Source organism: Lissotriton vulgaris, chromosome 7 (genome assembly GCF_964263255.1).
Source record: "Lissotriton vulgaris chromosome 7, aLisVul1.2, whole genome shotgun sequence".
NCBI lineage: Eukaryota > Metazoa > Chordata > Amphibia > Caudata > Salamandridae > Lissotriton > Lissotriton vulgaris.
This window is the reverse complement of record NC_141695.1, coordinates 1,335,125,364-1,335,413,721: the sequence shown is the minus strand read 5'-3', so window position 1 is coordinate 1,335,413,721 and position 288,358 is coordinate 1,335,125,364. Positions and strand designations below refer to the sequence as shown.

The following is a 288,358-nucleotide window of genomic DNA, read 5'->3' as shown; positions in this document are numbered from 1 at the left end:
AATAAATATTAAAGAAATCTTATACTAACTCACAGTTTTTTCAGTTTTTATATCTTTGTACAAAAGGGAACCAATGTATAATAATTATCAATTTCTATAATAATATTTTGGATAGTTCCAAATACAAGGTAGTTTTGTCCTTAGAGGAGGAATTAGACAAATTTGTAAAAGGCATTAGGGGGGGATTACCTGCTAACTTTTTGCGGGTGATTTTAACAGCGAGAAATATAAAATTTTAAATGGTGAACACTGTGGTCATGGGGATGAATATGGCGACCCCTGCTCCCACTTCTCCCATAACGCATATGAAGACACTATTAATAGTTCAATGTATGAATACAATTTAGAACTTTTGGAGATACCCAGAAAAAAGGGTGAAATTATTGTCCAAATTATGAAGGAGCACGTTCCTCATCAAACATAGATCACGTCATAATTTCAGGGAACTGTAAGGGTATAGTAGAAAATTTGAAGTACAAATAAACTCGTTTAGCAACCATCACCCACCATCGTTGGTATTTAAGCTTACCTAATATTAAAAGCCAGGGAGAAAACGGCACGTCCATAAAATTGTCAGGTGTTAATTCCCTCATTTTTATGGATAATTTCGCACAAAAAGCCAAGAAGACAATTCTATCTGCCTGAGAAGATCTTCTGCGGATTTACGTGTCATAACGGCTTTCTGTAATACAGCGGGCACTATCTCTGGAGATCTAAAATCAAAGAACAAGAGATATGTCTCCTCCCACCCACGATGGTTGACCAAAAGTGTAGTAGAATAAATCAGGAATTTAAAGAAGAGCTGAAATCTACACTTAGGGACAGGGAAAGGGTGAACACTCTACGTGAAACACAGAAGCTAATCCTAAACACAAGGAAAGTAGAAATTAAAGAAATAGCTTAGGATAAATTGATCCGGGCGGCAAAGACACAAGATTCTGTACTAGTCTGGAAAACGTTAGATCATCCCTTTTTTAAAGATGAGTCAGCCACTAAGATTGAGACCATAGTATTACCAGAAGAATGGGTATTACGTTTTCAATCCATATTTAACCTAAATAAAGAGGTCCCCTTAATTCCCAATAACAGTTATACCACACCTGTTGCTCCCTCTAACCAGTCCCCTATTACGTTAAAAGAAATTGAAGCTGCCCTAGAAAAAAATTGCAAATGGTAAGGCACCTGGCCCGGACGGGGTTCCAATTGACATTGTTAAACCTTTGAATCCCCTATATTATTAACGGTTTGTAACGCCACAGCTGGCGGGGTACTGCCCCCTAGTTGGGAGGAAAGTACCATAATCCCTATCTTTAAGAAGGGAGATAGAGGGGACACAAAATGCTATCACCCTATATTCCTACTCGACTCAACATCTAAGTTGATGGGAAGAATCCTTTTGGAAAGATTAGAATCCTGGGTAAGAGAGAACAACACTCTTACCTAGAACCGATATGGCTTCATAAGGGGTATAGGTATGGTTGGGCAAAGTGTCAACCTCAAACTGTTGATCGGAAGTTATGATATGGCTAAGGGGGGCAAACTACATCTTTGCTTCATAGACCTGACAAGTGCATTCGATCTAGTAAACTATGCTACACTATGGCCGACCTTATCAGGGATGGGTGCCTCTAAAGACATTATAATTTATCTGTCACAAATGTATGCTATATTATCCTCTAGAGTCCGATATGGCCTTAATGGCGATTGTACCTCCAGTTTTAGAGTCACTCGAGGTATTCGCCAAGGGTGCGTTCTTGCACCCCTCTTATTTTCCCTTTACATCAATAACATTGATATATCCCTGCAAAATTTTCATGCTGACGCCCAAAGAATTAGTAATCATATAACCCCAGTCCTCTTGTACGCGGACAACGCAGTCCTGCTATCAAGGACAGCCAACGGACTACAATGATTGAAATGAAAACTTTGCACAAATCATAAACGGAAAAGATCTAATCCTTAATCTTAACAAAACTTTCGTTATGACTTGTGGAAGAGGGAAAAGTAAACATACAAGCCACTATGTAGAAGGCGTTTTTATAGAAAGAACATTTTCCTTTTTGCAGTTAGGCCTCCTTTTTACAAGCCAGGGAAGCTGGGGTGCTCATTTGAACATTTTTAAATTGAAGTTCACGTGCCTAGTTAAAGCTATTTTTAGATTTTCCCCCCAAAATTGGGAACAAACCAATAAGGAAAATCTTGACACTATATAGGAGTAAATGCCTCACATGAACTTGCTATGGTGCGGCATTATGGGGGTTGGCTAATAACACTCCTTTGCAATCTCAGGAAAACAAATTCCTAAAGATACTTCTTGCAGTTCTTGAATCCACCTCTTCATATATAGCCCATAAGGAACTGTCCGTCTCCAACATTAGTGAATACATTAGTATAGCAGCTCTCATGCTCTGGCATGGAATCTGTACTAAATAGGAAACCAAATTCACAAAGGAGATTATAATGGATTGTTTAGCCCCAGATCACTATAAAGAAATCCCCTGCTACAGCATATTCAAAAGCTTTAAATTGAGGGTAAGGTGGATGTCGACCTTAAAGATCCCATGTCGATCCATAAATATAGCAAAATGGATTTAAAACTGAGGCTCACAGAACCAAGAGATGCATTAAGACGTGCAGTAGTTTGCCTTAAACCATGGGTACTCACAAACTTTCTCTCGGGCCAAATTTAAAGTGTAGTTTGTGGCCGAGGGCCGCACTGGTGGGGGCGGGGTCTTTGGGGGGCGGGGTCTTTGGGGGTGGGGTCATTGAGGGCAGGGCTATAGGGGGGGAAAATCTCTGCCGTTTCGAAACATTACTTGACAATGCTGTATTTCCAAAGCAGATGTAACTACATGCAGCACATGTTTATAATATTTTTTTATTAGCAGACAATAGCAATCTTAAGGGGGATTGCACGGCAATTTGCAGCAACCAGATATTCAACACATGCCCAGTGCAGCACAGGCTTAAGAGTCCCAAAAATAGGTATGTTAGCAAACACTACGAACTTATTTTACTTTTCATGTCCCCAATTAGTTTTCTGTAATCTGGTACCAAGTTGGGAACTGCAAGCCTTAAGAGCTGCTCCAGATGTATGTCTGTGAGCTTATTTCTGAGTTTGCTCTTCAACAGTCCCTTTGTGGAAAATGAACATTCGCCACCATATGTTGACCCAAACATACATGGTACCTTCTGGGCACTGAAAAAAAAAAGGAGCAAACTTGTTAGGGGGCACAATTTTCTAGAATTATTCTGGTGCTTGCCCTCAAAAAAAAGCTTCAAGGGCTGAATTGTGCTGCATGCCAATGAGCTCTAGTTCTGCTTGAGCCCTTTCCATGCCAATAAGGGCAACAACATCAAGATTTCGTGCACTCACCATGCAGGGGTTTTCAACCAGCCTGAACAGAGGGGTGAGGGCTCTGAATTGTGAAAATCGTTGTTTGATCTCCCCGGAAATTTCCTCAAGACATGCACCAAGGTCGAGGTTTGCAAGAATTTCTTGTGCATCTGGAAACCTCTGCATCACAGCCAACAGTTTTGGAAAGTGGGTGAAGTCACTATCATCCAGTTGTGCTTTGAAAAGCACAAGCTTACTTTGAAAAGCATAAATACCATTCATGAGGGAGCACACAAGCTGTTGTTTACCTTGCAAGGTCGAATTGAGAGCATTAAAATGTGTGAAAATATCTGAAAGAAAATGGAGCATAACAAGCCATTTCACATCCGTTAGTTCTGGGAACGATTGGCCTCTACTGTTCACAAAGAGTTCAATTTCAGGAAGCAATGCGATGAACCGCTCCAGAACCTTCCCTTTGCTTACCCAACGAACGTCAGTGTGCATCAAGACGTTGGTATATTCCGCTTCAGATTCCTGCAGCATTGCTTTGAAAAGTCTATGGTTCAGAGCTTTGGCACAGATAAAATTAACAATTTTCACAGCACCTTTTAGGACATTATTCAGTTCTCCATGCTTTAATTTTGCACACAACACTTCCTGGTGAATAATGCAGTGGTAGTCTATCACAGTCTGTCCTATGAGCTTCTTTTTAAGCATAGATACGAAGCCACTGTCATGGCCTACCATGGCAGGAGCCCCATCCGTTGTTATGCTGACAAGAGTGTTCAGTGTTGTCATATGTTTTAAAGTAGTTGCACATGCTGCCCAGTACATCTTCTATTCTTGTGTGCCCTAGCAGTGGTTGAAGGCACAGGAGATCTTCTTTGGGATGAAGCGATTGGTCCAGATACCTCACCCAAACTAATACCTGGGCCACATTGCCTATGTCTGTGGACTCATCCATGGCAATGCTGAAGAACAGTGACTCTCTCACTGTTTTGATCACCTGCTCCTGGGCGTTTTGTCCCATTGCCTCTATTCTGCGTGCACATGTGGAATCCAATAGCTGCAATGCACTGATATCCTTTAAAATGCTGGCTTTATTACTGTAGTTGTCAAATAACATTTTGGCTGCTGAAAGGAAACGTTGTTTCACCAGCTCAGCATCTGAGAATTTTTTTTATGTTTGGCAAGCAAGTAGCATATTTTGAAAAACGCTTCTGTTAAAGCCTCAGATTCCTTCATCTGGCAAAGGAAGATCTTCTGCTGGGAAAGAAGAGCTTGCTTCAACGATGCCACTTTTGCAGAATGCAGGTTTGAGTTCAGTGGGAAGTTTGCAGTGTATCCAGAGTGCCGCGTTTTGTAGTGCCGTTCCAGGTTATACCTCTTAAGAGCATTTACTTTCTCTTTGCAAAACAAACAGGTGGCTTTTTCTTTTGGACATTCTACAAACAAGGACTCTTCTTCCCATGCTTCCTGGAAGGTCCTGCGTTCGCTCTGTATCGATCTGGGTTGTTTGCAAGGCTTGGAAACGGGACTGTAGGCCATTGCGGAGTTCTCCAGCTACTTTGTTACTATGCAACGAGTAACAAGGACCAGGAATCTGTTTTTCCACCGGATGACCAATGGATCGACACCTCCCCATGACCGATGGACCGACACGCCCCACGACCGATGGACCGACCCTGCGTCACGACCCCTGGACAGACACCACGTCACGACCGATGGACCAACACCACTTCTCGCAATAGATCTGTGAGCAACAGCAAAGTAATGTTTTGTTTAAACATACAAAGTAATGGGTAAACCTGTACATGGAAAACAGGTGGCTTTCCTAAAGCCAGTGGTTTATGCATGAAATGTGTCACTCAATAGGGATTTAAAATAAATGGCATGCACACACACGTATATACAAGCACAGGTTCGCCCATAGGTATCTTGGCGCTGAATAACAGATTTTTATTGCTACCCAACTCATTTTATCAACCTCAGATAGATGAAAGGCACTACCCGCCAGGACCCACAGTACAAGGATACAGAGTCGAAACACATTTGGTAGGAGCTAATCTGGACAGCGCTAATTGGTGTGGAGCAGCTGACAAACTAAAGCAATCTGAAAGGCTCAGATACAATGATCAGGCCTGTAGAGAGGGGATGGGTGAGGGGAGGGGCCAGGTTTCGTGTGGGGGTTAGTAGAGCGGGCAGAGAATCAGAGGGCGGGAATAACCAGAAGATTGGGCCAGTGGGTAAAGTCAGGTGTGGCCAGAAAGAGCAAAACATCCTAAATTTTAGTATTTGTTTGGCATTTCATTCCCCAGTTACCGCTTATTACCAGCTGAACTGAAAAATGTTTCCCAAATCCGTTACTACAGAACTACATGGTTCCAGTTCCATATATGAGTGTATCGATACACAGGCAAGCCCCAGTTGTTCCAACTGGTGCACCCCTTCAACAGTTACATTTTTTAACAAGCACTGTCAAAGTCAAAAGTTCTTGCCTATGGGACCTATTGGCTTTGCCAATTGCTTTTCGCAGTGCTGTACAGCATTGGGATATTGTGCAGCATCGTCAAAAACAACCCTAAAAAGAAAAAAACAAAAAACAATCACCGTAATTCCACTGATATTCACATGCATCAGAATGCATGTGTGCGCCTGCAGAGTGACATTCTAAGCACAATTTACAGTTTTTTTTCTTAACTTATCCAATATAGTGGGATGCAGCTTCCGGCGGTAAATAAAACAATGAATTTTTTTTATGAAACAATAAAGAACCAAAGATGTCAGGTTGTGGGTAATAGAGAAGGTGCAGGAGGGGCATCACAAGTGTGGTGGTGGTGGGAGAAGCACAAGAGGGAGAGAATTTCACAGAAACACAAACAGCGGGACACATACAAATAGTGAAGATTCTGCATGTGAAGTACAGTTCTCAAGTATCCATGAGGTCTTCCATCTTGAAAAGCATAGGCAAGAATTGCACCCCCAATGCGTACTTTACTGACTAACCGAGGATAATGCGGCCAGCCTGAAACAGGTGGGCTGGACAATAGCGATTCAAACCTTCCTCCATAATAATGCAAAGCTAAGATGCCAAAACAAAAGTGTCTCTTGTGTGGCTCACTCTTCTGATGGAACTGGACTGCACCATACAACAGTATTTCCCAAGTTCTTTAAAAATCTTGCATACTTTCCTGTCAAATGGCTTTCTGCATTTGCCAAACGGGCAAAAATACAATATAAACCTCATATACAATCTGTAACTCTCCAAGGTTTTTTTAGTCTTTCATACTCCTCTCTGTAACCATTACGTGAAGTTCAAGGTTCTGGTACCCATGGATGTTCATGATGTAGTAATTCTACCAAATGTCCTAAAAGTCTGCCACCTGGGTCGCAGGGGTGCGATTTCATGGGACTCTTGCAGTCAAAATGAAATCATGAAAATGAGATTGAAGATTAGGGGCCAGATGTAGGTAGGCGTTTACCGGGTGGTAACGGCCGAATTCGGCCGTTACCGACCGGTTAGAGCAATTTGACATGTAGGTCCCTGTATTTTACAGACTCAGTAAATTTACCGATAGGTAAATTTACCGAGTATGTAAAATACCGAGTCGGTATCATTACGGATTCCGGTAAATTGGTATGTAGGTGGGACTCTTCTGAGTCCCACAAGCAGTACAAAATCGGTATTTTACCATCAAATACTACTTGATGGTAAAATACTGTTTCTGGTGTGCATGCACATGTGTGCATGCACACCTATGCCATATGACAGGCAGACCTGCCCTTAGGGCAGGTATGCCTGCCACATGGCACCCGAGCCTCTTTTGGGGGTGCCAGAGGGTGTCAAAGTGACACCCCCTGCACCCTTGTGACAGTCGGTATTTTCCGATGTGGTAAATACCGACCGGTAAATGCCCAATCAATCCTATGGGCTTCAAAGCCCATAGGAATGAATGGGCATTAACTGGTCGGTATTTCCCGCATCGGAAAATACCGACTGTTTCCGATTCGGTAATTGCACATCTGCATTTACCTACATCTCGGTACTTTTATTTTCCGACCTCTGAAATACCGAGTCGGTATGACTCGGTATTTAAGAGGTCGGAAAATAAAATTTACCTACATCTGGCCCTTAGAGTTGTACATTACCTGGTCAAGCCTAAGACGTTTGGCACCTATACTAATACAAAAAAATGTTTAATAGAGAGTAACAATCTCTGCAAAAAATGTTACTCATGCATACACTTCATGTCCAGTAGGCTGCGATAAAGGATTAAACAAGTTCTTTACTCTTTTTCTAACTAGTATAATAAATCATGACACCATACAATAAGATTGTTTTAAAATAAGAATTTAACGAATAAAATGCCAAAGATAACAGTCTAATTATTGACTGCTACAGAAAACTGAATTTGAAAGTAAAAACACCACAAAGGCTTACAAATGTCAGCTATTGCTATTCCCACAAACGCGTTGCTTGTGAAAAGATAAAAGGCGTAGCTGCAAATGATCTAAGATCCGAAAGTAAGCAAAGGGGGAACCATTATTAACATGCAGGGTTCCGATTTGTACGATTATTAAAAGGGCTGTAAAAAACAATTTAATAGGAAAGCAGACTCTCTTCTGAAGAAATGCAGTGGCCAGCCCAGCACATCTCTTAACTACAGCAGACAGAAATCATGCCTGCGTACAAACCAATCTGAAAAGTATGTAAAACTAAATTCCGGGACGCCTTGAGAGTTTCAGAGCAAACTAGATAACTGTTGAGGACAAACCAACCAGCATGAGGGAATCTACCATGGTCTCAGCAACTGGAGGCAACGGTTCCTTAAATGCATGCAAACAGCATTCCCAGTGACAACGCTTTGTATCTTGGCTAGTCATGAATTCCAAAGATCACACAGAGGGGAGAGGGAAGCGGGGCGGGTGCAGTTTCAGAGGAGGACAGCGCACAATAGGAACAGCATTGTTACAGCAGGAGAAAATTACTAATGGGAATGTTACAAAAGCAAACATTACATGAGGCAACAGTGACAATTGTGCATTCATCAAAAGCAAACAAAATACAAACGACAATAGTTACACAAGGAAAGGTGACATGACCCATAGTACTGCCCGCGGTTACACTTACTAGACGCTGAAGGTTTTGCCGCTGCAGTGAAGATTCTCCGGGGATGCGGGCTGCGAGGACGTCGACATCGTCACAACGGACACAGGAAGCTCCTTAAAAGGTCCTTTAAAAGTCAGCTGTACAAGCGCTAGTTACAGCTGACTTTTAAAGGGCCTGTGCTTCGCGCTGGGTGCGACGTCACGGAGGCTCAGGCCAATCAAAGGCAGGCATAAGCAGAGAAGATGGTCGCAGGAGCAAACGTTGTGAATACGTTTTGAATACGTATTCTCTAGGTATGCTCCTGCGGCCATCTTCTCTGTTTAAACTTAATGGGAAGGACTCGTATTGTAACAAGGTCCGCGGGCCGCAATGAAGGCCGGGCGGGCTGCCAGTGTCCCGCGGGCCGTACTATGAGTACCCGGGCCTTAAACAGACAGTTAAATCATACTGTGAAGCGCCATCATTCTTGACTATTCAACCATACTTATTGTTTACAAGATACTTACAACACAGGTTCCTCTTAACTAGATTACGATTGGGCACTCTCCATCACTTGATTGCATTCTCCAAGATAGTCAAGTGGAACCGTACTCTTCCAAACTGCCCTTGCGATGGAAAATCATCACAAACGACATCGCACTTTATACTTTTTTGTTATTTTGTATGGAGAGATCAGGAAGTATGTTTAACTTTAGTGAATGCCTTCCCGTCAAAATCCAGCAAGGCAATCAGTCTATAGTTCTCTGGTTCTGATGCATTACCCTTTTTTTATGGATGGGGTGCAGAATAGAGCCTTTCCAGGATTCCAGCACTGTCGAAGTAAGGAAGCATTGGTAGAACAGACTGCATATGGGGGGGGGGGCAGAATTCTCGATCTTCATTGAAGATACTAACCAGTAAGCCATTAGGTCTGAAGATTTAAGGTGTTTTCTATGCCATACTGCAGCCCAAACATTTAAAACTGTTTTGTTTTTATGATGTACTTAGTAGATATTGAGGGATTTATTGTTATTATCTTTTATAGAAATAGACACATATAAAGTCAATTAACTAATATCAAATACAAAACTGCCAAATCTTTCAGAGAAATGAATACATGTAGAGCCAATTAACTTATACCATATACTGCAAAGCTATTCTACTCTGTTTTAAGCTTGGGAATTTTTCATATCTTTGGCAGATGATGAATTTTTCAATTTATCTTAAAATCGTATTAAAATGAAAATGTATGTTATATATGTATTGTTTTATATTTTATATTATACTTTATCTTACATGTTTTTATTGCCTTTACTCACTGAAATCAAACAAATACAAATAAATACTTTTGAAAAAATGTCTGAACTATGACAGCAATTGATGCATGACCCAGAAAATGCACATCAAAAATACAGATGAGTTACATAAGATGCAGATATTCTAACTTATAAGGATTTCAAGCAGAAGTAGATAACACTTTCCAGAAAATGATAAATAGTAGAATATATATTTGTTGCCGGAATTCTGCACATACACAGAACTATGTGCAGGATAAAAAGACCTCAGTGTATAGAGGTGTATCAACCTACTACATTAGTACCCAAAATCCCAAAACCGACTAGCTATAGTGTCTCATTCGCTCTCCTCCAAATATCACAAAGTTACAAATGAGTAGACAACCCAGAACACAATATTCCCGATTCTCTCAGGAATCGCGGGAGCAAGACATACTCCTTCACTCACTCCCTCGTACTTGTCCACAATAAGAATTGGCAGAGTCCCTAAAATAGTTCAACATTTTTATTTTCAGTATACAAGTCACTACCAGCAGCAAAATGCATAAACTCAACACAGTTAGCATTGTTACAATTCCATAGAGTACAAAGGGGGAGTCATATAAAGACAGTGGAATACGGCCTAACCACCCTCCCCTTGACTGGAAGAAGTTTATTTATATAAAGGAAGATCCCTGATCTTTGACAACAGACCCCATACCTTAAAGTCTGGGTGTAAGGTTTACATCATAGGAACAGCGGAGCTCTTCTCCATGGAAATGCTTTCTCTAAGTGTGTTAAAACACATGCAAAACCGTAATATCAAAGCACGAGTCTCCAGTTTTGCAGCTGTGTTTAGCATGTTATGTCTAGGTGCTAGAGACTGACCAGAACAGAATAACATGTGAGTTGTGTCTGGCGAGGCAGAAGGTGCCCTGTACTTATGACGCATTTAAAACAAGTTTGCCCTGGCAATAACAAATTTCAGAAAAGAACACTGTACCAATGCGGCTACACTGGAACTTCATCTTGTCTAGCCGCTTCGTTGTTTGGGGCATTTTTCCACCTTGCAGACTACGAGTTCCAGGGGGCCTGCAACTCTGACCACACCTGAGCCTGCTTGACGGCTGCTGGGACTGGTGCATACAAAGCGCCTCGCCGCTCCCGCTGTCGCGCAAGCCTCTTCGTTGTTTGGGGCATGTTTCCACCTTGAAGACAACGAGTCCCAGGGGGCCTGCAACTCTGACCACACCTGAGCCTGCTTGACGGCTGCTGGGACCGGCGCATACAAAGCGCCTCCTCGCTCCCGCTGCTGGGACCGGCGCATACAAAGCGCCTCGTCGCTCCCGCTGCGCAGAACATGCGCAGACGTGCGCCAGTCGAAGCCCGGGCCAAGGACGGGCTCGTTTAAGCCCATTGTAGCTCAGAGGAGACCGGACCGGGCAACCCCTCTAACATCGTTAATTCGGCCCCTTGAAGGCCATCTCTCCATCCTCTGAGTACCAGTAGTCATCTTAAGCATTGTGGGCAAGAAGGGCAGAGTAAGAAATCGACAACAGGGGGCTATGTGGCTGGGACTCTAGATGAATTCATCACAAGGGCCACAAATGTCTTAAAACATGAAATTATCCTCACGGAGCGCCGGCTCTCCCAGGATTTAGCTTTTGCTAAAAGATCTTCTCTGGGGGAATTGGCGAGCGCCCGTACACCAGAGCACACACTACCCATACCGCAAATCATTGTTCCTGAGGGGAGTGTGAATGAGAACCGTACGCAAATAGTCCAGGGAGCAGGAAAACTCCCTCCATTTGGTGAGCTCCCGCTGCAGGATGACATGAGTGATGATTCGGTGTTATTACCTGAAACTAACATAGCGGTGTCTGGTGTGGAAGGGTTGAACTCTAGACAGTTACGTGGGCGTCTGGAAGTCGCTGTCCCTAAAAGGAAGTGAGGTGGTGGAGCCTCGCGCGAGAGGAAGAACAAGCTCCCGAAGCTTAACAATACCACTGAATCTGCCGCCCTGGTCCCCAGCGCCCTAGTAAGCAGACAGTCCAGACAACCAATAGTAACTGCCCCTATTGATTCAACCAATTGTCCTGATTCATCCCCAAATGAGGACGCACTTTATACGAAACTGGGTGCTCTCTTGCAGCTGTTACTACAGCCCCTTGAGGGGAGACTATCACAAATCGAGTTGAGGCTGACTAAAATTGAAGGGAGCATTGACACTCTAAAGGGCAATAAGGACCAAACAGCCCAACCAAGAGCAACAAACTCAGGAGAAGGGCCTCTGTTAAGATCTAATATGATGCCGACTACTAGCCATTCTGCCCCTGAGAAAAGGCCAACTTCCACATCTTGTACTAATCCTATGAAGGCTACCCCAACGGCAGCTAGCAACATAAACTCGAAAGTCCCAAAACAGATGGGAGCAGAAGTGCAGAGAGATTTCAGGGGTCTGTCAAACAGGAAGACGGCAACCGATGGTACACATTGTACTTTACCATGCATTGAACTTCCTCTGGAAAGCGCACCACATGTGGTTGTTTTGACTGGGGTCCCTAAACTGACTGCTAATAGGACAGAATCATACCCTGAGTTAAAAAACAAATGCATCCACTGGTTGAATGCTTATAGTCCTCTCCCTAGGAATGTGCATTGCCAAATATTATTTGCCAGGAGAGTGGGATGGATAGGAAGCAGAGTTAAAAATGTGGAGGGGGACTGTATTGTTATCAACTTTAAAGATAGAAGGTTGGTTGAACACATATGTATGGGCTCTGTAATATCGGGCCACTCGAAAATCCATCCTATGATTTTAAGCTTTTTTTATCCCCCTCCTACCAACAGCCCAAACCACCCTCATTGTGGTTCTAATTGGGGATGGGATGACCAATATGACCCCCAGAACTATGGTGAAGATATGGGTGGGAATCAGTTCTTGTGGGGTTTCCCAGTAAGTAACAGGTTTAATTCACTTGATCAGGCTGATTGACTGCCACCGACTCGTTAATCTCCGAGTTCATTACAAGCTGGCCAGAGTATCCAAACCAGCATTGTCGACCTGGGCTTGTTGAACACAGATCCACTGGAGGGTCCGGACACTATTGTTGAAATTAGGAGGGGGATGGATGGCTGTAGTGGTGGTCTTAGTATATTGTTGTGGAATATTGCAGGCTTAATGGCCAAAATGGATTTGCAAGATTGGGGAGCTCTTAAAGACTCCTATGGGATCTGCCTCCTCCAAGAGACATGGGCACTTAGTTCTATCCATCGGGTGGGCTTTTTGACTTATTCAGAACCTGCCGTCAAGGGCTCCAGAGGCAGGCCTTCAGGGGGCATGTGCACATGGGTGGGAATCCACCTTGAATGTGAGGTAAAAAGAGTTAACACCCATTCACCAGACATAATTTGTATCCTTTTGGCCTTTAAAAGTCGACAAAAATTGGCTCTCATTAATATTTACTCTCGACCTGTCCAGTTTAGTGGCATCTCTCCGACTCTGGCCCAATTAGATACTCTCTTGAAATCCCTACCTGGAGATGTGGCCTATGCCATTGCTGGGGACTTCATTTGCCACTACCAACCTTTCAAGGGAGTTATGAAACCCATCACTGCAGAAGAAGATGCAATCTGGTCAATTCCACCCCCAAACACCTATGAGGTAAAGAGATGTACCCCACTAGTGCTCCAAATGATTTCCCTTACACTATCCTCCTCTATAAGGGCGTGTAATGGGCGTTTCCAGAATGACAACCCAGGGATCCCAACTTTCAAAAGACTAGACCAAGCAACATTGATTGATTATTTTTTAATGTGCTTTTATGGCTATATCTAGTCGCAATAAAGTTTCAATTGAATAACAAGGGGCATTGTTTATCAACCCTGCACATCGTGTTCAGACTTAACTCTGGGAAAAGCAGAGAACGCAAAAAGCAGCCCATTCTCTTGTGAACGGCACAAACAGAGGCTTGCAAAAATAAAGTCATGTAGTAACGTGCGCAAAAGCAGCATTATGGCAGCAAAGCTTCTGCTAACTTAGCAATGTCGACAATGTCCACAAGGGCCATAAAACACCCTCCTCTTGGTAAGGTCATAGGACATAGACAAGGGACCAAATCAGAATACAAAAGTCAATCAGAGTCCAAAAGGGTTTGAAAAAAACAAAATTGGAAAAAATCCAAATTTTGAAAAAAAATGTCTTCAATATTGTCATTCGGGCCTATTGAAAGAGTGCTATCTCCAGGATATAACAACGTTATTATGAAGGAGGTGGTGAATCCATCAAGGTGTGTGAACAGAGGAATGCAATTCCCTCCAAAAGATCATCCATATCGTTGGTAGAAAAAAGTGATGCCATCCAATTTAGTAAGTTGAAGGAACAAATGTGCTCCTTGTAATCAGATGTCTCCAAAAGCATAACTGGGCAACTTGCGTGTTATTAGATGAAACTCCGATGCTGGACGTTCTGCGCAGCCACGCAGATATCCCATTCAGCCAATACTCCATACTGACGCATGCAACATGCAACATATTGCCATCCCCAGAACAAGCCTGGTCATGAGTCTGTAAGAGACCCATCAATTGGTTAAATTCCGGGACTGGAGAGGCATATTTCCATTGCCCAATAGAAGGGGCTTCGCCCAAAGTAAAACACTGGTTGCACGAAAGTAAAGTAGGCAAAGCGAAACGTTAATCCATAACTCACGCCAAGCGTTGCTAATAGCAAGCATCCAAAAACCTGTTGAATTCGAACACGGTACAGCTGCAATTGTCTGGTCTGTGCATTTCCACAAGATGAGCAGCAAATGTGCAGCTGGAACAGAAGAAACAAGATTCCACCACCTAATGCCAATACCGAGGGGAACCCTCTGAAGACGCTGGAAAAAATAGAATGAATAAAAGACGGTATTAATCAAAATATCGTCTGAAAAGAAGTCACAAGGCCAGATCCCACATGTTTAAAAAAATGTGCAAGGCTTTACTGTCAGACGCATCAAATATTTGATGTATAAGCTCCCCAAAGTAAAGTGAGAGGTTAGTGTTCAGAAGGGACTGTATCTCTCTAGAAGTCCTAGCCACCTGTAACTCAAAGGTCTCTCGGGCCAAAGGGAGAGCCACTTCTTGTTGGAATAACAGCGCTTTGAGTCTGCTCAACTTGTTGAAATCTTTATTCAAAGTCGGAATGGAAGGCCAAATGGAACAATCTAGGCTCCCATGCAGGGGTGGAAAAAGCACATTGCTACAACAAGTTACGAGATAAGAAACCGTTACTAAATACGGGATTCCTCCCCGTGAACCACAGCAGTCTTGGTTGTTCATGACAGCAGCAGGGGGGGGACTACTAACCCCAGGGATCACAGCGGCAACTACGCCGCACGCCCAGCAAGCCATCGCGCCAGGAGGGACTTACAAAGCACCCGGGAGTCCCGCAGCGTGGGAGCCTGTTTGTTACAGCACCATGGGGCACTCCTAAGCCTAGAGACCACCGCGGCAGCTACACAGCACACCCAGCAAGCCATTGTGCAAGGAGACGCTTAAAAAGCACCTGGGAGCCTGTTCGTTACAGCAGCAGGGGGGACTACTAACCCCAAGGACCACCACGGCAGCTACGCCGCACGTCCAGCAAGCCATCGCGCCAAGAGGTGCTTAACCACTTGGACGCTAAGGGTGCTCAGCACATATAATGAGATTTCCATTGAAATGAATGGGCAGTGCATGACGAGTTACCCTTGTCATTAGCATTGAAGAGGTTAAAAAGCACCCGGGAGTCCTGTTGCACGGGCTGTTCGTGACAGCAGCAGAGGGGACTACTAACCCCAGGGACCACCGCGGCAGCTACGCCACATGCCCAGCAAGCCATTGCGCCAGGAGGGGCTTAAAAAGCACCCGGGTGTTCCGTGCCCGAGGAAAGCCCGGGCCTAGGGCGGGCCCTTCTACGCCCGTCAAAGCTCAGAAGAGGCTGGGCCGGGCCTACTCTCTTGGTCCCCAACGAGTGACAGTGGGAAAAGGAACATTGCCTCTAATAATTAATCTAATTATTTTATTTACCAGGTACTGTTTTGTTTTTGTGTTTATATTCTGGCTTGCATTATTGCTTAAGGATTGGCTGGGACATTCTTTGCAGGCCCTTTTTATCTACTAATTCGATCCGCTCTTTGATATGGGTAAGGGCAAGGCTGTGGACGGGGCCCCAAGGGCTCTGAAGGGAAAAAAGCACCTACCAGAATGGTAAATGACGACGTTCTCACCCTAACTGACTCACTTCTGACTAAATGTACTGACATTATTTCTAAACCCGTGCTACCCAACTCAAATTCAACGGCTCATTCTAGTTCCCCGCCCAAGCGAATCCATAAAATAGTGGAAAAGCCACTTCTGAAACTTCATTTGCCATCACCAGAGGGGGATGATGGGATGACAACTTAAGCCAATTGTGCTAGTTCACCTACAACTAATGAGTCTCTAATGGTAGAATGTTGCAACAGGTATTCTGTACTCGCCAACACTGAGCCTGAACAAGAGAACTGCGCTACGTTAGGGAGTGACTGTATTGACACTGAGGCCTTGACCATGCTGCGGAGTATGTTGGAAATCATTAAAGAGTTAAAACAGCAAGTTAAAATCCTCCTTGATGTTGTTAGAAACAGTGCTGGGGTTATAGCAATAATCATATGTGCCATGGTAGGGGAGGGGGGTTTGTGTGAAAATTGCCAAGATTAATTCTCTTTCTGACTATGACTTTCTTCCTGTCCCCCTTTTGATACAGGTGTCCAGACCTACCCTGTCCACCTATTAGATTATACAGTAGGGAAAAGGTTGTTGAACGAATGCCTTCAGGTAATTTGTATGGAGAGAGACCCCCAGGGAGCATGGGATTGCTAGGAAGGAGCAGTGGAGGGGGGACAGTGGTTCCGTGTATCCCCCTGGGCTATTCATTGACCCGAACCAATAGGGGGATGAAGAGGGGAGACGAAAGGGCAGTTGTTTATTTAACCCATTTTCCAAAGCTGCCCGTCGGGTCAAGGGAAAACAAAGAGTCCCTGTTAAACAAAGCTACCTATTGGTTTTGTGAAACCAGACATTGTTATTCAATAATTAGGAGCGATATTGTTAATGTGGAAAGGTTCACAACTTTAGAAGGAACACAAGATCTAATCCTGGGCTCATTTGTGAGCCAAGACAGTAAGAGGGACTTTTGGCGGTCGAAGCTCGCACAATTTCAAATACACATACTGTTGTTCAGCTTAAATTTTACACTCATATTTATTTTCTGAGACCCCTGTGTGCACAGACAGCTAGGGGAACATGTAGAGGGACGGGAGCAGACAGTAGAAATTGTCAGTGACTGGAGCACAGGACCCCTTGCACTGAGGATGTATGCAGAAGAATGGGGGTTGAGAATTCACTGTCACTTCCCGTACAAGAAGGGGATCCCCCCATGAACAGGGAGACTGTGTTTGGGAAGCCTAGCATCTGCCTATATAGGCAAGAATGGTCAACAAGTTAGAAACTGAAAATATGTCAAATGGCAGTAACTCAAAAGCTACCCTTATTCCATATGAGGCAGAACTAGTTCTAGAGCCCGTGGTGATGATAGCCTCATGGAATATAGCAGGATTGGCTAAACGTTTGTCTGATGCTCAATGGGGATAATTTATAGACATCTAAGACATATGCCTTTTCCAAGAGACTTGGTGTCTTGTACCATTTTATAGAAATGGGTATACATCCTTTTGTGTAGACGCGATTAAGAGCCCAAAGGCAAGACCCTCAGGAGTATTGGGTATTTGGTTTAAGACTTTGCTGCGATATACTATTAGCACTTTGCCTTGAAGCTCAAAGGATATTCTCGCCCTTAGACTTTTATTTCCCTCTGCTTTGTCTATAAAATTATTAAATGTTTACAATAGGGCAGAGGGTAAAAAAAAAAAAACTTCTATCTATCTATCTAACTATCTACCAACTTGAGCAACAGCACTTGACCCCGAGGACAAGAGACTCAATACTGGTGGCGGGAGATCTTAATACAACTTTTGAGCCAATAGCGGCTGCCCCCAACGATTTAACCACTAACTTGGATAACCAATGGGGTATACCCCACTTAGATTTGCCCAAAGTAGGAGGGACACCTAAAGCAGGACAGCTTCTGGCACTTACCCTTGAGTATGATCCTAGAGCCACTAATGGCAGGTGCACCTCAGACCGCCAGGGCAAAGCTACTTTCAATAGACCGTGTTATTGTAGTAGAATAGACTAATTTCTAGCACAAGTCAAGTTATGGCCTGCCGTCATGGACATGGAGGTGATGAACCGCTTAGAAAGTGATCACAACGTTCTCAGTTTTTCACTAAGTATCAAGAAAACACCACACCTTGGGAACAGGGGCTATAGTGATATTGGTGAGCTTCAGAATACTAATAGCTTGACAACTATTAAATGAGATTGGGTAGTTAAAAATATTGCGGCTTTAACCATTATTAAGGGAATTGTTAATGCCGAATTTGACCAGTTGTCCACACCCGCTACCAAAATGAGAAATTCATTTTTTTATATTCACATGAGAAGCTAGGGGGAGACAATAAGAGATGTCCTAGGTAAACAAAGATACAAGAAGAACTCCTGCCCCAAATCTGAGTCCTGGTATAACAATGCCTGTAGAGCGGCTAAAGGTGAGCTTATGGATGCTATTAAATCTAAATCACAGGTCCAGATTATGTAATCTAGGGCATGCCACAGGGCGGTAATCAACAACGCTAAAAGGGAGTGAGAAGAATCAATATGTTCAGATCTGCAGGATGCCTTAGTAAATAGGGATACTAGGGACTTTTGGAAAAGCGTAATGATCATGTTCAGGGGTAAGAAACCTGTACTCGACTTTTGTATCAAAGCAGAGAAATAGGTTGCACACTTTAGCCACCTTTACACAGACAACCTTAGGTTGCTTAGCAATGAGATACCGTAGATGTGAGTGGGGCACAATTTGAGCCAAATGATTTTCAATTTTCCCTCAGTGAAACAGAAGTAGCAATTAGCTCCTGTGTTTCTGTTCGTGCCCCTGGACCCGATAGGATACCTAATGACCTATACAAAGAAGATCTTAAAACATGGGGACCATACATCAACTTACTCTCGAATAGTATCCTTTCAGGTATGGAAATACCCCACTCGTGGAAGTTGGCATACATAGTGATTATTTTTAGTAATGGGGACGTGCCCTTCTGGTGAACTATACACCCATCAACCTTATTGACTCACTAAAAAAATACAAAACCAATTTGTAAAAAGGTCCTTGCCCACCTTCAAGAGTGGATTAGAGAGGGGAACATTATTTTAGAGTGGCAGGCTGGTTTTAGGAAACAAGTAATCTAGACCAAATTTTCCACTTTATGTGTATTTTCTGCAAGGGCAAATTATATGTTGCCTTTGTGGATTTACGTGCCGCTTATGATATGGTACCAAGAGCAAAATTGTGGGTAGTCCTAGAAAATATGGGAGTGCCAGCCCCTCTTCTTAATATTCTAATAAGACTTCATGCAAATACTCGGGCACAAGTGAGTTGGGGTGAAAATGGGGCCCTAACAGAAGCGATCCACATTGATAGAGGAGTTAGGCAGGGGTGTGTATTATCACCCACCCTGTTTACCATGTTCATCAACAATGTCATTCGTTTTTTTTAAGCAGGGATGGGTGTGATGCTCTGAAAATAGGAGTTCAATGGGCCCCTGCTCTCCTATTTGCGGGTGATACTCTGCTCATATCTAAGACACCGTAAGGGTTCCAGCAGCTGCTAGACGAATTTCAGGAATTTTGTTTGAGATGGGGGCTGGAGCTAAATAGTTCCAGAACTAAATGCATGCTTTTTCAAAGATGAAATGTAAGAAACACCTGCATGTGGGCGGTGAATCACTAGAATTAGTGACAGAGGTTTATTATCTGGGTATTAAACTCACCCAGGATATGAGTTGGGTCCCACAATTGGACAAAGCACAGTTAATCTTGACTAATCAAATAGCAAGCATTTTCAAAAATCATAGGAAAACTATATCTAGAAAGCTGGCTCCAGCATTAGAAATCTACAACACTAAAGCCCTAGGTGCGACCTTATATGGCGCAGAGCTCTGGGGCTGTTCTAACTGTAGTAATCTCCTAGTCACTGAACATATTTTTTTTAGATCACTAGTGAATCTGCCGGTGTCTACTCTGTTGATTCCCCTCTATTTAGATCTTGGCCAGACGAGGATTTCACAAAACATTGTACTGTGGATACTCATGTTTTGGCACTGGTTATGGACCACTACATGGACCACTACAGCACTGGCCTCCTATAGGGTGGGTCTACGTAAGCTATTGATAGCATCTTGTGTGGACAAGATTCCCAGGATGTTCACAGTCAAGAATTTGTGAGTTAAGTTTGGACTGGTTGCCTATTGGAGAGATACGGACACCCTTAGCCAGATTAATACATTTACCCCCAGATTCATCAAGAACACATTTTGCGATTCCCTAATAGCGAAAAAAAAACAAGTTACTTACCTGTAACTTTGGTTCCCCAGTATTGGTAACTTTCATAGATTAAGTCAATTAATCAAAAAGAGACTAGCTAAGGATGGGGTTGGTATGATGCTTATATTATAAGGATCACGGTGACTCAGTTTAGTTTTGTCAATTAGTGGTGGCACCTGTTGGGTGTCTTTAGAAAGCCCTCACCCACCAACCTAGTTGGTGGCATGCTTCATCATCGGGCCCACCCAGTGACACCTAGCGTGCCCCGGGTGTGCTACGACGCCTGATTACAGCGGAGCAGGTATGTCACTGTGTGTGCGGTGAAGGGTGAATGAAGTTGTGAATTAAAACGGCTTGGCGGGGGTCCCAGTACCTCGAGGGTAAAGAAGCTTTATTAACTGGGCCTCCGTCAGCGGTTAAAAATAAGGCTGTCGAACGTAAGAGGCGGGTTACGACCTCTCACGTCCTTTAGAGTGTCAACATGTTTCAGCCAGTGCCTTATTAATATGCTGGCTTTCTTCAGGACTGATAAAAGGGTGTGTGCCTCCTTCGACGAACCGGTTCGTCGAAGGAGGCACAACAGGTCCAAAGCCGGCGCTGACCAGAAATCCTGGTCAACCCATTGCCACTTCAATAACCTTGAAGAGAAAACAACATAAAACTAGCGTGATCTTGAGAAGGGAATCCCCCCCCTCTCACAGTTAGATACACTTTAGGGCGTGTAGACACATAGCCTGCACTACATACCCACTAGTTTTAAGTACACACACCCTTTTATCAGTCCTGAAGAAAGCCAGCATATTAATAAGGCACTGGCTGAAACATGTTGACACTCTAAAGGACGTGAGAGGTCGTAGCCCGCCTCTTACGTCCGACAGCCTTATTTTTAACCGCTGACGGAGGCCCAGTTAATAAAGCTTCTTTACCCTCGAGGTACAGGGACCCCCGCCAAGCCGTTTTAATTCACAACTTCATTCACCCTTCACCGCACACACAGTGACATACCTGCTCCGCTGTAATCAGGCGTCGTAGCACACCCGGGGCACGCTAGGTGTCACTGGGTGGGCCCGATGATGAAGCATGCCACCAACTAGGTTGGTGGGTGAGGCTTTCTAAAGACACCCAACAGGTGCCACCACTAATTGACAAAACTAAACTGAGTCACTGTGATCCTTATAATATAAGCATCATACCAACCCCATCCTTAGCTAGTCTCTTTTTGATTAATTGACATATAAACCGGGGATCTGGACTAGCTATCTGGTCCTCTCTCTCCCTCTTGATTAACGCAACTTTCATAGATTCCCATGCTTTGCATCATTCCCCGTTGTTGGAATGGGAGCCTCGGAAGTATCACAACCATAGAAACAAAAGAGAAAAAATAGGCCTAGGCCTCATCTCCTTTTGTATCCTATCACCCTCTTTATGCAAAAGAGACCAAACTTTTGTCAGGACCAATCAGAGCAGCCTCACCCCCTAGAACCTTCCTGAGAGAGCTCAGAGCCTCAGATTTTCGTAGGCGTTGTGCAAACCGCCACTATCTCTGTCAAAAAAACTGAGCTTTCCCAGGGGAGGAGGGGAGGCGCATGGGAATCTATGAAAGTTACCAATACTGGGGAACCAAAGTTACAGGTAAGTAACTTGTTTTCTTGCCCCAGTATTGGAACTTTCATAGATTCCCATGCTTTGTATCAGAGTAGCTAGCAGTAATAACCAAGACACATTTTGTAGAAACATGGCATCACATAACCATAAAGCATATAAACTTATAGCATAGCAAAAAAGAAACAAAATGTGCTCACCAGGATAGAGGATTGTAGGGAAAGCTCACCTCTCATTGGAAAAGATTCCGCAGAACTGCTTGACCAACAGCCGCGTCGTCTCGTCCTGCAGACTCCAAGCAGTAGTGCTTCGTGAAGGTATGTGTACTGCTCCACGTTGGTGCCCTGCATATGTCCCTAATGGCGATGCCAGAGAAAAGAGCCACCGACGACGCCAAAGACCTTGTGGACTGTGCACTGACTTTTCTGTCCAAAGGCTTGCCCGCCTCTTGATGGCAGAATTGAATCGCACTGGAGATCCAGCGGGAAATGCCACTCTTTGCCAAAGGAAACCCCCTCCGTGGTGCGCTGTAGGACACAAACAATTGGGATGATTTCCGAAAGGGTCGTGTGCGCTCTAAGTAGAATTTTAAGCATCTTTGAACGTCCAAAGATTGTAATGTGCGTTCCGCAGGAGTTTAAGGGCGCGGAAAGAAAGAGTTTAAAATCAAAGGTTCATTCAAGTGGAACTCAGGCGGCACCTTTGGAATAAATTTCGGATTGGTGCGAAGGATAAGCACATCTTTTTTGAATTGCAGGAATGGATGCACTCACTCTTCTCGCTGATGTTGGAGCTAAGAGGAGGGCAAGTTTCCAAGACAGTAATTTCAAGTCTGCCTTGTGCACCGGCTCAAACGGAGCTTTCATGAGTTGAGCCAGGACAAGACTGAGTTGCCAAACTGGTGGAGGAGGGCGAACTGGAGGATACATTCGAAACAAGCCTTTTAAGAATTGTTTAATAATCCTAGAGGACCATAAGGAAGACCCTGAAGAACTGCGCCTAAACCTCGATATGGCTGCAAGATGTACCTTAACAGATAAATGCGCCAACCCAGACTTTGCCAATGATAGTATATATAGCAAAAGCTGATGAGGCAGAGATTTGTAAGGATGGAGATCTTGTCTCTGACACCACAGGCAGAACCTCTTCCATTTAGCCTTGTAAGTCTCATTAGTGCTCGGTGCTCGAGATTGGGACAAAACGTCTCTACATTCCTGGGAGAGATTTAGATGACGGAACTCTCTGTGTTCAGGAGCCACGCTGTCAAGTGCAGTGATTTCAAGTCCGGATGGTAAACTTGTCCTTGATTCCTCGACAATAGGGAAGGAATTGGTCGGAAGTGAATCGGATGAGCTTGGGAGAGTAGAAGGAGTTCTGTGTACCAAAATTGCCGGGGCCAAGCTGGTGCAATGAGAATCATCTTGCATGGTTCCGCTTTCATTTTCCTGAGTATTCGAGGAATGAGGGGAATTGGCTGAAAAGCGTAAAAGAATGCGCTGTACCAGGCCATCGAAAAGGCGTTCCCCAGAGATCCCTGATGGTGAACTTTGCCTGCGTAAAACCGGCATTTTGCGTTCCCTGGAGAGGCAAAAAGGTCGATGGTTGGTGTCCCCCAGACTAAAAACACACTCTCCAGAATGGACTTATTCAACTCCCATTCGTGATTCACCTCTGTCTGGCGACTTAGGGCATCCGCCTTGACATTGAGAGAGCCTGCCAGATATTCGGCTCTCAAGCTGATGTTGTGTAGAATCGCGTAATCCCAGATCCTCTGAGCTTCTTTGGACAGAGTTTGCGATCTCATTCCTCCTTGCTTGTTGACGTAGTGCATGGCCGTCGTATTGTCCATCTGGACCAGCACTGTATGATTTCGGACCCTGGGAAGGGAAGCCTGCAAAGCCAAACGAATGGGCGCTAGCTCCAAAAACTTGATATGGCACTGACGCTGTTCTGGACTCCAGTGCCCGCTGACTTGAAGCTCTCGGAGCACCGCTCCCCAGCCTTCCAAAGAGGCATCCGTTGTCATGATCAGAGGGGATGGTGAAACTCTGAACGTCAGACCTTGTGTGATATTGTCCTGCACTAGCCACCATTCGCATGCCTTTCTCATTTTTGTTGTCACCAACACCTTGTCGTTGAATGATCCCTCTGCTTGGCACCATTGTTTGTCTAGCTCCTCCTGCAGAGGACGCATTCGCAGCCTGCAATGAGGTATTAATGGTATGCAGGATGACATCGACCTGAGCAGGGACTTGTATTGTCTGACTGAAAGGCATTTCTTGTGTAACAGTTGGCGAGCCGATATGATCAACTTCTGTTGACGTTCTTCTGAAGGACGAGCTGTGCATTGCGTCGTGTCTAAAATGGTCTCAAGGAACCTTGTGGATCTGGAGGGCTGTAGAACTGACTTGTGTTTGTTCAATTGAAGGCCCAGGTGACTGAACAACTGAATGCAAACCGAAACAGCTTGAGAGGTATCCTTGAAAGATGGAGCCTTGATGAGCCAGTCGTCCAAATAAGGGAAAACCTCCAGGGATTGTTTTCGTAGAAAAGCTGCTACTGGTGCCAACACTTTGGTGAATACTCGAGGTGCAGTCCGAAGCCAAACGGAAGCACCTTGAATTGGAAATGGCTCTTTCCCACTGTGAATCGCAGATATTGTCTGTGAGCTTGGTGTATTGGAATGTGGAAATAGGCATCTTCTAAATCCAGAGACGCCATATAGTCGCCTGGGTTCAAAAGAGGAAGAATTTCTTGGAGAGTGACCATCCTGAAAGAGAGTTTGATGAGATAAGTGTTGAGCTCTCGTAGGTCTATAATGGGGCGCCAAGTCTCTGCCGTTTTCCGAACCAGGAAGAACCTTATTATTATTATTTTGGGAATTTGTAGAGCGCGACTGATACCTTGCAGGCTTCCTGGCGCTAGAACCTGGAATAAAAATCTTTGCCCCTCTGAGAGAGAGGTACCGGTTCTATTGCCCCTTTGAGGAACAATTGGTGGGCTTTGAGGTGGAGCAGTCCCAGATGTTTCGTGCGGGTGGCGCCCAGAGCTCTCGTTGGAGGAAGGTCTTGGAACTCCAACGTATGGCCACTCTGAACAATATTCAGGACCCACTGGTCCGATGTTATACACTTCCAGCTGGTCATGCAAAATGATATCCTGCCCCCCACTGATGTGACTGGGAGGGGAGGAACAGTAGGTAGAGCCAGGAGGCCGCTATTGTCTCTTGGTGTTGTCGCGTCCCTGACGGTTCTGACGTCCTCGCGGAGGTTGGCGAGAGTAAGACGCCAATTGTCCCTACCGTTGATTTGAATACTGAGTCTTATAAGATTGCGAAGACTGAGAGGAATATCTCTGTTGGGTGTTGCCTCTGTATGAAGAGAAACCTCTGCCACGAGCGCCTTTAAATGGGACCTTACAGTAGTTGAGTGATCCCAAAGACTTCGCCTTGTCCGTATCCTTTATTATATTCTGCAGGGCATCGTCAACATGCTTACCAAAGAGCATCTCTCCATCAAATGGGAGGTCCAGGATCTTATTTTGGACCTCCTGACGAAACCAGGTGGCTCTCAACCAACCTTAGCGATGAAGCACAGCTGACCCTGCCAATGCTCGAAAAGCTGTGGACGCTATGTCCATAGCACAGTCGATAACTTCAGAGGATGATTTTTCTCCCTCCATCAGAACGCTCTTTGTCTCTTCCCTCACGGAGTCTGGCAGTTGTTCCACGAATGGCTCCAAGTCACACCACATCTGGCGATCGTATCTGCCTAGAATGGCGAGAGCATTTGCTGCTCAAACCAGTAAGCTGGTCATGGAAGAAAACCTCTTCCCCACGTTATCCAGGCGCCTACCATCCTTGTCCGGAGGCGTAGTCAAAGGTGTTGATGGGTTCTTAGACTTGCTTTGAGCAGCCTGTGATATCACCAAATCAGGCTTTGGCTGCCCAAGAAGACAAGCTGGACTGCCATCTGGGGCCTGGGGAGAACCGGAATCACAGTGGCTGGATTTTGCCTTATCTTCATACCTTCCTCCCACACATGCTCAATAATAGGAATGGATTTGATCGATCTTCTGTACTGATCCTTAAAGTCATACAGGAAACATTCAGACTCTTCCTTCGAAATTGGCAGTCCAAACCTCTTTGCAGCACTCTCCATGAGGTTATGGAACCCCCCTATATCAACCGGAGGGGAAATAGAAGTATCCCGACCAGTGGCGTCTGGATCTTGCAACCCACTGTCTGCTTGATCCAAGTCTGGGTCCTGTAATGGATCAGTCAAGGGATCCACCTGTACATCATCATCCGAAGAGGTATCCTGCTGAATAGGAGTGGAGGGTCCAGGATCCGGTGTCCGAGAAAGGACCCTAGGAATGACCGTTGGTGGTGTGAGACACCACTTGTGACGGAGGAAGTTCGACCACTCGCTGCGCTTGCGGCAACGCCTGAGGTGGAGGTTGCGTAGACTGCATTGACTGTTCCGAAGGAAACCTGTTCCTATAGTCCTGCAGCATCAACTGCAGGTCAGAAATTAAAGAGGCGGGCATGGCCACCATGTCCTGCCCTAAACCAGGTGGACGTAGTCCTTGTGGAACATATTGATGCACCCGTTGGTCACATTGCTCATAGTATTCCTCCATGTCAGTCTCCTGCAGTTTTACATTTAAATCTGAGGGACTGTAGGCATCCCCAAAATGGCCTTCATTTTCCTCATCCGCCTCCGAATCCTCATCTAGAATCATTGATGGTAGTTCTGTCGAAACTCGTCGAGGAGACGTCATCTCAGGTGTAATTTTCATTCGTGCAGAGGAAAAGGCAGTTTTTTACCCGTCGAAGGCTTCGTCGACGGAGCCGTCGTCGACGGTGCGGAGGTCATCGACGGTAGTGTCGACGGAATCGTCGATGGCACAGAAGACTTCGTCGACGGAGTCTTGGTCGTCGTCGACGGGATGATCCTCGATGGTCTCGTAGACAAACTCGTCGTCATCACCATCACTGTCGTCGTCGAAGTTGTTTTCATCGTCGACAATGCCGTCGACAGCTGTTTTCCAGAGACCACCATCGTCGACGTTGAAGAAGTTATCATGGACGAACCAGGAACCTTGAAAGACGACGAAGTCGTCAACGCTGAACCCGCTACCGACGACCAGCCCGTCGACGGAGCCAAGGAAGCAGCGGGAATTTTGCCAGAAGTGATCGTCGTTAACGTACCTGATGTTTTTGCCGTCGACGGACGCTGTTTTTTCTCAGGCACGGTCCCTGGAGTGCCTGTAGAGTGTTTCCTTTTTGGACGGAGGAGAAGTAATAGAAACCTCCTTTTTGTCCTTAGAGGCTATAACTAATCCAGCAGCCTGTCCCTGCCTCTCCTTTTCACTTCCGTGAGGAGATTGAAGGGGACTAGCCCTCTCAGACCTGTCAGAGATCTTATGAGGGGCCTTAGAAGGGGGCTCAGCTGAAGAAGAACCAGGAGGAGACCTACCCCTCTTCTTGGATCTGTGAGAGGAAGCCAGAGATGTCGAATCCTCTTCATCCGATGAGAGAACCTCCTTCCGAGTCTTCATTTTTTGAAGCCAGGTCAAAAGCCGTCCCTCTCTGTCACGAAGTGTCTTAGTAGAGAAGGTTCTACAAATGTTGCAGTCTGTGGCTTTGTGGTCAGGGTATAAGCAATAGATACAGCTTTCATGCTTATCCTCCACAAAAAGACGCTTTTTCCCACAAGACGCACATGACCTGAATAAGGCCTTCTTCTCCTTGTCAGACATGTCCAGATTGAAGTAGAAAACTTGAAGAAATAAAAAGTTAGAATGAGAAAAACTGAGCAGAGCTCAGTGGAGACTCCCTAGCACAACGTGCGGTAGAAAAATCTGAGCTCTCTCAGGAAGGTTCTAGGGGGTGAGGCTGCTCTGATTGGTCCTGACAAAAGTTTGGTCTCTTTTGCACAAAGAGGTTGATAGGATACAAAAGGAGATGAGGCCTAGGCCTATTTTTTCTCTTTTGTTTCTATGGTTGTGATACTACCGAGGCTCCCATTCCGACGACGGGGAATGATACAAAGCATGGGAATCTATGAAAGTTTCAATACTGGGGCAAATACCGATTCGCTATTAAGGAATAGCAAAATGCTATTCATCAAGAAATCACTTAAAAAAATAGCGATTTCTAATAATTCCTTAATTGCGACTCGCAAATTGCGAGTCGCAATTAAGGAATATCTCCCCATTCATTCCTATGGGCCTAGAGGCCCATAGGAATGAATAGGAAGACCATTTCAATTTGCTAATCGCAATTAGCGATTCGTAAATTGAGATTGCGATATCAAGAGTGCAGGGGTGTCCAAAGGACACCCTGTTGCACCCCTGAAATTGATGTGTGCACATATGTTGCGCACACACATGCCCTTAGGGCATGTGTGTTCGCAACATGAAACTTTGAAAAATGCACTTCAGTGCATTTTTCAAAGTTTTTGCTATTTACCACGTCGTTAGACTTCGCAGTAAATGGCGGCCCCAGATTGAGAATTCGCAATTTTAAAATGGTTCATGAATTGCATGTAAGGAATCTCAAATTGAGATTCCTTAAATGCAATTAATCGCAATTTAGCGATTTCTAGAATTGCGATTTTTGCATTTGGGATGATGAATCCCAAATGCAAAAATGGCGCTCGCAAAGGGCCAGATTCTCAGAATCTGGCCCTTTGCGAGCCGATTTTAATTTGATGAATCTGGCTGTAAGCCTTAAAGCTGTAAATATTGGGGGTTTAGCAAAACCAACCTGATAATGAATTCCAAGGGATCACTTTCAATTTATTTTATGAACTTTAAGCAAACTCTGCTATTTGAGCCTACTTTGGATGAAAATAAACCCTTGCTAGGAAGGAAACTATACCTAAAGTTTAGGTATGGCTGCCTACCTCTGAATTACTTCAAAAGAAACTGGTGTAAACAAGAGAGAGTGCTGAAGAGTATTGCCCCTGTTGCCAAGGGATTCCTGAGTCACCTGTACATGTTTTCATTTTTGGTCCCTTGTACTCCCGATCCCGAATTAAATGGATTGCCCCGCCTTTGGAGAAATCTGGGAGTAAGGAGATACAAGGAGGCATACTGAATATTGAAGACAAATACAACGCGTCTTAGAAACGGGGATCTCTAGTTGGCAGCGGCTGGGTCCGAGGTTCAAATAGGGATCCTTCTTCCTAAGTCAGAGTAAGGGGGCTACACCGTTTGATAACCCCTGCTCAACCCTGTGGTAATGTAGCACGGGCAGACAGGCCAATCTCAGATGCAGTGTGTGACGCATTTATGACCATTCACAATAACGCAGTGAGGACACTACAAAGGGACACCACACACGTAGCTATAGAAAAATAGGTATCTTTATATAGGCTTAACATAAGGCTCAAAAGCAATCAAGAAACTACGATGCACATAATTCCAGATTCACTTCAAAAGCAATAGAGGAATCAAAAAGCGCATGGAATGAACTTAGTTCAAGGCCGGGGTCCAAGCGACCCGGTGATGCACAGTGTACCTGAGATTTAAAGGAGCACGGCATGCAGCCTCACAAGGAAGCCGCAGTGATGACAGGCGGACTCGCAACGGCCACAGCTCCCAGCTGTAGCAGTCCGCGGCGTGCACTCCCGATAATCCTGGGACTGGACTCAAAAGTGGGCACCCAGCATCACACGCAGGTGATAACAAGATCCTCGAAGTGGTGACTAGTGAGGGCACTCAGTGGCACAGCTCCTCAGCTGCAGTGGGCCACAATAGTAATTGCGATGATTCTTGTAGGACGGAAAATGCTAGCACTCAGCGGCACAGCTCCTCAGCTCCAGCGGCCCGCAATTGCGATCATTCTCGTTATACGGCCAATGCGGGCTCTCAGCGGCAACAGCTCCTCAGCTGCGGCGGCCCACAATAGCAATCACGATGAATTTGATAACACAGGCAAATGCGGGCTCTCAGCGGCACCAGCTCCTCAGCTGCGGTGGCCCACAATAGCGATAACGATGACTTTGGTAACACATGGCAAATGCGGGCTCTCAGCTGCAACAGCTTCTCAGCTGCGGCAGCCCACAATAGCAATAACGATTGTTTTCAGCCTGTGTTCCCCGCAGTAGAACCAGAGGCTCTGGAATTCTCAACAGAGGCTTCACCTGCGAGTAGAATCCCCCTCAAATAGGAATCTGGATGGCTGATAGGTGAAGTCTAATATCCCTGAGACTTCCGCAGGAGGCAAGCTCAAATCAGGCTCTTGGGTAGTTGCTTCAGCAAGAAGGATGAAGGTTTCAGGGTTCTTTCCCTCTAGTTACACGGACAGAGGTTCGTCTTGACATCCAGAAGTAACACACCGTGCAGGGGTTTCAGCACAGATCTTTACACCCAAAAAGTATTTGTTCTCCGAAAAGTCACAAATCACTGAACCCAGCCAGAACCAGTTTGGTGTTGTCCTGGAGCACTTTATTTACGATGCTGCATCCCGCCTTACAGGGAGAGGGGGTCACATTTCAGTCGCACAGTGGGAGGTGGAGCCGTCATTCACCTTCACAGGCACAGCCCTGCTCAGAAGACCCAGTCCACGGACGTCAAAGCATATCACTGACTCAAAAGGACAGTCAATCTGTACTATTACCTATTCCTCTCCTCTACAATTTATGAGGGGACAATGCACTGTATTCTGCCCAAATTAACATAAAAAAGCCTATCCTCATTGACAGAAACACAGAACAACAAGTACTATGACCATTCTAGGTCAATGTCAAAGGTCCACAACACCAGAGTTCTACTTAGAAAAAATGTGTGAGAAACAAATGACACCTCACGGAAACACCACCAACGGGGTAACTGGTATGTAATTTCCAGACAAGCCCCTGTCGAAATATTTTGTAATTTTCTACCATATGCCAATGGAGATGGATGGCTTTTTTTTGCATTAATTAAAAAATGTGACAAAAACAGTTGACAGAATTGAAAATAATTCTAAAAAATTATGCTCACTCATTTGAAGAAGCTTTTTCAATTTTTTTTTTTTTAAAAGTGAAGAGCAGAAGAGTTTTACTATTTTTCAAAAATGCATTTTTAAATGAATCAACATTTAGAAAAAATGTTGGGAAAAAAATAGGATAGTTTTTCCTACTTTATTGAAAAAAATAAAATCCTTGGAATATTTGGATTTTTGAATTGATTTGCAACTAAGGGTTTTTTAAAAAGTTGCATAATGGAGTGAAAAAAAAATTAAGAAAATTAAAGGTAAGGAGACCCGACTATTTTTTTGGATAATTTGGATTTTTAAAAAATATATTAGCCAATTAAATTTAGAGAAGATGTAAATTTGGAGCAAAGCAGGAAAGTAATGTGAAGGAGAAATTTAAAAAGATAGAATGTTAGCTAGATTTTCCAGGTAATCTAGAGCCACACACAACGTAAACTGTTGTAATAGTGCCAATAGTCTCCCCGACATTTCTTTTGTTTTTTGAGTAATTCGTGAGTTTAGACTACCTGTTAGAGTTTGAGAAATTCTCATTTCCTGAAAACTTTGCTCCTTCTTCAAAGTTTCCAAAAAAGAGTAGAAATTAGGGTGGGGTTTTCCAATTACATGGTTGAAGGAGTTATGCCATCCCTCAATGGCATTATTTCTTTTAGCCTCTCCCTGTAAGCAACTCGAATAACATGGAAATGTGGCTTCCTCCTGCGACCCGATCTGCTTAGGTGTCCAATCCATGTGTCTTCCATATAATTTAGAATGTGTGCCAATTTTTCCTCATTTGCAATATAATAATCTGATTCTGTAATGGCAGTGTAGTACTCGTCTACACTTTCGGGAGGGACAAAACAAAGAGCAGTTAATTTTTTTAATTCAACTTGAAGTTTGCTGTCTGACGAGTATTCTGTAACTAGGGGTGTTTTTTGTAACTTACGCCAGAATGCCTGGGAAAAATGGAAAAACACCCCTGAATTTGGGTATCCGTGTACGTTTTGGTGATCACATTGATCATGCTCAATTCAAAATCCATAATTATTTTCCTAGGGCTTTGGTTGGTTTTTGATTTATTAACAGACAAAAATTCTGTGTATGTTGCAGAAGTCTTATCAGGCAGCAAACTATATACTAGGGGGATTACACTATTGTTAATTTTAGCATGTATAGTATAAATTTGGGTGAATGGAAAGGGGCGACCATTCGGTCCCCCCGAACGTATGGCGGAGTACCACGATCCCCCCGGGAAGCCATCTTGGGCGGGAGGCGAGTCTCGGCTGGTATGCCCGAAGCGGCGTAGCCGGGGCGCGCTTTTTCCCGCCCTGGAGTGGGCTGGCCTAGACACTGACGCGGCCGGCCACGCCCTTTGAGGCAGGCAGGGGCGGGTTGACGCCCGCCCTGGCAGACGGATAAAAGGAGCAACAAGCCAAGAAAGCATCCTCTTGTTCCTGTGCTCTGAAGCTGCACCTCCTCGCTACACGTGAGCTCGAGACGGAACGAAGAGCCAATTTTGAGCGTGGTAATCTTTCTTTTTTGTCTTACAGATACTCTGTCTAAGAATGCCTAAGAAAGTCGGAAAGCGAGTTACTACCGACCAGATGCTCCGTATGCTCATGAAAGAGGTAACCGATCTAAAGAAGCAGATGGCGGCTAGAGACGGGGAAGGGGGACCGAAATGACCTTTGGCAGGAGCCGCTCCAGGAGGGAAGGGCAAGAGGCCCAGACGGGGGGCAGCTGGGGGAGACATCCCGGTTCCCGATACCCCACTCGAAGGGCCAACTCCGGTGCCGACAGAGGGGAATCCGATTCCCGTGGTGGTCACCCCCGTGTCCGGGGAGGATATGCCGCCCGAGTTGGCAGCACAATTGGCAGCGTGGTTGGGGAAAAATGGCGAGGGCGCCACGGCTGACGACGCACGGGTGTTGATGAAGCAACTGCGTGAAAATAGGGAGGTGGCGAAGGCACCATCGCCAGTTATCACGCCGTCTCCGGCGGGTGAAAAATCGACAGGAGCAGGTCCAGCGGCAGACGCAGCTTCCAGTTCAGGTAAGCGGCCATTGCCGATTGCGAGGGATGAGTCTGCACCCTCAAGAAGGGAAAAGTTGGGTCAGCATGTCCCTCTGGCTATTAAGGAAAAGATGTGGGCTGATGAGTATGTAAACATTTTCTCGTTGCTTACAGATCATTATGAGATGGAGCATGTTAAGAGCCAAAAGGAGCTCATGCATCCGAGTGTGTGGCGCGCAAAGATGGCCGCCTTTAAGGTTGACGAAAACATTGGCACTTGGGGCAGGGCATGGGGAATTTTTACCTCCATCATGGGTGAACGTAGGCCCGAGTTGCTGTCCGAATTGCCTATTTACCAGTCACGGATCATGGAATATTCTGTATCATATGGGGGCAATCAGTGGTTCTGTTACGATAATATTTTTAGAAAAGCGAAAGAGCACGACAAGAACTTGACTTGGGACTGTTACGATTCTGTTTCGTGGTCGAAAATGGAGGGTACTGGTATGTTGAAGTTACCATTGGTAGGGAGTAGCGGGGGTGAGTCCTCACGCCAATATGTTGGGACACCCTTTCGATCAGGTACAGGTAACGACCACCACTCGAGGCCGAACGGCAACACAGGTAAAAAGGGGATTTGTTGGAACTTTAACAGGGGTAAATGTACGAGGCCCCAGGGGTCGTGCAAATTTAGACACGAATGTGGAGGGTGTGGGCAGTCATCCCATCCTGAGTCCATGTGCAGAGCCAAAACGGGTGATAACGGTGGTAGAGGAGGCACCAAACAGGTCTGAAAGAAATTGTACATTAATATGAAACTGTTATTTTAATGTTTTAATTTTGTTTCATATTTTAATAAATACGGCCGGGAGGGTCACTCCCTCCCGTCTTCCAAAAGTTCAGAACCGTTTCCGGTTTCCCATTCTTGGGGATTGTGTTGAGAGGGGGTGGCGGGTATCTCAGCCATATGGATGGGGCGTGCTTTTAAATGTCCCATCCATCATCCAAATTTCACTACTTTCAAGTTTTAAAAGGTTGCGGAGTGTACTAAAAATTAATATACGTTTTTGAGGGTTTTCATTATCATGCAGAAGGAAAGGTTCATCAGCAAAAGAAATAGTTAGTTTGTGAGGTATAACTATGTCAGAAAAGGTATGAGGTGTATTAGTTTGTGTATTACTTGCCTGCTTTTGACGTTGAATAATTCTTCACAAATTATGGATGGTAGGCATATTACTAGCTACATGAGTAGGGACATGCTGAGAAACCTCTCTTAAAATGGATCCTGTAGAATCATTGGAGGTGCTTGCAATTACTTTCATTTCGTTCACTGTTTCTCTAACATCAACCTCCATTGCAGAGGCAGAGTGGTTATGGTCAGTTGTTCTTACAATAATATCATCAACCGTAACGGCTCTGCCCCTGCAACGGGTTGAAAAGTATTGCACGCACCTCCAATGATTCCTTGGAAAACGTATCCTTTCCTTACAATTAATGTAACCTGCATGATTCAGTAGTCGGTTTCCTTTTCTGGACTTAATATATTTCGCAGTAGGATGAGTAGACATTTTCTGCAAAGAAATAAATTAGGTAATTTAGTTACTTATTATGTTTTTTTTAATTTATTTAAAAATAAGAAACAGTTTCTCTACTACAGCACTTTTCTGGAGTTAGAATAGTAAGTAATACCCCTACACTATCCAGCACTTTCCCTACTGCAGCACTTTACTGGAGTTAGAATAGTAAGTAATACTCCTACACTATCCAGCACCTTCCCTACTGCAGCACTTTCCTGGAGTTAGAATAGTAATTGATTCCCCTACACTATCCAGCACTTTCCCTATTGAAGCACTTTCCTGGAGTTAGAATAGTAAGTAATACTCCTACACTATCTAGCACTTTCCCTACTGCAGCACTTACCTGGAGTTAGAATAGTAAGTAATACCCCTACACTATCCAGCACTTTCCCTACTGCAGCACTTACCTGGAGTTAGAATAGTAAGTAATACCCCTACACTATCCAGCACTTTCCCTACTGCAGCACTTTCCTGGAGTTAGAATAGTAATTGATTCCCCTACACTATCCAGCACTTTCCCTAATGAAGCACTTTCCTGGAGTTAGAATAGTAATTGATACCCCTACACTATCCAGCACTTTCCCTACTGCAGCACTTACCTGGAGTTAGAATAGTAAGTAATACCCCTACACTATCCAGCACTTTCCCTACTGCAGAACTTTACTGGAGTTAGAATAGTAAGTAATACCCCTACACTATCCAGCACTAAAATGTGTTTCACGTGTAATGGCATTTATTTACCTTAAAGATTGCTGCTTGTATTTGTGGACTACTTTTGATAGCTTGTTTTTCTGTTTGATGGTTTCTTTTGATGTTGAATGTAGTTTTGATGAAAGATTGATTTGAGTTTCTAAAAAAAGGGAAAAATAAATGTTAATGATTCTTATGTTTTTCGTTCTTTGTTACTACATTTTTTAGTGAAATTTTTCATTGAAAATATATTTATCATTGTTCTTACAGCTTTACTTTATTTGAGTGTGAAAAGAGAAGTGACACTTTTACATTATTCAGCACTTTCTCTACTGTAGCACTTACCTTGAGTAAGCATACTCATTGATACCCCTACACTATCCAGCACTTTCCCTAATGCAGCGCTTTCCTGGAGTAAGAATACTCATTGATACCCTTACACTATCCAGCATTTTTTCTACAGCAGCAATTTCCTGGAGTTAGAATAGTAATTGATACCCCTACACTATCCCGCACTTTCTCTATTGCAGCACTTTCCTGGAGTTAGAATAGTAAGTAATACCCCTACACTATCCAGCACTTTCCCTACTGCAGCACTTTCCTGGAGTTAAAATAGTAAGTAATACCCCTACACTATCCAGCACTTTCTCTATTACAGCACTTTCCTGGAGTTAGAATAGTAAATAATACCCCTACACCATCCAGCACTTTCCCTACTGCAGCACTTTTCTGGAGTTAGAATAGTAAGTAATACCCCTACACTATCCAGCACTTTCCCTACTGCAGCACTTTCCTGGAGTTAGAATAGTAATTGATTCCCCTACACTATCCAGCACTTTCCCTAATGAAGCACTTTCCTGGAGTTAGAATAATAATTGATACCCCTACACTATCCAGCACTTTCCCTACTGCAGCACTTACCTGGAGTTAGAATAGTAAGTAATACCCCTACACTATCCAGCACTTTCCCTACTGCAGAACTTTACTGGAGTTAGAATAGTAAGTAATACCCCTACACTATCCAGCACTAAAATGTGTTTCACGTGTAATGGCATTTATTTACCTTAAAGATTGCTGCTTGTATTTGTGGACTACTTTTGATAGCTTGTTTTTCTGTTTGATGGTTTCTTTTGATGTTGAATGTAGTTTTGATGAAAGATTGATTTGAGTTTCTAAAAAAAGGGAAAAATAAGTGTTAATGATTCTTATGTTTTTCGTTCTTTGTTACTACATTTTTTAGTGAAATTTTTCATTGAAAATATATTTATCATTGTTCTTACAGCTTTACTTTATTTGAGTGTGAAAAGAGAATTGACACTTTTACATTATTCAGCACTTTCTCTACTGTAGCACTTACCTTGAGTAAGCATACTCATTGATACCCCTACACTATCCAGCACTTTCCCTAATGCAGCGCTTTCCTGGAGTAAGAATACTCATTGATACCCTTACACTATCCAGCATTTTTTCTACAGCAGCAATTTCCTGGAGTTAGAATAGTAATTGATACCCCTACACTATCCAGCACTTTCTCTATTGCAGCACTTTCCTGGAGTTAGAATAGTAAGTAATACCCCTACACTATCCAGCACTTTCCCTACTGCAGCACTTTCCTGGAGTTAAAATAGTAAGTAATACCCCTACACTATCCAGCACTTTCTCTATTACAGCACTTTCCTGGAGTTAGAATAGTAAATAATACCCCTACACCATCCAGCACTTTCCCTACTGCAACACTTTTCTGGAGTTAGAATAGTAAGTAATACCCCTACACTATCCAGCACTTTCCCTACTACAGCACTTAACTGGAGTTAGAATACCTACTGTTGCACTTCTTTGATTTATAATAGTGTTTGATACCCTCACCCTATCCAGTACGTTTCCAACTGCAAGCAATTTAGCAAACAATTTAAAAAATGTTTTTTACGTAAAATGTTTCTTTATTACCTTTAATTTGGTTGTTGTGATGAATAGTTTTCTTTAGGTCGTTGATGTTTTGGTTAGTCTTCTTTAAAGTTTGTTTGGAGTTTCTAAAGGATTAAAATATGAAATTTGAAAGAATTTTTGGTTTTCGTTTGTATCTTGTTGGATTTTTGGAAATGAAAAATATTCATTTTGATATCATCACTTTCCTTACTGCAATACTTTCCTGCTATTACAATTGAAATTGAGAATCGAACATTATTCAGCATTTTTCTCCACTATAGCACTTACCTGTTGCACTTACCTGTTGATACCGCTACACTATCTAGCTCTTTCCTAGTGCAGTATTTATCTGTATTTAGACTAGTTTATAATAACCCCACTTTACCTTGTGTATTCCCTAGTGCAGTACTTTCTTGGAGATAGATTAGAAATTGTTACCCAAACACTATTCAGCATTTTCACTAGTGCGGTAATTTCCTTGAGTTACATTCATAATTGATACTCTCATTTTAAACCGATATTTACCTTCTATTGCACTTATTTGAGTTATATTCGCATTTGATACCCTTACACTATCCAGTACTTTTTCTACTCCAAATAAATTTGTATACAATTTTAAAAATGTGTTTTATGTGCAATTTTTTTTATTTACCTTTAAGAATGATGCTTTGATTTCTGATTTTCTTTTTCTTGGCTGCTCTTTTCTTCCTCGATTTCAAAGCTTTCTTTGAGTTTCTAATGGAAGGAAATAAATAATGTAATTTTTTGCTATGTTGCTTCTAAGGATTTTCTGATGTTGATGTTCTGGAGATTACTCAGATTATTTATAAAAAGGATAATGGGAATGGAAATGTTTTTTCATAATATTACTGTTATAATATCCTACACTTAGTACATTGCTGCCACATTTGAAAATTTGTTTTAAAAATCAGACTAGGAAATTTTTGTTTAATTTTCGTACTACAATTTCATAAATATTTATTTCATTACCTATTTGTTTGGATGACGTTTTAATTTTCGAAGTCGAAAAAATGTATGTATTTATTCTAAAGTGATGTTTTCTGTTAAAATTGAAAAAAACATGTGTATTAATTCATTTATTTACGTTTCGTGTGTTTAGAATTCTCGTAAAAAAGTCTTAAATGTACCTTCAAATTATTTTAGCACAGTAGTGTTGGCTGATTTTTAAAGTACAATTTTTTGGATACACGTCTTTTGCGCCAAGTTTTGAGTGGTTCGACTAATAAAAAAAACAACATTTAGACATGTTATAACAAAATATTTAACGTTTATTTATTATTTTCATTTCAAAAAATTACTCGCATTTTTTAATATGTATTTCTCGGTTGAAAAAATGTCGGGTTATCTAAATACGTATATATGTTTACATAATTCTAATATGTGTGATGCAAAAAATTATCATAAAATAATAATATTCAACATATTGTTAATGCGTTATTAATGAATTCGTTTAATATGTCGTAAAGTATTTAAGTAACTCACTTGTAAACCGAAAAATAATTCTCCGGAGTTTTGATATCGATTTTAATAAGGTGAAAAGGTCAGAGAGTCAGGTTTGGCGTCTCGTCACTCTGGTAGTTGAGGATCAACTGTTTTAAAAATGGTGTCTGTCTCGTATTTATAAGTTTGGGTTACTGCCTCTGTTTTTTTTTTTAAAGATAGCGTTGGTATGGTGGTTTTATATATGTTTTTTTTCTGTGTAAACTTATATTTTAAAACTTAGTTATAAGATATGTAATTCGCGTTTATCGTGCCGTTTTGGCATCCATTTTGAAAGTAGTGTTGTGGTATTATTTGATAGAAATAGTAGTAGGACTATCATATGACTTACTTATTGAAAATGGCGACTGTTTGGCAGTACGTATATGTATGAATTTGATGTGTTTAAATTAATAATTTTAGTTATTTCTATATATGTTTATTATTATTTTTAGTGGAATCGTGTAGGTAATAATTTCTACATTTTGGAAATTATGAGTATTATTTTTAATACTCGAGTATTAATTTTAATACTCGTATTCATTTTTAAAAAAGATCGCATCTTTGTTTATTACGTTTTAGTTTTTCTTTACATTTTTTAGTACACTTCCCCACCCAAAACCCCTATTTTCCCTGCATCCCGTTACTGGTTTTATTGTACAAAAAAATATATATATATTTTATTTGCGTTGTAATGGTATGCGTAGTTAATGTTTTCGTTGTAATAGTAGTTCTCTATTTATTGTGCTATATTGCGTTGTAATAGTACTCGTTGTAAAAACATGCGTTGTAATAGTTATTGCGTTGTAAAAAATGCGTTGTAAAAGTATGCGTGGTAACGTCATATATCCTCGACAAGAGCGTAAGGTATAATTTTACTGATGCTAATGTGGAATGTTCCAACCATTGTTGGCATAATTTATCCACCGAGTATGTGGTGACCGAGTGTGTAAGTGAATAATGAGGATTATATCTAGTCTGAGTGAAACCAGGCGCTGTGGAGCAAACGAGCAAGCGAGCTGTGGATTGCGGCTGTGAGCGAAGCGAGAAGGACGGCGAGGAGACGTTGACTGGCGCCTGGCCGCACCCTATTCCTGACTGCCGGGAAGGTATCCCAGGCGCAGTGGACCTGCGTTATCCTGCGTCCCAGATGCGTCTGGAGCAAAACGACTGCCGCGATCAGTGGGCAGGCTGCGGCTGGGACCGCGAGTGCCTGCCGGACGCAGGCGACGTGTGGGGTGTGCCTGGAGCCCCTGCTCCTCCTCCTGGTGTTCTGGTGCGGCCAGAGCCGCGGGCACTCCCGGACGCTCCCGGACGCGGCTTGAGCGAGACGTCTGCCATGATAGGTGGGCAGGCGGCGGCCGGAACCGCGAGTGCCTGCGGGACACAGCGTGAGCACCTGCTGGATGTTTGGGGAGCGGCTGGAGCCCCGGCTTCTGCTCTTGGCATTTTTTTGTGCGTCCGGAGCCACAAGCCCCCGCAGGACGCGGCAACTGCCGCGAGTGGCGTACAGGGTGCGGCCGGAGCCGCTAGCGCCTCCTGGACGCGGCGGCTGCCGCGAGTGGCGTTCTTAGGTGCGACCGGAGCAGTGAGCCCCTCCTGGACGCGACAGCTGCCGCGAGTGGCGCCTTGGGTGCGGCCAGAGCCACGAGAAACTGCAGCAACAGCTACGACCTACGTCCCAAGTGAGGCTAGAGCTATAAGATCCTCCTGGACGCAACTACAACAGAGGTACTAACCATTACAACTAACTAAAGAAAGACAGGCAATTAATGTTTAATGTGCATGAAAATGTTATAACCTTACAAGTAACGGACCCAGGGAGCAGAAACGGAGCCAGGGAGCAGAAACAGGGTGCTAGTTCCTGGTGTTGCATGAGCGGCGCACCTGCACACTGGCACTTTGGAAACTTGCCTCCTTGGCTGTGTCAATTTGAATTCTGCAAGAGTCTTTATTTCAATGCTGGGACTAAAGTAGTGGGCAACAAGAAACAGTATTTCAACCATACAGGTGGCCAAGATCTACTAAGTAACACACGGCCGGTGCAATAGCACGGCTAAAACTACAACTAAAACAATACAAAGTGATTCACCACACTGTAATGGCCTATAAAAAACTAAGGTCAAGAACCATTTTTATGAAGAGGATGGGAACGGAAGAAGCAATTAGAAAGAGCACGGGCAAGACGGTAAGCGCTGGAAAGTGTAGTAATTCCCGGGATTAAAAAGTATTTTACAAAATTAAACCCAGAGGAACAGGAACAAGCACAAAAAGAACAGACAGTTAAAGATAAAAAAGGGAATAAAGAGGTTGGAAAGGACGAAATACATCAAACTCAAATCCAAAACCAAAGGACACCTGAAGCTCCTCAAAAAAGTATCTGCTCCGAATCGGATGAGTTAATCCCGACCTCCACTACAGTTGGTTTAATAATACCGGAATCATCCAAATTACAACAATCCCTAGAATATAACATTACCTGTCCAGATATCAACATCAAAGACTTAATATATCACACGGGACCACAAAAGGAAACCCAGAACATACAGAGCAGTACTCCACAAAAATCATCAGACCAAGAGGGATTCCTCGAAAAATCACCAGATCTCTCTCTCTTTAAAAGTATTGATCTTCATAATGACCATAACCCAATATCCAAATCCTTGTACACATTGCAAAGTATCCTGGAAGCAGTTCTCATTCATCTAGGGAACATACTGGAAAATTCTGACCAAACACTTGACACCCAACTAGGAATTCTCAAATTCCTAGTTGAGAAAAAAAGGAAGAACAAGCAAATAAAGTCAACAGCAACAACAGGAGTGTGTGGTAAATGTAATGGGAAATATTCTAATAACTCAAAAGTTGAAACAATAAAAACACCTTATTGCATTCATAAAAGTACTTAATTAGGTAAGTAGATCCAGTAGACGTTGGTATTCTTAAGTAGGTATTTATTGGTTAAAGTAGGTAATAAGGAAGGTAAGAAGGAGGCCCCACCGGGAGCAGCATCCAGCTGCTCAGCCCACTCATTCAAACTGACCACACATTCAAACCATGCACACAGGAACATTCCAATGACATCACACACAGACAGGCTGAGCAGCAGGGAAAGAGATGATCAGGATATAACACATCTCCCTCTTTTAAAACAATGAACACAAAAGAAAGAAATAGAAACTAAATACAGTATGTCCTGATGATGACAAAAACAGGATTTCAAATTTCAAATAAGCAGTCAACATAAGAAAATGAATGACTGTAAATAATATTATGAAATAGCAATATATCACAATCATAAAAATTGTTGCATAAAAGATGAAGAGAGGAAAACTATCTTCTCGCACAAAACCAGAGGAATCACATAACAACCATCCCCCATCACAAACAAAAACCCAAAATATCACCAATCATGCCAGTTGGCCAGACTGTCACGAAAAGCAATAAGAAGGGAATCAAACTAGACAAAATGGCGTCCCAATAGAATAACAAATTTAGGACGTTGGAGTTACCACGCTACCCGAAACACACTTAAATAAAGCATAAGAACAAAGCGCATAACACCTAGTGCATGGGGTACATGGCTCCCTAGCGACTCTCTATAACTGAACACCTCTAACTGAATAGAGCACTTGCGTGGTTCAAGAAAATAAAACATGAATAGACAGAACTGAGGACTCTGCAACCTCATATAATTTGATCACAAACAAATGGAGCACCTCAAACCATGAGCACGTATGTGGCTCCGCAACATATGCATCCTAAAAATCCAAAATACACACTAGCATTGAACTCCTCAAAGTTCAAGCAATAAATGTAGACTCTGCACGACTCATCACAATACACACTGGCATTGAACTCCTCAAAGTTCAAGCAATAAATATAGACTCTGCAGGACTCATCGCAGTAAAGTGTGAACTCCTCTATTTAAAATAGAGCACTATTAAATAAGTGGTTCATCAAAAATACACAAAATTAAATCACAAGACCTACCTATAGTAGTTCCAAACGCTCCAACTAAGAATCACTAGAATTATTGCATCTCAACTCAATTAACGCACTCCTATGGCTCAACTAATTAAATCCAATTTTACAAAGAATGAACACCTCAAATAAATTGAGCACAAATGTGGTTCATTACCATAAAATAAAAATCTAGTACTCCCACGACTTTGCATAGTAAAATATGACCACTAAAAATTCAATACATAAGTGACTAAATTCAGTAAGGGTAAATTAACCAATTAAAATGACAGTAAAGGAGCACATTAAGAAAAATCTCATTATATAAATATTTCATGTAGTAACAGTAAATCAAATCATATTATTTGAACATATGTAAACAAGCGTAAACATATCATCACAAGTACACATGTGATTATCAAATAATCCAAAACAAGAAACTAAAACAATAAAAGTAGTCACCGTTGTCGTGCTAGACGTTGTGAGTTGTGAGACCTGAAGAAATAAACAGTACCTTGTCTCTTTGAAATAGAAACGAAAACATCCCAGAGACTTGTTGAATGCAGGGTTTCAAAGACAACATAGCGTGCCAGTCGCTGTGACACGATGGTGAAATACGATGGCAGACTCTCAGAAAGGCAAAGCATTAGGACGGAAACGCTGTAGGAATGCAAGCGTTTGATTTATGACGACAGCACGCAGCAAACATCACGCTGTCACGTCTTCGCCAGATGGCTCACGGCAAAAATGTGCTTGAACAAAGGCGGTGACTCATAGGCTGACATCACGGAAGTAGAACACGAGGAGAGCTTCACATCGCTAACTCCTCGAAACCCTCAGAAGACGTCATCAAACTGATTGAAGCAGGGAAAGGGCAAGGATCGCTGCAGACCAACTGACAACTCAACCGTCATCCCCACCGGGAGCAGCATCCAGCTGCTCAGCCCACTCAATCAAACTGACCACACATGCACACAGGAACATTCCAATGACATCACACACAGACAGGCTGAGCAGCAGGGAAAGAGATGATCAGGATATAACACACCTCTTCCTCAAACAAAGGAAACTGCAACCCAAACGGAAATAAACTAATTATGGAACCTAAGGGCAAATAGGATTCTAATCATACATACTCTCTTAGAAAGCTTTTTAAGGAGGAAACCAAATCAGTGTCTCCCCAGCAGCCCGTAGCTTACTATCCAATCTTCACTAAAAGAAAATCTAACTCCACCTTGACCAGTCCTGCAACATCTAACCTTAAATCAACTGTTGAGATTGTGCTATCTAATGATGACACACAGGGCCAAAAAAGCGCTAATGACAAAAGAAATCAAACGTTGATTAAACTGAAAAGGAGAAAAGTGCAAAGAAGAATTAAGAAAAAGAAAGCTTGTAAAATAAGATTTCAGAACAATTCTCCTCTTTTACCTGAAATAGAACAAAGCGCAGAAATGCCACAGACTATGAGAACAAAGGAGCTGAAAACGCCGACAAAAATTCAAAGAGACAACTCTGACCAACTGAGAATATAAAATCTTAAGGCAACACATTTTCTACCATCAGGACACGGTCTAACAAGTCCGGCGTTAAGAGAGATCTCAAAAGGAACTCTCTCTACTCAGAAAAAGGATCTGCAAACAGAGGAGACTAGGTATAATTTTCTGGAAATTACAGACCTATTCCCTTCTGACGAAGTACCACTCAACCGCGGCCGAATTATTAGTTTGCTACAAAAAATTCGGCAGTTACAATCTTTAGCGCGTAACGAAATAAAACTAGTTATGTTTCCAGAAAAATCAAAAATGTCAAATGCGATTGCTGAATTTTGGTCTCCAGTGATACCAGGAATCATACTGCAGGAGAATGACACTCTACACAAATATGGTTATGACCTGGCCCCCGTATTAAAATACGAACCTCAAAAGAGATATATACCAGACGAATCTCCCAAAAAGCCTCGATCTAACCAATTTCTTAACACCACCATCAATACCCTAGATCATGCTACCGAAAATATATTTGTGTCCATAAAGAACGGCGATAGAGAAATCAGGAGTAAGAAGACCCCCAGTGTTAAAATAACAAAGAGAGATCATTCCTGGTCCTGGATTTCGGAAACCTTGAACAGTAATAAACAGACTAAGGATAACAAATTCTCTGTTTAGCACAGGCTTGACGATTTCTTCATGGAACATTGCGGGGAAAACGAAAGAAAAATTGGCTGAAATAACAAAAGATTCCCCAGCAATAGTGGCCTTTCAAGAAACTTGGTCTACACAAAACTTCAATCATGAGAAATATTTTGTTTATGATATCTCTGCAGAACAGGTGAAAGGTGGGATAGCGATCCTATTAAATGAAGACTACAAATGGGCAGAAGAAGTAATTCCAACTAACTCTAAGAACCACCAATGTATTAAAATCAAGTGTGAGACAAATCCTCCAGAAACCTTAAAAGATCTACTAATTTACAACATCTATATCCCCCCTGGAGTAAAAATGGATGCACTTACTATAGAAATCCTAAAGGATATCGAACAAACAATAGAAAATCAGGGCTACCCATCGCTTTTTATCATGGATGATTTTAACGGGAAAATATCTAATGAGTTAATATTGAAATGGGCAAATTGGCTCACAGACGAGGCCTGGGAATCTCTATTCCACTTCTTCCTAAAGAAAATAAGGCGGATAAAAGAGGGAAGATTCTAATAGCATCACTACCCATTCTAAATGGAACAATATTAAATGGCAATGTAGAAGGAGACATCCCTGCCTCAAATACTAGACAGGGAAACTGTAATCCCTCACTACTGGACTACATGATCTGTAGCTATGATCTGTTCAGATCAGTTTTACAACTCAAAATCAACTTTGCTGATGGTAGTGATCATGCGATACTACAGTTAAGTACAGAGTGGAAAGCACAACAGTCTCAATCAAATTATGTATAGCCATAGTACAGTCCTGGTAAACCCAACACAAAGACGGATTCATTGGAATTCAGCTACTCTTACCAAAATAATCTCCATAATTGACTCAACACAACTCTTGCAAAGAATACACTCAGCAAATCCGATAATAAATTTCGAAATTGTGATTAAAAAATTAACACAAAAATTACAGGAAAAGCTGATGCAACCTACAAAGAATCAAAACAAAAAACAAAAGTTAGCTACCAACACAACTTATCTAAACAAACTGATACGACAACAATTTTTAGAAAAATCACCAGCTAGACAGCTAGAAATTAACAAATTGAAAAATCAACGCAGGAGAGAAAGAGAAAAAAGCAAGAGAACAACCCAAGATAAAAACTGGGTAGATTTGCAGATAGCAGCGAAACAAAATAATCAACGTGTGTATTGGAATATAATCGCTAAAGAAATGGGCACGAAAAAAGTATTACAAACTATCCCGGTGCCTCCATCAGAATGGGAACTTTATCTGACCAATTTATATAAATTAAATACTACCGCAGAAATGAGCTACCACTCTGTTAGGAACTCAGAAATAAAATCTTTAGACTGTGGAGTTACTAGCCCATTTTCTATTGAGCTACACATAAGAAAGGCAAGATCGACAGGAGCAACAGGTCCGGACCAAATACAGAATAAGGTCCTCCAATGCAACCCCAAAGAGTGGAGTAAGATGTTATCTCCCCTTTTCAACTACATTTTCAATACTGGAGATATACCCAAATCCTGGAAGGGGAGCATTATAATACCCGTACACAAAAAGGGTACAAGGCTGTATCCTGGTAATTATAGACAGATAGCCTTTTTGGACACAACTGGAAAGATTTTTACAGCGACAGTATTAGAACATTTAAAAGATTGGGCCTTTTCATCTGGACTGATTCCCCTATACCAGGCTGGATTTAGACCAACGCATTCAGTCACCAACAATATTGCTGTTCTGCAAACCATCTTAGATAAATATGTTACTATAAAATCTCAGGTTGTATATGCTGCTTTTATCGACTTTTCCACCGCATTCGATAGAGTAGACTGAGACGAGGCCCTGGGAATCTCTATTCCACTTCTTCCTAAAGAAAATAAGTCGGATAAAAGAGGGAAGATTCTAATAGCATCACTACCCATTCTAAATGGAACAATATTAAATGGCAATGTAGAAGGAGACATCCCTGCCTCAAATACTAGACAGGGAAACTGTAATTCCTCACTACTGGACTACATGATCTGTAGCTATGATCTGTTCAGATCAGTTTTACAACTCAAAATCAACTTTGCTGATGGTAGTGATCATGTGATACTACAGTTAAGTACAGAGTGGAAAGCACAACAGTCTCAATCAAATCAAATTATGTATAGCCATAGTACAGTCCTGGTAAACCCAACACAAAGACGGATTCATTGGAATTCAGCTACTCTTACCAAAATAATCTCCATAATTGACTCAACACAACTCTTGCAAAGAATACACTCAGCAAATCCGATAATAAATTTCGAAATTGTGATTAAAAAATTAACACAAAAATTACAGGAAAAGCTGATGCAACCTACAAAGAGTCAAAACAAAAAACAAAAGTTAGCTACAGACACAACTTATCTAAACAAACTGATACGACAACAATTTTTAGAAAAGTCACCAGCTAGACAGCTAGAAATTAACAAATTGAAAAATCAACGCAGGAGAGAAAGAGAAAAAAGCAAGAGAACAACCCAAGATAAAAACTGGGTAGATTTGCAGATAGCAGCGAAACAAAATAATCAACGTGTGTATTGGAATATAATCGCTAAAGAAATAGGCATGAAAAAAGTATTACAAACTATCCCGGTTCCTCCATCAGAATGGGAACTTTATCTGACCAATTTATATAAATTAAATACTACCGCAGAAATGAGCTACCACTCTGTTAGGAACTCAGAAATAAAATCTTCAGACTGTGGAGTTACTAGCCCATTTTCTATTGAGCTACACATAAGAAAGGCAAGATCGACAGGAGCAACAGGTCCGGACCAAATACCAAATAAGGTCCTCCAATGCAATCCCAAAGAGTGGAGTAAGATGTTATCTCCCCTTTTCAACTACATTTTCAATACTGGAGATATACCCAAATCCTGGAAGGGGAGCATTATAATACCCGTACACAAAAAGGGTACAAGGCTGTATCCTGGTAATTATAGACAGATAGCCCTTTTGGACACAACTGGAAAGATTTTTACAGCGACAGTATTAGAACATTTAAAAGATTGGGCCTTTTCATCTGGACTGATTCCCCTATACCAGGCTGGATTTAGACCAACGCATTCAGTCACCAACAATATCGCTGTTCTGCAAACCATCTTAGATAAATATGTTACTATAAAATCTCAGGTTGTATATGCTGCTTTTGTCGACTTTTCCACCGCATTCGATAGAGTAGACAGAGCGACACTATGGAGAAAACTCAGTAATATGGGTATCCCGGACAATCTACTACAGTGGTTCCCAAACTCTTGACTCCTGGGGACCCCCATTGAGTCACCACTGGAAGCCGGGGACCCCCGAGCAATTTGTAGGATTTAAATTTCAAACGTTAAAACAGTCATTCGAAAAAATGTAACACAAGTGTTCACACAAAACAAATACTCAAATTACTAAGGATGTAAGGGTCATATTTACAAGCCCCTATCACTATGGGAAAATCACTTTTTGCGATGTTCCTGTGGCGATAGGGGCTTCACCTTATTTACAAGGCAGTGTTAAGCCACTTAAAGTGGCTTAACGATGCCTTGTAAATAAGACCCCCTTTAACACAATGCTTAGCGTGAAAGGGGTGGGCAGTGGGTGTTGCGGTGGGCGTTTCCCCTGCAACACCCATTGATTTTGACGCTGCCTCCTATTTACAAGGGCAGCGCAAATAGGAGGCAGCACCAAAATTAGGACCAGGGAAAATCTGGCCTTAACTTGGCGAAACAAGGAGAAATACTTTATTTCTCCTCGTTTTTGTAAAACACCTTGGATTGTTTATGTTCAGGAAGGTGACCCTTCCTGCACATCAACAATCTTTAAAAAAAAAATACTTTTTGTAACTTCCATGTGTGCTGCATTAAGCAGCACACATAGAAGTGAGAAAACAACATTTCAAGATCGTTGATGTGCAGGAAGGGGGACCTTCCTGTACATAAACAATCTTTCGCTGTTAAGTGTAGCGCCAGCGCAGAGGAAATGTAGGGCTGCACCATATTCTTGTAAATATGGTGCAGTCCTGCGTTTCTGAAGTGGCCGAGTGTGTTGTTAAGCCAAGGAGGATAACAACACTCTCCGCCACATCTGCTGCAGCTGTTTGATGAAAGTCTATAGGTCACTGTGCCAGATTACGATTGTCACTTATGAACTGCACAGTAACAAAAGAATCTCTGTGACAAAAGCAGTAACCCACTGACCTATGCATATAAAATACTTTTTTTAAGTGCATGGTACACTTTCTTTGCAGTAGGCATATTAACCCTCTGTGCTACATTAGATAAGTCAAAGCTGCCACTGGCCAAAACTCTCGTCTCACTCCAGCAGGGACATTAATCACTGGCGTTATCTCGACACTTTAATTGTTCTTTGAAAACAAACTGCTAATTATACATTATAAAAGATACTTTGCAGTGCTTTTAAGACTGCTGCCTGCGGACCCCCTGGGAATGTGTCAGGGACCCCTGGGGGTCCGCGGACCACCGTTTGGGAAACACTGATCTACTACATATATTATCAGCATTACATACAGATACTTGGTGCCAAGTCCAAATGGGGAAGGAAAACGGTCTTACTAGTGCTATCCCAACCCTAAATGGCCTTGGGCAAGGATGTCTCCTCGCTCCTTTATTGTTTTCCCTCTATCTTAGCGATTTGCCTCAATGTTTTCAGCAGATAAGTAACTTTCCACCAAAAATTGCTTCCCACAAAATACATACATTATTGTATGCAGATGATGTTATCATCCTAGATCTAACCCCATTTGGTTTGGAAAGAAGCCTCCCAGCTCTCTATAACTACACAGAGGAAAATGACCTATTACCGAACATCTCGAAAACAAAAATAGTACCGTTCTCTGGTAGAAAAAGGAGTACTAAATGTACCTGGTCCCTAGGGGGAAAAACGGTGGAAGTGGTAAATGAATACACCTACGTAGGAAGAATCTTCACCAAGTCCTTACAAAATAAGTCCCATACTTTGAATTTGACCCGGAAATCTAATGTCCATGTGGGAGCACTTTTACGGCTATACGCTGCATCTGGACGGAAACATTTTTCTGCAATGCTTAAGGTATATATTGCCAAAGTTCCACCAGTACTGTCGTACGCACTTGAACACATACCAATAAGTCAGTGGTCCTTTCTAGATTTAAAAGAAGGAAAGATCCTACGGAAACTAATGAAGTTATCCCAGTCGGTTCCAGTGCAAGCTCTCCGTCTTGAGTTTTCATTAACTAGCTCCTATGCCCGAGGAATCGCCAATATCATCAGGTGGGCGTATAACCTCCTCCATGCTGAAGAAGGAACGCTCCGAATTCTGTTAAAAATTGAGACATTTGAACGTGAATCATCGAAGTATGTATTTTCAAGAAATGCCCTATCTGCTTTTAAGCTATCAGAGGTCAACATCAAGCTGTTACTTTCTTGGACTCCTGCCCATTTGAAACTTTTCTTAAAGCACTTTACTACAAGACTAAGTTTTGACCTTGACTCTCAACATTGTCTTAAACTGTCTTTATATAAAAATATTACTGAAACTATTGAGTATAAGAAACCTCAACAATATATTAATTTTAACCTGTACCATGGGGTTAGGAGATCGATTGTTCTGTTCCGATTCGGAATACTTCCTGTAAAAACCATTACATCTAGGTGGTATTTAGAAGAAAACCCTATTTGTAATCTACGTAATGGTGAAGAGCAGGACTTAACCATTTACTGTCTACTTGCACAAATGTATCAGTGGTAAAGGCAAGGAAAAGATTTTTACAACCAGTTTATTCAAAATGCAGAATTAACTCAGTACAGGAATTGATTATTTTATGTAAAGTTCCGCCAAACGAATTTGTATGTCACAATTTAAAAAAAAAATGTAAACCATTTTTAATCTTGTATTAGAATGAAAATTTTATCAAAACTGTTTAAATTATTATATTGTGTATTTAATATTTGTGGTTCTCAGTGGAGAACCAAATCAAATACAATAAAACGTGAAACTTGTAACTTGTGAAACCAGATGTTACATTATAAAAACGCAATTGGCATGCATTTGCATTTGTTTGCCACACCAGCCACCCAGATGAATCAATTTCAGAGACATTGAAAGTTTCATTTCGAAACAATGCTTGCAGCACACCAATAGAATAATTTATCAGTGTTCGCCAATTGTCATATTCCGCTAAGGACGGAATGGATGGGGCATTCACTTTTTTTACAGTTGCACTGTATCATTTAAAAACAGTATTTGAGCTGGGATCAGGCAGGCAGGATGTAAAGCCTCAGTTCCCTGAACCTGCCAAGGCTTCGTGTCCCAGATTGATTTTAAATCAACGGTCTCTTTCCAGTGATCATAACCCTGTGTAGCTAATTTAGTTCTAAAGGAGTTGGTGTTGGATTGAGACGACAAATGTAGTTTAAAGAAATAGGATTATGGATTAGACATGTAAAAATCTGTAAAATAAGTAAACTTATCTCTAAGAGTTTTAGAACTCCCCTGTACGGTGTAGGACAATGTTCCCATTGTGTGTAAGTAAAAACAGGTCCTAATGTGTTTGTTTTGTGTAAAAAATGATGGCCATAATGTTAATACCAAAAGAGATCACCATAATTGGCAGAATTTAAATAAAAATCTTCAGCTTCAATAGCAGCATAATATTTTAAATCTGAAAAGAATGCATGTACTGCCTGAAGATCCCAATCGTCAGAATGTATGTCCCATGTTACCACATCTCCTAATGAGACGCGAAACGCGTATGGCACTCTGAGTACCTCGGTTGGGCAGTGAATTTCAAAGGCTTATTTATCCCAAACGATGCCATCTGCAACCGGGAATGCTCAAACGTTCACAAGTGTCTGATCACGTTTAATGATATGGGCCGATGTGTGAGGGGCCAGAATTCCATCAACTAAGTTCACAGCAGAGCATTCTGGCAAATAATGACTGTTGATGAGTAAAAAGAACACTGTTTCAAATCCAATTGACATGAAGAGGAATATCAGGATAAGAACCAACCAAATGTAGGTCCATGGAGGGACCAGGTAAGTCTTTTTGAAGCAAGAGAAGAAAATACTGAATTTAGTCGGGGAGGATGAGTCAGAAGAGAAGCTGGCATGAACTCCAAAGTAACCACTCGTAGTTCGATATCAGAAGTGGCAGTGCCGGGTTCGCTTGACTTTGTCGAGGACTGCTCGGCACCTCACTAATAGACTCATCTGTAGGATATGTGTACACGACGTCCGCTTTGGAAGATATAGGTTGGACGGGTTAAAGGTCAATTACAGTATCCACTACACCCTTGGCCACACGGGGACCAGTGGAAGCGGATGAAGTCACCTATCCAATTAAATTGCGTTGCACGAAACAGCAGGCGTGATACTATTCAGAATCTGCCACACGGTGTAACTTCACATTGTGCAAATCTGTTGTCTTTGCGAACAGGTGTAGGTGGTAAACTTGTCACGCTGCACTTGTGTAGACAGTTCTTTATCTATTGAGAACGTTTTGTGTTTTTTTCCCATCACTATAATTTTGGCCAATAATTATGAATGCTTTTACCAATAATAATGACTGCCCAAATCACTTGTCATGTTACTTTTTCCCTTTTATTTTACAATTTGTCACTGCTCATGTTTTTTCTCATAAGATCCGTTTGGCCATAAATCATGAATGTTCTCTTCAATTACCATGACTGCCTTAATCATCTGTCTTGGATCCTTTCTTTGTTTTTACAGTGAAGTCACTGTGCATGTCTTTTTCCCATCACTCTCTTAGGGTTTCCACCTTAATGAGGTGCCTTTGTTGTCGTCGTCACCCATATTTTGTTTTTCATGTACTTTGTATATTATATTGTGTCTTTCCTTGTGCCCTTCCCACCCCTGAAGAGTCACAGGATTTTTTCCTGAGTGACGAAACACGTGTCGGCTGGCTTTCTTTCTGTATTGACCCACATGATTATATATAAAAGAAACTTCCTCAAAATATTCCCGATGTCGACCTACTTAATTTCTGAACGTGAAGTCATTTGATGTATGGTTTTTTACACTGAAACCTTAAATTTGAAAATATGTGCACAGGACTTGGTTCTATTGTATGCAATAGGTATTGTATCTCCCTCATGAACATCAAGTAAGTGAAAGTCACTGTCCCTGGAACTACACATATCAGCAGGTTTGTGGTATTATCATGCATTAACAAAGAGTTAGTTGCAAGCATGTCAGATTGCAAAGAAAGTAGGCTAGAGTTATGTTCCGAAAGCCAGATAGCAGAAGAATATGTGGCTTGTATCAACACATAAAGCGTTTGATACGCTGGGAGTAATGGGGAATGTATGTCCTCTCGAAGTTCAAAACTCCCATCAAGGACTGAAGTTTTTTCAGTGTAGAAGGGGGTTGTAATGGTGCACATTTCTCCAAGAAGTAGGGGGCTAGGGCCTTTCCTTCATTATTGAGCTCATAGCCCAAAAAGAGTACCGCCAAATGGTTGACGTGCGATTTAGCAAAATTTAACTTGTATTCATAGTTGGCAAAGAATGAAATAATTCTGTCGACTCGGACAAGATGCAGCATATGTTCGTCGTCCATCAGATACATGTCATCAACATACGAGAACGCATCTGGATCAATGTCGTGCAACAAAGACACAACACATGCCGCAAATGCCTGGGGGCTATTCCTATACCCCATAGGCAAACGTTTACATTTCGGCTTTCCGACGGCAGTAAATGCTGTCAAGTCACTGCTCTGAGGAGCAAGATTGTGACTGTAGAAACCATTGGAAATGTCCAGTGTAGTTTTGTATTTTTTTACGAACAAGATTGTTCACCAGCGCAGAGCTGTGTGTTCTGCACTGCAAAAGTGTGACAAAGAGTATTCAAATTTTGGCAATCTAATACAATCCGATATGAACCGTCAGATTTTGATACCATAAAGCGAGGAAAATTCATAGGTGCTGTACTTGGTTCAATCACTCCTTGGTACTCCAACTGTGTTAGAATGTCACAAACAAGAGCCTTCGCTTCATGTCTGATTGGATATTGGAGTTGTGGCATCAAGCAGCTGAATCAACATCCCAACCCACCTTATTATGGTTCACAGCTGGGGCAAGGGCCATGGACCACTCCGCTGCGACAGCCATAGCATGCTCCTCAGGGACAAAACGCGGAAACACTCGGAAGTATCACGTCCTCCCTCTAGAAGCGGCTAATACAAAGTGTGGAGGCCAATCTACCTCCGGTAACAAAATGTTATACGAGGAGGTGATATTCCCCCAGAAAACCGCCTTGATTGGACGCAGTAAATCACCTTCGATTTAGAAAGTAATCTCATAGAGCCTACCTGATGGGCCAACCCGGGTATCAGCCGTCTCTACTGTAATGAATGTATACTTGCTGACACCTCCAGACAGGGACGCAGAGCCTCCTGCAGTATGGAAACCTCCGCTGTGCTGGTGAGCAGAGTCACTGCCCATGTCCAATCCAGGAGTTGCTTTCTCACCATCTGAGGCATATCTCGCTGTTAAAGCAGCATATTTTTTCTTTTGAAATGGGGGTCGAAAACAAGGTAGATCCTCTTGTTTGCCTTTAAACGTCAAACTGTTGAGGCTGATCTCGTCCCTGTGTTGCAGGTTGGCTTTTGCCACGATCCTGGCGTTCTCCTTCACCGACTTGAGAGCCTGGTGGGTCCTGTAAAGAACGAGGAGATTACTGATCAGGGACTTGAAATCTATCAGGAGACTTAATTACGCTCAGAAGACTCAGGTGGCAGTGAACCGGTACGCAAACCTTGCTTCTGCTGTTGCTGCCCCTGTTTCTTATTCTTCCAGTTCTTTTTAGGAAAGAACAGCTGACCATCTCTATCAGTCTTGGCTTTTGAGTTTGTGTTTCAGTAATAGGCTTAACTTCCAGACTATTGTGGCCTATGGTCTTATAAGCCTTTTCAATAATCTTCAGTAATTTGCGTGGCTTGTCTGCATCTGGGACAGGTTCCAATCGGTTTGCCACTTGAAAGCTTACCGCAACACCCTTGACATTGACATGGATCATATCAGCAACCATGCCAAACCCGTCTCATCCCCAGCTCCACATCCGCCTCTGCTCTGTTTTCATCTTGAACACGCTTTATAATGGAGGGTAGTACGATCATGGAGGGAGTGCCGAAACACTTCGAATATACCTTGTAAACACCTTGCCCCAGGTGTTACAATCAGCTAACTTGGGAAGTAAGTCTTTAGGCAAGCTTATAGTTAAGATCCTGTGTTTCTCCACAGGACTGGTATTTGGAAAAACAGCCTCTAGTTGTCCAAACTTTTCAGCAAGCCAATAGGGAACTCATCCTTATTCTGTTGATGCTTGCCCATCACGGAATTAATCATAAGGGGACTGATGGTTACGCAACCAGGTCCAGCAGGTTGCGCAGCAATGCCAGGTGGTCACACTTGGAAGTTGCGCGAAATGAATTGTATAACAGCTCTACGCACGCGTACTAAAGCCGTATGTAACATGCGGAGTTCAGCAAGCGTCGCTGTTGTCAGACGATGCAGGTGTGGGGTATGCCTAGCCAAAACGGGTCTCGTGGCCCCATCTAACAATAGAGGGCCTAAAAGGTCCGGTGTTATTGGGTGAGGATGGGCACCATTAAACTGAATTTGGTGTTGCCAAGCTGTGAGCGAAACCTCTAGAGTATTGTACAGTCCATATTCCAGCGGAATCACAGTAGCAGTATATTCGTGAAACAAATTGTCTGTCCCATCCACTGCTGGGAAGGTGACCCAAGAATAAAATACCTCAAAGTGGAAAGCTAGATCCGCTTCCACAACAAATATCAGCTCAGCACCCGCATCAGGTACTCCATATTGAGTCAAATATGCCCTGAGTGACGTAATATCAACCGCTATAATAAAAACAAAGAACAACAACCTAAAGCGCCACAGTGCAACAACAGGTAAGAGTAAAGAGAAGGAACCTTTTAAAACTTCAAGCTTGAAAGAACTTATAAAACATCAATATAGGAGATTACACTCTCACAACTGTCTCCGGAAACAGAAAGGAGGATTTTGTGGACAAGCACAAGCACTACTCAAGCGTCTCGCAGATAAGAACCAGACCAAATGTTGGCGGCGCCATGTTGCAGGGATTCTGCACATACCCAGAACTATGCACAGGAAAACAAGACCTCAGTGTATAGGGGTGTACTAACCTACCACATTAGTACCCAAAATCAAAAAAAACGAGTAGCTATAGTGTCTCATTCGCTCTCCTCCAAACATCACTAAGCTACAAATGATGTGACAACCCAGAACACAACACTCCCGACTCTCTCAGGAATCGAGGGAGCAAGACATACTCTTTCGCTCACTCACTCGTACTTGTCCAAAATAAGAATTAACAGTCACTGAAATAGTTCAAAATGTTTATTTTAACTATCGAGCTCTACAATACAGTATACAAGCCACTACCAGTAGCAAAATGCACAAACTCAACACAGTTAGCATTGCTACAAATTCATATATTACAAAGTGGGAAGTCATTATATAAAGACATTGGAATAAGGACAATAAGGCTTAATCACCATCCCCTTGACTGGAAGAAGTTTATTTATATAAAGGAAGATCTCTGGGCTTTGACAGCAGACCCCATACCTTAAAGCCTGGATGTAAGGTTTACATCATAGGAATAGCGGAGCTCTTCTCCATGGAAAGGCTTTCTCCAAGTGTGTTAAAACAACATGCTACCCTGTAATATCAAAGCACGAGTCTCGAGTATTGCAGATGTCTTTAGCATGTTATGTCTAGGTGCTAGGGACTGACCAGAAAAGAATAACAAGGGGCATTGTTTATCGACCTTGCACATCGTGTTCAGACTAAACTCCAGGAAAAGGATAGAACGCGAAAAGCAGCCCGTTCTCATGTGAAAGGCACAGAGTCTTGCAAAACAAAGTCATGTAGTAACATGCGCAAAAGCAGCATCATGGCAGCAAAGCTCATGTTAACTTAGTAATGTTGACAATGTCCCCAAGGGCCATATAACATATTCACACGTGTGAGCTCCTGGAACTGAAAGAGTACCAAACTTGCATAATTAAGCACATTTTTGGGAAAATTAAACATGTTTTGGGGTGATGGAAAACGGTTTTCATGGCAAATTATCCTTCTTGAGTTTATGAAAAGCATTTTGCAAAATCAGGGTAAAGAGGAGTCCATGGATAACAATACTTTAAAAATAATTATGAATTAGGGGTATGAAATTGTATACTGAAAACATCATGGAAATTACAACATGGATCATTTGGCATTATAATGACATAACCGAGCCTTTTATGTGGTAAGACTGTGGTCTTGAAAAAAAGACCAAATGCCTTTGCGTCCGAATTTAAATGCAGTTGCCTATATTTCTCCCATCCTGATCCTTAAAAAAGGAACATGTTCAAACAGCAACATTCACTTTCTTTTTTAAATCCAGTTCAATCCAATTTAAAACCAAAGTTCAATATAAATCGGACTAATTTTTGCCTAATTTTTTGACAAATCCTCCATTCCCGGCAGATAGACATCTAGATGCTCTTGATGTTAAAAGGGCACTATGATATTATCTAGGTAGGACTAATAGTTATAAAAGGTGACTATGGTAATTTCCAGATTAGTTTGGCCTCTCCTAAGCACACAAGTTGGAGAACTTCCTGCATTGGTAGCTGCTTTATTAAAGCTCAAAGACCTATGCCTGGTATGCTAGGGCTCACTCCAGTAGTGGGAAACGTATTACTGATGGTGAATGCACCCATTCCTGACATCTGTCAGTTGGCCTCTTGGGAATCACTTGATACTTTTGCTAAGCATTATTAGTTGGATTCTGACTCCAGGGTGGGTATTTGAGTAGGTCAAGCTTCTTTTTTCAGCGTATTCACCCTATGGTCTGACTCCGTAACCATGATCTGGCTTGTATGGTAGGGTTAGCGTGCAGCTCTGTTCTTCCTTTTATGACAATCAGAGGCTAACCAATGATGAAGGTGGAAAAGTTACTTACAATCTTAGTTGTTCCTCATCTGTAGTCACTCCGAAATCATAGAGCCTCCACCAACCTCCCTCCATTAAGAGTCACAGATTCTGGATAGTTAACTAAACTTATATATCTTTTTTATGCTCCAAAAATGAACTGCTGGGGCATGGTCTGAGAGGCAATGGACTAAGACGTGTTCTCCATGCTCTCTTGTCTCCCTGGGGCCCATCCGCCTGCTGCTGACTGCTCTGGGGCATCTGCGCTGCCATCGTACCGAGGGGTGACTATGGTGTGGCGTACTGCAGCTCCTGGAGGAAACAAAGAGCGGCCACGAAAAATATAGCGCAATGGGAAATGCAGAACGACAGCTGGAGGTGACGGATGCCATTTTGATCCCAATGGGCTGCTGGAACGCGGTGACAGAAAAGGCCGCGGGGGAGGCTACCGAGCCTAGCATCACATGGGTCTTAAAGCTGGGGGACCCCATTGGCTCGAGAAGGTGCCATGCCCACATCTGGATGGTGGATGCCCAGAAGATTTGTTAGCCGGCTGAAGTAATGGGGGCTGTCACAGCTTGACCCTACCTGCAGGAAAACATCCAGCGCCGGAGGCCTCATACCGGAGCCGAAGGTATAGGCGGCTGCATTCGACACAGCTGGGGGCCCTGTTGTGCTTTGGCAGAGCTGGCCCTAGAGCTAGTCAAGGAAGAGGAATCGGACTAACACCAGGAGGTTCGAGGGAGACTTGCATCCTATCTCGTTAGTGGGGAGACCCCCTTTTACGAAGTGAGCCTGCGGCAACTTGCAGACAGAACAATGGGGATCACCTTCCCCACTAAAAGGATACAGTTGATTGCTGTCGAACCCCACAGGACTTAGTCCAGTGCTGGGGATAACCGGTGGGTGTGAGCCGCTGCACAAGGCAGGTGGTGGGCCCGCTACCTTCTTTGGAAGTAACTCCAGGCACCTTGCCCCAGTGAACACCACAGGCATTGAGCTTGGTTCCAGCCAAACCAGGGAAGGTGGGTGCCTGTGGAGGTGTGACATGCTGCATTGAATTGGCACTCGCATAAGGCCGTAAGAAGGTGGGCAAGCTGAGGTGAAGAGGGCATGGTAATCGTGACCGACTTTGCTAGCTTTCTATGCCGTGTTAAAAAGCCTCCAAGGATAACCCTGTAGTATCCCTTTAGAATAAACGCCCCGCAGACAGAGATGACACCCCCCGCATGCTCGCCGGCAAGGGATGACGTGTCCTCTGCCCTCATCACCCAGGGCTATATGGACCATTTTCTGCAAGAAATTCAGGCAGGCATCACCTCTCTCAAATAGGAATTCAAACCCTGCCTACGCGAAATCCGGAGAGACGTCACTGAAATAGGTGAGAGTTGATGACCTTGAGCGGACAGTGGACATGAGGTCTGAGGACCAGGAGATGTAATGGCGTCGAGTAGTGGCGCTAGAGGAGTAGAATATCAACCTATAGCAAGAAGATCTCAAAAATTGGAGCCGCCGGAATACCATCTGCATCTGGGGAGTGCCGCGAGGGGCGGAGGGCACTGGCATTATAGCCTTCACGGCGGAGTTGCTTTAGAAGGTCAGGGGCGATGAGGAGGACTCGCCGCCCACCTTGGGTTGCAGTTGCTGCTAACCGTGCAGAGAGGACACCAGACATTTTGACATGAGTCAAATTCTTTACGGAAAAAGAGGCGATAATGCAGGCGGCTAGAGGCAAGACTGAGCTCAAGTTTAAACTTTTTTAAGACCTCTTCCTATTACCCTTAGGAAGCAACGTGACTTTAAACCTGTCACTGACAAGCTCCGAGCCCAAGGGATTCGATATCAAAGAAGCCATCACTTTGTTCTCTTGTCCTCCTGGGAAGGCAAACGCCTCGGGCTGCTGTCGCTGGCACAGGCCAAGTCTTTGCTAGAGCTCATTGATGACTCTCAAAAGGAAGGTGTCCTCCCCCCATAGCCCCACCCGGCGAGAACTGCACCCCAAATGGTCCACTATCCCTTCGGGGCGAATTGAGAAGCGGCAAGCAGAGTCATCCTCTCAAGAAACAAAGAGAGTTATTATTCAGCACCTCTGTACGCTCAGCGCTGGTGCTTCCCCCGCCCACTCTGCGACTGACTCAGTGTGACTCCAGATGTTGCCTGGCGAATATATGCTTTTATATGACATAACCACGGCTGTGCTATTCCCTTTCGCCTTGATCTGCTATTGAAGCGGGTAGGCCCGGGGTGAGGAAAACCACAAAAAAGGATATTGGACACTCTTATGGCACTCCTATTGGTCACCCACCCACGACCTTATCTTCTGGAGGGTGACTCCTCTGGCAGGTTTGGAACAAGTTGGTACCACTCTCTGCACGGTGAAGAGGTCACGATTGTACCCTGTTGGTCTAATGTAATGTGTTATATGATGCTTGCAGTTATAGGTCGTATAGGATATAACAAGGGTTGGGGGCAATAGCTGGCATCATATTTTTGGCATTGGGCGGGACCACGTCTGGGGGTTGCCGGTGAGATGGAGGCGGGAGAGGGGATCAGCTCCCACTATAGCTGGGAAGGAGTCAAACAGAATACACCATTTTGTTCGCAAACTGACTCTATTTAACCTTTATGCCCCGTACACTTCCCAGGACACGTACATTGGGCACATTTTGCGCAAGCAACTGTAGGGGGTGAATGGGGACCTTAATCTGGTATGGGACCCTACACTTGATTGAAGAGGGATGACATTCCACAACACTTGGGCCATGTCGACATGTGGAGTTATAAGCACCCTGAAGTGTGAGATTTCTCCTTCTACTCACATCTTTACGCCTTCAATTCCTGCATAGATTATGCCTTAGTTACCCTCCCCATACTCCACTGCCTGCATAGTGCGGAATTCTCCAATATCTTCATCTTCGACCATGAGCATGTTGAACTGACCTGGGATGACCCGGCACAACACCCTGGGCACGCACCATACTGGCACTTGCCCTCACACCTCTTGCGTGATCCTGTAGATGTAGAGGAGATACACAAAGGGATTACCGACTACTTTTGGCTTAACATGCTCCCTGAGACCTCCCTTCACACGGTCTGGGATGGTTTCAAAGCCACAATAAGGGGAACAATCACATCAATTGCAATTGCATGAAGGCTGGAAGCCGGGCTATTATAGTCAACACTGTTGGCAGAGATTAAGCAATTGGAGCAGACCAAGCAGCAGCTAGCCTTATTGTGAGGCCAACTGCAAGCTCACAGCTTGGGGCAGGTGAAACGTTCACTCTTGGCTCTCCAGTAGTGATAGTATGAAGTTGGGGATAAGGTGGGGAAGCTTCTGGCACATAAACTACCACAAACGCTCGCCAAAACTCACATTGCTAAAATCCGGGATTGGAGCTTGTGGTGGGTCACAGCGGAAAGGGACAAATTAGAAGCTTTCTGAAATTATTATAACCGCTTCTACTCTCCGGAAGAACCCCCACATGCACAGCTTTGTGCATACCTTGCAGATTGTTCTTGAGAATCTCTGACACCATAGCATGCCACATTCTTTTTCTTTCAATATTTCTTTTTATTAACAAAAAGGCATCATCAAATTACATTGGTGCATATGGTAGAGGAGGGTCATTCACAAATACAGTACAGGTATCAACATATCGGCGATAGGGCGAAGGGGGGGTAAGAGCACGAGATACAATTAATAGGCAGTTTTACACATAAGGATCAGGGGGAAAGAGTAGATTCCAGTTCAACGATTGCAGGTGGCGTGCAAATGCCTCCCCTATATTGATTCCAAGGTCCCCAAATATTCCATTTTCGAGGGCGGCCTTGAGCCAGATAGACAGTCTTTTCACGGAACATGCACCAGTCCATACTTTCTTTCCATTTGTCCATAGTGGGAGGCCTTGCGGACCCCCAGAGCTGAGCAATATTACGTTTGGCAATCATATTCCCAAGAGTGAGAGTAACCCATTGAGTTTGCGCAACATTGAGGTCTTTGGGCTCCCAAACCTTCAATAAACATCTTCTAGCTTCTGGCAAGAGCCTCACGTTTGTTACCTCATACATAGCATCATGTACCCCGTTCCAGTACTCTACCATATCTCGAAATTCCCACAATATATGGAAGAATATTCCCACCCTGCCACATCGGCGCTTACACAAGTCATCCTGCGAGAACCCCATTGCAACCATACGGGGACCGGTGCAATAAATCCTATGCAGAATTTTCAAATGGACACGTCTCAATCTGGCCGGAATAGCGACCTCCTTCGGAGAAGATATCGCAGCCTGCTAGTCTTCATCATCCAATTCAACACCCTCCTGCGTCCACTTATTCCTTAAGTCCGTCAAGAGGTCAACTCTATGATTTATCAGCTTTTTATATATAAGTGAGATCGTCCTATCCGGTAAGTACCCATCTAGTATTCCGTCTTCTAGTGGGGATGACTCAGGTATAACCTTCCCCTCAGGGGATACTGATTTCTGTGCATGGCGCACCTGCGCATAGCGGAAACATTTGGTACCACTCAAATCATATTCTGTTTGTAGTTCCACAAAGGAATTCATTTTACCCTTTGCCCAGACATCACCCACAGTAGAGATCCCTATCACGTCCCATTTGTCAAACCCTTTCGTGTTCCACAACCGGCCTAGCATTTCTGTACCAAATAACGGAGTAGCCAACGTCAAACGGTTCCACCATCCCAAAGAACAGGTAACATCATGCCATATACGTACTGCTACTCTAGTTGGGCCCATTAAACTTTTCTCCACAGATCTAGTTTAAAGCGCTCTGTTGTAACTACCACCAAGGAGTAGCCATCTATCCATTGCGTAGTCTGGATCCGCATTAGACCCATAAGTGCCATGATTTATAGCTCCCAATTGCGACGCCCAATAGTACCTTTTAATATCAGGGAGAGCAATTCCCCCGTCGTACCATGGGAGAGTCAGCTTAGCCAGCGCTATACGTGGTCGACCATCCCAGAGCAGACTACGCTGCAATCCCTCCACCTCCCGAAAGTAGCTAGTCGGTACTAGTATTTTAAAGGGCATTAAGGAATCGCGGCAAAGACATCATTTTCAATAAGGCTGCACGGCCTAATAGCAAAAGTGGGAGCTTCTAAGCTCGCAACATCACTTTTTAAGCGAGTCAGCGGAGGAAGAAGGTTCTCAGCATGTCAAACCTTGGGATCAAGAGTAATATAAATTCCAAGATATCTAAATCCGTCTCTAGTTCTCTGTATAGGGCAATTACGCAGCAGATCGAGAACCTCGCCGTATAACACGTAAAGATAGGATTTCGCCCAATTTATTATCAATCCAGAGTTTATACCATAGGAGGCTAAAACATCGCAGACAACATTAAGGGATTTCCTGGGGGACGTCAAATAAAGTAGTATGTCATCGGCATACAAAGAAATTCGATCCTCAAATTGCGGGGACCAACGGATACCCTTTATAGAGGGCTCCCAGCGGATCCAAGCCGCCAGGGGCTCTATTGCCAACGAGAACAGGAAGGGAGATAGCGGACATCCCTTTCTAGTGCCCCGCCCAAGACAAAATAGCGCAGATACCTAATTGTTCACGACAACCTGGGCAAGAGGACCTGTATACAGGAGCTTCACCTAGCCAATAAACTCAGGACCAAAGCCAAACTTTGTCAAAACAGCCCACAGATATGGCCACTCCACAGTGTCAAAAGCCATCGTGGCGTCAAGTAATGCCAGTACTGCTGGTTCTTGTAGGGTGTGAGCCCTAGCAAGGACTCCATGCAATTTACGCAGATTCAATGCCGTATTCCTATGGGGAATAAAGCCAGACTGATCGGGATGTATCAGCTCCCTAATAACCTTGATCAACCTATTGGATAACACTTTAGCCAATATCTTAGGCTCCGCATTTAGTAACGAAATCGGTCTGTATGACGCACAACAAGATCTAGGCTTCCCGTCTTTGGGTATAACCACTATCGAGGCAACTCTCTGATCAAGGGGCAGAACCCCGCGTTCTCGAGCTTCCAAAAACATATCTCTCAGAATCGGGGCAATCCTATCTGGTCGCAACTTATATAACTCGATCGGAAGACCATTAGGACCCATTGCTTTCCCAGAATTTAAAGAGCGCACTGCCAACGCTATCTCATCCACTGTAAGCTTGCTATCCATAAATTTGCGATCCTCTTCGGCCAGACAGGAAAGTTGAATATCTCTAAGCAACTGGCACGAATCTGCCTCCGACCTATCTGAGACGGAAGTATATACCTCACGGAAATAATCGGCAAAGCCATCCACTATCGCTTGGGGATCAACTATACACTCACCCCTTGCATTTACAATCTCAGGAACCACCCGATCTGCACCATCTCTCTTATCTAGCCAAGCAATCAGCTTACCCGCTTTATCCCCTACATCATATAGACGTCCCTGTTGTTCTCTACTTAGGGCCTTAGCACTATCGGTAACCAACGCTCTGTACTCTAGCTGTTTAAGTTGCAGGGCATGTAGCGTAGCACGAGTGACCTCCTGTTCCAGTTCCAATTCAATAACTGCTATGTCCGAATCAATCCCCACTACCTCTTCCTCCTGCTTTTTAACTCCCGAAATCAAGGACAAGGCTTGTCCTCGATTCACTGTTTCAAAGGCCTCCCACAATGAGATTGACGAAGAGACAGTGCCCACATTTTCCTGGAAATAGTGTTCCATCGCCTTCAATAGCTCACTGTGGACCTTCGGATTACGTAAATACCAGGGATATATAGGGGCGACCCTCCCACTAGTGCCCGGGGTCATTTCAAATCTAATCCAAAGCGGCGAGTGATCTGAAATTTCTCTAGCAAGATGTCACACCTCAGCAACATACGGTGCCTGAGCAGCCGGTATCAGACCATAGTCAATACGCGAAAGACTACCGTGAGCGCCGGAGTGGAAAGTAAACTGTCGCTGACTTGGATGGAACAATCTCCAGCTATCAATTAATCCGAAAGCCTCTAGAAAATCAGGAACCCATTTGCGTGTTCGTACCGTATCACGGGACGGGGACCTATCCATGACACCAGAGACTACAGCATTAAAATCTCCACCCAAAATCAGTAAGCCTCTAGGGAGATCAAAAACAAGTTTCCCCAGCTCAACATAAGTAGTGTTTTGCAAACCCGGGGGAACATAGATAGAAACGAGGGAGAGTGTATCCCTCTCAACGTCCTGATACTGCTATATATCGACCCTGCTCATCTGCTATAACAGAGTCAACCACAAATGGAAATGATGTCCTGAGGAAGATCCCAACACCCCTAGACCCCGAGGTTACTCCGGCATGCGCCACCAAACGGTAGCCCTTTCTATGCATAGCATTACAATTATTCCCCACCAAATGAGTCTCTTGAAACAGAACCACCTCCGGTGAGCGTCTCTTAAGGAATTGTAGAACCACACTGCGTTTAATTTTATCCCCTAGCCCATTTACGTTCCAACTCAATACTCTCAGCCCTCTACCCCCCCATTGTAAAGCTTTACAGAGAACCGACCCTCCTCTAGTTTCAGCACCATCATACAACAATTCTGGTTTAAAATGCCTTGTAAAAACACAAAAATCACAAGTACAAATTCAAAAGATAACATTGCCCCCCATCCCCTGGTCAAACTAACAGTTACTCCACCCCCCACCCTGCACCCCATCTCACGACTTTCCAGCCACCCCAACTCGCAGTGTGCCTTTCGCCCCAACATCTAAACTACACTAAATAAAAGCTAACAATGAGGAGGATTACGGCCCACGGACAGCCCGGTAGGCCCCCCTCCAATCACTGTGGCTATGCATAGCATTATAAGGAGTAGAACCATAGTCTGTTCCCCAGTTTTTGGAGTTCTAATGGCAACAGTACTTATTCTTGATCCTGAGCTCCCTCTCCTTCATCTCCACTCTGTCTGCGAGGGTCTTCATTGGTGACTAGTGTGTCCAGCTAGTCTGCTGCAATTTCAGGCTTATCAAAAAAATAGACCTTCTCGCCATGCTCGACTCTCAGCTTGGCCGTGTACAGCATTGCGTATTTGAGTCCCTTGTCACGAAGCTTCCGTTTGATCCCATGAAGCTCATTCTCTACTTTTGGACTGCATGCGTAAACTCCGGGAAGAAACTAATGGATGAGTTTTCATATTGCAAGGGGCCCTTAGATCTAGAGGCCTGGAGGATCGCAACTCTGTCCCTAAAATTGAAGATTCTCGCTATCAAGGGGCGAGGCGGCACACCGACACGAGGCCTACCGCCAGGAATCCTATGTGCTCTTTCAACAGTAAAAAAGTTCCCAAGACCCTTGGGCAGAAGATGCTTTAGTACTAAGTCTTCAACAAAAAGGCCTGTGGACTGCCCTTCTGCTTTTTCCGGCACACCAATAATGCGCACGTTGTTCCTCCGAGCTCGCCCTTCAAACTCCTCCAGTCTACGAAGCGCCAGGTCATTTGAGGACGATAGATTCCGGACTTCTGTTTGCAAGTCTGTGACATCTGTTGTAAGACTGGCAGTTTTTATATCCAAAGATTTCACCTTTTTTACTAGTTTTCGTAAGGTCAGTCCGAATCAAATTCACCTCAATAGAAACAGTGTCTAATTTATGTGCAGGAGTCTCCATCTTTGACCCAAGAGTGGACTTAATCCCCTCAATGGCGGCCATGATGTCTTGTAGTGTCAGCTCTGGCTAAGGACAGAGGTGTCCTTAAGTCCCTCCTGAGATTTACCCTGTCAACTTGGTGATCCCTTTGTTTGGGCATACCGGTCCATGTTGTTAGATTGGGTATACCTTTCTCCTCTGACGGTTTTCGACTGTCATTTCTCTCCCTCCGGTTTGGTCGCCATTGGAAGATTACTTCAGTGTTCACCGTCCAGCTCAAGGGGAATAGCGATCAAAACTCCCAATCTCCAGAGCAGCAGTACGTCCTTGCTATGTCAGGGCGCTGTACAGTTGTCGCCAGTGAGGGTTTGGAGCAATTGGAAGCGGATTCAGAAGCGTCTCAGTAAAAATCGAAAGTGAAACTCAAACATGAAGTGGAGCTGGGCTGGTCATTTCCGGTGCCAGAGGCCGATGTTGTTGCATTGCCACTCGGGTACAGTGCCAACGAGATGGCCGATCATCCGAGGGGAGCAGGCCTCAAACTTCGTGGTTGCGTAACTCCAGTTTCCGGGGATCGTTCGAGACGCGGATTGCAGTTTCCGAGTCTCCTTTGGTTCCTCTGCAGAATACAATCCACAGTAGTCAGGATAAAGGACAGGATCTATTCGAGGGGCTGCGGGGGTCTCGGGAGCCCTAAGCTCACGCGGCCATCTTGGATGCGCGCGAAGCTCCGCCCCTGCATGCCACATTCTTAGTTAGCTCGATTACTGCTGATGAACTCCGGGCTGCAATATGGGCCCTTCCCTTGGGTAAGACACCAAGGGCAAAAGGACTGCTGGTGAGCTTCTACAGAATATTCCAGCCCAGCTGCAAGAGCACCTCTTGCGTCTGTTTAACTTTTTCTCCCAGGACACGAGCCTACGCCTACAATGGCTGAGGAGGAGATCTCTATGTACCCAAAGTGGGCAAGGATCCAGATCTATGCTCCTCTTATCGCCTGATAGCCTTGCTTAACACTCATGCCAAGCTATTCACCAAAATACTAGCCGCCAAGCGGGAACCCTATCTACCGAGCCTTATTGGTCAACGGGCAGACCACAAACCCTATCTCTTTGCAGAGGGGCACACGGCAGGGATGCCCGCTCTCACCTTTACTGTTTGCCCTAGCAGCTGAGCCCCTGGCTATTCGAATCCGTGCAGAAAACAGGATCACCTCCATACCCATTGGGGTTCAAGTACACAAAATGAGATTGTTTGCGGATGACCTCCCGCTTACCCTGACGCAACCTGAGATATCCATCCCTAGCATTGTGGGATGTTTACAGACCTTTGAAACTATCTCTGCCTTTAAAATCAACATGTCCAAGTCGTCCTTCTTAATCTTACTATCCCTGCCCTGGTGGAGGTTAAGACCTTGCAGAACCTTGTGCCATTTCAATGGTCCCCGGTCTACATCAAGTACCTGGGCCTCCACATCACCCCGACGCTTGCCTCCTAGTCCCTAGCACATTGGCCGTCCCTTCGCCACTCCATACTGGAAGTTTTGCTGATATGAAAATCAGCGCATATCTCCTGGCTGGGACGTATTAATGTCATAAAGATGAACCTCCTCCCAAGTGTTCTATATGTATTCCAAAATCTGCCCTCACCGATCCCGCAGGAAGATATCCTGCGTCTTCATAGGGATATCCATGCCTTTATATGGAACGGTAAACAGTCAAGAATAGCTCACTCTCTGCTGATGCTGCCCAGCGATGGGGGTGGTTTGGCATGCCCAAATCAATCAATCAATCAAAGCATTTGTATAGCGCACTACTCACCCGTAGGGTCTCAAGGCGCTGGGGGAAGGGGGTTCGCTACTGCTCGAACAGCCAGGTCTTGAGTTGCTTCCTGAAGGAGAGGTGGTCTTGGGTCAGGCGGAGGTGGATGGGGAGGGAGTTCCACATCTTGGCAGCCAGGTAGGAGAAGGATCTTCCTCCCGTTGTGACCCTTCGGGTGCGGGGAACGGCGGCGAGGGCGTGGCTGGTCGATCGTAGCTGGCGGGTGGGTGTGTAGAAGGTCAGACGGTCGTTGAGGTATCTTGGGCCTTGGTTGTGGAGCGCTTTGTGTGCGTGGGTGAGGAGTCGGAACGTGATTCTCTTGCTGACGGGGAGTCAGTGCAGGTTTCTCTGGTGTTCGGAGATGTGGCTGTGTCGGGGAATGTCCAGGATGAGGCGTGCTGAGGCGTTCTGGATGCGCTGGAGTCTCTTCTGAAGTTTGGCTGTCGTTCCGGCGTAGAGGGTGTTGCCGTAGACCAGTCGGCTGGTGACGAGGGCCTGGGTGACCGTCTTCCTGGTTTAGGTGGGGATCCACCGGAAGATCTTACGTAGCATGCGGAGGATTTTGAAGTATGACGAGGAGATGGCGTTGACTTGTCTGGTCATGGAGAGGGAGGAGTCCAGGATGAAGCCCAGGTTGCGTGCGTGGTCTGTGGGCTTGGGTGCGCTGCCCAGGGCAGGGGGCAACCAGGGGTCGTCCCAGGCGGAGGGTGAGGATCCCAGGATGAGGACTTCCGTCTTATCTGAGTTCAGTTTCAGGCGGCTGTTCAACATCCACTCGGCTACGTCTTTCATCCCTTCGTGTAGGTTAGTTCTGGCGGTGGCGGGGTCGTTGGTGAGGGAGAGGATCAGCTGGGTGACGTCGGCGTAGGAGATGATGTTGAGGTTGTTTTGGCATGCGATGGCCGCAAGGGGGCTCATGTAGATGTTGAACAGCGTGGGGCTGAGGGATGACCCTTGGGGTACGCCGCAGATGACTTTGGTGGCCTCTGATCTGAACGGAGGGAGGCAGACTCTCTGGGTTCTTCCGGCGAGGAAGGAGATGATCCCCTCCAGTGCCTTCTCTTGGATTCCGTTGTTTCTGAGGCGTTGTACTAGGGTGCGGTGGCAAACTAATCTCCTGGAATTCTGTTGGGTAGCCCACCTGAGATATATATCAGAATGGGTAGTAGGCAAGAGTAAGAAGCATTGGTTTCACATGGACAGCGCGATCGCCTGCGGGCCTCTGTGGGACTTTGCCTGTCTCCTCAAGCAGGCTCTGCCGTACAGAGCTTACATTGGCATGCCGGCTAGGACAGTATTGGAGATCTGGGATAAGATAGCTCTGAAAAAGGGTGTGACCACCATCCTATCCCGACTGAACATTTGTGCTTCCATGGAATCTGGCCGCATCCCCCTTTGGGGCACTCTTAGCGGATACATTTTCTTAGATTTCAAAATAATTTCATGACAAAAATTCCATTAAAGTTCTTTGTTGAATTTATTCATTCATTTTTTTTTGTTTTTTGTTTTTAGAAGACCTTTATTGTGCACAATTAGTCAGCATACAGTGTACAGTTCACGGCATTCAAAGGCCAGCCGGGCAATGAATAATCAACCAAATCCTTGTCTGGATTACACAGCCATTTAGCCGGTAACCCGGGGGTCCAGAGGCGACACTCATGAACATGCATGTACTTTAATCTGGTATTTAGTTGTGTAAATGATAGGTCTACATTTTATATTTTATTATCAATAAGAACAGTGCAGAGTTAATCAAGCATTAGTGCCGTTGTGAACAATGTCCAGTCCCCACTGAGGGCCTGGGAATCCACTGACGTTAGTCAATAGTGGGGGAGCTGTCGATGGGCGATGTACCAGATATGTGTACTTAATGCTTACGCGGGTGTGGTAAAATGTGAAGTGGTATAGCTCACTGAGGCGTAGAAGCAAGCGGTGATGCTCGGCGCAGCTTGTCTGCAGCCGTCATGTGTGTAGGCCCGAATATCCGGCAGTGTGGCGTATTTGCATCTCTCCAGTACTGTGGTTAGGAGGTCGCAAAAACGGGGTGGTGGTCGGTGTACGGCATATCTTGGTCCTGGCTAGCGTGGGTGGGGTTTCAGTGCGAACCCGCGCCTTTCTGCAGTCCGCAACCGCGGTCGCGTCTCGACGGTTAGTAAGTGACGTGTGTTCAGTGAGGCATCGTTTCTTGCTAGCTATTTAATGCGTCTGTTGTCTCCCTCTGCAATAAGAAAGGGGGCCTGATCGGGAAACATGGCCAGTGAACTAACTGTTCCCTATGCCTATGCAATGGTGGGAAAAACCTGTGGGTGGGAAGACAAGTGAGGTCGGGGGGGGTCGGAGATCAGTGTGGGTTCCTGTGAGGGGTCAGCTGGTGCGAGGCGAGGCACAGCGGGGCGTCCCGTATTATAAAGGGGGGGATTGGGGGGGCTGTCAGCTTGTGCTTAGGTAGGCCAAGGTGAGGGTAGTTGTAGGCGCCCAGCGCGGAGCGAGCGTCAGGCGCATGGCGGTGAGGTGAAATAATCAGTACCCGCGAGGGCAGGGCTTGAGACCTAGGGAGGCAAGGGAGATGGGGGAAAGGGATATAGAGCTGTGGTCACTGTGAGCGCTGGTTGGCGTCGTAGTGGCGACGGGGTCTGTTGTCTCAAGTTATCCCCTGTTCCTGGCAAGTGTGCTGGAATGTCTTAAGGAGGTCATCCCAGAGCTGGGCAATGGGGAATTTTCGGAGTCCTGCGGTTTCTTCCCAGAGGAGCACCGTGCTTTCCGCTCGCGCCCAGTTGGTAAAGGAGGCATACCAGTGTCGAATGTGTGGGGGGGCCGTGGCCTTCCAGTGTTTAGTAAGCAGGCGCTTTGCCGTTATGAGGCCCATGTCCCAGAAGCGCGCCTGTACTTTGTTGAGTTTTTTGCGCTTGTACAGTCCCAGGATGCACGCCTCCCATGTGTGTGGCATCTGTTCGTCAGTGTCGCGTGTGAGCAGCGCTGTGACGTCGTCCCAGTATGTTCGTATGTCAGGGCAGTGCCATAGCATGTGCAATAGGTCTGCCCCATTCAGGGAGCAGCGTTGGCAGGCGGCAGTCATGGTTGCAAAATACCTATTAATTTTGTCGGGCGTGAGATAAGCACGGTGCAAAATGGAGAATTGGATAATCTTAAAGCGGGGGTTGCGTGGGATATGCGTTGGTCCGGCAAGGATCCTCTCCCATTCCTTCTCAGTCCAATCCCTTCCCCTGTCTGCTGCCCATTTTTCCCGCAGTGGCATCGTGGACGGTTGCGAGTGTGTCTGTAGGGCTTGCGCCAGCCAGGGAATGATGTGTGAGCCGTTGCCCATAACGTGCAGATATTGTATAAAAGTTTGCATCGGTGATTCCTCTGTTATGTCGCCCCAGGAAGCAGTAAGAGTGCGCAAGAGGGTCGCATGTAGCAGGAACTGGCCAGCCGGAAGGTCCGTGCCAGCTGCTAGGTCCGCGAAAGTGAGTAGCTCTCCATCTGCATACAGGTCACCCAGTGTGTCCACGTCTCCTTGTGTCCAGCTGGTCAAGTGAGTCTCAGTCAGAGCGCCTGTCGGTATGGGAGTGCCCATAAGGGGTAATATCGGGGCATACGGTGTTGTTGCCCGGGTAAGTCGTAGACATCGCAGAAAGCATTTGCGCGCTACTGCGAGGTGCAATTGGGAGGGACAGGGGGTCCGGGTTAGCGGATGGAACAGTGTGCAAATTTGTGTTTGTGTCCAGGCAGCAGTTTTCGAGGTAGTATCCTCCAGATGGTTGCCGCTTAGCCATCCCGTCACCCATTGCATCTGTGCCGAGAGGTAGTACAGCTCCATGTTGGGAACAGCTAGGCCTCCCGAGTCAGTGGGCATGTACAGCTTGGTCAGCGCCACGCGGGGGCGGCCCGTGTTCCAGATGAGGCTACGCAGAAGGACCTCCAGGTCGCGAAATATTTTATTGGGCACGTATGTGGGAATATTGGCGAAATAGTACAGCAGCCTAGGTAGCACGATCATTTTGGTCAGTGCTATTCGGCTAGGCACATTGAGGGGTAAGGAGTTCCAGAAGCTGATTTGCGCTCGAATGGAGGCGATCGTCCGCAGGAGATTCCCCTTTAGAACGTCTATTGGGTCCCGATAGATTCGTATCCCTAGGTATCGAAACGTGGTGGGGTACCATTGTAATCTCCCTCCGCCCAGGTGGATGTCACATTCTGGCGTGTCCGGGCCAAAGGGATAAGCCCCCGATTTAGCCCAATTAACTCGCAGTCCTGACAGCTCCTCAAATGTTCAGAAGACGTCAGTTAGGGAGGCGGGGATATCGGTTATGTCTCTAACATACAACAACAAGTCGTCAGCGTAGAGTGACACTGCATGCAGACCATCCGCCAGTGGTATCCCCCAGTCAGGTCCCTGGGTCCTGAGGATTGTGGCCAGGGGCTCCATGGCTAATGCGAACAGTATGAGTGATAGGGGGCAGCCTTGCCTAGTGCCCCTTCGCACTCGGATGACGTCTGAGAGCAGTGAGCCCGTGCGGACTCGGACCGTTGGTTTGTCATATAGAAGGCCCACCATAGCTTCATAGCCTCCCTCTAGCTGGTACCTTTCAGGACCGCTCTCAAGTATGGCCACTCAACGAGTCAAAGGCCTTTTCCAGATCTAATATCAGGCACCCTGCTCTGGGCCACTGCTGAGTAGCATACTTCTGTATCCGGAAGAGGCGGCGGATATTGTGAGAGGCGTGTCGCGTTGGGACAAAGCCGTTCTGGTGCACCAGTCGGGGTATATAAGGGGCCAGTCTCCGGGCCAATGTGGAGGCCAGTATTTTGTAGTCCGTGTTTAGTAGCACCAGGGGGCGGTAAGAGCCCATCCGCTTGCTGTCCTTGTCAGGTTTGAGGATAGAGATCAGAGTGGCCTCATTTAACGTTGGGGCTAAGGCCGCATCTTCTGCAGCTGCGGCGTACATTTTCAGAAGTTCAGGGACTAGGATATCAGAGCTAGCCTTGTAGAATTCGGCTGGGAGCCCGTCTGGGCCTGGGGATTTGCTGTTGGACAAGTTAAATATAGCTTCGCGGATCTCTTCAGGTTCAAGCGTGGCTCCCAGCTCGTCCTGCTGTGCAGTGGTTAGCTGTGGCAGCTGTAGAGGGGAGAGGTAGCCAGCTATGTCCGGGCAGGGGCTTGGTAGCCGGGAGCAATATAGTGCTTCATAGTGGGTGGTGAACGCATCATGTATATGGCGCTGTGTGTATAGCAAGCCCCTCCCTTCCACGTGTATTGCCGTCACTGGGGTCGAGCGATTCTCTTGTGATATAAGCCAGGCTAGGAGCTTGCCAGGCCTGTCACTCAGGTGGTGCGTCCTCGCTGAGTGCGCAGCGTAGTTGATGTTGCGTAGTCGCTCCAGTAGGCGTGCATGTTCTGCTTGCGCCCCCTGTAACGAGTCAGCATCTCCCCCAATAGCCTCTCCCTCCCTGTCGAGCAAGTCAGATTCCAGCCTAGTCAGGTCGCCCTCCAGTTGGTGTTGCATGTGTCCCTGCGTCCTCAAGCAGTGGCCTCGGATCACTACCTTGAAAGCGTCCCATTCTACCTGAGGGGAGTACACCGTGTCCGTGTTGTCCTCAAAGTATTGAGCAGTGCGTGTGAGGAGGGAGTCGCGGAAGGCCGCGTCGAGTAGTAGTGCAGGCTGTAGTCGCCAGGTGGGTACGGCAGGACGCGGGCGTTCCCAGGCTATGGATAGAAAGTGCGGGTTATGGTCTGAGTGTGTGCGGCCCATGTACCGCGCTTCTGTTACTAGAGGTAGGAGTTCAGTGGATGCCATGAACCTGTCAAGGCGGACATGTAGGTCGTGAGCGCCAGAGTAATAGGAGTAAACTCGTGTTCCAGGGTTGCGTGATCGCCAAACATCATGGAGGTCCCACTGTGCGGCCCACCCGAGTAATGCCTTTGTGGCACCCCGCGTGGGTGCATTAAGTGCGGGTGGGGAGGAGCGGTCTAGTGTTATGTCAAGTGTGCAGTTGTAGTCCCCGCCCAGTATCCATGGAGCCGCGTGCCAAGTCGCCATTATTGTGGAGAGGCGCGTCAGAAAGCCTCCCTGATCTATGTTTGGGGAGTACAGGGACACTAGAACCACCTGTTGCCCATCTAACCTGCCTTGCACCACAACAAATCTGCCTTCCTGGTCTATGGTGGTATCAGTGGCTGTCCAAGGGGTTCTAGGACGGACCCATATCAGTGCGCCGCGGGCATATGAGGAGTAGTCTGTGGCATAGAGTTGGCCACGCCATCTGCGGTGTAGTGCCTGTACCTCTGTCTTATTTAGGTGTGATTCCTGAAGTAGTGCTATGTTTATCTTGTGTCTTTTTAGGTATGAATAGATGTGGTAGCATCTAGCCGGTGTGTGCATTCCCCTGACGTTCCAAGTGCATATTCGTACTTCAGCCTTAGTCACCATTCGTGCGGTGTCCTTCAGCCCCCCGCATGTCAAAACCCCGCTTGTAGCTCCACACCAAGTCCAGTGTCCCTTCTTCATCTCAAAATGACTGCTATTCTTCAACACAATGTGGGATGATCTCCAGTGGTGTAGAGGGGTAAGGAAGAGAGGGAAAACATATTGCCTCAACATGGTAACACAATCAAGAATACCAAAAGGTCGGCTGCACAACATGTTGCCGTCCAAACGCTCGACTGAGCTAGTAAACTATACAGTTCTAGGGGGTATTGTGTGACTTATTCGTGTGAGAATAGTCAGTACAGTGTAGTTCGTGGGGTGTGCGGCATCCTTCCCGGGTGGGTAGAGAGGCCGTTGCTGCCTGGCGTGCACCCAGTTCCTGCCGCTCGGTACAGCGTCAGTGGTGCTCCCAAGTGTCAGTGGTGGGGGTAGGGCCTCCAGGGGAGATCCCCCTCTTCGAGCGGCCAAGGCAGTGGCAGCGATTATGTGCATCACTTCAGTCTTGACGTTAGTTCCCTGTCAGTGGGTGGCTGGGCCGTGTATATAAAGCAAAAAGTTACTCACAGTGTCTGGTTCGTTCCTGATCTCCCGAGCTGGGGAGTCTGCATCCATAGATAGGTGCACAGGATACCTGTAAGGAGGTGAGTCAGTTTGGCAGCTGCTCAGTTGAGTCTGTCCTGTGTTCCGATGGTGAGGTGTTTCCCGGCCCCGGGCAGCCGAAAAAGTTCTGCTGTCTGCGGTGTGACTCGAGCTGGGGAGTCCGCATCCATAGATAGGCGCACAGGTTACCTATAAGGAGGCGAGTCAGTTAGGCGGCAGCCCAGATGAGTCCGCGCTGTGTTCTGGAGGTGAGGTGAGTCCCGGCCCCGGTCAGCTGAAAAGTTCTGCTGTCTGCGGTGTAACTTCTGGAAGTTCCTCAGAGCGTTGGGTGTCCGGTAGGCCGTAAACCGCTTCATCGTCCATTAGGGATTAGGTTGGGCTGGCGTTCGGGAGTGGCGATTGGGTTGGGGAGCTGCTGATTTCCACAACTCTGCGTAGGGCATCTTGTTGTTCCTGCAGGATTTGATCCATGGACGGAGAGTGTGTTGTCGCTTCTCGATTCTGTGGGGATGAGGCCGTTCTGCGGCGGCGGCGCCTTCTCGGTCCTCGAGTTCGTTCCGTGGTGATGGTTCCCCGTGCTTTCCTAGGCACGTCTGGCATCCCTTCATCTAGCCAAGCTTCCGCTTCCTCTGGGCTGGTGAAGAAGTGCGTCCTGTCTTGTGCAACCACTCTTAGTTTGGCAGGGAAGAGTAGTGAGTACTTGAGATTCGCTTGACGTAGTCGTCTCTTCACTGCCAGGAAGGAGTGTCTCTGTCTTTGTACTTGCACGGTGTAGTCAGGGAAGAACATCACTGTGGCATTGTCTATGTTGACTTCCCCTAGCTTCCTAGACTCGCGTAGTATCGCATTGCGGTCCCTGTAGTTCAGGACACGGAGGAGATATGTCCTGGGATTTGAGCCGAGGGAAGAGGTCTCGTGGGTACTCGGTGGGCCCGTTCCACCACGAAATGGGGTGAGAGCGCGTCTTCTGGCAGCAGGTCTCGCAGCCAGTTCTCTATGCGGCGAGCAGGGTCCGTCCCTTCCCATTTCTCTGGAATGCCCACTAAGTGGATGTTATTTCTTCGCGCCCGGTCTTCTAGAAACTCCACTCTGTTTAGGAGGTCTTGTATGTGTTTATCTGCCTGGGTCACCTTGGGTTCGATGGCTGCCACCGCGCCCTCCAGCGTCGTGGTGCGATCTTGAAGTTTCTTGTGGTCAGCTCTGAGGTGGGTCAGGTCTATTGCCACACCATCTATCCTGGTCTCTAGGGAAGTGCGCCTCTGTTAAAGGGATTCTTCCATCCTCTCCATGGCCGCCAGCACGCTGTCAAGTTTCGATGCCACTTGCTCCGCGTCCATCTTGTGCGCCACTTTCGTTTGCTTCCCCTTCGTTGGCGTGGTTCCTGATCCAGTGCGTGTCATCACCCCTCCAGACATGGGCCAGGCAGAGCGTGCAAGCGGTCCCCGCTATCAAGTGGAGGAGAGGCTGCGGTGTGCAGCATGTAGTTTTCGAGGGAGGACAATCTCCGCAGGCCTCAAGCTCCCTCCGTGACAAGGGGTGCGCACTATGCAAGCGTCTGTAGTTCGTGGCCGCGGGCCCTTGGGCGGCATGCGGCATGCGGCGAGCGCCGCCCGTATCAGCATCAGCAGTGCCAGGTCGCGGGAGGCGAGTGTCGAGCAAGTGGGTAGTGGGCTCTCCCGTAGCTCCGCTAGGGTGTCCGGTCCGCACTTGTCAGTTTAGTGCCGTCCGTGGCGCCCAGGTGCGCAGACCCGGACTGGCGGTGGGCAGCCGTAATGGTTCGGCGGCTCACCTCGGGAAGGGCGAGGGGGCTCTCCAAAGTGTCCCCGGTGGTTTTGTAGAATTTGCGCCTCTGGAACCGGCGCGGGGGGAGCGCGGGCGTCCCCAGCAGCCGCAGCACCCCTCCAGTATCCCTTCCTGTGACCGGGTGTCGCCCGCTGCAGTTCGTAGCCCCCAACAAGTAGTGCTCTTCAGGGGGGGGGGTAGCTCCCAGACTTAGTCGTCCCCAGGCCCAGGGGGGGGGGGTTACTCAGTCAACCCCAGGCGCCCCCGGTCTTAGTGTCCCCGAGTGTAGGTCTCTCCTCTCAGGTGCGTGTAGCGGGGACAGCGTGCAGCGGGGGTGATGAAAGGTGCCGCCCTCTCCCTGGCGCCGCACCTCCGGTTTCAGGCCCCAGCTCACCTTCGTGTCCGTGGAGCTCTCCAGGCCCGTCTCTGGGCAGAGTCGCGGCCGTCCACAGCTCCACGCCGCCCTCGGGGGCCGCAGGCACCACCGCTGTAGGTTGGGTGGGTCTCAGGGTCAAGTCCGGCACTGCCAGGGGCCACCCAGCTGTCCTCGCGGGCCCGCGCCAGCTCCAGCGGCGCCCGCCACAGGCCACGTTTCAGGGCCTAGTAGCCCACCAAAAGCCCCGGCCTCACGCAGTGAGGCGTCCCAGCCGTGTCGCAGTCGAGCCGGCCTCAGCGCCATGAGCGTCCTCGGAGCGGGGTCTCACTGTCGATTCTCTCCGGAGTCAGCCAGCAGATGGGGAGCGGGTGCGGACAGGTCCGCCAGCAGTTTCAGGCCGAAAAGGATGTTGTTTATCGGAGAAATGACCCGGGGTAGGGGAGCTTAGGCAGGACCTCTACCCGGTGCATCCGTCTCCATTGCGTGCTAAGCCACGCCCCCGTCATTGAATTTATTCATTCACATCAAGCATTGTATCTTTAGCTTTTCATTGAAGTGTTCATCGTAGAAGCAGACATTGAACTCATATATTTATCTTTCCCTTGTGTTTATCTCCAATGCATTTCGAGCATATCCTGCTCTTCATCAGGGAGAAATTCCTACAAATTAAAATGATACCAGCTTACTGATACACAGAAAATCAATTATAAAACCATAGTTGACTTTGGTAGGAGAATTGAGTGTATGTATTAAATGAAACGTGCAAAACGTGCGTTATTGTGATGGATTGTGATCTAGTGAGAACAAACAATGTAAGTCCCAAACTCTAAATTCATGCATGTACTCATGAGGTATAAGTAAGTCAAACGAAGTAAGAAAGCATGAGCTTCATGAATGTGGTTCTGTAAAAAAGTATCAGTATTATATATGGAACTGATGTCCTTCTTTAAACACATTGAGACCAAGCAGTCCCTGGTCGATTACCTCAAGACCGCTATGTGCTAGTCAACCTTCCCATCCCCACACACACCTATAGCCCGTAACTGCCTTCCTCCTGGGGTTATCACCCTCCTCATTTCGTAGCTGGAGTGATGGGCACTGTCGACGCTACCAGACCTTTTCACTGGAGGCATCATGAAGACATTCGAAGAGTGTAGGGCCAAATTTCACTTTGAGGCCACCATGTGCCTTGAATACCACCAGCTGCAGCTTTGCACACTGCACTCCGAGGTCTACCCTGCAGTTGTTCGTCCATACACTCCCTTCGAGAAACTTGTCTGTGCCTTTGACGGCACTCGAGGGCTAATATCAAACACATTCCTGGTTCTGCAGCATTCACTCCCGAATCGCATGCACCAGTACCAGTCCACATGGGAGAGCACCATCACAGGGGGGATCGCTCCTGAACAGTGGGAGGCACTGTTTTGAGATAGTCCTAAAATCTATTGTAGTCCCTCCTCACAAGACTGCATACAAGCTGATGTTCCAGTGGTGTTGTACACCAGCCCGTCTGTCTCAAATCTACTCTGATGTCTCTCCTCTGTGTTGGCGCTGTGGGGAGGGCGAAGGAACTTTCGGTTATGTGTTGGGGTCATGTAGAGTGATTGCTGCATATTGGGAAGGAGATTCTGGGACACATTAAGGGCATTGTAGGCTTTCCCGTCCCGAGCCTTTACTCCATGATCATACTTGGCATACGTCCCTCTAATCTGGACACCATGATGCATGTTGACTGGGTCCTCATCAGCCACTTATTGCTAGCAGCGCGACAGCTCATTGCAGCCATGTGAAAGCAATCTGCCCAGCCCTCAATCGCACAGTGGTTCGCACAAATATGGCATCTTCTGTCATTGGAACAGCTGTCTTACAACCTGATTAACACTGCCCCAAAGTTCCAGTGCATATGGCGACCATTAATACATACCTCATGCATATAGAATTTATCTGCTTCAGTCCCCCAGAACTTAGAGCTCTCCAACTCTTTGAATAGGAACACCAAATAAGCCTCTCCCCTCTAACACAAGGAGCACTGAGTGCAGAAGGAGGCCCTTTCTGCCCCACTCCCAGTTAGCCATTGCAGCTCTGTATACGCACCTCGGCCCTGATATTAAATTAGTCATGTGTTGAGTTTGTTTGTTATGTGTTCATTAAATCCTTGATATTAGTGTCAACTTGAACTGCGCTAGGGTATATGGCAATAGCTATAGCAGTGTCAGTGGGGGCCCTCACCATGGGTGAAATGCAGCAAACAGTTTTGCACTTGTGCTGCTGGATTTATTCTAATACAAAAAGATGTGGGGGTGTGTGTCTAAAATTAATATTATTTCAACAGAAACCACTATGGCAACTAGAGTGGTTTGGTGTTTTTATTACACCTTCTTAGTTCAATTATTTTTCAGTACACACATACATTTGATAGTTAACCATTGCTCAGTAGACACATAAAGTTGTAGACAAATGACCAGTCCTTCAGTTGGACAAAAAAGCAATGGCCGTACATATTATTTAAAATTCATCATATTGCACCCTGCCAGCAACAGCTAGTCAAATGTGATATAATACAGTTACAACAAGCAAAATGCCATGTTTGAACACTACATTTCTCAATAAATCAAACACAAATTATGACTAGCTGAATAAGGTTGACGCGTTTCGGAACCCCTCTTTGCTTTAGGGTTCTCCTCAGGACCAGGATTAGGCCAGGCACTATTTAACAGTGCGACGAATGGGGGCGATGGTGACCAATAAATGGTTCAAGAGTTTCTCATGTGCAGTCAGTCGAGGCGCCGTATATAATTTCTTAGGCTTCAGAGACTATTAATCTTTCTTTATGAAACGATTCTGGTAGAGTGGAGAATCCCAAGACGTGTTGAAGTTGGCTGTTGTTTGTGTTTGTCAGCGAAATGTACTGCTGTTGTACTATTTTGGATTAATGAATTTAAAAAAGAAAATGTTGCTGTTTTAGCATGTTTCCTTTATTGGATTGGGCAGGGTGCCTGGGAAATTGTCTTTAACTTTTTGTTTTAGGATCTCACACATTCTCAGTTAATATAGAGCACTGTAATCACACTTGGTACACTGTATGTTCTAGTTATTTGTTATTTTCTTGATGAATTGTGAGAAACTGTTCATTGTTTTCTTACTATCTTTGAATTTGAAAGAGGATACTATATGTCCTTGCTTTTTTATGTTTCTTAGGGGCTTAAATGTCTTGTATGTTTATTTCTATTATTCAATTAGTGAGCTAAAGCAAAAAGAAGGAAATAATATAAGAAACTGTCTTAAAGTAAACATTAAATACATGCATAATATATATATATATATATATATATATATATATATATATATATATATATATATATATATATATATATATATAATATATATTACCTACTGGCGGTCGCCAGTAGGTAGTTATAGTTAGGACCTTGTTTCCATAGGAAATCCGCAACATTCTATTGGGAATAACTTTGGTGCCGGTGGACGAATCTTTGCTAATTTTTCAAAGAAGATGGCCTGTTCCGCTCCGCTTCTTCCCTGAAAGTCTTGGGTAGATTCGTGAAGCGGGGGCCGAGAAAAAAGGGGGTCCCAAAACGTGTTTTTACCATGTTAATTTCCATAGGACCTTTAGACACGGCTACAGCCCGGACCTCTGAATGGAATTACACCAAATTTGGCAAAATGGTAGAGTCTGATTCGCAGATCACCCTTTTGCTTAAATGGTGTAAATCCTTCCAGTAGTTACTGAGAAAAGTAGAAGAAAAAAAATATATATATTTATAAGCACTCGCACCGTGCGCGCACGGTGCGCGAATCAGGTGTGCACGGTGCTCGAATCGGGTGTGCGCGAGCTGAATTCTGATTTGTTGTTAGACGTCTGTCAACATTCTAATCGGAGGAAACCAGAAAGTGTTGGCCGCCATTTTGTGTCGATGGCAGAAGAGAGCCAAAAACAAAAGTGGAAAACGTGAAAAGGGAGCAGGGTAGAGACTTCCTGACCCCTAGGCCTTCTCAGGGGGTCCCTAAAGGACCCCGAAGCCCCCCAATTTTTTTATTTTTTTAAATCACGAGGTGTTTGCACGGTGCACGCACCCTCGATGCAGAAAAGAGCTCAAAAGAAAAGTGGAGAACGTGAAAAGGGGGTAGGTTAGTGATTTCCTGATCCCCTAGGTCTTCTCAGGAGGTCCCAGAAGGACCCAAAGGGCAAAAACCCCTTTTTTTTTTTAAAAAAAACATTGCGAAGTGCGCACACGGTGCTCGCACCCTTTTGTCGCCATTTTGTCACTCTGAGGTAGAAGAGAGCCAAAAACAAAAGTGGAGAACATGAAAAGGGGGCAGGGTAGAGACTCCCTGATCCATTAGGCCTTTTTAGGGGGTCCCTGAAGGACCCCGAAGGTAAAAAATAAATAAATTAAAATTTAAAAAAAATGGCAAGGTGCGCGCACGTTGCGCGCACGTAAAAAAAAATACAGGTAAATAACGAGTTTGAGTGTTTACCCCTTCTCTCACTGTTACTGCCTTTCACTTACCCTCAGTACTTTTCCTCACTCCCCTTCCCTCACTCCCTCACTCACTCCCCTTCGTTACCTCACTCCCCTACCCTTATTCCCCTTGTTTCAGTCACTCTTTGACTCCCCTTTCCTTACTCACCATTCTCCCTTTTCCTCACTCATTCCCTCAGTCCTTTCCTCCCCTTCACCTAGTCATTTCAGTCATTCATTTATACACTACACATTCATTCAAAAAAAGTATGACACAGTATATAAGAGATATAGCTCTTCTTGGAGAAGTGAAGTGAATTCTGAAAAGAACTGTTTTTATTGTCTTTTTTGTTCTTAAATGTATTTTTTTTAACAGTTTTATATTTTTTTTGTAAGAAGAAAATAAACAGGAAACGAAAAACTGCTCAACAGGAACAAACAAAATGATAACATTTTTTTTTATCTTCGGGAGCATTGGTGCTGCCTAATCTTCATCTCGATAAGATTAACACTCTGCTCACCATAGCAGAGTATTTCATAACAAAAACTACATTTGATATGAGCATTGGCCAAAAGTTGGCAGACATCTAAAGATGAAGTTCATGGCGATGCTCCAGATGAGGTGCTGGGGACAGCAGCTGGAAGTTCACTTGCCAGGGTTCTTGTGGAAGCTCGTGCATAGTTGTTCGGATGCACCTTCTTGACATGCTGCATCATGGTGTGGATGCTGAATGAAAATTTCTTTTTAGGGTCTCCCCTCGACAGCACATTTCCACAGATAGTGTATTCCACCTTTGGAGCATTGACTTTCTTTTGCCCCTCAGGATATTTGAAAAATTGACAGATGAAGGACTCCTTCAACTTCTTGGCACGTGGCTGCTCTTCCACCAAGTGATCATCAGAGTCTGAAGAATCCTGTGGCTGTTGTTCTGCCATTTTGATACAAAAAAAGCTGGAACAAAGCAGAGATCCTTCTCTCAGGGAACCAAAAGAGATAGTGGGGGAAGTGGGTTGGGTTTTTCAAGATTCTGGAAAAGAAACTACTATAAACCAAACAAAAGTGTTGTTTTCATGTCACATGACGTTGCGCGACTGTCGCATATAAATGACGTTTTACCTGATTTTCGTAAAAGCTTTTAAAAATGTGAAAAGGAGGCAGGGAAGAGAATTCCAGACCCCCTAGGCCTTATCAGGGGGTCCCTGAAGGACCCCGAAGGGCAAAAAACCCTTTTTGTTTTAAATCGCGGGGTGCGCTCACGGTGCTCGCACCATTTGGCCGCCATTTTGTCACACCGAGGTAGAAGAGAGCCAAAAACAAAAGTAGGAAACATGAAAAGGGGGAAGGGTAGAGACTCCTTGACCCCCTAGGCCTTCTCAGGGGGTCCCTGAAGGACCACGAAGGGCAAAAAAACCTTTAGTTTTTTTTAAATTGCGAGGTGCGCGCACGTTGTGCGCACGTCTAAAACAAAAAAAATTAAAAAATGTTAACAAATTTGACTGTTCATATTTTGATTGAAGATGTCAACTATACTATTCAACTTTATCCAAATCATAAAAAAAGGTGACCCATTGCATATTGTAGGATACAATCAAGGTATTACAATATAGATAGGCAGTTTGTTGAATTTTGTTTTAATAAAAAATATATTAATTGAAACAGAAATTAGCATTTTAAAAACTTTGAAATTCAATGTAAAAACCATAGGTTTCACATACGTCAAAGTTAGGAATTAGCATTTTTAAAAACTTTGAAATCCAATGAAAAAACCATAGGTTTCATATACGTCATAGTTAGGAATTAGCATTTAAAAAACCTTGCAAATTCACTGAAAAAAGCATATGTTTCACACACGTTATAGTTACGAATTAGCATTTAAAAAACCTTGCAAATTCACTGAAAAAACCATAGGTTACACACACGTTATAGTTAGGAATTTGCATTTAAAAAACCTTGCAAATTCACGGAAAAAACCATAGGTTTCACATACATTATAGTTAGGAATTAGCATTTAAAAAACCTTAGAAATTCACTGAAAAAATCATAGGTTACGCGTTTCGGGAAACCCCAATTCCCTTCTTCCGTGGCAGGTTGTGTGAGAAAATGGATTCGCTGCAGTCTGAATTACATGCTAAACACCTGCCCCCTCGGGGGCGTGGCCGCAAATAAATAGGTGTTTATTTAACTTCCAAATTGGTCTTTCCAATTGGGTTCCTGGTAGTGACGGATTATAGAGGCCGCCCCCGGGCAGCACCAACAGGTGACATTACGGCAAGGATGGAAGGTGAGTGAGCGCATTTTCCAGGGCTGCACTCACTCCAACATTGTTTGCAACACCAAAGCAAGATGGCATATGGCCGGTTTCCACCTCCACCCACTGGGGATTTGAACAGTGTTTTATTTTTGATGGATCGCGCACCCACTTGGGAGACATTACCACAGCACTACAACACCCAGGAGGCCGTTTTGCGGCCACGCCCCCGAGGGGGCAGGTGTTTAGCATTTAATTCAGACTGCATCAAATCCATTTTCTCACACAACCTGCCACAGAAGAAGGGAATTGGGTTTCCCGAAACGCGTTTGGCGATTTGAACAGTTGGAGAAAGTTTATTGGTTTTGTGTTGCCACTAGCATGCTGCAAATAAATATGGTGTTTATTCAACTTCCAAAGTGGTCTTTCCAATTGGGTTCCTGGTAGTGACGGATTATAGCTGCCGCTCCCGGTCGCGGAAAGACCCACCGTTGAAGAAACGGGTCCCAGCCTGCACCGACAGGTGACATTACGGCAAGGATGGAAGGTGAGTGAGTGCATTTTCCAGGGCTGCGCTCACTCCAACATCGTTTGCAACACCAAAGCAAGATGGCATACGGCCGGTTTCCACCTCCACCCACTGTGGATTTGAACAGTGTTTTATTTTTGATGGATCGCGCACCCACTTGGGAGACATTACCACAGCACTACAACACCCATGAGGCCGTTTTGCGGCCACGCCCCGAGGGGGGTAGGTGTTTAGCATTTAATTCAGACTGCAGCGAATTCATTTTCTCACACAACCTGCCACAGAAGAAGGGAATTGGGGTTTCCCAAAACGCGTTTGGCGATTTGAACAGTTGGAGAAAGTTTATTGGTTTTGTGTTGCCACCAGCATGCTGCAAATAAATATGGTGTTTATTCAACTTCCAAAGTGGTCTTTCCAATTGGGTTCCTGGTAGTGACGGATATATATATATATATATTCTAGCAGCCCGCCCCAGCGTTGCCCGGGGCAGAAGGGGGCTGCTGGCAGCATTTCAGGCTTGCGTGCACCTTACCTCAGCGCTTGCTCCCAGTCGCACAAACCCAGGCCCCCGCTCCAGTCCGCCTCACTTCACCGCCCCCCACTACTCTCACTTAAATGTCTGCACCAAATGTGAAAGCTGTTTTAAAACCTATCATTTATTTTGCTATCCCGCTCCAGTCCGCCTCACTTCACCGCCCCCCACTACACCAAGCCAGTCTACATGCCCCGCTGCAGTCCGCTATCCCGCTCCATTCCGCCTAACTTACCGCTCCTCCCCGCGTACTTCACCGCTCCTCCCCGCGTTTTACATACCTCATTGCGCTGCAGTCTTGCTACGTTCTCCGCTCCTCCATGCGCTGTTGTCCTCCATTCCGCTCCAGTCCGCCTTACTTCACCGCTCTTCCCCGCAGTTCACGTACCTCATTCCCTAAGGTCTGGCTAAGTTGTCCACTCCTACCCGCGCTGTTGTCCGCTCCTCCTCGCGTTCCTGTCCTCCTATGATGTCAGCACGCACGTTGTTTGATAGATATAGATAAAGGCCTAATAAACAGAACATCGAAGAATACAAGTTTACGTGTATTTGTGACATCATATTGTAACAGAACATCGCCATGAAAGAACGGGGTTCCCCTTCCAGAAAGGATATTCTGGAAACATCTGGCCGCAGTTATAAAGCAACCATGGCAACTGCCCATTGAAAAAAGAATTCCATTTTGCAAATGAACAAGATGCGAAACTGAAGCAGTAGTCTTGTCCCGGATAGTCTGATTAACTTCCTGGAAGAAGAGAATGTACCAAACTCTCACTGGCCAGGCCGCTTAAAAAAAAATGTGAAAAGCATGCTGTTTTATAAAACACCAATCATACATGCTTCTCGGATTAGCCACTGACATGGTTGTGAAACATGACAGCTCCTCAAGCTGCGAAATGTTTTTATCAAATTTTTATAATTAGAAGGCCTTCCCTACGATTGCAAAATAATACAATATTTGATTAACTCCAACAATAAACAAATGTATTTCCGAGTCAGATCAAATCTATTCAAAATCTACCCGGAGAGGCTTGTCTGTTAAAATCATTTGGGAGCAAACAAAGAAAGACAGCAGATTACACTGGCATCCTGAGTGCGCAGCCAGCCAGTCCAAAACATTTCTTTTACTCTGATTTACAATTCAGGCATCAAGCTTGTTCAAAGGTCACAGCGACGTTTCTCTCGCTACTGAGAACTTTTGTCTCTCCGATGTCTCACTGTCTCCGTCCACTCCATCACCCCCAGATCCTGCATCATAATGCGCCTGTTCTCTCTGATAAAGGAGGTACTGTATGCATGGGAAACCCAAACTTGCACAATGTATGGCCTTGTGAAACGTTCACGTACCTCATTCCCTCCAGTCTGGATATGTTTTCCACTCCTCCCCGCGCTTTTGTCCGCTCCTCCTCGCGTTCCTGTCCTCCGATGATGTCAGCACGCACGTTGTTAGCACATACGGCCGGCGCTACTTCTTAGGGACTACTTTTTAAAAATTGTTTATTTTTTAAATAATGTTTATTTTTATTTTTTTATAGCCTATGTCCATCTACTGGACCCCCCTTTCCAACGCTGTATTGGGTGTTGCGATTGGTGGTGTACTTTTCAAGTTTACCTGGCTCAAAGGACACAGTTCTCTCTTTATAATAGTAGTATATATATATATATATATATATATATATATATATATATATATATATATATATATATATATATATATTACCTACTGGCGTTCGCCAGTAGGTATATATAGTTAGGATAAATTCCCTATGGGACTTTTGAAAATTCTATGTCTAATAACTTTGGCGTTTGTGGATGGAATCGGCTGAAATTTTCAGGAAAATGGCACATTTTGTTTCTGAGCAGCTCCTGAAAATTTGGTGGGGTTTCGTCAAGGGGGGGCTGAGAAAAAAGGGGGGTCCCAAAACGCGTTTTTTGCATTGAGTTTTCCATAGGGCGGTTGGACTCACTTTTAGCTCGAACGGCTGAATGGATTTGCACGAAACTTGGCAAAATTGTAGGGACTGTTAGCCCGATGTGCCTTTGCTAGGTCTCAATATATGTGCTCCAGTAGTTTTTGAGAAATTAACGTTTAAATCAAGATATATATCTGTAACAGCGCTCTGGGCAGCGATCCGGTCCGCTTACTTTTCGCTTATCGGAACTTTGCGCGCAGAAAGCTGATTGGCTCTCCGGTGTCTGTCAACATTCTAAACAGTCCGGAGCGGCCGCCATCTTGTCTCTCGGTAGGATCGAGAGAGAAGAAGAGGTGAAAAACGAAGGGTGAATTTAATGAAAGGGGGCAAGGTATCCCCCTCTTGACCCCCTAGGAATGTTGTTGGGGTTATTAAAGGGACCCGTGGGGAAAAGAAAAAAAAAATGATTTTTCACGGTAGAAGCGCTTCACGGGCCGCGAACTGGGCCGCAAACTGGTAGCGAAACGGGAATTCGCCATTTTGTGCTTCGTAAATTAAATTACTAGTTATAAGTGGGTACGGGAGACGTATCCTAATCCCCTATGTTTCCTGAGGGTGGGTGAGGAGGCTGATATATGTTGATACATCTCTTCCAGCGGCTGTGCGTGAGCTTTTTTTTTTTTTTTGCTGCGTGACAGTCCGGAGCGGCCGCCATCTTGTCTCTCGGTAGGATCGAGAGAGAAGAAAAGGTGAAAAACTAAGGGGGAATTTAATGAAAGGGGGCAAGGTATCCCCCTCTTGACCCCCTAGGAATGTTGTTGGGGTTATTAAAGGGTCCCGTGGGGAAAATAAAAAAAAAATGATTTTTCACGGTAGAAGCGCTTCACGGGCCGCGAACTGGGCCGCAAACTGGTAGCGAAACGGGAATTCGCCATTTTGTGCTTCGTTAATTAAAGTACTAGGTATAAGGGGGTGCGGGAGACATATCCTAATCCCCTATGTTTCCTGAGGGTGGCTGAGGAGGCTGATATATGTTGATATATCTCTTCCAGCGGCTGCTCCATCTTGCCTTTTTTCGAATGCCACAATTTTGTCGTGCACGGCAGCCATTTTAGATGCCAGGCTGGTCCCAGGCTATCACCTACCCCTGCGGATGTAGTTTATGGCCCCAGCTGTAGAGAATTCAGACATGCCAATCCTCCTGATTCAGGCGTGTGAGTACTGATTTCAGTGCTAGTCTCCCGCCTCCCGATTTCTGCAAGCAAAAACCCGGGGGCATATTACTAACAACTAGCGATAATTTTTGTCTATAACTTGTTTAGAGACAAAAATTATCGCCGCACATCGGCGATTTTTATCGCAGATAAACCTTGCTATTATCGCAGAAAAGTCAGCGATATTCATGTATTATCGACCTAATGCTCTTAGCCATGTTATCCACCTCCCATTGGATAACATGGCTAAGACCTGCTCAGGGCAGGTGTTAGCTTTTGGAGATATTCGCGCTTAGTGCGAATATCTCCAAAAGTTGGTAATAGAAGGTAGCGATGTTAGGGACTGTTTCCAGTCGCTAACATCTTGGCACGCCACTTTGCATGTCATTAGTGATAAGTATCACTGACATGCAAAGCCGGGCCCAAGATGGTCGCTATCTCCTTTTAGGTGTCACTAACTGGTGTTAGCGACAGCTTGATAATAGGGAAATAATTTTATCTCCGCTTTCATGGTTTTTAAAGCCAAAAAAGGGGAGATAAACCCCCTTGCTAATATGCCCCACGATTCCTTGGGGGTTTCAGCTGATAGGGCTTGGTATTGTGTTACATGGTAATTTTTCCATGAAACGTCAGAGGGTCGATGTAGGGGTTCTAGAAGAGGTGATAAACCATTTAAGCCTCATGAACAAGCGCATGGTCTTTTAAAGATTTCTGAAGTACTCGGGGCGGCGGTGTGTGTGTGCCCTCTTTCAGGAGCGGGCGGGGGGGCACTGCCAGCAACTTGCCAGGTCAGGTAGTGTTCAACACGTGCATCACCCTTTCTCTGCTTGCTATTGCGCTCCATGCTTCGGAAAGGTAAGAAAAAGAACGTGCATTTGAGTTTGAAATGTCCGATCCTGCAGCAGCACACTTCCAAAGCCCACACATGACAATAACCCGATTCAAGGCCCCATTCACCCGTTTTTCAAAAAATAGATAACACTCCAACAAAGTAAGGTTATAAAACTTTATTAACTTTTAACGATAATGAACAGAACAAAAACTAAAAACATTTAAACATTTATTAACACAAAAAGCAACAATGGTTAGAAGCTGTCTTTTGTGCGAATAGTCCCAAGGCAGCACAACGTGCAGAGTTCTGGACGGCACCCAGGTGATGTCGCCTGGGTGCCGCACTGGTTTAGGGATCCTACAATGCTGCTCCGAAAATTGGCGTGGGTCGTCCCGGGTGGGGCGGGGGGAGGCCTCGTCAGTAGCGGTCTGTTGTGCGAATAGTCCCAAGGCAGCACAACGTGCAGAGTTCTGGACGGCACCCAGGTGATGTCGCCTGGGTGCCGCACTGGTTTAGGGATCCTACAATGCAGCACAGAAAAACAGCGTGGGGCGTCCCGGGTGGTGCGGGGGGAGGCCTCGTCAGTAGCGGTCTGTGTCCAGTGTCACATGGCTGACACAACATGTACGACAGGCACCCAGGTGATGTCCAGTAAACTGCCGCACTGGTTTTGGTATCCTACAATGCTGCTCCGAAAATTGGCGTGCGGCGGCCCGGGGGGGGGGGGGGGGGAGGCGGCGTGAACGGGCCTCCCCAGGTGGCGGCCATCTAGCTGAGTTGCGCTCGCTCTTGCGGCCACAGCGTCTCGCTCACCATGTTGTGGAGTTGCTCCCACTCTTGCAGTGCAGCGATAGGCGGCTGCCACATGGCTGTCAAAATGGCGGACGGCTCTTCGGTTTTGGGCCTGGTCCACTGAAATGGCCCTGGGACACCTTGGAAGTCGGACGCTTGCCTGCTAGGGCTTGGGCTCCATTCTCGAAAAGCGTCCCCTCAGCCGTGAAGATTGTATAAAAGTCTTGGGGGCCCCCGACTCCCGCAGGCTTCCGGTGGGGAGCGGCTGCCATGATTGCTCGCGGAATGACCACGACGGAGCCACGAGATGGTGGTGCTCTCATGCTGACGCCAGCTTCAGTCTGAATGATCCAGAAACAAGGTGGGGCTTTCATCGTTTGGGAAAAAAAATGTTCTAAACCAATGAAAAGTGTTATTTTTAGGTCATATGACCAAGCCTTCCATCTTTAGGAAACCAAAAGTAAAATGAACCAATGAAAAGTTTTATAAACAAGTCACATGACCTGTTCTGCGGCATAGGGCTACAAAAAGCGTAGAAAATCCGTTGGCACGTGAGGCGGCGTCAGTAGCGGACCGATGTGCGAATAGGCCGAAGGCAGCACAACGCGTCGAGATCCGGATGGCACCGAGGTGGTGTCCAGCAAATTGCCGCACTGGTGTGGCCATCCTACAATGCTGCGCCGAAAGACGGCGTGTCCAGCTGAGTTGCGGTCACTGTCAGTAGCGGACCGATGTGCGAATAGGCCGAAGGCAGCACAACGCGTCGAGATGCGGATGGCACCGATGTGGTGTCCAGCAAATTGCCGCACTGGTGTGGCCATCCTACAATGCTGCGCCGAAAGACGGCGTGTCCAGCTGAGTTGCGGTCACTGTCAGTAGCGGACCGATGTGCGAATAGGCCGAAGGCAGCACAACGCGTCGAGATCCGGATGGCACCGAGGTGGTGTCCAGCAAATTGCCGCACTGGTGTGGCCATCCTACAATGCTGCGCCGAAAGACGGCGTGTCCAGCTGAGTTGCGGTCACTGTTGCGGTACAGTGACTCGAACGCACCGAGATCCGGATGGCACCGAGGTGGTGTCCAGCAAATTGCCGCACTGGTGTGGCCATCCTACAATGCTGCGCCGAAAGACGGCGTGTCCAGCTGAATTGCGGTCACTGTTGCGGTACAGTGACTCGAACGCGCCGAGATCCGGATGGCACCGAGGTGGTGTCTAGCAAATTGCCGCACTGGTGTGGCCATCCTACAATGCTGCGCCGAAAGACGTCGTGTCCAGCTGAGTTGCGGTCACTGTTGCGGTACAGTGAGTCGAACGCGCCGAGATCTGGATGGCAAAGTTTCAAGTTTCATCTGGCAGTTTTTCTCCATCCCTCCTGGATCAAAGAAGGTGAATGCTAAATATGCCACCTGCCTCATCTGAACATATGAAGTTAACTTGTATACACTGTGGTGCTATGCTGTCCTATGGCAACATGAGCATCAACCTGATGAATACGGCATTCGAAAATCATAAATGCCCTAATGCACCCAAGAAGTAATTTTTTTTTTGCTCCAGTTGAGCCGTTTTCAATGCCTGTTTTTTGTTGTTTCCCCTCCATCAAGAACAAAACAAAAATACAAGGCGCTAAGATCCGAATGGCAAGTCCTGGATGTTGAGTGCCTCAGTTGAGAGTTCTGAGCAGTGCTTGTAAGACTGTCTGAAGCTTATTTGCACCTGCTGCAGCTTTACTAGGTCCGGCGGAACTTTTTTCCTTTTCCTTTCTGCTTCTTTTCCTACAATGCGTTTCATCTAAAGACACGACCAGGTCCCTGAATGTGTGCAGGGGGACGCTATTGATTGAATGAAAATGGCGGCTTGACACAAAGCTGACTCAAGCGTTACTGTTGGTGCTATACAGACAAAAATTGGTTTTCAGTTTGTACATTCTTCAGGTTTTTTTTTCCATCCAAGTCTGATTGAGAGTTTGTAGAAAAATGGCTTCAGATTTTCCACATACTACTCTTCAACATTCTTCCTAAATGTAACAATGTGAAACTCACTAGGAGAACGGCTGTTTTTGTTTCCTTTCAAAATGCTGCCACCAATATTTTCTGAATGGAAGACATCATCTTGTAACATAAAGGGCCGAAAGGGGTTCTGGTCTGGCCGATGGTTGGTGGAGACATTTTGACTATATCTTGGACCTGCCCGGCCTCGCCCAAAATGGCGCCGGTATAAATGGGACTCGTAACTCTTTGCCCGCAAATGTATATCTAGAAAATGTTATTGTAAGTGGCCCTGTCGTATTTTAATTACAAAATGTACGTCCACCGATACCGCAACTGTTAGACACCTTTGTTCTTGTCACCTAATGGCCCGCTCGTTACGTTCTTCTACAGTGTAAATGTCTCCTCATCATATACGATTTGAGTTTGCTCCGTGGCCGGCCCACGTGGTTATAGGCCCGTATTTGTATTTGTATTCCACCAACCAGCGTTCAGAACACAACCCCTTTCAGCAGTCCAAAAAGTTCTGTTAAATGACAACAGAGGGGACAGGCAACAAGAACCATCAGTCAAAGAGGGGAGGGCAAGTTCTTCTCTTCCGGGTCATGTTGGGGCGCTACCGGAACTGATCGAATTGGTAGTCTACAGTGTTTCTGGATGTTTCAGACTAAAGCTGGCGTCAGCATGAGACCACTACCATCTCGTAGCTCCGTCGTGGCCATTCCACGAGCAATCATGGCAGCCGCTCCCCACCAGAAGCCTGCGGGAGTCGGAGGCCCCCATGACTTTTGTAGAATCTTCACGGCTGAGGGGACGCTTTTCGAGAATGGGATCCAAGCCCTAGCAGACAAGCGTCCGAGTTCCAAGGTGTCCCAGGGCCATTTTAGTGGACCAGGCCCAAAACCGAAGAGCCGGCCGCCATTTTGAGAGTCCTGTGGCAGCCGCCTATCGCTGCACCGCTAGAGCGGGCGCATCTCAACTACATGGTGAGCGAGACGCTGTAGTCGCAAGAGCGGGCGGAAAACAGCTGAATGGCGGAAGAGGCACAGTGTAGCAAAAGCGGGCGGAATGGCAACTAAAACGATAAAGGGGCGCCTCACTACAGCTTGTCTTCAGGTCAAACGGATTGTGGGACAAGGTCCAGAATTGAAGAGTCATCAAAAGGCAAAAAGTACCGCCGGACCCCGGGAGCCGGCCGCCTATGTCGGGGGCGATCTCAGGCTACACCAGTGCTATAAGACTTGGGGAGGGTGTCGGAGCCAAGCGTCTTCTCCGAGTCCATGGCCATCACAGCGCCCCTCAGGGGCCTCCGTCAAGCTGTTTAGGAAGGTAACATATCATATTGTTTTCTAATGCAGTCAGGTCCACAAACGACACTCACTTACTTTGAGAATAGTGAAGCTGCAGTAGGAGGAAATAAGCTTCAGACAGTGTTACAAGCGCTGCTCAGAACTCTTAACTATGGCACCCAACATCCAGAACTTATGCTATTTGAGAATGGTAGTGACATCGAAGCATCTCGGGGACCAAAACCATTAACGTACTTTCACGTATGAAAATCTTACTTGGGGAGGGGGCAGGAGCGAAGCGCCCCCTCCCAGTCAGCGCCACCACACCGTATGTTGAAAATCTGAAGCCATCGTTCTACAAAGTCAACCAAACTTGGAATGAAAAATCTAGAAAAATGTACAAACTGAAAACCAGTTTTGGTCTGCATAGCATCAGTAACAACGCTTGAGTCAGCTTTGTGTCAAGCCGCCATTTTGATTCAACAAAGCACAGGCATCGAAAAAGGCTGAAATTCAGAACTGTAAACTATGGCACCCAACATCCAGGAGCTTGCTATCCGGATCTTGGAGCCTTGTGCTGTTTTCGATCTATTCACACATCGGTCCACTACTGACATCATCTTATAAACCAACGTTATGTAAATAGTTTTTTAATAAAATGTTTTACCCTATTTCTTTGCTGGTGTGTTGTCTATATTTTTAATATTTGCATAGGGTTTGTCATTATTTTGTGCGGGATGGGTGATGGAGCCGAGCTGTCTTGCAGCCCTCATGGTGTGGAGCTCAGTTCATCTCACTATTTTCGTATTTCTCAAGAAGGGTTGTTCCTAATATTTCTATTTTAGCGAGGTCAAAAAGAGATCCAATTAGTGGCCTACTGATTTTGCTCGATTACTTTTATTTTTTTACACGATTTTTCACTATCTGCAAAGACTAAACAGAGTATTGCGACTTTGTGCTTGTTTGTAAATAGAGAATGATCCAAAGAGAACCAATTCTAAAACAGTAAATGCTTGGACAACAAACAATCAAATGGAGAGACAAGGAGGTACGACGGATTACAACGGGGGTAAAGGCCTGCGTTAACTACCCTTCTGTATCTGCAAAGAGAGAGTACTAACAAAGGCAAAAGAGGGGAGGGGGGGGGCAGCGTTCAAAGCACATCAGCGTGCATAAATATGAAAATGTTTTTATCTATCACGTACTTGACATTTTAAAGCTTTTCATATTTGCTATTAAAAAACCAATGAAATTCACAGAAAAAACCATAGGTTATAGTGGATATATAGTTAGGAATTTGCATTTACAAAACCTTGAAAATTCAATGAAAAAACCATAGGTTATAGGCCATATATAGTTAGGAATTAGCATTTACAAAACCTTATTTTACTCGCATAAAACCATTGAAATTCCATATATAGTTAGCTAACTATAAGCGCTAACTATATATCGCGCACCCGCAATCCACTGCTGATGATGTCACATATTACATCATTCATGACATGGTCAGTGACATCACTGATGACATCACTGATGACATCTCAAATGACATCACTGATGACAACTCAAATGATATCAATGATGACATCTCAAATGACATCACTGATGACAACTCAAATGACATCACTGATGACATCTCATTTGTCATCACTGATCACATCACTCATGTGATAATACAATGAACCTCTTCAGACTCTAATATAACCTTACATACACTCAGTATAAACAGACACTCACAGACTGTCACTCATCCATGGACTTACTCACACACCTAGTCAGTCATGCAAAGAATCAATCACACCTCCATTTCCTCAACTATACAGTTATACACATCTTACTTATTCAAACATATAATAACACATATTTACTCTCTTATATAATCCCTGATACAAGCTCACAGTGATCGATACAGCCACTCACACATTCACTGGCTCTTATGTTCAGTTATTTATATATCTCAACTCTCACATGTATTGTGTTTTACATACGTACTTACTTGCACATGTAGCAATGAGAAATCCATTCACTCACCAACACACCCATGCACAGTCAACCGCTCATATAGCTGTTTCCACATGCACTCTTGAACTCATACTCCTAGTGAATCAACTGCTTACACATCTATGCACAGAGTCACGCACCTCCCAGCCACCCACACACACACTCAGCCTCCCATTCAAATATTTGGGCAACCAATCAATAACCCATATGGCTACTCTTATAGCTACTGATCAACACAAGCAGCAGTTTACACGACAACAAACATACTGATGCACGAATTAAGACAGTTTAGTCACTAACCCATGCACTCAGTGAGACACATTTAATCACTCACTCATACAGTCAGTCATGCACCTACTAAATTCTTCATCCAGACACTTATACATCCACTCATTCTTCAATATGTGAAACATATTTTAACTTTACAGAAACATACAGTCACTGGATGTTGTAATCAGTGATGTCATCAGTGATGTCACTGACCATGTCATGAATGATGTAATATGTGACATCATCAGCAGTGGATTGCGGGTGCGCGATATATAGTTAGCGCTTATAGTTAGCTAACTATATATGGAATTTCAATGGTTTTATGCGAGTAAAATAAGGTTTTGTAAATGCTAATTCCTAACTATATATGGCCTATAACCTATGGTTTTTTCATTGAATATATATATATATATATATATATATATATATATATATATATATATATATATATATATATATATATATATATATATATATATATATATATATCCAACAAAACAGGGTAGCCCCAAGGAAAGAAGCCGCTGGCTGTAGATGAATTAATTTATTAGTTTGTCACTTGCAAACAGGTTCTCGGCAGAAAGTAAGCACCCCAAACATTTCTGGTGAGCCAAACGTGTTTCAGAAACCTCGTTCCCTTCGCCAGTGGCACAAAAGTTCTGAATCAACGGGCAATGTTTCTTGTGCACCAAAGTACCTGCCCAAGTGGGCGTGGCCACTCGCATGGCCTTGTGGTCTTCGTGGTCCATCAAGGTTTGCCCAAGTGAGTCTGCTCGATGATTCACAGACAAAAAATAAAACCAACATGATGCCCAAGTGGGTTGGTGCGGAAATTCAGTCAGAGGACCTGCCCAGCTTTCTAGTGAACAAACGTGAACTTCAACATTCCAAAGTGCTGGTTCCCACACAGTTCCATTATAATCAAACGACCATGGGCAAGAAAGTTCAGGTCACTAATGAAATTTTTCACCTCTCATCAAGGTGCTTTGTATTGATGAACAGGATGCTCAGTTCCCACTTGACTGAGGCCACCCTTCAAGGTTGGGGGCTCCCATGTACTGAGGAGTGCTTGTGGATTGAATTCCGAAGAATGATCCGCTCGCCTCCACGACCGCTACGGACTTTCCTGGTATTTCTGAAAATAGATAGTGAGTAAGGGAGGCATTACGGGCAAGATTGCTGCCTCATGACGATTTCTGGACCCTTGCATTTTGTCAAATACTAAATGAATAATTACAGGCAACATTGCACAGAATGAAGGGTGAAAAATATAATTTGTGACCGAACTTTCTTGCACGTGGTCATTTGATTATGATGGAACTGTGCACTGTAAAGACTTTAATTACACCCACTCAGTGGCAGCTTCACCGCTATGGTGGAGGAGCATTGCCCCACCTATTTTGAGCAATGTAAAGTAAAGAAAATATAAAATTATAATACCTTTGAGTTATTAACATTTTATGTTTCCTTTGCGGGTGGGCGGGCGGGTGGGGCTGCTTTGCTCTCGGAGAAGGGCAAGGAAGAAGTAGTTTGCCCACTCCTAAGTGCGCAAAGACTGTTTAGTCAGTCCTCTCGGGCCACCCCAACCAGTCATGCGCACTTCCCCCGTTCTCCATGCAGGCTGCATCACAGCCTGGGTGGAGAACAAGCTGAGGCACCCATTCCCTAGTTGAGTGTTGAACCAGGATGCTCAAAACCAATCACAACTCTGCATTGCAGCATTGTGATTGGTCAGGGGAGCCTGGGTGCTTACCAATCACAACGCTGCATTGCATCATGTTGACGGCTCTGTCAACATGATAGAGCCTTGCACCAAAATAGTTTATATTTTATTTTATATTTTTAAATCACAATGTGGTATTTTCTTTTTGGAAATCAAAAATAAAATATTGCCATTGGAGTCCTCTTCCATGGTGTAGGGTGAATTGAGCAGTTCTCACTGCCCCTTTCTTCCAGGGCTTTCCTTGCAGCAAAATGGCAGTGAACACTGACCTCTAATTCCCACAGTCAAAATCAGGCGGAAGGAATTAGAAGTCTGCCTCCGACAGCCCTTACTCCGAAAGGCCATTGGATGGGTTTCATCACGGCAGAGACATAGTAGTCCCAGCAATGGGCACTTCAGTTTTAAGCCTTTAGGTGTCCAGGGCAGAGTGTCCATCAGTGATGCTTGACAAACAGTGAGATGGGGTCGACAGTCTCTTTGACCATATCCCACTCTGTGACGAGTAAGGGACATAACAAGGTCAGACGATGAGAGGAGGCAGCAGTGCCAATCATCAGGGACCACAGAGGCTGCCCTCCAGCCACCCAACATCACCTACGTGGCACAATACGTTTTTTTAATGTTTGGTGCATGCATGCATGTGTGTATGTATGAATGCATGTCTTTATGGGAGAGTGCTGTGAAAGGGTGTGTGTATGCCTGTGTGCTTCTGTATATGTTTGTGATTGGTGAGTGAATATAGGTGACGTGAATGTATGTGTGCGTGAGTGAGAGGTTCTTCCCCTTGCTCGAATTACCAGGCACCACTGGTGGTAAATACCTTTCAAGGAGTAGTATTTGTTTTGAGGCTCAAGGGAGTCAAAGGTACTAATTAAATGTTGTATTTAATGTTATCTTTTTTATATTAGGAACAACATTTTTATGGCATAATTCAACTTTCCATGTAAAACGCTGAGTGCTTAACTACAGGGGTTGGTACCAGAATATTGTCTGATATAAATATTGGGTCCTAAATGTCGTTCTACGAAAAGATTGCCCCACTAAAGTTAATACTAAAAAGTACACCAAGAGGCACAATATTTTTAGAAATTATATTTAGGACATTATTTTCTTGTCAGGCGATATATCTATAAACGATAATCTGACATACAACTAGATACATGTATGAAGACGAAACATGAATCATTTATCAAAAAAACAACAACCATGGTTTGAGTGGCATCAAATCAGGCATATATACTGTGCTATCAATACAAATTCTGAGTAGAGTCTAGCTCTAGCCAGAGAGATGGAAAATTAGGAAAACAGTTCCTGAGTGGTAACTCATAGTAATGTAGTCTTGTCCAGAAATTGTACAAGTGCATGGTCTTCCAATTAGGTGAATGGCACATCTGTGGGGCATAATCACTGGGTAATGTAGACTGGAGGCAGATTCACTTCACATAAAGCGATTGAGTTCGAAAGGCAGAGAAAGGCTTGCTAAAGACAACATGAAGGGGATTATTCCTTTGTTTGAATGTTAAAAACAAAAAGTGATGAATAAAGCATGTTAAAGTCTCTGAAATGATTTTGCAGAAGATCGACTGGTTTGAATTAACAATAATTTAATTAATTATTATTCAAATGGTTTGGAATTTGTCAGATTCCAGGTCCTTTGTATTGTAATTTGGGCTAAACCAGATTACACTGTCAAACAGATCTAATAAATCTTTCGGACATAGGGCACAGGAATCAGGCCCTGCTTCCCCTCCCGGTTCTGGGCAGTCCACCAGTACTTTTGTGACGGCTTCAGCACTTTCAGTACCTCGCCCACTTTGAAAGGCAGATTGTCCTCCTCCAGATCCTGGAAATCATAGAGCGCTAGTACCCAGAGAGCGTCCATTCCGTCTGAGGGCGTGGCTCGGTCCGCACACCTAGAAAGGGCTTTAAAGATGGGCTCCTTCAACGTGGCAGTATCCAAGTAATGGGCGGTGTAAAAATCCAGTAGGGTGGGGAAATTTAGGAATTCCTTTGGCCCCATGGTCAGCTTTGCCGGAAGACTGTGGATAATGTAGTGCCGCACCTACCATGAGAAGAAATGAGAGCAAGATCAGAATGGTAAGGGGAGGAAGAACCTTATTTACAAATCATGAGAGGTCAATCTGACATTTCAGGAATTGAGGAAGTCCAATGTAATCCAGGATGGGGCAGGTAGAGTCTTGGATGTTACAGGAGCAAGAACTTTTCTTTACAGACTAATGAAGAGTCAAAGTTTGGGAAATGTGAGAATCAAGTCAGACATCATGGGGCCCATTAGGATGGCAGCACCCTAGCGGTGCTGGGACCGGCCGGCAGTGGTGTGGCGGTCCCGCACCGGCGTTTTGGATGCCACCGTGGCGGTGGCATCCTCCATTCCCAGCATTGTGGCGGGTGGTGCTCACAGCACCATCCGCCACAATGCTGGGAATGCACTGTGTGCATTGTCATGCACAAGGTAACAGGCACCGCGAGGTGCCTGCCACCATGTCCATGACAATGCTGGGGGGTACAATAGGTACCCCCCATGTACACCCCCCCAATACCCTGGGGGCCCGCACCGGGCCACCGTAAGCAAAGTCTGCATGCCTTTGTTGCCGCCACAGGAAGGCTTGTTCCCTCTCCATGCTAATAGGGATGGTGGTGTCTAGCAGACACCGCCACCATATTAAACCCTTTTCCGCTCAGTCGACTTGTTGACTGGGCGGAAAAGCGGCGGACGGTATTCCCGTCCGCCGCTTTTCCGCCCGGTAATCGCCATACTAATATGGGTAAACCAAAACTGGGTATGGGTTTCCAGACAGTAAGGCCAAACCCTGCCTTAACTATTGATCCAACACAAAATGCCAATACTGTCAGGTGTTTTCTGTACAACTTAATTTATACCGAGCATATGGACAAGACTGTATGCAAGGAAGAATTTATCTCATCAGAATAAATCAGTTTCAAATCTGCATTTTATTTGCACAATTCATTAATTTTTCTTGTTTTTGTTCCCTTTTTAAGGAAGTTTTTTGAAGCACATTACAAATACATAATACAAAAAATTATCATGTCAAAACATCACCTATATATCTCATTCATACAACAAGGACATTACAATCATACTGTGAACTCATTCAAACTTCTCACACTCAGAAAGGTAAAAATACACACTTTATGTACAATTATATGCAATAAATGGGAAAGAAACCATAGATGTACAATTTCATGTGAATCACTTTGATTTACAGATTAGCTCAATTCTCTTATGGTTTCCACAAAATAAATGTGTTACAAGAAGGGGGGGTCTACGCGTTTCGAACTCCAGATTTAAGGAGTTCTCGTCAGGACCAAAAGCTCTCTAAATGTAACAGGATGTGCCTCATATATTCCACAGAAATCGCGGAGCGGGACCACTCGATCTTGTCTGTCCTTAGTTCGGTTGAAATATTGTCTTCGCCGGGAAGGTTAGATATGTTTTGATCAATTACCACAGGGCGTCGGGACCCGACTCGAGGACTCATCGGATCGAAGACGCAACGTATCCGCGCCCGATCCAACACTGATGCCGGCCCCCGCATTGAGAGATACCGACGCCCTGTGGTAATTGATCAAAACATAGCTAACCTTCCCGGCGAAGACAATATTTCAACCGAACTAAGGACAGACAAGATCGAGTGGTCCCGCTCCGCGATTTCTGTGGAATATATGAGGCACATCCTGTTACATTTAGAGAGCTTTTGGTCCTGACGAGAACTCCTTAAATCTGGAGTTCGAAACGCGTAGACCCCCCCTTCTTGTAACACATTTATTTTGTGGAAACCATAAGAGAATTGAGCTAATCTGTAAATCAAAGTGATTCACATGAAATTGTACATCTATGGTTTCTTTCCCATTTATTGCATATAATTGTACATAAAGTGTGTATTTTTACCTTTCTGAGTGTGAGAAGTTTGAATGAGTTCACAGTATGATTGTAATGTCCTTGTTGTATGAATGAGATATATAGGTGATGTTTTGACATGATGATTTTTTATATTATGTATTTGTAATGTGCTTCAAAAAACTTCCTTAAAAAGGGAACAAAAACGAGAAAAATTAATGAATTGTGCAAATAAAATGCAGATTTGAAACTGATTTATTCTGATGAGATAAATTCTTCCTTGCATACAGTCTTGTCCATATGCTCGGTATAAATTAAGTTGTACAGAAAACACCTGACAGTATTGGCATTTTGTGTTGGATCAATACTAATATGGGTGGCGGGCGGGGTAAGATGAAAGGCGGATTGCCACTGCCATGCGGGCGATGGCGATCCGCCCTCATCCTAATGGACCCCCTAGTGTCCGAGTACTCTTCAGATAAGTCACTTAGCCACTTTCCATTTGAATGGATATCTGTGCATTACACAGATGGAAATCAAGCTGTCTACTCTATATTTTATTTGAAAAAATATATATGGGCTGTGCAGAGAATGCACTGAGGATTCAAAGAGACTGACTGCTGCTACAAAGGACATGCCCTGGGCCATAACACACAACAACGCGTTTAAGGCAAGATCCATGGGACAGTAATCAATTGGGCGGAGCATGCTTCCTGCACAATAACTAAGCAATCAATGCATGATTGGTTACTGGCCTTAAAACTATGCCATCTGGTATGTTGTAAGTGCACACTGGCTGGCACTATCACTGTAGCAATGAGTGGTAACGAGGTCTACACAGGTTGATGTAGTTCAAGATGTTTTATTGTAGTTAGTTACATGTTCTGTAGATCAGCTCCACCAGGAGCAGCCATCATGCTGCTCAGCCCACTCTCAACTGTGACTTCTCCTCACAAGCTCCCAACATTCCTAAGCGCATCATCACTGCAAAATTCCACTGGCTGAGTAGATGGTAAAATGGTAAAATATTAACATGGACAGGATACTAGGATACTACATATTCCCCTTTCTTATATAACAAAAGCAATTAAGGTAGGAAACTGAAAAGTGAGAACCATAAATGAGGAAAGAAAAAGAAGAATACAGAAACAGCATAAACGATGCAAAGAAGTGAACAAGGAGGGAACATAAAGATAGGTTAAGTAGAAAAAGAGGAAGCGACAGATGAAAAAAAGGAAAAATATAACCCATCCTCCCTTCTATAAATAACTACAGAAAAGAGTAGGAAGACCCAGCGAAAGAAAAACACGAGGAAACAACCAGACACACACACAGTGGAGAAGAAAGAGTAACATCAAGCGGAAGGAAGAACAACAAAAAAATGCACTACGATAATAGAAAGACAGAAGTCAAAGAAAGACTGACAACAAGAATAAAGTTCATAATCCACAGATGACAAGAAGAAAAAACATCACAAGGAAAACTGAACACGCAAAAGAAACAGGGAAGCTGAGAGGAAAATACAAGAAAATCCCTCAAACAAACCCCATTACTATATTGACAAAGTAATTTAATATGAACATACCATTATGTTGCAAGATTGATAATGTAATATATAACAAAAATATTACGTTGAGAAAATAACACAAATGGGACTGAAACCCATGAAACACACCCTATGTAAGGGTAAAGATGTACACAACGTATGTAAGAATGGGACTAAAATCCCTGACAAACTCCTACCCCAAGGAAAAAGGGCCAGAAACTATTATGAACGGGACTAAAACCCATGAAATGAGAGCCCTTGTAAAGACAACGCCATGTAGAGGTCATATACTGTGCAGTGAAGTAATGGGCCTTAAACCCATACAACACAAGTAAGAAAACATGGGACTGAAACCCCTGACCTACCCTAAGACAAAAGGGAAGTTAGATATTGTTAACTAATGTATGTGGGTCTGAACCCATAACCTGTCCCTAAGAATAAGGATGGTTAGGAAATGCAAAGAGGACTAACACCTATGCATAGAACTCTTGAAAGAGGGTAAGAACCGTAAGTAGCCCAAGAAGGCAACTGTATTGTTAGCAAATGGGACTAAAACCCATTGCCATCTCAATAGAGGGAAGACTGCATGCATGCATGTAAATTGAAATAATTAACTCTTGACGGTGTGTACCTAGGGTCCATGTACGTACAATGTTGAGCCCATCAAAAAAAATCATAGAATCCTATGAAGGATAAAACTTGAGAAACCAGAAACACCATGAAATGTACAACAAGCCAAAGCATAGATGCATATAGTAAAACAGGCTTAAATTACCATTTGCATTAACATTTCATTTGCAGACAGTTACAAAATTTGTGTGTACTTGTCACCGTATCCATGTGACACTCAGCAGAGTTGGACTAAACACACTAGGAAGACATATTCCAGTAACAGCAGGTGCATGGGAAATGGCATCCATATACTGTAATTATGTTCACATGGAACACTGTGAGTCAGAAAAAGTCACGACAAGTGGCAGTTTCAGCCAACAAAAAGAAATATAACGTTCCTATAACTGTGTTAGACATCAGCAAAACAAACGGCCCGGCGGTGGCGATCTGCCCGCAATCCTAATGGGGCCCTAACTGCTTACCAACGATTACATCAATAGGATTTGCTAACATTTCACTGTGGAACGCACTCTGGACGCCAATGCTTGCCCAGCAGTGACTGCTGTTTTATTTTTTATTTTTACGGGTCCCCACTGCCCTACCCACTTTGCCCACATGAATTTTGCCATCTACAACTGCAGCACAGTTTAATTAAGCACTGCAGTGCAGATGGCAAGATGTCAGTCGGCATAATCAATGCGGGTGAAAGTCTGCATACCATCAAAGCACTACTTTAGAGAGGAGATTGTAGGCACATACTGACCCTCTGCTGAATAAGCTATTAGTTCTCATCTGAGACTCTACACAGTTTTTATGAATTACTTTAAAAAGGTAAGGAAATGATTCAAAGATAATGTTTAGATTGCCTGATGAGATCATTAATTATCAACCCATTTCCTCCTTAGTGTGACCTCTTCTGCCAGGTTCCAACACGAAAACAACAACAGTTGCCAATCTTGGATCAAGGTTTCATTTCTTAAAACCATTGCCCAAATAAAGGCAACGCAATTTATTAATAGGAGTCCATAGTGTCACTCGGTCGGCCCATATCTCCCTTTGCTGCCTCCTTTCATCCCTCGTCAGTTCTTTACTCATAACAAGCAGAGCTTTGTGTGTTACTACCAGCTACCAGCTACGTGTCGCCCTACATCAGTGGTTAATTTGAGCCGGTGGTCTCCAGTGCTGGCACTGGCACTTAATTGTTAACACTGGCATTTAAGACAGTCTGCCACATGGTGGCACTGTTTGGTAAATTAGAGAGGAGCAGAACAGTTGTATATTATTTCAATATACATCAGAATCAACTATTACCTGCTGCCCAAGTCATTCTTATAGCTGTAAGGGCCTGAAAAAGTCTGAATTGTTATACTTGTAGGCGTGTGATGGTTAATAGATGTATACGTGCTGTCATTGGCAGCGATGGCAGGGGCCATGAGTGGTGTAGGCTGCAGTTGCCTCCTGACAGGGCCCTGTCGCTTATGCTTTTTTACAAATTAAGCTCTGCCCCACATGACAATCTTCACTATCCTGCCAAGCTATTGAGAGGATGATCAAAGAGCATATGCGTGCCTATGTTAAGAATAATCATGATAGGTTACTCATTCCTGACAAGCTTCTTGTACAGAACAACGGCAGAACCCTGAAGCCCACTGTTTATGAATATGGGATGGAAACCGATACGCATCAGCAAACCTGCTAGCTCCCTCTGTGCCACCATGTGTCACACAATGTCGGCTCCCATCACATAGTCTCTCGGTGAGGAGCTGATATCACATGGAAGCAGGGAAAACGAGCTGAACACCACTGTAAATAGTGGTTTCCAGCTCGTTTTCCGAGGTTTTGAAGAGCCAACGTCCATTAAGGGGTGTGAAAACACCACAGGACCTGGCACCAACCTCAGCAAGCTTTTTTTGGGGGGGAGGAGGAAGCCTGGGGGCAGGGTGGGGTTCAGAAGTACCTTTTGACGTTGGCAGTTCAAAGCCTCAGAAAACGCGAGGTCCCACCCCCTTCAAGGCCCCGCCCCTCCTCACACAGTTAGATTGTTCTTCAAGTTGGCAGTATGCATAAGTGTTCGAGGCAAGGAGAGTTTTGGTGGTGTAACACAACACACATTCATTCTGGACGAGGGAACAACAAAACATGAAAGCACTGATGACTACCCCTCATACATACCTACTGGCCAGGCAGGCAAGCAAGAAAGCAAGGCAGAGCACCCACAACAAAACACTGGACTACAACCAGAGACACACACAGTGGAGAAGAAAGAGTAACGTCAAGCATAAGAAAAAACAAAAAAATGCACTACGATAATAGAAAGACAGAAGACACAGAAAGACTGACAACAAGAATAAAGTTCATAATCCACAGATGACAAGAAGAAACAAGCATTTACAATGCAATGGTCTCAGCATTGTTAAAGTTAGAGCTATTGGCATTGCTCATGACATTATTTTTGTTTAAGTTTTTGTTTTTAAAACATAAATAAATGGCATTGTTATTTACAATGCCAATAGCTTAATCGCTCGCAAAGGCGATACCTATTGCATTTGCACCCACACAAAGCCACCTATACACACACACATACAGAGCCACCCACAAAGAGTCATTCACAAAGAGCCACCCACCCACACAGAGCCACCCACACACACAGCCACCCACACATACACACACACAGCCACCCACACACACACAGAGCCACACACACAAACAGCCACACACACAGACAGAGCCACACACACACACAGAGCCGCACACACACAGAGCCACACACACAAACAGAGCCACACACACAGACAGAGCCACACACACACACAGAGCCGCACACACACTGTCATATGGATACTTCATTACATATATTGCGTTAAGTTAGCATGAGTGTATTACATGTTTAAACAGCCGTTTTGCCTTCGGCTTCAGTTTTGCACACGACACGTACTTGTTGTTGTAGCTTTCACCCTAGAAGCGGCGAGTTGCTTTATTTGAGAATAATATGTTATTCCTATGCTATCAGCTTTGCCTGGTACACTTGGTACAACTGTCTGCACACTGAGAGCTGCACACTCTAAGATTAACCTAACACAAGGTTGCTAAGAGGTCTGATCCTCGCACCACATTAGACATTAGACATAACACAAATAATGTTGATGCCAACATTTTGGGCTCTACGCGGGTTTAAGATAGAGTTACACGGAATGAACGCGGACACTTGGTGCTGCGCATGAAGAGAGCTGGTAGCGGTTGATGTGAACTGCTCCTACTGACATTGAGAGGTATGGGGCCGCCCTGCTAAAACCCGAATGAGACCTTCTTAGATATAATATAATATTCTAGATAGGGTGCGCGAAATATAGGTGATATAGATTTCTATAGAAATTGCATTATAACATGCTAGCACCTTTTGCTTACTATGGATTAGTGACTATGCTGCTGACTCTGATTTTTATAATCTGCATTTTGGTATTATACAAGATACTGCGTTTGAGAACTTTGCATTGAATAATAAATACTTCAAACTTGCACTTGTGTTCTTTGACTCTCAGTTTGGTTTGAAATGATTATATAACGAAAGAGTGTTCATGTGTTCCACGACTCCTGAGGTATTCTAAAGATCATGTTCTGGTTTGTCTAATACATGGATCATTCCATAATGATCCATGAGACACTGTAGCTAGCTAGGTAACGAGATTTCTGACACTGAGATGAGTTTTTGGATCATCCTAACTCACTGAGGTTCTAGATCTCTATGCACAGTTCTGTGGGAGAACGGAAACCCTGCTACATGGCGCCCAACGGATTGGTTGGCCGTATTTCATGACACTCGAGTAGTATATCATTCAAACCTTAACACCTTCATACCCGTTTCCGGTAAACGGTGGTGTCGGAAAAACCTACCTATTTTTGGAGTAGGTCTTTTCAAGCTTGAATTCTTCTGTAAACGGTTTCTTTGAATTACTACCCAGTTGTGCTACAAACTGTTCTTTGTCTCTTTTCACTTCCTTTGCTACCATGGCCGTGGAAATTGCGCAGCATAGCCGAGTCGCGGTTCGCGACCACTTGCGGACATACAATGTCCCTGTGGACTGCTTGGCTGTGGTTCTAGTGGTGAGTGCGGAACATGCGTACCCGTACGAATTATTTTATTCCTGGGTGACATTTCCGGCTGTGGACGCTAATTCGGGCGTCTTCCATTCATACACTGCCTCGGCAGTACCGGCGGCTTATGCTCCGTACAGGGCACTGGAAGTACCTATTGACGCTTGGCAGCACGGTGTTTGGTTTGGTGGCGCCCTACCCCATTCTTTGAACGCTACGAGGTTAGGTCCTTTATCCATTCCGGGCACAAATTGGCCCGCATTGGGTGGATTTACTCCTCATCCTAATCGCGCCACGTGTAACGTAGCCGACCTGAGGCGTCTTCATGAGGTCTCGGTTGGAGTGATTAGAGCGCTTGTTCATTACATTAGTCGTAATATTCAAGGCGCAGCCCCCGCAGGTGCGCAGCTTCGAGCAGAACAGACTGGTTTGAAAATCAGTCCTGTCTTGGTGAATTCCGTTATGGGCAGGAAGCCAGATAGTACGGATGAATTTCCTTACTGGCTTGCCGAGAAATTCGACCAGTTAGAGGCTGTGTTTCCTAATACGACTCCGAGTGAAAAACACCGGATTCTTACGCTTAGTTTACCGAAGGAAATAGCCCCGGAACTTGCTGACTGTGAGACATGGGGTAAGACATTTGCAGCGGTTTACTCGAGGTGCTTTGGCACACCTTCAGTTTCGAACCTGTCTGCGATCCTCAAACGTGTTCAGGATGATCACGGACCTGAATCGGCGGTTGAGTTGGGTATGCGCCTGAACGGTTCATTTGAGACAGTTTGAGGTATTATCCTTGCCAATGTAAAAGGGGATGCAGTGAACTTTCAGGTGGCCAATGGTCTGGCGTTAGTACCCGATGCCGAAAAACCCCGTCAGCTGGCAAGAATTATTGTGGCGGCTTATAAAATGGTTGGCCGCAATTCTAAGGGTGCGAAGGTTTTTCTTGAAAAAGAAAAGAAGCAGCCCCAGGGGCAGTCTTCGGAAACAGGTGGACAGCCCAAGTCCAAAAAACAAACTTGGCCTAAAAAGCAGAATAAGGGTAAGCAACAAGAGCAACAGACACAGGTCTCTAGTCCGGCGCCTTCACAACCTGCGCAGTCAGAGCGAGTTTATGAATTGCGCGATCGCGCTACGATTAAATCGCCTGACAGATATCAGGCATCTGACCAACGCTCTCCTCGTTCCTTTCAGGACTCATCGGCTCCGTCAACCGGTGGTGGAGGGGGCGGCAGGGGCAGGGGTGGTCAGCAAGGACGTGGCCAGCCCCGCATGCGAAGTGAAGGGGACCAGCGGGACGACTCTACGCCAAAGAGACCGCAGTTTGCCAAGAAGAAAGTCGCTGCCTTAACGGCGCATCGATATGCCCCAGATAGTGAGAACGCGGCTTCGGAATCTGACGTGGGCTCTGACCTTGCTGGACAGCTCGGCGGAGATTACCATAGTGAGAGAGGCCCTCCGTCCACTGTTGAAGGTGACAGCGACTGACACTTATGTTGTAATCGAAACAGCTGATACACATGTTGCTCCCCCTGAAAGACTTTTTGAAATTGTCCTGTTAATTGAAGGTGACATGCAGCGAACTGTAAAAGGGGTATTTTGGGAGAATCTTTCGGATACGTATGACATTTTGCTTTCGGAGGCTGACTGGCCCCCACCTTTTGTTCTCGCAGCTCCGCGAGGGGAGGAGGTAATCCTCCCCAGTTTCACGCACACTGTACCGAGAGTGGAAGCGCTGCATTTTGCAGAAGAGTGGGCTCTGGCGCTTGCGCCGGCTGTGTACCGAAATCAGTGTGGCTGGGATAAATTGTCCCCTAGCCATGAGATTCCTTTGCGGTCACAGCCTCAGCCACAACCCCAGTATCCCATACGGCGTGAAGCTAAAGCTTCGGTCGCGGCTATCCTTGAACAATTGGAATATCAAGGTGTAATTGAAACATGTGTGTCACCAATGAATAATCCCCTTTTTACTGTTAACAAGCCAGACGGCTCGTATCGTCTTGTTTTGGATTACAGGCATTTGAACTCGCATTGCCGTAACTGTGCAGTACAGAATACTCACGGCTCTGCCCTAGTGAATAGTCTTGAGCGTAAACGGTTCAAAACCACGCTTGACATTTCCAATGGTTTTTATGCACATAGATTAGATGGTCTAAGTTCCCAATGGACCAGTTTTACGTGCGGCGGCGTACAAAAAATGTTTAAACGACTCCCAATGGGATATAAAAATAGTCCTGGAGTGTTTTCCGCCCGCATAGTCTCTCTTTTGGAGAGTTTCGATCCAGTTGCATGTTCGTATGTGGATGACATTTATCTCACAGACGACGAGCTTTGGGTGCATCTGTGTCGAGTAAACAGCATAATTTGTAACTTTGCAGATATGGGTTACAAGTTTAACTTTGCAAAATCACACATTGCGGAGTACACAGTGTTGTTTCTAGGTTATGAACTTAACCATGAAGGAAAGGGATTGGCTCCTCACTTCCTGGAGAAGTGCGCGCAGTTGCGCTCTCCGACAACGCTGAAAAAATTACAGTCTTTACTGGGTTTTTTAAATTTCGGGAGGACATACATTCCGGAATATGCCCAGCGTATCAAGCCTTTATATGCCTTGGTACAACCATCTTTTTCCAAATCATGCTGGCTGCCTGAGCATTCAGCCATTCTGCAGTCTTTGCAGGCTGATTTGCTCACTTCTGACTACTTACAGACCCGTGATAACCAGACCAACCTGGTGATAAGAATTATCCCTGGGACGGTGGGTTTCACGTACCTGACTTTTAATGAGGGGGATACTGTACCTATTGCTTACAAGTCACACTTGTACACTTCGGCTGAACTGCGTTTTTCCACTGTGGAGAAAGTGTTAACGGCTGTGCAGATGGCAATTCTTAAAGAACGTGCCCTGTCGCAGGGAAAGCGCATGTTGGTTGTTACCCCGTGTCCTGCATTGGAGGCGGTCACGAAAGCCAGTGTACCGAATTCTAAAGCTTTGCACCCTCGGTGGATTCAGTGGGCTACATCCTTGACATCTCAGGATGTCACGTTTATTTTTGACGCCGCTTTACGGTCGCAGGAGTATTTACAGTATGAATTTGTTCATCCTGCTCCTTTAGCAATGCGGCCGTTGGAGGATTTCCACTGTATCATTTACACGGATGGTTCGGCGCAGGTTGCGCATGGCTCTAAACATGCCTACGTTTCCGCTTGCGCCATTGTGGTCGGTGCCATGGTGAACGATGAGTTCAAGTCCAGTGTCGTGCACACGCAGACGCTTGGAGACTGCACCGCACAATTAGCAGAGCTCCGTGCTCTTATGCTCGCATTGGAGTACGCAGATCCTAGTGTGACAACTTTAATCGTAAGTGATTCTTACTACTGTGTCCAGTCTTACAATGAGAACTTGTTCTTTTGGATTCAGAATGATTTTCGTGATTCCAAAGGTAGCACAATAAAATATAAAATTATCTGGGTCCGAGTGGCGGAACTTAAAGAGAAGCTGCCGCTCGTGTTTGTGATTCATACTCTCGGCCACCAGCGCGTGGGAGTCCACGCTGTTGGCAACTCGCTTGCTGATGAAGCAGCGAAGTCAGCGGTATCTAAATACTTAGTTGCAGCAGTCACGAGGTCCAAGAGCAAAATAGATGATGACATCTTGGCGGCTGTTGCTGCCACGGCGAAGGGAGGTAAATATCCTGCGGGGTTCCCTTCGAAGTACACATACCACTTAAGTCCCGATAAGGTTCCTTATGTGAAAATTCCTGAAGTTGGAGAGCGTCTAGTTCCCAACTCGGATCGCAGAGCTTCTCTGATTACAGCGGCTCATGAAGGTGTGGCGTCTGCGCATGCGGGCGTCTCAGCCACTGTGTCTCAGCTACAACAGAGGTTCTGGTGGCGGGGACTGTACAAACAGACGCGCGATTATGTCCTTATGTGTGACATTTGTCAGCAGATTAAGCCTTCTACTGCTGCGCGTCCGCCTCAGACACAGTTGTACATCTCTTATAAACCACTTGGATGTGTTTATTTGGATCACTGCGGTCCTTTCTCTTCTGATACTGCGTATAAATATATCTTAGTAGCAGTTGACTCATGCACACGCTTTGTGTGGTTATGGCCGCATCGCAGCGCTGATTCACGGACTGTCATTAAGGATTTGCGTGTCTTTGTGGGAATCTTTGCTTGTGGTGCTTTCCATTTGGACCAGGGTCCGGCTTTCGCCTCTAAGGCGTATAAGGATGCTATGGTTTCGTTGGGAGTACAGGTGAAGTTTTCAAGCCCCTACAGGCCTGAGGGCAATTCTGTGGTAGAAAGAATGAACCGCGACTTAAAGCAATCTTTGACAGCCCGAGTTATAGGCACTGGTAGAAACTGGCTGACCCACCTCTATGGCGTGCAGCGTGCGCTTAATAATCTCCCTAGAAGGTCTCTGGGTGGGCGGACCCCATACGAAATGCTCTTTGGTATCAAGATGTACGTCCCTGACCTTGATGGTGCAGACTGCGAGGCCCAGGCCGCGGCCTTTGACGTAGATGAACATTGCAATGTTTTACAGGATCTACAAAGGACCAGAGACAGTCTTGCAAAGGAACACTTGCCCTCCACGTCGGATGATGCGTTGCAGATCCCGGTAGTTGGCTGGCTACCCCAAGTTGGAGAACTGGTTCGAGAGAAGATCGATAACAAAAAGGAGTTTGGTCCCTCATATCGAGCGCCAGTTCGGGTCCTTGGAGTGAAGGGCACAAGAACAGTCATTTTACCACCACTTCCAGGTCGTAAAGAAAACAGATTTATTTCTATTGACAATGTCAAGACATACAGGGTGGCCGATTCTTCATAGCATGACACCGGCTGTATCCTGTCCTTCCATGGTGAGGCACTCTGTGCTGGCTATTACATCTGGTGCAGATCAGGAGGTGTCCCTCGAGATGCCTGCCATATCAAGTCCTTTATTAAATACTATTCCTGTTACTAACATTGATGAGGTGACCTATGCAGATCCTGCTGATTTATCTATGTCCGATTTACATGCTCGTTTGGCTAACCAGTCCAGATTCTCTTTTGACTCTGATTCGGAACTTTCAAAGAAACCATCGACTATTGCAAAATATGCCACATTGTTTAAAAAACATTTTTTAGTTCCACCTTGGACATACATTTGGCTGATACTATTTACATTTTATCTTTTTATGTCAATTGGTTTTGTGTTTTATTTTTTCCGCCTGATTGATGGCCATTATGTGAAAGAAAGAACAGGAATTCGGTACCTTAATGGAACATTGGCCCCTCACTCCTCCTCACATTCAGCACACAGACTAAAGAGAGACTTACATTCAGTACATATTACTGCTTGGCCTGTCCTTGATGGGATTGTGTGGGATGCGGTTAGGTTTCAGATACATGGCCCCACAGAAGTAATTAATGTTCCTAATGTGCTTAGAGTAAACATGGGAGATGTGATTAAGCAAAATATTCGTTCTGATGATTGGGATCTTCAGGCCGTAGAAGCATTGTTCTCTGAATTGAAATATTATGCGGCCTTTGATGATGAGGATTTGTATTTAGATTCTGTCAATTATGGTGATTTGTTTTGTTACCAACATTATGGAAATCATTTCTTGCACAAGACAAGTTCCAGGCGGGTTCCTGTGAATTACACTCAGTGGGAACATTGCCCTGCTCCTTTACAGGGGAGCTCAAGTACTTTTCTGGGAAAATACTCTTACTTTACAGATTTTAATCAATCAAATCCTGAGTCTTTTTACTTCAAGGTGAAACAGAAATCCATGCCAAAAGTTAGACTGACTGACACAAAATTGTTGTATTCAAAGTCCTTTCTAGAAAGGTTATCTGTGGATGGCTATGAGTTATGGAAGGATGCTATTGACCTTAAATCGGTTTGGGGTACCAAAGATTGGCAGGTACAAGGCACTGAGGCTTTGCATCGTGCATGTCTCATCCCGAATCACATGTTGTTTTTAAATTCGACTATTTCCCAAACAACATGTTTTGGATTGGCTACATCTAAAAAATTAAATACCCCTACTATCCCTGATTTGGAAGAATATTCAGGTTGGAGTAATTTCACTACATTGTCCATAAGTGATATACAAGCACTTTTACAGAATTCCTCCTTTAATATTTCCAGTTTTGATCCGGATGGGTGGCTTTTATGGCAAAGAAGCTCTGATTCTTGCCAAAGTCGTTTTTTGGGTTTGTCTGAGGGTTTTACACGCATCAGGCCAGATCCCAGGTTTGACTCAGATCACACTGTTACAACTTATTCAGTAGGCAAATTGTGTCAGAACTGGTTACAACATTCCACTTTAGCTGCAGTTAAACTGCATCTGTCCCAGTTGAATGAGAACATAGAGTTAAATGATTTTATAAAAGGCCCGACTATGGGTAGGTCTAAACGCTTTATTTATGCTATTTACAATGAAATTTGGAAATTTTCAAAAGTCGAAGCAGCTAAACGCCTGAGGGCTATTGATCAAGCCAATTTGGAAAAAGTGCTTGCAGTGGTCGATAATAGTATTAACACGCTTTCTTCCAGAATTTACACATTGGATAATATTGTTTCTTCTGTTGTTGATATTGTACATGATGAAGTGTCCACGTTATACCATGGTCAAAATCAATTACGTTCTGTAATGCAGTTTGCCTGGACTCTACAGACAATTAAGGCTGGTCGAGTTCCCTGGACCTCATTGAACGTTTCATCACTCTTTGCCCCTTTTAATCTTACTGATAAACAGCGCATGCTTTCAATGCGTGATGCATCGTTTTCTATGTTACATATTGAGAAGCTAGAATCCTTACCTTTCTCTGTTGCTGAAACCACCACTGCCACGTGGCTTATTCATGGTTTAATTACATTACCATTTCCTTTATATAAATTTACTAACTGTATGCGGTATATTGCTATAGGACGATATGAGCCACTAGGCAATGCATTCCTACATGAGGCATGGTCATTACCATACACATACAGATGTCTGAAAGATGGAAAAGAAGTGAATCTTAATGGTGAGGAATGCACACAGTCACCTGACCATTCATTAATATGCAGACACATTCAGTTACACGGTTCTTGTAATCAGGACCGCCCAAATTTAGCATGTGTTTTAAAAGGCACGCCAGTTCCAGCAGTAGTTCCCACATTTACTTTATTAGCTAATGGTAGTTATTTGCTTTTAAACAACGAATTATGTTGTGGTTTATTAATTGGTGTGGCTTATATAGTTACTGTATCAGAGCGTGTAGTGTGCTGCAAGAACGTCCTATACCCACCCACGCATGGCTCTTCAGATATCTCCATCTGGCCACGGATCCCAACCTTGGAAGCGAAATTCAATGGTTTAAGCAGAATAAGGGCTCTTTTGTCTCAAAAACAAGTGACCCTGAGTTCGGCCCGGGAAACTTATGTCCTTCACATAGCTAACACCCGCACAGAGGTGCAGGCGCTTTTAAACACTGATTTGCCATTTCATTTCTGCGAGCTGGTACACCAGATTTTTAATGCTTCTTCAACGACTGGGCTGGCACATTTTTTTAAATTAGTAAGCAGTGGCCTCGTGACTACGTTTGAAAAAGTTTTTGGTCTCATTCCCACGTTTTTCCACACTATTTTTTCGAGTTTGTTTGGTGGAATACCTGTATTGCTGGCTGTAGCCGCAGGCTTTCTGTTGGTGTTTTTCTTCATAAAACATGGATGCCCATCCTGCGCAAGACGCCGTTCAACGCCTCCTGACACTGTGCCGTAATCGGATGCTCAATTACTATGGAACATTGCCGCTTGCAGCATTAAGCACGGCCTATAGATTGTCATTTCGGTTCACCGACTTCACGTGTGTCCAACCTGTGTTTCACTGCCTGAGCTGCGAGTTCGATTGGGCCATTGATTTATGCCTATGCTTGAGGACTGCTCCTGACGTCGATTTTGATCAGCTAATGCGTCCCGTTGTGGCTCACGAGCTGATCTGTTCTGGCGAGAGAGTTATGGCCTTGGCAGCGATAAATGGAGTTCTGGGCCAATGGGAGATCTCTGCAGCGGCGAATGCCTTTCTGACACACAGCGATCTGGTGAACCCACCGAGTTGTCCTCTGACGTTGCAGGAGGATCCGATGCTGGAGGAGCACGTATGTTCTTTCCCATTGCTAAATTGGATGGCTGAACTATTTTCGGATGATGGCAGTGATTTCATACTGGAGGCTGTTGCAACTTTCTTTGCATATACTTTCCAATCGTGAGATGCCTGGGAGGAATGCTTTGTGGTGAAATATGACTTTCCCCTCGCTGAATTGGAGAGATGAACTATGTTCAGCTGATGGAGAGTTCACTCACGTGATGTCGCTGGAGATAACGTCTAGGTGGCACATGACTTTGGATATCGGATAAGTGCCTTGGTTTTTCTCTTACAAACATTTGAAAGGATGAGACCTGGTCCTACATTTCGTAATTTTGAGACCTGGCGGATGACTTTTGATTCAAGGGTTTTGTGGTTTTTTTTTTTTTTTTTAAGAATTGAGGCCACTGTAGGCATTTATACATATTCATTCATACATATTCATTCATACATATTTTTAGCTTATTTTAGCTCAAGATTATTGAATTTTGCTTTCAATTTTTGTATCTGATTTAGTATTGCCTTTTCCCTTATGATTGGCGGTGCTCGGACCAATGGGGGGGTGTCATATGGATACTTCATTACATATATTGCGTTAAGTTAGCATGAGTGTATTACATGTTTAAACAGCCGTTTTGCCTTCGGCTTCAGTTTTGCACACGACACGTACTTGTTGTTGTAGCTTTCACCCTAGAAGCGGCGAGTTGCTTTATTTGAGAATAATATGTTATTCCTATGCTATCAGCTTTGCCTGGTACACTTGGTACAACTGTCTGCACACTGAGAGCTGCACACTCTAAGATTAACCTAACACAAGGTTGCTAAGAGGTCTGATCCTCGCACCACATTAGACATTAGACATAACACAAATAATGTTGATGCCAACATTTTGGGCTCTACGCGGGTTTAAGATAGAGTTACACGGAATGAACGCGGACACTTGGTGCTGCGCATGAAGAGAGCTGGTAGCGGTTGATGTGAACTGCTCCTACTGACATTGAGAGGTATGGGGCCGCCCTGCTAAAACCCGAATGAGACCTTCTTAGATATAATATAATATTCTAGATAGGGTGCGCGAAATATAGGTGATATAGATTTCTATAGAAATTGCATTATAACATGCTAGCACCTTTTGCTTACTATGGATTAGTGACTATGCTGCTGACTCTGATTTTTATAATCTGCATTTTGGTATTATACAAGATACTGCGTTTGAGAACTTTGCATTGAATAATAAATACTTCAAACTTGCACTTGTGTTCTTTGACTCTCAGTTTGGTTTGAAATGATTATATAACGAAAGAGTGTTCATGTGTTCCACGACTCCTGAGGTATTCTAAAGATCATGTTCTGGTTTGTCTAATACATGGATCATTCCATAATGATCCATGAGACACTGTAGCTAGCTAGGTAACGAGATTTCTGACACTGAGATGAGTTTTTGGATCATCCTAACTCACTGAGGTTCTAGATCTCTATGCACAGTTCTGTGGGAGAACGGAAACCCTGCTACAACACACAGAGCCACACACACAAACAGAGCCACACACACAGACAGAGCCACACACACACACAGAGCCGCACACACACACAGAGCCACACACACAAACAGAGCCACACACACACACAGAGCCACACACACACAGAGCCACACACACAGAGCCACACAAACACACACAGAGCCACACACACACACACAGAGCCCCCCCCACACACACACAGCCACACACACAGAGCCACACACGCAGAACCACACACACAGAGCCACACACACAGAGCCACATACACAGAGACACACAGAGCCACACACACACACACACACACAGAGCCACACACACACAGAGCCACACACACACACAGAGCCACACAAACACACAGAGCCACACACACACACACAGAGCCACACACACACACACACAGAGCCACACACACACACAGAGCCACACACGAACACAGAGCCACACACGAACACAGAGCCACACACAGACACAGAGCCACACACACACACACACAGCCACACACACACACAGAGCCACACACACACAGAGAACCACACACACACACAGAACCCCATACACACAGAACCACACACACAGCCACACACACACAGAGACACACAGAGCCATACACACACACAGAGCCACACACACACACACAGAGCCACACACACACACAGAGCCACACACACACAGAGCCACACACATATAGAGCCCAGAGCCACACACACACACAGAGCCACACACACACACAGAGCCACACACACACAGAGCCACACACACACAGAGCCACACACACATAGAGCCACACACACACACAGAGACCCACACACACACAGAGACCCACACACACACAGAGACCCACACACAGACAGAGACCCCCCCCACACACACAGAGACCCCCCCACGCACACACCACAGGGGCTCCTCAGGACGCAGCACAGCTGAGACTCTGACGCAAGCAGCACATCTGCTTGTAGGATTTTTACCATGGTGTAAAGTGGTGGCAAACCTGTGCGATATTTTGTAAGTTGCAAGAGGATGGGCGCGAGAATGATGTGATCTGGGTCAACAGCAGATACTGAAAACAAGATATGTTATATTTTTGGTGCATACACGCAATGAAGCAGATGGGGTTCTAAAGCCATAGCATACTTTTTCAATGTACCCTCCAAGCCCCAAAACAATGGTGATGGCCTTCTGATTGTTATTAAGGCAATAAGCGCCATCAAACCTCCACTCCCACCCATGACACTACATAAGCAGCTGGTACTGAAGGAGGACCAATACTTCAGTTACCCCCCCCCCCACCACGCAGGTACCACAAACACTCACCTAAGGTGGAGATGAAGGTGGTGTTGAAGGCATCGTCGGAGAAGCGGAAGAGACGCAGGTCTTGCTCACCCCTGAGTCGCCGATGAGCAGCAGGTTGAACAGCAGGTCATACATCTTCTTCGCCATGGGGAGGTGGCTGGGGGCTAAGGCCTGTCACCGGACGGGGGGCGGGAGACCTGTCACCGACAGGGGGGGGGGTGTGAAGCAAGCCTCTAACTGGGCTGGGGCAGGCGGGGATCTTGGCTCTATTCAGGGTCAGCTCCGGGGAGGTGTGGAGCCGGGCCAGGCTTATACAAGGTAGCAACATTTGAGTAGGTGTAGTCAGTGGTTCTCAAGACACAAGTGTGATGTCAATGGAAGCAAAGGTCCGATTGTCAAATGTTGTAGAGGCACTGTCACATGAGGTCTCTGGATCTCACAGCCAAACCCCTGCATAAGCTTTTCCTTACCTGAGCCTCTGTTTCTCCGCTCGGCGCACGGCGGCTTCCCCCGGGTGGGCGCTCCCACAGAGGAGCACCAGGAAGAGCTGCACACAGCCCCGGGATGGGCACATGTCCCAGCTCATGGCAGCAGAGAGGGGGCTAAGCCCTCGGGATTAGTGCGAAAGCAGCACATCCTCCTACTGTGTCTGTGCAGCTGCCCAGCAGGCTCTGCACTGGCCAATCAGCTCCAGTGTGGTCCAGGTGAACAAGGTACGCATGCGCAAAGCCCTGCCCTAGTGTTGAGATAGACCGAGCTAGCCACAGAAGGAATGGCTACCTACAGCATGATTTGCGATGGCGGCCATCTTGTACTGCTTGAAATATGCATATTATATCTACAAGCATCACTAAACCCAGTGTATGATTTCGCACAAAACAAAAATATTATTGTTGACAAGCATGTTGATATTTTTTCAACAAAGATACAGATGCATGTTCATCCATTCATTTTTGGGGGCGATGAGATATACAAAACAATTTTTTATAATACCGCAAAATTGATTATTGGTGCAATTGATATTTATTAATTAAATAGTTGTTTTCGCCTAAGCTTTAGCTAATGCAGTTTAAGTTTGGCCAAACGAAACCCTTGTCACCTTCCTGGCTAATACAACTGTGAACTAGCCGGCCATGTTTGCAGCGTCTAAGTACTAATATATTATGGAGAAAGTTGAACTAGTAATGCAACAGTTTATACGGAAACAAATTGAAATACTAAAGAAAGGGTAAACATTATCATAACGGCAAATATTCCCTATAAATGAATCATGCGCCCTTCAAAGTTTCCGACGTAGTCTCGTCATTCTTGTGGCATCGGCCAATTGTAGGCTGCGGCTGTCATGTTGGGTCATCGTTGCTGACATGTAATTGTTCCTATCAAATTCCTTTTGAGCGATGACGCATGCACCAAATGGGTCTGCCAGATTAGTCCTTTTAGGCATGATATTTTTGTATTCTTATGTTTTTGTGTGTCACTTCTTTGTGCTCAGGGGCATTGAGCGGAGCAGAGCAGCTCCAGAAAGAGCCGAAGTACGGCGGGCGTAAGACTGGGGGCTCCTATGACATGAAAACACCACCATCTTTCTCTGAGCCGGAATGCCTCGAAGAAAACACAGTCATTTTCTGATTCAGGGGAGTGGTTTTCTTTCTCTCCTCTTCCCATTGCCTGGAAGGTAAAATTCCAGCCAATGGGAAGAGGAGAGAAAGAAAACAAGAAAAAAGCGAAAAAAGACGCCCCGAATCAGAAAAAGACGGGGCTTGAACGGAGTGACGCCCCGCACCTCCAATGGCTGGCCTCTATTTAGGAAGCCAGCCAATGGAGAAGTGGGGCGGGTTCAAGCTCCCATACTAAAAAAGATTAAATCTCGGAGCGTGACTATGCAAGCGTAGCCTACGGTCCGAGACCTAAAAACATCACAAGGAAAACTGAACACTCGAAAGAAACAAAGAAGCTGAGAGGAAAATACAAGAAGATCCCTCATACAAACCCCATTACTATATTAACAAAGTAATTTAATATGAACATACTATTACGTTGCAAGATTGATAATGTAATATATAATAAAAATATTACGTTGAGAAAATAACGCAAATGGGACTGAAACCCATGAAACACACCCTATGTAAGTGTGAAGATGTACGCAACGTATGTGAGAATGGGACTAAAGCCCATGACAAACTCCTACCCCGAGGAAAAAGGGCCTGAAACTATTATGAACTGGACTAAAACCCATAAAATGATAGCCCTTGTAAAGACAACGCCATGTAGAGGTCATATACTGTGAAGTGAAGTAATGGGACTTAAACCCATACAACACAAGTGAGAAAACATGGGACTGAAACCCCTGACCTACCCTAAGACAAAAGGGAGGTTAGATGTTGTTAACTAATGTATATGGGACTGAACCCACAACCTGTCTCTTAGAATAAGAATGGTTAACAAATGCAAAGAGGACTAACACCTATGCATAGATCTCTTGAAAGAGGGTAAGAACTGTAAGTAGCCCAAGAAGGCAACTGTATTGTGAGCAAATGGGATTAAAACCCATTGCCATCCCAATATAGGGAATACTGAATGCATGCATGTAAATTGAAATAATGAACTCTTGACGGTGTGCACCTAGGGTCCATGCTCGTACAATGTTGAGCACAACAAACAAAAACATCATACAATCCTATGAAGAATAAAACTTGAGAAAACAGTTACATCATGAAATGTACAACAAGCCAAAACATAGATGCATATGGTAAAACAGGCTTAAATTACCATTAGCATTAACATTTCATTTGCAGACAGTTACAAAATATGTGTGTACGTGTCACTGTATCCATGTGACACTCAGCAGAGTTGGACCAAACACATTTGGAAGAAATATTTCGGTAACAGCAGGTGCATGGGTAATGGCATCATAATACATAATGGTGTACACATGAACACTGTGAGTCTAAAAAAGTCAAGACAAGTGGCAGCTTCAGCCAACAAAAAGAAATATAACGTTCCTCTAACTGTGCTTGACACCAGCAAAACAAACAATGAAGAAAATACATGCAGAACTGCTGATTCAAGGAAAGTGCCATGTCTTTGAAATATATGATGACCGTTGGTATATAAGACTACCAGCCAACCAAGACAACACAAATAAAACTCTAGGCAAAGTGTCCAGCGTTGAATTAACAGCAAAAAAAAAAACAATAAAGAAAAACGTGAACTCACCAGATCCTCTTGATGCCTGACATTTTCAAAACAAATCGGCAGATACTCCAATAACATTAATTGGAGATAGAAAATTCTTGTGGTTTTCCGGTGCTCAACAAACCACCAAGCACCAGGTAAAGCATATCAGGACACAGCGACGTTACCCGACTCACGTCAAAGTTTTGAATTAACTTTATTGTCAACACAAAGAACGAGGTTGGCAGACATCAGCAGAAAGAAAACAGCACAGTGCATTTCAAGCCAACTCAGAGTGCTTGCAGGCTACGACCCCAAAATGGCGGCATGCTGTAAAGACGCCTGCCGGGAGCCTCCAGGCACGTTAGTGCTCAAAAAACGTTTCGGGTTAAACTGCTGCTACATCATGGAAGACGTGTAGATCATGCACACAGCCGTCGCAGGGCATGTGAGTCTTGTGCAACAGATTTGAACTGGCACAGGGACAGTTACATAGCTGCCAAGGTTTCAGATTGCTATGTGTGACATTTTCATAATTTTTGTGTAATTATGAGTGACATTTCAGGGAATATGAGTGACACGTTCTCATGCACGAAATCAAGTAACGAAACTAGGAAGATCTATGTAAAGTAAACACTCGGTAAATGCTTGAAGGTGTTACTTTATTGGTAGTAAATACGACACACCGGGCAGCGCTCCGGTCACCAGCTCAATCTCATTGACAGCTGCAACTGTCCTTAACAACAAGACAAACTGTCAGATAGGCAACAAGCCATCTGACGTAATGTATGCTAATCAGGGTCGCGCGGCAGGGACGGGAACATGCAGAGGACAATAATAAGAGGGAAGGGTACCTACGTCACTCGCATGCAAATGGAGGTCGCGCGGCAGGGACAGGGACAAGGGAAATATATGCGGCTTTGGAAAAGTGCCAACGTACCACATCTCCTTCCGTAGGAAAGGAATGAAGAAAAATAGAACCACATATAACAGTAGTAACCAGAGGTTCTTATACTACAAGAGTCTGTTAATAATGCGGCCAAGTCATCACCGACAAATGGTTATTTTCCACGTAGTCATAATCTGCGTTTAGTCCAAACACAAACATATAGTTCTAACCATTTACCAATTCACACGCAGTTGTTGCTGTTAACAGTGATAGTTTGTTCCGTGTGGGCCAAAACCAAGTTTAATCCATTCCCCAAGGTGGATGAATGAACTACACAAAAGGATGCGGTTGAGTCAACTGATAACCAGAACTTGTGCTCAAGCGCAGTTCAAAAATGCAATAAGTCACGCCCTAAGTATCCTTCATGGCGTGTGCATTGTATGGTTTTTGATGTCTTCTTATTCTCTTCCTCTAATTCCACAGTGTGCCACTAGCTACTGCGATCCATTTCACTATTGTGCTCTAGTCCACAAGTACTTGTTCCACTTCTCCGCCTAGGTGTGTGGCAACCGCCTTAGTATCCTTTTTCTTTGGAAATTTCCTGAACCATGTTACGTTGCGTCTACACCTACTCCTGCGACCGGTTTCCTTCTCATGATCATGATCAGCGTTGAGTCTAACATCAGTTCTCTTGTTGTACTCTGTACCAGGGCCACTTGTAAATCCTACGGTACATGCCTCATCAAAGACCAGTCTTTCTTCCGATTCCTTCAAGCGAGTTCTACTGAAGAATGTGGTTGAGTCTTCAGGGTCTCTGAACACGTATTCTCTCCTGCCTTCTATAAGCAACCTGTTCCTTCTTAACGGAACTTTGAAATGCGAACATCGATTGTTATCGTGCGCCTCTTCACTTTCCATATCAGACACATCGCTATATAACCAGTCCCAGTACTCTCCATGCTTGTTACACTTTGATTTAATCAGACTCTGACCATCTACTCCTACTAGGTCAATGCCATCAGCACATTTCTCCCTTGTCATAGGTTTGTACTCGGCAGTGCAGTAGAGCGCCACGCTTTCTCATTTTTTAGGTGGTTAGACTTACACATGTCCTCTTCTGCCCTCGTAGTTAGTGTTTCCACACCTGTTCCCTTATAAACCAGTTCTACTTTTTCCACAACATCCTCCTCACTGGTCTTTTCACTGAAACCTTTACTTATATTTTCTTCAACATCTTTTCCCAAGGATGTTTTTTGATTTCTTTTGAATTTGTCATCTGCTGCATCTCTTATCCTCTCATTCCTCTCAACAGCCCTAGTCCCTCCGACATAGACCATAGATGGCGGAGTTCTCACCCTTAACATCTCCAACTTAGTACATTGTCTTCTGTTGTCAATTGTCAGCCTACTCATGGGGTTTGTACTAGTGGGATTTTGTGTCAATCCTAATTTCATTTGTTCATTCCATCCTAGTACAGAGAACTCTTCTTCTGAAATATAAACTTTACACCATGTACTTTTTTTCATGTAACTCAATTTCATCTCTCTACATCCAGACAAGATAATATTTTCACCAGTGTATGTTTCCAGGGACGTGTCTGCTTCTTCCAATTCATTCCCTAGAGTTACAGCCAATTTATTCTTCCATATACTTTTGCTTATTACTGTACAATTTGACCCAGAGGCAATGTTAATGTCAATATCTACACCACCCATACTGATGGTATATTTATGTTTGGTTTCATTTTTGTTCACTACCATTTCGATATCTCCATCTTTTCTGTATATTAAGTTCCTTTGTGCATGGCTATTCATTACTTGCTTATAATGTTCATCTAAAACATGCATGGCATTCTCAAATACATTCCTGTCTGTTCCCTTATAGATTTCCTTTTCTAAGTTATAGTACACTTTCCGTCCACCGGCTCCTAAACTGTGTAACAATACTCTCACCTTCTCCTCAGGTTTTAAAGGTTCTTCCTCCTCATCAAAAATGGATATATAATTGTTAAAATATTCCTTCCACTCCTCCCATTCTGCAATATTAGCACTGTCTCTCTTCATAAATGGCTCTGGTGGCGGTAAATTATACATCATGCTCTTATCCATGTTAATATCGCAATCAATCTCTGCTCCAAAAATAAAAATATACTATTGACAAACTTAGATGATGCGCTTAGTTCTGTTGTTCCTTCTCGCAATATGAAGCACAGTTCACATTCTCTTCACATAACTCATTTTGTTTATTTTCCTCACATTTTTCTTAGAAGTGAGTGTTCAGACTTTTCACTAAACTTGTTAGTATTTTCTTTTCCTCTAAAGGTTTCCTTCTATCAACCTTTTATTTATTTACTTTTTTTTTTTTTTTTGAAGTGCTACTCGTAAAGTCACCAAAGGGGTTACTACACTTATTCACACTTATCTTCTCTAACACGCTTTAAATGGAATATATTTGCTTTATCACTCGATTTATTTATTGCCAGGAATTCTCGTGTGAAGATGCAATTGCATTACTCAACAGTAAGGTGGCGCCTCTACGTGACGTGCGTCGTTCCCCCTTTCGCGCCACCAAGCTGAGGGAAGAGCTACGCATGAGGAGCACCGCCAAAACTTCTAACCGTATCTACCTCTCGTTCCTGAATCTGCTGCTTTGAGGTAAAATATTTATTCCTTTTTTCAATATGGTGTAGTTAAGTTTCTTTGCTTCCGCTGAGGAGAGTCAGACTTATTTCTTTCAGATAGTTTACACATTCGAGGGGTTCCGCCGCTCTAAGTGCGCCTCACTTTAGCTTAAAACACGGCTAAATTCTCATCTGCTGCTCCATTCTTAAGAGTTACATAAATTCAAGCATAGACGCTGTGGAGAATCTCACTTCACACACTTATACGTTATGATATTATCATTGGTTGCACACTGGAGGTCTGAGGAGAATTTCACTTCAAACGCTGTTTGCGCGCTGATTTACCTCAAATTCAAGATGCGGTTGCAGTGAACAATATGTCCCCTGTTTCGCTCACTTCTCCTCAAATCAGTCACCTTGGCTCTTTACATAAGTCTTGCGCAGATTCCAGTATTAAGCAACTAGGGTTCCTTACGTCACCTTATCCTTTCTCACGATAAACCAAAGTCCACTTTTTATTCACTGGTCACACTTCTTATGGATCACATCCAAGGCTCACTTTTCAACTTCAAAACCGCGGTGACAGAGATTTAAATCGTTCCCTGCTCCGCTCAAATCACCTCATTCAGCTTAAACTGCTCACCTCATGAACTTGCGCAGATTCCAGTTTTCTTGAACTTGGGTCTTACTTTTCTTCAATATATTTAAAATTCACAAAAACGCCCAAGGTTTATTCAGAATTCACTGGTCAAATTATTTCGCAATAAGTCCAAGGGAATTTATATCACCTCACTCAAATATCAAAATGTGCCGGAAATCGCGGAGGCTGCTCTTTTTCTTCAACTCAAAGGTTCAAAAGATACTTTATTCGGTTTAAATCACAAAAACCATAAAAGTGTACAAGCATTAAAACAGTCCACAAGCCACCCATGATAAAATATAACATAGATACAAAACAGGGGATGACCCCTGAGATATACAGTACATGATGGCAGGAATTTTTAAAAACAACAGCATACACATTGGTGACCTTATTGGGGGTTTCATACAGTAATTGATATTTGTAAAAAGTCCTCTAGGACCAAGCAATCTTTTTGCCAAGTCTCATTGCTATGGTTAAAAATGTTGCCACATTGAAAATAACCCATATTTCTGTCAACAGTTGGAGGTACAGCAAAGCTGGCTTCACTTGCCTAAAACCCTTTCCTTTTAATAATGGTATAATAAATTTGAATCTAATACCTTTGAAATAATCACAAAAAAACAGAAAGTGAGCCGTGTCCATAATTGAGCAGCCATCACATTTGCATAGAACTAAGTCCGAGCTCCTGGTCCAGACAGGGCGGCCAGAAATTAAAAGATGAATTTTATTCAAACGGAACCTTGTTAGCAGATACCTATGATACCTTTCTTCAACTCATAAATTCTTTGTGTGAGGAAATACACGTTTCACGATGTCATCATTTAATATTTTCTCACGTAGTGGGTTCTACGGCGTGCCGTCCTCGTCGCCAAATTTGTAAAGTAAACACACGGTAAATGCTTGAAGGTGTTACTTTATTGGTAGTAAATACGACACACCGGGCACCAGCTCAATCTCATTGACAGCTGCAACTGTCCTTAACAACAAGACAAACTGTCAGATAGGCAACAAGCCATCTGACGTAATGTATGCTAATCAGGGTCGCGTGGCAGGGACGGGAACATGCAGAGGACAATAATAAGAGGGAAGGGTACCTACGTCACTCGCATGCAAATGGAGGTCGCGCGGCAGGGATGGGGACAAGGGAGATATATGCGGCTTTGGAAAAGTGCCAACGTAACAATCTATAAATATGAAATTACACCCATTTGAGTAAGGAGAAGCTCTATATCTTGCCCCAATAATACATTGTCATACTCCTACATCGAATCTGGAAACCTCAGTGTTATAAGCGAGGTCGGTCTCTGAGTCTGCACTTATCAGTATTGTGTGATCTTTGTCCACACCCGATCTTCATGTACTCTGTTACCTACAAAATCGGATTGCTTGGAAACAGGTGCCTGCCCATATTAGATTTTGTGTTTAAAACAAACAGTCACCCTCGCTTAGAGATTATTAACAAACTCGGCTGCACTCACTATTGTTGCGAGGCCGCTCCAATTTCACTTCAGCAAGGTCACTGCCCGGGTCCCGTTCGGCAGCCGCCCTATCATGATCACACCTCAGCCCTCTGATGCCGCCCGGACATGATGTTGCTGACCATTCTCCGGGACTAATCACTGTCTCAGGTCGCGATCTCGACTGCCGGTCCAGCGCGGGGGTTGTAATTATTGCCTTGAGTCTCCCTCTGAGTCCAGCCCTGCAGCGCTGCATCATGCTAATCTAAGACATAAATTAAATAGCGCGGCGGGTCAGGCTGCTTCTCCAACCCCATTTCCTGACTGGACTGAAGTGAGAGGTCACATCCGACCCCCGACTCCCCACCCACCCCATTATCGGCGCCAAAGAGTCGAATGAAAGATGGATGAAGCCCCCATTCTCTCTGTACTCTTTGTGCCTGTTACGGGGCGCAGGCGGCTGCGGCGGGCGGCTATGGCGGCGCTTGAGATAGTCAGAGAGCGTCTCGTAGTGGCAGCCTGCACTCTCTAACCCTCCGCCGCTTTTCTGCACTTTCTAGTTCCGGACGTGACGGCACAACCGCGGCCGGCACATCCGGATTTAATCCCGGCCCCCCTGGTGCCCCACACGGTGACTGACAGCTCTGAGCTGCTGCCTGCAGTATCGAGAGAGCAGCCCGGCCCCCCTGCAGACATTGTGAGGAGTCTGAGAGTAGCCGCGCACCGCACCATTGGCACTCGGGCTCTCTCAGAACAGCAGAGAGAGCCTGGTCACAGGAGCGCCTGGCACAGGTCGAAAATGCGTGACAATGCATTTCAGTGCGGTGATGCGGATCACCGCACTGAAATGCGTGAGCGTCACACCTGTTGCGTGACGCTTGGCAGGACTGCAGTTAAACTGCCCCATAATGTAAAGTCAAGGTGAAGAAAACGCAAACAAAAACAAAACTCACCAAATGTCCAGGTTCTGGCACAAATATCCATATATCCCATGCCACTGTCAAGTTCCATGCAAAACATTGTGCAGACTGTGCACGTTTCCCAGGGAAACAATGTTGTACAAACACATGTACATATGATGTAATGATGCCAACTCCAAATAATCCAGGCAACAACTGGCTTTCTGTAGAGCAGAGGTAGCTGCAAAAACTTGTTGAAGGCATCACATACTTTGTGCCACTTCTGCACCTGTATACTCCATACAAGTCCACTGGCCAAACAATAGCCCTCTAGCTCCTACAGAGCGAAGGCCAAGAGCATGAAAATACATTGTAAAGGCATCTCCCATCTAGTGCACACATCTAGGTTGACAGGCTTACTGCAGATCAAACGTCCTTTAAAATCTCATGGCGTCCAATTAGAAACGTTGACATGTGGAGTGCCAAAAATGAAGTTGATTAATTTCTTAGAATTAGTAGATCTTGTAGATGCGTCCAATGAAACGGGGTACAGCACGCTTGGGCTAGGGCTGTCCGATGAAATGGACACTGGTGGGGCTGCAAGACGTGCTGTTCCAGTTTCCTTTGTTTCCTTTGTTTCCTTTGTGGCTTCTACGGTTCTGTGTGGCCTCTTGTGTGACCCAGACTTGTTGCGTACTTTTTAATATGTTGTATGATCTTCAACATCTTGATTCTTCTCCCCAACGGTAATCTACCTTTACTTAGCGGGCACTAGTATGTATTACCATTAGTACGCATTTATAACTTCGTAGGATCTTTTTGTACACATGTTTTTACTTAGCATACCTTTACTTAGCATTTACAGTTACTTTGCAAAGTACTCTACTTTGCAGACTATCTACATCATTGTTTGGAAAAGGAGGCGCTTCCGTTTCCAAACAACGACGTGCAATTGTGACGACGCATTAAGCAGCAGAAGAGAGGAAGCACGGATGAAGGGGGAGAAAGGGACCACGAGGAGAGAGAGGTAAGTGGGTTGTGTATTTTTTAGGGTTATGCAGGGGGTAGTCTTTTAGGTTGTAGTGTTTTGTTTGTGTAGTGTTATTTTTGTTTTTGGGTTTAAAGTAGTGTCGGGGTCATGAAGGATAGTGTATGAGAGTAGGGACAGGACAGGGGGGTCAGGGGAGAGATGTGCAAGGGGTAGTGATTTAGGGTAGTATAGAGGTGTTTGAGTAGTCTAGGGTAGTGTTTAGGGTAGTGTTGGGGGGGTCATGCAGTGTAGTGAAAGAGTGTAGGGACAGGACTGGAGAAGGGGGAAGGACATTTAGGGGGTAGGGATTTAGAGTTTAGGGTAGTGTAGAGGTGTTTAAGTAGTGTTGGGTAGAGTTTTAGGGTTTGGGCTAGTGTCGGGGGGTCATGCAGTGTAGTGTAAGGGAATAGGCACAAACTGTGGGAAGGTAGAAGGAAGTTTAGGGGGTAGTGATTTAGGGTTTAGGGTACTGTAGAGGTGTTTGAGTAGTGTAGGTAGAGTTTTAGGGTTTAGGGTAGTGTTGGGGTGTCATGCTGTGTAGTGTAAGAGTGTAGAGACAGGACTGGGGGAAGGCGGAAGGACGTTTAGATTTTGATTTGATTTATCATTTTGTAGAGCGCGCGAATGCCCGAAGGCGTCTTGGCGCTAAGATATACCATTGGCTCTTGAAGATGTAAATTAGAACTATGCTGAGAAAAGACAGGTTTTAACTTCCTTTCTAAAGGACTTTAAGGATGGGCTGGTTTTTATGGCCAGAGGCAGCTGATTCCAGGTTCTTGCTGTATGTACAAGGAAACTTCTTCCGCCCCAATTGGCTCTTCTAAATCTCGGGACCTTAATGAGTTTCTTTTGGCCGGATCTAAGAAGTCTATTTGGCTCATAATGTTTTAGATGTGACTTCAGAAATTTTGATCCAGTTTCATTAATTGCCTTGTACGCCAGGCATAATGATTCGAATTGTACCCTTTTTGCAATTGGTAGCCAGTGCAGGGTTTTTAATTTGTGGCTGATTGATTCATACTTAGGTATGCCGAGTACCAGCCTGGCTGCTGCATTCTGCAGGCGTTGAAGTTTGGCTAAGATTATCATTCTGGCTCCGGCATAGAGGCCACTCCGTAGTCCAGTCTTGACAACGCTAAAGCTGTCACCACTGTCTTACGCGAATCCTGCGGTAGATAAGGTTGTATCTTTCTTATCATGTTTAGGATGTACCAAAGTGTTGATGCCAGCTTGCTGGCTTGGGCGTCAAATGAGAGATTGGTGTCTAGAGTAACTCCCAGGTTTTTCACTTTTTCTGAAGATTCTGGGCATCTTCCCAGATTTTTTGGCCACCATGATGGGGACCATATATTTGTGCCACCTCCTAGTATCATGACCTCGCTCTTGTCCCCATTAAGTTTTAGGCAGTTCCTTTTCATCCATTGACTGACCTGTACCATGCAATATTGAAATTTTTCTGCTGTGTCCTCCACATCCCGACTGATTGACACCACGATTTGAGTATCGTCAGCGTAGGATATTGGAGTAAATCCACAGTTCCTTATCATTTCAGCAAGAGGGGCCACATATAGATTAAAAAGAGTGGGGCTCATCGAGGAGCCCTGCGGGACCCCACATAGCAGAATGAATAGATTTGATTTAGCTCCTCCTGATTCTACCGAGAAAGTTCTGTTCTCCAGGTAGGAAGCAATGAGGGTACATGCTGAGTCATGTATTTCTGCTGCTTTTAGTCGTGTTATGAGGATCTCGTGGCTGACTGTATCGAAGGGGGTAGTGATTTCGGGTTTAGGGTAGTGTAGAGGTGTTTGAGTAGTGTAGAGTAGAGTTTTAGGGTTTACACTAGTGTTGGGGGGATCATGCAGTGTAGTGTAAGAGTGTAGGGACAGGACTGTAGAATGGGGAAGGATGTTTAGGGGGTAGTGATTTAGGGTTTAGGGTAGTGTAGAGGTATTTGAACAGTGTAGGGTAGTATAGTGTTTGAGGATTTGTGTATTGTAGTGTTCGTATTTGTAAATGTGAATGTGTTAAAAAAGTCGAAGGAATCACCCAACCGAAAGACATATTTAATTTATTAAAAGCATGTTGAAAATATTAAAATACATTAATGATTACGTTACTTTTTTAAAAATTAAAGTGGTTTTCAATTACATTTGCTATACTCCCCCACCCAAAAACTATCATTCCCTGTCATCCCGTTCCAGGGGATAGGTTCGTATTAGAGATTTTTTGTACTTACTATGTGCAGTAAGGGATTTCAAATGGTATACGTATTAATTAAATGTGGTGAAAACGCATTTTAAGTACATTTCAATGCATTCGCAATGTAAATTATTTCGCAGTATAAACTTGTGAAGTAATGATCATTGCGAAGTTAAACCTTTGTAATAATGCCATGCATCCTAATGGCTTGCGAAGTAACGTCATATTCCTCCCCAACATGTTGACCAACTGTAGATGTCATCTTAAGGTAGTTTCAGACCAACTTCAAAGCGTGAGAAAGTCTCCAACTCGTCGCCAACTAATTGTAGTAACAAGGTCCACGAAAGTTGATGTAGTTCAAGATGTTTTATTGTAGTTAGTTACATGTTCTGTTGATCAGCCCCACCGGGAGCAGCCAGCATGCTGCTCAGCCCACTCTCAACTGTGACTTCTCCTCACAGGCTCCCAATATTCCTAAGCGCATCATCACTGCAACACTCCACCGGCTGAGTAGATGGTAAAATGGTAAAACATTACCATGGGCAGGATACTACACAATGCTGGAAACTTACAGGAAGCATGCAGATGTGATTACGGCATGGTTTCTGGGAAAATACACATGTATGATCACCAGCACTGAAGTATAAAATGGAAGCATGATTACTGGCACAAAAACTATGTTCTGGTGTAAGATCACTGGCACTAGAATGATGTGATGGTGACACCGCATCTATATACAGACATGATTTTATGGACCTACTAGCAGCCCGTCCCGACGTTGTCAGGGTATGAATTGCTGCCGGCCAGTAGTATATTGTTTTGTAGGATTTCATTTTGATAGCATTTCTTATCTGTGACAGGTCTGTGAAATGCTCCGATTCACAGTGCACTGCTGATGCACTTAAGAGTGCGCCTTCAGTAGTGTGTGAACTCGAGTTTCCCAACTTAATTTTTCCTTGCAATATTATATAGCGCGAACTCGACAACATGGCATGAGCACAATTTACATTACGGAAGAACACATTCATTTGTGGTAGGCGCAGGGAGACAAAGCGATTTGCCTGGAATCACAGGATGTTGAGCTGATGGCGAGATTCTAACGTAGCTCCCCAGCTCTAAAGTTCGCAATTCTAGAACTTGTGGCGGGAGGTGTGTCTAAAAGTGTATGTCGGTGCTGGCCATCAATGAGAGAGACCTGTGCATTTTTCAAATGGGTGGTTAAAAAATATGAGTATGTTGCTGGAGATGTGGGCCGCCGTGACACCCATTATTCCGCAACTTTCTTTCCGTATACCATCACTCCGCATACTTTCATTACGAAAGTACCATGACTCCGCAATGCCATTATAACGCATGGCATTACATTTTATATGCTTTTACCACGCATACATTTACAACGAAATTCGTTGTAAATGCATGAATGGTAAAAGCATGTTTTTTTTAATGTTTGGATAAGGTAAGTATGGGTATGTTTTGGGGTACTGAGGTATATGTTTTGGGGTGTTTGGGTATTTTAAGGGTTCATATATTGTTTTGGGTTATGGGGTACAGGGGTAGTTTTAGGGTTTAGGGATAGGTATGGGTTTTGGGGCACAGGGGTGTTTTTAGGGTTCAGGCCTAGGTTTGGGTTTTGGGGTACAGGGGTATTTTTAGGGTTCAGGGCTAGGTTTGGGTTTTGGGGTACAGGGGTATTTTAGGGTTCAGGGGTAGGTTTGGGTTTTGGGGTACAGGGTTATTTTTAGGGTTCAAGGCTAGGTTTGGGCTTTGGGGTACAGGGGTATTTTTAGGGTTCAGGGGTAGGTTTGGGTTTTGGGGTACAGGAGTATTTTAAGGGTTCAGGGCTAGGTTTGGGATTTGGGGTAAAGGGGTCTTTTAGGGTTCAGGGGTAGGTTTGGGTTTGGGGTACAGTGGTATTTTTAGGGTTCATGGCTAGGTTTGGGTTTTGGGGTACAGGGGTATTATTAGGGTTCAGGGGTAGGTTTGGGGTTTGAGGTACAGACGTATGTATAGGGTTCAGGGCTAGGTTTGGGTTTTGGGGTACAGGGGTATTTTTAGGGTTTAGGGATAGGATTGGGTTTTGGGGTACAGGGTATATTTATAGGGTTACGATGGGTTAGTGTTTAAGGGTGTTGGGGTATTTTAAGGAGTAAGGGTGGGTTATGATTATGGGGTGCAGGGGTATTTAAAGGGAGATGGGTGGGATTAGCACACGATATGAGACATGGCATGAAGGGCGGAACATATCACACGCCCCCAGCCTTTGTCACGCCCCCAGCACACGCCCACAGCACAACGCAGACACGCCCACAAGGGACTACTTTGCTGGCACGGTTATTTTAACTTTTAAATGTATATGGTGGACGTCTGCATAGCCTATGTCCTTCTGCTGCAACTGCCCTTTCCAACGCTGTATTGGGTGTTGTGATTGGTGCTGTGGTTCCTGAGATTACCTGCCTCAAAGGTTTGGGCTCTCTCTTTATTATATTAGTATGGATAACTCAGTGACAGACGAATGGGGCTGACATGATTACTCTGCAGTTAAGGTAAGATTGGGTTATTGAACAGTGCCTTCTATGGAGGGCTGATTACTGGCAACTCTGCTACACAGCGGAAGCATGAATGATGGTACTTGCAGGAACTATGTAATGGAGCAGGGTTAAAGGCACAGTAAAGATTTGCTAGAGGCAGGATTCCTGAAACAGTACTGCACAATTAGCACCTTATTAGAGGCAAAGGAGCTGATTAGAAGAGGCTTTATTGTGTCTGCGATTTCTAGGCAATTTTAATGTTAGATGTTTTTTTATCCCAGTTTTTTAATGGGGGTGTATCATGCTCATTTATGAAATTGACCGAATTTGTTTTTATTGTGGCGATAATCTTTTTTTACTGCACTTTTATGATTGCTTTTGCAAATCGAATAAAGATATTTTTATTTTGATTAAAAGAGGCTCAATGTCTATATGGTGAAGGAAAGTTCATAATGACAGAATATCTCTTTCCTGGAGGAACAACCCCTGGCATAATAAATATGCAGGAGGTATTAGCACTGGCGCATTAGCCCTGCAGGTGGGACATGCTTACTAGCAAAGTCACTTTCGGCAGAGGTGTGATTTTAGGCACAATAGCTTTGCTGGGAAGGGACACAATCACGATGTGGTGGAGACATAACTATTGGAACAGCAATCACTCTGGAAAGGTGTTTCTACTGCCACAGCGACGCTGCACTGGAGTCATGGCTACTGGCACAATAGCTACAGAATGGATGGATGGGAGCTGTCATTACTAGGGTGTGATGGGTGCATTATTACTTCCACGCAAGCGGGCAATGATTACTGGCGTAATTCCTGTTACATTAAGAACTTCCTCGAACAGAAGTTATTTGATGGATGAATGATGGATGAATGATTACCAGGGCAATATCCCGGTGCTGTAGAGTTTACTATCAAACTAGCCAGTTCCTACAGCTGTCCTACTCAAATATCAACCCAGAAGATCAACTGCTGGTGCTACAGGCAGACAACCAATGTGATTGTCAACCACTGAAGAAACACGCATGATAAACGTTTCCCTATTCAGTGCTTGATTTGTAAACAAATAAGTGCAAGGGCGCTCGTCAGGAGGCCGCTGCAGCTTACACCACTTATTGCCCTTGCTAGCGCTGTCAATGACAGTACATATCCAACTTCTAAGCATTCCACGCCTACAGTTGGGACAATTCAGACTATTCCAGGCCCCCCAAAGCTATAAGAATGGCTTAGGTGGCAGGTATGTATTTTAATGTACATTGAATAATTAAACAAGTGTTGTGTTCATCTCTATACTAGGCAAATACTGTCACTACTTGACAGACTGTCATTAGTGTATGTGTTGACAATTAGATGCCGATGCTGAGCCCCGGAAACCACCGGCTCAAATTGAGCACTGCCTATTCTACAAGAAAAGCACCTAACTAACTGCTTACCCAACGATTACATCAAAAAGATTTGCGACCATTTCACCGTGGAACACACTCTGGACGCCAGTGCTTGCCCAGCAGTGACTGCTGTTTTTTGTTTTTTTAAGGGTCCTGACTGCCCTACCCACATGGCCCACATGAATTTTGCCCTCCACAACTGCAGCACAGTTTAATTAAGCACTGCAGTGCAGATGGCAAGATGTCAGTTGGTATTATCAATGCGGGCAAAAGTCTGCATACCATCAAAGCACTACTTTGGAGAGGAGATTGTAGGCACATACTGACCCTCTGCCGGATAAGCTATTAGTTCTCATCTGAGACTCTACACAGTGTTTATGAATTACTTTAAAAAGGTAAGGGAATGATTCAAAGATAATGTTTAGATTGCCTGATGAGATCATTATTTCTCAACCCATTTCCTCCTTAGAGTGACCTCTTCTGCCAGGTTCCATCACGAAAACAACAACAGTTGCCAATCTTGGATTAAGGTTTCATTTCTTATAACCATTGCCCAAATAGAGGCAACACAATGTATTCATAGGAGTCTATAGAGTCACTCGGTTGGCCCACATCTCCCTTTGCAGCCGCCTTTCATCCCTCGGCAGTTCTTTACTCATAACAAGCAGGGCTTAGTGTGTTACTACCAGCTACGTGTCACCCTACATTAGTGGTTAATTTGAGCCGGTGGTCTCCAGTGCTGGCACTGGCACTTAATTGTTAACACTGGCATTTAAGACAGTCTGCCACATGGTGGCACTGTTTGGTAAATTAGAGAGGAGCAGAACAGTTGTATATTATTTCAATATACATCAGAATCAACTAATACCTGCTGCCCAAGTCATTCTTATAGCTGTAGTGGCCTGAAAAAAGTCTGAATTGTTATACTTGTAGGCGTGTGATGGTTAGTAAATGTGTACGTACTGTCATTGGCAGCCATGGCAGGGGCCATGAGTGGTGTAGGCTGCAGTGGCCTCCTGACAGGTCTCTGCTGCTGATGCTTTTTTTACAAATTAAGCACTGCACATGACAATCTTCACTATCCTGCCAAGCTATTGAGAGGATAATCAAAGAGCGTATGCGTGCCTATGTTAAGAATAATCATGGTAGGTTACTTATTCCTGACAAGCTTCTTGTACAGAACAGCAGCAGAATCCTGAAGCCCACTGTTTATGAATATGGGATGGAAAACTAAAGGCATCAGCATACCTGCTAGCTCCCTCTGTGCCACCATGTGTCACACGATGTCGGCTCCCTTCACATAGTCTCTCGGTGAGGAGCTGATATCACATGAAAGCAGGAAAAAAGAGCTGAAAACCACTGTAAATAGTGGTATTCCAGCTCGTTTTCCGAGGCTTTGAACTGCCAATGTCCATTAAGGGGTGTGAAAACACCACAGCACATGGCACCAACCTCAGCAAGTTTTTTTGGGGGGAGGAGGAAGCTTGGGGCGGGGTGGGGTTCAAAAGTACCCTTTGACGTTGGCAGTTCAAAGCCTCAGAAAACGTAAGGTCCCATTCCCTTCAAGGCCCCGCCCCTCCTCACACAGTGAGATTGTTCTTCAAGTTGGCAGTATGCATAAGTGTTCGAGGCAAGAAGAGTTTTGGTGGTGTAACACAACATACATTCATTCTGGGGACCTCGGTGTCTGCTCTGTGCTGCGCTGGGCTCATTGGGGCATGGGGCAGCACTTTACCATGCCCTTCTGAGCCAGCTAAGTAATGGTTCATATACATTTTGCATTGATTTACTGCAACTGTCTTTTTTTTAAATTTATGTATCGGTGAGCGTTTACAGGACATGTTTATATATGTAGTTTGTATGGCGCACTATAATTGGCCTGCATAAACTATAATAATACTTTATAGAATTTAACACACTGCTAAAGTATGTACACACAGGTGTCCTTGATGGGTCTGCAAGTAATAATATCACACCTACAGTGGGGTGATGTGCACAAGAGCTTTCTCTATTATGTTGTAAGAGGCGAATGTTAATTAAGGGTACTGGGATATGCTTACATACCACTTCTGAATAGTCGCTCGTAAAGGGGTGTCTACAAACACTGGGGTTGCTTTTTAGCACTGATCAAGTACATGACACCTCTTGACAATTAAAGTGTCTCTAGAAAAACCTACACGCCACATTCCTTTACTGTACAATATAAAAATGTGTTTCTTTCCGCAGGTTTGCTTCAACGTTATGCAAAAAACTCCCTGCCATATTCCTAAAACCCAGCGATACCAAAGGGGATGATGGACGGAGCGCTTGAGCAAATCAAACACTTACCCCCAGTCAACTGATCTGGGTTTAATACATCATCATTATTTAGCTCACTCCACCACCCCAGTTCAGACATGGCCATATGCAAATCAGTCTGACCCTGTGCCTCATGGGAACAGTCCAGCCCGAATTGCCAAGCCATGTCTTCCCTGGACCGGAAACAAGCATTCTGGGACCGGTTTCGGATTCATAATCCTCATCAGCCAGGCTATCTTAAATCCAGTGGTAGAGTGAGCAAGGGACCCATGTCTGGGCATACTCTGCCAACTTATGGAGAACAAAGCGATACCAAAGGGGATGATGGACGGAGCGCTTGAGCAAATCAAACACTCACCCCCAGTCAACTGATCTGGGTTTAATTCATCATCATTATTTAGCTCACTCCACCACCCCAGTTCAGACATGGCCATATGCAAATCAATCTGACCCTGTGCCTCATGGGAACAGTCCAGCCCGAACTGCCAAGCCATGTCTTCCCTGGACCGGAAACAAGCATCCTGGGACCGGTTTCGGATTCATTATCCTCATCAGCCAGGCTATCTTGAATCCAGTGGTAGAGTGAGCAAGGGACCCACGTCTGGGCATACCCTGCCAACTCACGGCGAACAAAGCGATACCAAAGGGGATGATGGACAGAGCGCTTGAGCAAATCAAACACTCACCAGAGTCAACTGATCTGGGTTTAATCCATCATCATTATTTAGCTCACTCCACCACCCCAGTTCAGACATGGCCATATGCAAATCAGTCTGACCCTGTGCCTCATGGGAACAGTTCAGCCCGAACTGCCATGCCATGTCTTCCCTGGACCGGAAACAAGCATCCTGGGACCGGTTTCGGATTCATAATCCTCATCAGCCAGGCTATCTTGAATCCAGTGGTAGAGTGAGCAACGGACCCATGTCTGGGCATACCCTGCCAACTCAGGGCGAACAAAGCGATACAAAAGGGAATGATGGATGGAGCGCTTGAGCAAATCAAACACTCACCCCCAGTCAACTGATCTGAGTTTAATCCACCATCATTATTTAGCTCATTCCACCACCCCAGTTCAGACATGGCCATATGCAAATCAGTCTGACCCTGTGCCTCATGGGAACAGTCCAGCCCGAACTGCCAAGCAATGTCTTCCCTGGACCGGAAACAAGCATCCTGGGACCGGTTTCGGATTCATAATCCTCATCAGCCAGGCTATCCTGAATCCGGTGGTGGAGTGGATGGATTAAACTCAGATCAGTTGACTGGGGGTGAGTGTTTGATTTGCTCAAACGCGTCATCCATCATCCCCTTTGGTATCACTTTGTTTGCCCTAAGTTGGTAGGGTATGCCCAGACGTGGGTCCCTTGCTCACTCTACCACTGGATTCAAGATAGTCTGGCTGATGAGGATTATGAATCCTAAACCGGTCCCAGGATGCTTGTTTCCTGTCCAGGGAAGACATGGCTTAGTAGTTTCGGGTCCAGGGTAACATAAATGCTGAGGTACTTAAACCTTACCGGTTCAATTTGTACCAGGGTGGCATGCTTCACCATTGGGTATGCTTCTCATCCAGACAGAGATACTGCTTGCCTGGATTGGGATTCGAAAATAGTAGTTCTTTGTGGAGCTCTTTTCCAGCACAAGAATGACAAATATTAAAAGGAATCGTCCAACTGAAAAATAAAATATATTTACCAGAAAGTCAACCAACTGCAATTTTTAAAGCTTGCTTATGCATGATTAGAATTTTTATGAAAAATAGGATGTTCAGGAAGTACACTTGGCCCACAAATCCTCTGGTCCCCATGTGTTGGCCTAATTAAACAGTCCCATGGAGGGTGTAAGGCCTTCTTCAGGGCCAGTGGATGCCTAATGTCAGTATCCCTAACCTGTTCACATGCCTGTCAAATACGAAAGTGTAAGATGTATGATGTACAATGCACAGGGCGCATTTTACCTTGCTGTTCTCACTGACGGATAACACGTAATCACCAGGGCAGGTGGCACTGTCCCGGACTAAGAAGGTTCCAGGGGGGTGCCCCATCAGCAGGGCTTCTGTTTCCGCTCTATCTACAGGCCCAAAATACCATTCAGATCTGTCTCCAAAGTTGGAACTCGCCTGACATTAAAAGACAGAAATGCAAAAAAAATCACATACACATTAGTAAGGAGAGGTGTGAGAATAATTGTATATTAGAATATCATTAGTAAAAATATTGTCTATCACGACCTTAATATCACTGACAAAAAATATTGCTCCATAAAATGTTAATGTTCTAATAGTAACTCCACTGGGGCAATACGTTTGTAAAACAATTATTTATGATACAACATTTGTACCTGGCAACATTATGGTTACAACATTCTGGTACCATAGTGCAAGAACATAGAAAGATTCATAGTAAGAAAGTAAATAGTTACTAGTTTTGCAAACAGGGAAGGTCAGGGTAATAAATTATTTATTACCTAATGAACTGTCTTCCTTGTCATAATCTTACTGAGTGGGATTTAGCTCCAGCAGGAGATAGGATTGCCTAACCCAATCTAAAATAAAATATTTTTCTTCTTCTCCTTAAAGCAGGGGTCTCCAAACCAGTCCTGGAGGGCCGGATCCATGCCAGATTTTTGGGATATCCCCATTGAGATACATGTAGTTATTTTAAAAATCTGGCATGGATCCGGCCGTCCAGGACCGGTTTGGAGACCCCTGCCTTAAAGCTTCCACTCTGGTTGGCTCCTACCCTTGCTGCCACCATAAAGACATTTGCAAATGATGATTAGTTCTGCCTTTAATATCTTCTGCTCCACCATCGTGCCCCCCTCATCCCAGATGAGGCTGAAACATTGCTTCTGTGATATATCATAAGCGTTCTAAGGCAGTAATTCTATAATAATAATAAATAATAATAAGAAGAAGAAATTTTACATTAACTTTGTATTGATTTTCAAGTACAGAGGAGCAAAATATCCAGCAAAAACACTAACAAATTGCCTGTGTCAGTTCTTTACCATGGACGCAGCCACAGAAATATGCATATAAATGTATTCCTATAATGTAAAACATCCACTATCTGTCTACGTTTTTCATTGAATCATCCCAGATCGACCTTGACAGTCATCTTTTCATGCCTGTGAACAGTGACACCCCTAAAGAGACCATGAACTATCGAAGTTGTCAGTCGTATCCGTCATATGCTAGTCCATAGATCATCTACAGTACCCCGTGTCCACTGTAAATATTCTCCTCTTTAACTGCTCCATAACAAGAGAAAACAATAAAAAAAATATAGGTCAGAAAAAACAGAAAGATCCTCCTCAGAAGGGCCAATGATCACTCCTGCTTGTTGGCATTGAATTAAGAATCTCTTCTGCTGTTTTTGACTATCATGAATCCAGACTTGAGTTGCATTAACCTTACTAAAAACTTAACCCACACCCCAAATCCACGCTCACTTTATCACCCTTCTCCACCAACAGTCAATAAACAGAGATAAAACAACAGTATCTTAGAGTGCTCCTGTCTAGTCACCACAACACTTGAAGTAAAGTCCAAATATCAACTTTCAGCTTACCAGGAAACCTGTCCCAACAATGTACTACACTGTTGAGTTTATTCCCGACCAATTGGAACCCCCACAAGACCCATCAATGTACTTTCAATAGTCCACACCTTTCAGCGCAGTAAGAAGCCACCTCATGCCTGATGGCAGTCTCCCCAAATCTTATAAAAAGCTAGCAAGTCATCATTCAGTTTATAGATTATTTGTTTGGTGGATGCTACTTGGTTGATTTTGCGTAATCAACCTTCAAAACCATTGTTATTTGTGCTGTCTTCCAATGATATAGCACACCCATTTTAGCCACTGCCAATACTGTAGCAAACCAACAACTTATCTATGGGTTGACTTCCAGGTATGGCAATATATATTGTACAAGAGCATTGCAGATCTGACTAAATCTCTTGTTACCTTACAGGTATTTTTCATTATCTTACAAATGTCATCCAAGTTAAACCCCAGCTTTTGGCGTTCCCTGATTATGTGGACTATATATTTGGGTGTTGATATCTCCACCATGCTGAGTTTGATGAGGGCCTGCCTTTTTAAGCTTATAAAGTGGGCCAGTGCCTCCTATGACATAGTTTTAAAAACTCCAGTTTCAACCTGGCTTCTCGTAGACATGTGTCATGGTTCTGGAAGAGTTCTGGCCAATCATCTTCATTGTGGTCAATTTGCAGTCTGCTCGACCATTATCTTTTAAGCTGGCACAGTACTGACTGTGATAAGGCACTTTCTATAATAATTTTGCACAATCCCGATGCCACCCAGTGAGGAAATGGGGTGTATTATATGGTGTGGTTGTGCGACCTCAAAACGTTATGTACTTACTGACCCCATTAGGTTCAGTAGGCTTTGTCTGTAAAACCCTCAGCTCAACCCTTGGTATCCATGGCACTAAGCAGCAAGACTTACACAGAGGAACAAGTGTAAAGCATTTAAACAACATCAAAATAAATTAAGATGAAATCGACACGATACTCAAGAAATCTGGCACCAATTTATAAAAATAGACTGTATTTTTATATTAATGTAGACTCTAGAATGAAAAAGAAGTACCGGAGGGTTCCTGAGAAGTATATTTTACAAGCAATAATAAATCAAAGCAATTTCACTCAGCTGCGAATAAGCTTTGCCAAAGTCAATGAATTGGGCACTTAGCAACCTTTTTGAAATAAAACTAGGTACCAATCATTGCGGTCTGTTAGAAGTACTTGAGACAACCAACTCCAGCAGGGAGCTTGTCAGGGGGTCAGCAATGTCCTCAAGAACAGTTATGTTCACAGAGGAAGCAGTCCTTCAACAGATCCATGGCACTTTTTCTGCGGTGCAATGGATCCTATTGAGTGGTCCTGAAGCAAGGAATGAAGGATGCTTAAGATGCTCTAAGGATGCTTTGGATGCGAAGCTGTCGACAGGGGTCTTCCTGCGAGGATTCTTCAGTCCACAAAAATGGTGATGGAATCCTGGTTGCAGGGTCGATGTCTCATAAAGTAATCTCTGGTCTGGCCGAAGTCCAGTCACCACTGGACTACTGGTTGCCCCTTGTCGCGGTCACAGGCCAATCCTTCCAGAGTCGATAAATCGCCTACAGAGGGTCTTAGCAACTCTCCAACAGAACTGCCGGGGTCTGAAAACTTGGGTGCAACTCTGTGCATCAGATCTTGGTACTCTGTGCTGCTCGGCTGCAGTGGTAGCGTCTTCAAGACTTTGGGCTGCGAACTTGCCCAAGCAGGCTTCTTTATCTGTTGTGTCCCTGTCCTGCAAACAAGAGGTCAATCGGATAGCCCTCAAAGTTTCTTTTGACTTGACCGTCTCTGTGGGCAGCTTTTCCTAGAGCAGGACATGACAGGCACGTCCCTCTCCTTTCTAGCCACAAGATGCAGTCCTCGTCGGTGCAGCCTCTCTTTGCTTCTTCCTCAGTGCAGCAGGGCAGTCCTTTTCTGATCCTTCTTCCAAGTCAGCCGAGATCTAAGGTCTGTGTGCCAGCGATGCCCTCTTTATGCTCAGAATGAGCCCTCAAGGCAGCATGTGGTTGGTAGCCAGTGGACTACCAGGTTTCCGCCCACCTGGTGATCACTTCCTGTGGAGTATGGGATCTGGCTATCTCAAGATGCACCATTCTACCCATTCCCAAGATGGCGAGATTCCTCTCTTGGTGCTCAGACCTTCCTAGCCCACCCTCCATCAGGGCTAAAGGCCCCTTGGGAAACCAGTTTGGCAACAGAGTTCCCCCTCTGCTTCCTTTGTCAGCATGTCTACCTCAACAATAGGGCAGTCTTGCTCCTAGTGTTACACATCTGCAATTCAAAGGCCGCTTCACCTTTGAAGCCTGCCTTTTGGGCCTAACACCCAAGTGGATTCCTGCAGGAGGGAGCTAACACCTTCCTGGCCTGCAAACTCTCGTTGTACCCCTTCCCGAGAGTCATTAACACGTCTCTCTAGGAAGGTAGAAGGCTGTCTTGTGGAGAAGGCTCCATGTGTCCCGTGAAGGCACACGATTTTTAAAGGCAACAAAGTGGCAGCTTTGCTAAAGCTGCGCACTGCAACAAGTTACATTAATTCCAACTTGAACTACAAGTCGGGCCTAATATAGCACATTGTTTGATACATTGGAATTCCCACTTTGGTCGCACTGTTCAGGAGTTAGCACTGCTGACGGGTCAACGTGTAGCACTGTACTCGCCAATTTGGCTACCAAGCCTTTCCACAGTTAAAACAGTTGATTCGCATGCTTTACTGTCAGCACAAGTAAAGTACATGTCCTTCCTGTGTCATATGTTGTACCCTGCCTTTAGGGCTCGGTAGGCCTACCAGAGGGGTGCCATATACATATGTCCAGGGGAAGTGGTGGCTTTGCCATTGCTTTCAATTGCAAAGACAGGCTAGCAGTGCACAAATGGTCTACTAGTCTGAAGTGGCGGACTAGGAGACTTGTTATACTTGGGGGTCGACCATGGTAGCACAATCAGTGCTGCAAGCCCTGTGGTGCCCCTCTAATGTACATGCCCTGGGTACCAGGGTACTATTACAAGGAACCTACAGGTAAGTTAAGAATTCCTATTGAATATAGCCAATTCAACATACAGTTTAGGTGCAGGGCATTGGCACTGAGGTCTGGTTAGAAGGCTGCAGTGCTCTCTCAGAGTCGAAATACCAGCAGCATAAGTAGAAAAATGGGGGGGAGACCATACAAAAAGAGGCAGTTCCTTGCATGGTCCCCTCCTAGATAAAAGGTGATGTGCAACTAACCCTTGCCCTGGTGAGTCTCATCATCTTAGTCAAAGAATCTGCATTGGCCTTGTCAGTCCCAGGTCTGTGTTCCACTGTGAAGTCTATGCCCTGTAGGAAAATGGGCCACCTTAACAACTTGAAGTACTCTCTTCTCATCTGCATCAGCCATTTGAGGGGTCTGTGGTCGGTTTGAACTTTGAAGTGAGTCCCAAACAGGTAGAGTCATAGCTTCTTCAAAGACCAAACCACCTCAAAGGCTTCCCTCGCAATGTCACTCCAACACTGCACCCTAGGAAGAAGTCACCTGCTGATGAAGACAACTGGCTGATCCTGGCCCAAATCAGTCTCCTGTAACAACACTGCACCTATCCCATGTTCAGAGGCCTCGGTCTGGACAATAAACTTTTTAATGAAGTCAGGGTCCTTCAAGACAGATGCTGAGCACAGTGCTTCCTTGAGAGTGACAAACGTCTTTTAGCACTGCTCAGGCCAAATAACATTTATGGGCTTCCTTTTGAAGGTCAAGTCAGTTAATGGTGCCAGTATGGCACTATAACCCTTCACAAATCTTCTGTTATACGCAGTTAGTCCTAAAGAGGCTATGACCTGGGTCTGGGTTTTAGGAGACTCACAAGCCAGGATGGTCCGGATCTTGGGCTGGAGAGGTTGTACATGGCCTCCACCAGCTTGGTGGTCCAGTTACACAATAGAGCCCTACCCTATCTGGCACTTACTTGCCTTGATAGTCAGGCCTGCCTGTTGCAAGGCCTGAAGCACTTCCTTGAGGTGGACGCAGTGATCCTCCCAGGTGGAGCTGGATACAGCAATATTGTCAAGATAAGCTGCACTAAAACTCTCCAGCCCTGACAGTACACCAACCTCTACAAGGTGGCATGGGCAATCTTCAACCCTAAGAGCATCACTTTAAATTGAAAGTGGCCTTGAGGTGTGGAGAAAGAAGACCTCTCATTGGCAATCTGCCAATAGCTGAAGATCAGGTCAAAGGTGCTCAGATACTTAGCTGCCCCCAACTTATCAATGAGCTCATCAGCTCTTGGAATGGGGTGCCATTAATAAAAATGGGGTGACCCAGAAAAAGTTAAAGGACCTGGGTATCAATTAGTATAGGCAACAAAGTGGCGTGGGTGGATTGATTCAATCACCCTACAAGTACTTGGGTCGAAACGTCGACGATAATCCCCTTCTGGGCTTGGCACCCCTGATACCCCCTTCCCCCGACAAAGGTCACAGATGAACTCCCACTGTGACACAACAGAACTATGAATATTTTGGGGCAGGCCCGCTACAGTCACTAAGGATGGTTTAACCTTAAAGTTATCATTTGATCAAAGTGATCGTTCCCTTTCTTCACTATTTTTCTAGACCTTCTTGGTCCCTTTTTCCACATGAGCACTTACCTCATCACTTCTCTTGCACGCCACTTGGCAGTAACCCCCTCATTTTAAATATAAATTTGTGTATGTATATCAATGAAAAATATGTGCTTAAATGGAGATTAAAACTGTTTTAATCACACCTGCGGTCATTGTGATTGAATTATCTACGAGTACATTGGGCTGTCATTGTTCTTTTCCCCTGTTTTCTTTTTGTTTTCTATTGCAGGATATATTCAAACGAGGAGTAATACTTATGGTATTAATGTAAAATAACTGTCAATGTCTAGGACCATTGTTGTCTATACTACTTGGAATGGGGTGGGCATCAGGCTTAGTGACTGCATTGAGGACCCTGTAGTCCGCGAAGAAAATCAGCTCATGGTTTCTCCCTTTGGGTTTGGGCACCAGTAACACTGGGCTGGCTCATGCACTACTGGGATGGCCAATGGACTACTTGAGGGCTTAATCACTGCCAGCTCCAACATCTTGGCCTTGACCAGGTCAGACAATCCGTAAATGTTACTCTTGACAGGCAATCTGCCACCAGTGTACACATCATGGGAACACCATTTTGTCTGATATGGGGTCAGAGAGAACAGCCCAACAAACTACTTCATCAGTTGATATCAGTCCCTTTGAATGCTGGTCTATCAGTGTGGAGGACAGAACTACTCCCTCCACAGCTTTATCTTGGGCATTAGCAGATAGGAGGTCTGGAAGAGGGCCACTCTCATCTTCCTCGACTTCATCTGTTACCATCAGCATGGTGATGTCTGCCATCTCATGGTGTAACTTGAGACTACCTATATAAATCACCCTGTGAGTACCTAAGTCCACCAAGTAGGTGACTTCCTCCTTTTTTCTCCAAGATGGGGCAGGGTCCATTTCACTTGTCCTGTAAGGCTCGGTGTTCTACAGGCTTTAAGACCTACACCAACTGTCTTGGTTGTATTCCACTATAGAGTACTTTTGGTCATACCAATGCTATGCAAACTTCTAGCTAGCCACCAAATTCTTATTTGCCTTTTTCATGTACTCAGTCATTCTTGAGCGAAGGTCAAGCACATAATCCTATATGTCCTGCTTAGGTTCTTTGAGGGGTACTCCCACCCTTCCTTAACCAAGCTAAGTAGACCTCTTACAGGGTGTCCAAAGATTATCTCAAATGGACTGAAGTCAAATCTTGTTTGGGCACCCTTCCTTTAATCTAATAACAGGCTTGGAAGGAAAATGTCCAATCTCCTCCTGAGATTCTCAGGCAAACCCATGATCATACCTTTCATGGTTTTGTTGAATCTCTCAACTAAACCATTACCTTGGGGATGATATGGGGTGGTGAACTTGTAACTCACTCACTCACATTCCTCCCACGTTGCCTTCAGATAGGCTGACATGAGGTTTGTGCCCCTATATGAAATTACCTCCTTAGGGAACCCAACCCTGGTGAAGTTTCCAAGGAGCGCTTTAGCTACTACAGGGACAGTGGCTGTCTTAAGTGGAATGGTCTCCAGGTACCTAGTGGCATTCACCTCTACTAATACCATGAACCTGTTTCATGACACTGTGGGTGGCTGTAGAGGACCAGCAATATCCATCCACACTCTCTCAAAGGGGGCCCCACTAGGGATGGGCCGAGTTTGCAGAGTTGTACTCTGCGGATCTCCGCCAAGTTGCTTAAGAACTTTGCAATATTCCCCGGAGTTCCGCCTACTCCTCCTAAGTAAAAGCAATTGTCATCGGTGGAGGATGAGAAGCCCGGATATCCAGGAGATACCCCTGCGAGAGTGGGTTACGTATCAGAACAAAGTTAAGAAGCCCCTAAAGTCCGTTTATGAGGGCACTTTCAGTCACTTGGTTATGGCTCCCTGCACCATAGGGACTTGTGGGTCATGGGGTCACACTATCACAGAGGTGTTGCTGCTTTGTCTCCCTCTGCTCTAGTCACCTGGGACCGATCTCCCCTGGCCGTCACAGCTATGGTTACGGACCTGGAGAGTGAGTACCAAGATTCCAGCACAATGGAAGAGGAGCTAGGACCGGGGCTCCTACCATCAACAATAGAGCCGCCGAGTATGGGAGTAAAAGTTTCTTCAAGTAATCATAATAGGGGTGAAAAGGGGGGATACCACAGGTCGCTAGTGGAGCGCTGAGGGTGCACCATGTCTGATGTCAGGGCCATGCTGGTCGAGCCCCACTTCTTCGTCAGGAACTACGAGAAGGGATTGGAGTGGTACAGGTGAATCTGTGTGTTAATGTGCTGAATGCCTTGGGTGTTTAAATGTGAGCATTAAAGCACTTCATGACCTCTGACCCTCTGTCTGGATGTGTACTATGATGCTATCCAATATGGCCCTACATTGTTGTAAGATTATTATCACAGATTTCCTAATGGCCTCCTTCTAGGCCCATGCACTCGGAAAAACTGCTTTGCCACTGGCTTGGCGGGTCACACAAGAGTGAAAAAACTCCTTGGCCTCATCAGACATTTGAGGCCAGAGGAAATTGCTGACCAGCCTTTCCCAGGTCTTGGTCTGCCCCAGGTGCCCGGGCAATGGGAGATTCTGGGCTCGGTTATGGAGGAACAGTCTGTACTGTTGAGGGACCACAAGTCTCCAGGATGCCCCCTAGTTTGGGGTCCTATGGCACTCCTCCCAGTATAAAAAAAAACAAAAAAAACAAAAAACAAGAGAGGCACTAAGAGTCTATGAAGTGAAGAACTGACAGGACCAGATTGTGTCCAGTATGAGTGTTCAGATCAAACCGTTGATCTTGAGCACATGACACTATTATGTCATAGAGGTGAGGAAAGGAAGATACAGGGTTTAGAAAGTTAGAACATAGTACCCATCCGCCCACTCATCAGTGGAATTTCGTCATCTGGTTTGGTGAAAAGAAAGGTGTCCTATGGGCTTCTCCTCAGGGAGAGTCTGAGGTAGCCAAATGTTGGACCCTTAAGAACCACATCCAACCAACAGAGGATAGTGTGTGAGTGGAAGGGGCAAATAAATTTGCAGTGCTCAGAAAAGAAAAGAAAAGGAAACTAATCCTAGTGATTCAAAATACCTACTTTGATGACATAAGAAAACTTTTATTCGGTGTGACCATCAAAGTGGTATCGTTAAAAACAGTATGCTGATAGCATGTAAGGAATTGCTATCTATCATGTATGTTAATCGGTCGACATGTTTCAGCCTATACCGGCTTTCTTCAGGACCTATGATGAGCTACTGCAACATATACTTATCGTGAGTTGGAACTTGAACATGAACAATCTCCAACAAATGAAGGTGTATCTCCTCCCCAATTGTAGGGAGAAAAAACCTCACCTCGCCTGGCAACAGCTCAGGTTGGAAGGAGGCCACGCACTCTCCGTCGTTACCTCGGGTAGAATCCTGAGCCGAGGGAGAACCTCCCCCTCCCCCTCGGCTCAGGATTCTACCCGAGGTAACGACGGAGAGTGCGTGGCCTCCTTCCAACCTGAGCTGTTGCCAGGCAAGGTGAGGTTTTTTCTCCCTACAATTGGGGAGGAGATACACCTTCATTTGTTGGAGATTGTTCATGTTCAAGTTCCAACTCACGATAAGTATATGTTGCAGTAGCTTATCATAGGTCCTGAAGAAAGCCGGTATAGGCTGAAACATGTCGACCGATTAACATACATGATAGATAGCAATTCCTTACATGCTATCAGCATACTGTTTTTAACGATACCACTTTGATGGTCACACCGAATAAAAGTTTTCTTATGTCATCAAAGTAGGTATTTTTAATCACTAGGATTAGTTTCCTTTTCTTTTCTTTTCTGAGCACTGCAAATTTATTTGCCCCTTCCACTCACACACTATCCTCTGTTGGTTGGATGTAGTTCTTAAGGGTCCAACATTTGGCTACCTCAGACTCTCCCTGAGGAGAAGCCCATAGGACACCTTTCTTTTCACCAACCCAGATGACGAAATTCCACTGATGAGTGGGCGGATGGGTACTATGTTCTAACTTTCTAAACCCTGTATCTTCCTTTCCTCACCTCTATGACATAATAGTGTCATGTGCTCAAGATCAACGGTTTGATCTGAACACTCATACTGGACACAATCTGGTCCTGTCAGTTCTTCACTTCATAGACTCTTAGTACCTCTCTTGTTTTTTGTAGTAGTAGTTGGGGGACAAGGTACTTATATTGTCTATAAACTAACTCCCCTAGGACCCCCCAATACTCTGTTGTATTTTTGTTTTTTACTCCTCCCAGTATACCTTCTTGGTACCACTGGTATCTCCTTCTGCCTGTTTGACAGCCAACAGTTCAGGTATTTCAGAGTGGGACAGGTCCTTTGTCCATTTATTGGGTCCTCCCTAGAAGGACCCCCTTCTCCTTGAAGTTCTGCCAAGTCTGAAAGGTTTCTAGGAGCCAGCTTCTCTTCAGGCAAAAGACCTTACCCCTGTGGTAGGCTCCTTCTCGGCTTGTGGACCTTTGGAGGCCGAGCTACCAGTCTTCCTGTCCCTCTTCTTGGCTTTGGCGTCCTGATCCATAGTTTTAGGCTCTGGGATCACTTGACACTCTCTCAGGGCCTTCTGTCCTCTGGTTGAGACATACACCTGTTGGAATTGGCCCTTTTTGCAGGTTCACCCCTAAACTTTTTGCATTTTTCCCAGCCTTTTTCTCTGTGTAGTGTTAGTGGGTTTAGGCCTCTGGGCACTTTAGCACTGTGGTTCAGTGTAAAATGTGTGTGCTCTGTGTTACATTTAGTGAGAGGGGCCTGCCCTCACATAGGAATGCATGGGAGATTCCCTGCTCAGTGTGTGTCAGTGGTAATTCCTGTAATGAGAAGAGCAGTATGGTCAAGTCTGGTATGTATGAAATTGTGAAAAGAAATGCTGTGCAATGGGGTGCGCAGATTTATTATGACTATGTAAGAAATGCCACTTTTACAAGTTGGCATTTCTGTGTGCTATGTGTCTGCCTGCTGGATGTGAATTGCATGTCTGGTTTTGGAGGGACAGGGCAAGCTGAGCCAGATGTGGATTGAATAGAGAGGTCTGCACTTGGAGTATGGGGAGGGGTGCCGCTTTGATCTGAGCAGGGCTGTGCTTGGCAAGGTGAATGATGGCTCCACCTCCCACTGTGTGTCTGATGCAGACCCCCTCTTCCTCAAAGGCAGGATGCAGCCTTGAAAACAAAGTGCTCCAGGACTACACCGAACTGGTTCTGGCTTGGTTCAGTGACTTGTGACTTTTGAGAACAAAGACTTTTGGTGAGATAAATATAGGGGCTGTGACCCCATGAGGTGGTTCAGTCCTGGTGTGCTGACCCTGGTGGGGAGTGCTGCTGCTGGGGCCCAGGGGGGGCTGCCAGGAGGACTTGCCTCCCTGGGCCCTGCATTGCCCCTTTAAGTACTTATCCTTTTTGCTGCAGGACCTTTTCCTGCTTCTAGTGCCTTGTGAGTGCTACGTTTTATTTGATCTTTCTCCCAAGGGAGAGCATGTGGGCTTCTGCAGTGCTGCGCTGCATGAGGAGGAAGAGGGAATTGCCGGAGTAGGGATTTTCCCCCGAGCTGCAGAGGAGCGAGTGCCGACCCCCCTTTATGCTGATTTTTGATGCGGGTGCTCACCCCGCGATGTCCGCCCTAGCAGGGGCCCACCCCGCTTTTTGTCGTTCTATGCCGAGGGAGCTTATCCCTCCTTGCCGCCACGAAGAAGAAAACCCGACCACGGCCCGCCTGGTTGTGGGCGGGGCCTTGTGGACGGAAGCGAAAGAGGCGGGAAATGGCAGCTGCGTTCAACGACCGAGGCGGGAGCCTACCCTGCGCCGGGACGTGCTGAGAAGGAGACGGGATGCCTAGCGGGGCTCCCGTGAACGGGTGGGAGTCCCGGTGCCCAAGCAAGAAGAGCATCCCGTGGAGCTTGAGGCAGAGGAGGTTCGAGGCACATAGTCGGTGCCTGCCCCTGCATTACGGGAGAAGTGGCCCAAGTCCCGAGTGCTGAGAGTAGCGAAGACCGGGCACAGAGGACACGCGCAGAGAGCCTGGTAAGAGAGAGCTTGATGTTGTCCCTTTAGTTTTAATTGCTGAGCGGGCCCGCCGTTGCGGGGCGCTCCAACAAGGCGGGCATGGTTTGTTTTGAGAGTCTGTGTGTTGCTCCAACGTGGTGCAGAATTATTGTTAAAAAGGCCCAGAGGGGCCGTGCTTCCCACCCAGGTGGCCATTTGTCTACAGCTGCCCGCTTGCGAGAACGCGGGCAGCTGCCACACTTTGGGGGCTATTGTATCTAGAGAGAGCCCCAGTTTGGGCCCAGAAGGCACAGTGATGCCAGGCCCCGGTTCTTTGATATTCACAGCTGCACCGCACCAGCACGGGTAGCTGCAACATTATTGCATAACTGTTTGGAGGGCATAGTGGTACCAGGCCTCATTTGATATTCACAGCTGTGCAGCACTTAGTGTCAGCTGCCACGTTTAGACCATTCCATCTTTGGGGCATGCTCGCTGGGAGATAGGAATGAGATGCACTCCCCTGTCTCAGTATTTTCACATCTGCGCAGAACTTAGTGCCAGCTGCAACGTTTAGGTCAGCGCAATACACGCACTTGGATTCTGCTGCCTCAGCAGTAGCCCTGACATTTTGGACATTTTGGACATAGGGCATTTGAGCCCCTTTGAGAAGACCAGTTGGCCAGGGGGACTGTTAGGTTTATAGGGTGCAAGGCCCTAATATGATTTATGTTGTGCTAGGAAATGTGATGCATGTATTATGATTTACGCACCCTGATTTATGCCTCTAATGCGGTTTTATGATTATGAGGTTTTGCAAACTGTGTTAATGTCTGAGTTATTCCCTACTGTGGTTTATGCTAATGAGATTATTTTGTAACTTGAGTTATGCTCAGGAGGGTATGGTCTAATATGTTTAGGCTTATGAGGTTGGTGCAGAATATATTTCACGCCTAATGTGATACTGTGCATAATAGGATTGACGTTACAGGATGATGCTGAGTACAGTGTTGGCCAGTAATTACTGGTTGTGTTCTATGCTTAGTATATGTTCTACATTTACTATCTTTACTAAGTGATGGTTCTGACAGTGGTCCAAGTGGCCCTGTCATGTGTATATAATCCCCTGTAAATATTGCCCAGTGAAAGTTGGCACAATGTATATTGTGTGATTACTATTCTAACGTGTTTTATGATAAAACAAAGGCTATTTTTTATATAACCTTGTGTGGATTTTCCTTTTGTGGTGTGCCTAGTATGTTGTTGCTGTGTGGGTTGCACAAATGCTTTACACATGGCCTCCGGGATAAGCCTGACCGCTCGTGCATGTGACATCCCCCTTCTGTGCCATGGCAGGGGGGCAGTCAAAGCACACCCCTGCCTTCGAGGAGTCATACTTCGTACAATGATATCTGTTCCCCTTTGACTGGAATGTGGTCTGGACTCCCGCCTCCTGGGGTGGTTTTGGGGACTCTTAGGAGACATCTTACTTTGTATCCTCCCCCCTCTTTCTTCTGAGAGGGGGCCCAACCACGTTTCTTCTGCTCACCACCCAGAGTTTTTTTAGGGACCCTGTCCTTACGCACTCATCAGCTATCTTGCTCAGTTCCCTGGGGCTAGACAACTTAGAGTCCACCAGATTCTGGTGCAACTTCTCTGAATGACAATTTGCTAAAATGTGCTCCTTAACTAACAGATTGGAGAGCCCTTGAAATGTATCCACTTTGTTGACTTTAATCCATCCATCTTGTGCCTTAACTGAGGTGTCAACAAAGTCTACTCATGACTGTGTAGCGTCCTTCAAAAGGGACCCAAGCTTCTTCCTCTACTCTTCAGGAGTTAACCCAAAAAACTCAACAAGGGCTGCCTTCATTTGGGTGTAGGATTCAGCTACCTCCTCCCTTAGTGTAACTAGCTTATCTTTACCAACCCCTGGTACTAACTCTCACAGAAGTGTTCAGTGTTGTGTCCCAATCTTCCTCATCTTGAGAGCTCTCTCTTATGAGGTCAACCACTAGAAAGTGTCATCCCATGGAACATAGCTAGGGACAACCCCTTTGAGAAACCTTACACCAGGGGCACCTCCATTAGCATCTCTAAATCTGCTGCCACCGTTTTCTCTGGGCTCCAGGCCCAGCCTGTCCCTCCTTTCTTCTATTGTCAGGCTCCTATTAGCCAGATCTATTGCCCTCTCCTCCAAGTTTAGAGCTGCCATGCTCTACTGTGTAGAGCTCTGGACGAGTTCAGAGCCAGCCAGGCTGTGTGCCCTAGGGACCTTCCTGGACCCTCCACGGGGGGCAGTTTGCTGCCTGCCCAACTGGCTCCACTCAACAGGCGGTGGTTATCTTCTAACTCCTCTTCATCCCCACTAACTTGGGTAATTCCTTCCTCGGGCATAGGGATACCTTGTGAGTTTCCTCCCAGGATCTCAGGACCTTAATAAAAGCAGGTGTCTTGGCTTTAGCTCCCATGAGGACTTTCCTTTCTGCACAAATGCCCTCAGATCATCTCTCTTGTGTGAGAACAGATTTGCCAAATTGAGCTCCATGTCTCCTTTGCTGTAAAAGGGGATCCTGCTTTGTTAAATAACTTGGGGAAACGTTTTCCCCCTTGATTTGAACTTAAAGGAAGCTTTTCCGAACTTTTCCAAACTCGCCTCTACTCCTTGGTAATGTTTTTGCAACTTTTTGGAGACAACAGTGTTCACTAAAAATGCTTTTTGGCTGCAGGTGCTTTTCTAGGTGTCTTCCTAAGCAGATTCTCAGAGGTCTTAACTTCAACAACTGTATGATACGATGAAAGACAAGTTCTGGATCCCAAAGTTGCCACCAATGTGATAGTGTTTTATATATGCTCCCCCCCCCCATAACTATGCCCCTGCTTATCTTTCTTCCACTTCGCCTGTCTGATTGCTGAGCCTTTCTCTCCTATTGCTTTTACTCCCTCTTCTTCCGATACAGGTTTTCTCTTCCTTTTCTTTTTCTTCTTTCTTCCTGTACTGTCCTCTCTTTCTTTTCTCCTTTTGTCTCTTTTTCTCTCTTCTCCTTTCCACTCTTTTATTTTCCTTTTTTCCTATCACTTCCTGTTGAACCGTTATTTTATAGCCAGTTTTTTATACCTTATGTTCTTTCTCATTCTGTTCTCATGTATTATTTTATTATCTTGTATTGTGTTTCTCTTAAAACCAAATAAACATTTCCTAAACTGAAAAGAGCTTAGGTTTAGGACCTAAGAGTTTCTTAATCAAGTAAGCAAGATTACCAAGAATCATGTTGCTTGGACTAGAAATGTCTTTTACCTTTGGAAACAGACTGAAATAGAAGCGGGAGCCATGGCAAAATTTGCACTCAGACAATTCATTATGGTAAAATTGTATTCGTCCTTTGCTCAAGAAGCTGAATTGTAAACAAGTTATACCAGCTTCTTGGCTTTTCAGCTCTTACCAGATGTTAATGTCTGTGATTCTCTTGCTTGTTTCTTGTGGGATCAGTAAGAGCTAGGAGTCTAATGGGGTGTGTATAAAATGTTTTCGGTTGTTTTTACTCTATCTATTATGGTTTGTATTTTTTTTAAACCCAATATAGATGAATTGACTGACTCACTGCTTGTATCTTACACCTAGAGAGACAGATTAGGAACTGACTACAAATATCTTGGCTTAGTTTATGTATTAAGGTGTTCAAATTATCTCCTACCAAGTTCACTCAAAACACTCTGATGTGTACAATTTCTATAGAAGGCCCTAAACGCAGATACAATATGCACCAGGTGTGTGAGCAACACTCCCTATTAATTTCTGATGGCTGCTATTGTATGCAAGGCTTTCTATTGCCATAGCTGGAAAAGCCCACAGGCAGCCTGCTCTTTTGTCTCTTTCATAGTATCTTTGTCTCAAGTCAAACAAAACCTTTTCTGTACGTGAAATGTATAGTTCATTGAGTTTGAACTTCTTATGCAAGAGAGCTTTAAGATGTTCTTGTCAATGTACCTTGTTGTCTTGGGTTGTGAGATTTGTTAACAGCTAGCAATAGCTTTTCTTTTCATATTGGTGGAATCTCACATTGACTCTCCTCTTACACAGGCTTTACCCACCTCCCAGGAGATGAGGTGATGAAACTGAATGCTAGTTCTCCTCCAGGCACCTCCTCACGAATCCAAACACTTTATATTGAGCTTCAGGAAGTTTAAATCTATAGCGATTAAATCACCATTGACATAATGGAGGTGAAGAAATATCCAATGCTAATAGCAGTTGTACTGCATTGTGATATAAGATGTGATTTTGTACAATTTACATCTTTGTTACACATTTTAAAAGATAGGCTGTCACTAAGTAAAAGATTATTTTAGTCCCTGTACCATGCACATGAGAAGTGAATGTTTAGTCTCAAGCAGTGGAATGCACCAGTCTCCAAGGGTCCACCACGGAATGGTCAAACATCAGGTCATTCAATACATGACTATCTCTGTGGTAGGTGTCACATGGTGACCAGATTTATCCAGTGTGGTGTCTAACACAAGGTTACAGTCTCCTCCTTAAAGCACCTTCGATCTTGGCATTGGGAGTAGTATTCTGTCTAGTGCATGGAAAAGCCGTTTTTTATAGAGCCTAATGTCAGTGTCCAGTGTTGATTCATGGTATTGATGAGTATAAAATGACTATCAAAGTCAGACCAAGTATTGAGCACTCTTATTGGTAATCCTTTGCAAATCAAAATAGCTACTCCCTTATACAATATGTTTTTTCCGATGAGGTCTCATCATCAGGACCAGGTTTATATAAAGCATAATATCACTTTCAGCTTAGGAGAGATGAGTCTCCTAGATTAAAGCCACATCAGGACAGGGCCCATGGTGGAATGATAATTTTTACTTCTGTTAGACCTGTCTGGCCCTTTGCGTAGTCCCTCCAATTTATTATTTATTTTGTCCCCTTTTTGCCCCTCATACCTTTGTATCTTTTTGTGCCCACTAAGTTTTTATGGTGTTGGTCTGGGGGTTAGGTGCTCTTTTGCCCTCATAGCTTCTCACCTCAGGCCTAGATGCCTTTCTTGACAGGAATTCCCAGAGATCTACAAAATGGTGGCTACCAACTGCCACAACTGCCAACCCATGAGGGAACTCCCATAGGATAGCATTGAGGCCTTCTACAATCTTCTGGATCCTGATGGACCCTGTGTGGCCAGCCTATAAATAGGACAGGGGCCAGGGAGCCCTTTTGTAATTGAGTGACCAGAGAACAGGAGGAGTGAGGCGCTAGCGTGGGGAGGTAGACACTGTAGGGAATCTGACTGACCGGCGGGCCAGCAGCGATCCTTGTCTGATGTGCCCTCCATCTGTGCAGTAGTGTGGCTCACTGGTTAGAGGCGGCAGACCCGAGAGCAGAGGACGGCCCGGGACCAGGGTTCGATTCCCGACGCGGCAGGTTTCTGGACCAGGGTCAGCGGACTCGATAATTCTTTCGCATCGGTGCCCACTCTGATCAGCGATCACACTTGGCAACTCTGGGCATAAGCTTGCCTCATCTGCACTAACGGCCCCACCAGACCGCCGGGGATGCCTGGTCTCACCCTGGAGATACCCATTAAGGGACCATCTCTCAGGGAAACCAGGAAGGGTTTCGCAGCGGTCGAAGCGCGGAGATACTCCTCCGGGAGTCGATCCTAGCGCTATATAAACTTGCAATTAATTAATTAATCTTCTGACCAAGCCCTACCTGGGAACTGGATCCCAACTTGAACCACACACTTGGGCTCATGAGGAGTTAATGACCGGTGACTCTTGAGAAATTACCCCCAAGTGATTCCTGAGCGCTGTGGCACTGACGAGGGAGACTCGTTGTGAGGAAAGTCCCACAGACGGCCTGCGGCGTTATGAACTAGTTTTGTGGTTCTAGGGAAGGTAACGGAGAAGAGGACCCAATCGGGGTTCCGGCCTTACCGTGAGGTTGTAGTGGAGCATTTGGGCGTAGAGCGTCCCCTGAACCCTGACGTCTCCTGCGAGGTGCCCGAGCTGCCTGCGAAGAGGTTCCCGGCGGAGCTGACAGGATGCGGGGCGGCAGAGGAAGTGCATCTTCGGCAAGATATTGGATGGAGGAGGCGGGGAGAAGCAGACGGAGGCCGGCTGGGGGCGGAGTCCATCAGCCGTGAAGTAAACACTCCAGAAGATCCGGCTGACGGCACGACGTCCAAAGGAGGCTGTGGCGGCTGTCGAGCAGCAAGACGAGTGAGGCCGTGGAACAACTGAGAGCACCAGCGGGACGGACGGTATCAGGTCCGGTAACGAATTGAAGTCCGTGTGGCCATCTAGCAAAGAGAACAAGTAAGCGGGAAGCTCGTTGGGCGGGAGGTGTGTCGAGTAATCTGCCTTGAACACATCGTCTCTGCCGAACAGCCCAAGGAACAGAGTGCAAATCAACCCTGACTGACTCATTTACAATTACTCACTTGAGCGGACCGGCCCTCGGTGGAGGCGGGGGAAAAACTTCTATTTACAGCTGTTGTATGCCAAAAAGGGAGCAGGGCCACGTAGTTGAAGGAGAAGGGGTTGAGTGAGGGTTTAGAGCTCATGTACCCATTGATTGTTTACTGCGGGATCTTTTGTTATGTTATTAAAAATTTATAAAGCGCACATACGCCCGAGGGCTTCTTGGCGCTAGAAAAATAAAAAACATAACAAAGGGTGAGTCTACCGGAAGCGTTATTTCAAGTAAGCTTTTGTGAAGAGGTGAGTCTTGAATGCCTTTCTGAAGGCAAGGAGGTCTTTACTCTGTCTGAGGGCTAGTGGCAGAGAATTCCATAGGGTAGCTGCTAGGAAGTGGAAGCTGCTGCCGCCTTGTCGTTTTTTTTTAAAGCGAGGTACTTCAAGAAGGTCTTTGTGGGCTGATCTTAGGTTCCGTGAGGGAACATATCTTCCGATCAGCTGTCTGATGAATAGAGGTCCCTTGCCTTGCAGAGCCTTAAAGATGATGCACCCGGCTTTGAATTCGGCTCTTTGAGCCACGGGTAGCCAGTGCAGGCTCTCTAGGCCTGGTTTGATCGATTCCCATTTGGGTACTTTGCAGATCAGCCTGGCGGCCTGATTCTGCAGGTACTGCAGTCTTCTGAGTTGTCCTACGGGTAGGCCAAGGTATAGGCTGTTTGAGAAGTCGATGTGGGAGAGGACTAGGGCCATGACCACCTGGATTAAGGCGGAGGGAGTGAGGAAATGGGCGATTTTCCTGATTTTCCTCAATTGGAAAAATCCAGAAGAAACCACGGTTCCAATTTGGGATTTTAGCGAGAGGTCCTCATTGATGGTTATCCCCAGACTTTTTACAGTCAGAGATTTCTTAGGGGGGAGGCCCATATCAGTAGGCCAGAAGTTAGGGCTCCAACTTATTTCGCTCTTGCCGGGCAGGATCAACTCAGTTTTCCCTGGGTTTAATTTAAGGTGATTTGAGGACATCCAACTCTGGATTAGAGTCATAGTGGCTTGGAAGTCCTCCACCGCATTTGGGGAGTTAAGAACGAAAACGAGCTGCAAGTCATCTGCATAGTTATATACAGTGACTTTGTGCTTTCTCAGGGCAAAAAGAAGGGGCCGCATGTACAAGTTGAATAACAAGGGAGATAATGAAGAGCCTTGGGGCACCCCACAGAAAGACTTGACTTTGGCAGCAGAAAAGGAGCCTAAGCGGACAGACTGAGTACGTTCGGAGATGAACGATTTCAACCAGGCTAGGGCAGAGTCTCTGAGACCCGCCTGTTTGACACGGTTGACCAGAATGGAATAGTCAACCGTGTCGAATGCGGCGGACAAGTCAAGAAGTACTAGGGCTTGATGAAGGTTATTGTCAGCGTTGGACCTCAAGGTGTTCTGGACGGCCAATATTACTGCCTCAGTGGAGTGACCAGGCCGGAAACCTGCTTGGTTGGGTTGGAGATATTCCGTTTCCTCCACGAAGTTAGAGAGGCAGTTGGTAACATGCGCCTCCAGCATTTTCGATAGGAAGGGCAGCAAGGATATGGGCCGATAGTTCGTGAGGTCCAATGGGTCGATACCAGGTTTCTTGGTGAGGGGAATCAATAAGGCCTGCTTGAAGCTGCTAGGCACTATCCGTGAAGTGAGAGAGTCGTTGAGCAAGGGTATCATGCTGTTGGGCATAGCTCGGCCAATTTCTTTCATGATTTGGGGGGGGGCAGACATCCATAGGGGAGCCTGATTTGACTCTGGACAGTAGTACCAAGAAAGTTTTCAAATCGATAAGGGGAAAAGAATGTAAAGTTGAGGGATTGAGATAGATGTCATCCACTGGGGCGCAAGCTGGAAGTGTGGAGATGTTCTGTTTAATCATTAAGATCTTATCGCGGAAAAAGTCATTCAGGGAGTTGCATAGCGCTTGTGTGGGAACTACCGGAGGGGAAGTTCTATCGTCATTGCAAAGGTCGTTCACTATCCTGAAAATTTCTTTTGACTTATTGGTGGAGTTTAGGATTTTGGATGAGTAATAGGTTGTTTTATGGTTTTGTAGAGTTTTTTGGTAAGTCTTCCTGGCTGAGCAGTATGTGGCCTTGGCCAGAGGGCAGTACTGGGAGCGCCAGGTTCTTTCCTTTTGCCTCACTTCCAGTTTCAATTTTTTTAGTTCAGGTGTAAACCATTTGTGTGCGTCCGGACTCCTAGAGCTGCTGAGATGCGTAGGAGGAGCATAGATGTTAATCGCTGCAGTAAGCCATTCATTGAGCCGGCCAACGGCCTCCTCCACATTAGTGCTGTCAAGGGGAAGGGAGTCACCCAAAAAGTTAAGAAAGGCTGGCATATCCATAGAGGTCCATTTCCTAATGGTTTTGCTGGTTTGTAGCTTGAAGTGGGTAGTCTTATCTAACTGGAAGGAGAAACTTATGCTGTGGTGATCAGACCAGCAGCAATGTTTTATGTCTATTGCGGATAGAACCTGAAAGAAAGAGCCTTTCTTTGTACAAGTGAACCAACTGGGAAAGTGGTCCTAACAAATCTGTTTACCTCTATCTAGAGAGTTCAGCCACATGAAACCGCTGACAGAGATTTCATTGGGGGGAAGGAGGGAATTGCAGTGATGCTGTAAGACCTGGCTATGTTAACCTTGTGACCCCATGAATAAGGTACCTGGTGACTGATAAGAAAGTATTTCCTATGAATGTTTCAATGTTGAAGGATTAGACACTGCTGAAGTGGGTTCTCCTGATGTTATCAGATATGTGGGAGGAACTGATAAGAATTGCACAGTGAATCTATTTGTAAACTACTGAATAAGAAGAAATACTGGTGTAAAAGTGATAGAGAAGAACAAACCTATTTTTATAAAACAATTCGTATTTTTCCACAAAGGATTGGTGTAGCGTCATATTTGTGTGGATGTGCATTTAATTACTGCTGGGTGGTTTGCAACCTTAACACATGTGCCTCAATTAGAGATTGTCTTACCCTAGGCCAGGCTACCCTAGGTGACCTGACAACATTAGGTTCCAACAAATTGGTGTCTAGCGGTGGGATCTTGACTGTGGTTGCGACTACTCTGCTGTAACTGAGTGTAAACCACTAACCTACACCTGGAGTTTTCTCCTAGCGGCCCTCCTAATTTTTACTTTTGCTTTTTCCAAATTTGTTCCTGGTGGTGGGGTGGAGGTAGCTTCAGGTTGCCCTTGTAACTCTATTCTTCTTGTGTGTGTAACCATGAATTGCCTTTTGCAAAATGGAATTTGCGCTGGAAGAACTGGACACTTACTCTGTGGCCCAGCTAAAAGATTTCTGCCAACAAATGTGGGTGTTTTTTAAGCGTGGTGCCAAGAAGGGGGAACTCCAGACCAGTTTAAGGGCTTGGGTGGAAGCACACAGAGAAGGGAAGGAGGAGGATGAAGGGACAGACCGGGACACGGTCATAGAGGTAGAGAGACTATTCCACTCAGAGGTGGAAAACCTACTCCCAGGACCAGTGTCCTACTCTAGGAGGGGCAGTAGTGTCTCCGGGGGAAGCTTGACCGAAGCAGAACTCACTGACAGGAGGGAAATTAAGCAATTAAAATGGGAGTTGGCCAGGCTAGAACAGGAGAGGGAAGAGCGGAGGATGGCTCATGAATTCAAACTGAAGGAGTTAGAACTGGAAATGGGTGTGGTCAGGACGAGCTCAGCTCGTCATCAGCACACGAGCACTGTGCCTCATGACGAGCTGAGCTCGTCATGAGCACCGAAGGGGTTAAAGTGGTTGTAGATAGTTCCACTCAACCCAAGCTCATTTCCACTCAGAAGATCTTGTCTCCAAAAACCTTTCAAGGAAAATGTTTCAGGTGTGGTAACCCTGGTCACTTGACCAATTTTAAAGGATGTCCAGGATTCAAAGCTCTTTGTAAGGTTTGTGGTAAAAAAGCACATCTCTCTAAATGTTGTCATTCAAGCAAGGGTAATAAGAAAGTCAGTGAGGTTGATCTCTACGACAAAGATTTGAAGGAAATTGAAATTCTTCAAATTACAGGTGATACCAGCGATGGTCCACATGAACTTGTCTTGGTCAACAATGCACCTGTAAAAATGCTCTTTGACTCTGGTGCAAAAATTACTCATGTACCAAAAGATTTTTAGGAAAGCAATCTTTTGGGCAAGGTTGTCCTTTTAAAGCCAGACATTAGACTGAAAGGTTATGGGGGAGTAACTATACAACTATTTTGTTACTTTTGGGGCACAATCCACTTCAAGGGAAGGGTTATTCCTGGCAAAGTTTATGTCTCGATGAAGGGAGATTCGCCTATAAGCTGGTTCCATCAAAGAGATTTGCATGTGTTTCTCGATCCTAACGAATCTCCTTCTGTTTGTTTAAAAGAATGACCTCCTGTGAGGATAGTGGACAATTCAAACCGCGACTGGGTCATGGAATTTCCCTCTATTTTTGCAAGTGATATTGGTTGTTTAAAGAACTATATGCATCATATAAATGTAAAGTCTAGTGCCATTCCCAAGGTTGCCAAAGTAAGAAATGTGCCTCTATTGGTTAGAGAGAGCATGAAGAACGAGTTGGATAAAATCTTAGCCAAAGGGATAATTCAAGAAGTGGAAGCAACAGAGTGGGTCTCTCCAGTAGTAATGGCCCATAAAACTAATGGCGAGGCCCGGCTCTGTGTTGATTTAAGAGAACTCAATTGAGCTGTCATCATTGATCACTACCCTTTGCCTAATATAACTGAGATGTTGTGTTCGTTTAAAGGGGCAAAACATTTCAGTTCATTAGATCTTACCTCCGCTTACCACCAGGTCAAGCTTCACCCTACTTCCCAAGATCTGACTGCCTTTGTCCCATCTTTTGGCACTTTAAGATTTCTGAGAATGCCCTTCGGCCTCATTTCTGCTGCGTCCGTGAGAGCAATTGCAGGCATTCATAGAGGCATCCATGATATCAAGTTGTACCAAGCTGACGTTTTCATCTATGGTGTGGATTTAGAACAACATGACAAGAGACTTAAGTCAGTTTTGAAAAAACGTCATGATGCAGGTCTGACGCTTAGGGCTGACAAGTGGAAATTAGATGTGTAAGAAATAGAATATCTTGGTTACTCAGTTTCTTCTACAGGTATTAAGCCTAAAGCGTCCTTGGTAAGTTCTATCAACAGTCTGCGGGCTCCACCGAAAAAGGAACAACTGGTGAAATTTCTTGGCTTGGCTGAGTATTAACAATAAATTTGTTCCCAATTTAGCAGGGAAGACGTTTGGTCTAAGAGCACTGTTGAAGAAGGGATGCAAATTTGTTTGGTCAAAGTCTTGTGAGTAGGATTTTCTATGTATTAAGAAACACCTCAACAATACCCCTTGTTTAATTAGTTTTGACCCCAAGAAAGTCTCTCATGACTGATGTGAGTTCCACTGGTTTGGGTGCCGTTCTGTTGCAGAAGGTGGATGGAGAGGAGAAAACAGTTTTGTATATCTCCAGACCTTTAAGTGGTGCGGAATGTAAGAATTCTGTAGTGGAGAAGGAGGTACTTGGTGTAAACTGAGGAAGTTCTTGTGGGGTAAGAAGTTTAACATTCTTACGGATCACAAACCTCTCAAGGATGTCTTCTCAAAGAAGGGGATTGACTTTGTTTCTCATCGCATTAGAAAATGGGTGGTGGCCTTACAAAGGTTTAATTTTGACATGTCGTACTTGCCTGGTTCTAGCAATGTTTTAGCAGACTGCCTTTCTAGGTTGGGTGGTGAAGATGGTGATTTGACAGATGAAGTTGAGCGTTTTGGTGGTGAGGTGTTTGAAGAGGAAGTCAATGTGTGTGTATTCAGTGGGGGACTTATTTCTGAGAGTCTTTGGAGAGAAAGTTTGGCAGGAGATGCCGTTCTGCAGAAAGTCATTTCCTTTGTCAGTGGTGGTTGGTGTTAGAAGAAAGACTGTGCGGAACTTCTCAACGGTTTTTGGAATGTTAGAGATGACCTTTCTGTTGTAGACAGTCTCCTCATGCATGGTAGCAAACTTGTTGCACTACATGTCTTAAGAGACAAGTTGATTGAAAGTGCTCATGCGTCTCACATGGGTATTGCAAAAATAAAAGAAAGGATCAGAGGAGCATATTGGTGGCCGGCTATGGATGTGCATGTGGAAAGATTGACACGTGTATGTGCAGAGTGTGCATGTTCTGATAGGGTTCTTAAATCTAGAACACAGCCCATGGTTATTAGGGAGCAAGCCTCTGGTCCGTGGACAGATATTTCCATAGACCTTTCAGGTCCTGTGCGACTTAAGACTCAAGACCGGTATGTCATTGTATGCACTGACATGTTTTCTCAGTGGCCTAACATTAAAAATGTAAATTCAGTCGAGTATTCTGTGGTAGTTGAGTTCTTAGAGAACTTTTTGAACGTGAAGGATTTCCGTTGACATTGTTGTCAGACAACGGTGTTCAATTCATCTCAAGGCTCATGGAAGAGTTCCTAAATTCAAAATGAATTAGGCACAAGAAAGCTGCCTTTTACCACCCAGAATGCAACTGTGTCTGAGAGAGGTTTATCAAGGTTCTCAATAACACCATGCAACAAGCTGTTACCTGTGGTGAAAGCTGAGAGTTAGCAATCAAGAAAAAGGTGCATGAGTATAGATTCACCTCCCATTCATCCACTGGGGTAACTCCCTTTCGCTTGTTTAAAGGAAGGGTTCCTAACATTGAAGTTTCCCCCTCACGGGATACCACTAAGAGTTTGCTAGTGGACAGTGATGCAGGAAGGAATAAAGGCTGGAAGGAAAAAGAAAGAGAAGTTATATTTAATAGGAAAGTTTGGTTTGATGAGAGAAAGGGTGTGAGGAGTACGGTTGTCAATGTGGGTGATTGGGTAAAAATTAAGTTTCCCAGGAAGGGTAGTGGTACTTCCAAATTCAGTAAATCTTTTAAGGTAATCAAAGTGTTAAAAAATGCGGTGAAGACCAGTGACCATAAAATCTGGAATTTGGGAGAGTGGCGAAATGTCCCATTAAGTTCACCACCATCAGTGCATCTACTGCCCGCACTGAGAATCAAAGTCCTGTTCAAGAAGGTGCCATTGTGAATGAAAGGGGTGGCAGATTTTGTCGGTTGAAATGTACTCCTCGTTATCTGCAAGATTTTGTTTCTTAAGCCTCTTGCTTTATGTGTCCTATTGTCTTACATTTTTGATGTTGTGTTTTACTTATTTCTAGATATTTTGTTTGTTTATTCTGATGTGTATAAAGTTATTAACTTTGTTTTGGATAGTAAAAGGGGGGAGGAAGTGTGGTGTCCTGAATGTCCCTTAGGCCTACATTCCTATTGTTCTGGAATGAAGGATCCCTTGCCGGGCACTGGGTTGATCTGCTTGTGTGGCAGTTGAGCTGGGTGTCTGACTGGGTAGGGTCTCATCTACGTTTTCTCTTGAGTAAACCTGCTTCAACATCTACCTATGTCCACTCATCACTCATTGCTGAATAGAGTCACTTCTACAGTTACCTTAAACATTGCTGGTGAACCAGTTGTAAATGGATAGAACAATAGTCACCCAAAGAAGTGGCATATCTCCCACTGCGGCAATGTTTAAACACACTAGAACTAAGTGCACAACAACTCTAAGTGTTATCTGACCTCAATGGGACCTTTATAAGTGGGTGGCTTGGATATCTGGGAGATGAAAAGTCATATTACCTCACCCAACTTCTCCTACACCCCTCAAGATACAACATCACAGAGCAAGGTATTGAATGCAACAATTGTTTTAATAGACAAACAATCAAACCTTGAACCCCTACAAGACGTTAGCGTTGCATGGCAGGCAACCATTGTTACCAGATACTGTTGTAGTATCTAGTCCTATAGTATGGCCCACACCATCTCTCTCTCTCTCTCTCTCTCTCTGTTTTTTAGCAGGACTATGTCTCAATTTTAACAAGAAGGCCTTCCTCAACTGGACTTCAGAGGTGACCTTTACTTATCCCTCGCCAGCAGCAACCAGTCTCTGTGTTTTGTTATCTACCCTGTCGACCAGTTCCCGATGACCTCCTCAAGTCTCTCTCAATCGTCTAGGGTAACTTGATTCCTTTCTCTGTTGTTTATTTCTTAGTTGATGTTCTGTTCTCCGCTGAGCAGCTTGTGTCAATGTCCACATGATCCATAGAATCCAGGAATAGTTTAAGTTGGCCTGGGTTATCAAACATGTTTGTATTGCCATCCTTAGTAATCAATATTGTTGCTGGGTCTAGCAGCCCAGATACTGAAATGTTTCAGTCAGAATCTCAAGGACAGTAAGCACTTCCATTTCAACATGCTTTCATGGAAGAAGTCTTGATTAATTTTTATTTTATTTACCCTTATTCATAAATGGATCTTGTTTCTTGGATTTTTTGGTAATGTCCTTGACTTGCTGATGGAATAAAAAGCAAATGATTACTTGCCTTGGGGTGTCCTTGTCATTGCTGGCCAAAGGTCGAATTATGTGGGCCGTTTGCAGCTTCTGAGGTGGGTGAAAATCTAGTTTGGTTATTTCTAGAACAAAGAGCAGTATGAAAGCCATGATATTATCCCTTTTCCTCTTGTCAGGGTTACCTGAAAACATATGTTATTATGCCTATTTCTGTCCTCCAGCTCTGTGCTCTTAACCTGCATTTGAAAATGCACCTGTTCCCAGTGAGACATGGTTCTTATCCTTTTTTTGATGCTTGCCAACCTGCTAAGAGTCACAGTCAGTTGTGAATTTAAGACTGGGAGGCCTGATTTTATTGAGCCAATTTCTGTTGAAATGTTAGATGTGTTTCCTCTATCAAGGAGATAAAGTTTTGCAACACCAATAGTTCTTTAAGGGTGGTTTCTAGTACTGCATCTTGAAACATCTTAGTAACTGCCTCTGTAACAGGAGTTGGCAAACCAATTTTGACATCAGGATGTTGGGCGCTTTGATTTCTAAGAGTGTTACCTCCTATCACATACTGTTGGCAATATTGCCATCTTGGGAACTAGGCTACTAAAGAACTACTAAGCAGTTGGAGCTAGAGATTTTGCTAGGAGGTATGCTTGTAGGACTGGTCGGGGCAATTAAAGCCTTGTACAATCCTGCAAAAACTTAGAGAGTAGAGTTTGTTCTGGGTTTTGTAATCACAATGGTAAGTATGTTACACTCCTGTGTTTGTGCCAATACTGACAGTTGTTAAGGGACAGCTTTGCTGTTTGTCCTCTCTTCACCCTCTTGATATAGACTCACATTTCAATGTGGCTGATCCTCTACAACATATAAACCTCCCAACTATGAGGTCGTTGTATAGGGGGTGATAAAAACAAGCAGGACATGACTATATGGATATTGAAGACTGTGGTGTTGTATCGGTGCTTCCACAAGCTTTAGATGTTCCATCAATCTGCTTACTTCTAGGACAATTTGGAGCTTCTTGCTGCCTTCTACTCTGATTGTGCTGAGGTTTAGTCCCAGCATGTGCTAGTCAGGTATGGTGTGTTGTAGTTAGCAGATGTCTTCATTCTATGTCAGGAATGGAGGTATGCTATCTTTCCTTGCTGTTTATTAAAACAGCTTTTCACAACAGCCAATCAAATTAATCTTAAACATAAACTAAGTTTCACATCTTTACTTGTTGTGACATCACGTCTTTACACCAATCAGCATGTCCCCAGTGCCATAAAATACCTCAACACAATTTTGAACTCTCTTTCTTTGCTGCTGCGACTCACCAATAAGTAACCTTTACCTTTTCCTTACTTATACTGTGTTTTGATATTACTGATAATCTTATCGCTATTCATATTGCTACTATTACCCTTACATCCACTGTAATATAAGCTCAACATGGGCTGCTGTGTCCATTCTTACCCGAAGTGGGTGCTGAGGAACTGAGGAAGCACAGCGCCCGCTTCTTCGGGTGGTCTTGTCCTCTTTCTACTCCACCCCAATGAGTGCTCATGTAGCGCAGTCGAAAACCCGAATGTAGCGGGCAGCGAAGTCAAGTCACGCTCAGCAAAACAAGCAGCCTCCTTCATCTTCTTACTCCAGTGAGCACACATGCTAGCCTTAAAGAACTCGTAGGCTCTGCACATCGCTTCTCCCACACCCTCTTAAACCGAGGCAAGTGTAAATCACTGTCTACAGGCAACGCCTGAGGGGATTCACCCAGGCAAACCTTCTGCAAAGCAGCCTACCTTTGGGATCTTCCCCTCCCCCTTTATGCCAACAAGCTTAATACACTGTTCTCGCTCTCATCACAACCCTTCCACTATACATGTTATGTTAATATGTTATGTTAATAGGAGCTTGTAAAGCGCACTGTCACCAAAAGTTTCCTGGTGCTGATTATGTATGATGTTGTTGCGGTAGACCAGGTTAGCAGGCTTGTACGAATAGACAAGTTTTCAAGGCCTTTCTAAAGCCCAATAAGTTGCCACAGGTCTTAATTGTGAGGGGGAGGGAATTCCAGAGCCTGGGTGCAAGGAACGAAAACCTGCGGCCTCCCTGCCTTTTCAACTTGATGGTGGGAATGGTGAGTAAGTGAAGGTGGGCTGAACGGAGATCACATGGAGCAATGGCGGAGAGACACCCCAGTTGGTTCAACTCCTCGCTGTCAAATAATTCTTTGAGGACAGCCTGGTCAAAGCACTCAACAACTCTGTCACTCTTGCCATCAATAGGGCACTGGCTGGCACCCTACAGCCATCCCTCATCAACTGAGGACATACACCATGCACATGCCCCTGACACCGCCCTGGCTAGAACCTCATTTGCCAAGCCTAGACATTGACAGGCTCAAATGGGGCAAAGCAACTGCCAAATTATCCAAACGGCCACATGCAGCCACCTTACACCGCCTCTCACAGAACCTCCTCCCTGATCATGTATAATCAGTTGAGGAACCTTTCTCCCGCTGCAACCATCCCACTCCTCCATTAGATGACGCTGACTCTGACGTGTTATTCACTCACTCCTCCAACTCTGATGACTCACATTCCCATGCCAAACACCCCAAATTAGACTTTCAATGACACTTTCACCATACAGACACTTCCAACCCCTTGGACTTTGATCCCATCAACAATGTTCACTCCTGTTCATATGACTGGGCATGATGTCTCCAGCATCTCAATATGAACATTCACGGCTGCACACAGCTTTGACAGTGATGTGTACAACCAACTGTGATCAGAATGCTCCAGACCTGAATCACTGTCAAAGTTTCTGAACCCCCCGAATTAGATCCCAAACTGGCTACTTTCCACAAACAATCCACAAAAAAACCAAAAAGAGAATAGAGAGGTCACGGAAAGCCTGTCAGGAAAAAGTCCTAGACCTGACAGGCCACCTCTGCAAGATCTTAGAAATGGCTGTCCAAGGAAAATGTTCTGGTTTATCTATAGACCCGGACATTCTAGCAGGTCGCCCAAAGTGCCCTATCCCTTCTGGGCGATGTCAATTGCACCTTGTCAGTCGAACTACGATGGCAGATACTCATAAAACTCCATCTGAAAACGGTAGAACCAGGTCTGATGGAAAACTGATAACTATTAAAAGATCTAGGAACATGTATCCACACTTTTACAGCCCTAGACGAGGCACAATCATCACTGCAAAAGCTTTTCCACCCTCACCTTTTTGGGGGGGCTGGCTGATACATAGGGCATTTCAACCGGTGATAATGCTTCACAAGGCTCTTCAAGAGGATTCCACTCTTGAGGCTGCAGCATTGGCGACCAACAACGGGGTTCATTCTACCCCAATAGATATCAAGGAGGTTGAAGTAGATCTGGGAGAGAAGATGTATGTAACCAGGGCAATTTATCCACCTACTCCTCCTTAGGTAAGCTTTATACCTCTAATGTCTGTTACCCTTGGGGCCAATACACAACCTTTTTCCTCAACTGGGCAAACCTGACGAATGACTCATGGGTTCTAGAGGCAATTCAAGGGTTCAAAATAGAATTCTATGGGTCTCCCTCCCAATACAACCATCCTCCACCTCACCATTTTTCTAGACAAGAAGAGACTTTGATGGATCAGGAACTCTCTCACCTCCTGAGAAAGGACGCAATATGCCAGACAGCCGTTCACCCCAGAGGTTTTTTCAGCAATATCTTTGTGATGACCAAAAAAGACAGGGACTCCCGCTTAGTAATCAACTTAAAGGATTTGAATGACTGGATCCTTTACTGTCTTTTCAAGATGGAGGGCATCCATCTTCTCAGGGACCTCCTCCAAAACATGGGCTGCATGGTACCTCTAGACTTAAAAGACGCATACCTCACGATTACGATATTTCCTTCCCACTGAAAATATCTTCAATTTTTCTAAAAAGACCACTGGTATGAGTACAAATTTCTTCCCTTCGGCCTCTCCTCAGCCCCTTGGTGCTTCAGCAAGGTGATGAAACTAGTGGTGGAGCATTTACGCTCCAGAGGGGTCCAGATGACTATTTATCTGGACAACATCCTGTTGATGGCACAGAGTAGATTAGCCCATCTACTCCATTTACATTAAACAATTTCTTCATCCTCTCCAATCCCTGGGGTTTCTGAATAAATGACTCAAAGTCTTGTCTTACTTCCCTCCCAAAGCATAGACTTTGCGTAACTTTAGATAGACTCTATGATGGCCCAACTATCCCTCCCCTCCTAGAAGATGGAAATGGTACAAAAAGAAATAAGATCAGTTCTGTCATAAAACAAACTGTCTCTGGGACACCTAACCAGGATTGTTGGGTTTCTGGCCTCTTAATTTCAAGCCATCTTTCCACCCTCCTTTCACTCTAGATCCCTTCTGAGGTTAGAAATCCAACATCTATAACAAGCACCATCCCACTCAAACCTTATCGATCTGCTCCCAGACACCAGAAAAGAACTTCAATGGTGGCTAGACTACATGGCGGTCAGGAGCAGCAGAGCCATGTTCGGCTCATATCCTGACGTAATTATCAAGTTAGATCCTGGCTTGTGGGGCTGGATGGACCAGATGCAGAAATATTTCTACACATGAATTACATCTCCACATAAATTTCCTGGAGCTACTAACTGGATCATTCACAATCAAGACGCTAGTACCTCACAAGTCGCACTGCTGCATTTTAGTCCAGATGGACAACAACTCTGCAGCCTTCTATACAAACAAACTGGAGGGTACAAAATCCCAAGTACTAATAGACGTAACAAAGAGCTTCTTGCAATATTGCCACCAACAACAACTTTTGGTGAGAGTGGAGTACCTCCCAGGATGGAACAATGTAGTAGCCAACTGGAACTCGAGACCCCTTTGGGACCCCAGTGATTGGAAACCGAATCCCTCTGTCTTCCAATCTCTCCAGGTCCAATGGGGTTTATGCAACATAGACCTGTTTGCGTCTCGCATAACCACCCAATTGAAGAATTTCTCTTGGAGACCGAACTCTACGGCCATTGCCATGGACGCCTTTCTCCACAATTGGCACAGCCCTCTGTAGCATGCCCTCCCCCCCGTCCTGATGATTCCCAAGGTGTCACTCAGGCTTGCAACCAGAGAGCAGGATTGATATCGGTGACACCCATTTGGAGAACACAGTCTGAGTTTCCTCTACTTCTATAGATATCCAGCGTCACTCCTACCTGCCTTCCCATGCTCCCAGATCTTTTGACAGATCCAGCAGGCCTTCAACATCCTCTGATCTTGCAGAACCTCTTGCAACTCATGAACTGGTGAATATCAGGAGACGCTGGCTCCTGCCAGGCCAACAGAACAATCTGATCATGTCATCACTCAATCCTGGTGTCTAGCCATGCACAAGAGATACTCTTCTGCTTGGTGAAGATGGCTTGGTTGGTGCAACAAATGATGTCTGGATCCCTTGGGGGCCTGATTACCTTTGTTGTTAACTTTCTAGCAGAACTAGCTTTTAGAGGTCTGGCTTACACCTCAGTGAATAACTACTGATCAGCTCCTTTTCAAGGTCGTATTTTAGTAAGTGGGAAACTAGTTGGTGAGCATCCTCTGGTAAGTAGATTTATGTGAGGTATTCTGTTGACTAACCTTCCTCAACCCAAATACAGCCATTGTGGGACATGAACATTGTGTTAAACGTCCTTCAGAGATGGCCTGCTATTGCAGATTTAAAAAGGAAACAACTTTCTGCAAAGTTAAACATACTTTTTTGCCTAGTTTCCTGCAGATGAGTATCAGATGTTAAAACCCTGGACTTATCAGGTAGGCATTTTTCTCCAGAAGGTTTTTCTTTCAAACTGTCAAAAATAACTATAACCTTTTCAAAACAAATCTTGTATCCTAGCTTTCTTAACAATTCAAAATTGTGTATTGTCCAGTACTTAAAAAAGTACTAGGATTGCACTAGAGAATTCAGGCAATCCATTGGTGGCCAATTGCTTATCACACTGCACAAGTCTTTTAATCCAGTCTCTTCCGTCACACTAGCAAGATGGGTTAGGTGCTTAATGCGATAGACATAGACAGATTCAATGCTCACTCTGAAAGAGGACTGATGACCTCCAAATCTTTGTCTTCAGGCTTTCAACTTCGTGATATCGTGGGAGCTATGTATTGGTCCACTGAATCCAACTTAAAGTCCTTTTTATTACAAACTGGTTCTAGATGCAGCCTCAGTGGTGCTTGAAAAGTTTTGAAGAAGCATAAGCCGAAGCCTCCGATTCTGACGTAGAATAAAAGATTTTCTACCTATTGCACCTAGAATTTTCAATTTGATTAAGGACTCAGAGGCAAGGATTATTTCACCCAGGAGACTTTCTCCAAACTGCTTATTAGTGATTGATGAAGTGATATTAAATTGTGCAGAATATTGAAAGACTGGTGTGCAGCGCTTTTCTTTGTCATGGAATGCATTAATTAGGGGATTTAGCCTACCCCCACTGCTAGCACCGAGAACTGAGTGCACCCCTGAACTCCTATGACCGCTTTGTAATTGATTATTATTGTTTTTATGAAAAGATTAAATCCACCCTGATTCTGCATGTCATTGAGTATTGCAATCAATTTAATTTAGTTGTATGGAGTTTACACATATTCCTTTGTTTACTTCTAGATAATGACCAGAAGCAGGAATGAAAGAGAGCAGATGGGCTAACCGCATCTTGTGCTTACCTTCCGCTGGATAGACCTGCGAACAGTTCCGGTTTATGGGCATCGCTTCTGGAGAGTATGTTAACTTGTTCAGTTTAGACTGGTGAGTCCAGTTGAGACAAATGGTTTGGTTACTACATTGAGGCTGATGAGGCAAAGAAAGAGGGTTCAAAATGGTGTTGAGGTATTTTATGGCATGGGGGACATGCTGATTGGTGTTAAGATGGTGATGCCATAACAAAGAATTAAGGGAAGCATAGATTATGTTAAAGTTTAGTTTGATTGACTGCTCTGAGAAACTATTTAATAAAACAGCAAAGAAAGAAAATCTTATCCTCGCCTCCGAGCTGTTAATAGAATTGAAAATTCTAGACGCAATAGCTGGACATTTTTTATCACCTTTTTAAAAAATATTTCCATCAGTGTCGGAGCAGAAACCTTCTTTCTATAGCTACGATCAGGTCTTGTCTGCATAAAACTCTTTTTAATACCATGGCGATGAGCCGCCACCACTGCCCAAGACTGGGGAAAGCCAAAGGTAAGAGTATCAGCCATGGCATCCATATTGCCACAATTTGAGGCCACACTTTGAGGCCCATATGCTCTGCACGCACTTGTCAGTTTCTGTTCTTTGCTACAAGGTCACATGCCATAGGAGTCCCCAGCCACGGCATTCATATTGCCACAATTTGAGGCCACACTTTGAGGCCCATATGCTCTGCAAGTACTTGTCCGTTTCTGTCCTTTGCTACCAGGTCACATGCCACCCCCACTGCACCCCTGACAAAGTGTTTTCTGTACTGATCCATCCCATATCAAGGGTATGCTGTGCCATCAGGGTTTGGGGCCAGTGTGTCGCAGCCACGGCTGGTGCTATTGACACTTCAGAGGGCAGCCAGCTGGTGCCTAGAAAGGCACTGCTGTCGTCCTCAGCGGCTGGCTCCACACCTCCAATAATAGTATTAATAATATAAATATTGATATTAAATATTATCATTATGCTGGAAAAGGAAGAACAGTTATAATAATGCTCCCTAGAAGAACAATAAATGTAATAATAATATTAAGAAAAATACTAACAATAGAAATAACTTGTTTTATAGCATTTCATACCACAATTGTCACATTTCTAAGTGCTGTAAATACTTGTTATGCTTACCTTTTCTGCTTCTTTGGTGTCCACCTCTGGTATAGATTCTTCGTCCGAGTGCTGCTGTGTACACTGCTGGTAAGAATCCAATATTAAGAGAGGTAAATTCACATGCCTTAGGCCTACAATTAAAAGAGTCCAATCTCATCATTTTTTATATGTAAATATCATTGTAAAGACATTGATTCATAAACAATCTATATTTTAATGAAATAAAAAATTACACTTATTCTTTTTGTGTCTTTTTTCCCCTCTGGCTTTGCCGTGAAGCAGGAAATTCAGTTCTAGTTGTAAGCTTCCCTCTTGCTGAATCCTATTTTTAGACTGAGCTTCGACCTGTTGTATCTCAACAGTGGGGTTTGGCAAACCCACTGATTGCCATTGGTTGTCATCCCTGGCATTTAAAAATGCCTGCATGTTATTGGTGCATTTGTTTAAATGCTCCTCCTTTGTTTCCTTAGCTCCCTCGTGGCGATTTCACTAGGAGAATATTTAATTTGTCCATCACACTGGTCTAGCATGTGATGGCCGGCCGGTGTCTGCTCAGAACCACTTTCTCTTTCCCTTCTCCCAGCGCGTTCACTCTAAGCCTACACTCCCATCTTCCACTCTTCTCACTCCCCAACACATGACTAGCAAATCTGGCACCTACATTAGGGAAAATGTTTTCTCCTCTCCTTAGCTGCGCCCGCAGTGAACGGGGGTATAGACGGGGGACACACAGCCCCTTAATTCAGACAAAATCTTCCCAGACCCAAGTTCACAGTATCTGCCCGCAGCAACATACTAGCTTCAAAATCCATGCAATGCATTTCTGTTTTCTGCCTTCAGAAGGCTCGACAGCAGCCACGGAATTGCCATACTTCTACATAATTTTGAGAAACATCTTGTGCGATGTAATAAACATCTGTGGGTGTTATTTACTGATCCTTCTATTGCTTTGCCCCACAAACTTTCTTGGATCTTGCGGCTGAACGCTACAAGTGGTTTTATGTATAAATAATTCATGTATATACAGAGACACATTAACATTTGTGTAGTATCACTCCAGACACACCGACCCTCCAGATTCAGGCGGGAGACTACCGATTTGAAGGCTAGTCTCCCGACTCCCGATTCATGCATCTAGAAACCCGAAGCCAGCACGTAATGAATAATGTGCGTCTCTTCTTTCATGCAAGGAAGTGACAACCTGAACCTGCAGCAACACTAGAAAGAGCGGCTGACTGCACTGTGCGTCTCCATGCGGAAGATTCCACTAGTCTGTGAGAGCAGCAGGGAAACCCTTGTTTTGCATTATTTTTATTGAAGTGAAAGCCGGTTGAGTGCAGGAGCTGGAAACTATAGAGATAAGGGGTGAGTATTTTCCTTTGCAGACAGCAGTGGGCCCTTTATCGCCATTGAAAGATCCGCTCTGATCTTTTACAGGCGAATACACAGCCTGCTGCTGTCTGAAAAGGAAAAGACCCACTCCTTATCTCTATTGTTTCCAGCTCCTGCACACAAACCGGCTTTCACTTCAATAAAGATAACGCAAAACGAGAGCTCCCCTGCTGCTCTCAAAGTGGAAGCTTCTGCATGGAGACAGTTGACATTGGGCCCTCAGGGGGAGCGGCGCGAGCTGTCTCCCCCTGGGGTTTTCACGCATTTGGAATGGGCTGCACAGTGATTGGCGGAGGGAGTGGCAGGCAGGGTCGCGCGCTAGCGAGTTTACCGGTGCGCAGGCAGGGAGATTAGGAGCGCGAGTGAGGCTGAGACGGCAGGGCGCGTTTTCTTTGGATTTGGTCTCCTGTGGTGGCGTTTTTTCCCCTATTTGGAGAATTACCTCTGGACTTTAAAGGTTTTGGACAATTGGGTGAAATACAGCATGGATATGAGCGCAGAGCTTATGGAGGCTCTGCGTACTATACAAAAGGCGGGTAGAGAGGACATGTTGACGCCTGAGGCACTCCAGGAGATGCTCCCCCCTGCAAGGCCACCACAGCGTAAAGCTGCAAAAGGGGTGCAGAGAGCGGTGGAGGCATGCCTGCTGGCACCGCTGAAGAGAGGAGCTCGGAGGGCGCGATCCTGTAGCAGCTGTGCTGCGAGTGTCTCTGCCACTGGGGCTGCTGTGAGGGATGTGGCCTCTCGCAGGGGGGGTTCCCTTCCACCAAAGGAGGTGGTGAGTCCGGGGGATGCCCTTGTCATCTTAAATGAGGCTTGTGTCCTGAGCAATGTAATGCAGGCCGGGGCTAAGCATGAGGTGAAGGCCGCTGTCTCCAAGAAAAAAGGGAGGGAGAAGGTTACGGGGAAAAGGATTGACAGCCAATGCGGGGTGGGGAGTGTAGTAATACCAGCATTGTCTCCAGAAACATACAGCCAGAAGGCAGTGGATCATCCAGTTAAACACAATGTTTTGAGTGTCAGGAGGCAGAATGTGCTGGTGTGGAGGCAAAACGCTTCTTTGGTTTCTTATTCAAGTGACAGTGAGGAGGGGGAAGAGTTTGAGGCGCACGATACACAAGGCATTAACATTTCAAAGGCTCTGAGCATTTTGTCGCAAGACAGAGGCTTGTCTGGGGGTAACGGAAGACCAGGGGACCATGAGAGGCCATTGGCAGGGCATGGGAAGCCTCGAGTTACGTCACAGGCTTTTAGAGAGCAGGTGGTTAATGCTCCAAAAGATGTGGAGATTGACTTGGGCGTGGAAGTGATGATGACGGAGCGGAAGAGGCATTGTTGGAAGAAAATGGGCGAAAGGTTGCTATAGGCATTGCAGTTAAAAGATGGGACAGAGAATATTTATTTACACTCGCCCGCCCGCCACCTGGTTTTCAGTATGAAACAAGTTACTCCCAGCCAAATGACTTGGAGGGACAGTGGGTTTGGGTGGAGCACGCGGGCCAAGCGGTGGATGATGTCGCAGATTGGAGAGCTCACAAGCCAAGTTCAATTTCTCAACGGGGTTCTTGCGGCCTTTCTGACAATATTTTGAGCGTTAAACCTAAGGTAACATCAGGTAAAGCTTGTCATTCCGCTGTCCCAGTTGAAGAAGTGGACCATCCTTATTTTCATTATGACGGATCTAGAGCAGATTTTTTGCGGTTGATCAGACCTCAAGAGCGGAGGGCTGTTTCCACTTGGAAAACCTTTGATGGCGGGGTTGGGGATGGGACATGCCCTAGTACAAGTGCAGCATTACAGAGTGGTTTTGAGGATGATGGTGATGAATATAGGATGTATTTGGGGGAAATGAAAGTTTTGATAACATAATGCTTTCTGAAAAGCCACCAGGTATGGTTTATCAAAAAAGGGTTGAAAAGGGGGGGCAACGAAAAAGTCTGTTATATCTTTTCAGAGGTCAAGTGCGGACTCATCTGGTCAAACACAAACGCCAAGAGATTATCAAGAGCGGATGTCTCAGACGAAGTTTCAGAAGAGAGCAGAGCAGTTACCTTATGGTAAGCCCCATTTGTGGGCAGTTTGGGAGGATTAGCAGGAAAGGGGGGCTCTGGGAGATTACAGTCTGGGTCAAGGAAAGTGGTAAGTATTGGTGATAAGAAACGTTTGTTGTCTGACCAATTAGTACCAGCTGCAGCGTTAGCAACGATTAGCACAGAGGTAGTTTAAGGACTAGAGAATAGGCAATCCAGTTTATCTGATGTGTTGTCCAAAGAGAAAGGGTCCAAAAGAAATGTGTCTATTAACATTAAGAGAAGACTTCCTTACATGGGTTTAGCAATGCCGCTAGGAACGCATTTAGCTGAAAAAACCAAGCAGAAAATATGAAATCATGAGTTTGTGGATGTGTTCAAGTTATTACACAGGGATATCCAGGCTAAAGAAGGTTGGAAAGAGGAGGAATGGGAGTTAGCTCGGCGTCCTAGGGTACCTCTTATTATAGAAAATTGGAGTCCTGCTTTTCTGATATATGCGAGTATTTATTGTGAAAAATATCCCGAGAGGTCAGTAGCCCTCTTTAAGTACATGGATATAGTCAGAAAAGCACAAATGCATTTTGGGGGAATATTCGTGGTTAAACTACGATGAAGAATTTAGAGCAAGGATTAGTTTCTGTACAGAGAAGCCATGGGGGGATTTAGACTCAGAGCTTTGGCTACAATGGATGTCCACGTCCCACCCACCTGCAACAACACATACTGCAAGTGGGCTGCCGATTACTTACCGGCCCTTTCTGTGGTGTCCTGCCCAAACAGGGGCGGGTAGTTGGGGACGGGGGCAAAGTTCAGGGACAGGTGCCTGCTGGAATTTCAATAGAGGACTGTGCAGTAGGCAAATACGTTGTTTCAAGCATGAATGCTCCCAATGTGGAGGGCGACATCCTCTCACGCAGTGTTTATCCCCAAATGGGGGATTTGGTACGTGAGGATTTAGTGAACAGAGCAGCGGTGTTTATAGGGGGAGAGGCGCTCCTTTCCACACTTTCCCAAAAGGCACATACACCACTTAATTTGACAAATCTAGGGCCTTGGCTAGAACGTTACCCAGACACTGAGGCAGCAGCTAGAATATTCTGGGGGTTTAAACATGGCTTTAAACTGGGATATCAAGGTCCACGTCAGCGTAGGTGGGCTGATAATTTGCGCTCTGCAAAAGAGTTGCCGGAGGTGGTGCAGCGCAAGTTGGATGCTGAACTGAAGGCGGGCAGGATAGCTGGACCTTTTCAACAGTGTCCCCTAGAAAATGTAATGGTGTCACCGCTGGGAGTGATTCCTAAGAAGGTTGCAGGGGAGTATAGGATGTTATAGCATCTGTCCTGGCCAGAAGGCCACTCTGTCAATGATTTTATTTCAACAACGGATACTTCAGTTTCGTACACCACGGCGGATGAGGCTATTAAAATGGTGACAAAAATGGGTATGGGGGCGGAGCTGGCCAAATGTGATATCCAATCAGCTTTCAGATTATTGCCCATACACCCTTCGGATTTTGAATTGCTAGGGATGTTCTTCCAAGGCCACTATTACGTTGATAAAGTTCTACCAATGGGCTGTGCGGCATCGTGTGCTTTGTTTGAAACATTTAGTACTTTTATTCAATGGATATTTTCACAAGTGTGTGACAAAGGAGCTAGCTGTCATTACTTGGATGATTTCTTATTTATGGGACAGGCTCAGTCAGGTCATTGCATTGCAGCCCTTAATAAATTTCAGGAATTGACCACATTTTTAGGGGTTCCTTTGGCTCCAGATAAGACAGAAGGGCCTGGTACGATTTTGACTTTCTTAGGCATAGAGATTGACACACTGGAAATGAAAGCGCGTCTCCCAGCTAGTAAGCTGCAGGAAATTAGATCCTTTTTACTGTTGGTGCTTGACAAAAAGAAGATGGAGTTGAGGCAAGTGCAGCGGCTTTTAGGATACTTACATTTCGCCTGGGTAGTTAGAGCAGGAAGGACCTTTTGTAGGCGTTTGGGCATGGCATTATCAGGAGCTTCTCTTCCACATCATATAATTCGACTTTGCAGGACCATTAAAGAGGATTTGAGAGTTTGGTTGTGCTTTCTTGACAGGTTCAATGGAGTACCTTTGCATTTTGTGGATGATGATTTTGTTTGGCAGATCCAGATTTATTCAGATGCAGGAGGATGCAGTGGTTTTGGTTTGTTTTGGGAAGGGAGATGGTGCGCAGAAAGTTGGCCCGTGCATTGGATGACGCAAGGGAGAAGTCTTGCGTTTTTGGTGTTGTTCTCATTGATTGCTGCCTTGTTGGTATGGGGACAAGAATTTCAGAACAGATCTGTCCTGTTCCATGTTGATAACATGGCAGTTGTGAACCTGGTGAACAACGAAAAGGCGGATTTGAAGGTATTGCAATTGCTTAGAATCTTCATGCTTCTGAGTCTTAAGTTTAATATGGTTTTCAAGGCTAAGCATGTCCCAGGGTTCAACAATTCTATTGCTGACGCACTTTCTCGTTCTCATTGGCAGAAGTTTCTTGCATTGGCGCCAGGGGCGGATTTCAGCAAAACGATGGTAACACAAAACATTTGGGACCTAGGGGATTGAGGATCGTCCAGCTAGTCGAACATTCCATAGCACCTTCGACTAGGGGAAGTTATCTGCAAGCATGGGAAGAATTTTTGAGTTATAAGAATTGTTTTCATGAGACAGTTACCAGGGCGAACTGGTATGAATTTCTTTTTGAATTCGTTCTTATGTTAATAAATAAAGGTTTATCCCACACCACTATTGCGGGAAAATTGTCAGGAGTGTCATTTTATGGCCAATTGTTATGGTTTTTCGATCCAGTTGACAACATATTAGTAAAGAAAATGCTGAAAGGTCTGAGCAGGGAAAAAGTTAGGCCCAAGTAGCTCCATGCTCCTATTACGTTTGAATTATTGCAACAAATTCTGGTGCAGCTTCTGCTGTTATAATGTTTGGGAAATTGAACGTTTTCACCTTGGAATGATTTGGATGTGTTTTGGAGAATTCAGGGTATCAGAAGTATTAGGTTTGGGTGGTGAAAGGGGTTTGTGCAGTGATGAGGTTTCAGTAGTGGGGAATAAATTGGGTATTTGGCTTAGAAAATCAAAAACTGATCAGTTGGGCAGGGGCATATGGGTTTTTCTAAATGGCAGCGGCATACCGCAATGCTTTCCAGTTCAAGAATGGGTACAGTTTTCTTCTTCAGGTAAATTTAAGCAAGGCCCTATTTCCATTCACATGGAAGGTATCAAATTAACGAGTGCTCATTTATTAGCTGTTCTGCGAAGAGCATTAATGCTAGTTGGTCAAGACCGACAAGATTTCGCCACACATTCGTTTAGAATCGGGGCAGCTACGAAGCATCAAGATTGGGGCTGGGTTTGGAAGTTTTGCACCGTATTGGTCGGTGGAAATCAAGTTGTTGTAAAAGTTACGTGCGAAAATAATTATGTTTATGTACATTTTTTGCCACATGTTAACTCTTGCCTTTCTATTTAGGTGATGTTCGGGGCGCAGCTTCAAACTTAAAAAAGCAAAGGTGGATGGTGGGTCATTCTGTTATTAAATGGGCGGCCCTTTTTGCTGAGAAACAAATATATGGATGAGCACTCAGTATACCGAGCGCTGGACATGAGTTGGTATGGAAGGGTAAAGGAGGCATGAAATGGGATGACCTACTTTCTACACTTACAGGTTTGTTTCATGTTAGAGGTTGTCCTGATTATATGGTGCTTCATTTAGGAGAGAATGATTTGGTTGAACTATCTGGTTTGACGCTCATCAAGAAAATGCAATTGGACTTGGCGGTTTTCAAAAACAATTGGCCGGGTACTCGCCTGATTTGGACTGAATTTGTTTATAGACAGCTTGGAGGAAGGCAAGGTGCCACATAGCAATGGAAAAAGCCAGAAGAAAGCTAAATAGAGCTATGAGAATATTTTTTTCAGCGATGAGGATTAAATGTATTGCTCATGATAATATCACCAGCAAAGAAGGTCACCTTTTTAGGTAAGATGGAGTCCATTTACCGCATCTAGGTCAAGCCTATTACTTAATGGGAATACGAGACATGTTGGCTCATGAGTTAAATGGTAATTTATGGTGCAAGTCCAAGTTATAAATCACATATTTTCAAGGAGGTGGGGGGGTCCAGGAAAACTCTTTGGTTTTCCTGGGTGGCGTAAATCGGGGGAGGATAAGTCTAGAGCAGGCTTGTCCAGTCCTTCGTGGGGTGGAGGGGGAGTTTAGTGAGAACAAATTGAGGGGAAGAATTTAAGGAAAAAAGGTTTGGAGGTTTAATTCAGTATTGTGACACAAGAAAATTATATTGATGGTTCTGGTGCAATGTTATATATTTTTTTAAAAAGTCAAAAAATTAAGATGACAAAAGGTTTCGGTTTTATTTGCCAAATTTGCATTGTAATAATATAAGGGATTATTTGATGGGAATTTATCTGTTTGAATAAAGTGGCCTTATTTGCTACAATGATTTATGTGGTCTGGATTATGTGGGCGATGGGCCCTCAGGGGGAGCGGCGCGAGCTGTTTCCCCCTGGGGTTATTCGCACATGTGGAACGGGCCGCACAGTGATTTGCGGAGGGAGCGGCAGGCAGGGGCGCGCGCTAGTGAGTTTACCGGTGAGTAGGCAGGGAGATTAGGAGCGCGAGCGAGGCTGAGGCAGCAGGGCACGTTTTCTTTGGATCCCACCCACCCCCCCAAAAAAAAAGATATAAAAAAAAGGAATAATATAAGAATTTTATTTTGCCACTTCAAGACATAATATTCCCTAGCTGAGGCTTAGGGATGTAAATCGGGGGAGGATAAGTCTAGAGCGGGCTTGTCCAGTCCTTCGTGGGGGGGAGGGGGAGTTTAGTGAGAACAAAGTGAGTGGAAGAATTTAAGGAAAAAAGGTTTGGAAGTTTAATTCAGTATTGTGACACAAGAAAATTATATTGATGGTCCTGGTGCGATGTTATATATTTGCAAATTTAGATGACAAAAGGTTTCGGTTTTATTTGCCAAATTTGCATTGTAATAATAAAAGGGATTATTTGATGGGAATTTATCTGTCTTGAATAAAGTGTCCTTTTTTGCTACAATGATTTGTGTGGTCTGGATTATGTAGGCGAAGAAAGCTGGGGTGTTCATAGCTGCCATGGTTGCAGATTCCTTATGTGTGACATTTTTATAATCTCTGTGACATTCAACGACTATGAGTGACACTTTCTATCAAGCAAAATCAAGCAATGTAGAGAAAGAGAACTTGTAAATATCAGGAATTACACCCATTTGCGCAACGAGAAATTCTAAGATCTTAAAACTGCATTAAAGCACCAGAAATGGAAGGGCACTGTGGGACCCACCTGCACCAAACAGGTTTGTTTCATTGCTTAATTGTATGCAATTTGTACGTGGCAGCAGTTGAGTAAAGCTGTGCGCTTGAGGTGGAAGAAGATCTGTACTCCTTCTATGTACAAACAATGAGCATGCAGAACTTGATAGTTATATTTGATTCGAAAATGTTTTTTAGGTAATAAAAAAAACTGCTACCCTTTTTAAAATGTGCATTCACCTGGTCCTAAAACAAAATGCATATTTTTAGGTGGCCGTAAGCAGGAGCAGCTTACCTCAGGGTGTAAATGCAGGCATACGCTTTATGTGCATAGGATCCGGTGTGCTGCGTGGTGAGCAGAAAGCCTATCTGCAGCATTTCGTATTGTTGCCAATGTTTTGGGGCAAAGCTTTCACTGTCGGACTCTGACTCACGTTACTGCACCTCCTATGCGCTGACACTCTTAGACCCCCAGTGTATGTGATCTCAGAGTATTTCTTCTGTCTCCAACCTGACTGTACTGGTCCCCATCAACTACTCACCTAGAGTGAGTGGAAGCGGAGAAGGCCTCGGAGTCCATGGTCGGTGCCAAGCTCTCTCACCTCACTCTGCCGCTGGGGGCATTTTAGCGCATAGACAAGTCACTGAATAGAACTGTACAACAGGCAGAATAAACAATCAGATGGGCTGTTATCAAACCCCGCTTTATTTAACGCCATATCCGGTAGCAGCACTAGCAGTCCTGTGACTGCACCAAGGAAGGCCCACATCTAACCCCATGAAACACTGCACCGCCCCTGTACGAGTCACAGTGACGGACCTTGTAGCACAATCTACGCATTTTAGAAGAAAGAAAATCTTCTTAGGGGTTCACTGATACACCTGGTCCTTAAAACCAACAAAGAAGAGATTGGCACGGAAGCTGTATTATCAAAGGAACATATTTAATAACTCACATGAGGGAAACTGCGTCATACAGTACCCTCAGGCCACTGTAAGAGACAGTCTAAGGAGTACAGAGAACAGGGGCCTTATATATGCATTTGTTATATAGTCAGCATAGAATCAAGGGGAGGTCCTGGCAGATACAAGAATACTATTTGACTAATATGGGTATACAAAATGTGCTTTCTCAACAAAGTGGGAGGGGAGACTAAACTGATTACATCAGTAAGAATAGCCTGACAGTTCTATACTAGGAGCAGGTGCATTCTGGCAGCTACAGGTCTTTCTGAGCATGTGCAAGGTTCTGGAAGAGGAAGAAAGCACTTGGCAAGCACATAGCTAACTAAATGGCTGCCAAGAACAAAATGGCTTTTAGTTCATGCTAACAGCAATTCCTGCAAACTCTAACAGCATAACACACAGATTAGCACAGCAGTGGCTGACAGTACCACAGGGTGGCTGTGCAGTGCGGCGTGGGTGGTCTGAACATATAGGGGTCGATTTCGATTCGGGAAAACCCCGCTCCGAATAGCCGTTCGGAGCGCCGGTACGAATCATACCCTGCAACGTCCCCCGTACGTACAACGAAGTACGATTCGTACCAGGAGCAGGACTTCGTACGAATCATACAAAGACCGTACGGCTCGAATCTCCGCACAAATCTTCCTTGGAACCCGCTGTACCCGACATCTGTACGGTTCACAGCTGCTTTTTCCAACCCGGCAAGTACAATTTGTGTTGGGTACGCACCGTACGACCCTTTTTCTACGAGAACTGAAAACAGCCGTAAAAGCAGAGTTCGCCCTGAAACAGGTACGGAACGGCCCCCTCGGGTACGGTGCGTACACCCCATGATCGCAGGGGTACGGTGCATACCCCTGCGATCATGGGGTGTACGCACCTTACCCCGCGATCTTGGGGTGTATGCACTGTACCCCATGTTCGCTGGGTGTACGGTGCGTACACACTGCGATCACGGGGTACGGTGCGTACACCCCATGATTGCAGGAGTACAGTGTACGCACCGTACGGTGTGTAAGTGATTGTGTGCTTTTCCGTACGAATCGCCCTTACCTGACGTGGACCGTACGAATCGCGTCCTCATACCCCGGTCCGGATCGTACTCGTCGGGTCGTACGGCATGTGTACGAGTCGTACGGTTTCTGTTTCAGCCTTGCAATACGTACGGATCGCGACAATTCAGATGGATTGACGAAATACGGATCGTACTACGCGAATCGAACGGACGGGTACGAATCGTACGGCGATGGCTCGGGATGAAAATCGTACGGACGTTTTTTTTCCAGGATCGGAATCGGCCCCACAGTGTCAGGCAGTGGGAGGCTAGAAGCAACCTCGCGAGACCATGGTGCTGAATGAAACGGAGCATTTTAAAGGCAGCAGGAAAAGCAGCTTTAGGAGCCGATTCCAGTGCCCTGCTCAGTTCAGACAAACATGCTCCTCTCCCAGAGCCGCCCTGCATACCGCATACGAACCCTAATTCATTAAGACCTTGAACCCAGCGCTGCTGTATTGCAGTGCGACCGCAGTTACTACCTGTTTCACCCAGGATTAATTGCGAAGGTGGTCAGGGCGCTAAAAATGGGTGACTAATGAATTTTAATGCGGTGATGCGGACTACCACATTAAAGTGCGTTAGTCTAACGCCTGATGCGTGGTACTTGGTAGGGCTGGGTGTTTCAAGCCCCTGCGATGGGCATGGCGTGTCTACTTAGATTCCCGCCTGAAGTGGATTCCTGAACAAACAGGACAGACCAGGTTAGGGAAGAGACAGGGAACACAAGTTAGCTTAAAGGCATTATCTGTTTTAACAAACAAAACGTCTTTTAATGCTTGCTTGTTTTGCACACATACTCATCGCTTCCTGCTTTTGCTCGTGCAGGGCACCTTTTGAATTCTGTCATTCCAGAAATCAGCAGAGCATTCCATCACACCTTAGCCAAGGTAAGAAAAAAGAACATTCGGTAAAAACTCTGTTGTTGTTTGAACACTTTGTAAAACTCTAAAGCTACAGGCCCTGCCACGCGTGCTGCACATCTGAGAAGCATACACACTGAGTGCCAGCACTGGGCCTAGCTTCAAAAACATAACAATAGAAATGTTTCTGACACTAGGTCCTGCAAGCACACTGCGTGTATATTGCTCAGAAGTGCGTGGAACTGGAAGAGCCTAGCTTCAAAAACATTTCTATCTACATCTTGTTTTATGACATCCCTTTATTAATGTAATAACTGCACTTTCACAATTGATTTATTAACCTTCTTGCTTCTCAAATGTCACCAGCCACCACTGCCTGTGATCCATTTTGTGTTACACTAGACCCATTTCGTGTTGCACATTATTCAGGTCTTTCCGGCCACGCAAATTTCACCCTCTTCTCGAAGTTGAAATGTTGGCATGTATGGTATCACTCGTAGCTGCATATAATTGTAATCTATGCAGAAAATACGAGGCCGTGCTCTGGCACACTTCAGTCGATATTATGTATTCATGAATGCTGCTTACTGGAACTGAAGGGCATTCTAGAAGAGGTGCCCTGGTGCCAGGGCTCAAGTAACACTCATGTTTTTTGGCTCCAACTGCAGAATATTAAATCACGCGGTTTAAGGTAGGCAGAGGTAATAGTAGATAGCACCTTACTCTCTGTGGTAGTGTGGGCGAGCAGTAAGGCTTTATCAGAGGGTAGTGTTAAGCATTTGTTGTACACACTCAATCAGCAAATCATGTCACACACTCAAAAACTGAACTCAGACCAATTTGATTTGTATACAAATATTATTACGTTATTTCTAGAACCAAGCCAAGCCTGATGCAGGTAAGTGCAATAATACTTTTGCAAACAAATTAAGCAATATTTTACAATTGAATGCAGGTTCAAATGCAGTTGATTGAATAACAGGTAAGTCAATGTTTTGAAATTACTATTCAGTTACTTTTCAGATTACTTTTGCTAATCAGTGTGATATGCCTAGATATCACACTGAGACATTTCCTAGACAAAGGTAAGTAAATCAATTTTAGTACATTTGCAGTTTTTTTCACTGTTCTATACAAACCAAATCCACACTTAGAACAATTTTCAAGGAAAAAGGCAATGTATTCCTATGGAAAGAAATGAAGTTATTGGTAACAGGTAAGTACTTTGTTGTGGAAGTAGGTATTCTAGGGTTAGAACCAGGATTCCCCCAAGGTCAAGGATGCTCCCTTGAGGGGGCGCTAGAGGGCGCACTGCGGAATGGCCGCACTGTCGTGAGGCTCCCGCTGCCCGGAGCTATTATCCGCCTAGGTATCCTGACTACCATCGCTGCGCCCTGAACTGACCCCACGGTTCGGTTGGGATATCGGCTGTCCACCCACGGTACGACTCCTGTGCCATTCGGAGGTTGCTGGCCGAAGTTATGAGGGTCCCAAGTTTCTCCGACTCGCGCTCTGGAAGTCTGATGCCATCTTGCCCGGTGTCGCCGCTCATGCCAGTCCGGGGCTCTGCACGTGGGGTGTAGGCCTAGCTCCGCCCATCTTCGCCAGGCCCGATCGCTGGCCGGGCGAGACGCTGGGCTCTCCCTTGTTGGCGGACTTTTCTTGGCTGTCCCATCTGCCTGTCCAGATACCATCGCCTACGGAAGCGCCCCGGATTTAATACTTGGTTTCTGGGGTTTGCCGCCTTGGGCTGGGAACGGCGACGGCCTTTGCTCATCGGTGGGAGTGGCGGGGCGTGCTGGCCTGCTCGTGCCCCCACGATTCGAGCTGCTTTTTGCTTGGCCGGGTCCCGTGCCCTTCCTGTATCCTGACTTCCTCTTGCCTCGTTCCCCTTCTGTACCACCGCCATGGGGAAGCCGGACACTAAACAGTCCAAACTGTCCTTTGACTCTGGAGGGGCCAGGCGTGGGGCGCGTTCGCTCCAGGAAGCTGGAACTTCGCGGTCCCCCCCCCCGAATGTCGCTGAGAGTGTCCCGCACCCACCTCCACCGGACTTCGCCCAAATGATGCAGGAGATGAGGCAGGGGTTCGCCACTATCGTGGACAAAGTGGACAAGATATCGTCACGCATGGATGCGGTCGTTCAGAAATTGGACGTACATGAGGAGCGCTTGACGGCGGCGGAACAGCGCATTTCGGACCACGATGACACGGCGACCACCCATACCACCCAGCTGGCGAGAATGGACAATATTTTGCGTGTCATTGCCGCCAAGAATGAGGAGTTGGAGGCGCGAAGTAGGCGCAACAACGTACGCATTGTAGGTGCACCGGAGTCCACGAATGTGGGCAAAATGGAGACTTATGTGGAGAGGCTACTGGTGGGCGCCATCGGGGCGGAAGTTTTCTCGACCCAGTTCATCGTCGAGAGAGCGCATCGGACGTTGGGACCTCGTCCGGCCTCTGGGGCTGCGCCGCGTCCCATCATTGCGCGCCTCTTGAATTATCGTGACCGAGACGCTGCTCTTCAGGCTGCCCGCACTAACAGGACTCTCTCCTTCGAAGGGGTGTCTTTCACCATGTACCCCGACTTCACACCGATGGTACAGGACCAGCGTCGGAAGTTCTTGGGGGTGAAAAGGAAGCTTCGAGACCTTCAAGTGGACTACGCTTTGCTTTATCCGGCTAAACTTCGAGTGACGCACCAGGCTAAACAACATTTTTTCACCAACCCACAGCATGCTGAGGACTTTGCGAAGCGCCTCCAGCGCGAGCGCGCTGCTGCGGATCGTGGTGACGATCGAGATCCGGAGGGTGAACATTCGGCTGCTGAGGAGGAGGTCGCCTGATTCTGGTGACTTTGGCCTTTGTCTATCTTCTGCCCGGTTTTTGTAGTGTTGTGGATATGTAACTTTTTGTATCGGGCCCTGCTGGCTTCCTTCTCAGTATTTGTGGCTTTGCCATTGCCCGTACTTGATATTTTTTTTTTGTTTTTGCTGATGCGTGGGTTATGTCTGTATCATGATGAGTGAGTGTGTTTTGCTGTTTCTGTGGGGTTGGGATGGCACCGCGGGATGGTGTTATGGGATGTCGCGCTCTGGGCACCCACCCCCTCGCGCTGCGCCTGGGGCCGCCTGATACTCGTTGGCGCGGACACTGGCGGGGCGTGAGGGTGTGGCGTCGTGCACCTCTGGAAGGTTCCCCGGAGGGTGTGCCCCATGTTTACCTTTTGTTTGGATTCTAGTCCTCTGTTGGTTGACTGGATGTGTGTTGAGGGATGGGGGGGAGGGGTGTATGTGGCCTGATAGTTGGGGTGGTGTCAGGTGGGTGGATGGGGGGGGGTTGAAGCTGTCCATGTCTGTTTGCCCGAGACTTTTGATTCGCCTTGGTAGCTGCTATTGTTGTTTGAGTGCACGGACATGTCGGGGTGCCCGCTACCCGGGCTGTTCCACTGTCCTATCTTGCGGGACGGGTTCTGGGATCCGTGCTCCCGTCCATTTTGGGCCCGAGTGCGCCGGCCGCCATTTTGGGCTGCCACGTGCCGGGGCGCACTCTGCGAGCGTAGCATGTGTGCGTGGTGTGGGCCGTGTGGAATGGCTTGGCGGCGTGCGGCGCGTAGGCTGTCCCGAGGGCTTGCTGCGTGGATGGGTCGGTTGGGGGGGTGTTGTTATGTTCCTGTTTGGTTGTTTTGGAGATGACTGGGAGATGTATGGAGCGTATGTGGAGGTTTGCCCGGGCCCTGAGGCGCGGACCTATCAATGGCTGTTGCTGGTAGTTGGATGCCCTGTATGTGGTTATAGGGTCCTGAGGGGCCCTTACTTTACGTGATGTCAACTGCTGTTGTGGATCAGATCTCGATTTTGTCCTGGAATGTACGGGGCCTTAATGATGCCAGGAAGTGTCGCAGTGTGATACAGTATTTGGACAGGCATGCTATTCAAGTTGCTTTTCTCCAGGAGACGCATCTGCGCCCCGCTCCCTCCCCCACTTTCGGCGGAAGGTGGGCTGCGGCCAGGGGGTTTGCTTCATACTGTTCTTATGCTCGTGGGGTGGTTACCCTTGTTAAGAAGTCGCTTGCATTCCAGGAACTTGGATCTATGGGGGACCCTGAGGGGCGCTACGTGCTGTTGTGGGGACGGCTTGGGCAGACCACTGTACTGTTTGTTAATTGCTATGCTCCCAATGTTGATACGCCAATCTTTTTTGTCACTCTGTGGGGTCATGTTCTTGCTGTGGATGCTACTCACATTGTGTGGGGGGGTGATTTTAATCTTGCATTTCAGGCCCAGGTGGACAGATCGGAGGGTAGCCCTCAGTACAATGTACAGGCAAGGGATGTGCTGTGGGGGATAGTGGAGGAGGCTGGGATGGTCGACAGCTGGAGGTTCACCCACCCCTCCGCTAGGGAGGGCACCCATTACACCACACATGCTCGGTCATGGGCGAGACTGGATTATGTATTTCTCTCTAGAGGGTTGATGGCTGGCCTAAGAGGGGCCTCACATTTGGCTAGGACGTATTCTGATCACTGTCCGGTGAAGGTTGATTTGTCCGTCCCCGGTTTACACAGACCGCGCCCGCCTTGGCGTCTGTTTCCGACTGCTTTGCTTGACCCGGTGTTCAAGGAGGAACTCGGTGCGGAGGTGGAGGCGTTCTTCCCTAGAAACAAGGGCTCTGTGGAGAGCATTGAGGTCATTTGGGAGGCATTCAAGGTTACAATCCGGGGTGTCACTATTTCTAAAAGTTGTGGAGTACTCCGTCTGATTGTTCGGACCCTCGAGAGGTTGGAGGCTGACTTGCGGGACTTGGAGCGCAGAATCCAGGTGACTTCGGACCCCGCTCTTCTGGCACAGTTCCGCACTAAGCTCTCCGAGTACGAGGAGGAGGCTGCTCGTGAGGCTAAGCACAGGGGGAAATACTGGACGGCGAGGCGGTACTGCGAAGGGGAGCGGCCCGGTAAGGTCCTCGCTGCCCTTACTAGACATCCTAGGCATGGGTCGGATGTGTTGGAATTAGTGTCTCCGGATGGCGCTCGCTGTCGTGATACATCAGAGATTCAGCGCATTTTTATTGATCATTATGCACACCTTTACACGACACAGCAGACGGGTGAAACTCGTTACGGTGGCTTCCTCGACGAGTTGGCACTCTGTTGGCTATCGGATGGCCATCGAGAGTTCTTAGGCAGGCCCCTGGAGGAGGAGGAGGTCAGGAATGCCATCATGTCTCTTTCTAATGGGAAGGCCGCCGGGCTGGATGGCCTTCCTGCTGAATTTTATAAGTGTTATATTGACATTATGGCCCCTGTGCTCCGTGAGGTGTTTGAGGAGTCTCTGGAGGAGGGACGCCTTCCGGGCTCCATGCGGGAGGTCGCCATCACGTCGCTGCTCAAGCCGGGTAAGGATCCACTGGATGTGGGCTCCTACAGGCCCCTTTCATTGCTCAACTGCGATGTTAAAATTCTCGCGAAGGTCTTGGCGGTGAGATTAGCCGAACTCATGCCCGTTATCGTGTTGCCTGATCAGTCGGGGTTTGTGCCCGGTCGTGCCACCTCTCACAATCTTCGCACTTTGTTCTCGCTTGTGTCGACCATCGATCCTGCTGTCCCGGTTGCCGCTGTCTTTCTTGATGCCACTAAGGCGTTTGATTCTGTCGAGTGGGGCTACCTTATTGATGTTCTTTGTCGGATGGGTTTCCCCAGGATTTTCATTTCTTGGGTTAAGCTTCTATATACGGATCCGATGGCGAGGGTAGTAGTGAATGGGGTGCTGTCCCCCTCGTTCCCTCTCACGAGAGGGACCCGACAGGGTTGCCCCCTCTCACCCCTCTTGTTTGCTATCGCTATTGAGCCGTTAGCCTGTAGGATACGTCAGTTTCATCAGCAGAGCGCCTTTAATTGTCTTCAGCGGCAGGTCGGCATTTCCTTATATGCTGATGATGTCACACTCTATGTCAAGGACCCTGAGAACAACCTTAATTCGCTCCTGCGGGAGCTGGTCGCTTTTGGTGGCGTATCCGGGGTTCATATCAACTGGCGGAAATCTCAATTTTTCCCCCTCACATCTGCGGTGGCCAGGTTTCCCCTTGACTACCCTCTGGAGTGGTGTGACTCGGAGTTGCGCTATCTTGGTATTGTTGTATCCTTAGATAGTGGAGACGCGGTTCGGCTCAACTATGGTGTGGCCATTACTAAACTGGCGGATGATGTCACCAGGTGGATGTCTTTACCCCTCTCCATGGCCGGCAGGGCGTCTCTTATCAAGATGGTGGTTCTGCCCCGCTTTCTTTATCTCTTTCAAAACCTCCCATATCATCCTGGTGCTTATTTCTTTCGTAGACTTCGTTCTGAGCTTCTGCGATTGTTCTGGGGGGGCAAGCAGCCACGGGTGGCCTGGACTACCCTTACGTTGCCTTATGCTGATGGCGGTTTCGACGTCCCTGATTTTGAACTCTATTATCTCAGCGCTCAGGCGCACTATGCCTATCATTGGATGCGCCCCACGCCATTCATGCCCCAGATTGCTGCTGAGCATTGGGTCGCCCACCCGCTCCCACTGGAGGGGATGGTCTTGGGCAAGGTGGCAGATGTGGAAACGCCCCGCACGACGGTGACATGCACGGTGGATGCTTGGAAGCGGACGGCTCATTTGCTAGACGTTTCCTTTCTTTACTCGCCGGCCTTGCCTCTGTCTTATCATCCGGACCTGTCGCTGTTGTTGGAGACGGGGTTTCAGCGAATGTGTAGGCGGCTAGGTGTTCTTACGTGGGGCGACTTGTTTCACGAAGGTGCCTTTCGTACGCAGGCTCATTTCTTCGGGTCGGCTGCTTGCTCCCCTCTAGACCTGTTCTACTTTGTCCGCCTGCGGCAGGGCATGCGTGCTCTACTACCGGATTATCCTTCGGAGCCTGGGGTAACCCTCCCCCTCCATGTGCTGCTGGTTTCAGATGGGCGACACCTGGTGTCGAAGTTATACGGGGCTATTCGCCGACAGCGATCGGTCCCGACCAATCGGGTGCGCGAGCAGTGGGTTGCCGAATTGGGTGCTCCTATTACAGACGAGCAGTGGAAATATTGTTGCGGGCTCACGGCCAATGTCTCTTCTAGTTGTCGCCTTAAAATTATCCATTACAAGTTTGTTCAGAGGTACTACTATACCCCGGCGAGGAAACTGCGGTTTCATTTGGCGGAGGATGACAGGTGTGCTAGGTGTCGGGCGGAAGGCGCTGACTTCTTGCATTTGGCTTGGGGTTGTACGGGGGTTTTGGAATATTGGGCTCAGGTTCATGAGGCCCTGCAGGTTATGGCGGAGAATGGGGTGGCGTTTGACCCCTTGGTGATGATACTTGGCTTCACTAAGAACGTGCCTGCCTCCCACCGTAGATTTGTCGACGTGGCCCTGTTGTTGGCTAAGCGTAGGGTTGCTTGCTGTTGGGGTCGTGGTAGGGTGCCGCGCTTTCAGGACTGGGTGACTGACCTCATTTACTGTCAGGATCAGTATAATATCTATTCTGAATTGATGCCTGTTCGATGTAGACCAAAGGACTTTTGGAGTCCGCTCCAGGTGTACCTCCTGACCAGAGATGCGCGGGACTCTGATTCTGAACTTGAGGACCGTGAGGGGATAGGCTGATGACAACGGGATGGGCTGGGGATTTTACATGACACCTGCTGCTCTTCCGATATCGGGGGGGGGGGCTGACTGTCTCCTGTTCCTGCGAGCTATTGAGGGGTGGGAGTCTCCCTTCGGACAGGTATTTTTATCGGGAATTCGGATTGTACCCCTGCGCGGCACCCCTTTATCCAGTACTCCTCATACTTGTGTCCACTCTGGCTTACGTGATCTCCGCTACTGTACTGTATTCATATTGCATTGTCTTATTGGCTCGCCTGTCCATGCTGGCCCATTGTATTTTAATGTCTCCTGCACATTTCGCAGATGCTCCTTGTATTGACTGATGTCTTGCCCTGTACTTCCTCGTGGTTCCATATGTAGTTCTGTTTTGTATGTTTTTTGGGCACTGACGCACCACTGTAATGGCCGAATGTGACTGTATGTTTTGAATGTACACTTCCCTTGTACCTACTTGTCTCCAAATAAAGGTTTAAAAAAAAAAAAAAGGATGCTCCCTTGAAACACCCTCAGCGGCACTAGGGTAGCCGGGTGCAGTGTGCTGAGGCCCAATGTTATACAACGGAGATAGGGGGCCTCTGGTTGGTGGCTGGTCAAGAGCAGGCCACAAGGTTGTGGGAGCAAATCTCCAGGTGTTAGGCTCAGGACAAAGAAGATTCCAAGTTAGCAACCAATGTGCACCCGCAGCGGCGCAGTGGCGGCTGGGTGCAGAGTGATGTTTTGGTGTAGTGTGCCCTGTTGTTTGCAATGGGTATTGCCGGTTTTCATTTTTAGCTGCAGGCTAAAGTCTTCCAGGAGGAACCAACAGCTGAGCAAGTAAGTTGGAGGGCTCGGGTGTGAGAAGTTGGCCTGGCATATGCTGTCCACTAGTTATAGTGGGCCCCTTGCACCAGTCCAAACACCCTTAATGATGATAGGTTTAAGACAACCTTTATTTAAAGCTATCCTAGTGGTAGCTATGGAGATCAGGCTTCAGGCTAAGTCTTGAAGGAGTGTAAAGCAGCTTTGTTTACCAGATTATAACCTCTTCAATGACCAAATGAAAGGGGCACCACACAAGGTATGGTATGCAGACAAAATATCAAAATGTAAATATCGATATACAATATTATCGATGTTTAAATATCGAAGGAACATAATATAGAAGGTAAGTACCGCTGCGCAGAGCTGACTGTGGCGTGCACATGAATCTTGAATTCTGAGGAGCATAATATTTTCACGGCGTTCCTTTTTTTTTCCCCTCCTGAGGACTCACTTGGTGGATTACTAGCTGCACAGCGCCCTGACCGAGAGTGGCGCTTTCTGAACTTTGACCGCCTACCTGTGGGGGACTGCAAGTCCCAGGACTCCCTCTGGGCAAGCACACCTGGGCCGGACCATCGACACGCCCACAGCCTCAGGCGAGATATAACCGCCATAACACCCCGCGCCGCGGGAGCGCCGGGCTAAGCCCGGGCCAAGGGCGGGCCCGTTTAAGCCCGTTAAAGACCGAAAAAGACCGGGACAGGCCCCTCCTCTTTCATCGCCCTTAAACTGTATGTATATATTGTAAAGGTTGGTGATTGCATAAAAGAAGTAAGGGAGATGTCTACACGTGAGACTAGAAGTAAAACTGCACTAGGTGGGCCGCAGTTGATAGGAACCTTGGACAACTTCATTATACGTACTAATTCTTTGATAGACCAAGGAATTGTATTAATGGAACGCAGAGTGTCCCAAGACTTAGCATTAGCTAAAAGGTCATCTATGGGACACATTGCGTCCACACGTACACCTGATAATATTGAAAGTAGATGCAATTTTGTTCAGACGCAAGTTGTGGTGCATGATATCTCTAGTGTTCAACCAGATCTCCAAGAACTGACCCTTTCTGACTCCCTGTCTTTGATTTCTCCGGAAATCATTCCGGAAATTATACCAGTAGACACGCAAGATGGGAATAGCAGCAGCCAACTGCGAGGGAGACGGGAGGGTGCAATTCCTAAACGTAAGCGAGCAAACAACAATGCACAAGGAACTAAAAAAACGAGACTAGCAAAAGCGGGGAATTCAAATGACACTAGCAGTAAAGAGGTGGAGAAGGAAAGCCACGGGCAAGCGCTAGGACAGGAAGATATACCACATGAAACCCCTGTCCTAAGATTCCTAGATGACACCGTTGTGGATAGCATTATAGCTGATAGTACAGGCACTAGAGACGAAACGGTGGACCCGCTAATAGACACCTTGAAGAAGCTACTTAAAATTTTCCTTACCCCCCTGGAAGCAAGGCTTCAATGTATAGAAAATCAGCTTCATGAACTACAGAAGGGCATAAGATCTCTGAATAGTGACCATGCGAGAAAGTTTGCCCCTGCAGTTCCATTGGCAAGTATACTGCAGGCATCGAACAAACGCTCAGCAGCGCCAAAAAAAGCAACTCCTAAGATTCCAACTCCAAACCCTCCAAATACTGAAGGTAATAAACTATGTGCTAAACCCCCGGCTACCAACGATCATAACAAACAAAAACCCGTTGGTTCCAATACCCCCATTCCAAATTCTGATAAAGTCCCGATAGAGAGGGTACCAAAGCGTAGATGTCTTAATCTACCTCCGGAAGTTTGCCCTTATGTGGTGGTTTTGACAGGGGTTCCGGAATTAGCTCCATCAATTACGGAACCCTTCTGGGCACTGAAAAATAAGGTATCCCATTGGTTAAACATCAATCACCCACTACCTCCAAATATAATGAGTAACATCTTAATGGTACGGAGGGTCCCTTGGGTGGGAATGCAGGGGGATTGTGTGGTTGTAAATTTTAATGACCCACAAACGGTGGATCACATCTGCTCGGGGGCCCCTTTAAATGATGGGAATGTTATAGTGGCTAGACCACTATCTTACTTCTATACATCAGATGCACAACCAGATAATGGATGGAGTTGGACTAGGGTTACCAACCATGCGAGGGGTGGGACTGGGCAGGGGGGCTATAGGTCTTTGAATATCAACAGTTGGGGAGGGGTCCATAATTCTAATAGGTTTAGTTGCCTAGAGTCAGTAGATTGACTGCAGCAAAAAAGGGGGGAATATCTGGTATCCAAAACAAGATAAGTCAAAACAATTTTATGAGTAATAATGGTACCAAATTGGATGGATTCGAAGAGGGTGATTCTGGTTACTGCATACCTAATCTTCCACATCCCTTGGAAGAGCATCAATACCTATCTATCGATCCTGGGGGGGGACAGACATAAGGTTAATTGTTGTCAAAGAGACGACATACCTTTGGGTGCTTTTGAGAAGGGATTAAGTAGAGAAGACCCAGACATATCCCAAGTAATCGTTCCATGCACTAATAGCACAGGTGCGTCCAAAGATGTTCCATCTAGTAAGGACCTACCTGGTAACACTCACTTAGAAGTTAGACCTACAAAGGATGATACAAAACTGCAGGGCCACCAATATATTCACAATAGTAAGGGTTACAATCTTAAATTAATTTCCTGGAATATTGCTGGACTTGGAAAAAACCTGAGCGATCCTGAGTGGTCTAACTATATAGAGACAAGCGTGTGTTGTTTCTTCCAAGAAACTTGGTCGCTCAATAGTCCCCATAGAGTAGGATTCAAGACCTTTTGTATTAATGCATTACCTTCTGTAAGAGGAAGACCTTCGGGGGGCCTCATAATTTGGGTTAGTGTCACTTTGAAAATAAAAATCGAGGTGATAGATACCAACTCCATGGATATACTGGCTCTTAAAGTTAACACACATGATGGGAAGACAATATTTTTAATTAATGTTTATAACTGTCCCTCTGTATCTTCAAAGGAGTCAGCAACCTTGGGTGAATTTAATTATTTTCTCAATAGAATGGTTAATAAACAACCTGTAATACTGGCAGGGGATTTGAACTGTAACTATGAGCCGATTTTAGGCTTGGAGGATATACTGGAAGAGGAGGACAGCGCAAACAATATCCCCACGCTGGATACTGTAGCTTCTGTTCATTGCTCTGTTCTGGCTGTTCAAATTATGAAGTTGACTGTTGATCATGGGTTAAGGGCCTGTAATGGACGCCTCCCTGCTGATCTGGGAAAAAAAACAACCTTTGCAAGGAACAAATCGAAAAGTGATCTTGATTTTATAATAGTCTCCTTGGACATTTGGCCATATATGGTCGATATGGAGGTTAAGAGCAGGTGTGAGAGCGATCATTACCCATTGGATCTGCTACTTGATTCTAGTTTATTCAAAGGGGTCGATCTAGGCAATAATATAGTTGATGAAATAGAAAGTCGTGTGGAAATCCTAGTAAGTAATAATAGGCGTGTCCTTAAGTGGGCCCATATATTGGAACAAGGCGATATTCTGTCAAACATTTATCATCTTTTCGCTAACACATTCTCGTTGTATGCAACGGTTCCACTAAAGGCGGTGAATTCGGTCGAATTCATGAATCATCATAATGAATTTTTTATTCAATTAAAAGCATTGGTAACAAAAATACCGAAAAAAGCCCACCAAACACTGAGTAATCTATCCCACAGTGAACCATGGTATGGAAAATCATGTAGACAAGCAATAACCAGATTATTAGAGGCTATAAAAACAAAAACCCCAGTGGAAATTAGGGAGGCCAGGAAAGCCTACAAGCAAATACAAAACTATGAAAAAATAGCTTGGGAAGAATCTAGCTGGGCCGACCTTCAGGTGGCTGCCAAGTCAAAGGATAATATTAGTTTCTGGAGACTGGTGGCCAATGGAAACCGTGTAGGGAAATTAGCAAAAGATGTCTACCTGGATGAACTCACCTGGGTTACCCACTTTACAGAACTATTAAAAAAACCTAGCCTGACAATCCCTGTAAGCGAGGATGCCCGGTGGTTGATTGACTCTGATGTTAACGTAGAATTTAGTCTAGATGAGACTGAGAAAGCCATCAATGCTGTGAGGAATGGCAAAGCTCCGTGTCTCGATAGAATTACTGGTGATATGTATAAACATGAGCTAGCAATTTGGGCACCTTATATTCATTATTTATGCAATGTTTTGGCTTCTGGGGCTGATTTTCCCGATAGCTGGAGGGGAGCAGAGATTGTTTTAATCTTTAAAAAGGGCAATAGGTTGGATCCATCCAACTATCGTCCAATCAGCTTAATGGACATATTGCAGAAAATTTACTCTAGACATTTTTTAGACAGAGTAAATATATGGATGGAGGATAACTCGATACTTACCAAGTTCCAAGCGGGTTTTAGAAGTAGCATATGTACCGTGGACCAGGCCCTTAGACTCTGATGTCTCTATTGGAAATACGTGCACATAAGGAAAGGTCATCTCTATGTTGCATTCGTAGACCTTAGAGCAGCCTTTGACCTGGTTCCACGTGATCTTCTATGGGGTTCCTTGCATGCGCAAGGGTTGCCATCATCCTTGTTAGGCCAGATAATAAAATTGCATGCAAAGAACTTTGCAAGAGTACGTTGGGGGATAAATGGGGAGTTATCACAAAATATACCAATTGAGTGTGGGGTCCGGCAGGGCTGTGTACTGGCCCCAACGCTATTTTCATTATACGTGAATGACATTCCTTCACACTTGTTAAATTGTACCAATGATTCCCCTAAATTGAATGGTGAGAAGGTTCCCGCGTTACTCTTTGCGGATGATACTATACTGATCTCCCAAACTCCTAGAGGTCTACAGACACTTCTGAACTCGTTTAAGCAGTATTGTGATAAAAAGGGGTTGGAAATAAATGTAAAAAAAAAACAAATACATGGCCTTAAATCCACATAAATCACAATCAACGAACCAGGTATTGAATGGACAGAAATTAGAAGCTGTCCAGAGCTTTATCTACTTGGGAATCACTATTGATTCCAAATTTACATGGAAAATGCAAGTAGAGAAAAGCAAACTCACGCTGTCGCAGAATACAATTCCAATTATAAAAAAACATGGTGTGAGTACGAGTAAAGCAGTAACACCTGCATTGGAAATATTTAAATTTAAAGCTCAGTCTGCTGCTCTATATGGGGCTGAAATTTGGGGACCTATGTCCAAAAAGGCAATCTCAATCATCGAGAACAAATTTCTGAGCAATCTTTTGAGGATGCCGCAAGGCACACCCCTAATACCGTTAATGATAGATCTGGATATCAAACGTACAGACCACTGTGCTATCCTTTGGCCCCTAACATATTGGGTAAGATTATGGTCCACCCCAGAACTCATAGACTATAGGAACATCTTTAAAGAAATAATGAGTTTGGATGTGGCAACTGCCAATCCTTGGTTTAAGCATGTTAGTCATTGGCTCAAAAAAATCGGGCTGTCACAGTTTTGGGATACACTGGAGAACTACCCAATAATGCTAGGAAAATACTTAAGTCCACATTTTGTTTTTTTTTAGCGCATAACCTGGGAAATGAGGAAAATGGAGGATCCCTGGTTAATAGTTTTCTGTCCTTCAAGGATAGCCCTTTATTCGAGACCTTTCTTGATGAGATTGAACCACCGTTAGCTAAGACCTTATTTTTGAAATTTAGGTATGGCAATCTCTTGTATAACACAACTTTGATCAGATGGGCTGGAAAGGGTAATGTAGATCAAAGTGCCTTTATGTCAAGTGACGCCTGCACCTTGTTAACCCGTTAAGCGCGCCGCAAACATTCCGCCCCAGTGCGGACGTTTGATTGCGCTAATGGGATTCGGACGTCCAACGGTCGTGCGCAGCACTAGCGAGGAAGTGCACGCGACGACCGTTGGACGTTCGCAGCACTAAACGTGTTAAGGAAGACGAGCATGTCCTTTTTTCTGTCCAGTTTATGCGCAAGCAAGGAGGAAATGGATTAAACCTTTATGTAACCTCCTTGGTGTAAGAACTTGCAGGGAGGCCCTTAGGCCCTTAGGATAGTTAAGACCGATACTAGTAGAACTATCGTGTTTAGTATCAGTAGATTTCTTCTTTCCATATATATTTCATTCGTAAAAAGAATGGCTGCAAATTGTAACTGCTATTTTAATAATTTTATGTGTTATTTTATTAATTTCATGTGTAAATTATAATCATGTATTTTTAATAATTTTATGACTCTCCTACCCCTCTTTGAATGTATTTACCCGTGGTTACTGTGCAAATTGAAATGAATTAATGTGAATTTCCCTTTTTCATATATTGTGTTATTATATTCATGTATCTTTTATGGCTCTAAAGCGCCGAAATAAAGATGAATTGAATTGAATTGAATATCGATAGATTTTAATATCGATATTAGTAATATCTATGTTTTAAATATCGATGTTAGTAATATCGATGTTAATAATTTCGATGTTACTAATATCGATTTATATATTATTTTTTTGTATATTATTATGTATTTATTATGTTTTTAATTTATTTTTGTGTAATTTAATAAAATTTTGTATTTTAGTACTGTAGTGGGTTGTGGGTTTATAGGGGAATAGGGTGGAACGTAATTTAATTATATTGTAAAAATAATTAATTATTAGGAATTATAAATTAATTTTAATTGATTGGTAATTAATTTTAATTAATTGATAATTAATTTTAATTACTTGATTAATTGATCATTATTTTCTGTAGCGGGTTGTGGGTTTATAGGGGAATAGGGTGGGAAGTAATTTATTATACAACATTAATTATTAATTATTAGGAAATATAAATTAATTTTAATAAATTGGTAATTAATTTTAATTAATTGTTAATTAATTTTTATTAATTGATAAATATGTTCTGTAGTGGGTTGTGGGTTTATAGGAGAAAAGGTTGGGAAGTAATTTAAATGTAATTAAGAAATAATGTTTTTAATTATTATTTTTTTATTATATGATTGTTAATTAATTATTAATTGGTAATTAAATATTATTAAATGGTATTTTTTATTCGTTTTTTTAGTTAATTATTTTTGCTAATCATGTTTTTAATAATTATGTATTGGTGTTTGTAAATGGTTTATATTTATTTAATAGTTACGTTTTTTAATATTTAAAAAATAAATATATTTATAAGTATGTTATTTTTACCTCTATGCTATCTAACACTTTCCCTACTGTTGCACTCTCTGGAGTGGGAATAGTAATTGTTACCCCTACGCTATCCAACACTTACCCTACTGTTGCACTCTCTGGAGTTGGAATAGTAATTGTTACCCCTACGCTGTCCAACACTTACCCTACTGTTGAACTCTCTGGGGTTGGAATAGTAATTTTTACCCCTACGCTATCCAGCACTTTCCCTACTGTTGCACTCTCTGGAGTGGGAATAGTAATTTTTACCCCTACGCTATCCAACACTTTCCCTACTGTTGCACTCTCTGGAGTTGGAATAGTAATTTTTACCCCTACGCTATCCAACATTTTCCCAACTGTTGCACTCTCTGGAGTGGGAATAGTAATTTTTACCCCTACGCTATCCAACATTTACTTACTTTTTACATTTGTTTTACATTTTTATTAATTGTTATTTATATTATTATTTTATGTATGTAAATTTATTTGTAATTTATTATATTTTCATTTATTTATAAGTTATTAAAATAATGTTTTAGAGTTAATATTATTGAAGTATATACTATGCATTATATCTTTATTTTTATTTGTTTTTATTGCATAATTTATGAAGTTTAAATATTATAATATATTTTTAACTATGTTTATTACATTTATAGGTATTATTTTATTAATATTACCTTTTTTTAAATAAAAAAACTGATATATTTTTTTAAACGATATTTCTGACATCGATATTTTTGTACTTACCTTGTTAGAGATAGGATGTCGATATTGTTATAATCGATATTTTTGTTGCAATATTTTTGTAGGTGGATATTTTTGTATTCGATATTTTGTCATAGATTCACAAGGTATATATAAAATATAGGTATTTATTACTAAACACTCTCTACTAACCTCTTTATGAGATTAGAGAACAAGATACACAGTATCAACACATTAGAACGTAAGTAAATAGCACAATTTACAAAGGGCCCCCAGGGGAGACTAAACCATATATTAAGAAAGTGGGACAAGAACCACGACTTGAGTAGAAACAGTGCCTAGAGCCCGGAGAATCGTTGGGACCCCAAGGAACCACCCAAGGTAGTGACATAGGGGACCACGGGGGACGCGTGCAGTGTGAGAACACAGTCGCGAACTCTGTACAATCCTATGGGAAAGTCGTGGTTAGTGTTTTAAATGATTATGGACACTTTGGAGAGGACTTGGAGCAAACCCTTTTAGACTTAGAAGGTTCCAAGGCCAGCACCCATGTGAGCACTGGAGTACTCGTGTTACCTCACCCAGGGAAGCCGGGTGAATAGGTGCCAACTGGTGTCGGGAATCGTCGCTATCCTCAATGGCGAGTTGCTGCAAAGTGCTGCTGCCGTGGAAAGGAAAAGTGTCCGGTTGGATCCGAGCCTGAATCGGAGATGTGACGAACCTGAAAGCAGAGGGGACAGAGTCTGGGTCACTTCAGGGTGACCAGGGACACGATAGATCAATGGCCACCAATGTCGGGTGTTTCAGGTGCAATGAGGTGAAGCTTGACTCCGCTGCCACGGGGACCAGGAGACATCGACGATGACCAGGGTCTGCAGGCAAGCTGACTGAAGAAAGATGTCGAGTTCTGGAGGGTCGGTGTCCGGATCGGAGACCAACAAGCCTTGGCAACAACAACCCACGCGGTGAAAGTGAACAGGCTTCGGGATGGACCAGCAAGGTCCAGGTGACTCCCCAAGCGATGGAGAGTCAGGGTACATCTGGGGCAACCAGGTAAGCCCATTCAAAGTTACAGTACCCTTCTCAGGGACCCACAAGTCGACGGACAAGGGATGGCGAAGGGACCTTGAGAGGAATTACACAATACCAGCCCACGGGGCACTTGAGGAGCATAGGCCAGTAACTTCGATGGAATCACTGCTCGGGGTTTGGACTACAAGTAGCTCAATGCAGAGCCTCAGGGATCGCCAAAAAGCATATGCTGCTGCAAATGTGCACGGTGTCCAGGGGTTCGGGTTGCATGGTCTCCGCGAGGGCTTTGGATCTCAGGTTTGCCGAGAGCACGGATTGGCCTCAGGGAAGCTTGGAAACCCACCTCCTGTGTTGCAAAGTCTTCCGAGTCTTTCAGGAGCTGCGTAGTTGCAAACGGACAGATGCGCCTTTTGCCTACCTTGCAGGGGAGTAACTCCTTTACTCCAGGGTGGATTCTTCAGTCATCCAACCAAGTGTAGATAGTTGAAGTTCTGAGATTCTGTATCAGAGTTTTGTCCAGGTAAATCTAAAGTCCTGTAGTCAGGGGTGTCTACTTTATACCAAAGGAAGGGGTGGGACAAACTATGGGGACCCACCTACGGGAGTGTCAGGATAGAGGGCTGGTTACACCCATATCCTTTGTCCAGTTCCGTGCCAGAGCAGGGGCTGGTAGCCCCTGCAACCGGTTTGACCTGGACAATGCACAGGGACACCAAATGTGCCCCCAGTGCAGACATCAAAGCACTCTTGGAGTGCACCCACCCAGCCCCAATACACTAAAGCCTGTCTTGAAGGTTGTTACACCTCCCTGTGACAGGAAACCTATTGTCTAGCCTCTCTTGCCGGATTTTCGTCCAGCAGCAGGAGGGCAGACTCGTGTATGTCGCTGCAGCATTCATTTTGTGATGCCAGGGTGCTGTTAAGCTGGTACCGGGTGTACCGGTGTAGTCACATTTCTGCCTCTAGGAGGGTGGAATCATACCACCGCCACCAGGACTGGCGGGGAGGTATGATTCCAAGGTGTTTGACACCAAACACGACATGTTTCCTTGCAGCCATTCCAAAGTTAGCATTTACCGCGAGGTTATAATGCACTTAAGAGTATATGGTCTGGCTGCATCACAGAACAACCCCAGATAATAGATTCTGATTAGCTAGAGAGGGGCCCTGCTCATGCAGGGGCACCCTCTCACTCAAAACCCATCACCCTGCCTTCAGGATTGATAACAATGGTTCCAGTGGTGCAATCGAAAATAATAACACTTAATTTGTATGGCTCAATGGCGATAAAAATTACTACTGAGGATTGAGGATGGCTAAAAGAAGAGGCATACACACAATTATCTATATTCCTCTCTCGTTTTTACTTTATAATACAATTGTCATATTGAATTATGTCATACAGAGTAGTTCATACAAAAAGACATAAACAATACATAAAAGTGCAATGTGTCCCAAGTGTATCAAAAACAACCAAACTAACAATACAAAACACATAAGTACTCTAAAGGCACAGTGGTTTCTTAAATGAATACATATACTGGAAAAAGACCCAAAATAGATATATAATTATTCTGAGTGAATCTACACAATCGTAGGCACTCTGTTTGGGGGTTCTATTCCACGTAGCGTCGACGGCGTTTCGACCCCTTAGGGTGGGGGTCTCGTCAGGACAGGAAAATGAAGGACATCTAAAATTAAAATTACAAGGGGGCTGTGAATAAACTGTATGACAGTCGTATATATTTTGATAATTTAGGAATTAGGGACCTAATTACCTTATTTCTGCTTCTATGATCACCCATGCGTGGTATAAAGAAGCAAAGAGTTCAAACACTTACAAGTGACCCAGCCGGGCACTGTTGGATTTGTCAAAAGAGAAGACAAGAAGGCAATTAGTGAGAAATTACCATCTAGGTCAGTGGTTCCCAAACTTTTGACTCCTGAGGACCCCCATTGAGTCACCACTGGAAGCCGGGGACCCCCAAGCAATTTGTATGAGTTAAATTTCAAATATTAAAACAGTAATTCGAAAAAAAAACACATGTGCATACAAAACAAATACTCAAAGTACTAAGGATTTTGTGGCCAGATGTACGACCATTTCATTTAGCGCCTCACAATTGGCGACACATGGCAAGTGGCAAATTGCGAGTCGCTAAATTAAATGTACAACAGTGTGTTTAAAACTGTTTGGGATTCCCAATTGGGTCGCAAATTGCGAGGTTCATTAATATTAATGAGCCTCTCGCAATTTGAGAGCCCATTGGGAATGCCAGCCCTCCCAGTGATGGTGGACTGCTGGGCTCTGCAGGCCACCATGTCTGGGACTGCTTTTAAATAAAGAAGTTTTAAAAAGAAAATGCAGCCCATTTACCATGAATTTAAAGAAAAATTAAATGAAACCTTTTCGTTTCATTTTCTAAGGGCAGGCAGAGGTCCCTGGGACCACTGCCTGCACTTAAAAAGTAATTTTGCATGCATTTGCAAAGGGGAAGGGGTCCCCTGAGGACTCCTTCCCATTTGCAAATGCATTACCATCTACTTGAAGTAGGTGGTAATTGGGAATGTTTTGCGACCGCAAAAATTTGTACATGGTATTGAGACTCGCTATTTGGAAGGAAATGCCCCTTCAAAATAGCAATTGCAAAACGTATTTAGCAAGTCACAAACAAATTGCGACTCGTGAAATAGGCAATGTCATGGCTCAATAGGTTTTTGTATGCGGAAACGGGTTCGCGAACCCGTTCGTACATATAAAAACGGATCAAACATCTGGCCCTTAGTATTTTATATTGAAGTAATAGCCCCTCTGTCACATGCATTTCATTTGTTTTATAGCATCTCTCATACAATTGTAGGATGCCAGAGCACTTTACATCACACACATATAGAGACATTGAATCATACATGTAAATCAGTGTGTATATAAAATGTTTAAAGAGAGCTTAGTCTGAAAAAGCACAAACTCAGGATTCAGAACATAACACGGTGGCTAGCACTGCCTTTAACATTACAAATGTATTTACACCAAAATAAACCTTGTTATCAGCATCAGGATAATGAATAACTGGGGAAAAACATAAGTTACTAACTGGTACCATGCAGTTTGCAAGCAGCTCTTTGATGACAGTTTATAGGTCCCTCTGCTACATTACAATTGTCACTTGTGAAATGCACAGTAATGAAAGAATCTCTGACAAAAGCAGTAACCACGAACCTATGCACATAAAATACTGCGTTTTAAAATAAATGTTACGCGTTCTTTGCAGTAGGCACATTAACCCTCTGTGCTACATTAGTGAAGTCGAAGCTGCCACTGAACAAAACTCTCCTCACGCTCCAGCAGATACATTAATCACTGGCATGATCTTGACACTTTTTTTGTTGCTGGAAAGCTGCTAATTATACAAGAAACTTTTCTGTGCTTTTAAAACTGTTGCCTACGGACCCCCAGGGAATGTGTCATGGACCCTTGGGGGTCCGCGGACCCCAGTTTGGGAAACACTGATCTAGGTGATATAAGAGAAGGAGCACTGGATTTAAGAGAAGGAGCACTAGATTTAGTACTTACCACTTGTAGTGGTCGGGGAAAGCGCAATATGTAGCGCAAGGCAATTTCAAGTTCTGCTTGATAAACTAGAGAAGGCAAAAAAGAAACATGTGAGAACGGACCTACATGCTCGGATGCTGTCAGATTATCTAAGAGGAGGAATTATTCCACAGGGTCTTCAAATCAGGAATGCGCCAGGGATCTTCCGCGAAGATCCAAAATTCAAGGGTAGCTTTTGTAATATTTCGGTGACGTGTTCAAGACATTGGATGGTCTTAGGCGTAGAGACGGCCATCGAACACTCAAAGGCAGAACTTCTTGAAATAGAGGAATTGGAGAAAGAACTTCTGGGGGGAGACGGTATAACAGAAGCAAAACTTTTATTGGACAAACTAAATAAGACCATAGAAGATTTAAATTCCTTCGAACTTAAAAAGAAGGCTGATAAGGTATCAAAGGATATAAAATTCTTTACAAAAGAAAAGGCCTTTCCCATATTTGAAGGAAGACTACTTTACCAACTTTCAAAATCCAAACAGACAACAAACTTGGGGTCGTTTCAAAAGGAACCAACCTGTGACCTTTTCAGAGTCATCGGGTGACTCAAGTGATTCTAATAACTCTCCAGGCCCTAGTAATTCGAATACCCATCAAGGTCAGCCTTTTTTAGGGAGAGGAGGGAGATCAAAGAGACGAGTATGGCATCAGTATGCCGAAGAGAGACAGACCCGCAACAAACACTATCAGTGGGGGCCCCAACCTTATTAGAACAGAGAACTACCTACGAAGACAATATGGAAACCATCCCTATTTTTAATTTGTCTAATCATATATTGTCTTGTTCAGAAATATCTCTGTTAAGTAAAGGTTTGTCCTATGTGGTAACAGAGAATACAAATTTCTTTAATTTAAAGTCGGAGCTGTTTCAATTCTTTAGAAAGATTCGTCTGCGAATATTCTTTAAAGATAGGGAATATTCGGGGAAAGAATCAGTTACAGGATTGAGACCCCCTTCTACTTTCTACCCAAACAATAGAATGATGCCTTCAGAACTCATTACGTTTGAGAAAATAATTTTGAAAAATGTAGATAGTTTGCGGACCACCAAACAATTTATTCCGTATAACATCTCACTCCTAGAGCGCCAAGCATTAAATGGTCTAAAACAAGATTCGTCCATAATACTGAAACCTGCGGATAAAGGGGGCGGAATTGTTGTACAAAATAGGGTTGATTATGAAACAGTCATAAACCAGCAGCTTTCCGAACCTAAACACTACAAAAAACTGACACATAACCCCCTAAATGATATACAGGATGAAATACTCAATATTACTACACAAGGTCGTGATTTGGGCTTTTTGAGTAAACATGAATTCTCCTTCCTAAACTCTCCCAATCCCAGGACACCGGTCTTGTACACGTTGCCGAAAATTCATAAAAGCATCACAGATCCTCCTGGCAGACCTATTTTGTCCGGTTGTGGCTCAATTTTGGAGCCCATCGGCAAATATGTCAACTTTTTTATTCAAGACTATGTCCCTGATTTACCAAGCTACGTGCGAGACACCATGCACATGATTAATTTAGTTGATACCATCTCTTTTGATGAGAACACAGATTGGTTAGTGACTCTAGATATTTCGTCACTTTATACGAATATCCCTCAAGAAGAAAGCATCAACATCATTGCTAATCTCCTGGACACCAGAGCAAGGCCAGTGAATGTGCCCACCTCATTCATAGTTTCCCTACTACGTATTGCCCTCCAGAGGAACTACTTTGTACACAATGGTACATATTATCAACAATGTGGTGGGACCAGTATGGGAGCAATTTTTGCTCCCAACCTAGCGAATATCTATATGGATCAGGTAGAAAGATCTTTTGCCATCAATGATCAAAATCCTTACCGTACCAACATTAAATTTTGGTATCGGTATATTGATGATATTTTCCTGGTGTGGAATGGTACTCATGAAGATTTTGATGCTTTTTTGACTTATTTGAACACGATACAAAACCATCTTAAGTTCACATCGACAATTTGTAAGGACACTATTGCCTTCTTGGATCTTAACATCATGAGTGATGGAGATAAACTGATTACATCACTACATAGGAAAGAGACAGAAAGGAATACTTTGCTTTCTTACCAGAGCCATCATCCGAGGGCTCTCAGGGATGGCCTTCCCTTCGGACAATTTTTGCGCATTCGTCGCAATTGTGCCCGAAGAGAAGACTATATGAGAGAAGCAAATGTTCTGAAAGTGAAATTACTCAATAGAGGATATCCCAATAAATTGGTAAAAAGATCACTGAAACGTGCGTGGTATTGTCCACGTGAGGAGCTTTTGATAACACGCCCCAAAAAAAACATACAGAAGGTCGTTTGTGTGACTACTTTTGGTACTCATACAAACAAAATACGTAGCTTGATAACAAAACACTGGCATATCATACAAAATATTGATCCCTCTATTGAAGTGCCACTTTTTGCATTCAAGAGAGCAAAGAATTTGAAAGATCACTTGGTACATTCCTCAAATGAAAATACCAGAGATACAAGCGGTACATTGGAATCGGTTTGGGGTTTACCACGGGTGGTGGGTCACCATCCATGTGGTAACTGTGTAGCCTGCCCCTTTACCTTAAAGACAACTTTATTTCAACATGGCAATGTTACTCATACATTACAGACTTTTTCAAATTGTAACACTCGTAGTGTTGTGTATTGTATCTGGTGCCCTTGTCGTCTGCCCTACATTGGGCAGACACAACAACCTATTAAAGCTAGAATAGGTCAACATCGGAGTCGGATTAGAAAACTCATCCTGACTGCACCCCTTGTTACACATTACAAAGAATTCAATCACAATGCAGACCAAATCAGATGGCAGGTCATAGACAATATATCGGTACCTGAGAGAGGTGGTGATATTACACAGATCCTACAACGTAGAGAATGTCATTGGATAGACAGAATTGATTCTATCAACCATGGTTTGAACTCCGCAGATGAATGGAGAGGATATGTGTCAAACATTACAAACTAGCCTGCTTCATATCAATGTGTTGCCTATTCAGACCTTTTTATACTGATATTTTGTTTGTAAAGAATGATGATGTTCGGTTTGAATAATGTCTAATTCAATGTATATATTTCATTAAGACGCTAATTGTTGTATACTCAATATTGATGGGGTGTTTGAATACTTGATGTTGTATATGTATGTAAATATGATGGGAATATTTTATTGTACATACTATAGAGTAATAACTGCAAATGTCCAAATCTTGCCGTACGCTGCAATTATCGATGCATAGTAACATACCACTCTGCGCTTTGTTATTACTCCTAAGTTAATTGTATCCAGTCCAATTGCATATATAAAATTAACATATCGCATAGGATAATAGGACACTTCCATCATTGTAGCCCACTACATTGCCAATTTTGCAGTATATATACTTATGCATTATGCTTATGCAAATTATATATACGATATAAATAGGGTCCCAATGAGTAATATAGATCGTTTTCAAAAGGTGCCGTAGTGTTTACAAACAGTACAGCGTCAATACAGACTGTTCCCTGTAGTCCGTTCTTTATGAAATTGACCTCAGGAATCATGGGCTCAGCCATCGATTCACTGACCTGACCGCGCTCGAGTTTTCTTAACTCGCGCGGTGAGGTCTTACTGTAACTAGTAGAGCGGGAGCGGGAGGAGCGAGACACGGAAGCGGGAAGCTGTGAGACGCGACCGAGCTCTGCAGCAGTGAGGTACGTCCGAATTCGTCCCGTTTTATTGCGATTTATGGCGGAAAAAACTTCATATGTAACAAGTTCCCCCCTTTCTTCTTTTTTTTGACTGAAATAGGTATTATCCTCAATTAATATATTGATACAGACACTACCCTCGTCTGTCATAAATACTGGGACAAAGAATCGAATATTCGATCCATGATACACCCATTGCAGGTAATCAATTATAATTGTTATGTTAGGGGGCTGCAAGTATTACGTTTTATAAACGCAATAATACTAGGATGTCCATTACTCCATCAGGTGTAATCAACATTACCGCAGATCATAACACAATTGCCTTGCGCTACATATTGCGCTTTCCCCGACCACTACAAGTGGTAAGTACTAAATCTAGTGCTCCTTCTCTTAAATCCAGTGCTCCTTCTCTTATATCACCTAGATGGTCATTTCTCACTAATTGCCTTCTTGTCTTCTCTTTTGACAAATCCAACAGTGCCCGGCTGGGTCACTTGTAAGTGTTTGAACTCTTTTCTTCTTTATACCACGCATGGGTGATCATAGAAGCAGAAATAAGGTAATTAGGTCCCTAATTCCTAAATTATCAAAATATATACGACTGTCATACAGTTTATTCACAGCCCCCTTGTAATTTTAATTTTAGATGTCCTTCATTTTCCTGTCCTGACGAGACCCCCACCCTAAGGGGTCGAAACGCCGTCGACGCTACGTGGAATAGAACCCCCAAACAGAGTGCCTACGATTGTGTAGATTCACTCAGAATAATTATATATCTATTTTGGGTCTTTTTCCAGTATATGTATTCATTTAAGAAAACACTGTGCCTTTAGAGTACTTATGTGTTTTGTATTGTTAGTTTGGTTGTTTTTGATACACTTGGGACACATTGCACTTTTATGTATTGTTTATGTCTTTTTGTATGAACTACTCTGTATGACATAATTCAATATGACAATTGTATTATAAAGTAAAAACGAGAGAGGAATATAGATAATTGTGTGTATGCCTCTTCTTTTAGCCATCCTCAATCCTCAGTAGTAATTTTTATCGCCATTGAGCCATACAAATTAAGTGTTATTATTTTCGATTGCACCACTGGAACCATTGTTCTTGATATAACTGTCTGCCCTGGTTCCTTGTGAGTAGGGTTTCCCTTGTCTTTTGTGATAGATTCAGGATTGATAAGGCCTGCCATAGGGGTGACTGATAGGTTTATATGTGCAGTGATATAAGGTAGATATAGGGAACATAGCTAAGTAAGGGGTGCATACACCACCTTCCACAGGCTGCTGTAGCATACCTGTGGTCTCATTCTGTGGTCTCTCAGGGGTGGCATAATACATGCTGCAGCCCCTGAGAGGCCTCTGGGATACCTATGCCCTGGGTATGTAGGATACCATATACTTGGGTACCCCAGAATCCAATCTGTGGTGTACCTAAAGTACATACAATCATTCTAGAGAGGAAGCAGCTAGGATGGGGTTCTGGATAGCAGGGCCCCAGCCAGACTAAAGTAAAAAAACAGTGAAACATCAGCAAAAAGTGGGGGTAACTATAAAAATGGACCACCTCAAATTTTGGGTTTTTTATCCTTCATCTGTTTAAGCCATAAGAGGGGCTTATGGTCTGTTTGAACAGTGAAGTGAGTGCCAAACAAGTATGGCCTCAGCTTCTTCAGAGCCCAAAAGGCCTCCCTCTCAATAGCTGACCAATGTTTCTCTCTGGGGGTCAGCCTTCTGCTAATAAGAGCTACTGGCTGATTCTGACCTTCATCATTCAATTGTGATAACACAGCCCTTACCCCCTACCCCCAACTCAGATGCATCTGTTTGGACATTGAATTATTCAGAGTAGTTAGGACTTTGCAGAATGGGAGCAGTGCACATGGCCTGCTTAAGGTCATCAAATGCCTTTTGACAGCTAATTGTCCACTGAACTTTCTTTGACATTCTTTTAGAAGTTACATCATTCAAAGGGGTCACTATGGATCCATTTCCTTTGACAAATCTTCTATAGTATTCAGTCAGGCCCAAGAAAGCTCTGATCTGAGTCTGGGTGGTTGGAGCAACCCAGTCCATGATGGTCTGGATTTTGCTCTACAATGGTTGAACCTTGCTTCCACCCACAAGGTGGTCCAGGTACACAACCTGACTCTGCCCTATCTGGCACTTGGTGGCCTTGATAGTTAGGCATGCTTTCTGCAGGGCCTCCAAAACATTTCTCAGGTGGAGCTAAAGACAGCAATATCATCTAGATATGCTGCACTATAGTTTTCCAGGCCTGTAAGGACTTTGTTCACCAACTTTTGAAAAGTGGCAGGTGCATTCTTCAAACCAAAGGGCATCACCACAAACTGGTAGTGCCCACTAGGGGTAGAAAATGCTGTTTATGGCTTTGCATCATCAGTTAATCTGATCTGCCAGTAGCCAGCTGTCAAGTCAAATGTGCTCAGAAACTTGTCTGAGGCCAAAGTATCTATAAGCTCATCTGCCCTTGGAATTGGATGAGCATCTGTCCTAGTGACTGCATTGAGACCCATGTAGTCAACACAAAACTTAATTTCTCTCTTGCCACCATGTGTGTGAGGTTTGGGGACTAAGACTACTGGACTAACCCAAGGGCTATCTGAGGGTTCAATAACTCCCAATTCTAACATCTTCTGGACTTCAGTCCTGATACAGTCCCTGACATGATCAGATTGCCTGTAAATCTTATTTTTAACAGGCAGACTGTCCCTGGTGTCCACTTCACGAGTGCACCGGGTAGTCTTACTTGGAGTCAGTGAGAACATATGTCTAAAGTGTTTGTAGAACTTTTCTGCAATCAGTTTCTTGCTGTTCAGTGAGGCTACCTGCCAAGGCTACACCATCTAATGAACTAACAGCAGGGTTCTGTGAGAGCAGGTCAGGGTGTGGATCACTCTCTTCCTCCTGTCCCTCATCAGTAGCCATGAGCAAGCCATTGTCTGCTCTGTCACCATAGGATTTGAGCCTGTTGATATGGAGCCCCCTATGGGGGCTCCTGTGAGTTCCTAGATTCACCAGGTAGGTAACCTCTCCCTTTTGTTCAATTATAGTATGATGCCACTCCACTTGTCGTGGAGGGCTGCTGGGGCCACTGGCTCCAACACCCATACTTTCTGCCCTGGCTGGTAAACAGTCAGCACAGCCTTTTGGTCATTCCAGGCCTTCTGTAATTCCTGGCTAGCCTCAAAGTTTTCAGTTGCCTTCTTCATGTACTCAGCCATCCAGGGAGTGGAGAACAAGTACATAGTCCACAATATCCTGTTTAGGGGGTTTGAGAGGTAACTCCCATCCCTCCGTCACAAGACACAATTGACCCCTAACGAGATGTCAAAACAAAAATTCAAATGGGATGTAACCAAACCCTTCTGTAGACCCTGGATACCTAGAGGCATGGTCCACCACCACCACCACCAGTATATATCTGTGCCCATATGCAGTTTGGGGATCCATGGGACCAACAATGTCGATCCTTACCCTCTCAAAGGGGACCCCCACCGCAGGTCGTGATATCACGGGGCCTTTGTAGTACTACCTGCCTTACCACTGGCTTGACAGGTGACACAGGAGCGACAAAACTCCTTTGTGTCTTCAGACATGTGAGGCCAATGAAAGTAAGGAACAATTCTGTCCCAAGTTTTGTTTTGGCCTAGGCGACCTGCTAAAGGGATGTTGTGTGCTAGTGTCAATAGGAAGCCCCTAAACGTCAGAGGGATAACCAACCTCCTGGCTGCACCAGGCTTGGGGTCTCTACTCTCTGAGTAAAGGAATCCATCATCCCAGTAGATCCTATGGGGCCCACTAGTACTCCCAGCAGCCTCAGCAACAGCTTGTTGTCTGAGGGGTTCAAGAGAAGGGCAGGTCAGCTGCTCCTGGCTCAGATCTGCCCTGGAAGGGCCCCCTGTCCCCAAGAACTCAACCTGAGCAGGCTCAAGCTCCTCTGGGGCAGTTCCTCCTTCAGGTCTGTGATCATCAAGAGACTGATCTGTACTCTGAGTCAAGGGGGAAGACACTGCCTTACCCCTGCTGCTCCTTTTCTTGAAAGGTGCCTGGTCCATTTTCCCAGGATCCAGGACCTTTTCAGTGGATGGCATTTGTGCCTGTGACCTAGTCATAGCAAACCCATCTGCAGGAATGCCCAGCATTTCTACATGAGTCATGAGCTCCACTTCAGCCCAAGCTGAAGTTTCCAAATCATTGCCCAACAAGCATTCAACAGGGAGGTCTGCACTTACCACAACCTTCTTAGGGCCAGTTACCCCTCCCCAGGTGAAATTAACAACTGCCAGGGAATGGTCTGTCCTGACATTGCTAGCATTGGTCACTTTGTACATCTCCCCAATAAGGATTTACTCTGGAGCCACAAGATCTTTTGTCACCATTGTGACACTTGCTCCTGTGTCCCTGAATGCCAAAGCCTCTTTTCCATTGATCAAAGCCTGCTGTCTGTATTTGCCCAGATTACTGGGACTGACAAAGGAGGTCATATCCATGCCTCCATCACAGATCAGTGCAGCCTGAGTTGGAACTCTGACTAGGCTAGAGTTCATCTCAGAACCCGAGGTTAATCCTACTACACCCTTATTCTGAGTACCACCAATTGGAGCTGAACTAGGGGGAACAGTTACCTTAGGGGCAATGGTGGCTGGAGTTGAGTCTTTGGACCCATTGAACAATCACTTGTCCAATGGGTTTTCTGTTTACAGATTTTACACCATGGTTTCTTTTGGCCTTTTCCCTTGTTGGATTGTGACTCCCCACCAGATGCAGATTTTTGGGGCCCTTGAGAAGACTTCTGGTCTTTACCCTTTTCCCCACCCTTATCAGAGTTTTTAGAATCTTGCTTCTTGGCGTCACCTTGGTTCTGAACCTTCTGCCTCACCCTGTTTCTGACCCATTTATCTGCCTTCTGACCCAATTCTTAGGGAGAGGTCAGATCAGAGTCCACCAGGTACTGATGCAACAACTTATTTTGACAATTATTAAGGATCTGCCCCCTCATAATTAAGTTGTACAATCCTTTAAAATCACACACGTTACTGCCAAGTAACCATCCCTCCAGAGCCTTAGTAACACAATCTACAAAGTCAACCCAGTCTTGAGTCTGTGCCTTTTGGGTATCTCTGAACTTTAACCTGTATTGTTCAGTGGTTAAGCCAACCCCATCAATCAGAGCACTCTTCTAGACACTGTAATTATCAGCATCATCTTCTCTTACAGTGAGGAGCTTGTCTCTGCCTTTGTCTGTAAAAGAGAGCCAAAAGATTGCTGCCCACTGCTCCTGAGGGACCCTCTGTATTTTACAGGCCCTCTCAAGTGCAGTTATCCATTTGTGGATGTCATCCCCACTCTGGTGGGGAGGGCGATCTTGTTTAAGTTCCTGTGGTCATGAGTATGTTCTCTACCCCTTGGGACACTGTAGCTGCCACAATGGGGCTCTAGTCCCTCTTTTCTAGAAGCTTTCTGTAGCTCCAGGGATTCCCTGTCTAAGGCCAGCTGCTCTCTCTTGATCCTAAGTTTAGCTTCTTCAAACTTGAGCAGTCTGCACTTTTTATCATAGGAGGACTCTCTCCTGTAGGAGGCTGAGGACCTATGAGAGACAGATGTCCCTACAGATGTACCAGAATGATTAGACTCCTGAGAAGGAGATCTTGATGTTCTAGGTATACTGTTAACTCCTCCTGTTGGGGTGAAGAGAGGGCCAATTGGGTTCTTTTCTTCATCCACAGGGAGAGTTGGATTGTCCAGGTTAGAATCATTCTGATCCTCCTGGTCAGCATCAAGGTCTAGGTCTTGGACGTTTTCATCTCCTTGCCTTTCCTCTTCTGCTCCCCCACCCAACCTGCCTGCCTCATCAGACCCTGGGGTCTTTCTGAGGTCATCTAAAAGCAATACCTCTATGAGGCGTTGGACCCTAGGGTTTTTCCCTGTCTTCAATTTCCTAGATGCACACATGTTCCTCAATTCTGGAAATGGGACATGGTCATACTCAGTTAATCTGGAGCCACTGGCTTCAGCCTTTGAAGACATACTAGTGTGATGTGGTGTCTGCACCTACCTACTCTAGTGGGACTACTAAACTCTCGCTTGAGTTGGAGAAAGGGTTTGCTAGACCCTTAACTTACCCAACTTTAAGTTCAGTAGAACTTACTTTATTCTAGACTTGTTTTATATGTACCTATAGTGGTTTTCAGTTAGTCACTCAAATTAGATTTTCTGGTAAAGCAATAGCAAGCTTGAATCCAACCGCTGTACACCAATGTGAGAAGTTGGCCTGGCATATGCTGTCCACTAGTTATAGTGGGTCCTGTGCACACGCACGTATGGTTGATAGTCCGAGTATAGGGACTAACAGCCTGATTCATCATTGGGAGGTTTTGCGAGTCTGAAATAGCGAATCATAAGGAATCGCTATTCCAGACTCGCAAAACGGGATTCATGTAGGAATAGCAAAATATTTTGCGATTCCTACTGATTCCTTATTTGCGATTAGCAATTTGCTAATCGCAAATAAGGAATAACTCCCCATTCATTCCTATGGGCCAAAAGGCCCATAGGAATGAATGGGGAGTATTCCTTATTTGCGATTAGCAATTAGCTAATCGCAAATAAGATAGCGATTTAAAGGGTGCCAGGGGTGTCCAGAGGACACCCTGTAGCACCCCTTAAATGCTAATTTAAACAGGTGTTGCGCACACACATGTCCAAAGGACATGTGTGTGTGCAACATGCAACTCAGAAAAATGCTTTTAAAAGCATTTTTCGGAGTTTTTGCTATTTACCACGAGGTTTGACCTCGCGGTAAATAGCGGGCCGAAATTGCGAATTCGCAAATTTTAAATGGATGATGAATTGCATTTAAGGAATCTCAAATAGAGATTCCTTAAATGTAATTCATCGCAAAATAGCGAAATCGCTATTACCGATTTTTGCATTTGGGATGATGAATCCCAAATGCAAAAATAGCGCTCGCAAAGGGCCAGATTCTCAGAATCTGGCCCTTTGCGAGCCGATTTCAGCTTGATGAATCAGGCTGTAAGGTTTCTACTCATAAAGAGTGAATGCTTGAAAAAAAGAAGCATGAAATGTCAAGATTCATGTGAATAAAGTTTTTATAAGTCAAACAGTGGACAGTACAGTAAGGAAGTAGCCAGCCGACACGTGTTTCGTCACACCGTGAAGGAGGTGTAACTCATCAGGGCTGTAGGGCTACAAGGTAGGTGGAATCGTGTGGATAAGGAGCGGTGGAGAAACGACCCCGTCCGTATGTGCAATAAGGCGATAAAACGCCCAGTAGTTGCTGGGTCAGGAAAGGGTAACAGGGCCAGTGGCTTCCTGGGAAAGTGGCTTCCTGGGAAAGAAAAGAGCGCACGCGATCAGTGCGTATAACGGCGTGGAGAAGGCATCCGGTAGATCTCCAGCAGGAGAGGCTGGGGGTCGCATTACAAAAGGTGACAAGGCCTTTGAAGCTCCCCTGCCACAGATGGCTCTTCCTGGCCTGGGGGAGGTGTAAACACCTCCGTCCAGAAAAAGCTTTGTTTCTGGGATCAGGGAGTGAATGCTCCCACCCAGGAGCTCCAGAAACATATCTTGTGGTAGCAAGCTGGTGTTTACCAGTCAGGGAACCCACCGGAGGCTGGTCGTTTTTCAGGGGGGATCTCTAAGATGTGCATTGTATAATAATCCCACAAGGGCATCAGTGTGGGTTTATTATGCTGAGAAGTTTGATACTAAACTCACCAGAATTCAATAAAGCCATTATGGTGCTGTGGAGTTCGTAATGACAAACTCTCAGACCATATACTCGTTATGGCTTTACTGCACTTACAATGTCTAAGAATGGACTTAGACACTGTAGGGGTACAGGGCTCATGCACCTGTACCCTCACCAGTGGCATAGTGCACCCAGCTAGAGAGGTGGCTGACCTATGCCATAGGCAGTGGGTTGTAGGCATGGCACACAGAGCTGTGTAGAAATGCGTGACCCTTGATTGAGTAACGTCCCCTGGTCACAGCCTGAGCCCCATGGTAAGGGTTGTAGTTATTCACAAAAGGTTTCAAAAGCGGATTCCAGATATTTCAATATATCTTTATTTTCATTTGATTTCTCAAAGTTCATTCTTCATGTTAAATCCTCCGGACTTCAAAATACATTGATGTTTTGTCCAATGCATTTCGGCTAGGTCATAGCCTTCGTCAGGGACATGTTCTATAAATCAATTAAATTAAATAATCACAATTAGGAATCCATCAGAGGCTACATATATCATACATTTTCTATGTCTCATTAGGCAATCAACGGTATGAGGCTCTCATTACCTCATGGTTAAGCTGAGATATCCAAAAGCAAAAGTAAATGAACTCATTGAAAACATATCGGTGTTTACAGAAGATATCCCTTTACCCTCATGTGAACGGTAAACTATACGCTAAACATTGCGGATTAAACACATCATAGTCTCTTCAAAAAACGGGGTTTGAAAGCAACATCACAAAACCGTTATGACAGCAAGTTATCAAACAAATTAGTCATTAGCGCTAATAGCAGCCTGTGCGTCTAACCAAGTAGCCAAAAAGTTTAATAAATGACCGCGAGTAGACTACGTTCCAAACCCGGTAGTGCAGGGCTTGCCTGTTTAAGGTAACTCCTGTTCCCAAACGCCATTCCCCAAAAGGTGCTGTCTCCCGACCGCGGTCGGGCGTGTATGTTAAATCACTATGTGATTCTGTGGATATCGAAAACGGACTAAGTCCGGAGAGATTTCTTTAAGGCGGCCACACCACACAGCACATATGAGGCACCAGTGTCCCACAAGACATTAGACACGTTTGAGAATTTGGTTAAATCAGAGCTAGCTAAACTTAGCTTCAAGGCTAAAACAAGACAACATAATCTCACTCAAAAACAAACGGATGCTCTTCACAGAATTGTAAATAACCCTAATATAATCTGTCAGAAAGCTGACAAAGAAGGAGCCATAGTAGTGATGAACATTTCACATTATGAACAGGAGGTGGAGAGACATCTAGGGGACAGAGAAGTGTATTTACCTTTGGATTACAACCCCACTGAACAACTTGCAAAAACTTTGAAAGATATTGTCAACAAAGCATTTGATAATGGGATTATTAATGAGAGAACCAAAAGATTCCTAAGCATCAATCATCCAAGGAGTCCGGTAATACATATCATACCGAAAATTCATAAAGACTTGGAGCACCCTCCTTTTCGGCCCATAGTGTTGACGGTTAGAAGCATACATCAGCCAGTAGGGCAACTGTTGGACAAACACTTACAATCTAATGTGATGAGAATGAAGACATTTGTGAAGGACACAACCCATTTTTGGGAAAAGCTAGGAATGATCGAGATGGAAGAGAATGAACAGATTATACTATGTAGCATGGATGTCAAATCCTTGTATACATCCATCCCCCACCAAGATGGTATTGAGGCAATTGAGCATGCTTTGCTCAATACAGAGATGGAACTAGACTTCAAGGTGTTCCTAATGGAACTCTTACAATTCACACTTTTTCATAGCTATTTCAGATGGAAAGAGCAGTTCTATTTACAACTTACTGGAACTGCTATGGGAAACTCGGCAGCTCCTGTCTATGCGAATCTGTACATGGAATACTTCGAAACTATTCACATCCTGAGTCAGGAACCTTGGAAATCCAAGACCAAAACTATACTAAGATACATTGATGATATGTTCATAATATGGACTGGCCTGGAATCGGAATTAAAGGACGCCATCAATGAGTTGAATACTCGTGATGGACGCATTCAATTCACATCAGAGATGAACACTAATAAAATCACATTCTTAGATGTGGAAATACGTAGGAAAGGATCTCGTTTTGAAACAGATATCTATCGCAAACTGACGGACCGCAATAATTTATTGCATCACAACAGCTTCCACAATGATCCTTTGAAAAAACATTTCCCATACTCGCAAATGTTAAGAGTGAAAAGAATTGTATCATCACCGGTAATGGCAGAAACTAGAATCATGGAGATGGAAATGAGATTTAAAATGAGAGGGTATCCGCAGAAAGTACTGGATGATGCTAAATCCAGATGTGCTCAGAAAGACAGAAAATACCTTTTGATTCAAGCCACTAAAAAGGAAAACACAAGAATTGTGGTTGTATCAAAATACACAACGAAAAGCAAACCTTTTAAGAGCATCATCATGAGACACTGGCCAATATTGTCTCAAGAGACAGAATTCAATGATATTTTCAAGGAGCCACCTCTATTCGCGTATCAGAGAGGAACAAACTTGGGCAACATGATTAAACCAAAGACGGAGAATGTCAGTGAAACGTATCATGGAACATTGCCTTGCCACAATTGCAGTCACTGTAACTGCATAATTAGAGGAAACAGTATCACTCACCCCAGCAAAGGATACAAAATAAAATTACAGGTATCTGCAACATGCGACTCAATGAATGTCGTCTATCTATTGAAATGTCCATGTGGACAAGGATATGTGGGCAAAACTGAGAGGAAGATAAAGATCAGGCTCAATGAGCATAAATCAAACATTCGCAACAGACACACAAAATCGACAGTAGCAAATCATTTTTGCGAAGCTGCACATAACATCAGTCAATTCAATTTTTATTTTATTTATTATGATTTTGGCTCTCAAAGAGGGCCACATAAAATATACAAAATATAACACACAACAGTTACAGCGCGACAATTACATTGCTCAAAGAAAAATACAAAAAATATCCACAGGTAAATACGAAACTGACATATGAATCAAAAAGCTACACAAATCGGACAGTCAAGGTACATCTCCATAGACATATTAATAAATAGCTAAGAACCCTTTAAAGAAGTTAAAAATATAAAAGCAGAACATTTCATTCGGGGGGGAATAAAGTGCAAGCAGGAAATCGTTCAAAGTGACAATGCCAAGATTCAAACAGATTACTTTTATCCATCTACATCGTAATTTACGAAGCGCCGGGCAGACCAGCAGCACATGCATACAGTCCTGGATATTTACTTTACAAAAATTACACAGAGAAGAGGAGCCATTCCATTTAGATAACAGTCGGTTTAACGGTAATAAATCATAGCGTAAAAGAAACCAAAATCTACGGATACCATGTGGTAGGTTCCATCTTACATAGGGCTGAGGGAGTTTCCACAGATAGGAATCAAGGAGATGTTCTACCTTTCTTTTTCCACAAATTACTTTTTTATCCGTCTGGAAACACAAGTCCCATGAAGCTGCTTTTAAAACTAATTTTAACTGTAAAGAAGAATACAAAAACAAAGCAGATTCATCTAATTTGAGGAGAATTACAGCTTTTCGAAAATTACGCACAAGTTGAGAAAACTCATTGAAATTACCCAGTAGTTCACTTTTGAGGATAGCTCTCATTGTCCCTACCTTAGCTCTTGCAAGGCAGGCCACCCATCTAACAAGGGCAGATAGTCCCTGTACCCAGGTACTCCTGAGTCCAAAATCCAGCCTGCAGGCCGCTAAGGGACACGCGTTGTTTAGGGAGGAGAGAGATCTTAGAAGTTTACCCTCTATCTTATGGCAAAAGTCCCACTTTTTCATATCAATAAGTTCAATACCATACAATATTGTTGCGGGGATTTTTGATCTGTACACTTCCAATAAAATCGGAAAGTGCCGTTTCCCCGTTGCATGGTAAAGAGAGTTTAGACCTTTGCCATGGGCAATAGCTTTGCGTGTACAATGTTCTATGTGGAGTTTCTCACTCAAGTTAGCCATGATAAGTTTCCCCAAAAAAGTATAGGACTTTACCACCTCAAGTTTTTGGCCTCCTAAAAACCAACCAAAATCAGCGGAGCGGCACCTCTTCTTACCAGCTATACACATAACTTTACTTTTAGTGATGTTGATCTTCATCTGATGCGCCACAGCAAACATATGAAGCGCATTAAGCCGATCTGCCAGTCCTTTGGGGGATAAATCTAAAATGAGGACATCGTCGGCGTACATCAGGCAAAATATAGGGGACCCCCGAGCACCGGGGCAATGCCTATACTAGAGGAAAGGGCTGCAGGTAGGTCTACCGTATACAGAGAAAACAAAAGGGGGGCCAACAAACAACCTTGCTTAAGGCCATTCAGTGATGGAATTATATCTGAAAGACCCCTTTCGCCTCCCATCAACACCCTGCACCAGGTCTCTGTATGTAGAGCCTGCACCAGCTCCAATAGGTAGGATGGCAGACCAAGCGCTGCCAATTTTCTCCACAGCGTTCCACGATCCACTTTATCGAACGCTGTGGAGAAATCGATAAAGGCAGCATACACCACCCCACCTCTCACCTGAACATACTTATCCGTGACCACATGCAGGGCGGTAAGGTTGTCTAATGTACCGTGGTCCCTACGGAATCCAGTCTGTTCTAGCGGCAGGATATTATTCTCCTCGACCCAATCGGAGAGGGCTTTTAGTAAACATTTAGCGAACACTTTTCCGATGGAGTCGAGGAGAGCAATAAGCCGATAATTACTGGGGCTGTCCCTAACTCCCTTCTTAAAAATAGGGACCAGGATACTACCCCTCCATGAATCAGGGACTATTTTTGTCATAAAACATGCTTTAAACAGGGGAAACAGGATTTTACTCCACCTTACAGGATCAGATTTCAGAACCGTCATGGGGAGTTCATTGGGCCCCATTGCCCCGGAGGCCCGCATGTTTCTTATCGCCATCTCAATTTCCTTCTCAACGGGGTAGTTAATGAGCCCCAAGGGAGTAGCACTATTGTCATTATCTTTGCCTAAACGACCACTGTTGTTAATATTATTACTTGAAAACCCATTCCCAGCATAGAGTTCCCGAATATAAGATATCCAATCCTCTTCCGCTATAGGGATAGGCGAGGGGCCAAGTCTAGACCCACACCCTTTACCAATTATTGTCCAAAAATCTCTAATCCTGCCATGGACCACCGATTCCCTCAAATTAATCCATGCATTATCCTCCCTCTCTTTTTTTAATTTTAATTGGACTCTGCTTCTCTTTCTTTTTAACCTTGATATTTCTTTACCCCGATCGATAACCCTATCAAGATATTGTTTGCGAACCAGTTTGTTTATTTCCTTATTCAGGCAATGCAGTATACTCGGGACCGGTGCCCTATTTCTTGGTCGAAAAATTTTTTGGGCATAAGAAGTGATATTACCAACAAATTCTTCAAAGTATGCTATTTCATTCCCATGCCACGTATTTAAAACTAATAGGGTCTCGTCTAAAAAATCCTGTACCCCATTAATGGCCTTGGGATTCCAATAGCACCTCCCCGAGGTGGCATGAAAAGCGACGTCACTACCCTTAAAAGACCAAGGTGCCATTGTCAAAGGCTTTAAGGAGAGAGTAACAAGCAATATACTATGGTCGCTCAACGGAGTAGATATTATCTTAATAACATCAGTCAACTTAGATACACTATCTTAGAAGTGGTGAAAAAACGAGAAGGTGTTGACAACCACAAAATTCTTTTACAAAGAGAAAATTTCTGGATTTTCAAACTGGAAACCTTGAAACCAGTTGGCATGAATGATCGGACTGAATTTAGTTGCTATCTTTGATGACAGTTCGTTCTCTAATGGACAATATTATAGTATTTGCATGATTTCGATTAATTGCCATTAATGTTCACCCGTTATCTCATTATGATGATTTTTTTATGTTTTCATAAATGTACATGGTTATACGTCATATCACTGCGTAATACCAGAAATGTTTTGGCTGATATTTCAGACAGGGTATCGTTTTTACTTTTTTCACCTTTATGTCTTTATTTAAATTTCATGGTTAATTTCATGGTTAATTTCATGGTGGAATTTCCCATGCAAGTTGCACCATCAATATTGTCACGTATTGCAGCACTGTTGGACATTATTTGCCTAAAATCGATGTTTAAGTTTCACTTCCCAACGTAACATGGCTGCCTTAAAGAAATCCCTCCGGACTTAGTCCGCTTTCGATATCCACAGAATCACATAGTGATTTAACATACACGCCCGACCGCGGTCGGGAGACAGCACCTTTTGGGGAATGGCGTTTGGGAACAGGAGTTACCTTAAACAGGTAAGCGTGCACCAAGCCCTGTACTAACGGGTTTGGAACGTAGTCTACTCGCGGTCATTTATTAAACTTTTTGGCTACTTGGTTAGACGCACAGGCTGCTATTAGCGCTAATGACTAATTTGTTTGATAACTTGCTGTCATAATGGTTTTGTGATGTTGCTTTCAAACCCCGTTTTTTTGAAGAGACTATGATGTGTTTAATCCGCAATGTTTAGCGTATAGTTTACCGTTCACATGAGGGTAAAGGGATATCTTCTGTAAACACCGATATGTTTTCAATGAGTTCATTTACTTTTGCTTTTGGATATCTCAGCTTAACCATGAGGTAATGAGAGCCTCATACCGTTGATTGCCTAATGAGACATAGAAAATGTATGATATATGTAGCCTCTGATGGATTCCTAATTGTGATTATTTAATTTAATTGATTTATAGAACATGTCCCTGACAAAGGCTATGACCTAGCCGAAATGCATTGGACAAAACATCAATGTATTTTGAAGTCCGGATGATTTAACATGAAGAATGAACTTTGAGAAACCAAATGAAAATAAAGATATATTGAAATATCTGGAATCCGCTTTTGAAACCTTTTGTGAATAACTACAACCCTTACCATGGGGCTCAGGCTGTGACCAGGGGACGTTACTCAATCAAGGGTCACGCATTTCTATTGATTATTAGTTACCCTGAGGGAGGGTACACCCTGGAGCACGCAACAACTTTTTGTAAGAAAGAAAGAATTACAGAGTGCAGGCGTGAAATAATTATCTTAACACAGAGATGTGTGCCATGTCAACTCTTCACTTTTCTCTGCACCAAAACACGCAGCCTGCAATGGCAGTGTGTGTTTGTGTGGCACAATATGTGCTGCAGCCCTTAGAGGCCTTCCGTGGTCACAGCGCCCTTAGTACCCATGGTACCTTTTACAAGGGACTGACATGTGGCCAGAGAGGTGCCAATTGGGGGTACAAGGTACAGTTTTGGGAAAGATCACAGGCCCTGGAACGTGATTGGCAGGGACCCAGGGCACATCAAGTCAAAGCGTGTCAGTAGTCTGGCAAAAAGTGGGAGCTACCACAACAGAAACCCAGCTTCCTACAGTGGTCTGAAGGGAAATGTTCTCTACCCCTCTAATGAATGAGATCTAGTTTTCCCAGGTTTTAGAGGAAATAGCAGCTGTGCCTTTCCGGTTGTTCAGGATGAGTTTGCACGTTAGTGTAAGGAGGGGTCCAATAAGTGTCTATCATCTTCTCTGCTTCAGTTTGAATCTAGAGGGCCGGGGAGTAGGAAGTTGAATTTTCTGTGAGGCTAGAAGCGGAACAGCTCCCTAATGAAATTTAAACAATCCGGTCCCAATATTTTTTTAGGGTTGAGCAGTAGACAAACGTGTGCAAGGCTGCCTCCTTGATTGCAATTCCAGTTACCAGTTTCAAATCTTTATTTTGATCGTTTGATCATAAAAGATATACAACAATTAATCATCATTAAAATTTTAAAAAGACTGTTAAAACAGAAATTAGAGTGTACCAAAACAACAAATTTTCAGTGGTCCCCTGCCATCTTTACATATCTAGTTCTGGCATACCACATTGCTGTTAAAAATTTAGCCAGGGCAAACACCGTTGACAGGGATAGGTCTGTTTTTAAAACTCTGAAGGCAGGAAGGAAAGTTCTGAATCCCAGGTTTCTCAATAGTGGGGCCAGCCAATATCGTCTGCTTTTGAAGTAGGCTTGGCAGAAGAAAATAACATGGGCTTCGCTTTCTCTAGTTTGAGCACAAGCAGGACACAACTCGGTAGGCACCTGTCCCGCCCACGCTTTAATGAAGGTCTTTAGGGGTAGAGTCCCATACCTCCACTGCAAGAAGAGTTTCCTTGTTAGAGCAGGGGCCATGCCATCCAACACGCTTTCAAAGTTGTATGAGTCTTTAATTATGATGAAGGCATGCATCAGGGAGCCCTCTCGGGCAGTTGCCAGGACTCGGGTAAGCATTTTTTCGTAGTAAACTCTGGAGAGTGCTTTCCTTGAGATCCTGGTACTTGTATTTTCTGGGTGTAACCACAGTTCTGTTAATCCGAGGGTATTGCATGTTGTCTTTATATAATTTAGCCACGGTATCTTGGCGGCGTTAGGTAGGGTTAGAAATTCCTGCAACTCAGATCGATAGGAAGTGAGGTCCTGACTGCTCCAAATGCGGCGCCAAAATGTTAGGGGCTTTAGCCCTAGTTCTTCTGTAATGGGCCTCAGAGCCAGATCCAATCTCAAGGGCAGGAGTGGGGTACTTATTGGTAGGGCCGTCACCTGTAGATTGGAAGATGACGTGTGACCCCACATCTCTCCCCCGTAGGTAACACCACCCCGAGCCTGCATTTTGTAAATTTGGATAGCGGGGGACAAAGGGCGAAAAGTTGATTTTGACGCAATTCTCATGATGCCCCCCGCCTTCTGAGCTAACCTCATATTGGCTTTTGTCCTGTGGGCCCCCCATGTTAAATTTTCATTTAGCGTTAGCCCCAAATACTCAATAGTATATACCCTTTCCAGCCGCACTGAACCAAGTAAGGGATTTGGGCGCTTTTGGGACTTAGGATTAATAATCATGAATTTAGTTTTTTGGGGTTTATTTCGAGGCCCCTTTCTGTGCAGAAGTCCTGGAAGCCATCGAGCACCCTCTGTATGCCCATTGGGGTTTTGGATAACAGCAGGGTGTCGTCCGCAAACATAATGGCGGGCACCCTGCTGCCGGTCAGTTTTGGGGCGTCGGTGTTGGCGATCCCGGTTAGGTGTGAGATTACCCCGTTCACAAAGAGGCAGAACAGGGTCGGTGCAAGCACACAACCCTGCCTCACCCCTCTGCGAACGGGGAATCTTTCAGTCAGTTTCCCGCTTCTCCCACATCTGACCCTTGCGAAGTTGTTGTGATGTAGTTTAAACAAAATCGCAAGGATATCTTTCGGGACGCCCAGTTCTATCATTACCTCCCACAATTTTGCTCTTGGCACTAGGTCGAAGGCGGCACGCAGGTCCACAAAGACCGTATATAAGGTGCCACCCTCGATAAGTGCCCTTCTCCAATATATAAGATTTAATCTGAATACTTGCTCAATTGTGGAGACACCCCTCCTGAATCCAGCCTGGTATGGGCTGAGGGTGTCCGTTTCTTCCAGCCAATTCTGCAAGCGATTCAGGATTAGTCTGCCAAAGAGCTTTTGCGAGACATCAATGAGGCTTATGGGGCGATAGTTGGCTGGGAGCAGGGGGGATCCCTTTTTAAATATAGGAACCACCTCTGCGCCCAGCCAAGTATCTGGAACGTCCATACCCCCAAGGACCGCATTAAATATCAGCAGTAGATATGGTGCCCATATCTCTGGTTCCTGTTTGTACAGGTCTCCAGGGACCCCATCCAATCCCGGTGCTTTACCTCCTGCCAGCCCCGCAATTGCGACGTAAACTTCTTTTAACACGATTGGTTCACCCACCAGACCAGTCCTGGCAATACTGTTGGGATTGGTATAAGGCATATCCTCAGTTGAGTATAGGGATTGATAGTGTTCCTGCCATACAGCAGGGGTAATGTTAGGTTTGATAGCAGAGGGGAGATCCTCTGACCCGTGGTTAACCACTCGCCAAAATTTACGAGAATCTTTATTGGCTAGTGCCTCGGATAGGTCTTCCCAGTGCTTTTGGTCCCATTCGGCTTTAGCATTTGCCAGCAGTGTCCTATATGCCCGACTTTTGCCTTGTATTATTTCACGGCATCCGTGAGCCTTGATTACAGATAAGAGTTCCCGTTTGGATTCACGGCATGCGGTGTTATACCAGGATTTTTTGTTTAGCGTACTGCTTTTTGATGATGCTTCTGAGAATAGGTATAGCTGTAGTGTATTTATTAGGTCTTTATGGGTTTTACCCAGTAGTTCTATGTTCCCTCTATCTTCTAGTTTATCGGAGAGACCAAATGCCCTTTCAAGGACTGGGGTGATTCTGGCATAGAGCCTGGATATTTTTACGTCATTTGTTGCCAGCTTCCCCCACCTCACACTCCTCCTATTGTTCTCTAGGAGTAGCCCAGTGGTCCCATTCCCGTTATCCATTCCCGTGTCATCTATACCGGGGATGGCATATTCAAGTATGAGGGCATTGTGATCGCTATCCTCTCTGGGTTGTACCCTAAAATCAATTATTCGTCTCCAGTTTGATATTTGAGCTAGAATGTAATCTAGTCTGGATTCGCTACCTGGTTTGTTGAATGTACATTTGCAGGGGTTGTCTGCTTTTGTACGCCCATTGCATGCGCGTAGACCGTAATTGAGGGTCAGCGCTGTAATTTGTAATGCCAGGGGTGTCCAGGCTCTTGGTGGGGGAGCCACCGTGTCTGGTATCAGGCAACTGGCATCCTCTTCTAAGGAGGGTCCTTCTAGCAATCCAGGAAGTGGCTCATAGTGGGAAGTGAGGTCTCCTGCTACCAACTGTGGAAGATCCCTTGGGATATCACTCAGAAAGGTTGAGAGGTCCTCAATTGTTTTCGATTCGCCAGATGTGAGCACGGGTCTCGAATAGACGTTTATGACCAGTAACTTAACCAGATTTGGCCATTCTAGAAGGACTGGTAGAATATCCTCAGAGTCCACAGCTAAACACCTAGCCTTACAGCCCAGGTGGGAGGCGATCAAAGTTGCCAACCCTCCTGACAGACGTCCCTTACCCCTCCACTTTGCCTTTTTAGATTGCAATTCCAGCATGTGGATGTATCCCTGAGTTTCAGTTTGTATAGGCCAGCAAGGGTCCAGTAAGTTCTATGTATCAACATAAATTTAGTTTGTGCCAGAACTGAGGTAATCTTGTACACAAAGTGAGCCTCTAATATTTTGGCCCATTGGCTATTATTTTCTTTTGTTAATTCATCCTGCCTCCATTTGGCTTGTATAGTTATCATGGGTGTTGGGGAGAGATTACTATAGATTTTTGAGACTGCATGCCGACCTTGCAGTCCCTAAAATCGGAGTTAATAAACTCCAAATTCTACAATAAGCGGACAATCTAGTGGTGATGGATCATACAAAAACAGGGCTACAAAGGGGATTAGACATTTCAAACACCAAAAACCAGATCAATGAATTAACAATAAATCCAGACAACACCAAAGTACTGATCTTTGGGCTTTAGACTAAAAAACATTCCTCAAATGGCACGTGGGTAAAGAGATAATCGCTGTTTCGAAGTCTTACAGTTATCTCGGGTGGTGGCTGAGCGACTCGGGTAAGGCAACTTTGCATCTACACAAAATGAAATCTAAAGTACAATCGACAATCTACGCCCTCTGCAAATTACATGAGAAAATGCAAAGTCCAATGACCATCCCAATCAGAAAGGTGTTACCATCTAAAATAAGGGCAATTGTGGGGTATGCACAGCAGGCATTCCCAGGCAAAATGGACACAATGATGGAAAAATCACAATGCCAGGCGCACAAACGCATATTCAAGCTACCAAAATACACCCGCAATAGCTGGATTTGCCTGGAGTTCGGCCCGGTGCAACAGAACAAAGAATGTTTGGGTGTGCATGCAAAATACTATTTCCAAGTACTTAAAGCTCCAGATGGACGCTTGAAGAGCATGCTAAAATCCATCTACGGAGGGCCAACCAACTCATGACAAGTCTATATGCAGAAGCAGTAGAAACTTTAGACTTGGCAACACAGATGTTGGGTCAAAAGGACATAAACTACCCAGCTATCAAAAATGCAATCAATAAACAATGCTATCAATGGTCACGAAAAATTGACTTAGCACATTTTGAAACTGGAGGAGGTGTATATGGGCTGATTGCAACATATATAGAGCACAAAACCCAGCCTTACCATCACTAAGCTTTGGGGAGGAAGGCCCAAAAAACTTTCAGTGGGCGAGACTAGCCCCCCTCCCAATTAAAGAACTGAATCCTGGGTGGAAATCCCTTGATAACAAAATCAGCTGTAGAATCAGCAATTTCAAAACAAAATCATTACTACACCTGATGTGCTGCTGCCCCGGCCTGTTACAGTCTCGTCAGAAGTTTTTAAAGCCAATATGGCTAAGCAAAAGAGTTCGGACAGTGAAATAAGCGGTTGCAGTTCTATTTTTTTGCATACAACAGACCGATTTGGCTAGAATCAGGAGATACATTGAGAATGTGCGCTCCAGACTTGTTGAAAAATAAGATCTCGACAACCGCGAGAAAATAGACCTGCTGCGGACGGATCAAGCGATACTTTAAAAATGACATAATAACTTCTGTCATAATGCTTTATATACAACTATTCGCTTTTTATTTTTAATCGTGTTTTCCCTGAAATGAAATTGGTTAAAATCTCAAATGAATTAATTTTAACGTTCTGATTTTAAATGCTTTCATCATACTGCAAATGGTTTTAAGTAACTGTGCAATAAAATTTTCATTCATTCATTAAAAAAAAAAAAGAAGAAGAGACTGCGTGCCCTGTTTGGGATATTTTGATGATGAATTCGGGAAGCAAAGGTGTTATATCAGTGAATGATAATTTCCATATGCTGGATTTAAATTTTTGGATAGTGAGTAAAGCTCAAACATTAACATTAACAACACCAGCAGTAGCTATCACAGTGCACGCTGAAAAAGCATTTGCTAAAGTGAACTGTAAGTACCTGGTTGCAGTACTACGGAAATATAATCTTGGCTCCACTTATATTCAAATGGTCATGGCACTATATACTAACCCCACTGCCAGAGTCTGGGCAGGTGGATTCCTTTTCAAAAACCTTCCCACTGAGCCAGTGTGTACGACAAGGATGCCCACTATCCCCCTCCCCATCCCTCCAGGCACTGGAACCTCTCCTCCCAGATATCAGTCACAATAATGATACTACTGGGATTAGATCCATCAAAACGGCATCAAAGTAGCTGCTTACGCAGAAAATATTTTTATAATAACGGAAGAAGCGAATCATACAACCCCCGAAATAATGAAATCCATATCTGAGTTCGCCAAAGCTTATGGCTATGCTCTAAGCAAAGATAAATCAGAGGTGGTGTTGTTAAACAATATAGGCTCCAGGGATCTTTTAGGAACCTCAGGTCAAGTGTGGCAACCAAACCACATCAAATATCTTGGCCTGGAATTCTCCAACAGCATCCTCAACTCGCGCAAACACAATGAGTTACTGACCATCAAAGAAGTAAGTGATTTACTAGAGATCTGGCCCCCAAAATCCTTAATGTGGTGGGGAAGGATAGAAACAATGAAAATGATTATCCTCCCGATCATAAATAATTAGCATTCTCCCACTGTCCCTATCGGAACTATTCTTGAAAAAAATTGACACTAACAAATACCTCTTTAACAAATTCCTATGGAAGGGAAAGAGGCCTGAAATATCACTGAAAAAGCTCAGGCTTCCCAAAGAAATGGGGGGAGTCAATCTACCCAATTTTAAAATGTATCAAACCACTTTCCCATTCAAACAATGTATCTATTGGTTAACCAAGAGAAAGGGCTATATATACACCTGTATGGCTAATTCTTGAAACATCTATTATACCTAGCGGGAACCTAACTTCATTCATCTCGATGGGGAAAATAGCTCTTCCACACTATATCTTAAATAATACAAAAGAAGCAATGCTAAAACTGGACTCTAGTCTAAAAAATAGGTTACTTACTTCCATCCTAGTATCCCTATGGAACAACCCTAGCATCACAATATAAGTTTCCCTGATGGAATGGGAAGACTGGGCATCCCAAGGCATCTTCACCATCAATCAACCGGGATCAAATAAACATCTGCAAACAGTTGCGAATCTTCAATACATATACACAGGATGTGATGTTTTACCTGGAGAGTTTGGCTGCTGAAAATAACTAGATTCTCTGGATGAAACAATGAGAAAAACATTTGGGAATCGATGCAGAAAACACTTATTACACTTATCTGGAATATTTCCTACCCCTAGAGTTACCAACGTCCAACATATAGGTAGCTTCACGGCAGGGGGAAATATTAGGCTGAAAACCACCCAACTAGGATTCCCGCATTAAGTAACATTCCAGAACTTCTTCTATTCAGAAAAATTGTGTCAAACTGGGTATTTAAACAACAGTTACTTGCAGTGTTTTTTTTTCCAGGTTTCATTAGTTCTCCAGAAATTTTGATTTTTCTAAATTCGATTTGTTGTTCTATTTCTCTAGCTTTGAATTCGTCTAGCTGTGCCCCGCAATATGTTGAGTATAAGAAATTCTACAGCAAACAGTGTCAAGTAATTACAACAATGGAGAGGTATAGAGTGCAAGAGCCAATATATAAAGCGGTGCTTTTTGAGCAGGGGGTGTGGGTTGAGAATACCCGTCCGACTTTGAACTTTGAAAGCTCTTAACATTTCAAGCTCAGGAATTGTACAACCAGCTGTCAAGCGCTTGTCTTTTCTGAGAAAGGGGCACTCAAAAGACACTATACGGATTTACAGACCGAGAAAGAAAGAGAAATACATTGAATACTCTTAAAGGGGTAATGCCTTGCGGTTCAACTGGGAGTTATCCTGCCCCTGTGCCACTGTTGCTGGTGAGGTAGCTCGGCGGATTGAGCACTTCCTGCAAATATCTGTGTGTAATATACGGATTCAATATTCGAATCTCAGCCTTTCATCCTTTGGAGACTGAAGGAGCAATGAGCACTGTTTAGGGAGGGGATAATGGCATGTGCTTAAACCCGCAGGGGTAGCAAGCACATGACGTCACATCAATGACGTGTTTCTAGCACTTAAACCCACAGGGGCTCTGCCATGACGTAAGAACAATGGCGTGTTTCTAGCACTTAAACCCGCAGGGGTACTGCGGGTTTAAGTGCTAGAAAGAAACACGCCATTGTTGTGACGTCGTGTGCTTGCTACCACTGCTGGTTTAGGTGCTAGAAACACGCCATTGTTGTGAAATCATGTGCTTGCTACCCCTGTTGATTTAAGTGCTAGAAACACGCCATTGTTGTTAGGTGCTTGAAACCGCCATTGTCGTGACGTCATCCTTACCCGGCTCTGACGCGCCTCTTCTTCTCTCTGGACTGCGGGCCAGCTCTGGGCCTTCTCGGCAAGGTTCCCCAGCACCCGGTTGGCGATGAACTTCTGGTGGGCGAACTCCTGCCGGCACTCGGGGCAGGAAAAGACCTTCTTGCCCTGCCAGACTTGGCGTATGCAGTCCCCGCAGAAGTTGTGCCCGCACTTCAGTATCACTGGCTTGCAGAAGAGCTCCAGGCAAATGGAGCAGATGAGGTCCTCGGAGAAATCCGGATGGTCCCTGCCCGACATGGCGCGCTTGTAAGATCCCAGCCCGGGCTTCGGTCACCTACTGCTGCACCGGGCAGGGGGCAGGCTTTTCTCTCAGCCCGCTCCTTGACCAGCCTGTCATCTCCTCCGCACCTGCTGATGTGCAGTTTAGACGGAACCTTTGCTATCTTTGCCAGTCGTGGTGAGGTTCTCTCCTTCCTACACTAGACGAGCCATGCGTCTCTTTCGGACATGTTGCTATGCCAGCTTGGCTACGCTTCTGTCCCAGACCGCTTGCTTTGTCAGTCAGGCAGAACTTTCATTCCACGCCCTTTGCTGTGCCACCACACCAACACGCTTCTATTACGCAACTGCTGATATACCAGTCACTGAGGCAAGCTTCTTTTTAGCGCCTCCTCCTATCCCAGGTGCACACAGACAAGCTTCTCTCCAGTCCCCCAGTCTATGCCAGCCACACAGACAAGCTTCTCTCCAGTAACATAGTCTATGCCAGCCACACATACAAGCTTCTCTCCAGTACCCCGTCTATGCCAACCACACAGCCAAGCTTTTCTGCAGTACCCCCCGTCTATGCCAGTCACACAGACAAGCTTCTCTCCAGTACCCCTGCCCCCCCCCGTCTATGCCAGCCACACAGACAAGCTTCTCTCCAGTACCCCGTCTATGCCAGCCACACAGACACGCTTCTCTCCAGTACCCCGTCTATGCCAACCACACAGCCAAGCTTTTTTGCAGTACCCCCCGTCTATGCCAGTCACACAGACAAGCTTCTCTCCAGTACCCCTGCCCCCCCCCCCCCGTCTATGCCAACCACCCAGACAAGCTTCTCTGCAGTACCCCCGTCTATGCCAGCCACACAGACCAGCTTCTCTTGCTACCCCAGCCGAACCTGTCTACTCTCTGGCACTTTTGCTACGCCACGCCAGCCTGGCTTCTCTCTAGCAACCCTTGCTGTGCCAGTCCGGGTGACTAGACTATCTTTGCCCTGGCAGACCCTCCTTTGCCGGTCAGCCAGACGAGCTTCCCTCTGGTATCTCTCGCGACGCCAGTCCAGCCTGGCTTCCCTCTTGCGTGTCTCTCGCGGTCTCAGTCCAGCTTCGCTTCTCTCATCGCGCATCACGTAGGCCCGGCCAGAAAGATACTTCCTCATTTGTATTTTCCAGATGCAAAGCGTCTTTGGGTTATTTTTTAACCCGCTGTGAGAAGGAAACAGAAGTGGCGCAGAAAACCAACCTTTTGCCACGGAACGCTGCACTTCCCACACAGCAATGGCCTCAAGGGTGCCACCTCTGCCCAGCCCCCTCCTGTCTCCATTCCTCATTTGAGCTCCATTCATCACAGTGTCATGAAGGCAGCAAGGGCCACAAAAAATCATGATACACATGATTTTAGAAATGTCAGAGTCAAAGTGACCGAGTGGAGTTTGCCTATGTAGATGCTGTGCGTGGGGTTTCCTGAGAGGCTGTTGCCAAGTGGGACTTGTGCAGTGAGCCACTCCCAAACTTCACGTGACGACATGTTATGTTATTGACAGGGTTGTATTGGGATCAAAAAGAGGCCTGGGCACCCAAAAAAAGAAGTGGCCCACAGTTGCGCATTGCGCCTTTTCGCAAAACACCTCTTCAGTATTTTAATTATAATGAAAAGAACGGGACGGAGGAGGCGGGAGTGGGGGGGGGCGGGGTCGCGCTAAAAAAAGCATATTTGAACTGCACTGAGCTAAAAAAAAAAGAGGTAAATGCTGGCACACCACTTCTGCTCAGCCCCACTTCACCTGCTGAAAAGTAATTTTTATTTCAATTATTAAAAACTGTGATATATTGTACAAATAAAACATTGAAAAGTGATATATTTTTTATAGCTCAATTTTCAGCGATTTCATTTTAGACAACACTAAAATTCATTAAAAAAATATATTTATATTAAAGTCTTAAGGCAGCTGTATATTTAAAATCTTGTTATAATCTTGTAATGAAAGACCTGTTATATATATATATATAAAAAAGAAAAACTTAAAAGGAACCAAAAAGGTGCACAGCCCAGCTTAAGTCTCCCTATGTCTGGTGCAAATACTCTTTTGGTTGCCAGTCTTGGCGGATGAGAGTTAGATGTCTCTCAATAAGCACTAAGATCTGCCAGAAAGAGATTGAAAAGCACTGGGACCAAAACGCAGGTTCGATCCCTGGCACGGCCGGTGGATTAGCCCAGCGCCATGTGACTCTGGGCAATAGCTTGCTTAATCTTCCCGACGGCCCCCAGCGCCTAGAGACCCTTACGGGTGATTGTGCGCTTTACAAATATGTATTATTATTATTTATTGGTAATTTTTCTGTCAAAGTGGTGTTATGGCCGAGTTTAACCAGGGTCCAGTTGTTGGTATACAAAAGTTGAATTAAGCGCAATAGATTTGTGGTATTCCTCAAATGTATAGCTTTTTCCATAGTAGGTTGCGGTTGACATGGTCAAAAGCTTTTGAGAAGTCCACGAAACATGTGTACAGTAATTGTTTCTTTGTCACGCATTTGTCCACGATCATGTTAAATGCCACCAAGTTGTCTGGAGTGCTGGATTTTGCTTGGAACCCCGTCTGGTTATATGGAATTAGATTTTTCATATCAGCCAATTCTTAGAGTTCTGTCAATAATAGTCCTGCAAATATTTAGGAATTGGTATTCAGTAAAGCTATCATTGGATAGCTGTCCGGAGAAGCATAAGGGCCCTTCTTGTATATTGACTGTAGAATTGAGCCATGCCAAGTATCCGGGATAGTTTCCGTAGTTAAGCAAAAATTGAATAGAGTTTGGAAGTGAGTACTCCAGAATTCCTGGTCTTCTTTATATATAGCCCCCGGTAGGCTGTTTGGGCCAGGTGCATAGTTCCCCCTGCTTTTCCCGATTCTTTTTATGATTTTACTTTGTGTAAAGGACAGCGTTGATTCACATAATAAATTAGATTTATTTATTGGTTGGTCATCTTGTTTCTCAGATAGAGCGGCTATTTGAGCCTTCCAAGCTCTTCTGTAACGTTATTTCCTGCTGACCCCATATTGTTGTCTAGTTGGTTTAATGATCATAATGACTGTGAGTTATTTTTGCAAGCTTGGACTATATCTATCCAATCTTGATCAGATTTTGATCTCTTTGCTTCCCAGACTGCCTTTTTATAAGACTTCCATAATCCACTGAGCTTTGCTTTAGGCTGTGGATTTGACCGGAGATTAATAGATTTCATTTCTCTATCTAGGGCTCTTCCTTGTTGTCTAAGGCACTGGAATACCAAAAGACACACTTAGGCTGCCGGGGGCAGGTTATAGAACTATTTGATGTTGTCTATGTGGCCTTAAGTTCTTCTTGTATTTGGCTCCAGGCCAAAATCGGGTCTTTAGTATTCCAGGTCATTGTTAAAATTGTCTTTTTCCAGGACTTGTATCGAGAAGATGTCGATCTGTTCCACCTGATTTGTTTCCAGTGTGTACCAGGATCTTGCGTTCCAATGGGTTTGTAAACTTGCCACTTCACATTATATTTCAATATGCTGATGGTTTGTGTGGTGAGTGATCACTTTCGCTCCTTTGCTGATTTTGTAGCACACCATTTTGTGAAAAAAATTAAGAGATACGAATGTATAATCCAGGACAGATTCTGTTTTGTTAGTTTTTCTTGCTACGTTCAGCAGAATATCTGTTTGAGTATGGCCATAGTTCCTGGTCTCATTTGTTAACTAAGCCAAATTTGGAAATTTAGATTGGAATTCCCCCTGCATATCTGTTCTTTTTAGGTTTCTGCTTCTTCCTTGGTGGTTAGCCATGTTTAAGTTGAAGTCACCTATGACTATACAAGAATTTGTGACTAAAAGAAGCATGTTTTAACGTCACTGAGCTAAAAAAAAGTCAAATGTTACCAGACCAGTTCTGCTCAGCCCCCATTTACCTGCTCAATCTGCATTCATTAATGGTCCAGCCCAGCTAGAGAATGGGAATGACAACTCCACCCCATTGGCATCTGCCTCTGGAAAGGCCACTCAGGTAACCACTTACTGTCAGGAAATGGCACGTGAAGCCTACAGCTGCAGCCTGGGATTTTTCCTGACCTGGAGCTGCCTTCTCTTGTGCTCCTGGGCTACCAGCTACTGCTCCTTGTTTGGTCAGCTTCAAAATGGCAATCAACTGCCTGAGGTTTTGCCACCAGTCTGGTTCAGGTTTCTGTTACTGTTTCTTTGCCTTTACTTCATGGCTCTTTCTTCCTTGAATCTTTTTTTATTTCCCAAGTCCATTATGTTTCCTGTCGTGTGGTGTCTGATGTCATTTCCTTTTCCTGTTCTTTTACCAAATAAATTCATCAGTCTGCTTCAAAGGTGAGTTGCAGCAATGCGGTATTCCTTCACTTGTTTCCTTGTTCCAGTCACTTGCTGATTACTTGTTGATCCTCTCTTGTCATTCCTGTTGGATTCCAGATCCCTGGTTATCTTCAATCCTTTGAAGTGTTTGTCCCTCAAGGAAGCTTTTTACACCTTTAGCTTTTTACCTCCTAAAAAGGTGGCAGCTTCTTGAGGGCACTTGCCTACCACATATTAAAGGGTGTGTTAATACTGTGGTTTCCGAAAACAGTGGTCCATACAGCGGACAGCTGAAGACCCAGGCCCGAATTAGGGGTAAGCCTCCAGACATGAACAACGCCTTAGGATATTAAACACTTGTAATAATGTCGATGGAATATCCATGAAGAATGTGACGTATCCATCTAACTGTAAATCAGGCTGTATGTCTTACTCATTGAACTGAGGGAGTGTGATTTTGTTGTATGAGGGTAATGGTTGTAGGGTTTTGCATTTGCTAGGACATCTTCTTGGATTATGGCATGCCTATTGCTCGATGGATGAATATCTGTATAGGGTTTCTTGGTGGCAAGTGATATTCAAGTATAGGGCGTATATGGCCCATAATGGATAAACTTGAGGAGTGGAGTCCAATGTGATCTGTTGGATGTTAGTGTATGGGCATTTCATTAGATTTGATGACTTGTATGCTTCCATGCTTACAATCAGGGAACTACTTTTTTCTTTAAGTTCCAGCACTTCAAAGGAGTGCATGTCTTTTCTTTTTCTCTTGCTCCATCCATGTACCACTTCTCTCCTTGCTCACTAACCCCGCTATGCTTTCTGTAGTGCGCATTCCCCTGCCCTAGTGTTTGTCTATTCCTTCTCCCATTACTACTCATTTCACTCAGCTTTTTTATTGGTTTTTTTTCACCTCCCACCCATTCTGCTCCTCTTGCTCCCCACTCCTCCTTGTGCTGACCCTCCATCGCTTGGCAGCATTGCCGCTCGTGAGAGGAGTTCCGTGTTTCCAGAGCCTGTTCGTGTGGTCCCGCTACAGGAGTAGCATTGCCCTGGGACTCCATCCTAAATCTTTGCCAGCAAGAGGAGGGAGGCGTGAGGCCGCAGAGGAGGCGAGAGGCGCGGCCCCGGGACTGCGAGGTTCAGCTTGAAACACCTACAGCTGTGTCCTCTTCCCGGGGGAGCCGCGCCCCCTCCCAGTGCCCGCCCCCATCTGCCTGCTCTTTACTCCTCGCGGCCCCCGCTTCGCGGGTGCCGCTCGTGAGAGGAGTTCCGTGTTTCCAGAGCCTGTTCGTGTGGTCCCGCTACAGGAGTAGCATTGCCCTGGGACTCCATCCTAAATCTTTGCCAGCAAGAGGAGGGAGGCGTGAGGCCGCAGAGGAGGCGAGAGGCGCGGCCCCGGGACTGCGAGGTTCAGCTTGAAACACCTACAGCTGTGTCCTCTTCCCGGGGGAGCCGCGCCCCCTCCCAGTGCCACGCCCCCTTGGGAACCCTTCTATATGAGATTGGGCTTGACCGCGGACCGCGGGACGCGCGCGGGACGTAGCCCGGGGCGAAGACCGGGCAAAGAGCGGGCCGTTCTAGGCCGTTAGAGGCCGGCAGAGACCGGACCGGGCCACCCCTCTGACGCCTCGGGTCTCCTTCACCTCCCACTACACATTCCATCATGGCGACCAGAACCTCACGAAGCAAGTCTGCCCAACAAGGTACAAGCACTCTGGACAAATTTTTTCCAAAGACGAGTAACCTAGCCAGTAAATGCCCGTCAATCCCTGAGGCCCACCTTGAGATGGGCCCGGAAAGTGTGTTTCTGGATCAGGGAGATACCTTTTCTACAGAGGCGAGTACACCGCTCACACTGGATGCCACCCACATGTCACTAATGGACAGCATTGGTCAGACGATTGAGTCGGTCCTTCAGCAGTTAAGAACTCCCTTGAGGCAGAGGGACAGGAACTCCTCCCGGCTATCTGGGATCTCTGATCACACTACCATCCCAGAAAGCAGAGGAACAGTCCTACAAGATGCAGGTCAGGCTGACTTGCCCATAGATGATGTAGGTAGCATAGTACAGCACCCCCCCAAAAGGAAAAGGATTAGGAAAGCAAAGAAGGCAAAGAGGGCCAAAGTGGACATAGTAGAGCCAAATCAGACTAACAGCACAGACATTTCTGCCTCTCCGGACCTCAACCTATCAGGGTCCAGGCCGATTCGCACGGGCTCTCCAGCTCCTGCTTCCCCACCCTTGCACACGGGTCCTTTCATTTTTGGTGGGGCAACTTCTACTTCTACCAGCACTGACTCATTAGTCAACACACTCACTGACATTATGAGGAATTTGTTAACTCCCATTGCAGCTAAACTGGACGCCATAGAGTCCAGATTGAAGGCCCTGGAAAGCAGTCACCTAAGGAAAAGCCCCGGGACAGATAGAAATATGACCAACCCCACTCCAGTCCCCCGGGCCTCCCTGGTGAATAGCCTGCGGTCCGGTACACCGTCACAGGGGGCTAATGTGGTACTGCTGGGCACGGTCGGGGCGCCTGTTCCCCAGGCGCCCCCTTTGTTGCCCTCGGCTCCCAGGCCCCCTGTTCCGGCCCCAAGGAGATCAAAGCAACTTCCAGCGCCACAGACTGGGGGAGCCGTGATCCCTACAAATGGCACTACTGATGGTCCTGCTCCCCAATGCGATAGGCGTAGGGTGGTCAACCTGCCCCCAGAAGCGGTCCCTTATACGGTAATCATGGTGAGAGTACCCGAGCTAACTGGTGATATGAGGGAGCCCCAAGACTCGTTACGCAACAAGGTGATAAGCTGGCTTAGCATCAACAGACCGCTGCCCCCTAACCTGAAAGGCGAGGTCCTGATGGCTAGGAGGATCCCTTGGATTGGTTACACCCCAAAGAATAAGGCTGGGGATTGTATCATCATAAGTTTTAAAAGCCCCCACGTAGCCAACTATATTTCTAATTGGCTTGCTAGGCCTGACAAGTCCAACATAGAGCTAGTCCCCCTCTCGTACTTCTACCCAAATGCAAGCAGCACAGAGGCAAGGGGGGAGAAGGGGTGGACTAGGGTGGGCTATGCTGTGGATGGCTCACGCTATAGACCAAGGCACCACCCTTCGCATGCCCAGGCAAGTTTCATACATTACAACAGATTCTCCTGCCTAGACCAGGTCGACTGACTACAAATCAGTGACACCTCGTCTGGCTCGGGAAAGATGGTAGATGAGGTTCTCAGGGGGGTGGGAGAGACTAGAACCCCTGTAGCTGAACCTGGCTTCCTGGTCAATGCTAAAGGCAAAGAGCAAAGTCGGGTGGGAATGACTGCAGCCCCCGCAATAGAATACGCCCCGCAGGTTAACGCTAGTGATCGAACACCTAACAGCGGTGATAGTTTGGGCTTACAGGGGACTTTTCACAACGCCGGGACTGGCCACATCCTGCAACCCGGGGGGGTCGAGTTGGCTGGCCCACCTACCATCGTGCCAGGAACTCACCCACCTACCGACTATATGCAATCCCCCACTGATGGTCAAGGCGCTCTACCCACAGATCAGGGACTGAGAATTGTTTCTTGGAATGTAGCGGGCATTGCAAACAAGGAAGGCACACCGGAGTGGGACCATTTACTGGCCAGTAGCGACATCCTCCTCCTTCAAGAAACTTGGGCACAGGATACTGTAACCAGGAATGGGTTTGACGTATTTGAGATTCCTGCCAAATGGGGTGGGAGGGGGAGGCCGTCGGGCGGGCTGGCGATCTGGATTGCGAGTCACACTGGATGTCAGGCGGAACAGGTACTTACGTCCTCGCAGGACATCCAGTGTGTTCGGCTCACATGGCCTGGTAAACCATCATGGGCCATTGTGAATGTCTACTCTCGCCCGGTTGCCGCGCCTGACGAATCCCCCACCCTGAACGACCTCTCCTCCTTCCTGGGGCAGCTGCCGGGAGACCTCAAGGTGGTGCTTGGAGGGGACTTCAATTGCCACTTTGAACCCCTGGAGGGCATGTCGGAGGGTGCCCTCACGGCTGAAGACTATTATTGGGGAGTCCCACCTTCGTCCTCCCCATATCCTAAAGCCTGGTCCCCCCTTGTAATACAACTTATGTCCCTTACCCTGAACTACGCACTGAGGGCTTGTAATGGGCGCACCATCTCCGATACTCCCTCAGTGTGTACCTTTAATAGGAGGGGTCATGAGTCGAGGCTAGATTACATCATGGTGGATATCTCACTCTGGCCTAAAGTCAACGATTTTAGGGTAATAAACAGGTCGGATAGCGATCATAACGCCCTGTGCTTAAATATCCAGTGGCCTCCCCATGCAGTGGGAAAAGTGGTAGAAAACTCAGGGGGAGAGGAGGGGGATTTGGTCCTCTTAACCAGCAGGCGACGGGTTAAGTGGGGAAAACTGGTGAGCTCAGAAGAGGCCATTAGCAAATTATACGGGTTGGCAATCCCAAGGTTTATGGAGGTGGATGCACTGCTAAACGCACCAAGAACCCCGGAATATCATGAGAAACTGGGTGACATTCACCAGGGTCTTGTAAGAGATTTGGCTGAGGTATTCCACCCGCTGGTGCCAAATAGAAAGAAAAAGACCCGTGTTCCCACCTGGTATACCTCCTCTTGTAGGGCAGCAAAGTCTGAGCTCATTGCTGCAATAAAAGAGGGGTCAAACAAGGCCGAGGTGCGTGCCCATAGGAAACACTATAAAACAGTGATGGCGTCTGCCAGGACCGAGTGGGACTGGAACCACTGGCATGATCTTTGTGATGCCCTAAAAGCTAGGGACTCCCGTAAATTCTGGGCTCTTGTTAACAATGGCACAGGGGAACTTAAGAACGCAGTAGAACCCAATATTGCCCCGAGGTCTGGGAGGCCCATTTTGGGGAACTCTATAAAGAAACCAATCCTCGTCCTGTTACAGCTCTGGATGCGCCTCCTGGCATGCAGGACCGTGAATTGGAATTATCCCTGGGGGAAGTGGAGGCAGCCCTGAAGCAACTACCACCGGGGAAGGCGCCGGGTCTAGACAGGCTACCTGGGGATTTGTTTAGGCACCACTTGGACATCTGGGGCCCATACCTTCTTGTTCTTTTTAATGCCATCCTAGGAGGTATGTCAATCCCCGGGTCGTGGCTGGGGGCAGAGATTGTTCCGATCCATAAGAAGGGATCTACTCTGCTCCCCGCCAACTACAGGCCCATTAGCCTAATAGATGTCCCCCAGAAGCTCTTTGCGCGCCTCATCCTTAATCACCTCTTGGACTGGGTGGAAGAAAATGACATCATGACCCCCCTTCAGGCTGGCTTCAGAAAGAACACGTCGACCATGGATCAGATCTTCCGCCTTCTTCTCCTATATTGGAAGACTGTCACCATAGAGGGTGGAAGACTGTACATGGTCTTCGTGGATCTGAGGTCAGCCTTTGACCTAGTCCCTAGAGGGAAACCTTGGGAGGTTTTGCATCAGCTAGGAGTGCCCCCACACCTTCTTAGTACTATCATCAGGCTTCACGAGAACAACTATGCCCAAGTAAGGTGTGGGAGGGATGGTAAGCTTTCGGGCAAATTTCCTGTCCTTAGAGGAGTCAGACAGGGCTGTGTCCTGGCGCCAACCCTTTTCTGCCTGTTCATTAACAGTGTCATTCAATATCTTGACACTGTCGAGGACAATGATGCCCCGGTTTTGGCAGGCAGGAGGGTTCCGGCAATCATGTTTGCTGATGATACCCTCCTGCTTTCCAAATCCCCCATGGGGATCCAGAGGATTGTAAATGGTTTTGGCCTTTTCTGTCGGCAACACGGGTTGGAGGTCAACACAGAAAAGACTAAGTTTATGATCTTTAATCCCCCAGCCAGAACCAGACCCAACCCAAAACTGGGTGAAGTTAGCCTTGAGAGGGTCTCGACCTTTGTCTATCTGGGGGTAACACTACAAGAAAACCTGGCCTGGGACTGCCAGATAGCGAGATCAAGGTTGAAGCTATCCCAGCTAGCGGGCGCACTCCTGAAGGTGGCAAATAAATCCACCTTTAAGCCTGTAAGCCCGGCTCTCGAAACCTATAGAACTCAAGCGAAGGCAGCAGCCACGTATGGCAGCGAGCTGTGGGGTTTCAACGCAGGGAAGGCATTGTTAGCGGTGGAAAATACATTTTTGAGACGCCTGCTTGCTCTCCCGCAGGGAACGCCACTGCTCCCCCTAAGATTGGATTTGGGCCTATATTCCATCGCTGAAGATCTTTTATCCAAACCCGTGAAGTTCTGGCATCGGATATGGTCCACTGAGGAACTGCATCATTATAGGCAGGACCTTATCCATGTTCTGAGGATGAATGGCAGTAACAAAATCCCCTGGCTGGCTTTCATTAAATCAGAATTGTCCAGTTTGAATTTGCCAGACCTCTGGGATGATCCAGTTCAGGGCTGTCAAAGGATCACACGCAAAACTCTTGCCCAGCTGTACAAAAACAAAAATCTGGCCGACATGGATAATGCTCACAGCACCGGCACCCTTACGAGTCGTTTTATGGAGTCCAAAAATTCTTACCTTAATAATATAATAATAATAATAAAGGGATTTCTAAAGCGCCTGGTGACGCCATCACGGCGTGTCCCCGCGCTGTGGAGTAAGAGTCAGAAAGGAGGAGAAACAACTATCACTCTAGGGTAAACAGATGTGTCTTTAAGAGTTTCCGAAACGTGGTTTCACTGTTGGCTAATCTGATTCCAAGTGGAAGGCAGTTCCACTGGGTGGTAGCCAGCACCCGAAAGGAGCGGCCACCCATCCTAGCCTTTCTAACACGAGGGACTGTCAGGAGACCCATACCTGCCGAGCGAAGTGCTCTTAGGGGAAGATAGGGGATGGCAAGATCCTTCAAATACCCTGGCGCTTCTGCAGAGGCTATCCTGTAGCAAAAAAGGAGAGCTTTAAAAAGAATTCTTTTCTTCACAGGCAGCCAATGAAGGGCAGCCAAAGTAGGCTTGGATGCTGTTCTTTTAGGGAGTCTGAGGGCTAACCGGGCCGCCGTATTTTGCAGCACTTGCAGTCTCCTCAGATTCTTCTCCGTGGTCCCTAATAGCAGCACATTCGCATAGTCCATGCGAGAAGTGACCAGAGCTTGGATCATAATACGTCTGGCCTCCAGTGGCAATAGGTCCAGAGTGCGGTTTAGGGTCTTCATAACCCCAAAGCATTTCCCCACCACTTTGTTCACATGACTCTCAAACGAGAGTTTAGGATCTACCCAGACCCCCAGGTTCTTGGCCTCACTGCATGGGATGGGCAGAGAGCCAAGACATGGCGGCCACCATTCCTGAGTCCAGCTCGCCCCATCTCCCCCTATCACTAGCACCTCCGTTTTAGCCCCATTGAGCTTAAGGCAGTGTTGATTCATCCAGCCAGCAAGCTCCTGCATGCAAGATTTAAAATTGGCTGCTGCTAGCTTCGGGGACTGTGACAGGGAGATGAGCAGCTGCGTGTCATCGGCATAGGATACAAGATCTATGCCGTATGACTGAACAACCGCTGCCAATGGAGCCATATACAGGTTGAACAGGGTGGGACTCAGGGCAGAGCCCTGAGGCACCCCCTGTTCTAAGGCCACACTTTCGGAGAGGAACATACCTCTCTGAACCTGAAAACTACGGTCAGAGAGAAAGTCCTTGAGCCATCCCCAAGCTGCCTTTGTAACCCCAGCTCTGCTCAGACACCGTAGCAAGGTGGAGTGTGCCACGGTGTCGAAAGCAGCGCTGAGGTCTAGCATGATGAGTGCCATAGTGTTCCCCTCATCAGCGCCCATCCGTAAAGTTTCGGTTGCTCTCAGTAGGGCAGTCTCAGTGGAGTAATTCTTACGAAAGCCAGACTGAGAGCCATGAAACATATTGTTAGATTCTAAATATTCCATGAGCTGCGTGTTCACCAATTTTTCCGTCACTTTAGCTAGGTAGGGTAAAAGAGATATTGGGCGGAGGTTTTCCATTATATCCTGACTTACATTAGGTTTTTTTTTTATCGGTAGAACTATGGCTTTCTTCCAGTCACCCGGCAGGGTGGCCGAAGAGAGAGACAGCTGGATAACATGTCTGAACAGCGGCTCTAGCACATTCAGACTGGCATTGAGTATCTTGGGGGGGGCCGGATCACGGGGGGAGCCTGATTTAACTTTCTTACATACAGTTACTAATGTTTCCGCAGCAGGGACATGAAAGCTGGGTAGTTCAGAAACTAATGAACCTGCCTCCCTGCTACTGTCCAGATCAGGGCCAATGATCAAATTCCCCGTAAAGTTGGCATAGATGTTCGAAATTTTGCCTGCAAAATAATGAGCAATATTATTGCAGGTTTCCACTGAATCAGCGGACGGCCCACTATTGTTCGAGATTACCGAAATCTCTTTGAAAATTTTAAAAAGTTCCTTCGAAGAGTTTTCAGCCTCCACAATGCGATTTTTATAATGAGTGGCTTTAGAGACCCTTATAGCCTTATAATACTCTTTTTGCTTTTTCTTATAGTCTATTTTAATCTTAGGGCAAAAACTGACTCGCCACTCACGTTCCAACTGCTTGCAGGCGGATTTTGCAAGCTGAAGTTCCGGAGTGAACCAAGGGGAGGTTTTCCTAACATTCTTCGTGTTCCTCTCAGTACGCATAGGGGCCGTTTTATCTAGTGCACCTAAGATGCGGTTATGTAGCTCATGCTGGGCTAATTCACAGTCCATTTCTTCTAAAGGGCCGCCTACTGTAATTAGTTCATTAAAGGTAGATTGCGAAAAACTTTTCCACTTCCGTCGCTGATACCTCTGCTCACACTCTCTCCGACACTCCGCCTCTGCAGTCTGAATCAGGAACGGAATCACGAAGTGATCTGACCAGGGGACTGGAATCGGAGTAAGAGGTTGTATCCCCGCGCGATGACCAAAAATGGGGTCTAAAAGGTTCCCTAATCTATGCGTAGGGTCCTGATTGATGAGCTCAAGCTGTAGGGAGCGGAGATTGGAGCAAATATCCTTTGCATCCATATCCAGTGGATCGTTGAAATGAACATTCATGTCACCGAGCACAAGGAAGCTCCTTTTCCTAATGGCTTGATGAGCAGAAGCCTCCAAGAGGCTGGAGCTAAAATCAGTCATCCTACCAGGTGGTCTATATACAAGGATGCCTGAGAGAGAGGTTTGGGGTCCCAAGTTAATATTAAATGCACCAGCTTCAGAGTTTTGAATGGTAAGGGATGTTAAGGAGCATTGGAGAGGCAGTCTGGTAGCGATAGCAATCCCCCCCCCCCCTGCCATTCCTATCCAGTCTGGCCAAGGAGAAACCGGGAGGCAAGGACTCTATGATATCAGGATCAGATGAGCCCCCTAGCCACGTCTCAGTGAAGAACATGATGTCATAGTCCTCATCCTCAAGTAGATGGTATATTTGAGTGCTATGCTTACTGAGCGAGCGACAGTTGACCAATCCCGCCTTAACCTGCCAATTGCCCGGCGACTTCCTAGCAGTGGTGGAGGGCTTGAAAGAGCACCAAGGGCAGTCCCTTAAGGATAGAGCTTCCGAGGTGTGTAAACATTGGGGGCCAACCTCGGGACAGAGAGCTAATAGCTGTCTGCTGTCATACTGTATCCTAGGGGAAGATGAGTGGCCAGAGTCCTTCGCCCCTCGCCCCGTCCTGTTATGGATTTTATCTTTCCTCTTTTGGCGAGGAAATTGTTTCTGCAATGGAGGTTTGGCACACTCCCTACTAAAGTATTTACTCACAAATGGCGTACCGGGGGTGACAAACTCTGTCCTTATTGTAAAACCAAGAACGAAGATGACTTGCACATAATGTTTGTTTGCCACGCATACCGGAATCCCAGGAAGCGTTGGATTGCTCCGCTGTGTCGGAACCTGGGTTTTCGTGAATACCTACAAGCATACAGGGTTATGAAAACCAATACCCTGGGTCACATTGTCTTTGCGGTGTCAAAATTCCTAATGGCAGCTTGGTTAATAAGGAAGAAAATGTCCCCCTGAATTGGTGCCATTGTGTTCCTTACCCCATGCAGATCCTCTAGCCTTTTATATGTAAATACTTCTGTAACATATGCATTCCATTTTATTGTGTATTTATGTACTGTATTTTACTGTATCTTTTATGGCCCATTGCGGCCGAAATAAAAAAATTTTGGGAATTGGGCTTGGCAGCATTTAGTTCCCCCACTACTTTGTTGCTCCACTTCCCCTATCAATTTTGTTTTCTATTTTTGTTTCTTTTTTGTAGGGCTTGGCAACTGCAATTTGCTACCAGACCACACCTTTTTTTAAAATGCACTCCAAGATGAGAATCTGCCATCTTGGAATGGTAAATAAAAATAAGCTGAATTGGCACTACAGTGTCAAGCCATATGTATTCATGTGTGATGTCGACTTTGTGTGCATATATCATCACAACACAGTAGGCATTTCTTTTGCCAATGCTGAATAGCATTGACACAAAACTGTTTTTTTGTTAATGCTGTTCAAAATCGGCAGCAAACATTGGTAAATCCAAAAAGTTGGCTAACATCTTTGAAAAGCAAGACCTATTGGATTCGCCCATGCATGTCTCCTCCCTCCTATCTCTTCCTGAACCACATCACCCTTCCTTCTGTTTTTAAATCTAATTAACACAGTGTGGGCAGGATCACAGATTGTCCAAGTAGTCCCTATGCCTATTTAGTGCTATCGTACAGCCTGTGAGGTCAGTCCTCTGTCAGCTCTAGGCGGACCCGATATAGTACTCCCTAATAGTGATGGCAGTTTGTTAGGCTTCTCTCACTGTTGTGTGATTCAACATATGTCACAATATCGAGCAACAAAATATTGTCCTGCAATAATATTATATCCAGAATATCAACTGCCACAATATTGTAAAGGTATATATATATATATCTATATATATCTATATCTATCTATCTATATATTACCTACGGGCGGTTGCCAGTAGGTATATATAGTTAGGACCTAGCTTCCATACGAAATCTGCAACATTCTATTGGGAATAACTTTGGCGCCGGTTAATGAATCTTCGCAAATTTCTCAAAGAAGAAGGCCCGCTCTGCTCCGCACCGCTCCTTCCCAGAAAGATTTGGGGGGATTCGTTAAGGGGGGGCCGAGAAAAAAAGGGGGTCCCAAAACGTGTTTTCCCCATGTTATTTTCCATAGGACGATTAGATACACGCCACAGCCCGAACGGCTAAACGGAATTACACCAAACTTGGCAAAATGGTAGGGACTGTTACGCAGATCACACTTTTGGTTAATGGTGTAAATCCCTCCAGCAGTTGTTGAGAAAATCGAATTTGAAAAAAATTATATATCTATAAGCGCGCACCGTGCGCGCACCGTGCGAGCACCCCGCGATTTTTCGGAAAAAAAATCATTTTTGGGGGGGCCTTGGGGGTCTTTGTGGGACCCCCTGAGCAGGCCTAGAGGGTCAGGGTACTTCTACCCTGCCCCCCTTTTCAGTTCTACACGTTTGTTTTTCAACTTTCCTGTGCCTCAGTCTACCGAGGCACAAGATGGCTGCCAACAATTTCTGTTTTGGAGTGTTGACAGACAGTGGCAGCCAATCAGCATGACTTCCAGAGAAAGCTGCATGCTCATTGACTGTCAACACTTCAAACCAGGAAGTGTTGGCATCCATCTTGTGCTCGGTGACCGAGGCACAAGAAAGCAGAAAAAAAAACGTGTAGAACACAAAAAGGGGGCAGGGATCTATAAGCTAAACTGAAAGCATATTTTCTGTAAATTCACATTATCTTTCTCAGTCATGTGAGAATGAAGTCTGACATTCTCAGTAAAACATGTACATCCAACAAGGACAGAGACTGTCAGTTGATTCCTTTGTGTTCTACTGCAGCCTCCTAGAGTGTTCTAAAGAACAACTAGAGCGCTAACAGTCTTACTTATGACAAAAGTATGGCAAGCCAGAAGCCATCTTGATTGGAATGAAGTGGTAAGTCTGAAAACATTTAATGTAAAAAGGAACAAAATGAGGGGGTTCATTTTGCCATAGAAAGTATGATTAGTGCTTCAGAAAGAAAAATTAGGGCACATTTTGAGTGACTTCTCAAATCCTCTTCTATTTCATTAAAAAAATACTGACATGCAGACTGAAACATGCACTTTGAATACCAGCAGCAGACTTCCCTGGTGAGCAGTAGCTTTACTACAGGGATCTAATGAGCAACTAGAGGGCTAACATTCAGAATTTATGGCAAATGTGTGACACTTCTGAATGCCTTCTTGATGGAACCAAAGTAAAGAAGCATTGAAAATCCAATAGATCTCGCTCTCGTTTAAGTTAAAGCCATTCCGTTTGTAATGAGGTGGCTTTTTAGCTTTGCTTTTATTAGTGTTTTTCAAACTTTCATGTAAATAACATGCATATATGTATGCATGCATTTATATTTGTATTTATATAGATATGCAGATTATATATGTTTATATATGTATGTATATATATATATACACACATACATATATATAAATGCATATGCATATATATGCATATATATATGTGTATATGTGTGCGTGTAGAGAGAGGTAGAGAGGTAGAGGTGTAGAGGTAGAGAGGTAGAGGTAGAGAGGTAGAGACTAGTAGAGAGAGAAGTAGAGAGAGGTAGAGAGTAGATAGTGAGTAATAGAGAGTAGAGAGTGAGTAGTAGAGATTAGTAGAGAGAGTAGCAGAGAGTGAGTAGTAGAGAGTAGTATAGTGAATAGTAGAGTGAGTAGTAGATAGTAGTAGAGAGTGAGTGGTAGAGAGTGAGTAGTAGAGAGTAGTAGAGAGTAAGTAGTAGAGTGAGTAGTAGAGAGTAGTAGAGAGTGAGTAGTAGAGAATGTACTCAGTACGGTATGCGTACGGTGCGCGTACCCTGCAATAAAAATAAAAAAAATTGGGCCTGGGGGGTCCTTGTGGGACCCCCTGAGCAGGCCTAAGGGGCCAGGGTGGTTCCCTTTGCGTGGTTTGCACCTTTGTTTCACTGCTTTTTTGTGCCTTGGTTCTACCGAGGCACAAGATGGCTGCCAACACTTTCTGGTTTGGAGTGTTGACAGACAGTGGCAGCAATCAGCATGCCTTCCCGAGAAAGCTGCATGCTCATTGGCCGCAACACTTCTAACCAGGAAGTGTTGGCATCCATCCTGTGCTAGTGTTGACAGACAGTGGCAGCCAATCAACATGTCTTCCCGAGAAAGCCGCATGCTCATTCGCTGTCAACACTTCTAACCAAGAAGTGTTGACATCCATCTTGTGCTCGATAGACAAAGGCAAAAGAAAGCAAAAAAAAAACCGTGAAGAACACAAAAAGGGGGCAGGTAGATATACCCTGACACCCTAGGCCTGCCCTGGTGGTCCCACAAGGACAAAAAAGGACCACATTCTTTTTTTTTAAAACCTGGTCTGTCTTTTAAAAAATTACCCCCCCGGGGGACCAAATCACGTTGGCATAGTGGTAAAGAAGTGTGGGGGTTCCACAATCCCCCCCACACTTCCCCGGGGACCGCCACCCCCGGGGCAAAGCAATGCAGCCCCATGGCGCATACTGGAGGCTCCTGATGGACTAGTTGGACCCCAGGCACCCCCAGTATTTAAGGGGATTTCGTTCCCCCTCTGCAAACGCGCCCGGGGCTGCGTTGCAGAGAGGTGTAAAAAAGGGTGTGGCCTCATTACACCTCTCTGCAATGCAGCCCCCTTGCTTATACTGGAGGCTCCTAGTGGCCTAATTGCCCCCCAGAGACATCCAGTATGCAAGGGGAATTAGTTCCTCCTGTGCAAACGCGCCAGGGGTTGCGCTGCAGAGTGTTGTAAAAAGGGGGCGTGTCCTTTGAACACCTGCCTACAAAAATGTAGTAAAGCAGTATAAAAAACCCCAAATTAATACATTTAAAAATTGTCATTTAAAAAACCTTGCAAATTCAATTAAAAAACCATAGGTTTCAGGGCTTATATAGTTAGGAATTAGCATTTAAAAAACCTTGCAAATTCACTGAAAAAACCATAGGTTTCAGGCCTTATATAGTTAGGAATTTGCATTTAAAATACCTTGCAAATTCACTGAAAAAACCATAGGTTTCAGGCCTTATATATTTAGGAATTCGCATTTTAAAAACCTTGCAAATTCACTGAAAAAATCATAGGTTTCACGCCTTATATAGTTAGGAATTAGCTTTTAAAAAACCATTGAAATTCACTCAAAAAACTATAAGTTTTAGGGGTGTTATAGTTAGCTGGACATTTCACTCATACAAAACCATTGAAATTGCTCCTATATAGTTAGTTGTACTAACTATATTTCGCGCACCCACAATCCACTGCTGATGATGTCACATATTACATCATTCATGACATGGTCAGTGACATCACTGATGACATCTCAAATGACATCACCACTCCACTCTTTCTTCCTTATTCAAATTTTTTTTGTCCCACTGTTTTCTCTCCTTATTTGAACATGCAATACTTGCATATTTTCATTGTAATGTCAACTAAGTATCACCGTCTCCAAAGAAGCATGGTTTCTTTTTTCTTCTGTGTTTTCTGAAAGCACACTGCTGTGTGATGTTGGTGTTTGGGTTGTCCCTCTTTCTTTGTGGTCATATAGTCGCAGGATGGTAAGTAACATTATTAGTCTATACTGGGTGAGTTGTTTCTACCAACTATAGTGGCATGAGACACTTGGCTGAGTGTTCTCACTACCCTGGCTAATGTGAGTTCGCGGCTGCCTGAGACTGGTCAATAATATTTCTTTCATGTGTACGGAGGCCTTTGTCTGTTTTATGTTTACTGCTTGACTTATTATGAAATCAATCAGCGCGTTTCTATGAAATGGGAAGTCTGTTTGGTTATAAAATAATTTTTCGCTAACTTCCAGATTGGGACGAATGCGCCCAATAATTTTAGGAAATCTTACATGGAATCTCTACTTGTTAATGTTTTTGAACAACAACCTCAATTGCCGTGGCGTGATACATTCAGTCGCTTGTTTTCAGTGCTTCTCGGGTTGTGAGTTCTAGGCTGCTATTGACCTCCCTTCCCCCCTCTTTTCCTTCATTTTCCAATGAAAGGGTTTATGATATCGTATTTCTTTGGCTTTTATACTATAAGTCCAATAGAAATAAGCATATTGCTAACTTTTGTATTCTGCTCTCAAAATGTATACATTAAAGTGGTTTTTGACTATTATTGTGTCGAACAATTTTTAATCGTTCATTACGAGCACTTAAACACACTGTGTTTGCTCGTTAAAACGAACTAGGCAACTATTGATGCTTTTATTTTTGTTCGTCTATTTTCTGTATCACTTATTGCTGGAATTTCTAAAACGTAAGGAGATACGCGAAAATATGTTTGGGTACGCCCCAAACTAATTACCTTATTAAACTAATTGGTTCATGTATATATAGTGGGGGCTGTGAGCGTATCTTTCTCGTGCCCTTTTCTTCGACCGTTACACCGGCCTGAAACGCGATCAGGAGACGCATGTATTACTCGATCACGGAACCTCTTGTAAGTACTCCCGGAAATGGGAATTGGTGGGGACTATGCCTGTACATGTGCTGATGTGCACGGCAACATTAAGTATGCTTGAGAACATTTTTAAAGTGTCACAGGAGTCTTATATTCAGCACTGTTAGTGTCCCCTTTAAGTATAGGTTGTCGTGCTTTTACAAAAATTGCATTTGGTGCTTCAAAGAGCACATTAACGATACTGGTGCTGTGTTTCTTTTAAATTCTTCGGACATATTATGTCCTTATCATCGTTATGATCGACACAAATTGTATAACGTTTTACACAGACTATGTGCAATGTTTGCATTGCTCTTGTTCTACTTTTTAAATGATAATTAGTTAACCGAACGTACGAGTAAATTTTGATAATAACAATATGTGCACCCTTAAGATTCAGGGTTTCGATGATCCTGTCATTTGTTTTGATGAATCAGGGTGGGGCCGTTGTTCCTTCTTCTGTCTTGCTTCTCTCAGTTTCTACTCATTTCTTTACTTGCACGTTTTTGATAAAGTTGTTCAAATATATTGGACAGTTATGTGTTGTTCATTGTTCAACATGAGCAGAGCGCTATTTTTGTTTATGTATAAATAATGTTTGTGTATACATTATTTACAGCGCAATGCACAGTGACACATATCATAGTGTTCACTAGATACTGGAAGTTATCATTGAGAACCGCTGTTGCACTTATTAAGGTAACTGATCGAATATTGTTTCAAGTTAAATGTTTTTCTTTATGTCTTGTTGATTAGAGCTCCCAACTAATAAATCTGAGGGAAATTAGTCAATATACCGTTTGTCTTATTCCCTTATAGTCATGTTTGACTAATATCGCTGACATCTGAATACATCTGAACGCTATTTGGCCTAGAGGACACAAGAAGTTGTCAGACATTTCAACCGTTGAATAGGTATTATTATTTTTACTTTTATTTTGTCATTTTTTGTATATATGGCCTAGAGGGGACTGTCTTGTGTGCTTCAGCTCACACCAAGAAATTATAGCCATGTGTTATTTTTACGGTTGCTCCATAGAGACACAGAGACGTACATGCTCCATCTTAAAGTTTGCCTTTACCAGGCATATTCTTCATTCTTAATATCTGGTGAGATGTGTCTTCTTGCTTTGTTTTTTTCTTCATTGAGAGAGCCTGTAGTTGGATGACAAACAATGTAGGGCTCACCGTTGTCGTATTGTCAGTGATAACTTCCCTGCTTTTGCATACATTTATATGGCAGTAATTGCTTGGTTCGTCCTTTTTTTCTCCTTTTTTCTTTTCTTTCACGCTGTTCCATCTCTACCTTTGTCCATTCCCTTTCATTACCCTTGCTTTTCTTTGTTTTATCCTAAATTCTGTTGTTTACTTGTGTATTGGAATATACACACATACTATAAGGCGGCAGTTCTGTGTATCTCTTGTCATGAGAATTGTTATCATGTGTTTTGTTTTCATCACATGCATGTATGGCTCTAACAAAAACGTGTTTTTATAATGTTTTGTGCACATTTATAGATAGCATCTCTATATTTATTGGGGATGTTATGTTGTCTTATTCTTCTTTCTTCCAGATCATGTAGTCTTGTCCTTCTTATATATACATGATTAGTATTCTTTCTTTGGTTTGATGGTCCTTCACAATTTGTGGCTCGTTGTTAGCTGAACAATGTGCACTTCATGTTCAATATATGTATCTATGTATAAAGTTTTGAATTGAACATGGACTTGTATATCCTGATGATATTATTGTTACATTTGCAGCCCTGAGGAAGCCCAATTTTGGGCGAAACGCGTTTGCTGTGTTCATCTGTTTCAAGATACTTTTTGAAGATCAAAATAAAATCATTGTATGAACAACATTGAAGGACTACTTCTAGTTTATGGACACATATTGTGTCTTATACCTTTTTGTACAGTTGTTATTAATGTTGCCTCTCCTTACTCTTTATGCTTGACAACTCTTTGCCAATGGAGTACCATCCTCACACATATCATAATTCTGATATATTTAGAAATTACAAATACAGCCTCAGTGGGCAAAGTGCTGTGTTCATAACTTGACCACTTGATGACATATTGTTAGATGTCCATATTAATAAAGTGTTCAAATACAACTGAGAATAACATCTTCCGTAACTCTAGCCCAAGTGGGCATAGTATACATCTCTAAGGAAATCCCAGGCAGGTACTTTTGCTCTTTAACATCCATAATCAATGTAACCTCCGACAATCTGTAATGAGAGAATAAACCCATTAAAATCAATGTAACCACACATACCACAATTAAAAACAGTCAAAAGAAGTTAGCAGCAGTTATTTCCTAAAACAGCACATATCATATCATATACAGTTTAACCAAGATGCAGAGCTAGTGCCTCATCTCCGTTATGTCCAGATAGATACATGGTTTGATATTTGATTATCATCTTTGATTCTAGTCTTCTTAATTCTTTAAGTCTATCGCCCCCCTCTCTCTTTTGGGAATGTTATCCAAGACCACGAACGAAAGAAGACTGGTATTCTGTTTGTGCTTAGTAAAAAAGTGGCGAGCAATGGGGTATTGTTTGTCATGGTGCGTGCTAGCCCTTAGGTGTTCCAAAACTCTCTTTTTGGCCTTATGTATTGTGCTACCAATGTAGTATAAGTTACACGCACACCTAAGGGCATAAACAGCATATTCCGTTTCACAGGAAACATGCTTTTTAATTTTGAAAGTACCTCAATTTGCAGATAGCTTGACTGATTTGCAACTGGAGTTGTACTTACAGGTCTTGCATCTTCCACATACAAAGAACCCTTGTACAGCCCCAGTTGACAATTTAATTGCCTTGGTTGCATCGCTGGACTGATCATATCATTGAATGATTGTGCTTTTCCAAAAGTAATCAATGGTAAATTACTCACACATTTTTCTAGGTCAGAATCAGTCTGTAAGATGCTCCAATGCATGTCTAAACATTTTCTCACACTGTATGATTTATTGCTGTATGTTGCAATAAACCTTACTTTCTCTGAATCTTGATCACTGGTGACACTATATTTGATTTCCAATAGATCCTCTTTTTCTATTTTCCACTTTTTTGCACGCTGTAGCTAAACATGAGTCATTATAACCTCTTTCTTTAAATTGTTTAACCATGATGTCTCGCTCTTTGTTGTATCCCTCAGTGGTACTACAGTTCCTTTTGGCCCGAAGTAATTCCCCATCAGGAATACTTTGAATTAAGTTTTTGGGGTGACAGCTGCGGGCATGTAGCATGCTATTGCCTGCTGTACTCTTCCGGTGTAAAGATGTCTCAATTTTGCCATTGGTAACTTCTAACATAACATCAAGGAATTTGTACGTAATTCATTGTGACTTAATATCCTTTTTGAATAATTAGGCGAAAGTCTGTTACAGTGTTTTTTATTTAAGGTGTGCAAACTTGTATTATCAGTTAAACTGCAGGTTGAAATACTTTATGTTAAATGTCTATACCTCCACATTGCTTGAAATGAGAGTATGTTTTCACTTTTTAAGTCACATGACGTTATTTTTTGTGTATCTTTATTGATCACGTATATACCTGTACTCGTGAACAAGCGGCTGCGGCTGCGAAATGCGTTGGGTGTTACTGCCATTAAATCTCACCTTGGAAGCATTTGGGCCTCAGCTTGTTGTCTCTTCGATGAACTATTGACGCCGTTTCTGTTATATATATATATATATATATATATATATATATATATATATATATACATATATATATATATATATATACACAAAACAAAGCACAACTGCAATTCCGGTCTCCCAGAGACAGAAGGCAACACGAATCCCAAAATCAAGGCAAATTAATATTTATTTGGCAATAGCAGCAATCGAGACTGGCGCGTTTCGGGCAGTTGCCCTTGTTCACAGTCACACATTACCCATAATGCCTGTTTTTTTTAAAATGCTTGTGCACAGCATGTGACTTCAATAGGCATGGAGAAAATACTACTTCGGTATTTTTGCGCATCTTTGAGTACAAGGGTTACATTTTCATACTCCTCGTTTCTTATTTACATATAAAAGTAAACATAAATATTTCTGAATAAATTCATTGGTTTGTAACAAGATTGTATCTGCATAAATGCAAGAGTAGGGTCTAAACAGTGTAATATCACTAGTGCAAAGTTAATGTGCAAAGTAACGCAAGATGTAAACATTTCACTTGGTGCAAAATAGGCAATTCAGTTATAAAAGTATAAATACTTAAAACCTTCCAATACAAAATTAATTATTATTTATAGAAAATTGCCATATACACATGTTAAAACATGCAAAATTTGTAAACTTCTACACTCTGTGCAAATCACGCAATATAGATACATATACTGTAAAGACCAAATAAATACTATTTACAATCCTGCAGGGACATCTATAAATGATGGCAACCCTGTAAGTCCAAACCAAAATATGAGGGACATCTACTATTGATGGCAACCCGGTAATTCTCATTGATTCACAACCCGTCTGGTAGATCTCTATTCATTAATCTTAAATGTGCTGATAACACCATAGTACAATGTGTTAAACTCAAAATGGAAAGTGATGCGATCCATTCTTAATTGAGTAGCCCCCAGTGCAAAAATTATGTAAAAAAGGGAAGGGAAAAATGACTGGAATCAACAATTGGAGGGGGCGAGAAACTAAACAGAGAACCCCACAGAGAAAAAGAAAGCAAACAGGCGGACAAAGATATTAAAGTATAAACCCATCTGCTTATGATTACCCAAACCAGCTTAAAGAAAATTATATAGATCTTCCGTGGTGTTAAGCCCGTTCGGTGCCTTGGAGTCCAGCTCCAATATCATTTTCGACTCCATTTGACGCAGTAACTTGTCCCTATCACCCCCTCTGCGTGGTTGGGCAACCGATGTCAACACAAAATAGTTCAGGCACTCCAAGTTGTTATTATGGACTCTTCTGAAGTGCCTGGCGACAGGGTATGTATTGTCGTTGTTGACAATGGCACGAAGGTGCTGAAGTATCCTGGCGTGTACTGCTGGCCGAGTGCTCCCGACATATCTCAGGCCGCAAGTACACGTCAGGACGTATTCTGCATATTCAGTCCTGCAGTTGTAATTTCCTTTAATCTGCAATGGAACTGGACTGAATGGGGTCGTATAAGAACAAGTGTTCACACCAAATTTGCACGCCCGACAGCTGTTACACTTGAAAAACCCATTGCTTGGGGGTAACCAGGTTTTCTGTGTGGTGAGTTCTGGAAAAGGATTAGAGACATGACTACGTAAGGAGGGTCCCCTTCTAAACGTAATTATTGGATTGGCCGGAAGATCCCCTGCTAAAACCCCATCTGTTTGCAGAATGGGCCAGCTCTTAGTCAAAATGGACCTTATTTTTCTGTCCTGACAACTGAAGGCTGTGAGGAACCTTATTTCTGAGTTTCCACTACCTACCTTATTGTTCATGTTGTCTTTCTCTTGTGACAGTAAGGACTCCCTAGTTCTTTGCTTAATTTTCGTGGCCGCTCTTTTAAGGGTTTGGTCATTGTATCCCCTAGCCTAAAAATTTGTTAATAGATTATTTTATGCATTTGTCCCTTTCCTCTGAATCGCTGCAAATTCTCTTTATTCGGAGTAACTCCCCATAAGGGATGTTATCGATGGTATGTCGTGGGTGGGCTCTGCTTGCGTGCAACGTGGAGTTGCCCGCAGTTTCTTTTCTGTAGAGGGTGGTTGCCAAAAAGTTATTTTTGGGATATACCTTCACATCCAAAAAATTAACTGATTTCTTGCTGATGTGGTGCGTAAATTTCAAATTATAATCATTAGTATTAAGTTTCTTAATAAAATCTATCGCACTGGCTTCATCACCCCTCCAGATTAAAAACACGTCATCAATAAATCTGACCCACTGTTCCACATGTTCAGAAAAAGTATTCAAGTGATCCCCCATGAGGACCTGCTTCTCCCAATAGCCTATGTGCAAGCATGCATAGCTAGGGGAAAAGCAGGCCCCCATTGTCAGGTCCATGCCGGGCTCCATGAAGAGACCTCTTTCCGTTCCTACGCTTAAAAGAAGATTTACTGCATTGCAACCATTTCCACTCTGGGGCTCCATTCAGAAATTAGTTCATGTCCGCAGTCAGAGGGAGGATTAGTTGCGCTTCCTGATTGTGCCACCGAGTGGTAGGGTTAGCGTTCTAGTCTTTCCTATTCAGTCCGCCATTTCCTTATCCCGCGCGTTCTATGTGGCGCACTTCAACTGTTCTATTCCGGCAGTTCAACGCCCTGATTTTGGCTCCCGTCAAATCACTGCGTAATTCCAAGTTTTGCCCGAATTCCAGTCAGAATCTTTTGAGACTTTAGTTTGGGGCTTTGGGAGCTTGTTTCGCTCCAGTTCCGGACTGATTCCTGCATTCCGAAATCAGCCGCAGCTCCGTCTTTCCAGTGTTCGGCGGAGTCGGCTCAATTCTTGAAAGCGGCATTCTTCAGTGGACAATTCCAGTTGGCAAGTAATTCTTCCGCATCACCTCAGTCTATCGCGGTAAGAATATTCTTTCCTCAAAGACTTCTGGTGGCGTAATCTCTGTCCAGTGCAATTGGGTTTCTTCAGCGTCTGAGTTTCCATGGTCTGGAAGAGTAGCTTGGTTTTCAAATAGAACTGTATATTTGAAAGGTCAAATATTGAGCTTCAGAAAAGACTCTTCAGAGATTCAGCCTATGGCGTGAAGTATAGACTTTTATCAACAGTCCAGCGTCAGTGAGATTCAACTAGTAAATGAGAGTATATATTATATGCATATGGTAATACTGTTGTCTACCACCTTTACTCACCTCAACTCAACCATTCACCTATTGACACAAACATCAACAAGAGTCCTCAATCTCCCATAAGAACCTTTACGGGCTCTGCAAGAGAGCGGGAATTTCCACACTGAATCAGGTATGAGAGAAGTGAGCTGAGAGAGTGAGTGGGTGGTGTTTTCCCAAAATAGGTTTGAACGTTAGTAATGATCTGTTAATTGTTTCAGGTGTTCACCAGCTACTCATCCCAGAGGTAGTGACGAAGACACCAGTGTGGAAGTCTCTCTTTGTTGTTTGTTATCCACTTCCCCTTTCCCTTCCATTCCTGGGCTTGGAGCAATCCGGGTGCAGGGGTGATTGGGAATTAGGAAATAATCATCATAGAAGCCTTGGTCACTCGCTCCCACGGAACCAGGACAATTCAGGTACTGCTTCTGACAGATTGAAGTGCCTTTATTACCTTCCGTCTGGGCGAGATGGCAGAAGGATTGGATGTCAAAGCCTTGGCTTCGGTGTTAGAGGGATTACAGAAACAGTTGAGTGAAACTAGGGAGGAAGTTAGGAAATCTAATCAGGAGGCTAGTTATTTGCGTCAGAGAATTGATGAGCTTGCTGAGAGTCCTCGTCCAAATTTTGGAAGTATGAAGTCATCAGCCTTTGGTTCCACGCCTTCTTCCTCTTCCTCTACAGAGTTAACCACACAGGTAGTGCACGCAATGTCCCCCACAATCCCATTGGCCCCCCCCGAGAGATTTCAAGGAGACCCCCATAAGGCCCAAATTTTCCTTACTCAGTGTTCGTTACATTTCCTTTGTAAGCCCATTTTGTTTAAGGAGGATCAGTCTAAAGTGGCGTTTGTGCTGTCCTACCTGAGCGGAGATGCAGCAGCGTGGTCATTGCCCCTGGTGGCTTGCAACGATCCTGTGTTGTATAAATTTGAAGAATTCAAGGCCGAATTCTTGCGAATCTTTGATCGAAGAAACGTCTCACAGACCACAGACAATGAACTTCTGGAGTTGAAGCAAGGAAATCGAGACTTGGTGGCCTATTTAGCACAATTTAATAAATTAATTGTTGAAACTAGTTGGCCCGAGTCTAAGAGGGCGGCCATTTTCTACAGAGGTTTAAAAGATGAGCTGAAGGATGGATTGGCCCAGATTCCCAAAAGACCTACCGATGTATCTGAACTTATTGATTTAGTGTTACAGATAGATCAGCGGCAGGCGGAAAGACGAAGTGAACGTCGGAGGGATGTTCGTACTCTCCCACCATGATTTGATCGGGCTAGGTCGGAGTTGGCTAAGAACCAAGAAGGCCAAAGTCAAGAAGAACCCATGCAGGTGGGAACGATTCGAGGTCCTCTTACCAAGGAGGAAAGAGAAAAGAGACGTCAAGGCAGGTTGTGCATGTATTGTGGTCAGTCAGGCCATTTTGTCAAGGAATGTCTGAAGAAACCAAAGGCCAACACGTGGGTAAAAGACTGGCTCCACCAGTAGACGGAGTTGCACTGGTGGGAGCGAGTGAAGAGACAACTCCAAAGCCACAGTTTTTAGCAAATACCCTGCAATCAGCAGCCCCGCATCTGAATTTGCCATGTAGAATTGTGTTTGGAAAAACTCAGATGGAGGAAGTTTCCGTGATGGTTGATTCGGGGGCTACAGGGAATTTCTGCGACATCCAGTTTGCCAAATCTTTAGGAATTCAATTTGAAAAGAAGTTAAGACCAGAACCAGTTCGAGCAGTGGACGGCACCAATTTGTCTTCGGGGCCAATTGCCTATGATACTGAACTGATAACCGTAGTGGGACCAGGAGAGCATCGGAGTTACATTCGATTCAATCTCATTGATGCTCCTCAGTTTCAGCTAATACTGGGTTTGCCTTGGCTCACCGAGCATAACCCTCGGATTGATTGGTCTCGACGTTCAGTTGAAATGAACTCAGATTTTTGTCTAGAGCATTGTTTTCAGTCTACACCAGTGAATACCAGTTCCACTTTGTCATTGAATTTGGCTAATCAAGTTCACATGGTTTGTGCCTTGGAGGCTCCAGAGATTCCAGAAGAATATCAGGACCTGAAGGAAGTTTTTAATGAGAGAGAAGCTCGAAAATTACCACCTCATCAAGAGTATGACTGTCGGATTGAATTGGAGCCGGGGGTTTCTCTACCATGCAGTCAAATCTATGCACTATCGGAGCCCGAGAACATCCATTTGAAGGACTACCTAGAACAAAATGTAGCCAATGGTTTTATCCGACCCTCACAATCTCCTGTGTCTTCGCCCCTCTTCTTCATCCCTAAGAAGGATGGGACCTTGAGAACCTGCATCGATTATCGAGCCTTGAACCTAGCCACTAAAAAGAATCCTTATCCACTACCCCTCATCTCAGAACTTCTTGATCATGTCAAGGATGCGTGTGTGTATACTAAGTTGGACTTACGTGGGGCATATCATTTGGTGCGCATGGCTGAGGGAGAGGAGTGGAAAACTGCCTTCCGAACCAGGTTTGGTTTGTTCGAATACCAAGTGATGCCCTTTGGGCTTTGTAACGCCCCAGCTGCTTTCCAGCATTTTGTGAATGACGTACTTCGAGAGTTCTTGGACTGCTTTGCGGTGGTTTACATTGATGATATCCTCATCTATTCAAACAGTCGAGAGGAACACGTTGGCCATGTACGGGCTATTCTGGAACGGCTGCTGGAGAACCATCTGTTCGTCAAGCTGGAAAAGTGTGTCTTTCATTCCTCCAGGGTGGAATTCTTGGGCTTCGTTTTATCCCCGGAAGGAGTATCCATGGATGATTCCAAGTTACAGGCGATCAAGTCTTGGCCTGCGCCAAGGTCAGTGAAGGAGATACAGAGCTTTTTGGGATTCGCCAATTTTTATAGGCGTTTCATTTTGAATTTCTCTGAAAAAGTGAGCCCAATTACCCGTCTTCTGAAAAAAAATGTACGATTCATCTGGGAACGTGAATCTGAGGAGGCTTTCCAAATGTTAAAGGAAGCATTTGTTACAGCTCCAGTTCTGCAACACCCTAACTTGAATGAACCATTCTTCATCGAAGCTGACGCATCCAATTTGGCGATAGGAGGAATTCTGTCTCAACGTCAGAAGGACACCGGTCAACTTCATCCAGTGGCCTATCATTCTCGTAAACTATCCCCTGCTGAGGTCAACTACTCCATTGCAGATAAAGAACTCTTGGCAGTAAAAGAGGCCTTCAAAGTGTGGAGACACTACTTGTTGGGAGCGAAACATGTGGTCACAGACTTTACTGATCATCGGAATTTGCAATTCTTAAAATCAGCTCGCACATTAACTCCCAGGCAACTGCGCTGGTCACTATTTTTTGCGGACTATGATTTTGTCTTAACCTATAAGCCAGGTTCTTCAAATGGAAAAGCTGATGCCCTTTCACGTTTGAGTATGGGAGAAGAAGCCGAAACCAAAGTGGAGGGATTTATCATTCCTGAAGAAAAAATCGTAGCTATTGCAGTTGAAGATAAATTGGAGAATCGGATTAGAGAAGAATTTGCTAAAACAGAGTTTTCTAAATGGGAATTGGAAGGTCCAGATCACAGTGTAAGAGATGGGAAAACATTTTTGTGAGAAAAGATGTTTGTTCCCAGTGAAGAGTTGCAAAATGAAGTCATTCAGCAATTCCATGACCATCCATTAGCAGGCCATAGAGGAGCTAAGAAGACTTTGGAGTTAATCAAGAGAATCTTCTTCTGGCCAGGCATGGATGCTCAGGTGAGGCAGTACATCGCCACTTGTGAACCGTGTGTTAAGGGCAAGAGTTTGAGACAATCCCCGCAGGGCCTTTTAATGCCTTTACCAGTAGCTCCATCCCCCTGGCACACAGTCTCCATGGATTTCATTGTCGACCTGCCTACTAGTCAGGGTTATTCAGTGATTTGGGTGGTGGTGGATCAGTTTACTAAAATGAGTCATTTCGTCCCTTTGAAGGCACTCCCCACAGCATCTCAGTTAGCTACACTATTCATTGAACACATTGTTAAGCTGCATGGGGTTCCAAAAGTGGTTATCTCAGACCGGGGACCTCAATTTGTTTCTCGATTTTGGAAATCCTTCCTTAAGGGTTTAGGAGTCGACTCTCGTTTGTCCACCAGTTTCCACCCAGAAACGGATGGACAGACGGAAAGAGTGAACCAGGATTTAGAACAATATCTCCGGATATATTTGATGGATCAGGAGGGGGAATGGCCCTCTTTGTTGAGCACTGCAGAGTTTGCCTACAACAATGCAGTCCATTCCTCTACAGGTTTTTCTCCATTCTTCTTGAACTCTGGTCGTCACCCCAACATGCTAGTGGGACGGGTGGATGTTGAGGTCCCTGCAGCTGGGGAGGTGATACAAGAGTTACAAAGATCCTATCAGGTAGCCTCTTCTAATCTCAAGAAGGCAAAAGATGCTTATAAGGTGCAGGCAGATAAGAAGAGAAGAATGTGTCCCATGTATGAGTCCGGGGAAAAAGTTTGGATTTCCACTCGACACATGCGGTTGAGGGGGAATCGGAAGTTCCAACCCAGGTTTGTGGGTCCTTACCCTGTGGTTCGAATGGTTAATCCGGTGAGTGTCAAGGTAGCTCTCCCAAAGTCCTTGAAGATCCACCCAACTTTTCATGTCTCGTTGATTAAAAGAAACCCTCCAAATTTCAGACGTGTTCTACCACCAGCTCCAATCCAAGTGCAGAGTTCAGAAGAATTTAAGGTCAAAAGAATCTTAGATTCTAAGTTTAAAGGAGGGAAAATCTTTTATTTAGTGGACTGGAAGGGGTATGGTCCTGAGGAAAGGTCGTGGGAACCCAGCAGTAATGTTCATGCTCCCCGATTGGTCACAGAATTCCATAAGACTCATCCTCTGAAACCCAGGGAGGGGGCTTTGGTGGGGGATACTGTCAGGTCCATGCCGGGCTCCATGAAGAGACCTCTTTCCGTTCCTACGCTTAAAAGAAGATTTACTGCATTGCAACCATTTCCACTCTGGGGCTCCATTCAGAAATTAGTTCATGTCCGCAGTCAGAGGGAGGATTTGTTGCGCTTCCTGATTGTGCCACCGAGTGGTAGGGTTAGCGTTCTAGTCTTTCCTATTCAGTCCGCCATTTCCTTATCCCGCGCGTTCTATGTGGCGCACTTCAACTGTTCTATTCCGGCAGTTCGACGCCCTGATTTTGGCTCCCGTCAAATCACTGCGTAATTCCAAGTTTTGCCCGAATTCCAGTCAGAATCTTTTGAGACTTTAGTTCGGGGCTTTGGGAGCTTGTTTCGCTCCAGTTCCGGACTGATTCCTGCATTCCGAAATCAGCCGCAGCTCCGTCTTTCCAGTGTTCGGCGGAGTCGGCTCAATTCTTGAAAGCGGCATTCTTCAGTGGACAATTCCAGTTGGCAAGTAATTCTTCCGCATCACCTCAGTCTATCGCGGTAAGAATATTCTTTCCTCAAAGACTTCTGGTGGCGTAATCTCTGTCCAGTGCAATTGGGTTTCTTCAGCGTCTGAGTTTCCATGGTCTGGAAGAGTAGCTTGGTTTCCAAATAGAACTGTATATTTGAAAGGTCAAATATTGAGCTTCAGAAAAGACTCTTCAGAGATTCAGCCTATGGCGTGAAGTATAGACTTTTATCAACAGTCCAGCGTCAGTGAGATTCAACTAGTAAATGAGAGTATATATTATATGCATATGGTAATACTGTTGTCTACCACCTTTACTCACCTCAACTCAACCATTCACCTATTGACACAAACATCAACAAGAGTCCTCAATCTCCCATAAGAACCTTTACGGGCTCTGCAAGAGAGCGGGAATTTCCACACTGAATCAGGTATGAGAGAAGTGAGCTGAGAGAGTGAGCGGGTGGTGTTTTCCCAAAATAGGTTTGAACGTTAGTAATGATCTGTTAATTGTTTCAGGTGTTCACCAGCTACTCATCCCAGAGGTAGTGACGAAGACACCAGTGTGGAAGTCTCTCCTTGTTGTTTGTTATCCACTTCCCCTTTCCCTTCCATTCCTGGGCTTGGAGCAATCCGGGTGCAGGGGTGATTGGGAATTAGGAAATAATCATCATAGAAGCCTTGGTCACTCGCTCCCACGGAACCAGGACAATTCAGGTACTGCTTCTGACACCCATTGCCACCCCCCTCTTTTGTAAAAAGACATCCCCTATATATATATTCTCAAAACAACTGGCAGGTCCCCACAGAGCATCCACAGGACAGAGAGAATCCACAGCACAGTAATTTCCTTTAAGGTACTTTAATTTTTTCTTCTCTACACCATGTGCAAAACAAAAGGACGGCTGACGCGTTTCGGCTGATGCCTTCAACTGGACTTATCTCGCCACTCGTGTTGGATATATATATATGACACTTTCTGCTGAATAAAAGTTTGAAACACCTCGAGGTCCGTGTCCGGTGTCCTGTTTGCCGGCTGAGGAAGCAGCGTGTGCTGGAGCGATACGGAGTTCACAATATATATATATATATATATATATATATATATATATATATATATATATATATATATAAACGAAACTTCCTCCAAGAATGAATGAAGCAGGAGCCCAGGGGGGACAAGGAAAACGGGCTTTATTAACAGTTAGGGAGTCCCAGTGGCGGTAGATGCATTTCGCCGTCGTGGCTTCCTCAGTACCCAACACTGGGAGCCTTCATCCGTTGTGTGTTAATCCTGCTGCCTCCGATGAAGTACTGGCGCGATCCGCTCCTCCCCCTAGCAATAAGGCTCACCTGTTGAAGTCCGGTTTAGTTGGAGGACTTCAACTCCCAGAAAGCCTAGTGATTGTGGCAGTCCGGGTTGGTGAGGTGGGGAGGGGGGTTGATAGTAGTCTTCCCCGCGGTCACCCAAGCAGGACACGATGACCACTGTTGTGGAGTTAACCAGCCAGTCTTCCAAGTCCCCTTATGTCGCCACTCCCAGCGAGCAGAAAATCATGTGTGCAGGGATCAGAAGTGCAGGTGCACAAAGTCCAGAACGAGGCAATGCCTCACTGCTCCGTATTCTCTGCAGGCGGGGCGGGTGCCGGACTAGCCTTCCCAGGAAACAGTGGACGCCATCAGGCAAGTACCAGCAGCTGTCCGGTGTGTGTGTCCTGTGGAAGGCAAGCGCTGAAACGCGGCAACTGTCCCCTGTATGCACTGGTAAAATAAATCATATATAAAGAAGAAACCCTGTAGTGCCGCTTTGCTTCATTGTTGTACTATTCTATTCTATTATATATATATAATATAACGGGCAGTTCTCCAAGGGGTCGAACAAGAAAGAGAGGAGAGCAATTTCAAGCCTGCTTCGACCTTTGTGCCTCAAACACCTTGGGACGCAATAGACGTCTTCACTGAGGCAATGAAAAGAGACCTGACCGCCTACAGAAAATCCAAACCGTCAATCCAAACTAACAATATTACTGAGGATCAACGCCAAGCCTTGAAGGGGCTAATGACTGAGGAATCTATTGTCATCAAGCCCTCCGACAAGGGGGGCAACGTGGTTCTTATGAGTCGAGAACTATACCGAGCTGAAGCTCTGAGGCAACTTGCAGATAACAACTATTATAAGGAATGCACGAATGCAGTGTACCAGACCAGCATAACGAGATACGATGCCTTAGTACAGAAATGGTACAACCAGAATATGCTCGGGAAGGATGAAAACCTCTTTCTCAGGAACCACACCCCCATGCTACCAACTTTTTATCATCTCCCGAAACTTCACAAAGACATGGAAAACCCTCCGGGACGACCGATAATATCATCAATTGGGAGTTTGACCGAGAACATGTCACGTTTCGTGGATAACATCTTGTTTCCCTTAGTAATAAAACTTGAATCCTATATAAGGGACACGAAAGACTTCCTCACTAAGATCCAGGAACTGACATGGAATTCTGGATACCTGCTTATGGTGTTGGACATAACCAGCCTCTATACTCGTATAGATCACAGGCAGGGTCTGGAAGCCATAAAGCATGCTCTAGGCCAACGTCCAATGAAATATGCATGCCACAACGAGATGATTTTGGAATTCACTGAGTTCTGCCTTACAAATAACATTTTCCTCTTTGAGGATCAGATGTACATCCAAACATCTGGGACGGCGATGGGTACCTGCTTTGCCCCCAGCTATGCGAATCTCTTCTTTGGCTGGTGGGAGGAGCAGGTACCCAGGAGCTGCACGGCAGGAACAGAGACAGGGCAGGTTAAAAGCTGGTATCGTTATATTGACGATCTGTTCATTGTGTGGGATGGAGGGATGGACTCGGCAGAGGAATTCATCAGGATCCTCAATAACAACGACCTCAATCTACACTTCTCGGGCTCGGTTAGTCCGGTGAGAGCGGAGTACCTGGATCTGAGAGTGTACATTGAAGACAACCAAATGCACACCACCTTGCATAGAAAAGACACTGCTGGCAATTCTACACTCTTTGCCAGCAGTAGTCATCCCACCCCACTCAAGAACAGCATTCCCTACGGAGAGCTATTGAGGATCCATAGGAACTGCTCGAAGGATTCTGATTTCGAGGTGGCTGCCTCGGAGTGTCTAGAACGATTTTCCATGAGGGGTTACGGCACTACCTTACTTACTAAGACCCTTAAAAAAGTAAGGAAGTTGCAGAGATCACAACTCTTGGCTACTGAAACTCCCATAGTTGGAAGGAACAGAAATTCTAATAAAAGTGAGGGTAAATTCAGACTCATCACTCCCTATTCAAAAGGAGCAGGGGATCTGAAAGCAATGCTAACCAAGAATTGGAACATTTTAAAAACCGACAGTGTTCTTGCAGATGACCTACCTGCCTATCCCTTAATCACATTTAGCAGGGCTAGGTCACTTAGTGATATGCTTGTCTCGAGCCATCTTAAGAAACCAACACCAAAAGCTAACTCCCTGAAGCGGATGGCAGGCTTCTTTCCTTGCGGCCACTGCAGGGCTTGCAGTGGCAGCAAACGGGTGCTATCATTTGATATACCTGACACCGGGAAGAAAGTGCCTATCAAGCACTTCATTACATGCAGTTCCCAGTTTGTGGTGTATTGCTTGGTCTGCCCGTGTGGCTTACGCTACATAGGCAGCACGATCAAGGAGCTCAAGCTGAGAATCCTGGAGCACCAACGGGCGATCGAGAAAGTTGACATCTCATATCCGGTCGCCCGACATTTCGCAGAGGAGCACAGCAAAGATCGCAAGCTACTCCGATTCTTCGGATTGGACATGGTCCCACCGAATGTAAGAGGAGGCGATAGGCTGAGGTGACTCCGCAGATTAGAGTCCAGATACATAGTTGATCTATCCACGAAACAACCTGGTGGGCTCAATAGCGGGGAGGAATTAGCATATCACCTGGGCAAGTAACAACATAGGATTAGCTGAGTGTCTATTCCCATAGGAAGCCATATACACTGAAATGAATATCCAACTAGAACAGGTATGCTCCATGGGATAATGTACATGTGGACTCTGAAGATCAGCAGCACCTTTTCCATTGAGTTCTGTCGACAGCTTTCCAATTATGAGATCTATGAACCTTACCTATGAATTTCTGTATACCTTGTTTATCTTACCTGTACGAGTATGTGAATAATGATACCTATATACTTTTGTCCCCCGATGGTAATGAGGATGGACTACCATGGATGTGTTAATATACCCATAGACATTCAATCTCTAACGACATATACTTACACTACACATGAAAAGGGTGGTATTTCATTTGTATATGTACGTGCTAATAACTGGATGAAGGGTATAATTTTGAATTATAGGTTTGTCTCTCCCGCCTACAACTGGCAATTTAGCATTTCCACGTAAAACTGTGACCTGGAAGTATTATTTTGACAACCTATCATATTTTTCGTTTTCGAACACAGTTAGATTTGGTTCAGTCCAACCTTACCTCTGTAAATAGTGTAAATATATCTTTCCTTTGCGGGTTCCATGAATCGAAAAGAGTATTTTCCTGTTACACATCGTGTAAATAGCATTACTTAGGAACCATGATGAAATATGACGAAATATTGGTTCATTGGCTGTTATAGGACAGATATTAATTATTTTCGTTTCTTGCTTTCTTGTGCTTGAGGATTTGTGTGACTTCTTTATATTTTCTATGCACTAATGTGACTATTTCAGCATTGTACATGTATATCATAGGACACTAGCCGATCCACAGCTTTATTTTAACCATGATCACTTCATGTTTAAATTAGTAAAGACCCTTGGGAAGAACACCATTCCAAGATGGCGCCCACAGTGGCTCAAGGGGTGTAGTCCTATGTCTATGACAATGCTTATGGTCTGTTTGTTTGCTTATAACATGGACTGTTAGATGTGGACGAATGACACACTGACGAAGGCTCACGCCGAAACGCGTCTGTGCTTTTCTTTTTCCCTTTAATTAAACCCTGGTATGACCTTGGTCCGTGAGTGCTGCCTCTTTCTTTTGGATTTTGGGAGAGTCGAGCGTAATATATATATATATATATATATATATATATATATATATATATATATATTTAAACATCTACAAAGAAATATGATGTAACTAATTGATAAAATGTGTCTATTCTTTTTCCAGGAATTAGAATCAGACAGAGTTGAGATTTTCTTTTAAATTGTGTAAACTGATATCCTGTTACATTGTTTTCCAGATCCTCTAGAATCTGAGTGTCTAACATTTCATCTTCCTGTAAATTTAACATCAACTCATACATTTCGAATTTCGTCCAAGTATAAGATTTAGAACAAAAGCACCGAAAGGTCTGAATGGGGATGAAGAACTACATATACATATAAAATTGATATTAGTACAGGTGTTTTGGGGATATGTATGAGAAATCAAGAAAAACAGTCAATTGCAAAACAATGAAAAAAATAAAAAAAAGCTATCCTAATCAATTTAGACAAGAAGTAAAATGGAACAAAATCAAGAGGGACATAACACATTGAAAAACAATTGGTAAAAAAACGTTTTCGAAAAATCAGTTATTGATGGCACTGAGCCAATGATTAGGAGTATGTGAGAAGTCATATGCTCAATATGAGGTAATAAAAAGGCATTAAGCCTTAAAGTTTGTGATTTAGCCATTGACAACAATACAAACGCCACTCAGAACTATTTTTGCACAATATATAGCTAAACACACAGGAAAATGCACTGAACATTAAGACTTAAATATATTTGTCATCATGGAATTAAGATATAGTAATAACTCACAGAAATTAAATAATGAACAAGATAAACGTGGTGCAAATGTAGCAGTATGGGTTAAGATTTACCCCCGATCAAATGTCAAAATGTGCACATAAAGCAATCAGGAGATTTTGCGGTAATTTGTGTTTGGCAATTTATTTTTAACTTGCATAGTAAAAACTACATCTCACAAGGTTTCATTATAAGCTAGGTGGGCATGTTTGTATAAATAGAGAAATGGTAGTAGGACTCACCTAACCTGATCAAGGCTTTTCAGTCAAAAGTCTGGATTTGTATAGATATATATAACCGAATTACATAGTTGTAGAGTTAAGAAAAGTGAATTTATACTTAAGCATATATTCTTGTCTAATGATAATGTAGTAGCCGATATTCTGGACACAATATTTTGATAGGATGATATTTAAAACTGCCTATTCTGGTGGAGCGCCATGCTGACTCAATTTAATGTGTATGAGTTGAGCAACAGTACCTCCAGTGGAATGGGCCTCTGTCACTTTTGGAGGGGCCTAATAGAATGCTCCCTGGCTACTGAACAGTGTTTCTGGCACATCCTTTTAGACCCTATTTAACACAGCCTGGTTATTCAAGTGTGCTTACAGTGGGGTAGACTTGTTATACAGAGGTGGACCCTGTATTATACTCTCTGGTAGCTTAGCAGTGTTTTGATTGGCATGAGATCTGTTCCTCTTGAGTAAAACCTAAATAATGCCCCTTTATTTTTTAAGGGTATTTCGAGTAGATCTGGTCTCTATCGCTCCTGAGTAAGCTCCATGTTGTGCAAATGGCCCTCATAACTGGCTTCCGCTTTTACAAAGATAAAACTCCATAAGTGAAAAACCCTTCCTCTACTAGGGATATGTCAATAACAGATGTGAAACAAGGAGCACAAGTGCTCCCAAATTTTGTAGCTAGGTTTCTGCTGTACCAGGCCAATCTCTTCTACTAGCAAACTCAAAACCTACTGCAGAATGCAAACTTGAAAGCATCTAAGTGTGCCTACACTCCAGCACCCTAAAACACATAAAACCCATCATCCTACCAATCGCTTATCATACAAACATTTTAATATCCAAGAAGAGGCCTTGCTCATCCCACCTACCGGAACGGTACCGCCTCGCCAACATGATCCAGAACAGCACTCTTTTTATTGCTTTACGTCCTCTTAATCATATCCCGCCTACATCTTAGTTTACCACTAAAATAGCTTCCTCTTCCTCCCAATCCACCTCTCCTGGGTCAATCCCTTTTCACTCCACCCCAGCTTGCCTTCCCTCTTCTTCTCCCTTTTTGTTCAACCTCCTCTTTCTAATCCAGCTACCACACTCCACTATATACCGGTTTCCTCACCCCCTCAGGTGCTCTATATAATATTATAGCTTTTTAGCTACTTCGGGCCAAATGTAGGTCGCCAATTACCGGTCGGTAACGGACGATTTCGGCCGTTACCGACCGGTAATTGGGTTTTGAAATGTAGGGGCCCTGATTTTACTGAATCGGTAAATTCACTGATTCGGTAAATTTACCGATTCTGTAAAATACCGAATCGGTAATTTTACCGATTTGGTAAAACCCAGATGTAGGTAGCACTGTTTACAGTGCTACAGGCCTTCAGAATTCGGTATTTTACCACCCAATCCAATTGGGTGGTAAAATACCAAATTCAGGTGTACATGCACTTCTGTGCATGTACACCTGTGCCATGTGACACACAGACATGCCCTTAGGGCATGTATGTGTGTCACATGGCACACAAGCCTGTACTTGGGGTGCTAGAGGGTGTCAAAGTGACACCTTCTGTACGCTTGCAGGAATCGGTATTTACCGATTCGGTAAATACCGAATCGGTATTTTCCATTGATTCCTATGGGCTTCATGGCCCCTAGGAATCAATGGGCAATACAGATTCAGTATTTACCGACTCTTAAATACCGAATCGGTAAAATTCGGTATTTAAGAGTCGGTAAATAGGAATTACCTACATCTGGCCCTAGATCTATTATAACATATGCTCACACTCAAAGCAAATAACCTCCTGACATCAACGTTCTCCATCCTTCAACGACAATCCAAAACACCAACTGTAACTCATATCTTCTTCCACAACACACACTGCCACTTCCTAGTATACCAACACATTTTGATAAACACTTGATCCTAAAAACCTCCTTCTAATGACATGCCACTACTGCTTTCCACTTGTGTACCTTGCTAATGAACACATCATAAAAGACAAGGGCCAGGTTCAGTTTTATATTTCTATTTTGTCACTCTCACCGAATACAAACTACCCTCTTACTCTCTTCACCCATCCTAGCCAATGATCCATCTTGCCTTCCACAACCTCAAGATAAACCTCCATACTGTTGATCATGTCTGCATTAACCGCACATTACTCAATGCCCATTTACCTCCCTACAAATACTGTTGATATCCTTAAGTAAAAAAGTAAGTAAAACAGATTCTTAAGTGCGCGAATGCTGAGGTGTCTTGGCGCTTGCTTCCAATCACAAGAGCATAACATTTTTTTTGCTTGAGGTAAAAAGCCACATTGTAAAAGATTTCCTGAAGAGGACCAAACTCAGTTGGGATCTAAGATGGCAGTGACAAAGTATTCCAAAGTTTACCCACTTGGTTTTCCTTATCTTTGGGATGGACACTAATTTAGCTGATCCTTATCTAAGCTTACAATGAGGAGTATGCCAAGAAAAAAGCCTCTGAAAATAGAGGGGGCCAGTATTGTACAGGGCCCTATGGATCATGCACAAGGCCTTACTTTTGATCCTCTCAAGGACTGGCAGCCAATGCAGGCGCTAGTAAGACTCCTGTTAGACACACCCCCTCTGTATAACCAAGCTCAATTACATTGCTGCTCCACCCCCAGGAACAACAAGACAACCAGCTGCTGTTTCTTGCTCACACCCTCTGCAGCTACACTGTCCAGAGCAACAACAATAATCATAAAAGGAATTACCTGAGCAATCAAGTAAACTGGCCTCCTCAAAGTCTCGATAACCCACAACATTGTTGATTACATCTCTCCAGTGGTCCAAACTTCATTCTTGGGAGACACTTCACCAATAGCATCTGAGCTTCAATATTTTTTCAAACAAACTCAAGAGCAATCACCAAAGCAGCCAGGCAACACGTAGTCAACTAAAGAGTCTGGCCAAACATCATCCATGACAGTAATTTACTTACCTTATCAATGAACTGCACAAAGCGATTTAAAATAGTAGCCGTGCTGCCTTAGAGACCAAATGAATCATGAGAGCTATTACAACTGCAATTTACTTATGACTGTCCAATAAAACCTGCTCCTGTGACATAGGCGAAACAATAATATCTATGGGGTAGGACAAGCCAAGGAAATCAGACACTAAAACTCTGCTGCCTATAACAGCTAATCAATCATATGAGGAATCTACAGAGAGGTCACAAGACAAGCTGCCAATGGAATCGCCTGAACCCAACAAATGACTTCAGAACTATCATCATATATAGTGCCACCCCCATTATCAGCAAGAGCAACCCTCAGCAACCAGCAAACAGGCCCCCTAATAACTTTTGCTCATGCTAATCAATGCCAGATCACTCAGCAAAAGCATATCTATGTCTTACCAGAAGATCTCAACCTGGACCTCCTCTTCATCACTTACCCTTGGCAAGGAGATACTACTGCACCTGTGGAGTCTTACTCCACAGGTGCATTGGATTTTGGAGGCTCTGGGCCAAACGTATTTTGGGGGACCCTGTTCGTAACAGCTTTAGATCCCGTTTCAGCTCATTCATGCCCTCTTTGATCAAATTCTAAACGTGTTTAGATCAGATATTCAGGGATAGTGATGTGTGTTTTCAGTATTGTAACACAGTGGCAGCTCATTGATCTTACTGCAAATAATCTTTGTCACACCCTCCCATTTCTCATATGGGAGGTCCTGTATTGATCGAAAAGAAACTTCTTTTATGGATGTTGCATGAAACAAACACATTGTGTCTGCAAAATGTCTGTAATAGACTCTGACACATTAAAAATAAATAATCTGTTTAAAAATTATTCAAGGTAATCGGGGCAAGACTCTCATCAGAACTGAGCTGGCTATATCAGGGCCCCCCTGAAAGGCTGGGTTCTGGGTCAGATCCCAATTTGTACTGACATTGTTATGGGTTGCACACCTCGTTTTTAAACCAGTATTTATCAGTTACCCTTTTTTTTAAACTCAAATTTCATGTTTCGGCGTGCTCACTGCTTGACATGCCAAGCCCACTCCACATGACGAACATAAACATCCAAACTGTGGGGCTGCATTTCAGCCTCACTCCAGTGGCAACAGCCTTTTTTTATATAAATTGCATTTGCATCCATTTCTTTAACTCTGTTCTCTTTCCTTCTCATTTTAAACCCGTCCGTTTTTCACAATTATACTCCTTAATCTTGTGTAGATACTCCATCTTAATTCGACCTCAAGCAGGGATTTGCTATTTTTCAAGGTTTCTCATGCTCTGGTGGGCCAGAAGAACCTCTCTCCCCAAAACACGAACAGAAGCATGGTTCTTGATTTTGGCAGTTAATTTATTATCCAATGCATTTCGGACCTTAGCATAGGTCCTTCGTCAGGGAAACACTGTCAACAAACAATGAAACAAACATTTACTACCATTTACATCTCGTTATCTTTCAAACTGCATGTTTTTTAAAAAAAATCCATTTGCTTTAATACAGTCTGCTTCCTAGTAGAAATACCCCTCCTCTTTTGAAGTAATTAGCTTTCAACTCCCCTATTCCTCACAATTAAATTACTATCTACCCCTTAAATTTGAAAACTTCTTTCCCCGGTGGGTCAAAACCACCCTTCTAACTACTGTACCACTCCTCTTAATCCTCACACTCTCCTCCCGCTAACAGCTTCATCCTGATGCTATCCACCCCAATCTGAACCTCCCTCATTATATTCCGTCTTTGAAACCCTCGGTTCCTCCCTTGTTTCCCTCGTTCTCCTAACGTTTCACTTTACACGTACCTGCCAAACATAGAGTCTGCCTTCCTTTTCACGATACTGGAAACATTGACCTTCTGTTCTACTCCCCGTTTCTTTAAAGGAAACACTATCTAATTAATTCCTATGACCCGCCCCCTCATTTACCTTTCCCATATCTGCTTTCTTTTAAGCTAGCCTCCAACTCCCATAATCCATCATACTAGCAGCAAAATTGCCGTGAATGTTCATATCACGGCTCCCACTGAGCTAAACAGATTTATATTACGCGCAGAATGATTAAACATTATTGAAACATAATTCAGACACATCGTTTGTCATGTTCACTCAACTGTTGAATCTCAAGACGTTTTCCTCTCGACTCTTTTGAGGAAATATAAATTTTATGGTCAAGTTGTGTTCCCTAGCGCGTACCCCACCGTCTCCATGTACCAGCTTAAAGTGCATGTAACTTCCCTCCTGTGCCAGCTATGAAGACGCAAATACATTTGCGTCCAACGTTAACATGTCCTCTTTCAGACCCACCCTGAATGGGTTAAATAGTCCGTTCCTAAGTATGCTATGCCAACGTCTTTTTGTAGTGTACCTTACACGTTTTTCAGCTCTGGCAAAGTAGGCCCTGAATTTCTGCCATCGAGCCTTTTTTCTGGCTTCTGACTCTGAAAGCCTCAGCCCAGGCTGCCTCTGTACCCGTGAACTCTGACTTACTTCCAGCGCGGCCCACCGCGCTTAGCTCAGCCTGCTGCCTGCCAAGACTGACTACAACCTTCGAATTATCTGTTCCGCTCCTCGAAAATACATTCCTGCCTACTAGTTTCAGTAAACATCCCCCTCAGCTGCAGAGCCAAAGGGCCGGCCTGTCTCCGTGCAAGTAATTCATAGCCTCTGTTACCATGCTCCCATGGAAGGCCCTTGCCCCCACGCTTCTCATGCAGACACTTAGGCGCTTATACACGCACTCACAGTCCGTATAGAATAGCTTCTGCCCCTGAGACCTTTTCCGTTCAGATAATATGGTTCCCAAACATCAGATATCAGATATGATAGAAGTACAAGTTGATCTGACATGCCAGACTTCTGTCTCTTTCCGTCAGTGTAAATGTCAAGTCCCCTGCACCCTCCAGTTTCACGTCAATCACACGTCATGCAGCTGCGCGCGCATCCAAGCTTCCGATTTCTGCTGACATTGCAACATTTCTGTTTAGTGCCACCCCCTTGTGACACCTACCTGTGACGTTTCTAGCACACACCTCTAGTTCACGCCTAGTCCACGCCTACTGATTACGTACTAGTAACACGTGGATGCTGTTATCTTGTCCTCTCTCAGCTGTTACGCCTACTATATTGCTTTCTATGGTGTAAATTAAGTATATAAGCTATGTATTGTCAATAAAATATTGCTCTATCCCTTCTTCCACCCCTGTGGTGGGAAGAACATGATATCCAGGTCTTGACCATTCCTTTTTAAGGAATAAAACCCCTAAGAACTCTAACACCACGGACTCTGTTTTTTCTTTCCGATTTGAGTTATTATTGATTAAGTACTTACCTGCATAGAAATTAAGACGGTAAATTATATATTTACGACATTTTGGCGCCCGAACAGGGACCCCTCCCCCACCTCACGCGCCGGTTGGTGCGTTGCAAGCTCTGTCCCCTGCCATCAGTTAGAAGGAAACTACGCGTACCGGCAGGATTTCCTGCATCTCCCTCTGGCCCACGGAGGTGACGAAGACTGCGATCAGTACCCAGACGAGGCGGTGAGGAGTGCGGAGGATCCCGACCAGAGCCTAGCCGAAAGAAGCAAGGTCCGAGGTGTCAAGAGGCCCACCAGTTTTCCGAAGTTTTCCGAAGTTTTCCGAAGTATCCACGTGTCGAGTCGAGTCCAGTCCAGTCGAGTTTTCCGAGGCCTTCTGTTTCCGTGCTTCCCGGTGAGTACCATTGCTGGGACGTATCTAGACGGGTTTGGGTACACAAGTCCGGTCTGCACTGTTTTTAGACAGTGTATCTGTACTGTTTAGCAGTACATCCGTTATTTCAAGTTTCTGCACCGTTTTAGCAGTGTATCTGTGCTGTTTAGCAGTACATCCGGTATAGGGGGTAGTCATATATGTCTCAAATGTCTTCTTCATGTGATTAATGTCGTGGTATGAGTGTGATTGTTTTTAATGTGCATTATTGTGTTCTTGTATAACCAACTATATCCAGTATTAAGTAGTTAGGATTGAGCATTCAGTACTAAGTAAACAAGATGCCGTTTTTCAACAAGTTAAAGCAGATAGGAACTAGGAAAGGGATACTAGAGGAAGAAATTCCTATCCCCCCTAGGGACACTCCAGGAAATTTTATGTACCACAAGCATGGCATAGATGCCATATTATATCTAGATTTATGGGCCGAGTATACTTAACATCTAGACGAAAGACACAGATGGCCTGTTACCGGAACATGGGATGCCGAGTGCATCATGAAGGTAGAGGAAGCACTATGGAAAAAGAAAGCCAGACAATCTCAGAAAGACGCCATAGAGTTTTGGCGTAAGGAATCACATAAGCGTGCTGAAAAAGAATTACGTAGAGAAGACAGACTTAGAGAATCCGATAAAGCCCAAGAAAACGAATTAGTTACTGAAGGGATCCGAGTAAAATCAGAGCAAGTAGACCGCGCACGAAACAATCTCGTAAACGGTATGTATCTCGCGGCCGAGGGTTCGCCTGAGGCCATTTCAGAAATACCGAAAAATCTGCCGCCACCATTGGTTCCAACTAAAGTAACTCATAGGACCACTAAAGACGTATTCCTGAATTCCTATCTAGAGGATGTAGCACCCGCTTACACCAATCTGCCTGTCCGCGCCCTGCCTAACGACAGGGACGGGGGTGGTAACCTGCCCCAAGATCATATTCCGCCAGTACCACAACAGATTCCTCCTGTTCCACCACCTCCACCACTTCCCGTACCTAGAGTTGATTTACCGAAACCACGTCTACCTGATCCTACTAAAAGACAAATTCAAGTTCAGATACAGACTCCACAGAGAGATAATGTTCAAGCTTCCGCCTCAGGGGGTGCGACCGGGGGTCTTCACACCCCGCCATTAACGCGCAGGTTACAGCTCGGGGACTTGCAGAGTCCTTTGACGTTCAAGTCACCCCGCCTTGACATACTCAAAGAAAACCTTTCAGTTTGCAGATATGATCCAGTACCCGGCAAAGACGATAGAATGATGATGGCATCACTACGGTTAAGATCTGCTACTGATTTCCTGCTGTACTATGCAGGAATGAAGGAGCGCCTCGATAGAATATATCAGTTTATTCAGACTGGGAAAGACCCTGACAGTATTAAGGATGCCATGGAGCATCAGAAAGTTGACGTTCAAGCACAGATACTACGTTTTTTCATAAATTGCCTAATAAGAGAACGAGACAGGCCTGGGACAGATCAGAGTGAATTAGATGCACTGAACAGGTGGGGTCAAAATATATCTGAAGGAAAACACGACAAGGGGACTTGCATAGCCAGTATGTACAAGAAAATTAGAAAGACAGTGATAGAAATACACGAAAAGGAGAGAGAAAAGGCTTCCTCCGAGGGGGAAGAAGAACTTGAAGAACCAGAAAAGACTACAGATACTATAGCGTATGTAGGTAAGGGAACTTACCTTAGGAAAGGTATCCGTCCGGAAAGCAAGAGAGTTTTTCTCTCTGCCTTAACAAACCCAAATTCTTCTGAACATCAGTTCCAGGAGACTGATAAAAGACTCCGAGGGAGAATGGGGTACCATGTACTCAATTCGATGGATTAACAAGAACTAGCCCGGTCAGCCATATTATGGACTGAAAATCCGGATATATATAATGATGACACCGTAGCGCAGACATTATTGAACCTTTCCCCAGACGAGCAGAAATTAGCAGGTGTATACATGATTCAGCACCTCCTCACGAAATACAGAAACCAACATTCTGATCCAGGTCCCTTACATGAAACATTAGAAGCACTACTCATGGATAGATGGAGAGGTCTCAGTACCAAGTTAATACAAATAATTCTAGAACAACGACATAGATATAACACTTTCATAAGCTCTGAATATGTTCCCGCTCCGCCCCCAGAAAGAAAAATGTATCATATGGAACGCCTGAGTGGCATTGAAAGTCAGAACCCCTTACGAGAAGTGCACCCAGTTATGGGTGAGGATCATATCTTGAAACGTGTGTATGTACACACGCCACTGACTAAGTTAGAACTGTTAGAAATGAAGAAACTAGTCCCGTGCCATGATAAAGACCCTGCAGGTTTTCACAGAGAGCTTAAAGACATGTTACTGATGGGGGATTACACATATGAAGATATCATGAAAATGTTAAAGGTACTGCTGCCCACGGGCATCTACGAGAAACTGAAGGAAAAGGAATGGGAGGTGGGAGAGAAAAAGATTGTATGGGCAGAAATAGAAGACGAAGAGAACAAACGTATCCCAGGGGTAGGCCTTGGGGACAAAACTAAAGCATTACCAGGTTTGATAGTACAGGTTCTGCCAAGATTATTGACAACTAGAAAAGAAGACTGGGATGCAATCTCAGCATGTAAACAGAAACCCGACGAAGATACTAGTGACTTCTATTCAAGATTCGAGAAATGTTTTATTATTAATAGTGGTCTTAAACCAAGTAGCGAGTCGTACCCGCATCTTTTTGTATCCAAGTTAGTTGAGAATTCCCTGTTAGCAGTCAAGAATCGTGTATACAAGGTTGAGAGTACATGGCAAGCAAATACGCCATCACAGATGTTACAAATGTTACAATACCATCAGAACAGAATTAGAGAAGAACAGGATCAGGAACAAAAACGTATGAAAGACACGAAAATGAAAATGTTAGTAGCCCAGTCGGTCCATACCGACGGAAACAGAAAGGGTACGACCCAGACAGGTCACGCCGCAGCTCCCGTTAAAGGGACATGCAATTATTGCAAGCAGCCAGGTCACTACGTACATGAATGTCCAGTTCTGAAACATAACATATCAACAGGTAAAACTAAAGAGAGACCGCATCCACCAAGACAAGACCAGGTCCAGCAACAGACCTCACAGAATGTACAGCCCATGCAGAACACGCAGCCTATGCATGCTTCATCCCATACAGCACAGACAGTAGCGGTATCACAGCCACAGCCTCTTGCCGCAACTCAGCAAGTTTCTCAGCAGATGTACCAGTATGCCCAGTCCGCTTACCCCGATTACCAACGATACGCATGAAACAGCCTAGAGAGGGAGATGGGTTTGCCTCTTATTGAAATTCCTGTAGATCAAGATGGTCCTTATGTACACAGTCAAGTATTGGGAAAAGACAGAAAGTTTTTAATTGACACAGGGGCAAGCCGCACCACTATAAGCCATGACGAAGTCCCAGGGGCACCCCTCTCAGGCTCACAGAATGTTTCCCTTGGTTTTTCAGGACAGCCCATTGTAAATGAAGTATCAGAACCAGTCCCTCTGGCCGTGGGTCCATTATCACGAGTTACAGACTTGTTACTTACGAAATCATGTCCAGAAAATCTGTTAGGAATTAAAACGTTGAAGGCTCTAGGAGCCATAATTTGCTGTTCCCCGGAGGGAGTTAGACTCTTTCTGCGGGATTTCAAGGGTCATTATGTGTTGCGAGAATTTGATGTCAGATTGAAAAATGTGCCAGATCACTTATGGGCAAAAGGCCCAACTGATGTAGGTTGTATGCATATCACACCATACCGTGTTACACTCAAGACAGGAGTTGTTCTACCACGAATCAGACAATACCAGTTACCACCCGATGCTGTAGTGGCTTTACTGGAAATCATTGAAGAGCTCATTGCCCAAGGAGTGGTCGTAGAGACCGACTCCAATATCTGTAATTCACCCATCATTCCAATTCTTAAACGTACTGATCCCAATGCACCGCCAGTATATCGGCTGGTGATTGATCTGCGAGAGCTGAATAAATGTATTGTACCACAGTACCCTGTGGTCCCTGATATCTCTTCCCTATTGACTGCTATTGATTCAGAAGCAATGTTCTTTACTGTAATTGATCTCAAGAACGCTTTCTTCAGTGTACCTATTGATCCAGAGAGCCAATATCTCTTCGGATTCAGTTTAAATGGACGAAGTTTCAAATTTTCCCGCGCACCTCAAGGATTCACAGAAAGCCCCAGCATCTATAGTCAAGCACTGAAAAGACAACTAGATTGTATTCAAATGCCAGTTAACACCGCTTTACTGCAATACGTCGATGATCTATTGATCACCGCACGAAGTGAGCCCGAATGTGAACAAGCATCACTGACAGTTTTACATTTCCTGGCAGACAAGGGACACAAGGTGTCCCCTTCGAAGCTACAATTCTGTGTTCAGCAAGTTGTGTACTTGGGTCACTTGCTGTCCAAAGTGGGGAGACAGCTCACTCCCGATCGCATTCAGTTAATTGTAAATATGCCACAACCCCAGACACAAAAGGAAGTGCGGGCCTTTATAGGCCTCACCTCGTACTGCAGACAATGGATTCCTCAATATGAATTTCTAGCTAAACCACTCATCCAGTTAACGACACAGGAGGCAGCGACTTCGACTGTCCTCCCTTGGACTCAGGAACACACACAAGCCTTTGAGGAATTAAAGAAAGCATTATGCCGAGCACCAGTTTTAGCAACACCATGTTACAGCAAACCGTTTACACTTTTTGTTACAGAACGTGATGGCACAGCATTGTCTGTCCTCACTCAAGACCAAGCAGGTTCACATAAGCCTTGCGCTTATTTTTCAAGTACATTGGATTCAGTAGCCCAGGCACTCCCTGCGTGCTTAAAGTCAGTAGCAGCAACAGCACTAGCAATTAGACAGAGCGATTCAATTGTTTTAGGCCATCAGTTAACAGTACAAGTTCCACATTCTGTAGAGGTTCTTTTAAACGGAACCCAGACTCAGCACTTGACCATAGCACGACTGACAGGTTACGAATTAACGCTATTCCAGCCACACATAGAAATCAGACGCTGCAGCATTCTGAACCCCGCAACACTGTTACCTTCAATTAGGACAGATCCAGCCCCGCATGATTGTATAGAAATCATTAATGCAGTAACAAAGCCCCGACGAGACTTAACAGATGTTCCACTGACAAATCCAGACCTGACACTTTATGTGGATGGTTCATGTATGCGAACAAGTACAGGAGAATTAGTGGCCGCATATGCAGTGACCACTGAAACCGAAGTAAAAGAAACACATCGTATTGACACACTGTCTGCTCAAGCGGCAGAGCTTATTGCTCTGACCCGAGCCTGTATACTAGCCAAGAACAGAAATGTCAACATATACACTGATTCCCGTTATGCGTTCGGAGTTGTACACGACTTCGGAATGTTATGGCAAGAACGAGGTTTTTTGACCTCTCATGGTGCCAAGATCCAACACGGTCCCCTCATTCAAGCACTGTTAGAAGCAATACATCTGCCTTCAGGCATATCCGTCATGAAGTGTAAAGCACATACTAAAGTTACAGATTCTGTTTCCCAGGGTAACGACCTGGCAGACCAGACAGCAAAACATACAGCATTGACTCACACTCAGACAACTGACATGACAAAGACAATAGGACCGACAAATTGTATGACAGTCAGGGATCCCACACTAGATGTTATCGATATTCAGACACATGCTACCCCAGATGAAATAAAGAAATGGATTGAACTAGGAGGGATCCAGACAGATCAAGGTTGGATGACGAAGGGAAAATCTACATGGTTTCTCCCTGACTCTATGGTTCAAGTCATGATTAATACAGCACATAGTCCAGCACATCTAGGAGAAAAAGCGATGTTAGACAGTTTACAAAATCTTTGGAGCAATAAACACTTACGAGCAGCAGCAAAACAGAAAGTGCGTACTTGCATGATCTGTTGTCAGTTCAATCCAGGTAAAAGCGTCCCTGTAGAGCAAGGTGGATTTCATCCTCCCGATCACCCTTTTGAAGTCCTCCAGATGGATTATATCCAGATGGACCGTTGTCGAGGATTCAAATATGTCCTCGTAATTGTTTGTGCACTGTCCCGTTGGACCGAAGCATATCCAGTCCCAGATTACACTGCTCCGACCACTGCTAGGCAGTTGGTTCGTGAATTCTTCCCACGGTACGGCATGCCTCGTGTCGTGTACTCAGATAACGGTCAGCCATTCTCATCCGAATTAATGAAGCAGGTTTCCTTGCTGCTAGGATATCAATGGAAATTCCATTGTGTCCGACATCCCGAAGCCGCAGGCCTTGTAGAGAGGCATAATCAGACATTAAAGACCCGCCTTGGAAAAATATGTCAAGAGAAAGGGGTCGACTGGATAGTCGCCCTGCCAGTGGCACTGTTCTATATGATAATGGTTGCCCATTCGAGATCAGGACTATCCCCGTACGAAGTGGTCTTTGGTAGACCACCGAATATGTGGGGGACGCCCATTCCTAAGAAAATTACTGATGTTGATTGCAATATGTTGACAGATTACCTTGCCTCCTTGATGTCTGCACTCCAATCATGTCGTTCACAGGTTGCCGCAGCCTTCCCTGAAAACACTGATGTAAAGCCGCATGATGTCCGTCCAGGCGACCTGATTTTAATAAGGAACTTTGACAGGAAAAGTCCGCTGGAGCCCCGCTGGAAAGCGCCGAAGACCGTTCTACTTACTACGAGGACAGCGGTGAAAGTGGAGGGCCGAAAGGGGTGGATCCACACGAGCCAAGTTAAACTATGCAATGAACTGAAATCCGACCCAGGCTCGTCCACCCCTTCCAAAGACTGTATCGAGCCCAGTGACTTTAAAGTTTCCGAACGAGAGAAAACTCCACAAGAAGAGTACAGATCAAAGCTCCGATCTAGCAAGTCAGACAGTTTAATTGTTTAAGTCCTCCCCTAGGTGAATCGGTTAAATAGTTTCTGACATGTATCCCCTAGATCGAGATAGAGAGAGAGAGAGGCAATTCAAGAAACGTACATACTGCAAATCACTGCGTAGTCACTGTATAGTGACATTGTTAATAATGTTTTTTCTAAGTCTTCTGATTATCGTTGCAAGTATACTTCTTCCTATCTATTGTCCTATTTTCAAGCGTGAACAATCTGCTTACAATGTCTCTGCTGAACATACTTTTAGCGAGTTACCTCCACATGAACTCTCTTACAGACTTGCGCTGCGCAACAACACTTTCATTAGTATGCTTCATCATTCCCATCAGACTAATAATGCTACAAATTGTTGGATATGTGGCCGACTCCCTCCCTACCAGAATTACAAGGGAGCTCTGCCCCTATTTCCGTACCCGTTCACTCACAATGGCTCCTGTGGTGCATGGTTTAAAATAATTAACTCCTTAGATCCTGATATTGCTGTTTTCGACGGGAGCTGGGTTTGGGGAAACTTGAACTTGGTCCTGCTCGACGTCTGTTACCCTGATAAAGAGGGACTCCCCATTAGAATAGGAACTGATCTAGAAAATGAAGTATATGGATTAAGTAATTACACAATTAACCTTATGATTCTTACTGTTGAATCCGAAGCTGCACCAGTTCTGCCCGCTATGTCAGTATTACCCGTCACTGGTGAATTATGTGTCAGGAAGAAAGGTTCAGTACACTTAGGTCATAGTAAATGTACTACTGTGGTCGAATTCAGTGATCATGGTAAATCGTCCTTTAAAGCTATCCGTCATTCCTATTTTGTTTGTGGTCATACCGCATACATACGCTTACCTCCAGATTGGGATGGTACCTGTTATATTGCATTCCTTCTGCCACCTGTTTTTCTAGCTCCTCCTGATTATCACAGAAATACAAATCTAGTAAAGAATAGACTCAGAAGAGATATCCCACTTGTCGACTACACAGAAACGGCATGGGAACAGTACACCGATTTTAATAAAGGATTCTTTTTCTTTTTAGGCCCTGTTCAAAATAGTAAACTAATACGCAGATTAACTAGAACACTTGAAGCAGTAGTGAATGAAACTGCCTCCGCCCTAGGTAACTTAACCGAAGAGCAGTCCGCCATGCGGGTTGTTGTCCTTCAGAATCGTCTTGTTATTGACGTCATCTTGGCAGATAGAGCTGGAGCTTGTAAGGTCATCGGGTCAAGTTGCTGTGTTTTCATTCCAGAAAACGCGCCATCTGTATACAAAGCTATTACACGTCTTCATAAAATTGCTAATCTGATACATCAGAATCCAGGCACCTGGACTTGGTCCGGTTGGTTCTGGACAACGTTAACCGCTTGGGGATGGAAGATCCTATCCTTCCTAGGCATTGGCCTAGTCCTAGTATTCAGTTGCTGCCTGTGCTTGCAGTGTGGGCCAGCGATTTTTGGACTGTGTGCCACTTCATGCATTGAACATTCCAGTTTCCTTTCAAAACGTAAAAGAAAGAAAGAAGAGCAAATGATGTTACAAGAACAAACTGATCGATTCATGAGGATCGATATATCATGAAGGGTCCGTAGGGAACAAGGAGGGAATGAGGAAATATAAATTTTATGGTCAAGTTGTGTTCCCTAGCGCGTACCCCACCGTCTCCATGTACCAGCTTAAAGTGCATGTAACTTCCCTCCTGTGCCAGCTATGAAGACGCAAATACATTTGCGTCCAACGTTAACATGTCCTCTTTCAGACCCACCCTGAATGGGTTAAATAGTCCGTTCCTAAGTATGCTATGCCAACGTCTTTTTGTAGTGTACCTTACACGTTTTTCAGCTCTGGCAAAGTAGGCCCTGAATTTCTGCCATCGAGCCTTTTTTCTGGCTTCTGACTCTGAAAGCCTCAGCCCAGGCTGCCTCTGTACCCGTGAACTCTGACTTACTTCCAGCGCGGCCCACCGCGCTTAGCTCAGCCTGCTGCCTGCCAAGACTGACTACAACCTTCGAATTATCTGTTCCGCTCCTCGAAAATACATTCCTGCCTACTAGTTTCAGTAAACATCCCCCTCAGCTGCAGAGCCAAAGGGCCGGCCTGTCTCCGTGCAAGTAATTCATAGCCTCTGTTACCATGCTCCCATGGAAGGCCCTTGCCCCCACGCTTCTCATGCAGACACTTAGGCGCTTATACACGCACTCACAGTCCGTATAGAATAGCTTCTGCCCCTGAGACCTTTTCCGTTCAGATAATATGGTTCCCAAACATCAGATATCAGATATGATAGAAGTACAAGTTGATCTGACATGCCAGACTTCTGTCTCTTTCCGTCAGTGTAAATGTCAAGTCCCCTGCACCCTCCAGTTTCACGTCAATCACACGTCATGCAGCTGCGAGCGCATCCAAGCTTCCGATTTCTGCTGACATTGCAACATTTCTGTTTAGTGCCACCCCCTTGTGACACCTACCTGTGACGTTTCTAGCACACACCTCTAGTTCACGCCTAGTCCACGCCTACTGATTACGTACTAGTAACACGTGGATGCTGTTATCTTGTCCTCTCTCAGCTGTTACGCCTACTATATTGCTTTCTATGGT

General features: G+C 44.6%; 2 protein-coding genes and 1 long non-coding RNA gene across 4 annotated transcripts; all 3 read right to left on the bottom strand.

Annotated features, from left to right (window-relative positions):
* Window positions 1–3,265: 3,265 nt before the first annotated feature.
* LOC147703644 (general transcription factor II-I repeat domain-containing protein 2B-like) lies at window positions 3,266–4,171 on the bottom strand. The gene has a single exon (XM_086929535.1). It carries the CDS (start codon window positions 4,169–4,171, stop codon window positions 3,266–3,268), a length of 906 nt encoding a protein of 301 aa, XP_086785661.1.
* A 30,093-nt stretch (window positions 4,172–34,264) lies between these two features.
* Window positions 34,265–37,961, bottom strand: LOC147703643 (uncharacterized). Its single transcript, XR_015297303.1, has 3 exons — window positions 36,120–37,961; window positions 35,108–35,216; window positions 34,265–34,360 (listed from the first exon to the last, which is right to left on the bottom strand). It is a non-coding gene; the product is annotated as an uncharacterized LOC147703643 (long non-coding RNA).
* A 60,166-nt stretch (window positions 37,962–98,127) lies between these two features.
* LOC147703642 (crk-like protein) lies at window positions 98,128–235,009 on the bottom strand. 2 transcript variants are annotated; one of them, XM_086931980.1, is made up of 4 exons: window positions 233,662–235,009; window positions 174,112–174,177; window positions 139,199–139,360; window positions 98,128–99,112 (listed from the first exon to the last, which is right to left on the bottom strand). In XM_086931980.1, the coding sequence occupies exons 1-4, from the start codon at window positions 233,935–233,937 to the stop codon at window positions 98,750–98,752; spliced, it is 867 nt and encodes a 288-aa protein (XP_086788106.1). In that variant the 5' UTR covers window positions 233,938–235,009; the 3' UTR covers window positions 98,128–98,749. The 2 variants fall into 2 exon arrangements, with proteins under 2 accessions (XP_086788106.1, XP_086788107.1); XM_086931981.1 differs by having other exon boundaries at window positions 174,112–174,174; window positions 233,662–234,507.
* Window positions 235,010–288,358: the final 53,349 nt, after the last annotated feature.

Bases quoted from the DNA above. Each gene is read 5' to 3' on its own strand.
- LOC147703644 (XM_086929535.1), bottom strand. From the start codon at position 4,171: ATGTACTGGGCAGCATGTGCAACTACTTTAAAACATATGACAACACTG.
- LOC147703642 (XM_086931980.1), bottom strand. From the start codon at position 233,937: ATGTCGGGCAGGGACCATCCGGATTTCTCCGAGGACCTCATCTGCTCC. The intron at 174,178-233,661 runs GTAAGGATGACG...GATTCTTACCAG, and splicing joins AAGAGGCGCGTCAGAGCCGG to CAGTGTACACAGCAGCACTC. The intron at 139,361-174,111 runs GTAAGCATAACA...TTTTAATGTCAG, and splicing joins ACACCAAAGAAGCAGAAAAG to GCGAGTTCCAACTTTGGAGA.